Here is a 245,022-nt window from a genome sequence, read left to right as displayed (position 1 = left end):
CTGGCCACCTAAACCCCACTATATGAACCCCAACTAGGTGCGACTACCGTGCAGGTCCAACACCCCCCTCTGCCAGTAGTTCACCTACCTCCATATTCACCCTGCATGATGCCCCACTATAACCAATGACACAAAAACATACATGATAGGGACTTAAATTGTGGAAGGGTCCCTGCACAAGGCGCCCTAACATTAATACGCCGATATGAAAGAGGAACTAGTCCCCAACAGGACTAATCACGTATGGTGTGCCCTATAATACCACACCTAGCACTAGACGAGGAAGGGGTACCTCCATCTCCGCAAACACTCGCCCAGAGTGTAAAATAAAGGTTAAATTAAATTCATCAAATGAACAAACTCCTCCACTCCAGACTCCTCAGTAACTTCCCCCTCACTCTCCAGCCACGGTTCCACCTTGCTGCTCTCCTCTTCCTCCATCTCAGGTGGCAGCAGGCAACGGCCCCTCCAGCGAGGCCAATCCTCCCACTGCTGGAAAGAGGTCCACAGCGCGGGCGCTCCAAGAGATACCATGGAGGGTCAGAAACCACCAAGATCTCACTCCCTCTGCCAGTCACCTCTTGGGTGAGGTATCATCCCACTGGCCGCCCTCTCCGATATAATGTGGGTCGGAGCCACATTTATTTGCCATTTAAGCTTGTTGGTGGAAAGGCCCTCCCTGAAGGAAGCCCAGTAGCACCGCTGCCTTCAGGCCTTCCCCTGCCTGAAGGCATCATGTTGGCATCTCCAGCCTAGGCACTCTTGCTTCAGTCTCTAATTGGATGTTGGAACTGACCTGGTTTCAGTGCGCTCAGTCTTTCAGCTGCCTTTCTCCTGTTGAGAAAAGCAGAAGGGAGTGATGAAGCCACTCTGGACAAAGGCATCTACCAAGAAAGAAATACTCAAACCAGATCAAACTGACCATGATACTAGATTAGAAAACCACAAGATAGATTTTTGGCTCACCCTGTAGTGTTGCTATAGGACTATAAGGCCCAAATTTATGCCTACAATTTAGCCTTAGAAGGGGTTTTATTAGACAATTCTACATGCAACCAACCATCTTAACCAATAGCAGAGATTTGTGATAAAAAAAAAAAAAAAAAACTCTTGGAGAAGATGGGGATAATGGCAGTGCATTGAAGTTCACTACAAGTCAAATGGGGGAAGTTTTGAACATTTTACTGCATTTGAGACCGAATTGGGCACATTGATTAGTATTGTAGACAGTTATGACACCAATTTGGAAAAGGGGGAGGCAGAAGTTTATCACAAAAGTGTAAAGGCAAGGGGGTGAAAGTACATATTAAATTGGTTCTAGTTTATTTCAGCTGGTCAACACAAGTTACAGAATTGACAAGAAAACCACTAAGATTAAAAAATACACAGAAGTAAGTCAGATGTACTGTACACACGAGTCAAACACGTTTACAAATCAATTCAAAGTCATACATGTACAATGCTTAGAATTAAATATTACTGGTAGTAATAAGTACATCTGAAGATGCTTTTACATTTATTCAACACAGAACAAGGTGACTGGATGATTTGCTTACTTTTGTTTTTGTGGTTTAGTGCAATTCTGACAGGCTTCTAGAGAGGTGCGCTTCTTGCAAAACTGAGACACTCGAACAATTTGTAAACCGTTCGTTTTAGGTTTTTTTTGCATTTTAAATATATATTTTTTTTGAAGTTTTAAGCGTTTAAGTCACTAGTTTTGAAAACGGGTTTAAAAAAAAAAAAAAAAAAAAAGAGTAACTTAGGTTTAGTTTATTTGCCAATGCACATTTCTGTATACATTCCAAAAATACATTATAGAAAAATGAAAAACTTCAGTGTTACATTTGAGATAAATAAATATAATCCTATGAAACCTATACATGTAAAATTAAGTAATGCGTGCGATTTGTGCGAGAGCGTTATAGTCCTGATGCAGCAAGCGGTCACTCGGAGCTTAGTAATGAAGAAAACTTCAAGAAAACCAAATTACACTGAACTGTAGTCTCTGGTTTCCAAGCATGCAGTGGTTTATCCAACTTATTGAGCACCTTTTTGGGTCCCCACACAGCTCCTCCAAAAAAAAAAAAAAACAAAAAAAAAAAAAAAAAAAAAAAAAACACACCTGTCTGCAGATCTGGGAGAGAAAGAGCCTCTGCAAAGAGATTTAATCACGTTAGTCTAGCACAGTCTTTCAAATATTAATCTAAATTCATAAAATACATACATGCATATTTCCTCACTTTCTCTGCTCTCACTCTGTAGTGGAGAATGAATACACATAAGCAAGACAAGGGAACAGTGAGAAACTGTCACCCTCTGCCTGGCAGTCTTACTTCTATCGACACCAGACTCACACATTGGAAAGGATATGGCCACCACTGCACTGGGATATACTGGAACTGGAATTAGCAAACCATACACAACGGACTTCTATAATGGTCTTGTTGGCAAAAGATAATAGCTATACAGCTGCAATATGAAATGTTGGCACTATGTCCCTAGGGCTGGATCTGCAGTTATTTAGCAGGGTATCCCTAACGTACATAATGCGATTCATTAACCACATTTTTATTTTTTATACCATGGAAAGGATTTTTTTTTTTTTTTATGCAAACTGTTTTGGATGAAGACATCAGTAAAGTAACTAAAGACCACCAGGATCCCAGAAAATCTCAGGCTTCTAACCACAACTAATGTGACCGTTTATGTGCAAGTTTAATAACCTAGTTACTGTAAGGTAACCTTCACTCTCTGTCTGCTCGATGATTGACTTGAGCTTTTGGATTCATTTGTGACAATTTGATCAGCAAAAAGAAAAGGAATTTGCATTTAATGAGCAGTTAGTCTGAAAGTGTGAACAGTGGATACCACCCCTAAAAATTAGGTGAAATGTTGTGAAGCCCTTAGAATGCAATGTAACACTAGCCCACTGTGCATTGTGTTCCCCTACATCATTCCTCGTTTCCCTAGACTTTAGGCCTCGTCCACAAAGACCACCCATGTGACATGAATGCTACCCATCTGGAAATCTCTAAATCCTGCTCTTCTGCATCCCTGTCAATGCAATGTTCGTCACTTGCGCAGCTGTTCATACTGGGTACAATATATGCAAGTATATGAAGATAGTTCTCTTCAACTTAAAATACCCTTTTCCAATTATACCAACATATACCTTCATCTCCGCTAAATATGCATCTCTGGCTTTAGATCAAAGACCGATAACATTGCATAACCTCTGCCATCTCGAAATATGACCCACTGCAATCATCCAAACTTCCCCAAAGGCCACAAAACAGTTGAAATATTACAAGCAAATAAGATCAAGTCTCTCCCAGGGCTTTTCCAGGTGGTGTGAGCCAGAGGTATATGAAAGTACCTTAGTCAGGTGTAAGTACTCCACTTCCAGAAGATTACTATGGTTTTGGCAAGTCTAATTACACCACCCTGGCCCCACACTACAGCAATTGGGGCCACCCTCAGATGTTCAAGGCTTGGAGAATCGGGACATTCAGGCACATTACTTCCTTAAATTGGAGCTGCGGTCAGCAGTCAATGTCTTCAAGGATGTCGCCATCTAACATGAGTAGCACAAGGTTCAAAATAAGTAAATACGAGTGAATCGAATAAGACAAACGTACCTTAAGGCCAACTCCACATCCAGGCAGGGGTCAAAAGTGTTGGAGACAGTCTTACAGCGAAGATGCATCACTGGAAGAGAAAATGGAAAAAGTGGCCGTCCCCTTTGAAAACATCCTCACTCCTAGGAGTGCTAGGACACAGTAATTCATCACTTGTTTGAAGCAGCTTTATTTTACAAAAAAGGCTTTTGTTGGAAGTAGCAATTAAATTGCATGTTTCACAGCCAGAGAGTTAATCTGATTGCCTTGGACAGAGTCAAACTGAAAAAAATTAAATATAACCCCAGGACTTAACCTTTGAGTATCCTTCCTAAAATACAGGTTGAAAACGGTAACGGACAGGTCGATTAGCAGACTAGAAACAGCATAATTAGCTTATTCGTATTAAGTATGCATCCGCAAGCAAATGCATGCGATAATTTAAAACCACATGTGCTTAACCCAGCTTAGGAAACATACCTCTTGACCTCAAGTGAAGGCCGGAGAAGGACCATGATGAGGCACCATCCCTCTAGTCATGAGGGAGTTAAACACGTGTGAGAGAACAGCTCAGACACACGCAGAGAGAGATGAGCCTGCAACACACTCAGCCTTCAGCTCAAGAAGAACACCAATGAGTGGTGTGATGCCCGACTTGGCAACTTGAGTGATGCAACTCTGCATGGTGTTCATCGTACATAGCCCGGGCTCGTGACCTGGTAAAAGGACAAGGCACAGTTAGCGCTAACAGCCTTTCAAGAATGCAGAGCTGTATCACTCGTCTTCACAGTCCAAAAAAAGGTTTCAGTTATTCAGAAATCTTAATTTCAACCAAGTGGTTTTTGCATGATTTTAAGATTCTGACTTTAAACGGTGCAAAATGTTCTGCATAGCAAACCGCAGTGATCTCAGACAGTACAAATCAAAACTGTCACACTATTCTTAGGTCATAATGGTTTTAGATCACTTGGTCAATGGTTTCACTTAAATCACTAAATAGATAATCAGAAGTTTTTTGACCTTCAAAAACTTTAACTCCTACCAAGGCAAAACCATGGTATGCAAAAGTTACAGGGAACTTCATGTTCTTCATGGAAAAAGGATCTAGTAGGGAATATAAACCTTTCTTGGAAATATAAAAGTATCCAAGGCAATACCAGGTACTGCACAACTTTCAAAATTCAGACATTTAGAGGTACCCGATTAAAAAAAGCCTAATACATTTGTAGCCTCAACACACTAGGTTAATTGTAATCACAAAAAGTGTATAGTAGCAGACAGCCTTGGAAATGTGGAAAAACATCAATGATGCTGGCTCTGGTTTTATCTTACAGTACAATGCTGCAGGGACACCCACACACATCATGAGAGGCTGGAGAGACCTACTATGCCACTTGCTGGAGTAAGGTATTGCTGCAGACCCCGAGACATAGGAATGTGGGAAGAGTAACTCAATCATTTTGTATGCAGCCAAAAATACTTTGCAGAAAATGCTTGTCAATCACTTTTATTGCAACCAATCTGCAGAAGACATTTGTCAGTCTTTTTATGCAGCCATTCTCCCTCCTCCTTGAAGAGCTTACAATCTTCCTCATTTCAGATCAAATTACATGTTCACACTGTGGAGCTGAATGTCAGTTTCCCGTGATGTACTTGACAATTTGTTTTATGTAATGTAATATGATATACAATGATAAAGATGCACATTACATGACGCTCATTTATTTGTTATAAGTATTAGTTTGGAACGATAACTAACAAGTTAACTTTCTTGCCCCAGGATGCATATGACCACATGTTAACAAGTTTGTTTGCTAACTACGTTACTTTAGATTTTTTGAGTTTACCATGGAAATGCATGATTTCACTGCACCTCATTACATAGTATATAGGGCAATTTTCTATTCCAAATTAATCAGTCTGGTTAATATACCCAAACGCATTAAGTTCAGCCCATGTGCCAGATTCACTTTACACATACAGTATTATGTGACTAAGGTTTTAATCTTCAGTTAATAAAAGTGATGTTCTTTAATGTGAAATCCATTATCTTATTTCAGTTTTAACATTGGCAATCTGGGTTTATAGATTGCAAAAACGTATTTATTTACATTAGTTATTGTAACAACTGAGCAACACAATGCTAATTACTTTACGAGACAGTTACAGTAGGCTATTTTTAGTTTAATCTATAGAACTAGCTACCTGACACAGTTTGAATTTTATACTCATTACTGTGGGCTTAGTATAATAGTTGCAATTATTGTAAGTTAAGCTCTGTTTGTACAGGGTTTATTTCTCATGTCAAACGTGATGGCACAAGGGCTGACATGGTTGCATTATGCATTAACAAGTGTCTTGTTTGGAATAAGAGATTAGCCTACAGGCCCTACACTTGGAGCTTTATATAGTACTCTATATACAGATCATTTTATTTCCCTGTAAAGAGTTCAGTGAATAGGGTCAATATGCTTTTCAAAACAACTCAAATATAAATTAAGCATAATGTCACATCGTTTTGCTAGTCCCATCAAACTAGACTTGCCTAAAGCCAGCTACGACTGCTTTAAAAAGAAAAGTTTATAACAAAAGATTGTAAAAAAAAAAAAAAAAAAATACTAATCCAATTGTAAAAAATATATATATATTATTATTTTCTTAATTCATTTCCACAGGTTGGGCGTAGCGGACGGATCTAAGATAGCGGACAGAGTGAGCACGTCTGATGGTGGGATGTTGTTCCCTACGGGCGTCTCACTCAGTTCACAGTCAATGAGCCGCAGCAGCGTTTTGTCCCGGCAGGCGGCACCGAAAATGTCGGTCACTCCCCGTCTTTAAGGCCCTGGCCTCCGTGAGCCACTGGGATTTGACTGCTAAACTGCCACTCAATTTAAAGGAGAGGGTTGTACCAACATGGCTGTAACCGATTCCAGAGAAACAGACCAATAGAAATACAAGAAAATCACGCGTGTTCACTTTACCGCATATTTTCAAAAGGTAAACCAATGGGAAACAAGCCCAATTTTGATTAGATATATTCATGCGTTTGTCTATATTACATATTCATATGTGTTTTTAGGATCTGTTCCGAGGTATTTTTGTTATAAGCGTGAATACAAGAGCCGCGCCGTCCATTTTGAGTCTTTTTGCCGAGTTGTGCGTTTACAGAGAAGCAGCGCAGCCGCGGCGCGCAGACTCTCACTGCGGGTTTATATGCCATTTCTTTAGTTTGTTTTAATCACAGTTACAAACGTTTTACCATTAAAATTGAGATGGGTCAAATTAAGTTATTTTGCATAAATATAGACTTGGTAAATGCAAATCCGTGAAATGTATGCATCGGCCAATCGTACACATGCACTGCAAGACAGACGTCATGTCTTAACCCACTCCCACACAGTACTGCAAATCATTATTCACTCAGAAGTCCACCCATTGGTGGAAAAGCGCAGATCTGCGCAGATCTATGGACATCTGTGCCACACGGACGTGCTCAGCTGCGCAGACTTTGACGGACGTGACCCGCAGCCCCGCCCCCCGGTGCCGCCTCTTCCCACTGACCCCCTAGGTAAACATCTTTACAAAACACAATTATTAAATTAAATTATAAATTATAAAACCAGTTTGCGACACCTACGGACAGGAAATCACGTTTCCAGACGAAAAAGCCATCTTTGTAAGGAGCAGATGCAATTTAAGAAAGTGTAGCCTAATGTAGAAAGTTGAGTTAGGTAAACATCTTTATAAGATTTTTTTTTTTTTTAAATCTCTACATGTACCATACAAGACTAATCCAGCAGGCCCCAATAGGACTCATTACTAGCCTAGGCCAATTGTATAAGCCAGGGCTAATTAGGGTTCTGTAGTTTCTGTTGGGCCTTCTCAAAAGCGGATTAAGTTACCAAATCCAGATACAAATTCAACATGTTCTGGAGCCGTTCAGTTCCAGCAATAATAACTAATACGTTTGTTTTTTTGTTTTACCTTAGCACTAGGGCAACGTTAAAAACGACTCACAGACGCATCGCTCTCTTACTAACCGCTATCACACCCGTACGTACCGGCATCAATTCTAAAGTAAAACCCCTGCGCCCGCCTTTATATACCCCCAACTATGCGTGCCACCCGTGCAGGTCCCGCCCTCCTGCCCGCAGTTCACCAATCCGCACACGTTCACCCTGCGTGATTTTCCACAACAACCAATCACACAAATTCATAAGCGCATGCTTAGGACTTCATTTAAGCAGGGACCCTCCCACACTTTCATACGGTGTATTCATACGCCGATACGCGAGAGGAACTAGTCCCCAACAGGACCACCACACACAAACACATGTGGAAAAATAAAAATCCAAAGGCAGATTAAATCCATGAAAATATTAATAAATGTAAATGTGGAATGTGAAAATAAAGATAGATAAGATAAAGATGCAATATGGAAACAGTTTGAAGTGTTATGTTGTTTTGCAAAGTATCCCACCTGCAAGACAGACAAAGTTTTGTGCAGTTTGTTGTATTAAGCCTGGGTTGTCTTGACAAATGGGCACGTATTGCCTGATCAGCATGTTTTCTACACATCATTTTGGCTGGTACCCTGCCCATCTGCTTTTCTGTTTTAATATTTAAAACCTGTCACCCAAGTATAAGTAATGCATATAAGTTAACTTCATCAATGTAAAAATACATTATTTCCCGTTTTCCAATGTATAATTCAAAGTGACTGTAAGAAGACCCCATGTATTGTGTTACATTCAGAGAGAAAACAAGGAGAAAACAACCCTTAGAAATTGCTAATAGCCTACAAAGCATTCAGTAATTACAAGCCATATTTATTCTTATATCTGTAATCTTAACTCTCAGTATTTACTACTACTTAAATAGTTCTGAGAAAATTGCTATCTGACCTGTTCCCATCAAGTTACATTTGTGGGCTAAAGAAAATGTGAACACTATTCTGTTTTTCACTTCTGACCAATTAGCTACACATTAAAATTAAATACATTCACAGCATAATGAATTACCCAATTAGCTATACATTGTCATTAAAATTAACTTAATGGGTGATACAGAAAATAAAAAACCTGTCATGTTTTGAAAGTTATTTGAAAAACAACAAAAGTTAAATTGTTATATTACAACCTAGGTACTTCAGGACATTAAATACCTTTCAGTTTAAACATTTCAACAATAGTACATTTAAAGATTTTATAGCAATGTAAGTCAGTGAAAGTGTACTTCCTGTTTGGAGGAACATAACGAATGCAGATGCCTCCAAAGAAGTGTACTGCATGATACAATTAAGCAATTAACATCCTATCATGCTCTGTGGCATGTATAAAAATACTGAGCAGGCCCAGTTAACCTTGATTTTGGATCAAGATGGCAAGAGGAAAGGATCTAAGTGACTTTGGAAAGGGGTCATTATTGGGGCACTATAGGTACTGGTCTACAGAGATGTGGAAAAAAGTAATATGGTCAGATGAGTCATCCTTCACCATATTCTCGACATGTGTGCATGTGTGGCGACACCAAGAAAATGGTACAGGCCTGACTGCTTGACCCCTACAGTGAGGGGGTTCGGATGCTCTGTTATGCTGTGGGGGCATTTTCTTAGCATGGTTTGGGTCCACATGTCCCCTTAAAGGGAAGGGTCATTGAGTTATTCTGAGTGATCGCCTTTATCCTATGGTGAAACTGTTCTATCCTGATGGGTGTGGTCTCTTCCGGGATGACAATGCCCCCATCCACAGTGCTCAAGGGCTCACTGAATGGTTTGATGAGTATGAAAATGATGTGAATCATATTCTATGGCTTTCACAGTCACCAGATCTCAATCCAATTGAACACCTATGGGAGATTCTGGACCGACATGTTAGACAGCGCTCTCCACCACCATCATCATCAAAACCCCAAATGAGGGAAGAATGGTGTTCATCCCTCCAGTAGAGTCCAGAGACTCGTAGAATCTGTGCCAAGAGCATTGAAGCTGTTCTGGTGGCTCATGGTGGCCCAGCACCTTACTAAGACACTTTCTGTAGATTTTTCCTTTAATTTGTCACCCGTGTATATATATGTATGTAGCATACTCGAGTTGAGGTCATGCTGTTATGATAGATCTGCTTACTTTCCCAGACAGACTTTACTTTCAGAATACCATGCAGCATGCCCATAGACACAGTTCCCTATAACTGTTTCTTCAAGGTTCATTTGAGTTAGAAAAACATGTTGTACATCTACTGTACTGTGTTCAATAAAGCTGTTTCATAAAGAGTAAAAGCTATACAAAAATGTACCATCAAAATTAATACAGATTGTTTTGTTTCCACGGGTTAGAAATGTTGCCTGCAACCTCAAAAATATTGTTTGAAATTTTGTGTTCTAATGTAACATCTCCACCTAGTGGATACAAATAATTACACAGGTTTGTTTGACTGGTTGTGACAGTGACATGGATGCTTAGATTTGATAGGCACTGGAGAGAAACAGGCAGATGGAATAGGTATTTCTAGTTAAGCACAAGGAATATTTATTCACTAATTATGTAAACAAATAAAAACCCTTCTGGGAGCCCAGTGGTTCCCAACCCTGGTCCTGGAGGACCTCCTACCCTGCTGGTTTGTGTTCCAACTGAGCTATCAATAGCTTAATTAAACCCTTAATTTAACTATCAGTTTCTTAAATCAGAGCCTTTAAATTATTTTAAACAGATGGGGTTTTAAGTTAAGTATAGAATTATTTACATACCTTACTAAAGAACCAACTGTTTTATTACACAATTTAAAAAGTCAAATTAAATCAGATTGTTACTAAAATTAAGGTTCAATTCAGTAATTGAGAGCTCAGTTGAAATAAAAAACAGCAGGGTAGGGGGTCCTCCAGGACCAGGATTGAGAACCCCAGGCGGTAGCCCAAACAGTCTTTGAGTAATTTCTGCACTAATCTATCGAAATGCTTGGAATGATTTGTTCATTGAATCAGTTGCTCATTAGTAGTCATTAGTAATATTAGTATTAGAACTATTATGGTTTGTCCTATCAAAAGCGATATATTGAAAGAGCTCCCAAGCCATAATGGTGAAATATTCCCTGGTTTTATACAGTCTCTACATAAATCCCACTAGATGGCAGCAGAGACAACATAAATGAACTAAACAGCATCTCTAAAACATTACTTTTTACACCTATTGGCCATTTTGATCTTTCTCAGTGGTTTTGCAGCCCCGGTAGAGTATCTCTAGGTCTGCAAGTTTTTGCTCTAGTCTTAATTACTAACTTTGAAACTTAATAAAACTATAATTGCTTAATTGGGCCTTTTTATCTACTGTCAGCTGTTAAGCAATGGGATATAGCTCAGGTAATGAATGTAATTAAGTCATTGAGAGCTCCAGCAAGTTGAAAAAACACTGTTATATTTAAGATTACTTGATACAGATACAGACAACATTGCCTTTGATTTCTTTCACTTCTTGTACAGCTGTCAAAATGACTTAGATAAACACTTAAAATCATGAAAAGTTAAGCATTTTAAAACCTCTTCTTCCAAATCTGCACTCTCTCTCTCCCGAGTGGTGGAATAACATACTGAGGTCAGGTTACTTTCATTTGTTAGGATTCTATCATTTTAACTGCATCTTTGAAGTAAAATGTATATGGAGTATGGTGATGGCTAAGTGTGAATCAAACAGAAGCTAACACATAAGCAAGCAACATATAAGAGCTATTGTGATGGACTCGTGTGTGTGTGTGTGTATATATATATGGTTTGAGTAAAATATGCACCTTTAAAAATAATAATACATTTGGTAACAAAAAATTAGCTTCACTTTGTGACCAACATGATTCTGCCCGTTTTGAAAATCAGAAAACAGTCTATACAAAGCAGTCCATAAGTTCACTGGAATACACCAGTAAAACTAAGGAGAGCAATCCTCTTGTTATTTAATTGAAGACACCATTATCCAGTTAGAATTTCAAAAAGTTATGTAAAATGAATCCTTAAGGACCCAGTGTAATGCATATGCCATTACAATTAAAATGGTTGACAAGAATCTACTATCCAGCATCTGTCTGTGACATATATATCAGGGTTACTATGAGTTAATAGCATAATCATAAAGTAAAGTAGGTTACCTAAATTTGTTTGCATATCACATGACCTTCTTCAGAACTTTCACCGTCATTTGTAAATGAAAGCCCAAAGCCAAACCTGTTTTCTCTTGGATTGGTTAACAGTTATGGCAGCAGAGTTTTTGGACAAGGAAGCATTTTAATCCTGGACATTGTATTGCAGTCCACCACAATAATGTCTCAGCTGCAATTACCTCAGCCACAACAATTGAGTTTCACTTCGTATTAAATAAGTAGAGATTCACACTTAGTAAAACACCTGTACAGCTGATTTTGCTCTTTATTTGATGTCTTGCTGGCAGTTCAGCTTCTGCAGAATGCCAAAAATAAAGACATCTTTGAATGCATAAAGATTAGCACATGCTTTAAAGTGATTAGTGTAATCAAATCGTAAAAGTCAACAATTTCCTCCATGGATTGTGGCCTATAGTGGAATCCAAAAAAAATAGAAAAATTGAGGTGATGCTCATATAAAGGTCATTTATATTTAATCTAGATAAATTATTATTTTTGTTTTTATGCATACATAGTAAAGTAATCTTAAATCCTATCAGTGGCTGTGCATAATGAAAACAGCTTATCCTGTTTTGGCCTGGGGGCGAGTTTCCGTTTTGCCAATTTTGCTCTGTAGAAAAAGGGGCACCACTTAAACCACAGACCCAGAGAAAAAAACCCTGTACATGAGGTGCTGCAATTTCTACAGAAAAAAAAAGAAAGCAAAGCGAAATAATAAAACAAAATGAAGAGTTCCAATGGGAAGCGATTAAAATAAATAGAAGCTAGCAAAAGATAAGACACCTACCATTTCCTCCCCTATTTAACATTCATTGAATTGAATAATCCGTCCTTATTATCGTAAATAGTCTGCATATTTACCCTGAATATGTTAATTTAAGTTTGCTTCAAGCGCTTCCTGACTTAATAAAAAAATATATGTATCATTTTGTATTATATTGCATATTGTTGTTTTTTTGTGTGTTTTTTTTTTCGGACACTTGGCTAAGGGGCAATCCAGTTACATTTCAATCAAAAGCTTCCTTGAAAAGTCATTATCCTAAACTAGCTCCTGATAATTGCTAGCCGCTTTGCATAGAAACAACGTTTGGTGCTTTGGGCACAAATTACAGCGTACCTTATCAGTCGCTTTTATGAAAAAAGTTTATCATTAATCTTTTCCAAGAAATAACTATTTTTAATAAGTTAAATGTCTTTTCTAGTCTCCCTATGTCCTGTGTTCTTAATCGCATTGCGTTGCTTTTGGCTACAGTCATGCACTGACCAGCCAGCTTCTTTTAATGAATCTCTTATCTTCAGAAGGGGCCAGAGAAAAAAAAAGTTTTGAACTGACAATCCAAGCAAGCAACCGCATGAATAGGCAAGGTCCCATTTAATGTACAGTGAGGGAAAAAAGTATCTGATCCCCTGCTGATTTTGTACGTTTGCCCACTGACAAAGAAATGATCAGTCTATAATTTTAATGGTAGGTGTATTTTAACAGTGAGAGACAGAATAACAACAAAAAAATCCAGAAAAATGCATTTCATAAAAGTTATAAATTGATTTGCATGTTAATGAGGGAAATAAGTATTTGACCCCTTCGACTTAGTACTTGGTGGCAAAACCCTTGTTGGCAATCACAGAGGTCAGACGTTTCTTGTAGTTGGCCATCAGGTTTGCACACATCTCAGGAGGGATTTTGTTCCACTCCTCTTTGCAGATCCTCTCCAAGTCATTAAGGTTTCGAGGCTGACGTTTGGCAACTCGAACCTTCAGCTCCCTCCACAGATTTTCTATGGGATTAAGGTCTGGAGACTGGCTAGGCCACTCCAGGACCTTAATGTGCTTCTGCTTGAGCCGCTCCTTTGTTGCCTTGGCTGTGTGTTTTGGGTCATTGTCATGCTGGAATACCCATCCACGACCCATTTTCAATGCCCTGGCTGAGGGAAGAAGGTTCTCACCCAAGATTTGACGGTACATGGCCCCGTCCATCGTCCCTTTGATGCGGTGCAGTTGTCCTGTCCCCTTAACAGAAAAACACCACCAAAGCATAATGTTTCCACCTCCATGTTTGACGGTGGGGATGGTGTTCTTGGGATCATTCCTCCTCCTCCAAACACGGTGAGTTGAGATGATGCCAAAGAGCTTGATTTTGGTCTCATCTGACCACAACACTTTCACCCAGTTCTCCTCTGAATCATTCAGATGTTCATTGGCAAACTTCAGACGGGCCTGTACATGTGCTTTCTTGAGCAGGGAGACCTTGTGGGTGCTGCAGGATTTCAGTCCTTCATGGCGTAGTGTGTTACCAATTGTTTTCTTGGTGACTATGGTCCCAGCTGCCTTGAGATCATTAACAAGATCCTCCCGTGTAGTTCTGGGCTGATTCCTCACCGTTCTCATAATCATTGAAACTCCACGAGGCGAGATCTTGCATGGAGCCCCAGACCGAGGGAGACTGACAGTTATTTTGTGTTTCTTCCATTTGCGAATAATCGCACCAACTGTTGTCACCTTCTCACCAAGCTGCTTGGCGATGGTCTTGTAGCCCATTCCAGCCTTGTGTAGGTCTACAATCTTGTCCCTGACATCCTTGGACAGCTCTTTGGTCTTGGCCATGGTGGAGAGTTTGGAATCTGATTGATTGATTGCTTCTGTGGACAGGTGTCTTTTATACAGGTAACGAGCTGAGATTAGGAGCACTAGAGTGCTCCTAATCTCAGCTCGTTACCTGTATAAAAGACACCTGGGAGCCAGAAATCTTGCTGATTGATAGGGGATCAAATACTTATTTCCCTCATTAACATGCAAATCAATTTATAACTTTTTTGAAATGCGTTTTTCTGGATTTTTTTGTTGTTATTCTGTCTCTCACTGTTAAAATACACCTACCATTAAAATTATAGACTGATCATTTCTTTGTCAGTGGGCAAACGTACAAAATCAGCAGGGGATCAAATACTTTTTTCCCTCACTGTATGATTCCATTGACTGGTGTGTTACTGTTCATTAATTATTATTAGGCATGAACACAGCTCCACTAAATTAATTAAATTGTAGTCTTATACAATTAGAGTGCTGGAGTTAAACAGGTGCTGGAAGGGTTGCAGCAGCTGAGCTGTAGGAGAGATCTGTCAAAAGTTTTAGAACACCTCAATTTTTCCAGTTTTTATTGAAATGTACGCAGTTTACTGTCTCAGTGTACTCAGTGTAATTAAAGCATAGAACAAATAAACAATTGGAGATAAAAAAATACATCATGGAATCTTTTTGTTTAACAAAATGTAACCCCTTAAGTTGACAAACTCCTCTGGAACCCTTAAAAGGGCACCAAATCCATGTGTTTGGTATCCCGTAAAAGCTGAGACTCTCAGCTTTCTAAAGATGTGAAGCCATCTCTGATGTGAAAAATTTGGTTTTTATGCGCCCCCACATTCTGCAATGGAGGGGTGGGGGGATACTTGGTCTGAGTAGGAATATCTCAGAAAATATTGACAGTTATCACATATTCTGGAACCAGACAGTTTACTGATCAAAACAAGACCATCCACGTTTTGGTAGAAGCAACAGTGTAGGAATACAGTGTAACTTCTATGCACAGGAGCTGCGCGTAACACAATAATGCTTAAGAGGGTGTAGTAACACAGTCTATAACTCTGAAATGTACATTATTTTTCAGTTTTTGGTAACCTAAACTTTTTTTTTAACCTCTGGCAGTTTACCGCTTACCTTTGTACCAATGCAGGTTATTCACTGGACTTGAACTGCTTATATTTCAATAAAAACTGGAAAAATGGGGGTGTTCTAAAACTTTTGACCGGTAGTGTATATACACTCACCTAAAGGATTATTAGGAACACCTGCTCAATTTCTCATTAATGCAATTATCTAACCAACCAATCACATGGCAGTTGCTTCGATGCATTTAGGGGTGTGGTCCTGGTCAAGACAATCTCCTGAACTCCAAACTGAATGTCTGAATGGGAAAGAAAGGTGATTTAAGCAATTTTGAGCATGGCATGATTGTTGGTGCCAGACGGGCCGGTCTGAGTATTTCACAATCTGCTCAGTTACTGGGATTTTCACGCACAACCATTTCTAGGGTTTACAAAGAATGGTGTGAAAAGGGAAAAACATCCAGTATGCGGCAGTCCTGTGGGCGAAAATGCCTTGTTGATGCTAGAGGTCAGAGGAGAATGGGCCGACTGATTCAAGCTGATAGAAGAGCAACTTTGACTGAAATAACCACTCGTTACAACCGAGATATGCAGCAAAGCATTTGTGAAGCCACAACACGTACAACCTTGAGGCGGATGGGCTACAACAGCAGAAGACCCCACCGGGTACCACTCATCTCCACTACAAATAGGAAAAAGAGGCTACAATTTGCACAAGCTCACCAAAATTGGACAGTTGAAGACTGGAAAAATGTTGCCTGGTCTGATGAGTCTCGATTTCTGTTGAGACATTCAGATGGTAGAGTCAGAATTTGGCGTAAACAGAATGAGAACATGGATCCATCATGCCTTGTTACCACTGTGCAGGCTGGTGGTGGTGGTGTAATGGTGTGGGGGATGTTTTCTTGGCACACTTTAGGCCCCTTAGTGCCAATTGGGCATCGTTTAAATGCCACGGCCTACCTGAGCATTGTTTCTGACCATGTCCATCCCTTTATGACCACCATGTACCCATCCTCTGATGGCTACTTCCAGCAGGATAATGCACCATGTCACAAAGGTGGAATCATTTCAAATTGGTTTCTTGAACATGACAATGAGTTCACTGTACTAAACTGGCCCCCACAGTCACCAGATCTCAACCCAATAGAGCATCTTTGGGATGTGGTGGAACGGGAGCTTCGTGCCCTGGATGTGCATCCCACAAATCTCCATCAACTGCAAGATGCTATCCTATCAATATGGGCCAACATTTCTAAAGAATGCTTTCAGCACCTTGTTGAATCAATGCCACGTAGAATTAAGGCAGTTCTGAAGGCGAAAGGGGGTCAAACACAGTATTAGTATGGTGTTCCTAATAATCCTTTAGGTGAGTCTATAAGCATTTAACAGAAAATACTCACATGAAACTGGATGGATTGTATCCAAAGTTCTATAGTTCCAAGAAACTATCAATAATTTATTTCCCTATGACAGACTGGTGTCCCATCCAGGGTGTACCCTGCCTTGTGCCCTTGCTGTGTCTGCGACGATAGGCTCACTGTGGCCCTATAGTGGATGAAGAGATTATTGAAAATGGATGGATGTCAATTGTTTACTTAGTGGAGTAAACATCACAGTCAACAGATGAAGAAAATCTGGTAGGTATGTAAACAAGAGTGATCAAGGAAGAAAGGAAAACCACTGAAGCTTTAAAGCCAATGCATTGTGTACCAGTGCCTGTTGCTGATTTCAACTGCATTTCTCTTAATCAAATGAGTAAAAATTCAATATTTTTTTCCAGATATTGCTTTAATTTAGTTGCAGATCAAAAATCATATAAATAAATATATATATATAAAAAATTACATTATTTATATATGAAGCTGAAGAATATATGAATTCTGAGCTCCCAGAGGAAATTCTATATAAGAAGTAAATACAGGATCAAATTTTGGGCCAACAGTGACAAACTGAATTGGTAATGTGAAGATTCATGGTGATTTTGCTGGTGTAAAGACAAAGGAGGTGAAGGTGTGAAGTGCTCTGGTCCGACATTAAAATGAAAGAAAGAAAGAAAACCACAAAACAAATTCATTCAGATCTGTTACTTTCTCTGATTCTTTTTTTGGTATTTGGTTTTTAGGAAGAGTTCTGGATAACCCCATAACTAATTAAAATGTCTTCAATGACTTGCATCACCCCAAAATATAAATGCAGTGTATCTAGATTCCTATTGATATTGAGCAATTCTCCAATGTCTTTCTCCGCACAATGAGAATTACAACAAATTCACCATTATCAAATAGTTATCATATAAAAGATATTCATGTCTACATACTGTACAAAAATGTCTGCTCTCTCTCGCTCTCTCTCTCTCTCTCTCTCTCTCCTCCCCCCCCCTCTCCCAATCCTGCACCAACTGCATACTTACTTCAAAGACACAATATAGTTTAAATGACAGCAATAACCTCTACCTAATCCCTGGGAAACAATTCTATTTACTCAACAGTGTTGCTCTAATAGTCAGTCAATATGAAATAATTGTGGAATTAATGTAGCGAGTTGGTGAGACGTGGAGGTGAGGGAGGAAGGGCGCCTTGGAGACTCCAGTGTACCAGCGACACCTCCTTGGATACACTACCCAGATTACCATGCAAGAGTGCAAGAGTAAATTACTCGCTTGGCATGCAGGGGAGGCCATGCCCCCGGCAGGCTGTTTGTACAGGAATCAATCAAACTGGAGGTAGCAATCAACTGGGACAACTGCGAGCAGGAGGCAGCCAGAGATTAGCGCAAAGGCAGGTCTCCCTTGTTGACCAATACCCTGCCGAAATCCTGCCAATGAATGCACTGCACCGTGCGCCTTTGGCATTGACTCTGTGTTTGACATTCTGGGGTAGGGCAGTTGGAGAGGTTTATTAAAAATTAGAGTGATGTGCACTTTACTCACAAAATAATACATTGTGTGTATTATGAATAATTAAAGCCCAGCCCTTCGTAATAAGTGTTTTTTGTTTTTTGTGTGTGTGTGAATGACATACATCTAAATGAAGGGTTTATCTTCCCATTTGTTTACTGCAACAGTCTCATGAATCATTCTTGCAATTTTTCTTTTGTTTTCTTCTACTAGTGTTCTTTTGATAACTAATATCAAACACTGATATACTACTCGCTCCACTATATTATTAATAATCCACGTTGAATCCAACACAAAAAATAACAGTTTACAGTTACAGTTACAGTTACAGTTTTAACCACCAGTTGTATATATTCCTATAGTGATTAAACGGTATGAGGTGCAATGTTGAAATATATTCTATTTTACATGTATTAGGCATACTCTATAATGATTTAGATATTAATGGCTTCATTCAAACAGACATTACAAATATATATTCTATTACTGAAACACAACAATATGGGCATTATTTGGTATACTATTCATTTTTCAATTTGGTTGCAAATTATTTTTGATTTATATATTTTAATATCTTCCAATATTGCAAGAACTTGATTTGCAAATGTTCATTTGTTATTTGCTGACAATTACAGGTGATCACAGTATAATTATTTGTGATTATTGTTTTGTGTTTATCTCAGGAGAAAGATAACTGAAAAATGAAAAATGCCTTAGGTCCTAATTTGCCTTGCTGAAAAATAAATAATTAAAATAACTTTCATTGAGCAGAAATTAAAGACATTTTGGGAAGAAACAGGGTGCCTTTAATGGGAATACAATCAAGGAAACAAAATGTACCATTTAACCACGGTTTATTGAATGTTTTTTTTAATTGCCCAATGTAATCTAATTGAATGGAATCCCTGGGCGTTCGTTTCCAGCTCTTGCCAAATTAATTTAGCTACAATTCACTCACTTTTGTAACAATAAACCTTTTTTCCTTGCATAAAATGGAATTGTATATAGCAACTAATAATAAAAAAACTGGCAGTATACTTCCCTTTATTTATGTATTTATTATTAGAAGTAGTAGTAGTGTGGGAAGTAAATAGTGCAGTATAAAAAGTATATATTTTCTATATACAGGAACAGGGGATAAGCTAACTGCCAAATTAATGACCTCAACTTAACTAATGCTGTTGTTTGTAAAATTCACACAATTGCCAGCTGGATCACACATAAAGAGATGTTACAGTTGATGTCAATCTGGCTGTACATCTAATAACCCAAAATTACATATTCTGTCAAGTGTGTTGTAAAACATGTAAACAACAGCCCAGAGTAATGTTAATTAAACATTCGTTAAAAACAGTAAATTAAGCTATGAAGAGCGCTGGAGAATACAAACAAGATGTTGTGTTTTTTTACACGGTCCCCAGAAACAGCGAACATACTGAATTCATCATATCATGAAATTAAGTTTTTGCCCTGTACACAGCAGTGGCTTTTAAATAGGTTTATCTTGCTAAAGAACAGGTTTAAAACTTTGCCATGTAGCCAACAAAAGAATGGCATGTCAACTAACTGAATTAAATGAGCTGTAGCATCTATGGTCAGGATTAGGTTTAGAGTTTGGGTAAAAGAGTTAGCATTTCAATGTGAAATCAGCAGAAGTCTGTTTAGGATTTCTGGGGTTACTAAAATTAGACAAAAAAAAATTACCAGCTCTTCCCTGACATTTTTCTTCCTGTGTAAGGAATGAGGGAGAGTTCCTTTGCTCTCTGTGACATATTGTCACAATCTTGTTTATCTGGCGTGAGTGGTGTGAAATAATGTCAAATTAGAGCTAAAATCCAGGCACTTCAACTGAGATATTTTAAATGTTAATCAGTTATTCCCTGCATCAAGTAGCTACTAGTTATTTTAATTTTGTGCAGTAGAATTAATAATATTAAAAAACGAAATAAAACCAGATTTACATCCCGTTTTCAAAGCACGTCTTGAGTGCCAAAAGTAAGTGAAGGAATGGTTTGTTTTATTTCTTTCCAGCAAAGAAAATAATCATGCCCATATGCTATCCACTACCTTTCGAGATTATCATAGAATGAGGCAGCCATCTGCATTTTGGTTATATTATTAAAACGTTACCTGATTAGATCAAACAAGCCCCAGAGACAGAATTGCATTATGGAAAGAATTGAACAGAAACAGATCAGAAGTGGATAGAACTGTTAGTTTTCCATGAAGCTTATTCTTAAAGGGTTTTTGGGAATCAGACTTTTACTTTTATTCTCATCCCCAAGTTACTTCAGCTTAGCAATACTCATGTTTGCTTTTTACAAACAGATTTTCTTCACAGATTCAAATTTTCACCTTTTCCAAAAAAGCAAGAAGCACATAGCTTAGTATATAGGCACACAAACACATTGTGATATACTGGGAACAGGCTAGAGGACAGCTCTTACCCTCTAGAGCAGTAAATGTGAATTATGGAGAGATGCCTGTGATTTGAAAAATAATCAAGAAGACAAAGGTTTCTTGTTCCTTTTCACCACCTGGGTCGCTGATTTTGGAGATGTCAAGCAATTATAAAGGAATAAGAAAACAATAGCGGGGTTAAGTGGGCTGGGTGAGGACAGATATTGAGCTGATGGATGCTTTATGATATGTTTACTTGCTTTCAGTCCGGCAAAGTGAGAATCGATCGCCAGTGCCAACGAAGCCTGCCTGCAACCTTGCGAAAAGGTGCATCAAGTAATTTCTCTCTCAGAGACAGTTGGAAATTAAAAGTCAAGGTGAGGTGACAGTCTCTGAGGAACTGAACAAACAGTCCACGATCTAGTGGGGCTGTTGCTTTCAGTTTCATCACTCACATTTATTAATTTGTTTCTTCTTTCGTTTTTACTTAAAATGATCCCATTTTCGATTTAGTTACAGTTAACTTCAGAAATGCAATTTTACTTGAAGAACATTTTCAGTTCTGAAGGTTTTATGCAGTATGGCTGCATACAATCAAACAATCAGCAAAAGCCAACATGCGTGAATCACACAAATGCAAACATACATCTGCTTCTTTATATAATACACCTCAATGTATTGTTTTTTGGTGACAATTTTTTAATCTGCATTTTATTTTTAATGTGTTCAAATATTTCCTAGTTTGTACTGCTGTATGTTTTCTTGTCATTTTAAATTCAGATTGTAATGGGGAAAACATTGAATCTAGACACTGCTGTTCACTCTGTGTTTAATAGTAGATACAAGTAGAAACTTTTATATACCAATGTTTCCTGTTACTGCATTTGAGGAGGAAAATTGCTTTGCCCAGTATTTCTAAGGCAGGTTTAATATTCCGTTTTTTTTTTGTCCTTTTTATCCATTTTGGTTCAAACCGATTTTGTGGCTGGGTTCATCTTTGTGTCGGGGCAGCCCCCTTTGGAAACTTTACACCTGACATCCGTGTTTAAGAATGTAAGATCCATCATTTACAGAATTCTCACTCTACAGGAAATGTGGCATATACTGTGAATATACGAGGCATAATAAATATGAAAATATGAAACTACTACCTTCATGTAAGAGATTTATAAAAAAAAGGCATGGCAGGGAACCAGCAGTTTATACTGTGGTATACAATTAAGTAAGCAATTCTGCTGAATATTCATGTGTGGTGTTATGAATGTGTAACGCTGTGCTGTGGCAGCCAGCAGGGAGCTGATGGGAGGTCGTAGTTGCACCTCTGTAGGGGAGCATCCTGCACAAACATGCATGACGAGTTAATGGTAAACAGTGTTTCTAAGCCTGGCTGGTGTGTTTCAGGTGTCTCACAGTAAAGTGACATCCCACACTGATACTGGGGACGGGATCCTGCTGGAGAGAGTTGGTGGTGGGAGGTTGGGGGGCGCACACACACACACACACATCATCCCAGCACAACATCCTGTAGAAGAATTTTAATCACGATCAGCGGGACTAAACACACACTGGAATGTACCAGAAGGCTGATTGTAGCCTGTGGTCTTTTAAAAAAAAAAGTTTTTGTATCAATTTTTTGCTACAATTAGTCACTGCTCTATATCCAGTGTGACATTGTGCAGAAGTGACTGAGAAGTGTCTGACTCCCTGTAGGACACTCTCCATATGGCACAGGACTCTCCCGGTGAGATATCATGAGTAATATGCATTTCTAAGGCATGAAGCAGCACTTGCACTCATTGAACGTTAGGTAGTAATTGTTTTAAATGAAAACATCTCACTTAGACATAAAATAATGTCTTGGATGCAAATAATAGATGCAATCATCATCATCATCATATTTTGTTACACAAGGAAAACATATCACAAATTTTACCCAGAAGCCCACCTTTTTCTGATTAGGCCTCATCAAACTGGTCCCTCACCACCCACGTGGCTGTGCTCCCCTGCATTGCCACAGTGTCCACAGCAAGGTCACCAGGACCTGGACTCAGAGCCTGCGCTTTCGGCTGCGGCAGAATGGTCTGACCTCGGCCTTGCCCCACTTGTTAATCCACACGACCTTTGTCCCTTAAGTAGGGGGTTCAATTATGCTGACTCTCCTGACGGGGTCCTGGGGAGCAGGTCGTGCGCAGCAAGGGGAGATAGAAAGCAAATAGCTCTCGTAATCGCCGCGCTTGCTGCATGACCTTCCCTTGACACTGACTGAGAGGAGCCCGCCACGGCACAGAAAGCCTTTACATCCTCCTGTTAAGAACCTCGGAGATCCTGAAAGCACGTCTGAAAAAACAGCCTCCCTTTCTGTCTATAAATGAGATCAATTTGGGCCTTCAAATGGGCCCATCAATTCAGCGACAGAGTGGGTTTTTGTGTCACTAACGAGCAGGAGCCGCTGAATAGCTCCTGAAAAGGCTTATGTTCTTTAGGAGCCGCCGCTAGAAAAAGCCCCTATTGAGCCGCGCCATTTAAGATTCATCAGCTCATGTTCATGTGCATCTGCTTCTTCCGCATCTTTATCTCGGGGCTCACCCAGGCCATCGCTCGGGATTAGCTTTGTTTGGCCCTAGTGTTATGACATGCGGCAGCACAAAAGAAACTAGCGGGGGAGCTGCAGCGCGGGTTTGCGAGAGAAGAGACACAATGTGGCCCCTAATCCCCGCAGAAGAGACGGCACACCTCTAGAATGTCAGATTGGTGTGGTATTCTCTTTCCACGGTAAAAAGTGGAATTTAATGGCAGCTCTTTTGCAATATCAGTCTTATGGAAATGACAGTCACTGGCATTGCAAGGGTATGAAGCCCTAAAAAGAGAAGCGCAATATTCTTTCGTTTTGTGCATTGCATCGCTGGGAATTTCTCACCCAAAGGATTAGCGCTTGTCATCTTATTGTGGAAGTATCTGGAAGGTGTCGCACACAATCAAAGAAAGTCTCGATCATTTTTTTAAATAAAGGTTGCAAGGGAATACTTTTAATGTTAACATGGAGTGGTGAATGCTGAGACGATTTGTGTCACCGGTAACCGTGTGACAGGGGGGTGTAGAGAATATCCAATAGCATGCAGGACCATTACACTGCACATGTTATGACAGGTAATGCAAAATTAAATATAGCAGGACGTTATACACTGTTCATTGAGAAATACAGAGCAAATGCAGTTTACACACAGTGGGGCGGGGGGGTCTTAAATTCTATGCATATTTTACAGCTCATTTTAAATTGCAATTGAACAGTTGGCCTCCAGGTGTCCTTACCTTACTGCCCACACAGTTAATGATCTAAATACTGGTTCTTTGATCAACACATTCAATTCTGGCTCATTTAAAAATACCTCCCAGTAACAGGGAGCTGTTGTAGCCATTTCATACACTGAGACGTTTCAGGAGAAGATGAGAGAGACTTACATAAATTGGATGACCCCCCTATACCCAAAAGCATTTTTATGACCGACCACACACAGCAATATCCAAGTGTGAAGTATAACTTATTTTGCACAACCTGCAATTTACCTTTGGTCCTTTCACATATGGTAGATCCTCTTAACTCTGGCGGTCACTTTTTAAGCAAATAGCTAGAAAGCAGATAGAGAAAAGAGAACAGAGATTTTACATATCGCGTCCATCCTGGCAATCCAATAATCGATTTAATTTAACACAGAAAACCTGGGTGTGTATTGCAGAATCAAACAAATGCACCTCTGCCACTTTCGTTTGTTTATTTCTCTGGCACTTACACCTAACGGAAGGGATAATTCAGCACTACAGTTATAATCTGTGTGCAGCAGAGGGAGTTGTAGAGAGATCTCCCCATATCTCGGTGCCGAGCAGTACTCTCCCTTGCACAATGAAAACAGGAGGACGTCTTGTTAACAATGGACCGCAGCTTGCTTTCTCCATGCCTTCTGGCACCGCTCTGATGAGACAGGACTCCCGCCGTGACATTCATCCGGGCTGAAGGAATCCTGCCCTCCAAGTGAAGTATAGCTTTGCAAAGAGAGTTTCTTCAGGAAAAATAGAAGTTGTAGTTTCAGTAAATGCAGCAAATTAAATACATAATAATCAGACGTTAGAATGGTTAGAATCAAACTCATGGTATATGTCCCTTTATTGAGATACATACATGCATACATATGTTATATATATATGTGTGTATTTAGTGTAGCCTATACAGTATATATGCATTAGGATAATATGAAAATTCCCAATTTCAGTTTTTTCTATTTAAAAGTGTGTAATCCCTCCCTTGGCTTTAATGACAGCTTTAAATATGTTGTTGATGGTCAGGTGGTCTGTGCATTATTCTTGCCACATCCCAGTAGACTGCTGTGGTCCCTTCCTGATTCACCAGTTCATAGGTGTGCTGTGGAATTGAGGTTAGGACTCAAACAGGCAGTGTAGTGTTTTCAATGCTATTCTCTTTGAACCTGTCTACTGCATTCCCAAGTTTGTGATGTTGCTTTCATGGTGTTGCTGAGATGTTCATCGATGCTGTCTCTTAGTGGGTATAACCTTTATTTTTGTGAATTCTCACCAATGAAGGACACATTTTGAAAAACAGGAGCTACTAAACTGAATATAAACCAACACAGAAAACATATAGATAGATATTGCAGTTAGTACCAGAAACACTGTCAGATTGTCTATCACATTATGGGAAGAAACCTCTAGGAATGCCAACCCCCCCACCCCACCCCCATATCTGGCACATCTAATCTTTATCCTATAACCTGAACTAACAGGAACTATTCCCCTAAGCAGAAGTACTTTTGTATCATCTGCAGGGGGTCAATAAATACGCCTTAGGAACCTGGCTGTGTTAAAACCCAAATCATTCTAACTGACCTGCACTTCCAGAGGAATTAACCCCCACCCTAGCAACCCAAAACACACACTGAGACATATAGGGCTTAAAGGCCTCACATCTCCCCTTGCAGACATCAAAGGCCAGCAGGCTTGTTCCCCAAGGCTAGGCCAAGGACTTGTAGGCCTCAGTGGAAATTAGTAAATTAAAGAGGACCCCCTCCCCTTCACTAGTCCCCTTCTGCTCTCCCTGTTGTTCTATTGCAAATACTGTACTGAGGAACGGCCTTAAGACGTGGGATCAACAAACAGTGTTTTTTACTTTTTTAGACAGCAAAGCAAATTGGCATAAAAACAAGTCACAAACCAAGACGACTACTGAGTGTGTCCCTAGAGAATATTGGCAGGCTCTGAGGTGTGGAGGTCTTATTCAGGAAAGATGTGTAGTCTTCACAGAACATGATAATTGCTCATATGTCATGGCAGAGTTCACGGCTCTTTTTGTGTCAAGGGATCACGGGGGCTTGATTCACAGCTACACGGGAGGCCCTGGCCAAGAAAAAACAAACAAACCAAAATACACATCCACAATAATATCTACATACACAGATGCTGGTGTAACAGGGAGATTAATTCCTCTCCAAACTTCAGAGAGCATTCAAACTCCCCCGTGTCAGGGGACCGTCCTGTTGGTATGTATTCCTTTCAAATACTAATCACTTTGGACAGTTGACCATTGGCAGAGATGTACAAACTGTTCCCGTGCCCCTGCAATGAAACAAGGGCTCTGCACCCCTGGTCCTGGGATGCAATGGACCTACATGCTTCAGAGGCAACTTAAATAGCCAATGAGCAGAAACCTGAAAATCATGCTATTGTGTTTAAGTGCTTGAAATGAAGGATGGGACTGGAATGGAAACCAATTAAATGAGTGAGTGGAGAACAGGCAGCTCCATTTGTCTATTCTTCATGTTGTCACAAGTGAGCAAAAAAAAAAAAAAAAAGAACCGGCCATCAAAATAGAGGGATAAGCATTTCTCTATTATTTTAGACCACACGATGGCGATATAAGCATGTTTGTGACTTTCCAGCTGAAAATGCTGGTATGACTCTGAGAACTGAACATGTCTTCAGACATGTCCAGGAAAATCACATATATTGCTAAATGCAAGAGCAATGTCCCTTGACTAACCCAGCCCAGTGCTGATGATTTAAAGGAAAGACGAACTTTATATAGCCAGCATTTATGTCATTTTAAATCCATTCTACAAAACCAGACTTGAGTGTCTGTGCTTGCAAAAGCTAATTAGAGTTCCAATACAAGACTACTGTTCTCCATCCCCATGGAATTCTGTATCTCCTTAAATCAGACTTATTTGTCTGATATTTGTTATATATACTTTGGTATATTATGTAATAAGTTTGCTATTAGATAGATGTAGTTTGATTTAAGTTATAAATACTTTGGTATATGACATTATGTTGCTATATGACATTTAGTGTCCTATTGTGCACATATATATATATATATATATATATATATATATATATATATATATTTTTTTTTTTTTTTTTCTCCTTTATGATGTATTTAGTTTGCAATTTTGTAATGGCAATATTTCAGCATGAGCTACATGAATTCTGGTGTATCTCTATAATCTCTACTTAATAATAATAATAATAATAATTATTATTATTATTATTATTATTATTTTCATCCAGTTTGAATACAGTAATGCCTATATATATATATGGAAATAATTAAGAGATCAATATTAAGTGGTCTCTTATTTTTTTCCAGAGCTATATATATATATATATGAAGAAAATTATATTTTGTAGTCGCACTCTCACTTATTAGTTATTTAGACCAGACTTTTATATTATTACAATTTCATTTTATTGAATAACTCACACTCACAACGCGTTTCAACACTGCTGTGTCTACATCAGGTAGTCTTTATATATATACAAAATAAGAAGAACAGAACTTTTTTTTTTTTTTGGTTTTTGGTTTTACTACCAAAACGCAGACTGGCCAATCTCTCTTTATCTTTTTCCCAGTTTGACTTGCATCCCTAGAGATTGTATACAACGCATTCCCACAAATGGCTTCCGATTACAGTTTAGCAGATAATTAAAATCTAAATCAAGTTAAACCACACAAAGGAGCAAGCGTCCCTGTGCTCCGTAAACCAATACTGACATAAGCCCTGAAAGAAAAACACAGGCCGTTCTGCCAGCTGTCTTTAGCAAGTGGCCGTCATAGAGACTCATTTTGCCTTCCCATCCAAGAGCAGGCATGGTTAACCGAGCCCCAAGGCTTCAGAGGTATTCCACTAGGCGCTGAATTAATCTGGTCCAGTGTTTAAAAAGGATAACAGCCGTCAATAGGGAGACAATGGGAGAGTTCACTCCAATAAAGACGAGATTGGGCTGCTCCTAACTGGCTGCCACTCACTCCCTAGCTTTCAGAAAAAGAAAAGAGAGAGAGAGAGAGAGTACATTCTTCGATTTCATCTCCCCCTCACACTATAATCAAAATTTGGCTAAATTTCAGAATATGACAAAAACAAAATCAAAACTGGAAGTGGAGAAAATAATTTCCTCTCATCATTAAGCTTTCAGAAGCATGTTTAAGTTTCCTGCCATGCTTTCTTTTGGATTTGAAGATAATAAGGGAGACAATCTACTCTCTGTGACCTTAAATTGTATTGTCATTCAGGGCTTGAGCATGCTATGACCACTTTAAGAGGCCAGTCTTGTACTTTGCACCGGCCAGAATAACGATTGTCAATAAAATGTGGCCACAAAAAAGAACCTTCCAGGGGTGTTCCTGTATAACAGACTTTGTTCAAGGTTAGACGAGAGGCACAGGTACTGTGTATTTCCTTTGGTGACGGTAGATGTTATTGTATACCGCTTGACACGATGTCCTAACCTGGGTAGTTTTCATCCCTGCTATCCTACTACTCTTAGGTGCATAATTTGGCTATTACCAAATGATTCAGAGGACAGCGACCAACTGCAGCCGACTCTGGCCCAAACAAATCCTTGTTGTCTGGGGCAGCTGGCCTCAGCCCCAGCACCCTGACTCCAGTACCCTTTCTCAAGACAGAAACTCATTAACAGCTACTCCCAGAGGTGCTCCTCGATAAACACCTAAGCTCACTCAAGCTCCCTAAATATTATGCTTTACATTGGAACTCCACTAAAAGAGATTACTACGTTCCCAGAGGATCGACAGGTCTTGCTGCCGTCGTCTTTCTGACTGAAACGTACCATCAGTCAGTTGAGGACCAGGTCCGTCAGCCCCAGAAGGGGATGTTGGTTCATAGGGGATGAGGGCTGAACACAACCTTGTGAATCTGAGAGGGCCGCGGAGGAAAAACAGCTGGTATTGAACATTTTTCTTCTAAACTCTCCCCAAAACACTGTCATACATCACACTGTATTTCCTTTCATTTCAATCCATATACTCGTTAGATAATAACTCAAACTGGCTGGATCAGGCACAGAGTTTCCTACCAAAAGAGTTCAGAGCGAACACAGTATGCCATAACATGCTCAGCTTCTTATTTTTCTTGAATTTGCTTTTCCTCTAGGCATGGGTAGATCTGTTTATGAAAAAGCACTGCGGTCCTTTCTCCTGTAACTCGTTACACAGAAAGGCCTTTTAATCAAACTATGCAAATGTTGGCCTTATCTATAATTAATTTACTTTGAAAACCCGAGGATAGCCTGGCCCCCATTCCCAATGAACTGTGATCTCCACTTTCCAAGTTTGTCTGCAGCACTTGTAGCCGTTAGGACTGGCAAACTGGGTTCCTCCCTTTCTAGGCTGGTGGCTTATCTGAATGGTTTATCTTGCCTACAGAAGCAGAACAAATGTTCCATACAGCCGAAGATGAAGGAAAGTAAGCGGCGATATAAATAAAAAGGGAATGACCTTTTCTCTCTGGCCTGCAGAGCGCTTTCAGATAGAAGGGATAAGGCATGTCCCTCCGTGCATTTCTTCACAAGCCCTGCGAATCAAATGGCATTTTTTTACTTTTATCTCGGCAGCCATCAGGTCTTTATAGCATTATTACTTTTAAAGCCGATGATGAGATTCACGAGAGAAGAGAACGTCCACTTACAAGAGGTCTTTAATGAATTTTAATCATGCTCTAATGAGGAAACTTACCTCAGTTCTGTGGAGTTTCATTGTTTCATTGAAAACAGTGGGGACATTAATGGAGCTCAATTACAATGCCCAGGGACACAGTCTTTAGTCATGACTGAAACAGAGCGATAAGCTGGTTTGCCCAATAAATCGATGCATAAGAAGGCTTTTAAAATGTTAATGTTTACAATAACTGGCAAAGCAAGAAAAAAAGTCTGCAAAATACTTATCTTTCATATGTTTAATGTCTAAGGTTTAACGCAGGGATATGTTTACAGCATAATTGCTAACTTATTAAATGTGTCTGAACAGTTTAAATGTGCTTTACAAAGCTCACAAAGCAACAAAGGTTAAGGCACATATTGATTGATTTTGGGTTCTTGCCTGTTGCAAAAGAGAATTAAAAATATTTGTAGTCCTTTTTTCTACAGGTTTGAAGAGTTTACCTACCTACCTACCTACCTACCTAAGATAAAATATAAGAATACAAGACAGATGACACAATCTAAAGAAAACATAGGCTACAGTTTGCATTATTGCTGGTGCACTCACAAAGACAGCCTTGATCTCACTGTGGCTGTATTCATCTTCAGTCAAAACACCATTTATACTAGTGAATGCAGATAGGGCAGTTTATGGGATTGCTGGTTACTAAGACTGACAAAAACAAAGAGAGTGCTTTAAGCTGAGAAATTATTTAACTCAGAGACCTTATGTAGGGACTTCTAGAGAACAAGACCTAGAGATCTGAAGAACAGCAACCAGCAGAGGAGTATGAGGAGCTGAGTGCCCTTCTCGTAACCTTCCTCAGAGTATCGTGTTTCTAAGTGTTGGACTGTTTTCAAGGGTTCTGTCATGTCCTGGGAATCCGGATCAAGTTGCAGCGACCTCAGCACACACACACACACACACACACACACACACACACACACACACACACACGGGGGCAGGAACTCTGGGAGTAAGTCGCTGTGAGTGTGTGCGCACGCCTTACAGAAAGACGCCCATTTTGGGGGGTTTGAGTGGCATGGCGTCCCTTGCCACAGCTGTGCCAGGCAGGGCAAATTAAACCGGCGAACATTCTCCAGAGAGGACCCAATACATGACAGGAGCCAAGAATTTCATTAAAGCAGGGGAGATGCGAACCTCTATTATGTATCTAATTACCCAGTTTAGACTCCCTAAGTATGCCATTTGCACTTGTTGCTTACACTGGCCAGGTCTCATATCCAGGCTTTCTGTTTCTGTTGGAATACAGACGTGGCCGAGCTCATGTAAAGGGAAAGCCACTTCAAAAACAAGCTATTTTCGTCATCTAGTGCCCACATCATGCCTTTCAGAGTTCCATATGTAATTAATATAACAAGTTTCTGTTGCCATGGAGAGCTACAGTGTTTTTTTGGTTGTTTATTTATCCAAGTCCTTCATATTTAGGACTCAATGGTCAAAATCAACATGCGGTCCAGATAAATAGATTTAAAGATACCTATTAAAACAGCACAATTTTGGCTCCCTGGGAACAGTGTTGGTCAGCAGTCTGCTCTCCAAATAGAACACTATGTTTTGGGATGATTGTTTTTATACATGTCCCTTTTTATACACCCCCCACATTGGCAACGCTTCAGTGCAGAATTCTTGGCTCCATCGCAGCTCTATTGGAAAGTGTTTAATGCACTCTAGCTGTGATGGAAATTGGTATGTAAGGAGAAGTTGTTATTGTTGTTGCTGTTGCTGTGTATATAAAGAAAAATAAATGTTTCATAGTTAAAAAATTAAAAAAGGGAAGCAATGTTTAGAGTTAATCCTAAACTCCAAGAAAATACAGTCAATACATGGGAAAACTTTGTATGTTTTTTATTTTGTAATTGCTTTATTATTCGATTTTATTAATATCAATGTAACCTGTCAAAAGTGTTCGTGTGATCTGTTTCCAAAGGTACATATTATCCACGGGGAGATCTACGGGATGTGTTTCTGCTTTTTAACGGTAGGTGGAGCTAAAAGCTACAAAACTGTTCAATTTGTAAAATCTGTGTCTCGTAGCTTCTGTTATGAGACAACGATTTTTGCACTGAGTGTCTTTTAATAAATTGAAATGTTATTTTTCCCATTCAGGACAAGTTCTTTTAGAATATTTGTGTCACCTGCTCCACAGCCACCTATGTGATACTTTACACTTAAGCTTTTGCATATGACAGAAAAATAACATATTTCTGGCATAACAGTGAAAATGTATCTATTCTTCTTTATGCCAAATGTCAAGAATGTGACTTTAAACACTGAAATAAAAATTAAAAAAGCTTACACTTGTACATTTTAGGAACATATTATGCATGTTTTGTATACATTATAAAACTAAATATAAACTACAACATGACATTGTTGTTTTATATAAAATATTCTCACACCCCCTAAAATATAGCAGCATCTTACATTGTCCTGATTAAAATAAATATAATGAATATAAATAATTTGTCCTTAATTTCAGAATGTGCATTTAAAAAAGTATATGGCATATGGGACACCACAAATTGTCTGCAAAGAGTCCACAGAGGGTGCATGGGTGCAAGGGACAGGCCAAACAGGAGGACGCGACACTCAAAGACCCTGCCTTGAAATGTAAATCGCAGATACTTCCAATAGCTATGATAGATTGGCACATGAAAACACGCATCTATCAAGTTGCCCTGTTAAATCGACTGGATGATGGAGCATTGTGTGAGCATCTTGAACCACAGTTCCTGATGGTAGCGATTCAGAAGTCTCAGATCCAAGAAGGGGTGGGACCCATCTTGGGCACCAGGAAGTATCTGTAATAAAAGCCCTTTTGGAGGGATGAGGGGGATGCTTTGCGAAACAGCGCAGAGATTGTCGGGCAGAGCATTGGACTGGGTCCTCCACTGACATCCACACCACGCCACTGAAGCAGGGTGGATGGATCCAAAACTGAAGAGAATAGCCAATGGAAATGATTTTGAGCTGCCAGTTGTCACTGGTGCCATGTTTCTAATTGAACATTTTTTGCAGAGAGAAGGGCTGTGTCAGAGACGCAGGTGAGGACAGTGACCATGGGAGGGCTCCACTGGAATAGCCTGGTGGGTCAGAGGGAGACCGCATGGGAGATATACTGATCGATAGCCATGGCAGGGCTTTTGGTCCTGCACCAGCTGAAGACACTGAGCCAGAGTGAGATCCCTTGGGAGAGAAAAAATATTCCCGAACTTACTGAAATCCTGGACTAAATAACAGGAGTTTAAATACTATGGCAATGCTTTACATACCTTTTCTGTGTTGCTACAGCTGGTTTACTTATTTTCATTTTGTTATTAACCATTTAGTTTTCCAGATAAGTCATCTGAGAAAAAAAATGAATTCACAATGACAATCTGTCCAAGAGACTCTTACTGCAACATTTCAAAGCATATAAAACAAATCTCTTTGAAAACAAAATTAGCAAGAGCAAAAGTGATTTATTCCTACACCTGAAAACATCCTCAGATAAAAGGCTCTCTAATTTGAATTTCTTTTGTAACTAATTCCAGTAATTTGCTGCAGCAGACAAAAACAAATGATTACTAAGAAGGATAGGTACAAAAATGGGTTGCTCCAAAGATAAATTGGAGGGTTGATCATAAAGCAGTTGGTGCATATGTGTATCCCATGAAGCAACTGAGAAGATTATACTCAGATAGTGGTCATACAAGTTTCCCCATAGCCCATCAGGAAATTGGGAAAGAGACACATCTGTTGCGTTGTTATATCTTTTCTTTTTTTGACATATCATCTCAATGCAATGTGATGACTTGCACTAAGACAGGAAGGGGGTAACACAGCAGACACACATCCTCCACAGTGTGCACTGTATGAGTCCACAGTGCAAGCAGCAGTGAGATAGCTTCATAGAGAGGACTGATGCAGCTCCAAATGATAAACCAGTAAATCACATGGTCGTCTGACAGCTGACCCTTAGCAATCCATTGCAGTGGACTCAGCCCACAGTGTGCTGCCTCTTGGGGATTCATGGTCAAAGTTAGTTATGAAATAGCCAGGGATGTCTATAAGTCCTAACCTATTATTTGACGTTGTTTTATTTGATTGGACTTTAGGCTGACATCAACAATGTTACTTGTTTCCCACCTTGGTTTATCGATGGCAACTTCTATTTGAACTGCAGGCCAGAGAGCTGTATTTATTTATGTATTCATATTTACTCCCCTTTGTTCTTGGATCAGCACATGGTTCATTTGTGAACTAATGGCATGTAACAGCTACCTCTCTTAAAGTGGCCACACAATGGGATGCAGAACCTCTCACATGCTGAGCTGATTTTCTCATGTTCAGACATATGGGATATATATTAGTCTGTAATCCATGTATTTATTATAGGTTGAACATATCAGGTGGGGTTAATTTCTACAATATACAATATACAATATAATATCATTTCTACATTTAAAATGAATATATGGTTTATAGACTAAAGTATATTTAAATATATATCCCACATATATAGAGAGAGAGAATATACAGAAAAGGGACAATTGTGGCATATGAAAAAATATGGATAACACATGTTATCTTATATTTTACTTATTCCATATGGAAATAGCCTTCAGTAGCAAGTAAATCATTATTTTTAAAAGTATCAAGTTGTAAAAGTATGCATCGTAACCATCTTATCAATGTCAACTTGCTGAAATAGATCATTACATTTTCCCTGCCACAGCACCTGTACAATACAGTGCCTGCAAGGTGCTGAGAGAACATTGACCCTCAGAGCATCACCCAGCTCTAGTGCAACCCTTGCATTCATGTTTACAGAAGTATCTTATTCTGCTGGAAAGTGTCAAGTGCTGCTGTCATCTCTTTGAAATTCATCTGACAAAGTACTCTTCAAAAAATATATACAAAGATATCTAAGGCAAAGGAGAAAAAAATGTAGTCACTCCTTTGAGCTGTGAGGGATCAACATGTGAGGCCAGTGCAGGGGTCTGGCTCTTGTGGCATCTTACCTACTCTGGGCCCTTTGTTTGTCTTTTGCCAAATTGCGCAAATGCACATTTTCATCTTTCCGTCTATTTCAACTCATGATTTAAATATACACTTTGCAAAAACAGAGCATAGGTCCACATTAACATTCCACCAGGAGACAGGAATTTGATACATGCAATTAATAATTTCACCATAGTGACTAATTGCTGTTTTGGATATAAAATCATATACTAAAATCAAAATCTTACTGGCAGCTGGAGTTGTGTCATGTTGCACTACTGTAAAATCTGAAATGAATTGGCAGTGCTTCAATTTGCATCTTTTTAAATTATACACACATTTCTGGCCTGTTTTATCACTGTTTTAATTATTGCAGCCCATTTCACAAAAACATTTAGTGTTGGGACAAATAGAGCTGGTCAGGATTTGAACCTATAATCTTCCACATTAGAAATTAGTGTCATACCTACTGAACCTATATACCGCATTGTGGCACTGTGGCACCAGGGCAGGTATTAACATGTTTTTGGTGATTTCAACATTTCTGCATACCTTAAACTGCATTGATGATTTTAATATTTAAGTTTCATGTCCAAAGGGAAAATGCACCATGTTATGAAAGACAGCTTGACATATCATAACATTACTAATTTATACAATGTGTTTTACATCGTAGGTATTTGTTCTTTGTGATCACTTAAATTAATTAAATTTAGTAAAACTCTTGCTTATTTGATTGGAATGAAATGTGTCCATGTATTTAGAAAGTGGTGAACTAAGGATAACTTTTAAAACAAGTTTTACATGTATTGGACTACAGTAGGACACTGCTGCCTTAAATAATTCAGCTGTCATATATCTGAGGTGTGGTCACATCTAAGTTGAATGAAAACACTGTGATTTCAATGCCACAGTTGTTAAAAAATACATCGGCTTCTACATAACCTTGTAGACTAGTTTCAAATGTGCTGCAAATGTGATATATATGACTCTGCAGTGTTGGCTGTGTTGGCTTGCTCTGTCCTTCGCTGTAATTAATCCTTTCCTGGCTGCTAGTGTGCTTGTGATGATTACGCCACTCCCTGACTAATTTCCGTGGCAGCATTATCTGCAACCAAAGTACAGCAAGTCCAGCTCATCCCCCTAGATTAGAAACAGCATCTTCCATTGCACTGAACCTCGACATTCTCCCTGTCACATGCACAGTAAACAGGACATTGCAAAACCACAGCAGTCCTCATCCTCTTGGGATATATTTCTGCAATAAGAAATATTTCACACGTCTATTTCAATATGAACCTGTCCAACAACTGTTGAAACCTTCTGCAAATAACATATACTATATAATATAAGAGACTGAACTGCCCCAATCAGTGTTCTGCTACATTTAACATTTTCTCCTTTTCAATTATGTAACATTTTTGTTTGGATGTATTTATTTGCTTCTCTGTATCTTTTTGTTATTATTATGTATGTATATATGTATGTAATTAGCAGGTTCCCTTATCCAGGACAATTTACAGTTAACACAAGAAGCATTTTAAAGCATTAGAAAAGTGTAGTAATACAATCAACACAAATTAAAATTTAAAGCATTCCAGTTGTCACCATCAATACAACATACAATAAGGATAGATTCTAGTTCAATGAGGTAACAAGTTCAGATATAACACATGTTGAGTCTTAGCTATGGCTAAAGGGAGGAGGGGCAATATTGCGAAATTGCAGTAAAACAATAGAAACACTAATGATACATAAGTACTTGGCAGCATAAATAAGCACCTTTTTAGCCCTAATGACTGAGTTAGTGTATATTGAATAAAATGCTTTCTCTTAGTTGATAATGTCCAGGCACGTTGGAAGCTCACATTTTCTACATCTTTCTAATAATTTACACTTCTGAATCCTACTTGTTCTCTTCCTTTTTGCGGAGTCCAGGGTGTCTAGAAGGTGATTTGTTTGGCCCTATTATTTGTATATATTTATTTTACATTTCACACATCTACTAACTTTCTTCCCTTTCTGGAATCTCGAACCTTACAAGCTGCACAATTATGGTTGTTCTGGAATAGAAACAAATGGTCTTCTCAATGAATTATCTCCTGGATTAGTTAAATGTCTTTCTTTCCATTAACTCCCTCCTTAGTGGTCATCAGCACGGCTGTAACTCCTAACATGATGTATCCTGACATGTTGTATGTTCTCTGTCCTCTGGCTTTAAATCTATTGCACAGATTAGTGGTTTTCAACCCTGTTCCTGGATTACCCCTGTGTATGCAGGTTTTGTGTTCCAGCTTTCCAGTTACACACTTAATTACCTAATTGAATGCTTCATTTAATTAAATTGCTCAACTGGACATTTAGCAGTACTGTCAGTTGTTATACTATGTGTGATCATTCAGGTAAGGAATTATTTAAATAACAGATTTCAGCCTGTTACCAGACGAAAACCAGAAGACACAGGAGTACACTAGCAACAGGGCTGAAACCCACTGGCATACATAGCTGAAATATGTTGCTTGCATAAATATTCAACCCCTGTGCTGTGGAAGCTCCCAGTTTGCACAGACGAAAGAAATTGTCCTAACGTGGGCACAATTACCTTACCATCTGCCTCCTTCAATTTTTCTTACTAATATTTTGCAACATTAAACCACATGTCAATTTACAAGAATTGATTTTGAATGTCAGTGATTTAAAACAAAATATTGAACAGAACAAAATGTCAGTGTACCATTTGTAATTCAGTAATACGAGAGCATTGATCAGGGGTCTGAATACTTTTGCAAGGCACTGTATGTGATACCACAGGTTTTATACCCAGATCCAAAAGTGAACCTGTCCTGATTAAGCAAATAATTGCTCCTATTGAATCAATCAGAGCTAAGCTGAAATTACCAGAAGTACCTCAAAGGCTCTTAAAGACCAACGTTGTAGACCCATGTCCAAAGTTATCTTAAAATGTAGGACAGAGGTGTCCAACCAAGCTGTCAATTCCTTACGTGAACTTATTACTGACATGTGGCAATAATTCAAGATTGCTGTGACCTTTAGATACTGAGAGAAGATACCTATTGAAACTAAAGAGCTTGGGCTTCTCAAGACATGGGTTGGAGACCACTGCACCAGGTTCGGTTGTTTAAAACAAACATAGACCAGTCAATAAATTATTAATTGTAGGTTGGTTCAGAAACCATGATAGTATGCAGTGGAATTGGCAAACCCTGGAATGGAGGCAGATGGTCCCTTGCAAATAAATGATTGGTTCCCACAACCTGCTGGATTGCTCTTGATTGCATGATTGCACTTGCAACAGCCTAACATTCCTCTTTCTCCAGCACCCCCACAATGTGCCATACTGTGTAAAATGTTCTTCTACCCCAGCTATTGATTACATAATTTAATTAATAATTTCCTCAGTTGAACCAGTTAATTCTCTTCTTCCAGGAGCTCTGTTTAAGACCATCCTTTGTCCAAGCTCTCCAACATCTCATCCTCACTTGTACAGTGAGGGAAAAAAGTATTTGATCCCCTGCTGATTTTGTACGTTTGCCCACTGACAAAGAAATGATCAGTCTATAATTTTAATGGTAGGTGTATTTTAACAGTGAGCGACAGAATAACAATAAAACAATCCAGAAAAACAAATTTCAAAAAAGTTATAAATTGATTTGCATGTTAATGAGGGAAATAAGTATTTGATCCCTTATCAATCAGCAAGATTACTGGCTCCCAGGTGTCTTTTATACAGGTAACGAGCTGAGATTAGGAGCACTCTCTTAAAGGGAGTGCCCCTAATCTCAGCTCGTTACCTGTATAAAAGACACCTGTCCACAGAAGCAATCAATCAATCAGATTGCAAACTCTCCACCATGGCCAAGACCAAAGAGCTGCCCAAGGATGCCAGGGACAAGATTGTAGACCTACACAATGCTGGAATGGGTTACAAGACCATCACCAAGCAGCTTGGTGAGAAGGTGACAACAGTTGGTACGATTATTCGCAAATGGAAGAAACTGTGAGCCCCCCTCGGTCTGGGGCTCCATGCAAGATCTCGCCTCGTGGAGTTTCAATGATCATGAGAACGGTGAGGAATCAGCCCAGAACTACCAGCTGGGACCATAGTCACCAAGAAAACAATTGGTAACACACTACGCTGTGAAGGACTGAAATCCTGCAGCGCCCGCAAGGTCCCCCCGCTCAAGAAAGCACATGTACAGGCCCGTCTGAAGTTTGCCAATGAACATCTGAATGATTCAGAGGAGAACTGGGTGAAAGTGTTGTGGTCAGATGAGACCAAAATCGAGCTCTTTGGCATCAACTCAACTCGCCGTGTTTGGAGGAGGAGGAATGACCCCAAGAACACCATCCCCACCGTCAAACATGGAGGTGGAAACATTATGCTTTGGGGGTGTTTTTCTGCTAAGGGGACAGGACAACTGCACCGCATCAAAGGGACGATGGACGGGGCCATGTACCGTCAAATCTTGGGTGAGAACCTCCTTCCCTCAGCCAGGGCATTGAAAATGGGTCGTGGATGGGTATTCCAGCATGACAATGACCCAAAACACACAGCCAAGGCAACAAAGGAGTGGCTCAAGAAGAAGCACATTATGGTCCTGGAGTGGCCTAGCCAGTCTCCAGACCTTAATCCCATAGAAAATCTGTGGAGGGAGCTGAAGGTTCGAGTTGCCAAACGTCAGCCTCGAAACCTTAATGACTTGGAGAGGATCTGCAAAGAGGAGTGGGACAAAATCCCTCCTGAGATGTGTGCAAACCTGGTGGCCAACTACAAGAAACGTCTGACCTCTGTGATTGCCAACAAGGGTTTTGCCACCAAGTACTAAGTCGAAGGTGTCAAATACTTATTTCCCTCATTAACATGCAAATCAATTTATAACTTTTTTTGAAATGCGTTTTTCTGGATTGGTTTGTTGTTATTCGGTCTCTCACTGTTAAAATACACCTACCATTAAAATTATAGACTGATCATTTCTTTGTCAGTGGGCAAACGTACAAAATCAGCAGGGGATCAAATACTTTTTTCCCCCACTGTACATGACTATTGTCCAAATGTGTATTTTTCATTGACAGTGCATAAATAAAAATGGAACATTTATGATATTGTTTTTACAAAGAATCCCATAAATGCAGAAATATGAGATGTGATGCATGTCATTGCAATATCTTTCCCAAGAAGAGAGGGTAATCTCTTTTCTATATTTGCTTCAGTTGATTCTAAAGCCTGAACTGAAATGTCGTTTTCTTAGATATATGAATCACATTTCACTGTCAACAGTGAATATGAACACAGCAGGAAACATGAGTGTTCCCAGCAGCCCCCCGATCAGCAAAATTGACTGAACTCATTTGTCCTCCAAAATGCCATATGCAATTTAAAGGCATATCAAAACTATTTTAACACCCCATAGACATTTAACAAAGAGACAATGCATGTGTATAACAGTTGGTTTCGGCAATGATTTTACAAATGGTTGTGCTACAGGTTCTGAAACTGTTTTTGCCAAAATGTCAACATTTTTGTACATTTAATATGTTATCCAGTCAGGTTTTGGAATGTATTTTAAACTAACAAAAATAAGAGTCAAAGTTTATATCTGGTGAGAGTGTTCTCGTGTGTGTACTCAGTGATTTATATTCCTATTTTGGGGGGAGGCAGCAAGGGAATAGTTGTACTGTTTTTTTTACAGTGATACTGTGCTACAACTGTAAAAATATTCCCTTGCTGCCTTACAGTTAGTATATCATAATGAACAGAAGCAACACACGTCCCAATCAGCCACTAAACAAGACATCACAATCTAGGTTTCTCTAATATAATTCTGTTAGCACAATTAATTGCTTTCTGATCACCCATCCCCCACAGCACTCATGTGTGCTGTTTATAATCTACAAAAACAATATGTACCTATGTACAAGAGCCAATCAAAACTTTAATCCATCCACCAAACACAAATTTAAACCATACACAATGTAAACACTGTACTTTGCATAAGACATAAGAATCACCTGTCAAACAAAAAGCCACCATCAAGAATTGGAATTGGAATTTCTGATTGGTGGAATGATCAAAGTTTTTATTTTAATCATACCTAGGTCCATATAAGTGTAAAGCCATGCTCTTTACAGCCTGTTCTTGAGGGCTATCATCCAACAAGTTTTATAGGTCTATTTAAATCATCTCCTGTATTAGACAAAGAGGTTGAATTGGTTTCTTGACCATATCAATTAACTAATTAACAGTTCAAGTGAACTGCAATAAACAACATTCCCAGCGCCCAATGCCTGGATTTGAAGAACAATGTGGTGTAGAGGAGAAGACAGAGAAATGTGTCACCTTATATCACTCATAATATGTTCTGTATTGGGCTGCTTTAAACAAATACAGAGACACCCAGATTCATGTCTGTTTTGACATAAATAGTTGTTTTGGTCAGACAATAAAGTGATAATGAGGACTTACAGAATGGAGAATGAACATTGCTTAATCAATTGCTTCAGTGAATCATGTGTGGGGTTTTGGAAAACATTTGTCATTATTAAGGAGATAGGATAATGCGATCCAAGGTTTTCAGCTACTAATAAATTCTGAGGCCAAAGAACAGACTGTGCTAGTATGGCACAAGACCGATTGAAGAAAATGACAAAATGATTTACAACACATTGTATTATAACAAGGCCCCACACTTCGGTGCATCTGCAAGCCCGGCAGGTTGCCTAAAAAGCTGCCAAACAGCTGGGATCTAGTGTAACTTGTTCTGATGAAAAATGTAATCCATGTCTGTAAAGCAAGCAGCTCTAAAACAATGAACAGCAGTACTTCACAGAAATAATTATAAGTGGCCCCACTTTTCATCAGCTTCAGGCTACATTATTTAGTGCTTTGTGTTATAAGTACAACAAATCAGACTTAAAACAGTTTAATTTTCAACAAGGAAGACAAGATTATCTAGAGGACTCAAGAGGGTCAACCTCGACCTCAACTCTTATAGGAGGGTGTAACTGGAAAACTGGATTACGGATTTTAGAATGAATGGTGTTTGAGTGTTTGAAATTATTCATAAGGAGAAATTATCAAGAACTATTAAAAACAAGATGAGCATGACAGGCCAGTGGGCTTCTAAGCATTCACAAGCTTTCTTATAGTTTTACAATATTGGGAATATTCACAATAGCATTAAATGAATAATGGAAAACAGAAGGGAAATACTGCTGTTTTAATATCATACTCTGACTTTAAAAAGTCATGTTAGTGCCCAGTGCCTCACTGTATTGCAGAAGTATTTGGCTAAACCTCACCTTCAGAAAGACTGCAACTCCAAACTAAGAACTTGTCCCTGTTTATATGGAGTGAATCAGTGACAGTGTAACAACTATACTATACTATGAACATCAGCCTAACATAATTGTACACCTATCCAACAATGCAAGGTTCAAGTACTTCAAGAATGATGAGACATATTCGCACATAGATGCAAGTTGCATGTAGTTTGGATTAATAGATGATCAGCATCATACACCAGGAAATAACTGACAGGTGAAGAAATGGACAAGCATTGCAAAGCTTGACTAAAGTTCATGTCCAAGCCATTTTACAAAATGCATACAATGCAATACAGTTTGAAAGCATTCGCGTAGCAGAAATGGGTTCACGTAATACATGTGATTGTTATTTTATTGACTGTATTAAATTAAAAAAAGCTTGACCCATGCGGGAAGGACAATCAAGCCTACAAACCACGTGATGACGAGCCTCCATTATATCCAGAAGTCAATTATAATTACCAATCACGAGGGGCTCAATGCTTTTACTGTGGGACGTATATTCACACAATACACAAAAACAAACATAATATATTGTTTAAAATAAAGGTAAATAGCCGGTTTTAGGACCCTGCTGCAATGACGTAAATGACGTTAAGATGGCCAGGTGTGCGGATCATTGAGGAGGGAGCCTGACTGTGACTTTGGGTCCAGTCTGGTCTGGACCTGTATGGGATACTGCGTAAGAAAGGTGGGGCCTACTGTTCTAGTTGCCTTTGTCTTTTGTTATTTTATTTGCATTTTAGCACTTTTGCTTCAGTTTAAAAGCATATCCTTTGTGGGTTGCAGACTGATTTTGTGTTGCGCGAATACAAACTTTACACTACGCTTTTGCATTTCACCTGCACTAGCATGAATGCACGGCTGTCGCACCCTGGGCAGCTTGGTAGGATTTTATTCATACATGTGAAAATATACTTTGCACAATCATGATTGTTTCCTTCTCTATTTTGAAAAAGCAACGCCCAAGAACTCCAGATAGTGTTTAAATCAAACCTGCTGATTTCAAGTGTTCTTGGTGCTTTGATGCGATTATAATTTACAACAGTTTATATAAAAAAAAAGGCTGCAGTTTCAACACGTTATGTTAATTGCGCACTTTCTCGCTGCACCACTTCTAGCTTTGACAAACGTTGACACCATTACTTCTATATCGTTATTGTTAATATTATGAATGTTGTTTTTGCATTTTTCTTATTGAATTAATGATATGCCCGCATAGTCAATACGGTAATGCGTGTTAGGGTTTAAAGAGGATGCAATGTTATTGTTGCATTGGGTACTAAATATCAGATATTCATTGAAAACTGCAAAAGGCTCTTTGCTTGTTTTAAGAAGGTTTGACACTTGACAATTAATGGTGAATTGGCGCTACTCTAATTGCATTACAGCATCTGCATTGCTATGTCATCATATGGCAGCAGCGCCTCCCAATACTTAATCTGCGCACTTCTTTTCTGTCTTTCTGGGCGAGTCAAGATGACCGTCTACCATCCGTACAGTTACTGCGAGAGCCGATATTAAAACACACCCCAAGCTTTGAGAGAGGGGGAGGGAGACGCACACTACATGAAGTTTTGGAGCAATAAACAGACAGCGAGCTGAAGGTTTTACTTCCTAGTGCTGCAGCGTGGATAGATAGGTTGCGTTCGTCTTGCGCAGATTTCCGCACGTCTGCGCCGCTCCGCCAATGGGATCGCCGGGACCCTGCAGAACTGCGGACGTCTGCGCTGCAGGAGTGACGGCCATTCAGCGAGTTTCGGAGCGACCCCGCGGAGGGGAGTCTGGGCACCGCGTCGGCGGCGAGGAACAAGCCGCGGCAAGCAGGGACGGCAGGGCGAACTCGGGGCGGAGGGACGCAATAATGCGCAACTACCATCCCGTCGCAGGCTAGAGCCCCCAAAAGCTTGAGTGCTGCACAGGGAGGACGAGGCGGGTACCGTTTGTCTCCCCTCCGCACCTCACTCCGCGGTCGGCGGTTTCTCTCGGCGCTGGAAGTTGGGTCTGCGGAGATGTCCGCCTCGCACGCCGGCGACGAGCAGAGATGGGCGCCCACACACGTCCAGGTGACCGTGCTGCGGGCCAGGGGGCTGAGGGCGAAAGGCAAGCACGGCACCAGCGACGTGTACACCATCATCCAGGTGGGGAAGGAGAAATTCTCCACGTCCGTGGCGGAGAAGACCACCTCTCCGGAGTGGAAGGAGGAGTGCTCCTTCGAGCTGCTGCCCGGGGTGTTGGAGGCTGGGGGACGGAGCGCGTATCCCCCCGGGAGCAGCGACCTGGTGCTCACCGTGATGCACCGGGCTTTGATCGGGCTGGACGTGTTCCTGGGGCACGCCGATATCCCCTTGGATAAAGTTTTCCAGGAGAGGATACCCCTGAGAAACGAGTAGGTTTGTTTTTCTGTTCTCTTTAACTTGGCAGTTAACTTACACGAACTGTTAAATGGTGTGTTTTTAAATCGTGCACAGCTCACGATGTGTCTGGTGTGATAACGTTACCTCACAGGGTTGCAGCCACTGTTAATCCGCGACAGGACCGGTTATGTTAAAGACGGTCATATTTAAGGATATGCATGCTTTTTAGTACGGCGATGGCTCTTGTAACCCCAATATCTGTGCTGCTGACTGCACACAGGACGTGTAAATGCAGTGACGGGTTATTTTGGTGACCCTCTGTGCAGATGAAGTGAATGCACAGTGACAACATGCTTACTCGTATGTAGCTGCACTGGTTTCTCCCTCCTGAGACCGTTGCGGTCCTGTGTCACATGAGTGTAGGCATTTGTGTCATCACAAACCCAGATCACTGTAGATCAGTCTGGCTCAACCTTTTCACAGCTGCTGCGGTCACTTTATTGAATCCTATACATCTGGATCTACTGTGCTGTCAGATTTCAGATTCTGTTCATATTCTGTTGGTAAAGTAATGGCTTAAGTTTTTTGTTTTGTTTGATCTGTTTAAGGCCTAGTTGGGATGTGATCTAAAAACAAATCAGACTTGATTAAAATATTACAGATGTTGGACTTTATTATGGGTCATGCCTCCACACCTCAGCACAGGCACTACTGTGATCGAAAAGGCGTTGCTCAGGAAGGATGCTTTGACCTTTGAAATAGTGTGCCCTTTGTTGTCAAAGTAATCTGGGCTATGTCCTTGCAGTGGAATTCATAGGAGTGTTGAAACCAACTCAGAAATACCATTTAATACCATCCTAATAAGGTGTGATATGGCTGTAAAGGCAAATCAAATCGGTTATTGATCTGTTTGGCTTCTGCAGCACTTGCAGTTAAGTCTCTGCCTTACTGTAAGGAGATATTCAATGTAATTAGCTTGCCTGTCATCATGATTTCATGATGGTGATCCTGTAATGCAGTTTATAATTTTCAGGATATGCCAAGCTGAGCACTGGATAGGCCTGAGCTAGAAGCCTGCCCCACACTTCAACCAACTGGTATGACCCAGCAAAAAATTGCAATCATAAATGAGAGCGCCCACCCTTTGCAGTTGAAAGAACATTGATCAATGAGGCCGTTTGGTTGGTTTTCACATTCTTTTTAATAATCAATCCTACCATTGCATCCAGTATTTTATGATGGGAACTGAGGGAATGAGCTGCCAATGTAAACAAGCACCCTTTTTTCATTTTTATACATCTACTTTTCTTACTGATGAGTGTAAAGTTGTCCCTGACCCCTCATTGTTCTCCGTTCAAGGCCCAGGAGGTTCAGTATCTTTAAATGGTCTCAGTATCCATTCCTTTGAAACTGGGAGGTACTGTAGAAGCTCTTCTGTGAAGTGTCTCTAGGGCAGTATTGTTTGTTTCAAAGGTCGTTTTTGAGGTCTTGTTATACAATGCACTAATTTTAACGTTACATTCTTTTGATTTTTAATTATACACATTTCTCTACATTTAAGCATTTAATTAACCTTGGCAGTCAAGATGAAATCTGATGGTTTTTCTCCAAGATTTGTTTCCTCATGTTCAGCACCATCCATCTATTATTTAATATAGATTGGACAAACCCCTGGCAAAAGCAAAGCACCTTTTATAAAGGTGCTTTGCTTTTACCAGAGGTTTGCCCAATCTTGAGTTGTCAAAATCTTAATGTTTCCAATGCTGTTGCTTCACTCTTAACTAGCCTCCCAACTCTACTGACACTTACACAATTAATTATTAACTACCTTATTAATTATACCATTGGTATAGATCATTTTGTAAATGAGAAGCAGCAGTGGGCCTGGACGAGATCCCTGTTGCGATGCACTAATCTCATCCCAGCTCTAGTACCCTTTCTAAACTGGAACTAGTTTGTTAATCCAAATGCTTATTCTACTTTGCAATCTTGCATCTTCTAACTTGAGAATTTGTATTTTCTGTGGAATGTTCTCAAATGATTTCTGTGTAAATCATATTTCGTTGTAAGAAATCCTAATATTTTGATAAACGGAACATGATTTTAGAAAACTCAGACGTTCTGTCCCCTAAAATACTTTAATCAAATAGATAAATCCTTCAAGTTGTTAATGGTTCTGTAACTTTTTCACTGTTAGTGTTTTGATTTGTGTACCTGGCTCAGTTTTGTCCCCTTTAGGGATGCACATTACATTTTCAATTTTACAATTAGTTGGTACAGCCTGCCTTAATTAATTTGGGCTGGTATTTTGATTTCCATAGTGAATAGTTGGCAAATAGAAATACCGCCAGACTCTTGTGGTTGGCTTGTTTTAAGTGCTCCTATCCCTTATAATGGACTTTCTTAGTCAAGATTTTGCAATGCAAAAGGTTCCTTCTTGAAATTGAAGCAAAGCTTAAGTTTCTCATTTAGAAAATGCATTATTTTTACGTTGATGTTTTTTTTTGTCTGTTCCAAGATCCTGTGTTTTGGGGAACCAATATAAATCTAAATTTAGCCATTAACAATTAGCTTATGTGGAGGCACCTTCTGGATGTGAAAGCTATCGTGCAGACCTTGTAACTGTCAATACTTTTGCAACCTGGGTGAAAATATAAGGGTCTCGCATGAACTTCAGAGGCTGTGAAAGCAAGTAGCTCGGCACTTAAGTAAACCATATTTTATTCAAGAAGGGTAGCAGTAAAGCATTTAATGTATAACACGCCTAACTTAAGTGCATTATGACAAGCTACTAATACTGTAATGGCTCTTGCAGTATTGTGCAGCATTCTAGTCCCTGGCATCTGCTGCAATCTTAATGGTTCACCTTGAGCTAATAGTCTGACATCAGTTCAGCTCAGTTGCTTAAAATGGTTTCCAGTTTCCTCTGCACCACAAAGAGAACTTGGTATGTAAAAACTGATGCTCCTTCGACCTCAGGGCAGAAGTTTAAAAAAAATATTAAAAGATTCGCTCATATGATGCATCATAGGTTTATGCCTTCCTCTTTTCTCCTTATCTCTGCTGTTGTGGTCCCAGGGGGGAGCAGTTTATAAGTAACCTCACCCTGCAAGCTGCTGCAGATTCCACGGGCTGTATTGATTGGAAAACTTTGCTTATCTTCATTATTATCCAGTGAGCAAGACATCTCCTTTGTTTGTGTCGCTCCTTCTCTTAATGGAGCTACAGAACACTTTGAGAAGGCCTCTGAAGTTGGAAAGAATAGTTGTGTATTTGATCTAATCAGACAACCCCTGAAACTGTCAGGTATATTTTCATTGTGGTATATAGTTGCTCTAGGCTACTCCTTATACTCTGCTAATCTTCACAAATCTTTTGACTCATTTCGACTGGAATGTTGCAGTGGTGTGCAATGTTGAAAAGCTGCTGCAGGGCCCATGTCAGTGAGTATTCTAGAAATAATAGGTGACTTGGCCAACACCCAGAAGGCTGGGATGAATTGTCTTTTTCACCTTCAATTTTACAATAGTGCAGTCATTAATTGACCTGCTACTTTAATATTTATGATCATAATTTAATTTAACATTCACACATAGATGTTGTCTAACACATTTACTGTTCCTAGCACAGTGGCAGTTGGCTAATTTTGGTAATAGTTCAGCTTTTATTGGGTAGAACACCCACCTTTCCCTAACATACTGTCTAAATGTCATCATAAGGCAAAAGGATAATTCTTTGGAGTTTTTGATATGGTTTTCTAATAGGCCTGTGTGTAATGTATAGTTAGGCTTTTTGAAAAGCAGTATCAAGATTAACAGATTAAAAGATCTGAACTGAAACCGATGCACTCTAAAAGAAACAAACATTCTTTGTCTCAATGTTCATTTATATACTACTTGTGTGTCACCATGAGTTGTGAAGAAAAGGAATCCATTAGATATTGAGGACATTGGCATAAAGAATGATTGCTCTTTTTAGTGTGCATTTCTTTTTGGTCAATTTCTGTTGGTCTATGAATGTTGATGTACAGCCAGCATGTATTTGGATATTTCCATAATTTGAAGTGGATACAAAATTGAGTAAACTGAATGCAGTACTGGGCTTGGGGTAGCTATATTCATATTTAGGGCCCTATGAAATTAGTTTTATTTAGAATTTTCAGATTCTTTTTACAGATTTTGTGTTGTGTTAAAGGGTTGGGGGGTGTGGTGAGTGTGAGTGAAGGTTGCTTTGACATATCGGAAGCTGTCAAATTATCACTTATTGGTGGCTTTCACTTGAGTGAATACTGGCAGCTACAGTAGTAAATGTGAAGTGGCAACAGAGGCGGTGCTTTCTAACTTTTTTGGTGACTGAAAGGTGAAGAAAAGTGTTCCCACAATATGTTTATGTGTATATATATATGTGTATGTATATTAAAAATAAATTAAAGGAACAGCAGTCTGATTTTAACTGGTGTGCAGTTTAGTCCTACTGAAATGTTGGCATAGAGAGATGTTGTTAAAAGTGTATCTTGGTGTACTGTAATTAAGAGCTCATTAAAATGATCCATAAACAGCAACCCAAGCAACATAGTTTTCCTTCTCCTAGTAAGGCTTAACATTTTCGAGAGCAGAGACTGAAAAGTGTGCTATTTAGCAATGCGAGAAACAGCCTGTCAAATATCTCTGTAATTATGCAAATTGATAACATACTGTTAATCAACAGTTTACTGAAAAGATCCCAGAAAACACAGTGGTGAAGGTTGACAAAAAATAACCTCTTCAGTTGTTTTCATGCAGTTAAAGGGGTAACGTACAGACCGCTCATGTTTTTTAAATTTTATTGCCCAAGAATAGGCTGGGCCCCTTAAGGGAATCCAGTGGCAGGAATCTCTGGAATATTCTTGATAAAACCTGCCCATGATAATGATTCAGTGGTTACTTGTTTATACCACTGGCAATGCATGTATGTGATCATCTAAAGTTGCATGAATCTGATCTTCATTGAACTTGTTACCTAAAATTGCGTGGGATTTATAATCGGACTTGTTATTGCAAAGGTAATGCACAGTGCCTTTTTTGCTTTAAAGGAAGTCAAAATTATACTTTAACTCAGTCAAAACATGCATAAAGATAAGTGTCTAAACCCTCCTTTCAGTACCCTTTTCTTCCCACCCTCACGAAAATGTTTCTCTTCTATGATTTGTTTAGGTGTGTGATTCCTTCTATCCTATATCTCTTACTTAAATGAGCTAGCTTAAATTGGAGGCAAATTACAGGCAACACATCAGTTTTGTGTGGGGGGGTTGTTTTACAATTTACAAGCATTTCCTTTAAAACGGTGATTGACAGTCTGTTCAGTAAATTAAAGTAATATCCTTCCTTGACAAGACACTGTTGAAGGGTAAAGAGCACTTTCCATAATACTCCTAAGACCGGCAAATAAATAAGACAAAGTATTGGCGTCACATGGTTCTTTCTTAGTATTCAGACCAAACTAAGGACACAGAGAGGGGTGACATCAATAGGACCACAGCTGCAATTTACTTTCCCCTTAATTAATATTGATTAGACCAGTTTCAGATAATCGAGCATTCTCTGGATGCCATAAGCTCAAATCACATTCGACAGTAGATTCATCATTCTCCTTCCTGCAATAATCTTGTGTGTGCGTGTGTGTGTGTGTGTGTGTGTGCCCTTCTGCAGCCGTCCCATCATTTTCCCAAGGGTCTTTGGCATTTTTTCTGTCCTGATTCTCATAGTTGTTTTTAATGCTTCAAATACCTTGCCACACCTCTATCTATTAATTACAGTCAAACGTATGTTCTCAACCTTTGGCTCAAAAGATCACAAGAAAGTGAGTTTGAGCAGATTGCATAGTAATTGGTACAGCTATAAATGATTGGTGTGAACACAACTGGCTACATGAAGAGCTTTTGAAAATGCATTAGTCTGGTTTTTGTATATAATCTGGATTTTGAAATGATCATGGTTTCTGGTTTCAATACTTCTGCCTGTTTCATAAGAACAACAGAATACATCTATCCAGTGCAGGAAGATGTAGTAAATCACATGTGCTGTGGTATTACACATTTTATTTTCTTCACCCTGCTTTCTTACAAGGTCTGTTTTGCAATGAAGTTGCTGTGTTGCAAATATGTTTGTTCTTGTTGAAACTGACCAAATGCCAAGCAGTGCTTAAAGAACATTTGAGACCTACTTCCTAAACTCTTCTTCTATTTTGAGATCTCTTGTATTAAAAAGTATTTAACATTTAATCATGGAATAAATACGATAGATTGCTTAATCTTTACTAATGGTGGTGATCATTGGTAGGGTATTGGATGAAATTGAAAATTGCACAAACGCTTCAGAAAGACTGGCAAATATAAGGAAGTAGTATGAAGGTTGCAGTGATTCTAACTTATCTGTATCTATAACTCTCTAACAATATGAAAATAATTAGTGTTTTTTCCATGCAGCACAATTAAGAATTAAATGTTAGTTTGATAAATGCAGTCATTCGTGTAATGTGGTGTGTCATATAGCAAACTGCCAATCAGATCTTGTTTTTCTAATGTGCTTTAACACCGCAAGACTGTGATACTAAATGAGGTCAGTTTAATTCTTAATTCTTAATTCACAGCTCAGACAGCTTTAAATGCATAGTATGTGTTGTACTTTTGTTAATACTTTCACTATTGCGGATGCCTGCTTGTATTCTTCTCCAAGAGAAATACAAATTTAACTTTTTATTCTAATTTGAGAGTTTACCATCCTGAATACTCAGAATTCCTTTAAGTACGAGTCATACAGCTGTTGCTTCAATGCAAAATCTGGACCTGACCGCACTTAGGAACTTGCTGATTCTGCGATAAGGTAAAATGAATGTTCAATATGCGCCTTTCCAGTTGATGATTTCATTGTATTCATCATGATGCCATATTTCTAATATCCATTTTGCAGGTGTTCATTTTGTACTAGCAGAAAACTAAAAGTGAAGGCAGTACATTTATTAATTATGCACTATCCAGAAGAGAGGGAGGATGGATGGATGGATGGGGCCGGGGGGGGGGGGGTGCAGGACAGCTTTCTGTTTACTTGAATTTCTTGGGCTGTGCAGTTTATTTTTTACAGTTTTCGTGTCTAGTTTGAGAACACTAATGTACCTGGTGTATATTGGCTAAGTGTTTACATACTCCAACTCTAATCTGATCCTTAACCCTCAGAGCGGTGGCTGTGAAATCTAGGTGGGAAGTGAGGTTTTTTTTTTTTCCTAAAAGCTGCACTTGTTATAAGAATTAAATCAAATTGTTTAATCCCAGGCAGCAGGGCAAGCACATGATGCTCTCCTGTGTCCTGTTCAAGTGTGCTGTAATAGGAAGTTTCAGGAACAGTTTGAATGCTGCTGACAACGCTCAATGACACCGACTCCCCATCACTGCGTTCTAGAGATGCAACATGAAGCTTCTCTCAATGTGAAAATAATGAAGCGCATCCACTGTACGCTTCTGTGTAAATTTGCTTTTTCATTCTCATGTGGACAGTGTAATAGCACAAACAAGTGGTTATTTTAACTACAGTATATTATTTGAAGACAAACCCCCCCCATAAAATATACTTAAGTAAATAAAAATGAAAATAAAGCCTGCTTTTGTCCTATTTTCTTATTAGTTACAGGGAATTACTGAGTTTATGATCCAGGAGTAATCCTTGTTGTGTAAGCCCTGCACCGCAGGTTTTCATACATGTGGGTGTTCCAGAAGTACATCGGTGCCACTGACCAAGACTCGCGCACATCAAAGCAATACTGCATTCCAGTCCTGCACTGATACAAGGGTAATACATTTTATAGTTGCCATGCTGACATTGACCGCTTTCTTGGCACTAAATCACTTCGGCTGTATTGCTCGATTTAGCCTACTTTTTTTTTAGCCATATTTTTCCCAGTGAATACAGTAACTTGTAATTTCTTTGTGGGAAAACAAACTAGGTGCTTACAGACTGTTACTTGATTATTAATGCTATTAACCTTTACAGATGCTGCCAAAGAAAGTGTGGGCACTGCGATTGCAAATACCTTGAATTAGAGGAAACGGTTGTTGAAAATGGATGGGTACAATAGCTTTTTTTTTTTTAATGTTGCTGCTAGAACTATGAATGTTTCTTTTCACAAGTACATGCTGTAGCTATGTCCATGTAACCTAATTTAGAAATCACATTGCAAGATTCAAAATAAACCACATAATTACTTCAGTGGTACATGAATGATCCTTGTTAAACCACAGGCATAAGTAATGGGTTGCTTTGTGTTGGACTGAGACGCACTGGGAGGCGCAGAAGTGCTGTAGTGACTCATTGTATCTAGGTTAGTTATCTGCTCTTGAGTCTTCGGATTGTGTTCTCGTAGGTGATGAATGAAATGCTACATCCAACTCAATCTTTCCATTGACCTGCGTTCTACAAAGTAATCTAGCGTGGAATGACATCACATTTATTTTTTTCCTCTTTAGAGAACACTGCAGGCATTTTCTGAGAAATATGGTCTATTGCTGGTTGAACCAGTCGTGGTTCATCCTAACTGCCGAAAATGGTTTTGGTTATTGGGAAGGAAGGGCTGCCGTAAGGGTGGTCAATAAAGATACAACCTCCTTTTCAAGTAATGACTTTAAATAAACGTATCGTTAATTGGAAAACGTGATGCATGGTCTTCCCTGCTGGAATGCTATACAGCTTTGCAGTTAAGTGTCTGACTAAGGCGTGTGTTTTTGAGCTTTAATTTTATTGTGTTATTATCTGTGCGTCTCCTTCTCCCAGCAGAACTCTTTACTGGTATTTTGTCACAGTAATTAATTTGATATAGGTATTATTATTCTTTTTTTTTTCAGATCACTAGAGTACCTTCCCAACACACTCGCAGTCACAATGCATTGCGCTCGGCATCCATAGATTCCTGTTTTGGTCTTCTCTGCTCTTTTGTGATGTGCAATGCAGAGCAATATAGCACTTGCTTAGAAATCATATTTAATTTTCATTGTTGCTTTTGGCAGGCCAAAAATCTATGCCAGTAATGCAAGCTTGTGGGGGACCTATCTTGCTTCTATTCAAATGAATGGTGCCAGGGATTGAATATGACTGGGAACCAGCCTCTTGGCTGAAAATCGAATCCTTTACCTTGTGGTCTCTTCCTTCCAAGTCTTAAGATAATTCTCCAAAATAAGTAAAGTAAGAAAGTAAAAAATATCTGAGTGGTCTTGACAGGTAATTTCAAGGCATTATTGCTGGAAGTGCTGTATTAAAATGGCTCATGGATATATTGCAGTAAAACTGTCATTATGGGTTTTCATTCAGGTAGATTTTTATTAGATGCTTTCTTGTTGAAGGCAAGTTTAAGAAGTAATGTATAAATTGGGCACTGTTCAAAAGGCTTAATTTCACTCCTAATTTGCTGCTTTAATAAGAGTAAGCTAATTCTAAACTGTATAAAAATCCTTTCTGCACTAGTGCTGTCAATCGATGCACGCTCCATTAATTTTGATGGCAGCTGCTTATGGGCTGAGTCAGTTTCTGTGATGCCATGTGAAACTTCACTGACTCAAATGTTTTTTAAATCCATACTTATCAGTTTTTATGATTTACCAATGTTCATTTATAATAGTTTTAATGCTAGTGATGATTTAGTCCCCCCCCCATTTGTACTGCCATCAAGTACTTTCAAGAAAATAACTGTTTGAACACTATGTACTACAAATCCTTTCCTTTTTATTTTTATAATAAATGAATGATGGGCTCAGAAAAGGAGTGACTTTCATGTACCCTTGACTAGGAGCATTATCTTGCTGGGAGAGTTACTGTTGAAGACATTTGACTCGAGGTGCTGTGTTCAGAGTATCTCCAGTAAAACCCATCCTGAGACGCTTGGTTCTATAAATAGAGTGATTTAGTACAGGCTGGGTGGATTGATTTAGATCCCACTGAGACGCTGTTGATTACAGTAGCAGAGGTCAGTGTGTGTTCAGCATAGCTGCTTTCACTTAAGAATGACGAGGCTCTTTTTTTCTTCTGCAGTCCTCTGTTGTTTTCTGCAGATACTGCCCAGGGTTGGGCAGCTGTTGTGCGTGGTGCAGGTGCTTCTGTGGCCGGACTGCAGATGTGCTCGGCATCCAGGTGTTTGTGACCGTGGTTCTGAAGCACGTGATCTTTTCAAGGGCTTTGGAGGAAAGGGCGACTGCTCTAGATTTTTGTGCGTTTACATTTTTATGATGCATTAAGAGTCCTTTGTGCAAACATTGCAGTTCTGCTTTTATGATAAGACTACGGTTATAGTTTCTTTTCAGGCCATGCATGCTTTTAGGCTCATCTAATGCCTACTTTTGTGATGGCCTATGGGGAACTTGGTTGAAATTAAACGGTATCATACACTCCTGCGTGAATGTGTATCCTGTATAATGAGTCTAATGGTGATACAGATTTAGCCTATTAAAGCAGAGTTCTGGCTCCATGTATAATTCAAGTGAGCAATGTTTAATTCTCTTTAGGTAGCCTCTCTGCTGGATATTGCTCAATTTCTGTAGATGAAATGAATGCATGAAGGAAATGAAACAAATGCAGAGGTTTATTTTGATTCACTAAACCGATTTTGCTTTTCACCTTCAGAAAGTCTTCTATTTTACCCTACAAAATCAGGTAGAATGTTTAGAGCTGCAGAATGGTAATAAACTCCATAAAAGATTGGAAACTCAATAGTGCACAGTCTAAAGTATTCTGTTGACTTTGTGTGTGTGTGTGTAATGCTCAATGCCAGATTTCTCCATTAGTCAGCACACCAGAAAACCTGTTTTCTGACAATAGCATGCCAATACGATCGACCTAGCTCTGAATAATTTATCTTTTCCAATTAGCACACAATAAAGATGGCTTTAGTTGGGATGATTTAGTAACTGTGGATAATCTTGCAGAATGTGGCCTTGGGGCAAGTAATATTCTCATTAAACCTCACAGACTGCTTATGGGATGTGCAACAATTAAAATATTGGATTTGCCCATTAAGCGTTGATATGGGAAAGTTCAATTAGTACCAGCTTGCATTACGTTTTGTCATCATTGGCTTGCGCTTATTTAAAAAAATTAGCTTTGGATTAACTCTCAATACTCTTATTCAGGTAACCACGCAAAACTATTAGCTTCCCTCCATTCCTATGTTTCTGACCACTATTGTTCCACCTTAAAATGCTAGACTGTACAATAATTGTGTACCAACCTGCTGCTGAAGTCTGTAATAACCCCAAGGGGGTGGCGATTGCTTAGTTTCAGCATGTACTAAGGCTTAGTTGCTTACATTTCCTTTCCCTCTCCTTGATTGAGAAATGTTGCTCAGTTGTATTTGTGGTTTTTTTTGTCTGTTCTATTTTGAACCCAGAATTTCAGTCTTCATAGTCCTTCAGCACACAGAGCTCATACTAATTTTATATAATTTAAGTTTGGACTTGTGCATGCAATGACCCCTGTGGTTGCTAAAAGTTGATCCTGATCAAATGACTGTGTAAACACAACATCACTGATCCAGGTCAGAAATGGCAGTTTAAAAGTGCCTAGTTAGCATGCTTGGGAGCCATGAAGACAATTTTTCTATTATGATTTAAGGCTATATATAAAGATGCTTCTGGGAGATTTGGTAAAGGCAGTTTTGGAGCATGCATTGCAACTCAACTTCTATCTCTGTCAGGGAAACGGTGAGTTGTGACAATTTACGGGAAAAAAAACATTCTTATTTCTACGAATCTTTTTACACTGTTCCAGCAGGACACTTCTTGTGAGCTTAGCATGCTTAGTTTTGAAGTGTAGCCTAGTTTTGTTTTTTGTCTTGCAAACTTGCTGGTAATATTAATAAAGCTTACCGTTTTTGTTTGCACAGAACAATTCTTCCCATTCTTTACTTGCAACTCTGCTCGTTTTGGATGCTGCAGCTTTTTCACCGACTTCTGCAGTGTTTATTTTACATCCCATTTCTCTTTAAGCTAAATTTATTAATCTTTTGGACTACCATGTTAATTACTATTCGAAGCATTTTTACTTCTACTGAACCACAACAGAAGCATCTGATATGGCCAGACTCCATGCACAAAGCACGTTTTAGTGACGCTGCTTACTGTGACAGTTGTAGTTTGTCGTTGTTGATCCTGGTTTCCTTTTATTTTTAATTGTTTTTTTGTACTACTTTGTAATATTTTAATTGTTTTATGCTGCATTTTTCCCCTTCTAAAATACAAAATCATGAGTGAAATGGGCCACAATTTTATGATACACTGGCCTGATTACTCCATGTACAAACCACGTTATCGAGAAAAAGGTGTGCATTATTGGTATAATGGGTAGCAAAATATAAACTGCTATGGGAAAACAAGCTGTTTGGAACCGCATTATGCGATGACTACCTGTATCCTATAATCAGTGCAATTGAAATAAATGCTGTCCAGCACCTGAGGGTACCCCTACAATAAACATAATCATCATTATTCCTAGTCTATTATTGCTTATCATGTATTGTCCAAACTGAAATGAAAACATTCACTTCAATACCCAATCAACACCTAAGGAACTCGCTCTAATGCTATTGTGACATACATATTGCTTTTTATTTAATAGAAATAAAATCAGTTTAAGATGGTTTTTGGTTTTCCTTTTTTGAATGTGGGGACTATATACCTGCACAATCCATCTCCACTGTGCATTCATCTCCTCTGTTGTTGGAAAGGAAATGTAATAACTCAGTCTTAACTGTTCGTCCTCCAGCCATGGACACCGTAACACTTAATTGTCTATGGAAATTATAATTACTATCCTGGAGGTTGATTTGATAATGACTCAAGTTGCCGCAGGGAAGATCAATCTGGTGATTTTTGTAGTTTTTCCAACATCCAGGACGTTCAGATGCAACACATCCTGAAAAAACTGAAGGAGCTTAGCCTCCCTGCTGGGTTTCATGTTTATATACAGCAGTAATATGCCTTTTTGAATCATAACTGAAGTATTGGAAAAATGTACTGTGATGGCACATTTATTGACGGTATTTGAATGCATTTTATTGAGTGTGGAGGGGTATTACTTTTAATTTAGTTTACTTATGCATCTCCATTTTCCTTGTTATACATCTGTTTGGATTAGTGCTTACATTTCACCTGACTGCCCAGAGAGCATTTCCCCCCCCCTCCTTTCTGTTCTCAATATACATTTACCTTACAAGAAGAGCAAAAGCCAGCCAAGACAATCCAGATAACCAAGAGCAAGGAAAGAGGGCCCTGCCACATTGAAATAATCAACCTTGACTTCTGTAAAATGCCTGATGCACAATATAGAGTAGAGCTTGGCACAGAAGGTCAATATATTCTACTGGCATATGGAAACGGTGGACAGTTCCACTTCATAGAGGTGCTTATTGTAATATGACCATGGTCTTGTAAGTGCTGCCACCTCCAGTCTCATCTTTCTCCTCTGCGTATTTTTCAATAATACTGATGCTCAGTAAAGACATTTAGCTGAGCCTATTTTCTCTGTTGCCTTTTTGGCAGCTGGTGCTTCGCTGCAGGATTGGGTTTCTGGTTGAGGTTGTCAGATGTGCCCTGCTGTTGTATACACAGAATGATGGCGGAACAATATAGCATTAAGCACAAATAAGTCAGGATTTAAGTGGTTTTTATTGGTGTGTGAGCAAAGTGCACGGTGCTTTAGATTGGTTACTGAAGGGTGGTAGTGCTGATTACAGTAATTTCACACTTCATTTGAAAAATAACTTTTTTTTTTGTTGTTGTTGTCATTTTAAGAATAAATTCTCTGCTTTAAAATGCATGTTTTCCCTTGTGATGAATACCTGAATTTGTGGCTCGGTAATATGCTTCTGAATATATTTCTTATTTCTATTGTGCCCTCTTAGTAAGATTAGGGCCTGACGAGTGCTAGGGGAGGGTAGCCTATAATGGTAGGGCAAACGCTGGATATGAAGTTATCAAGTGATTATTCATATTTGTGTATTTGACATACATGGTAGTGTTCTCAATTACCCTAATTTGAACTAACTCCTTAAGAATAATTTAAAATACAAATTTAAATGCTTGGTTTTAACATGTATACAGAGTCCTGCCATGAAATCGGCAAGCCCCACCCAATATCGTGGAATGGTCATATTTTCCATTATATAAACCTTAGCCTTCTATGTAGGAAATCCCCATACGCCATAGTTTACCCATTATAAATGTGATGCACAACTTTGAGGCTAGAATATCATCTTGAACGTGCTGGGTTTGTCTTGTATTTTTATCGTAGTTGTAATTCTCCTGACTTGTGGAATACGTGTGCTGATGTGAGTGCCTGATATTGTCATCAGAAATTACTTAATGGGTCACGTGTCCATTTCTGATATAAACAAATCAGCTGCAATGACCCATTTGACACGTATTCTACAAAATAAGCCTGCCCAACAAAATGCATCACCTGCGTCGGGCAGTCAGGCGGTCCCTTATGTCAAACTATCCACTACTCTCCTTATGACTTAAAACCTCATCACTCATGGCTCTTCCCTGACTGCATTAACAGCCCTTCAGTAATCTCCTCCCTTCTGTACTCCTTCTGTCCTTCAACTAGAACATTATTAAATTCAAAAAAGGTGCCATCATTTAAGTTCCTGGATGAGGCTCATATTGCTATGTATAAGTATTTTGTTCAATAATCCCTTCATTTTTACCCTTTTATTGTAAACAACAATTGGACACTATATAATGTAATCTCAAAATGTAGCAGTTTGTATTTGGTACGTTTGTTGAATTGGTATGCTGTAGTCTGTATATACCACTTACAAGGAAAGCCACTCCCTTTTCCTTTCTTCTTTCTCTATGCATTTGCAAAGAGCATCTGAAAGTCAGTCAGCCCCACTTTCATTTAATTCCTTGTTTTTCCTGGTGTGAACTGGCAGCACATACTCTCTCTGGACACCCAGTGCAGACAGTGCAAGTCATTGTTCATCTCTCTGTGAGGACATGGCTTGTTCAGGAAACGGTTCTGCCCAACATGCTATGGTATTTTATTTTGTAATACCTTGCTCCAGTTGGAACTTGAGAAAGTACTTTATAAGGGTGGGGCTGCAATATAGTTGTTTGTTTTTCTGGCTGCTTATCTTCCAAGCATTTTTTAAATCTCTAGGTGCCGTGTTGAGACTCAGCATTCTCTTGAAATAAACTATGCAATGGTGTTCACTTGTGGAATCCTGGACTCTGGTTTCTACTGCCTAAGACATTTCACAGCTCCTATCTAAAAGATGGATACAGATGGCTGTGCTCATTGCCCCTGTGTGATCCCATCAGTGATGGTGGAAATAGCCCTTAACATTTCCGATTGCAGTGCTGCTCGGTGTGAACCCCTGAACAGGCAGACTGCTCTGGGGGGAAAAAAAACACAGGTTGATGTCCATTACAGATTAAACCTTTGCTTTAACTTGGTTCTATGTGCTACTCATGATGTCGGCAAGAACTGGATTTGATGTTAACTTAAAACAAAGTTTTGTTCAATCAAACGGTAGAACTAGTTACTACACAAATACAAAAAAAAAAAAGAATAGTTATGCCTTTTTACTGCTGAAGTTGCAGTATTTGATAATGGCCGCCCCCACACACAATGTATTAGTTACAAGATGTCAGAGTTGGCTGAAACATTATTAACCTTTTAATGGCAATGTTTTGATTTAAGGAATTTCTTCCTTAACAATTAACACATAATCATGCAGTATCATGATTACAATGCCTCGTATTATTTTTCCTTATTTGAAGAGTATGTCATTGCAGCACTTATTGTCAGTTTGATTTTGCAGTCAAAGACCTTGTGCACAAAAAAGTATCAACAATTCTGTAGACACCCAAATATATTTATTTATTCAGTTCCTCCGAGTTCTCCCAACTGTACAGTACATGCCAGGTTGCTTACAAAACGTTACCCAGCTGACCCTAGCTAGTACCCAGACTGTGTTATGAAAAGTTACATGCTATCCTTGCTCTTGAAGATGTGCTTCAGTGTTGCACTTGAATAACCTTGTACATTTTATTAAAATAAGTATAAACTAAACGAGGAATTCTGGGAAAGTATCATGTATTGGTTTAACCTTCTGGAAAGGTTGATGCATTCAGTCTCAGTATTAAGACTGCAGGCCTAAACAAAAGCTTCTGCTGTGTCCGATCTTCAATTGCTAATTGGATCTCTTGATTGGTTGTGTGATAATGGGTTCCAACTGGTTTTGGGTGGAATATCTGATTTGCTGTGTAAGAGATAAGAACATAGACTTGATTATAGCTCTGCAGCAGCTATGAATGCTGTGTTTATCTCTACTGAAATTACCACAGCTAGTAGGCCTACATACCTGTTACTGTGGGAAAGTCTTCAGTGCTGGACAGCTGTTTGGTCCAGGTTAAAGGGGAATTGTAATGCATTTTTGTGTGTGTGTGGTATATAGTAAATTGTTTTGTCTAAAAATAGTCTTTGAGGCTTTCTTGTTAGAGTGAGTAAGGGTTACTAACATTTCACAAAGTCTTATCTTGGCAGCAGTGGTAACTGTATGTTTGAAATACCCAAAGGCCTGCCAGCACAGCTGTTTTGAGTATATATGGACAAATTGAGTGCGTTTCTAACAAACAACAAACTGCTCGCATTTGTTTTGTTGTATTTGACTTTATTTCCCTGTTCTTGTCCACTGCTTTTGTCCAAATCTCTCTGCATTGACCCTGGTGCTTTTCATTTACCAGCTCGTTATGTAGAGCTCTGGATACAGCACTTAAAGAAATGGGACTTCTGCACCAAAGCATGTCATCACATGTAAACCACAATAGATGCATTTTGTTTATAGTGGATTTTGCTGGTTTATTTTTTAAGAACCCATTTGTGATAGAGATATGAGGGAAATTGTGAAGTCGCCTAAATGGAAGAATGATCCACTTAATGAACTTGTGGCTCTGACTTGTTGTGGATTGCCTTTCCTCATCTCAGATTGTGGGGTTGCTGTGCTGTGACGACCTGATGACAAATGTATGGGGGTTGTGGTTTTTGGTTTGGGGAGGAGGGTTTTGTGGTATGCTTTCTGGCCTCCCACTATTAAAAGTACTACCTGGTAGCTTATTTGAAGTGATTTTTGACAATGACGTGAAACTTCCTGTTCTGAAGCTCAATTATAAAAGTGTTTAGTCACTTTTTGTGGGTCTTTGTGAACAGTTTAGCCTGGAATCGCAACCATGACTAAGGAACTGAGGTTTTATGTCTTGAGTTGTATGCAAAAAAGTGTTTTTGTGAAAACTCCATTAACCATGTATTTTGATGCTTTTAAAACGTTTTTGCCATAGGGTTTACTACTTGACTGCTGATGTCACTATTAAATCAGCTGTGAATTCTGTGTTTATACTATGTAAATTAAACTATTTAATAGCATTTGTGCACATGCAAAATGTACAAATATAAAAAAATGCATGTACAGATGGTGCTTAAATTATTGATTTGCCTACTTGAGGACTTGCTCAATCAGCCATTGAAATACAGTACAAGTTTGATTTAATAGTCAGCCTCCCAGCTTAAGGAATTTGAAAAGCAGTTGTAACCCTTCAAAGTTTCAGCATTCACACAGCTGATTTTGTTTTAGGTTTTATTTTCATATTTTCACTTCCAAATCCTCCATAAGAGGACACATACAGTAAATCCCAGATATTTAGATTCTTAACTAAGTAAATGGCAAAGGTTAAAATCCTGTGGATAGGTCTCTCTTAAGAGTCACGATAGTGAAGGAAACGTGTGAAGCACAGATGCATAGCACAGTAAACCCATGCAAAAAATATCTGTGCCATCAAAACTCAATCTCTTCTACAGAATGCTATGAAACCAGTGTACCATGATAGTCCTGCTGAGTGAGGATTGTAAAGACCTGGAACCCAAGGCAATGAGAACTCATGGGCCTATAAACTGAATTATGTTGTGCTCTAATGGCTCCTTCGTGTAGTCTGTTTTGCAATGGTTGAGCAGTTTGGGGGAAATCACATCCTTGCATATATACTCAGGGAAAATATAAGCTAGATGGTTTCAGGAGCCACATGTCACCGGATGTATAAAATGGGAAGATAGTGGATCAATAATGATGAACTAGGAGGCATATGGCTTTAATACCTTACCAACACTTGGTATTAAAGAGGAGCCAGAGCATCTGGAGTTTCTTGGCATCGGAACAGATGTTGACTATTGTTTGAGTGAAGGCCGTCTGAACATTTCCGACTATACAAAGGGAAGTAGTGGCTTCTTTTCCATGGCCTTATTCTGCATCTTGAGTATTGTAAAATATTGCAGCTCTCCAATTGGCAGGACTGCTTTTCCCCGTGCATAGGAGATCTCAAAATTAGCATTTGTGAGGTAATTCACCATTTATTTTAGATTTATCTGCTTTTGTTTTGTTTATATATTGTACATTTCCATAAAATTAGGTTATGCCCTATGAGCAAGTATAATAAATATTCCATGCCAGAAGTGTTTTCTTTATCTGTTTTTGACCTATATTTATTTAATTTAAAACTTTTCAACCATACAGCAATTTAGTTTGTTTTTCATATTATTCAGCCAACTGCTTAAATAAGTTAATACCCAGTACACAAGAAAAAATATTTGCTAAGAATGCTTAACAGCATATTAAATGATTCATGACACTTGCCTTCAGCTGGTGGTACAAGCCGTTTGCAGTGATGAGCTGTTGTGAAAAATACAACATGCAGCACATTTTAATGTGTGTAAATGGGAATGTATTTTCAAACGCATTCAGCATTATCTTATGGTCTGTGTACAACCTTCTGGTGTTCTTTGTGGAACTGAAGAATAATGTATGACCAACATCTACATGCATTTAAAAAAAAAGTTCGGTTATACATCTGGAAATCTGAGAAAAACAATGACTGCTTTTTTTTTTGTTTTGTTTTAGTAGAAATTCAGTTTTAGTATAAAATTATTGGCCCTGATTTGAGACCTCTGGCTTCAATCAAAAAACGTTCAACTGGTTGGCTCACATGGCTCATGAGATTTATGGGTTGTCATTAAAAGATGCAAGTAAACCAAAATGTTGTTATCGGTTCCATCTGCCTTTTATAAGAAATTAAACTCAAGCCTGGGCTTCCTCCAAACCAGTGCAGTGTGTCCAGTTCACATGGTGCCAGCTGACATGTGTGCCCTGACTTCAATAAGTGTGGCATCTGCTCTGCCAAGTTGCTGTAAAGTATCTGTCCTTGGCATATTTCAGAATTCGTACAGGTTTCGATGAGTTTATACACTAAGCCTTGATGTACTGTTTTTATGGGTTAGTTACATAGGTGTGCACTGTAACATGAACTTTAACCATGCACTCTGCAGGAAACTGCCACGGTCAGGCTACCACAACCTGCACTGAAAGGATGCAGCATTTATTTTTGCTGTACAGATCAATATGCATCGAAAGTCATTAAGTGTATATAGGCCTTGTATTAAAATAGAACATCAAGGCAGTGATTTACTTCCCTTGTAAGCTTAAGCTTCACTGTGCTGTAATATATAGCCTGTTTTTATTGGCCCACTATATATCCTGCCCTAAGATTGATGCATTGACCGCTGTACTGCACACCCAATCTGTCAACTCTATAGTGAACAAAAATAAATTTAAGCTTGTTTCTCACTGCATTGATTTTAATGACCATTTATCTATTGCATACCATTTTCCTACAGTTCAATCTGGGATGTTTTACATTTTTGTGACGTTAAAATTATCAGTAATTGGAAAAGGCACTGGCCTCAGTCTGTGCTTTTGAGATGTGACCTGCTGTTTTAAAATTGAGATGTCATTGCATGCTGGAGAGGACAATTGTCTAAGATAATTAGAGAAATATATTGACTGTAAGAATGACAAGATAATAAGTAGGCTATAGCATTCTCTGCCTAACCATTCTTGAAGATGAGCACGTGTATATGTACAGCTCTGGAAAATATTGAGACAACTGCAGATTTCTTAAATCAGCATCTCTACATGTTTAGCAGCCATTCCATTAATGTAAGAAATGTCAGTAGTTTATAGAATTAAAAACAATGTTAACTTTACCCAAACACATACCTATGAATAGTAAAACCAGAGAAACTGATACATTTGCAGTGATCTCTTAAATTTTTTTCCAAAACTGTATATTTTATAACTGTATAAATCTTCAGTGTCTCTTCTGGTTTGTAGTCACCCTGAGGTGTAATGCGTTCCACAGCTGTAGTAAGCAGTAGGCCTAGACTATACTTTATTTTCATTTGGCAATAGAGTGGCTTGGTGGGAGAATTCCTTAATTCAAAAGGGGTTTTCTGTGTTAAAAAGTAAGTGAATGTCGAAAGCATATAATTTGAATTGAATAACAAACCAATCGCAAACTACATTTGCCTTTCCTGTTTTTTATTTGTCCTTTTGTACCAAATGAAAGTCTGTCATGGAGTTGGGGGGATTGGCTTTGGTCCAAAATAGAAATGGAGGGGGGGATATAAAAGCAACTTGAGACACAGAACTGGTGCAAGGAATTAATTTATTCTATTACCAGGTTAATAATCATAACTCCCCCCCCAAATGTGCTAATTGATAGAGCCAAGCAGCTGCTCTCCACTATGAAACGGCACTACCACTCTAATCACTAGCAGAAAGCCCCGTCTCTGTGATGGAGTGATCCTCTCGCCCAGCTTCATGTACTGGGGAGCTCTGTTTGTTTTAAGCAGACTGTGTTTACATTGTGAAAGTGCGGTGCTGGTGGCTGACCTTTCTGTGTTCATCTCTCTGCGCCCATCATTAGCATTCCAGGGATGGGTCGGGCTTCGATTCATGAACTCTCCTGAGAATTGTTCAAAAATGTCAGCCAGACACCCACGAACTGGGGAGAGGAAACCCCAGTACAGTGCAATCTGTCTAGAGCACTACTCATGAGTCTGGGCAGCAGCACCCTGAATTTTACTTGATGATTAATTTCTTATTTAACTGCGGATTCCAAGGAGGAACACTAATCTTTTTGAGTACTGACTTTTTCAAACTACTATGCTATAACAATAAATTGCAAATGTGCAACAGTTTTTGTGCTTTTAAACATTGGACATTGACCAGATGTCATTGAAATTGTAAATGACCAGATGTAAGCTGCTATAATAGGAAAATATTGCTTTACTTTGAAAGTAAAAATCTAACTTGATGACTCATCTTCAGAAATGGCTGTTGAAAAAATAATATTAAGCCTGAAAGAGCAGCTCCTCCTTATAATCCCCAGTGTCCTTTGTGGCGATTTTTTTTCTTTTTTGCAGTATCTGAATGTACTGCAGAGGATGGTTGTGTGGCCTTGTGCACTCAGTAGTGTGAAAATACTTGTCTGCTTGTTCAGACTAAATGTGATTTTGGTTCTGCTTCTTTAGCTGGAGTTTCAGGGGACCTCAGTGCCTGTCAAATACTTCATGCTATACACTCACCTAAAGGATTATTAGGAACACCTGTTCAATTTCTCATTAATGCAATTATCTAACCAACCAATCACATGGCAGTTGCTTCAATGCATTTAGGGTTGTGGTCCTGGTCAAGACAATCTCCTGAACTCCAAACTCAATGTCTGAATGGGAAAGAAAGGTGATTTAAGCAATTTTGAGCGTGGCATGGTTGTTGGTGCCAGACGGGCCGGTCTGAGTATTTCACAATCTGCTCAGTTACTGGGATTTTCACGCACAACCATTTCTAGGGTTTACAAAGAATGGTGTGAAAAGGGAAAAACATCCAGTACGCGGCAGTCCTGTGGGCGAAAATGCCTTGTTGATGCTAGAGGTCAGAGGAGAATGGGCCGACTGATTCAAGCTGATAGAAGAGCAACTTTGACTGAAATAACCACTCGTTACAACCGAGGTATGCAGCAAAGCATTTGTGAAGCCACAACACGTACAACCTTGAGGCGGATGGGCTACAACAGCAGAAGACCCCACCGGGTACCACTCATCTCCACTACAAATCGGAAAAAGAGGCTACAATTTGCACAAGCTCACCAAAATTGGACAGTTGAAGACTGGAAAAATGTTGCCTGGTCTGATGAGTCTCGATTTCTGTTGAGACCTTCAGATGGTAGAGTCAGAATTTGGCGTAAACAGAATGAGAACATGGATCCATCATGCCTTGTTACCACTGTGCAGGCTGGTGGTGGTGGTGTAATGGTGTGGGGGATGTTTTCTTGGCACACTTTAGGCCCCTTAGTGCCAATTGGGCATCGTTTAAATGCCACGGCCTACCTGAGCATTGTTTCTGACCATGTCCATCCCTTTATGACCACCATGTACCCATCCTCTGATGGCTACTTCCAGCAGGATAATGCACCATGTCACAAAGGTGGAATCATTTCAAATTGGTTTCTTGAACATGACAATGAGTTCACTGTACTAAACTGGCCCCCACAGTCACTAGATCTCAACCCAATAGAGCATCTTTGGGATGTGGTGGAACGGGAGCTTCGTGCCCTGGATGTGCATCCCACAAATCTCCATCAACTGCAAGATGCTATCCTATCAATATGGGCCAACATTTCTAAAGAATGCTTTCAGCACCTTGTTGAATCAATGCCACGTAGAATTAAGGCAGTTCTGAAGGCGAAAGGGGGTCAAACACAGTATTAGTATGGTGTTCCTAATAATCCTTTAGGTGAGTGTATACTGTCACTAGAATAATATTTTAACAATCCAATTGAACAAGTGCAGGTGTCCTGGAAAGACAAAATCACACTTTCGCTTAGTATTTCTCCTCTACTACTGGAAGAATGTGAATAAACATTTGTGTTAAATGAAGATTTAGCTGTCCTGTCAGAGTGCCATGTAGTGGATATTTTTTGCTAGGAACTAGCCCCAAACCTTATCAAAGTGACCATCCCGTGTTAACAAATGCAGCTCCACGCAGTTAACTGTAGGCTATATTCTGCCCCATCCGCATCTGTTTTGGTCCACTCACAATCGCCAAGAGTAGGTCTGTGCTGTGCGGTATTGGATAGATAACCCCACAAACCTTCAATTTGCCAATTCCCCTTTCAATGCTTTGACCAGCTCTTGACTGGTTTGCTGTGAGCAGGTTTCCTTTTAAGCAGTTTTTTAATAAACCGTGCTCATTCGAGATGTTTGTTTATTCCCTCCCCTCAGGAAACTTTGAATTGTGGCTTTCCCCATAATGCCATCTTTCTGTAAACAATCTCTACTCCAAAAAGTTTAATTGCTTGCTTTCCAGGAAAAGACTCTGTAAACATTTTATAATTGTGATGTTTGTGTAACTGAAATCCTCAGATAGTTGAATACTGCTTTGGAATGGATAAGCTTTTGACTTTTGAACAACTTAGTCTATTAGTCAGCCTTAGGTCTTGTTAAAATTTTCTCCATCTTTTGCTTGTAAAGACCTCCCCAGGTTTCTTCCAAAGATCTTCAGTCTACATTCTATTGCTTTGAAATACTTTGACAAAATTCTGATTAAAAGGCAAACATTAAACATTGAAGCGGTCTACAAAAATTATCACCGTACGGAAATTGCGGTTTCTGTTTCTGTTGGATTAGGACGGTTGAACTTAAATTAGATGTGCTGTACTCTGAAATACTCCATGCACTGCAGCCTGCGTCTCGGATAGTGCCCATCTTAATATCCTGCAGATGTCTTTAGTGGGCTGGGAGCAGTATCATATCTCAGAGTGCAGCAGGAGGAAGTGAAAGGGCGAGCTTCAATGGCAATGCTGTGTCACACTCTGCGGCTTGGCTGTCCTGTCAGAGCTCTGCAGGGCTGAAGGCCTTTTATTAATAGACTTTAGAGGATCTCCATTAATCGACCCAAAGAGGTTTGAGTGGAGGAAAGCCAGAAGGAAGATCCAGGGCCCACGCTCTCGGGCGATGACCTGTGCCCCCACTGCAGCACTGCCTGGCCCGGCCTTGCTCCTCAGGCTTAAATTACACCGGCTAATGACAGCTGATCATCATTGATAGACCAATTTAAGAACATAAGAAAGTTTACAAACGAGACGAGGCCATTTGACCCATCGTGCTCCTTTGGTGCCCATTAATAACTAAGTGATCCAAGGATACTATCCAGTCTATTTTTAAATGTTCCCACATTTTCAACTTCAACCACATCGCTGGGGAGTTTGTTCCAGATTGTGACAACTCTGTGTGAAAAATTGCCACATAAGCGCATCAGACCAAGCCTTATAATAACTGCGCTGTGTAAAATGGATGCCTCTCCCCTTTTATTCTTTTAAGCATGCAGAATTAAAGGTTAAATATAATGTTGCAGGTGAGGTATTTTAAGTTTCTGCTTCTTCCCTACTATCAAATTTAGTTTCCACATCTGTATGATTTCTATTCTAGGTATTTTACATGGAATTTTTACTTCACCAAAAGCATAAGGTAATGGTGAAAACCTGATGTAATGTAATTGACCAAACACCTATCTATATTTTATGTATTTTAGCTGTGACCTATATATGTGTATGTAAGCAACAGCAAACATAAATCTAGTTCAGTAATTGGGAAAAGTTCAAACCTTTTTCAGTGTTACAAATCCATAATGGGTGCCAGCTTTAAGAAAGGCTTCTGTGCCCAACCTAAAGTGAATTATAATTGTATGCTAATGTAAATCATGCTTAATCCACATGCATTGCAGAATGTTAATTTGTGCAGGTTTGTGTTTGTGCCATGTCACTGCTGCAGTGCTGAACTATAATGAATAAATGCGAGAGTCTGTGTGAACCTAATATAATTATGCATGCAGGCCCATGCAGTTCCAATACCATTTAACTAATTACCTTTCATTCTCTAGAGAAATTTTTACTAAAGGGTGGAGGATGTTGTCCCTACTGTCTGAAATGCTTTTGAAGATAACCTTCAGAATTTACTGCAAAATGGCTACTTGTGGTACTGTTTTTACTGTTGATCTTATGGACTCTTGTTTGTTTTAGCTGGATTTCCTTTGACATTAAAGTGTGGTAAATTTGAATGCATCTGGTGGCCATTGTGTTCTTATTGGCTGTCGGTTTGTGTACTTGGTTTTGAGATATATAGTCCCTTTGTATATTTAGAGTTTGGCAGAAATCTTTCTTGGTGAGAAATCTTACTGGCAGTCTCAATGCTGTGCGGACACTGCATGAAGCTGGGACTGTGCTGTGCTGTGCTCATGCATGCTCAGGGTTGACTGAAAGATTTAAATTGGATTTGAATATTTTTGTTTCAAAAACGCTTCTCAATTGAAATAAATCAGGCCCTATTTTAAAGCTGTGGGAGTAAGTGAGCCACTCTGTTTCAAGTTTCAAGTCAGTCTCAAACCTGTATCAGGAAAGCACAAAGGAATGCAATTTAAGACCATAGAATTAGAATTTTGTGAACGTTTGCAAACAACATTTAAAACCAGTTCAGGTAATTTGAAGTGGAAAATGACTACATTTATTAGTTATACTTTTTCATTGTTTTCAAACAATGTCAAACTGAAGACTATCCTGTTCGACTAGGTGCTATAAAAGGACCATTTCATTTGATTATTCTTTGCAGAAATTCACATTAAACTATTTTAAATACTATTTTACTATTAAAATAATATTTTACTTTTAATGTGTTGTTTATCTGTGCTTAACCAGTTTGTACAATTCTGGCTACATCAGATACCTTTCCTGCCCGACTCCCGATAACTTGTCATATATAGTCACTCTATTTATTTGGACTGTTGTAAAAGTATTCGTGGTTAGACACGCAGATGAGCTTCTCCACCAGTCAATGTCTTCCTCTTGTGTTTCGTTGTCCGATGTCATTTTTAACGCACATGAAACCAGATCGAGTCGCACTCGTTTCACAGTCAGTGTGCGAGGTGGGAAAGGGAGTATGAACACGTTTTTTTCTTTTCACGCAAGTTGTGATCGTATGCATCATCCAGTGTGCATGTAAATTTAAATATCGTGCTACTATGCATACTCGTATCGTCTCATTTCAGGAAAAAAAAAAAAATCTACCTCCACAGTCCAGTATTGGACTGCCGTGGAAGCTATTTGATGTAGAAAAGCCTGTAAACACTGTATTTAATGTTTACTTCATTTTTCATTATTTATCAACAGAGTTTAGCACCTTTCAAACTGAAGTGTAAAACAGCTTTGTGTTTTTAGATCAATGTAAAAACACCTGTTAATATATACCCTATATACAATAAAGCCCTTTATTTTGTGCACATATGTTTTCTATTGGTTTTATAACTGCCATCTCAATTTGTTTTAAAGAGCATTACGCAAGATGAGGAAAAAATCTAAACTTTAATAAAATACTTGCATTAAATGCTGGAATTATTTTGATCAGAATTAATTAATTAATCAAAGTAGTAATCAACAGATTAATCGATTTATCAAAATAGTAGTTTGTTGCAGCCCTAATTGAAAGTGTTTACCAAAAGCTGTTTTCATGATGTTGGTCAAAACATGTTTAGTATGTAACTCATTCCTTTCTAAACTGACAAGGTAAATCTGTTGATGACAGACGCTCATTTGTTTTCTTCTACTTTCATATATATTTTGCAATGTCTGCTTTTTTCAGTTCTCTGTAATCCGTTCATTACTTTTGATGTGTCAAGTGGCTCTTAATTACAGGCCTACTCATGCTCTCAAGGGTCTGCATTCAAACTGAATTAACACATGCTCTGAGTGGTAGTGTTTTGTTGGTTTATCTAATTATACATGTGCACTCTAGTTGTACAGTCTTTCTAGAGCTGATTGCCATTTTACTCCCCAAGTTCTGCATTTTAAACCTAGTGTATAGTATACCTTGCATACCATACTGCACCTTTTAAAGGAGGGTGCTTTGAAGAAAAGGGCATGTTGAGATATGTCACTGAGACAAAAATAAACTTAAATAGATGACGGAACACCTGAATAATAGTCATAACAGTTGTGCATTTTACTGGTATGTGTAACTTGGCATGCTGAACATAGGCCTAATAGTTTTGAACATGTCAGAAAGGACACCCGGACTAGCAGTTAACATTCTTGAGTTTTTCCCATAGCGTTTACTCAACCAACATTTAGGCTATCCTACACAAAAGCAAGACCATTCTTACAGGTACCTAAATTGAGCTTCTTTGTATTGTCCTGCTGCAGATGTTCTGTGATTTCCATTTGGATTTCACATGCCAATTAACCTTAACTTTCAAAAAAAAAAAAAATCATGCAGTAATTATAATCACTTATTTATCTAGCAAATCAAGGTTTAAGTGTCTTAAATCCAGAGTCCTTTCTGAAGATTCCAGTTAAACGGAGAAGAGATGTGGGCCTATTTGTTTTTGATCGCCACATCTTAGGAATCATTGATAATTAGTTTTTGAATTAACTAAATGAAAACCTTTTAAATTAAGGTTAAACACATAAATACACAAAGTTAGAAGCATTTACCCTTCTAAAATTTCAAAAGGTTTGCAGGCTTATGTGATGTGGTATGTTTTGATTACCTTTGTGCTGCACACAAGTTTGCACCAGCCATGCCAGAGCCCAGATACAGCATAGTTCTAAGCTTTTCACGTGCGACCACAGATGTCAATGGTGGAAGCTTCCATGATTTCTATTTTTCATTATTTAGGCTACATGACACTGATTCCAGATGTATTTTAACAGAAAATGTAAAAAGCGTCTTCTGGTGCCAGTCTTTTAAGAAAGACACTTCAAGAAACCTACGAGGAAGGAAGAAAGGCATTTTTCAGTGCATGGTGTCAAGGTGGTTTATACACCCCGGAGGTGCAAGTGGCTTGTGGCTCCGAGTTCCTGTATTTGATTGGCTTAGGGGCTGGGGGCAGTTGATTGTACAGGAGGTGAAAGTAGGACAGGACTCATCCTCTCGCACACAACTTTGCAAGTTGTCTTCCCATATTTAAGCCTCTCAAAAAAAAAAAAAAAGTTGCAGATTAGAGGCTACATGTTGTAATAGTTCTATCCCTCTATTTGATAACCCTTTCTAAAAGTGTGTTTCTCTGGTGCAGTTTACAAGTCAGACTGGTTGTGTTTTCAGGTTCTATCTGTATGGAACCAATTGCAGGAAATTACTTTACCATGTTTACAAATCCTTTTTAGTGAAATTTAGAGAATTCAGGGGAAGTCATGCTTTAAATGTTTTTTTATAAAATGCACAGAACACTACAGATTTATGTTATGGAAACTAACATGCTTTCACATTCGTGTGTCCAATGTGAGCTACTTGCAACCAAATGAGCAACATGGACTGACTTTTTGTGCACTTATTGTAATGATCCCTCATTATTTTGGCCAGAAATACTGTCTTGATTTATTTACCTTTTAATTTTGGTCCTCTGCTGAACTTTTAATTGCCGGTTACTGCACCAATATGGGCTACAAAGTTTTCTTGGTGTGATTTCACTATAAAGCCCATGTGAACTTCAGAAACAATGTGAGGATCTGTTTGTTTTCTGAAGCACTAACTGTAAGTATTAACGTTAAGAAAGGAAGCTTCTATTAACCATTTATTTTCTTTTACCCAGTGCCCTTTTCCTGTAACGGGTTATGCATTAATACAGCTTATTAATTTTGAAATAGTTAATTGTCAGCTATTTATTGCTCCACAAATTGTATAGGAAGTATTGGTGTGTCCAGTAAAAACATTTCTGCAGCTTTATTAAGATTAGACTAGACTATATGGGGTCAAATATTGCCACAGTTTTTTGATTCAGAGAAGAAAGGGTCTTTTTATAAATCGCTTCCTCCACAATCTTGTGATTTGAAGAAAAGTATTGCTCAGTGCTACATTATCATCGCCTCTGCTCCATTGATTTGTAGAGCAAGTCAGTTTTAATTATCATGCTTGCTTGGGAATTCAACACATTTAATAATATGCACATTTATTGCAAAGTGTAAAAACGGAACTGATGTTGAAAAGCATGTCTTGCTACAAGTCTGTCAAGCTGAAGAATGGAAGTACACTGTGAATGTAAGAAGGAGACTGGAGGAGACTTGTGAAACCTTCTAAAAACAAAACGCATCCCAATACGTTTGCCATTCTAGAAGAGGTTCAGCTAGCTAATGCTTCCCTCAATGCATTTTTTTTTTAATTGGATCACACTGGCACTGAAAGTAGATCCACAGATTTGACTTGGATATATAGTCTTGTCATTCTTCGGTCCTGATGAAAATGAGTTTATAGTCAACAAGCATGTTTGTTAAAAATGCCGTATAATTTTACTAGCCACACTAAAACTGAAAATAGTTCTGTACCTTTAAATAGCCCCATCTTGTGCTGTATACTTGGACCCAGCCTTACTCAAAACCAGTTTGTCCCAAAAAGCAATCAGATCTTACATAGCCTGTCACAGGTGAGTCTGACTTTGTTTCTCTCCTTCCCTGCGGTTGATTTTGACTCCCAGGCAGCTCTGATTAGTAGTTTAGCCTAAATGTTCCTGAATTCTGAAAATAATTCAGATTTTCATATTTTCTGATTGGCATTAGAGTGAAAACACAATCTGCTTGAGGCAGTGTTATAGCAGTAAGCTGTTTTTTTTTTGCCAGCTACACTTTATCCGAACATAATTGATTCATAGGTTGAACTTTTCATTATAATTTTTTCCTTTCGATTTACTGTTCTGGCTTGGATTTCTCTTTTTGGTCTTGGCACAATGTTCTGCTATACCTACAGCAACCACTGTAATTTCTAGCATGTTTTCAGATTTTATGTTTTTGCACTAGGAATAAACAAACCTGATCGATTTATGCTGGCAAAGAATGTAATCATTGTGAACTTTATTAATATATACATTTTTATTTAATGTAAATCTTACTGCTCTTTTAACTCCTTGTGGATTGCGACCTTGACACAGGGTTAACAGATGAGCTGAATCGGGTACATAGCTTCTATGAAGGCGGCGTCCTATTAAAACTGAAAGGAAGTAGATTGAGGACAGCTCTACACCTGTACAGCAAGTGTGTAAGCAAGACCTGCAGTACTACAAAATGGTTTTTGTTTTTTTTCTTTTCTTGAATATGCTACTTAATGATATACATTTCAGATATAAGAAATGGAATATAACCATACTTGGAAATACAATTACAGACTAACTAGAAGAATGCAGCATAACCTGTACATCCACTTGTTGCCATGACAAATGTCATTGTAAGTGCTTGTTTTAAAACCCTTCAAGTTCCTTATGCCTGTCATGAAAATACAAATTTGGCAGTAAGGCATATCCAGACTGGCTTCCATTAAGTGGGGTAGGTCATTAACCCAGTGCCTCATTATGCTGGTTTAATGGGTGTTGTGATTCAATCATGCAGTAGCTGGTTTTACAAACCACTGTTCAATCAGTACTAAAAACTGTAGGCTTGGGAAGTAGTACCATTTTAATACATGGACTGTCTTTGGTGACAAAAAAACCAACAAAAAAACAACCTTGAATTTGCTATTTGATTGAGATTAATTATGATAATGGCAAATGTCAACTGGTTTTAGTGAAAATGTAACTTCTGCAGAACTGAAACCTGTCAAAGACTCATCAGATGTCTTTATCTGGTCATTGTTTTTAATGTATTTCTTCTATTTCAGGAAACAGAACTGATTACATTTCAGCAATACATTGTTTGAATATTGGTGTTGGTGTATCCAGTTATTTTTTTGTCTGTGATAGTTGTCTCCATGCCTTCTCCTTGCACTAGAAGAGTCTTCCTCATATATGATTTATCACCATCTTATTATTTTGTCCTCTTCCACCTCTCTTTCTTTCCCTTCCCCCATTCCCAGGTGGTACAAGCTGCACTCCAAATCTGGGAAGAAGGAGAAGGAGCGTGGCGAGGTGCAGGTGACGGTGCAGTTCACTCGCAACAACCTGACGGCGAGCATGTATGACCTGTCCGTGAAGGACAAACCACGCTCTACATTCGGCAAGCTCAAAGACAAGATGAAAAGCAAGAAGCGCGGTGAGGAGTCAGCATCTGCAATCGTACCCAGTGGCTACGGGGCCCTCTCTGGGAGAGTCAGCCGGACAGCCAGCGAGGGGGGTGAGGTGGAGGAGGATGAAGAGGAGCTGGGGCCCAGGGAAGGGAAGAAGAGTAAGATGAAGAACTTCTTCCAGAAAGCCAAGCTCCACAAGTCCGCGGACACCCACTCCAACACCTCTCTGGCCTCGGAGAGCAGCGTGTCATCCTCCCCAGGGGGCAGCCTCAGCCCCACAGCGGGAATCAGTGTGGTGGTGTCTGATCTCTCCAACTCCCCCAGCAACAGCAGCAACCTCACTGTGGACAGCCCTGGTAAGATGTGGGGACCATGAGGAGGGATTGCTTTGGTCAGTCACCCCATACTGCTTAATGGGATACAGCCAGACCTGTAATCTTGGAAGGTTTTTTAGTGTTTGTTTGTTTCATCACAAAAATCCAACAAGCCAAGCTATAACAATTTGTTTTAATCAAAATCTATGCTATCAGTATCATCCTCCCTGACCACAGTTTAGTGCAGGAAATTTCAAAAGATTAATCTAAAACAACCAGTATCCAGATGGTTTGACTTCAATTAATTTACATGGGTGTATTTACTGTATAATCTATATTTCATTATGGTCATTCACAGCAGATTTTATTTCGGCACTGTATTTCTTAGGAATGCACTCTAAAATCCACTTTTTTTTTTCCCTCAAAACAGTTTATAATGAATTCATTAACTATTAATGATAGAAAGCGAGAGTACATGCATCACAAGAAGATAATGTCTGAAGAAACTAAATAACTTGGAAAGATAAGAGAAATACAATGAAGTCAAACTGAAAAATTAATTACACTTAAGTTGTGCAAAACTGTAGGGGAATGTAGTACTGTAGATGTAAGAAAGTTTAACCAAATTAAAGAAATGACTGAAAAATAATGAGAACATTTAAAAATGCTAAACTCCTGCAAATCGGAGAGAATCAAATAATCTCCTGGAAAAATGATGGCAAATTGAGATTCAGAAGTGGAAGAAATTTACAAAACCCTATGATGATGACCACTTTTAAAAAACACAAGTAGACTACCAGATGTGATCCCAGAAGTAGCTTATGCCATAAAGATGAAAAATGGAAAAACGCCTGTAGATTATGGAATCACGGTGGAGATTCTTATAGAATCGGAGTGTCTCTACCAAGACACTAATCATCAAGACCTGCAAAGGAGTACTTCAAGGAGATGCAGTCGCTCCAAAACTGTTCAGGGCAGGTGTTCAAGACTTTAGAGTGGGATGCAAATGGGATGCAATTAAACTGAGCTTATTTGAGCAGCTTACATTTTGCTGAGGACTCATTGTTTATACAAAAACAATTTCAAGAATTCTCAGATGTTCACAAGAAAACTGCACTTAAAATGAACCTGATGTAAAAAGTCAGTCATGGTTAACAGTTGTGTTAAATGTGAAGCAGATTTAAGTAGATTGAATACTTTAAGTCAAACATTACCTTGGATGACAAATCAGTACAGATGAACATATTAAAGAAGAAATCAAAAGTGTGAAAATAAGGTGGGATGCATTTGGAAGAAACCAAATCTACCCATGTGTCTGTAGAGACGCATTTGATTAATGCATACAACTAGTGCTCACTTATGGCTGTGAAAGCTGGTCACTAGATTCAAAATGTTACAGAAAATGAGCATAACGCAAAGGAGCAGGGAAAGATGTATCCAATTGTAATTGAAAAATTAATTGTTCTGAGAACAATCAAAAATTTGTGACATAATTTAAAGTGAATGTTATAATGGCAATGGGCTGAACACATTGCGAGAAGAGCAGATCAAAGATGGACAAAGGAAGCTATTGAATGGATACCAAGAGATGAGAAAATACCTAGAAGATGACCACGTGAAAGATGGGAAGATGAAATGATACACTTTGCAGGTGTGAAATGGAGAAGAGAAGCTGCAGATCGAAGCAAGTGGTAGCAACATCTTGGGGAGGCCTTCATTCAGCAGTGGATCGATATGATGGTCATCTATATCTATCTATATAATTATTAGAAGTGCCATTACCATTATTTTATTAATTCTGATAACCTTAGCGTGAAATTGAAAATGCATGATACCATGTAAAATTATATTCTTAAGAATAATGAGACATGGAGAGGTGGAAATCAATGCCTACATTAATCTTTCTTCTCATTGAATTTGTGTCCAATACATGTTATTGGATTGCAATAAACTTAGGTGAATTACAATTTTAGCTTCTTGACAATTAAAAGTTTAGGAGAAAATAACCATTCATGTTTAAAGTCAATATTTGATTTGTTTAAACTTCTTAACAATGTAGTCTTTTCACTGCTTTCCTCTGGATTCTTTTGACTGCGATGCTGTGTAGTTCTTAACTCCTGAGGATGCAGAACACTTTGGATACGGGTCGTCAATTTTTTTTTTTTTTTTTGCATGACACGTTATTCCTGTTCAGTGTCTTGGTGTTCTTAGAATATAGACAAAAATGTACAGTCAAGAATTAACTAGCAGAGGAGCAGGAGGGATATACTGAAAAGATCTTAAAGAAAATGATCTTGTGAATAGTTTAGAATTGTCATTATTCATGACAAGAAAAACATTAAGAACTTTATGAAATGAGCTTTTGTAGATTTAAAATCTTTTAGGAATCAGATCAACAGAAAAGTGTTTTCCTTTGTGTCAGGGGCCACATGGACAACTTTTGAGTATCTTTTGTTTCTCGTGTTTGCATATTTTATTTTTTTGATTTTAATTTTTCATTGGGCCTTTTACGCTTCTCTAATGATTACTCTTTATCCTGAACAAATAGGTCTGTCATTTTAACCTTATTGCATTAGTGTCTGTATTTCATTGTTTTCTAACCAAATCAATAGTTTCACGGTCTTAGGGGCCTTTCACACCTTTGACTTTGGTGGAGCTATGTGTGAAACCTCTGATAGTAAGAAATTGCACAAGGATGCGGATCAAACAAGTTGCACAGAGACCTCTAGAAAAGTGTGCACTTGGTTTGCACACTCGGTATGTTGTTGTTATTTATTTCTTAGCAGAAAATGCTGACATTGCTCGTCAGTTTTGTTTTGCTATGGGAAAGCGCGCACATTCTGGTTCACTTGGAAACTGACAACTCCACACATTGACCCAAACTGTGGAAGTGACAGGTCACTTTGTTAAAGCCCTACAAACTGACAGTGCAGTACTTCCAAAATGTCTTAGCTGAAATATTTAATCATCTCTCAGTATGTTCTGTTTCTTCTGTAGTTCTACAATAAATGCATCGCATAAAAAAGGTAGAGGAATCACCGTATGTAAAATATTCTAAAATTTGTTTAGGCAGAACTTCCATTCAAGTAAACTGCAAGAGAACTGTGTGAAACCAATAGAAAGCTGCAGCTGAACTACACAGTCGCCCTGGACAAGGATGTCTGCTAAGGAATAAATTAATGCACACCCAAACTTGAATCCACTTTAAAAGAAATTCAACTTTGGATAAATATTTTCCTGGTGTGAAATAAATCAAACCTAAACTAGGGAGAGAGGAGAAAGTTAGCAAGTGAACAATGATTAGTTATTTGCAAGTTAGCTAGGTGAATTAGCCCTAAGCAAAAGGTGTGCACTTCCTGAAGCCCAATGGCAGGGGGCAACAAGATTTGCATTCAGCGCAACAAATTTTAGTCTGATGAGTAAGGTTCCCAAATTGTGGGTCATGACCCTGTATCTCTTTTTTCTTTTTTTAATTAATATTATTATGTATCCATGTAGCAGAAAATCATTCTGGAATAATGTTACAATCCATTCATCTCCACCAATCATGTAAGTGTATGGTCTCCACCCCATCACGTCATTCATAAGTGCCTCGTGCCTTGTAGTATTCGTACATTGTCATCAAGTTATAGTTTGAATATAAAATCTGATGGAAAAGCAGTTAAAATGTTATCTGGATTTTGACAATCTGTGACATCCTGCGAGCCTATGTATCACATTAGATAGGTTGCAGTGTTATTTTAGGATTATTCTAAAGCTTGTGAAAGTTTGCTGTCTGGGGTCACATTCTAAAGTCTCCAAATTAGGTCATGCATTAGTACATAAATATGTAAGAAAAGAGGCAAGTATTGATCATTCTGTCAACATTTTTCATAGGACTGGTTGGTTTACAGCCAATCAGAATACACTCAATTTCCATGTTGATTTTAAAGTCATTATAAAGAAACTGCATATCGTTGTGTAGAAATTGAGCATGAAATATAATCATTAACAGTGTCTGAGTCTCTTAAACTTTGGGTTCAGAATTTTGAAAAAAAATCTAAAGAGCTGAGAGCAAATACCAGTGCAACGAGTATTCGTAGCAGCGAGCACTCTGCCACAAAACATTCTGGCAAGAATGATTGTACTATAAAAGTTTGTTTTTCTTTTTGAGACTGGATGAGTGCAGCAGTTTTGACTTTGTGCCGCAGACTTTATGTGCAACTACAGTTATTTTTTTTGAACAATTCTTACCTTATTTGATTGTGTGTACTTTGTGGAACAGCAATGGGGCAAGTAGATTTTTATGAAGGGCAAGTAGATTTTATGAGCTTTCGGTCACTTTGCATTGCAGAAATTGCATTCCCCTGGTCAGTGATTTGGACAAACTAGCCCCCGTAAGTAGTCATAAAGGTGTACTGTATGTGTGTTTTTTTTGCATTCAGATTTGCAGATGAGCAGTTGAACCTTCTTACTCTAAATTTTGTTGTCTAAATGGAGCTCTTGCATCCTTCTTTGTCTATGTCCTCAGTTCACACGATCCAACCCTCCCCTAGACTGCCGACCCACAAGCGAGCATTCAGTGACGAGGCAAGCCAGATCGCAGCCACCCAGCCCCAGCCCCGAGCGGTGGAGTCTCTGAAGGCCCGCAGCGGTGTGCTCTCCAAGTCCTCGCTCTGCATCAACGGCAGTCATGTTTACAATGAGCCGACTGCCCCGGCCCCTGTGGCCCCTCTGCCCACCACTCTGGGACTTCTGCAGAAGTCCTCTCCACTCTCCCGCTCTCTGCAGAACCTCACCAAGAAGAGTGAGGACCCCCACAAAGCCCTGACAGACGCCCGCCGCTGGTCCCTGGACAAGCCGGAGAAGGAGCCTGCAGACCAACTGAGCATCTCAGCCCAAGAGGGTCCTGGGAGAGGCACGATGGCGCACAACTCCGAAAGCAAACCGGTTCACGTTACTGTGCCAATGGTCTCCACAGCTGCGGAGTCGGGTACAGATGGGAAGAAGCATAGGCTGAACTTGTTCTCCCACGGCAAGGGTGACTCTTCTGGGAAAGGAGGTGAGGGTGGGAAGGGTGCCGAGCCAGGCAGTGGCCAGGCCCACCCGCCCTCTGAGGAGAAGCACAAGGCTTGGTTTGGCTCCAAGGATCCCCAAAACAAACCAAGGTGAGTTTTTGGGCTGGGTATGCCAGTACTGTGACTAGTGAGTAGTGTCTCTGGGTTTTGACGGTAAATACTGGGTTTTGGACTGTGTAGTCGGGGAAGGGCGAGACCCCAGGATTTATCAGCAATCAACGTTGTGTACACAAAGTGTAAAATCTGCAGCCCAGAGCTGAGTTTGCGAGGCCTATTGGGATGTTCTGATGGAGACTCCCTTGTGTGGAGGGAGAGACATAGAGGTGGAACAAAACTGATTTAAAACCATCCAAAATGAAAATAAAGGAAGGGTGATCTAACTCCATTTCTCATGGGCTGGTAAGGAAAAACTTGCATCACTCCCAAACCTTAGTTCCATGTAAATGCATTCATGCTTCCCCTTGTGTATGGGAAAACTCATTTTTAGTGGGTTTCTTTTATCAGTGGTATCATAGATGGGTATATCTGAAGCCAAATTTTGATGCATTCATAATAATAAATACAATTTTAATTCAAATCCTATCAAAATGTTTATCCTGCATTTGGGTAGAGCCCAGAACTCAATAGCGTCTTCCAGCATTCATATAGCTGTGGAGAAGGACAAGTAAGTGAGCTATAATTTTGCAGAATAAAATCATTGAAAGGATGCTGCATAATACAAGACCTACTAATGGTGCAGAAATTAGGATTAAAAAAAATAATAAAATACAGCCCGTAGAAGTAGTTGAAATGTCATGTTAATCAAACTCATGTAGAGTCTGCAGATAACTAGTGTTTGACTCTGGTCTTGGTTGAAATTCACAGTGCACTCAGTATTAAAAAGGTAACAGTCTCTTTAATTTATTTTCTTCTGACTGTATACTGTTAAGATACCACCTAGGAGGCAAAGTGTTGGTTTTAAGACAAAAGTAGGAGATGGGTTTGATAGACTGGTGATCTAGATGCTTAGCAATAGTGTTTGGCATTTAGATTTTTTTTTTTACTATTGGATTAATTTCAAAGTCAATCAAAGGCAGTTTACACAATGTGATAAGTGGTAAAGTACTAACCAGGAAACTGAAGTCACTGGTTGTGTTAAATTGTACATTTCAGAAGCAAGTTTTTCATTGACTTCTCTTGGTGCTTTTTCCCTGTAAAAATGAAAAATGAATTGGCATCCATGTACAGCAAGACCCTTGACTTCGCTACACAGTCTTCCCCCCCCTCTTTTTTTTTTTTTTAAATCATACCCTGTTTCCACTGCTGGCTGCAGCTGCCTACTGCTGCCAGGTTTTCTGGCTCACTTTTCTCTCTGCCACCAGAAGCATCCAACCCACCTGCAAAGGAAACGCGTCATTACTAGCAATCGAGGCATTTGCTTGAATTTATATACTGACTAGAAATAGAAATGCACATAATAGGACAGTGTGTTACTTTTAATTTTCTGACTGTCTTAAAAAGAAATGTGATCCCATACCACAATGCCTCTGGGACCTCCTCCACTAACAATGGGCTAGGTTGCACAAAGTTCAGAAATGGGGGATGTGACGGATGTAAAACATTTTCCACTAACAACCACTCCAGCGGTGGAAACGAGGACTTGGATAGTCCATGATTTTGTTCCAATTACTGTCATCAAATTAGTGCAGCTTCTCAGTACTACTACAATACTAATAGGTGAAATTGAGAGATGTTTTTTAGATTTGGCAAATGCATGCAATTTCCTTGTGTATATGGCCGTACTATTTTGCCATATGCAGATTACTCTGGAAAATTATTTCTGAACTAGTATCCTCCTTGAAATATGCATCTTCATTTACATTACATGCACTGGCCACATCAATTTCTTATCTGATCAAAAGGAAAGTTATATACTTTATATATAAAGTATATTCAAGTATGACTTCTAACTCAATGAAACATGGGATACATTTTCAATCTAGCTAATTCCATTATTGGTACTAAAATCATGGCCAATTCAAAACACAATCTGAGGAGTGCAAGCTCTTCATTTATATATTTATTTAAAGTGCCATGACACACACACACATCTTTTCCACTGTAGATATGCCCCTTGACTCCCTTTAGATTTACTTTAATGTGTTTTATACTAAATTCTTCATTGCAGAGCTGCTATCGTTACATCTAATGAAACCTGGACCAGTGCTTTTGTGAGATACGTGTGTAATTAGCAGAGCAATACATTGTGGTTTGATTATACTATGAATTGCTTTAGTGACTTGTTTATTTGCCAAGATTGTGAGAGAAGTATGTATAGCAGATCTTACTTTCTGTAAAATTAGACTCTTCAATCTTTTGACCTATATATAAGACCTATTATAAAATCTGCACAGGGGAAAAAAAAAACTTAAAATTAACCATGGGAGTAATAATCTATGCAAATGTCAAGGAATGAGAAACTGTTGACTACATAGATAATAAGTACATGACTCTAACCTTTTAAAATAGTTTGCATACATTTTTTGTTTTATACTTATTTCTTGCTTTCCTTTTTTAGGTATGTAGACAATGATGCAGACTCAATTGGTATACACTTTATATTGTTCATTTCAAACCACAATGGTGATTTGCATGCTGTGGGTTAGCTTCAGGGGTGTTGCATTTTGCTAAAGGAAATGCTGAGCAGCTGATGTATATAGGTCTATACATAACATGCATACACATCTGGTTAAGGGGTCACATGGGTGTTCAGTCAAATATAGAATCTATTTAAAATAAGCTCTCAAGCTCACAGCCTAGCTTTCTCAGGCAAATTGCTGACAGAGTGGGGGTTTGCTTCCTCCTCGATGTCATTTACATAATACTTGTGTATTGCCATTTTGTTAGCCATTATCTGTTTGCAGGTTCTGTTTTGCTAAAACATAACTGTACCCTATTAAATCAGTCTCCCTACTGCTTTTGGAGACCATTTGGAATTGATGTTGCACAAGGTGCACACACAGGAAACTCTTGGAATAAATGCATTGCTTTAAGTGCAGGCCATTAATAACCAATCCTGCCTGCTCTGTCAACCCTGAATTCCCTGTAGTGTTTATAATAAAAGCAGGCTTACTGAGTACAAAAGCTAATATACTTGATAAATGCCTCCAATCTGTGAAGGTTTTGAACATCTTAAAATGCAGAATCCACATTCTGTTGACACTACCCAAAGGAGAACACGGCAGAGATATCGGTGTGCCGGAGTTGGATCAGTTTTTCTTTATCCTGAGGCAATCGCACATAAGACGTGCAGCCACCTCATCTGCTTTAACACTTTCCAACTGGGACCATGAGCTTTTTACCAAAGTATAAAAGACAAGTTGATGCATTCTGCCTGAGAAAGCATAATGGTATTGGGTTTTTTCCTCTTGGTCTATATAGAGGAGGTGAAATTAAGGGCTTGTGGTATTAAATTTGCAGGTTACTTTGATTGCCCTGCTTTTTTGTTTTACAGCATCTCAATTGAGGTCATTTTAGAGGTACATTTGTGTAGTTGTGGACATCTGGTTTCTTTTCATTGGAACATAATGGTACTTTATATAGAGACCTGCCGTATTAAAATGTATTATGTATGAAATCCAACGCCAAGCATAGTATCTGCCTTCTTGGACTTGTACATTTAGTATTGATATTGGAAATACAGGCATTCATCTGCTCTGTGGAAAAAAAAAATTGAGGTGGTGGTGATCATTTTAATATGGCAGGGCTCCCGACTATCTGCATTTTCTACTAGTTAGATTTGTATTGGTTTGTTTTGGTATAATGTGGTATGTGTTGTCAATGATCTTATGTTGTTTTTCTGCATATGTTACAATGTGCTGTGCTAACCAGCAATTCAAGATTGCAGGCAAACACTGTTGAATTAGGGGGTGCACTGTGTAATACTGATATGTTGCCATCTCATATTTTTGGTCATTCAGGTTTTAGGCCTCATTAACCGTACATGTATCATTTTATTATGGATCTGCATACATCATAACATACAGAAATGTACAGCAGCATCTAATAAATAGTTAAATCAAATCAAAATGCCTTTAAAATGGAGAGAGATGCCCGGGGTGGTTACAAGCAAGGTTTGTTTCCGGGGATCTTCATTTACCACAGCATTCAGGGGATTATTCCTCATATATGGCCAGTTTGGTGAGTTCAGTGCTGATGATCAGTGTGTCCTGCAATTCAAATTGGCTCCTGCTGCTTGTTTTACTGTGGTCATTCATGGCATATAAAAAAAGTGAGACCAATCTCTACAATTCTAGCTTGTGTAATACAAGAACAGTCTGGAACAGTCAGGAGGATGGATTTCGAAGGCCCACATGCTAATTTCCCGGAAACAAACTCCTTTTTTGTTTTTAATTTTATTTATTTTCCTTCTCTGTGGAACCCTGGGGCCCTTACTCAGCAGGGAACCTCCATAGATTTAGTGTCCATGTTTCATCTAAAACAAACGCGTACATTTTATTACATAAAAGGAATCTTGGCAAATACTCCTCTAATGTTCCAGGGTTATTTATAGCTGAAGGGGTGGGGGAATAAAAGGTGAACAATTTCTTGACTTTGTTGCTCTTAGTTAGGACCCTGAGAAAATCAATGTACAGATCAATTTACAATCACGTCAGTTTCATGGGTAAGTATAATTTTTCACAGACTGCATGGAACTAATTCATTTTGTATACACACACTGTGACTTTGGCAGTAATCCCTCAAGCACTTGATTGTATGCTTTGAACATATAGTACGCATTGTCAGAAATAAATGCACTGATATCATGCAAGTCCACTTCAGACTTATTCAGACACTTCACAACAGCATGTACTACTGTATTGTAATTAACAGCCTTTAGGTATACTGTATCAGCGAGCACAGCTTTCAGTTCCGAGTCCGATCACGATTTAGTCCTTGCAAAACAAACGGATGTAATGCACTGATCTTGGCTATCCATAGATTTTTCAGTGACTATAGACACACAGCCAGACTGCTTCAACAATTCCTTAATCTCCTGTATGTGACACTCGGGAACCTTTAAATATTCACATCTCAACTGGGTTGATGATGGAATTGCACCACCAGTTTGGTACTGTATTCAGTCTGAAAAAATCACGAACCTTTCGGTTGTCTAGCTTTTCAAGGGGAATATTTGCACAAATTCCTCTATCAAATAAAAATTTTGGGAGTTTTGTAATTCTTGTTTTCGGTGTATTTTTGAAACTATTGTTTCATTGCCGTAGCTGCAGTTGCTGTATTGGCTGCAATTTTGACTTTCTATTTAGTTGAATCTGGAACAGGAGATTCAGGAGGAGGTACAGAAGACTCCTGGTGGATATTGCATTGCACGATCGATTGCAGATACGTTTTTTTGGTTTTTGGAGACATCCATTTCTTGACTGTTAGAGTACAGCATTCCCACTTAGTATTCAAAAGAACATGACAAGAATGATGGCTCTACTCTGCAGTGTCCTAAAGATGCCTGACCACAATAACTGCTCTGTGCTACTATAGTCAATGTTCATGTACTGTGACTGCAGAGCGTGTAGGTAAGGTGTGTTAGTATGAATTAACTTTTATGTATTTTTTTTTTAATGGAAATAGAAAAATATGAAGTACATTTTTGAAAATGATGAAAACAGAAAAAATCATGGTGTTAGGCAAACTTTGATTTCCATGCAGTCTGTGATTCTCTCAGGACCTTATTCAGTGTTCACATACCAGCCAAAAATAAAATGTTGGCTGTATTGACATTTTAACATTTTGGTGTTGATTATTTATCCTGAAATACTTATTTAGACTAGTTTTAGAGTAAAACATTTTTTGAAATAGTCGTACTGCTACCTCTTAGTTTTTGTCTGTAACATGGACACTCTAAATCTGGAAGATGCCCCCCGATCCCCCTTTTTTTCTCTTTCTCTGGTGGGCTTCCCTTGGCACAACACTAACCAAGAGGACTGTTTGTGCCTTCCCTCCACAGCCTGGAAGTGTCTCCTAAGGTAGAAACCAGCTCAGACGCACCCTTTCACCTCTCACCTCGCTCCCCTGACCACCTCTCCTCTCCTCCTCCTGCTTCTGTTTGTCCATCTTCACTTGGCAGTGTGCCTCATGCTAACCCATTCACCTCCTCACGGGCCACCCCACCCATGTCTCCCTCCAACCCCTTTTTCACCAGTATCCAGTGTAACCCCTTCTTTGAGGAACTCCTAGCTGACCAGGCACTAAAACCTGCCACACCTGCTCCCTGTCTCTCCAGTTCGACTGTCTGGGCTTCCCCACCTTCCTCTGGGCCTGGTGATTCCACTTCAACCCAAGATGGCATATGGCAGAGCTCTGACCTTCCCAACGAGAAATCTATTGGTTTAATTGGCAGGCAAAGCTCAGAACCTGCAGTGTCTTTTTCAAGTGGAGAGATCTCAAGAGTTGCCGCCACACCCTGCCTGTTCTCATCTTACTCCATGTCTGAAGCTCTGGGAGAATGGGATGAGTCTTTTGATGCCTTTGCTGCCAGTAGGCTTAAACCTGCACAAAAGGATAAACTCACGTCACTGCAAGAATCCTCATTCTTTCTCCCCTCTTCACCTGGGCTGAGTTCTTGTCCTCAGGAAAGATCAACAAGTGCAATTATTGGGAAAATTGAAAGTGAAATTCTTCCATGTTTTGTACAAGCTGGAAATGCCCCACCTGTGCCTCCACGGAAACCTCTGGGAGCTGGTGCTCAGGAGGTGAGGAGAGAGAGCTGGCTAGACCGAGCGCAGGAACTGACCGTTAGGAAAGAAGCAAGTCTGCTGTCTCAAACGGATGCTGCTTCAAAGCATTTTCACAGGGAAGAGCAGCGAAAGAAAGAAATATGTTTATCACTGAATTCTTTAAGGGGAGAAGTTGGCATTTCTTCTGCACCTGCTAAAGAATCCTATGTTGCATTACAGGATGAAGCTGGAAATAAAGATGCAACATCTGATTGTAACAATTCACCCACTGATCTGAATGTGACGCCACAATTTGTGAGCACATGTTCAGTAACATTCATGAATAAATCTGTCATGAAACCAAAAGCAGGCAATATTAACCATCAGTCCCCTGTCCTGAGCGTCACCAATTCCTTGGAGTATCCAGAAATAAATGAAGAAATGGTAAAGGAGTCCTCTACCTTGGACCCAGAAGGCAGCAAGGAGACCTTAGGAAGTGAAGTTACTAGCGGCACACAGACATTATCTAAAGAGGAAATTGGTTCTGAGGAGTCCGAGAGAAACGCAAATAGTTCACACGTCTTCACACAGGAAACCACTGGGAGTACAGGTAGAGTGACGGACAAAGAAAAAAGCAGCCCTGCTACATTTTGTAGACAAAACATAGACAATAAGGAAGCTCTACATCCTGCAACCGAGTTTACTAAACCTGAAAGTCACACGCAGGGGTCTGGTGTTTCATGCACTGAAACCTCAACTGTGCCAAGGTCCATTGTTGTAGGCCCAGTACAGTCACTCTCTGAAGTCTTAACCAAAATATCTGAAATCACTGCCACTAAGTCCCCTAACACAGCCCTTGGAGTGGCTAAGAATACACCAGTTAGTAGTGCTCCTGATTCAAATGTCTCCCCTGATCTTAATACACCAGCTACGAATCCACACAAGTGTCTTGGTTCTTTCACAGAGCTTTCTGCAGAAGCACTACAGCCAGCCAAGTCACTTGACTCCCCTTCTGTAGATTTTACAAGTGCCCTTGAATGCAACAATAATGCAATTGAAATGGTTACCAGTCTTTCAGATAGTGACCCTTTTATGGCAATTGACTCCTCACCTGAAGTCATAACAAATGAGTTTGACTCATACGAGCCCAAAACACTGGAATCATTCACTGAGGTCTTCACATGTGCTTCTGCTGCCAAATTAGTGGATTCTTCCAGTAAAGTTAGAATAGATGCATCATTTAGTGCTCCTACCAAGACTGATTCCTCTGCTGTAATTGTCATTGATACACCAGATTCTCTAGCACTCATGTCTGTCTCGGAAGGTAGCCTAGACATCCCTCGGGCCGAAGCTCTCAAGCCATTTTTTTTTTCCCAAACCCTGCCAACTGTAGATGCCAAGGCAGATCAAATGACTTCCCTAGAAACTGGTATACCTAGAATTATATCAGATGGCAGTATTACAAACCTTCCAGCCTCAACACTGGGAGGAAGAAATGAAGGATCAAAAACCAACTCGGAGAGCTGCTTGAATACCGAGAGTTCACCTGAACTTACAGATCGAGATTTAAATGTGGACATAAATTCCAAACTAGTAGAGGAGTTGAAAGCCAACCTCTTTGCTCCATCTGCCAGCATTTGCAACACGCCACAAGGGGATGAACAGAGTACCAATTCCAAGACCAACCTGTTCTCTTGTGCTACAAACATTAGTGCAGAAGGTACTTTTGTACTGCCCGTTCAGTCTACTACAGCGGCTGATACCACAAATGTACCTGTGCTTGATGTGGATTTAATGACTTTGGACCCTGCTAATGCTTTACAAGAGGATCATGAACAAAATCCCAGCAATTTAAATGTAATGCAGGAGAACTCAGTCGTACCTTACTATATGGAAAGCACAGCAGTTACCAATGATTTTAAAAACTCTAACATTCCAGAAGCCCCTTGTCCTGCTGTAGATAATGAGACCACAACAGGTCAGTCCTTGGGAATATTGGGTGATGCTTTCCCCACTAATACAGATTATTTGGCCCTCAATTTGAAAGGACAAAGTGTAGCAATACCTTTGGGACCTGAACCAAAACCTGAGAATCCTTTCATAGATATTTCTCTGACTCCTAACAGTTCCACCCTTCTATCAAATGCCCCAAATAAAGAAGTTACTCTCCTATCAGAAAACGAGCAGGTGAGGAAGCCACCGCCCAAACCTCCTAGGCTTCTCGCTGAGCATTTCACAGACAATGTACTGGATTCTTGCTTAAATAAAGTGACTGGTCTTATGACCGTAGAAGGCACCCTAAAGAAAAAGGACAATGGAGAACTTGAAATACCGGTGACCGGGAGTGTTGTCCACAGCTCCAATGAGGTGACCGTTTCAGACCATTACAGAACTTGCAAGTCCAAGTTTCTTCAGGAGGGATCAGGCCACGCAAATGTTGAAGAAAAGGTAAAGATGAGGGATGCTCATGCTCCTTCCTCACCTTTTGAAATCATTAGCAGTGACCAGAGCATGGAAGCATGGCAATTGCAGCCTGACTCTTCCCATACTGAGTTTAAAAGGCCCTTATCAGGTGATCTTGGGGACAGTTGGGATAAAAGCTGTCTGAAAAATCAAGGCAATTTCAGAGTCAAAGAAGAACTTAACACCTCTGACTTGATGTTTTGGTCTGCTGAAGAACTAAAAGACCTGCCTGCTCAGCTCCAGGAGTCCAGCAACCACAACAAAGAAGTCTACTTAAATGAGAGAACATATTCTATTCAGAACAGACCAGCTCAGCCTGACAACTTGACAGCCACTCTGCAGTCAAATAACCCTTCTCCAGGAACTGCTGCTAAAAATCAAACCCAAAATGAAGGAGACATGCTCCAAGTATCTGGGGAAAATAAGCTTACCGTTTCTAATCTGCCAATGTTTTCTGAGTTGCTAAAAAACAAAGATCAGGAACGGGCATCTCTCTCACACACACCCACTCCCAGTGATCTTTCCTACATGGTTTCCCAGGATCCCGTGATAGAGTTCAAGCCAGACGACTTTGGCAAGCCTCAGGAGGAAGATCTGCAAAAACCTCAAACAAAGGGTGTTCACATGGAAAATCCTTTAGCATTTGCCATATCACTTCCGGCATTCAGCAAGAACAATCCATTTTCCACAATCCCAGGTACTGATCAGCTCTCCTCTTCAGTGTCCCACCATCGGAAGGAATTGGCCTTTAAAGACCCTCAATCTTGCTGGAACAGCCTTCCAGAAGCCCAGATGTCAAAGTTCCTTGTGCATGACAGTACCCCTCTGGCTTCTTCTACCCCCTCCTTAGTGGCTGCAACTAACTCCGAGTTTACCCACTTCCCCTCCCCCATCCTGTCCTCTTCGACTGTGAGGCCAGCAGCAGGGACCACCCAGGCAGCCGCCCCCTCCTCCTTCCGCCCTCCGCCACCGATTGCTTCAGCGTTCACGGTTTTGCCCGAGGAGACACAGCCAGCTGACCACTTCCTGCAGAGTCACAAGAGCAGGTGAGAGTGAATAGACGCAAGTTGTAGAAGTGGCGGCTCATCCCCTCCCCACTCCCTCCCCCCCTTCCACTTAAGTCATCCCATCCTATTGCCTTAGATGCTAAAGGGCAACTGATACTTGATCAGAACTAGCATATCGATGTAGCTACAAAAGGTAGGTAAGGTTTAGTGGGATCTGTGGAAGAAAAGGTCGATCACCACACAAGGTAACTCACGAGGGAGAATTCACTGCTTTAAAGTCCTCCAGTTCCAATAGGCTATTTTTAAACTAGTCTTGATGAAAATAATTTCAATATACTGTAAATGAGAAGTGGCTCATCAGTGGGCCTACATTAGACACCGTTTATAGGATTGTATTGATGGTGGGTGGGGGGGGGTTATCTATCTGCAATTAGGATTGCTTAATTGCTATGTTGCATACATATTAATATCTGCTTTTGAAAAAATTAAAAAAAATTTAAGATGACAGTTTACATTTCAGATGAATAGGTCTTTGTTGATGCTTCAGTTTTTCTGAAAATACAATCATGGCTGCCTGGGCACAGCCTTCTACATTGAGATCTACTGACTGCAGAGTGATAATGCAGCAGGTGAGTTGCTTCTGGTGTGTAATGACCATACACCACAGAGGAGCTACATAATGTAAACTCAGGCTGTGTTAAACATTGGCCAGAGGTACAGGGACAAGGGTTAAAATATTTTTTCCAAAAAATGACCTGCGGTGAGAAGAGAATATTGACTTAAAAGGGTTAATTGCCAGTAAATTAAACCTAAAACCATAATTGAGCCCACCTTACTTTTCTGAAGGTATTCATTGAATACTCCAAAACCACTGCAAGTGTCCAACATTTTGAATTCTCATTGCACTTCTCCTTAATCAAGTGATGGTCCACATCTTTCCTTCACAATTACCAGTGCAAGCAGAGTAAACACTCATTTGTCAGTGAGACGAGTATGGTTAATCAATGCTCTATAAAGGGTTGTGAAGGTAGTGGGGACAAGGCAGAGACCAATTATAGTTTCCAACCAGTAAAGACGTCTAGATCTGTATACACATCCGGTCATCCGCAAACCCTAAAAAGTTTTGATCTAGGCAGTTCCTTATCATTTACTTAAAAATTGACATGGTTTTCCTAATCATAAGAGAGAACTGTATTGTGTCATTGATTTCAGCTTTAATTAAGGTGTTTAACCAATGCAAACACAATGTAAAGTTGTTCAGATTTTAAAATGGACGATTGAACTAATAGTTGTGTACCAAACCTACATGATTGTGGGTCTGTGAACACAAGTATTGAGAACCTCTACACTGCAGTATGTGCTGCTAGTACAGAAAGTGATTAATCTTTCACTTCACCTGTTTTCAGTGATATGCCTTCATACTTTTGTTCATTCTTGTATATGACCTTTCTCACAGTAGGGTCATCATAACAAGGTCATCATCAAGCTTTTTTTTTCTTCCCTTCTTTATAATGAAAACAAGGGTGAGAATTATATTTTCTGATGGAATGAATGAAACCACATATCCTAATCTGTAGATCTACCTCGATATGCAGTACTCTTTAGCTCCAGTAAAATTTAACATTCGTTACTTTTCTGTTATTGCTTGCCCATCTCTCTTAACGATATAAGTAAAGTGACAGTTTTGTATTTTTTTTTTTTATTTTTTTTTTTTAACCGGTTATGTCCGTAAAATGTGAAATTTTAGAAGGTAAAACATTTTGGTGTGTGGATATGGACCTTATTTTTATTATTTTCAACCGAGAAGAGATCGAGCTGATAGAATTTCAGAATTACCTCTGTGAGACAGGTGTTCAAGTCCAGCAAAAGAACCGACTTTTGGTTGCAGTTAACAAGAAAAATGCAGGTGTTTAGCGTCTGCAGTTCCTCTGCACATATCAAGCACATATCTTCAACTGTATACATTGTCTGGGAAAGGAGAGACTGCAGGACTGTGTCAGGATTGCTACTACATCAATTAAGCCATTTTCTAATTTAATCAGTTGTGGTGCATCTGATGTATGATCAATTTGGGTCGTCGATTAAAACCCGATAACATAATGTTTACATCAGGCCAATATTGCAAAGTATGCCATTTCACTTTTTACTGTAATGTCAATGAGTGGAATGCCCGTTGGACGCTGATAAGGCCAGATCCGTGCCCATGGAAAAAATATATTGCGGAACACTGGGCTATTCACTTAATAGTGCAAATTACTAAAATGTATAGTGTTACTCTTAATTAGTTCTGTTAACCTCTGAAGTAATTAGTTTTCCTACTATCATACTTTATAGATCATAATAAAGGGACAGTTGTGTTTCCATATAAAAAAAAATGAATAAATCCATATACTGTACAAAAAAACTGATGTTTGAATCATGTTTAGATTAAAGCTAAAACTCACACCAAAAGGAAACAATTTGTCAATTCTCTAGATGCTGAAAGAAGCATTTCCTCATTGTGAAGAACAACTTGAGAGGGTAGGTAAAATGTGATGTACTGTATGCTTCAGTGTATACACAAACCTTTCATTCATTTTAAATCTTAAATTTTCCTTACGTAAACTTATTTCTCCTTTAAATGATTAGCTTTCATCTATAGCTTAAATGTATGTGATATACTTTTATTTTTATATAATACACACACACACCAACACTAAAGAAAGGATCAGTACTCGAGCTGGATCTGTCTGAACAATACTGAATACAGCTTATTGTTAACAAATTAATGATTTAAGATAGTTACCCATAATTAGTGGAACATAATTTGACACAATGAGATGAACGTTAATGATTGGGCAATAAGCAATAAGTGGCTTAAAGAGGAGCTGTATCAGCCTCTTGGGGCTGAAAGACTGATTTGTGTTTTTTTTTTTTTTTTTTCATAAGTTGTGTAAAACGTGGGCTCCTACCCATAACCACTGACACTGCATGTATGTATTTGCATTGTTTTGTTGGCTTATTAGCAGTTTTACCCAGGGTGACCTATAGCCAGTTGGAATGTGAGTGTTCAGTTCAAGGAGCTTCCACAATACTTGGCGTGCACTGGTACATGTGAAGGAAATGTGCGGAAAATATAGAAGTCTTCTTTTCTGGCTAAGGAGAGAGAGCGCTAAATAGGGAAATTAGTAGTGTGCCATTATCTAGATGTTTTGGAGCACACGGTAATTACATGGGGCATTTGCAACTATATTTTATTTTCCATGTTGTGTTTTGTTTTACACTTATTATGAATCCTCAATAGTGTGACACTTCCAACAATGTGTCTGTCCCTTTTAAGTCTAACTTTTATATGATCTCAAGTGGGTATAGAGCATATGGAAAATCTTAAACTTGACAAATCTGACCTTAAATCACCTTTGATTATATTGTTGTACTAGATTTGTAACATCTTGGATTATGCTTCTTAAAAAAAAAATGTTGAAGTCCCTCTCCCATATAGACTGTAATGTATCTGATTAAGCTAGATCTGTCGCTCACAAGTGTGATTTGCAGGCATTGCCAGGTGTGGTTAATAAAATAGTTCAAGTTTTTACTTTGGTTTCTATTCGTAACTTAGTACACTGATGCCTTTGTTGTATGTTCTTTCTGTTAAGAGCAAAACACGCTGCTTGGGATTTCTTCAGATCCCTGCTGAGTCTTTGAAATAGGCTTTTAAACAACAACCTGTCCTAGCCCATTCTAATCCTGTTGCTGTCTGGCTTCCCGGCCCAGTTCAAGTTGGAAAATTGCAATTAAACTGGTTCAAAGGACCATAATTACAACAGAGAACAACATCCTTTGATGTTGAAGTCATATTGATTCATACAAATCAATCGCAAGACTTCCCCTCCACCCTCCCCAATAGAACTCAGTGCCATTAAAGCTCCTGTTTAGCTCGCTGAGCTAGGAACTGCCCTGATGTAAATTTTCCCATCTATGAATGGGCATGATTTGAAGGAGGTCTTCGGCATTAGTAACACAAAATTCAGTTTAATCACTGTGAAACTGAATCTTAAGTTACTCCTGTGTACAAAGATGTATTCATGATTCTGCCAAAATAATGATATCAATGATATGTTCTGAAAAATCTACATTGTGATTTAAAGCTCATATACTTCCACTGACCCCAAAGACCCAAAAATGATTTGCTTGCACTTTCCTCACAATTGAGGGATTTGCAAATATACCAAGCCGTTGCTGTATACTGAATTTGTTGGGAGTGTTTTTAAGCAATATGTTGCTTAATTGGCAGTAAATTAGGGTCTTCTTAAACATGGCACATAACCCTAAGAACACTAAATACAAGGCAAGAAAATAATATATATAATGCAAATCTGAATGGCTACGATCCTCGAAGCCAAAGGTCCTAAAAGGTGATCGCATATGCAGTTAATTCCTGGCCCCTCTCTCCTGCTGACTGTGGCTATGCTAACAAACAAAAAAAAGACTACTAGTTCTTCAGTCAGCAGGGTTTATAAATCATTCAAAACTTTCCCAGAACAGTCTTCTAAGGGGCACAGAGTTACAGCTATTCTTGAAGTCTCTTGCAGCCATTTGGAGAGTTGTTCAGATTTGCTTGAATAGTAATATGTGACTTACATCAAAAATTCCCTTGAGACCTGAAATACTGCCAAAAATGGTTTGGTCTGAATTTTAACTTGACATTGGAATTGATGCATGTATTTTTTATTAATTTTTTCCCAAGTAATTGTTTCTTTAAAATTTAAAAAGTTCCAAAGTGGATAAAACAATGACGTGTAAAAAAATCTGACCTCAAATTCAACTACAGTTGTATTATACAGAGACTTACTTTCAGAATTTATTTCTGCTGTCCCTATGTATCTTAAAGCTGTAAATATTGTTGTTGATCCAGATCAGTCTCAATTGTATAATGGAGTTCTGGTGATGAATAATGCATTTATTAAGTCCATTCCATTTTAAATGACACTCTTAAATGCAATCCGGTGATCTTGGACCATGCACCTGGCAGGGGAATTATCAAATTAGCGTAAATATTTAGTTTCCGTCCCACACCCATTTTCAAGCTCCTAATCGTAAATGTCTTCAAGTTTTCCATGTTCTGTTTGTAGCTGGATCTCCCCCTCCCCCCACCTCCTGTAACTGACAACTTCTCCCCCTCTCCTCTGCTGCAGAGCAGCCCTTGATTTCTCAGTGGGCCTATGGCTTTTTATGATTTCTCAGTGGATGCCTTACGTTTGGGGGCTGCTGGAGTCCCCTCGCAAACAAGTTGGGTTTCCCAGAAGACACAGCTGTGGTGCACTTGTTTTATGCCTTGGTGTCCAAAGATTGGTGAGGCCCAGTTCAATTAGCAAGCAAACACTTGCTGAGAGGATAATTATTTTTCTTCAAACGTGTTACCTGCTGGGCTATGGGGCCCAGGGCTCAGACAGGCCTGTCCTCAAAGGTGATCATGTCAACATTTTGCTGGCAATCATTAGGGAGCTGTAACCCAAGACAACATGGAGGGAGGTAGATCACCGCGATCATCTTTAGTCTTAGATAATACAGATGTGCTTTTCATTTCCCTGTTTGAGGGGGTGGGGAATTTGCAAAACAATCTCTTCTATTCCAACCATATCTGAGAGTGTTTAAAAGTCATATCTAATAATTTTACAATATTTTTTGTTTCCACTTAAATGCTATGGTTTAATTATGAAAGTATTCTAACATTGATATTTCACCTTCTTTTTTTACTGTGGTATTATCGGTTGTGTATTTTCACTGCAAGATCATTTTAACACAGTTGGGTGTTGATTAGTTTCTCGGACCATAATGGAAAAAGGTGGAGCACCTTCTTGAAAATCTGAAACCCCATTCACACTGAAACCATTGCCGGCAATTTTGCCGGCATTTTGTTGCTGGCAAGGTCTGTGTGAATGGGTCATTGCCAGCAATTTGCTGTCAACGTGTCTGTGTGAATGCAGCAGAAAAATGATTTCCAGCAAATTCAGCATCCAGTCCTTGTGTGTTGACACAGTGCATCAGCTAACTGACGCAACCAATCAGAATAGGGGCACAACACTACAAGAACACGACCTTTGAAAAACGGACCGGGTTGTTAGAAATGGCGGAGGTTGAAAATAATATAGTATAACATATGCATCAATTCTGCGTGTTATTGATGAACCAACAGGTTGGCATATGTAATGCTAACTATTGTCACACGTCAGAAGTTATGTACCAATAAATCATACAAAAGATATTATCTCTATACGTGTTACCCCCCTCACACTGGGTTCATTTCAAACGAAATCGGTTCGGTTCGTTTGCTTTGGAAAAAATGTATCAGTCAGTGCTGCTGTTCACACTGGCCTTGTGTACAAATGCGCTCAGCTCGTAACTCGGGTTCATTTTCGTGATTCACTTCCGTGTTTTCTCAGGACTCCGATCATATTGCAATAATCAAGTGAGCTCGGTTCCTTTTGTATTAATAAAACACTGGATATTTACATTTTACATGATTAATGCATTTAAGAAATGGCAGCATAATGCATACAATAATACAATAACAAATAACCATAACAGATACATATGACTATATTGTATTGTTTGCTGTATATTTCCTATACACGTGTGTAAATTGGATTTTGTAAATTGCATTGTGCTTTGAACTGTACTGTAGTTTTGCACATTGTATTGCTCTTATTTGTACGTCGCCCTGGATAATTATTGCCATCATTATTATTAATTGTAATAGTTACTACATGTAGTCTACTTCTACTTCTGATACAACGAAATAATACACAAGTGCGTTCACGTTGTGCAGGATGTGTGCAGATCTCACCAGCAAAGTGTTTTCATTTTCATAATCGTATGACAACAGTGTAAATAGTAATTTAAACACTGTATGCAGTTATACAGAGCACAACAATAGGCTACTATATTTGTGAATATTATAATCAGCGTTGCGCTGCCGAATGGTGATTGTCTTGCCTATTTAAAAATATACAATAACACAGTAGTGTGATGTCTCCTAAATATCCATCTTGGAGTATTTTACTGCTTCTGCCATTTCTTTTAAACGGGAAATGATCACACTTGTACAGACACGTCCATAGTGCCGGTCCAGGTCTGCTCTCCGGATCCACAGGCTTCTTTAGTGTCTCGACCCCAGGGCCATAGCGCTCTTGCCGGCAGTCTCCGTTTTCTGTGTGAATGCATCCTTGCTGGCAACTTTCCAGCATTCAAACCCAGTGTGAATGGGGGCAACAGGAAAAAAGCAGGCAAACGTTCCCGGCAATGTGCTGGCAATTTGGTGGCATTTGAGTGTGAATGGGGCTTGAGAAACTCTAGTAAAGAAAATTGTTGAATTATTCTACAGAATGTTCCCTCTTCATCCTCTTGTTAGGGATCTAGAAAGAGTGATTTAGTCAAGTGAACTCTGAAATTTCAGCCCATCCTGCAGCAGTGATTTATGATATTTCCTCTCAACTTATTAACTTGGCTACGTCAGCTGCTGAGAGGGCAAAATATCCCCCTACAAATTCTCTAGAGCTTGCTTCCCTGTCAGGCTTCAGCCCCCACATGTGATTGTACTTATGGTGGCATTTTTCAGTACAGCTATATTGCAAAAGATTGTCTGAAGTCACCGGTCACATCTCCATGATCTATTTTAAGGAACAGCCTATATTAGTTTTGTGATTTTCTGTCCTGTTCAAAGATTAACCCGTTTACTTAGATATGTGCATTTATTTATTTTTTAATCCAATTAGTTGAAAAACTAAGAGGACAGGGAGAGGGGTGAGGGGCAGGGGATTGGTCATGCCTGGAAATTAAATTAGCTCTGTGGACCATAATCAATCTATCCAGATGTTTTCTCCCCCTTTATCTCTCTCAGCCCCCATCCGGTGAAGCCGCTCAGCTCTGCTGCCTCCCAGGAGGAGAAGAAAATGGACCGGTCAGTCCTCTCCAGTGGGCTGGAGAAGCTCAAGTCCACTATCCACCCAGCGCGGAACACAAAGCATGGTGATCCGGAGGCTGAGAGGCTGAAGGTAGGCCATCAGCAGAGTCTTTTAGTAGCATTATTAAGTCGGTGACTTGGAGCCAGGGAATAAAATTAACACCCGCCTCCCGCCAAATGCGGGTAGATTTAGCCAGTGGCGGGTAAATCTGTAAATTTTACCATCCACTTTGGTGGCCAACAAGTGTACGGGAACTCGACTTTGAGTTGAATGGATTGGTTGGTATGTTTCAACATATGGATTCATTTGTTGACGTTGTAGTGTTGGTATGTTAGTTGATTTGGCAAACCGCAATATCATGTTTTTTGAAAATATATGGCATCTGGACAGTCTTCGGTCCAGGAGGACATATTTCATGGCGAGCAATGAAGCAGAAATAAGGTGGCTAAGGATGTGGAAAAATAATGACTTTTAATTACTTTTCATTGTCATAATTACTGACTTTTTAATTACCTGGATCAAAGTGTTTCAGAATTATAATATGACAGAACAGGAAAGAGGAGCAACAAACGCATGAATAAATGCCATGTTTTAACATGTTCACCACACATTTACGCACCCTCATGCATTTTTGGTGATGTTTGCCTTTGGCTGGTAAAAATACCTAGTGGCTGGTAAGTTGTTGTGTTTTTTTCCTTCTACCAGACACAGTGGTTAGTGGCTAAAAAAGTTAACTTTATCCCCTGCTTAGAGCCATAGCCCATCATTGGGAATGCTCCAACTTTCATGACACCTTTTTAGGTAGCTAATATTGCTATTCAAATTAATAAATGTGCTTTGAATTGTCTGCAATGAACAGAAATGAATGCTGGGGTGTTTCATGGAAGTTAAGATTTTTCTTTTCATTTTTGTTTTAAATGAAATGGCCACAAATAAGAAACTCCTATAATATTCAGATTTAAATGGAACTGTCTGGAAGATCAAGGAATTGACCAAGTCAGTGTAGAGACGGAGTATACTTTCAGTTAGTTGTTGGTGTGGTACGAATCATTAGAATAAGGAGTAAACAACCCTTGGGCAAGAGACTGCGGCAATTGGGCCACTGCAGCGAATGGAGACTCGCGCTCATTAATTAAAGACTGGTGACCTATTTATTTTGAATAGCCTCACAACAGCAGGGCAGTTGAATATGTAAACATTTTCAATTGCTGTTGTCTTGAGGCCCCTTCACGTGATGAAGTGCTACTTCTACCATGGAAAGAATGTGTTGAATATTTATTCGGATGCTGCTCCAGTTATCCAGGTGTTTTTTTTGTTTTTGTTTTTTTACAATGCTGGATATCGGCACTTCACAGACGGTTAGTGCTGACACCTTCACTGGAGCTAATTTGTACGTGTTGGTGAACAGCTCAGGAGGAAAAGACTCCAACCAAGCAGATGCTGCAGGAAAGGATTTTCAAGCATTGCTATCCAGATGCTTCTATAGATAAAACTGCATAGTTGGCAGTTTATGTATTTTATTGTTCATGCATGTATGTGTGTATGTCAATTTGAAATTGATTATCTATCCATATTCAGTACCTGCATTTTCCTGAAATAACTAAATGAACAAAACGGTTTGTCTAAAGACCTCTTTGACCAAAAGAGAGCAGCTTCAATCAGTTTTTTATTGGATAGAGCTCCCTTCACATCAAGTTGACAGATTTAAGACATAGGCCATTCCAATACAGTGATTCTGACTATAAAAGTCAAAATCAGGTACAACGGAGAGAGCGAAACAAAAACAAAAATAACTCCCCAGGAGAAAAATCAATCTCTTTAGGTCTACAATTTGCCTCCTCTTCAGGCAGTTAGTGGTGAAAAAGAAAAAAAAGGTATTGATTTGAAGTAAGATTATGTTTATTAAAGCAGATCTTTCAGGGACAGTTTGTCAGTCATCCAACAGAGAAGAGTCTGTAGACTCCGAATCTCGGACGATTGTTCCCTACATTATCAGGATGCGGTGTTTCCTGTCTGTTGGGGGATGTGATCTGAAAGGTCAGCAGGACTCCAGGGTCATGGTTGTGTTGTGGAGGGTGTTGTAACTCAGTACCAGCTGGAGACATTGATGTGAAAGCTGGAGCAGAGTAAATTAAATTAGTAAGGTAGGCATATTGTATTAGGCTATATTATAGATTGTACTTATATTTTGGCCTGCTTACATGACAACTTAAAGCATCGGCAGCAAGATGTGATTACGCAGGGCTAAGAAAGATGAAATAGGTGAATCTCCAGTTCAGCCATAACATTATGACCACATTATGACAGGTGAAGTGAATAACACTGATAATCTTGTTATCATGGCACCTGTCATGGCAGGTGGGTGGGATATATTAGACAGCAAGTGAACATTTTGTGCTCAAAGTTGATGTGAAAAATGGGCAGCGTAAGGATCTGAGCGACTTTGACAAGGGCCAAATTGTGATGGCTAGACGACTGGGTCAGAGCATCTCCAAAACTGCAGCTCTTGTGGGGTGTTCCCGGTCTGCAGTGGTCAGTACCTATCAAAAGTGGTCCAAGGAAGTAAAAGCGGTGAACCGGCGACAGGGTCATGGGCGGCCAAGGCTCATTGATGCACGTGGGGAGCGAAGGCTGGCCCGTGTGGTCCAATCCAACACACGAGTTACTGTAGCTCAAATTGCTGAAAAAGTTCATGCTGGTTCTGACAGAAAGGTGTCAGAACACACAGTGCATTGCAGTTTGTTGCGTATGGGACTGTGTAGCCGCAGACCAGTCAGGGTGCCCATGCTGACCCCTGTCCACTGCCGAAAGCACCTACAATGGGCACGTGATCCAATCCAATCGAGCATCTGTGGGATGTGCTGGACAAACAAGTCCAATCCATGGTGGCCCCACCTCGCAGCTTACAGGACTTGCTTTACATGTGATACCAGATTGTTCCACAGTTTAGGGGCCCTATAGCTAAATGCTGTCCTGTGTTTTTATTAGATTTTGTAGATCATAAGGTGACCATTTTCAGTTTTTTTTTTTTTTTTTGGTCCTACAGTTAAAAGCTAAGGTGCCAGCAGTGTTATTAAATGGCATTGTGGTCTGCAGCATCTAAAAACAAAGCATAGCTAAGATTGACAGTAGAGTATTGAATTTATTATTGGATATTAAAGCAAAAATGTGACACAATTTGACATGCTAAATTTACTTCCCAAGTTACATACATTTTTATTAAATATTGCTCAGGTAACCTTTTAAATTTAAAGCTGCAAAATAATTCCTTTAAAAGCTGGTAGTTTTCTTACATTTACCAAATACAAATACACATACTTGAGACTTGAATTTATTTATTTAAATGGATTATGCCCAGTCAGTTCTGAAATGTGTAAAATGATTGATTTATACTGCCTTGTCAAATGAATCTCTTGCATCCTGAATGTAACGCATGACAAACTCAAAAAGTTCTGGCTTCAGTTGTGTGTCTTTTCATTTATTTTTTATGTTTAATTACTGTAGTTTCATTTCATTTTCATGTCTGTGAACTCTCCCACAGTTAAGTAATTAGCAGGTCTGCTGGTTTGACCTTGTGCTTGACCGTTTTGCACTTGTGTGGAAATGTACATGATGTGCAATGAATATATTTTATTATTAGCTCTCTGCTTCAGAATACATTAACCTGATTGGTAGAAAGCAAAACATCTGCAGTTGGGGGTGGCTAATATGCCTAGCCATGATAAGAATTCAGTAACGTTGGTCTGCCAAAACAAATGAAGGCGATTTAAACACGATTAAACGTGTTTTCCTGGGTTGTTTGAAAATAACCTTCAACCATCAGTGTTTGCACATTCCAAAGATGTGATGCTTTGGCATGTGTGTGAAAATAGACTGAGTTTCCAGTTGCATTATGGTTTAGAAAATATATGAATTTCCTGTTTGTTTGTTTTTTTGTTTTTTTAATTTTTCCCCATGTACAACCTTTTCACAAAAGGTGTTGAAAGGGATTACATTTAACTTCAAAAAAATGGATACTATTTAAAACTATAGAGCCTTAATAATAATTCACATATGATCGTAGTAAAAATACCACAGACACCTGAACATTTTTTGTTGGTTAAAAATATATGCATCACTGGAAGAATGTTTCAAATATATATAGAATTACATTAGCTGCCTAATATACCTTTTAAAATGTCCTTGTGGTTTAGCTTATGTTGGTAAAACTAGGACAGGAGAACATGAGTGCTTTTTGGCGTTAAGATCCCACCTCTCCAGTGGCAAGACTCTTTACTGAATTCAGTCACTTATTAATTTTCAATCTGTTGACGTGACATTTTGTTTAATGAGTAACATTCATATTTGTAGCGATCTGTGGGATGTTTGTTTATATTCATCATTGTTTGCATTTTTGTGCCATTTTGGACTGTTTGTTTTCGTGTTTTCCATTTGTTGGAGGTGGGTGATTGTGAGGAACATTATTTCTTATCCTTGATGTTATTAATGATTATGATGCAATTTAATGTTATCACCAGAGTTCTTTTAACAGAGCTTTATATACATGGTATATCATAAGGTTTTAGATATTTCTGATTATGCATGACTGTAGGCTATATTTATTTGTGTTATTACTTTTAGTTTTTAGTTGTTGTTTTTTTTTAATAAGAGAAGGGGGATCCAGCAGTCAGTGTGAGATGGCATTCAAAATGAGCATATAGGGATTCTCTTGGTAACAAAAAATATCGATCTTTACAGTTCTCAATAGCCCCGGTTTAGTGCGCAGACATTTCAGCAGCCTAAAACACACACACACACACCCACACTGGCAATGGCAGCAGACCCTACTATAATGCACCCCACTGCGAACGCTGGCCATGGGCTGGGCACTCTGTATTTAAGCCCTAAGCTTACAAAGGTTATGAACCCTGGAATATTCTCTATCACAATAACACAAAATACAGTGTGCATAAGATGATCCCCTCATAGGACACACCCCTGGCACACTACCCCTGTCCTTCAAATTGCTCTTAATGTTTGTTCTCTCTCTTGCTGCACTAAGGCCATGTCCACCGATGGGGTCGCCAGCTATTACCACCTGACCCACGACGAGCTCATCACCCTGCTGCTGGAGCGGGAGAAGGAGCTGGAGAAGAAGGGGGCCGACCTGCATAAGATGGCCTTGCAGGTGCGTGATCTGGAGGATTACATCGACACCCTGCTGGTGCGTATCATGGAGCAGACGCCCACCCTGCTGCAGGTCAAACCCACGGGCAAGTAGAGGGGAGAGACCCTCCATCACACCACATCCCCTTGCCCTCCCGGCCTGCACTCCAGCTCACCCCCACCCAGGCAGGCCTCAAAACAGCAAGGCAGAAGCCTCAATCGCCTGCCGGAGCTTCTGCTTTACGTTTGCATGCTTTCTTCCTCCATCGCCGGTGGGTGAGCAGACTCTCTCAGATTGGATTTTCTTTCATTTTTTTCCTTTTGTAATGCCAAATCCAAGTTGGACTAGTATTAAGAATGGACTCTTCCAGGTAAAGAACTATTCCCCCACCTCCCCTGGCATAGCCACCATGATTCAGAGCTCTTCTGGAGAGTATTTTTTTGGGGGGAGGCTGTCTTCCAGCACAAGCATGTCTTCCTCATGAGGGGGTAGTGCAAAAGGGTTCATTACCTTTTGCTGGTATTTGGAATCTTTGAATGTCATGTATCTCTGATTAATGAGCTACAAACCAAATGAATTTGGAGCAAAACAAAAAAAAAATTGAATACATGAACTGTTATGAAGTTGCATCTTACCTGAGCTCATAATGCATTAATTCACGTTGCTGCACCTGACGTCAGGTAAGTCTGCCACTGTGCACCCATTCCTGACCACATTCCTTTTGCTTTTTGCCATATTTTAAGAGAACAAAGCAAACCTAGACAAAATAAAGCATTCTCTGCTAACTAATCTCTGAATGCCAGGCAGTTTACAACTATAACAATATGACACCGAATAGATGCAGCACCCTGTGGGACACTTAGCTGTTGCCTTCTTGCAGGTCATGTGACCGACATGATTGTTAACCACTTTGGGCAAATGCAGGTTCACTTCTGGTAGCTCTGAATTTCTACTAGGAACACATTTGATCTATATCCTACTGTTCTTTACACTATGTGAGATCCCCTTTGCTTCAGCTGAATTGCATATAGCTATACTGCTGTTAAGTGTTTGAAATGGAAGGGAAATATTTAACACCATATATGCCGTATGGAAATGCCAAATGCTGCCTTATTGTTTTTTGTTTTTCCCTCAGTTTCATCACCTATTGTTTTTTTTTTTTTTTTTAGATTTGAGCTTACTGTTCTGTTTTTTGGAGAGAAAAAAAGATTTAAAGCCATGGTGTGAATATATGTAAAGTATTTACAAAATACACGGGGGATATAGGCAAAATACCAAAAATAGCAGTTGTTCCATTTTGTTCCAGGCCTTTTCCAAACAGTGTGACCCTGTGTTAACAAAGCACCTTTTCCTTTTACTGTTACAAGTATTGCTCAACTGGTTCAGACCTGCGTTCCACTTAAGTCAAGGGACCAGTAAATTGCCAAGGAGCTGATCTGTATCTCTACCTCCCTTCTTAGGGTTTGGTGTAGAGGATAAACTCTGTTGGGTACAGTTTTAAAAGGGTTGCTTACAAATCCTCCACCCTCCTCCTCCTATGGAATTCTCTGTGGCATATTCCATACGTCCCTCACATGTCATAATCACCCCTGCACTTTACTACAGCACTGGTGAAACCAATAGCAATAGAATGGTGTAGATGGCCGTTCACATCTCTGTGGTTACCTGTGTGTTCATGGAGGCGGAGTCAGAGGGGGTTGCCATTTCCACACCTGCACACACCTGACTGCACTACGTCTCTTATTGCCACCTGTGAAGTGCCATCACATGCTGTGACTGGTTCCTGACACCTGTTAATGCAGCCACTGACCATTCGAGTCCCCTGAGGTCTTCTGACTGCATTTCATGGGTCTGTATTCACCTGCAGCAGCAGTGTGTAATAACTGTATCTATGATGCAGATCTAAAGCAGACCTTGTATATCTAACTGGGTCCGTTGAGCTTTTGAAGCCACTTCTAGATCACTGGATGGGCAGGTTCCAGCACAGGGCTTGCATGGTTGTAGATGGAAAGACGAGCTGCATTTTGTAATCTATTTTAGAGGTCTGCGTGGCTGTGAGAGAATTACACCAAGATTGAACTAATAACATTTTGATTTGGGTTGTTTTTTATTATTTTGTTTGTTTTAAACAAAAATACAGAGTGGGTGCCAATAAAAGCACATAGTGCAGCTTTGGAAAAGATGGAAAGGAAAAACAAAAAAGCTAAAGTTTACAGTTGTATTAAAGTTTCTGTTACACTGTTTTATATATTTAAAGAATGTTTTGCTTATTTGTTCATATAAAATTGCTATAACTTTTTGTTGTATTAATAAAATTATCTATGTTCAGCACTTTGCAAATAAAAGATCATAAAGCTTTTCCGCTGGGTTATGAGTGAAGTACTTCGGAATTGGTTTGAGGGGCGTGTCCTGGATAGCCTTATAATGCTCTTTGCAGATATAGGAGCAATTCCTCACAGTTTATAACATTCCCCAAAGTGCTCATATATCTTAGATTTAAGAGATTTAAGCTTTTGGTTTGGGTGACATGACTTTAATCTGTTTATTGTGGGGTTTGTATGTTATTTGTAGAGAAATAACAAAGCTATTACAAATAAAGTTGCCCATTACACTTTTTTTTTTTTGTATACATTTTGCTGTTGCTTTTAAAATTAGATTTTCTGAACTGATTTACACCCCAAAGACCACCTGTCAAATGCAGATAATGGTGTTGTATATCTTTCTGAGAAGCAGTATTGCCCACTGCCCTAACTCACCTGCATGTCACCCTTTAAGCTTTACATTAGTGGAAACAAGTATTCAAACTTGCACTTCTCTGCTCGCTCAAAGCTGAAATTCTATTAATAGATAAATAGTCTATTGCAATGAATCAGTGTCACTTTATTATCAGAAAACTGTGGCTTGAATTGCATAGAGACATTAAGCCGCTTCATAGCAGTAACTATAGTGTACTGTCATAGTTCATTCACAGACGCAATATCAAAGTATTATCAAACTAATGCAGTCTAATAAACAAAAAATGTAAGAAGTCATTGCTATAGATTTATTGTTATTAAAGATCAAACTTCGGTTTGGAAAAGAGCTTTCATCTCCAGTTGTGTTAAAGCATTTGCATTAAGAATACAAACTACTTCCACTTTGAAATTCATTAAACGCTCAATAGCACACACTGCTGTGATGTTCATCCACTTGATGATGATGAATGACTACACTTCTAACGAGCATCAATGTAGGGTAGGAAAAGTAGGCGAAGGACTGATTTTAGACCGAATTAAACTGAGGGGCAAGTCTCTAGGACGCTTTCCGTAAAGCATGAAAGTGTGCACAGGAAAGAAATGCTAGTGCAGTGCACGGGCATAATGATGGCAGTTCTGTAAATCGGTGATTGGATTTAATTTGTCTACAAGATTCAGTCTGCACCACAAATACACACTACTTGGCCCTTGGAGAGTATAATTGTCATGATTCCATTTGCCTTTTTTTTTTTTTTTTTTGTAATTCCCGTTTTTGTATGAGTTACAGCATGTCAATATGCACAGATGTTTATGGACTTGAGCACTGTGATATGTAAAATAAAGTTTTTGTTTTTTCCAATCCAGTTGTGCCAGTTCTTGTTTTATGCCGACCTCTGCAAAGTTTTGAACTTTTGAATATCTTTCATATGTCATGGGAACATATTAATCATTTTAGCATTTTCACCCAAAGGGGAATTTATTTTAGACGCCTAGAACAACAAGAATGGGAAGAATCTCTTGTTAATTGCTATGCAAGCAGGCACTAAAAATTACTGCATACAAGACTTTTACCTTTGCCTGCTGTTTTCATGGATGGCTGGTATGAAACCATGATCAAACCCAATACAGTAAGTAAAAAAAAAAAAATACATCTCACTTGTATAAGTGTGAAATTTCTCCGTTGGACAGCATGGCAGTTTTGTGCCTCTCCACTAGGGGGCTCTGCTATCTTCTAAAATGAGGAAATGCAGTTCTTTCAATAGAAGGCACAACACATGGCTGAGTGATTCAAACAATGTACTCTGCATGTGTGATGTGTTCCCTTCTAAACCTGTGAATGCAGAGTAGTTTCTTTACTGTTGCCTTCAAGCTCAATCTACAAAAATCATTTTGGAGAAAAAGAATCTGAATACAAGAACAGTTCTGTGAGAAGACAACCTCGTGCAGCCAATGGAGATTTAACAGATTCAGACTTTTTACCTACAGTCTCACTAGATGTTTCTGAGCCCATGATACCTGGATTGATCGACGAATACACGATTATATGTGACGACCTTAAAAGGGAAGATGCTAAAATGGCGATGAACCAAACAATTGCAAGAACAGACGGTTGATTGACTAAAGAACCTATTGAACAGAGACGATGTTATGTAGGCAGTGTGGTGTTTAAATTGTGTTCTCAAGGGCCCCAAAGCTGCATCAGGTCTAGTGAAGTGGTTAAATTGGCTCAGCTAAGTGGATAATTAGTTTGATTAACTAATTAGGAGCTCAGGTTAAAATAGAAGCAGAAGTGCCCTGACCCTCAAGGTGACATTGCTGTGCCCATGACTGCACGCAACACATCCATCAAAATCTTAACCTGGAATACAGTGTTCTGCTAAAGTTGCCTGGGATATCAACACACATTTGAGATTTAATTATTAAACTCACCTATATGGTAGGCATTTGACCTGCCAACTTGAACATGCAAGAGAGGAAGCTGGTTGGTTTGGACAGGTTTTAGTCGTTGCCCCACAAGTGCAGTCACAGATGGACGGGTCTGTCTGTTGCGTTAACAGATGACCAGACAATGTCACAAGAGTGTTTCTAATTAACTAAGAGTGAAGGATTATGGAGCAAGCATCAATGAACTTAAGCCAAAATCAGCAGGAACTCTGAAGCTGCAGGTAGAGTAGCAGAGATTAGGGGCCTGTTTGACAAGTCTAAATTAAACCAGGTGAAGGTTACAACAATGGAAGGTACTTAAATCTGTCTCGAAATCAGTGGGGTGCTGATTGAATCCTCAGTGTGGTGGTTGTGCACTTGTCCATTCCTTCCACAGGGAGAGGGATGCAGGACCGCACAGCCACATTAATCATTTATTAATGAACAAAATGTATTAAATTAAATGAACCTCACAATAACCTCTTCAAATGAAGAGCATGAATTTGTTTCACTCCATACAAACATATACAGAAAGTCACTGGGAGATAGATAGTGTCCCACTGTCATCTAAAACAAGCCACCCAAAAAACAACCTAAAGATGGCACCCATGGGAATATTGCATGCCAGCTCTACCAGCAGCTATTCCAATGCATGGTTCTCATGGTGTAAGGGAGAAATTCGCCCATCAAGAGATGTGTTGGAAGGCTTTTTCCACCTTGTAACTCAGTTATTAATGGACACCAAACGAGCACGATGGGTCGAATGGCCTCCTCTTGTTTGTAAACATTCTTATGTTCTTATGTAAGTGGGGAGGGATTATTCATTTAACTTGGTTTATCTATTCAAGAGTTCCAGAACAACACTCTGTGAGTTGGGTAACACCAGCCAATGTTCATTTCATACTGTATCATCCATGGCAAGACTCGAACCCGGTTTCCCCCACCATTGTGTCCTGCAGTTTCCATAAAAGGCCCAGGCCCCTTAGTGAGGCTTCAGGATTGCTACACTATCTTTAAAAACTGTGTTCAACATTATATATCATGTTACATAGTCCATGTTTCCTTCCAGAAAGGGAGAAGGATTCAAAGTAGAGGGGCAGTTATACCAAGAGTTGCACTACTTTTACAAGACCCTCATTCAAATATTAATACTCCAAAACAATGAAGGAATATAGTGCCTGAGAAAATGCTGTTATACACTGGTGAACCTGGGGTCAGAATCCTGTCTTTGATAGGTCAACTTAGATGACTTGCAAAGGCAGTTTAACATCTTTAAAATAAGAATGGTTTATCTTTAAACTGTCTATCCAACCAATGTTCAAATATATACCATGTTACCAGAATTACTAGTGCAGATACACTTATGTTCTACCAAAAAGGGGCTTTGAAAAACAAGGCAGTCACTATTCCAACAAATATATTCCTATTACTACAAAATAATATTTTGTAAATCAGGTTATTAGGTGATATTAAAATAAACGTAATATTGCTGTCCAAAAAAAGGAATTATATATATATATATATATATATATATATATATATATATATATGACAACTGCAGTCTTTTTGCTTGTCAGCAATAACCCACTTACCCAATATACACTAATATCAGTTTATAATCATTCATGTTATGCGGCTTAAGAGCTGACAAATGGTTGACTACAGTTCCCAGGAAAACTCTCCAGCCACCATGCGCGTTCAGCATTGTGGGAAATGTCGTTTGAGAAACATATACACAATTATACATCAAACGTAACAAACTACATCTCCCACAATTCCTCCCGGTTCCTGGTGCTCCCCGATTCTCCTGCCGAGTCCAAAGAGTACTCGATTGAAAACCTGTTTTATAATCCACTTTTATAAATAAATAATACTTCTCCCGTATCATGGCGGATAACGCGGTCTGTCCCCCATTTCTGCTGGGGAAACCCCGCTATGACCAGGTAAAACGTTTCTTCCGACATGCATTTCATAGTTTTAATTGCACAGAATGCATGCATTGCTTGTGTAAGATGTACTTATATAAAACAAATGTGTGAACTTATTTTTGTATTGATCATTTCCGAGCGCAGAAGTATCTCGGGAAAGTTGATAATGCGTGCAATTGCGTCCTAATTTCGCTTCGACTCTTGTTTCAAAACAATTTCAGAGTTCTGTCATTGGTTCCTGCACATGTCACAAAAACCCAAAGACGGCCTCTGGCAAGAAATCAAAGATCTTGATTGGCTCACGCAGCTCATGCCACGGCAGGGCTTTGTTCCTTGTGCTGCAATCTCGGCATACAGAGGTCGCCTTCTTGTAGCTCTGCGCAGATCTGCAGAATCCCAGCGATCCCATTGGTGGAGCCGCGCAGAACTGCGGAGATCTGCGCTACTCGAACGCGACCAGGTCTTTTGCAGAATCAGGGCAGTGTAGGCTGCGATTCACAATTACACTAATGACAGGGACGTTTTCCACAAAAAACAACATTTTCATGTATAATAGTTTATTGTGCACTGTCTAATTCACACAATTGTGTTTTGGGAGGGTCTGTGGTGGGTGCGGGTGGGATGCATACAATTAAATCATGTGCAGATCGAGCAATCGTATGAGCACGTTTCTCCCCAGGCTTCTTTCGGACAACAAATTGTATTAATGAAATGTGCTAAATTGAATAAAACCTCGTTTTTTCCAAAAAGGATGTATATGTAGGAAAGATGCATTGCATGTACATAAAGATGCATGCAATACGTGCTTCATAATATTACTACTAATAATAATAATAATATTAACAGGTCAAAATCTAATTTTAACTAGAATATATAGACTTTCTATTTTGTGTATTATATGTTCGTTGTATCTTATCAATTAAAAATAATTAACATATTTAAAATAGTGTTGTATGTTTGTTTTGTAGGTTTGCCAGGTTCTAGTGTACAGAATTGGATGCTGTCCCCTCAGATTAAGTTTTAGCAAATTGTATGATGAACACATGGCGTATAACATCAGAGCAACATCAATTAGAAGTTTTCCTCACTTGTTTCTGTTGTTTTTTTAATTTCATTTTCTTTTGCATACTTAAATCAATGTTGCTGCTTTAAACACTGACTTGCAAAACTGCAGAAACAAAAACAAAAAAATAGAAAAAATGATTGTTATAAAGTTAATGTTTTGTTGACAGATTAGAGGGAAAGTTGGATTTGTTTTTTTTACCTGTAATTAGAAACTAATAGACCATGTGCCCCCACATCCCAGCTGTTATCTAAATTGCTCCGTATGTTCGACTTGATGATAGAGCTTTTATAGGTGTTCAAATGCTCAAACACATCCATTTAATTGAAATTAAAACATAACTTTTTACTTTAATGATTTTAATTTGAGTTTTAGCACTGGTAAATGGTCCAGAAACATCTGGTAGATGATGTTAATAATGTGGGCACACCTGTCTTAGCACACACACCATCATTACTACGACTACAGCAGATGTTGTCCTTGTCTGAATAAGGTTTGGATTTAAAAAAATAATAATTTAAAACATCTGTCAGGTCAAGAGTGTCACGAGAAAAAATGTAATTAAATCATAAAATATAGAGTAGATATAGGAAAATAAATTAGTTAACCAAAATTAATAATATGCAATTAAAATAAGTGTAAGAATTTAAGTTATACAGAAGAATGATATCATCCTCTGTCCACTTTCTTGCTTTCTTTTCCTTTCCTTTCTTTTTCTTCTTGTTCTACTTTAAGTAGTGACTAGGGTCATAGTTTAACAGTTTATTCACATGTTAATGTTTAACTTGGTGCCATGGCTCATGTGTTTTACACACATGCACAGCACAGTCACTGTACACTATTCAAAAGCTGTTGAAAAACTTAATTTAGATGTATTCCTGTCCATCTGTCTGTCTGTCTATATGAATATCCACCTCAAATATGTACAATTTTAATTGTCTTAATTTTGAATTACATTTAAAAAAATTGTATTGTTTCTCTTTTCTAAAAAAATACTTTTTTATGTTTTATAAATTTGTTTTTTGATTGAGAAATACAGATACATAAAACAAACAATACCTTCAAATTTGTGGTGGTAAGTGCTTAAATCCAAGATGACAGACAGAAAATCCTACCATAAAACTGTATTTTGATTTGATGTCGTGTGTTTTTCAATGTTAAGTTGACATTAAATAAACTATTGCAATGTATTATATGTATGTATATGAATGACAATTTTGACTGACTTCTTTTGTGCCCTAAATAGACATTTATGTGGCAAGCATTTGCTATTTAAAACATAACATACTATTCCAGATAAATGAATACCCGATATTCAGTGCAAATCTTCATATATCTGCGATATCTGCGATATTCAGATACTGCAGTGAAAATCCACAGTGCCAGGAGTCCTAGAGTAAAGAAGCATCTGAACTTGACCTGCTCAACTTAGCCTCCGGGATCGAAGTTACATACATTTAGTAATTATTCACTTTGTCAAGCCTTTCACCAGGTCTAAAGAACTAATTATTTAACACAAAAGTGTCTCCACTCACAGCAAACCATGAGTATGGGACCTAAAATCGAATTGATCCACTTGCAAAATCAGATTGTTACTTAAAGGTCTGAGATTAAAGGAAATGATTGGGGCAGAGTTGAGGCCTTGGTAATTTATGTGATTGTCTTTTTGGAACCTCACAAGTTTCTTGACCTCCATGCGTGTTTCTCCTCTTTTCCATTTCCAGAGCTCGTTCTACGGCAGACTGAGACACTTCGTAGACATCATTGATCCACGGACTCTCTTCGTGTCAGAGGTACTGTGCAGTCAATTGTGGCATTTCCCCCAAACGAGCCCTATAACATTGCAGCGCAGAGGGTTCAATCAATTCTTGCTGTAACAAAGGTCAAATGGTTGGGAACCCATTTGAACCTCCAATAGTACTCATTAGTATATTTAACCTTAACTGCTTACTGTAGTCGAAAGATGTGTTTTATGGGTAATTCCTGTCAATTAGATTACATTTTCAGATTAGTTTAAAAATGCCCCTTTAAGCAGTTTAACGGTCATAGTCTAAGATTGTTGAAATCAAAAGACCCTACAGAAGGCGGGAAAGAGGACCAGAGTGTGAGGGCAAGACGGTCCCTAAAAACAGAGAACAGGCTCTAAAAACTGTATGAAATGGATAGGCCTACATTAAGAAGGTCAGTGTCAGCAGAATGTGACGTGACAATATGCAAGTTCCAAAGAGATACATTGCCAGTGCCTCAAAAGCCTTGAAAGCATGCAAAACCAAACTCTGCAGGCTGAAGACTGGGGTAATATTGAATCAGATCCTACAATGTGTCAATGTTGCTGAAATCTTGGCTGCAGAGTTTTGAATTAGCTGTAGACTGGCTGAGTAATCCAAGTAAAAGAGCACAGCACAAGCCAAAGTCCAAGGAAACAAACTGGAAGTGAGGAAAAAAACACTAAAAAGCAATCACTTTTATGCGCTTTAAATTTGAGGCTTCAAATTGGAACAGAATGTATCAAAGAAAGCCATGGGAAATGCAGGCTTCCTACCTTTTGAACTTTGATGGGCAGAAAGGTGTCACCAGCTCTTTATCGGGGGGTCAAACAGCAATTACAGCGTGTGCTTAAAATACTTGTTGTTATGTGCAGATGAAAAAAACAATAGCAACAACCTCACATCTGGGGTGACTGTGTTTAATGGAAAAGCGAATGTCTGATATGTAAACAGATGATCATGTGGGGAGCTCAGTGGAAGTGGAAGGAGTTTGCGGAAGTGCACCTGTATAGAAATATTCACGAGAGGAAGACACCCCGCCAGGCTGCAATCTCTTATCCATAGGGGTGCCCTAGCCTACAGCAGAGACAGTAATATGCAAACAACAGTGACGGGAGGAATTGACAATAGGCACAGTAAGGAGGTAGAAACATGTGGACTGGAGGAATGGAGCTCACCGCCTTCCCAGGGTCCGAATACCACGGTTGCAGTCGGGATTTTGCACACATCTAATTTGAAACCGTGTTCTGTGTTTAATCATTTACTTGAATGCATGTTGTTCATTAAACTCACCTTCTTCAGCAGTGGTCTTGAAAATCAATGGAGTGGCAGTCTAACATTCACACAACTAATTTTGTCAGCTAAACTAACACCGCAACTTAAACCATATCCTTAGACTGAGCCAGGGTTACAATTCTTGGCCGCCTCATTCACTGACAAAAACACGATTAGACCCCGCAATGAGATTAAAATACCGCAAGATTTTTCATTGACTTGGACGAGACGGTGACAGAAGTGAAGAGCATGCCGACTAAATTAACGCTGTCTTGTCCTCGTACAGCCACCTTCTGTTGCTGGTGTGACTTGCCACTCGCCGTGCTTTGTCCTCCAACAGTCAGGCTCTTTTCGGTCATTTTGAGGTGAAGAAAAGGAAGGCAGCTGTGTTCCCGGAGTCAAAGTCGCGGCTGTGATCCTGAAAAATGTGCTATCGCTCGCTATAATGAAGACTTTAGCATGATCCACAGTGACTGTAATTAATGGAGAGGCTCTTGAAACAAGGTGGCGATTTGTGATTAAGCTGTGATGGGGGTGGGAGCATGCAGCCCCCCTGCAGGCCTACTGACAGGTGTGGGGAGAAGAGAGATAGAGTTCGGACCTTCTGCTAATGAGCTTGTAACGGTGAAAACTACAGAGTGGGCTTCATGGCAAGTCAGGCCCTGTCTTACTGCTGTATGAAGCTCTTACAGGCCTTGGGAAAATCTTTTATTTTTCTCTCTCAATCTCATCACTTACTGCGCTAGCTCCATGCAATATAAAGGTGTTGTATAGCATAAGTGTTGAACTGTAAATCAGGAAGCTGTGCCCAAAAACAGTTGTGTCATATATACTTATTGTATTTCCTTATGATGTGTTTCACTTTGCCATCTGTCGTACCATTATTTTATGCCGATTGAATACATGACTTCTCACAGAGAACTAGCAATAAGATAACAAGATAACCAATGAGGCGATAGTCACTCCTAAGAGATCCCCTAGCAAAATCAGTCGTTCAGTCAACTTTCACATTTAACCGTCAACCACACCTACATTTAATCCCACGTATGTAAATTAGCACTTTAAATAAAAAGCTCCAGCCATGACCGAGAAAAAGTCATTATCACGTGATTATTTATCTCAGGGTCTCCCATCTATGCCCTCTGTTGGCTTGTGGTCAGTTCATATCAGTATTATCTTGTGAACACAGAGAACAGCCTTGTCAAACGAGGGAAAGAAGGCCAGAGTGTGAGGGCAAAATGGTAAAATGAACAGGCTTCAAAAGTAGCTGTATGAAATGGATACATTAAGAAGGTCAGTGTCAGCAGAATGCGTTGCTTGGCTGGGAACATGATTCGGTGCAAATTCAAGAAGTTAAGTTGCCAGTTCATCGAAAACCTTAAATGCATGCAGAAGCACTTCAAACTCTGCAGGCTGAAGTCTGGGGTTGTAATTGCATTGTTACCAAAGTCTTTGCTATAGTTTTTTGGGACAGTTGAAGCTGGGCTGAGGTACTCTTGGTAATCCAAGTCAAAGAGCATGGAAGAAGTGGAAGTTCAAGACAGCACAATTTTATAATTATATTTTCCTATGAAGGGTTTCTTTTTATATATTCACCTTTTACTGAATGTTAAAATAATATTACCTTTTATTTATTCATCTTGATATTCTGAAGAACGTAATGCATTCTGCAACTTTTCCTGGATAGAGGCTATCCACGTATTTATCTTGCCCTTCGGCCTTGTATGGTGTCCAGTTGCCTTTTTCCAGCTTCCTCAAAAGCATCTGTAATGCATCTATAGCCATGAGACAAAGACTTAATCCAATGGAAAACTGTTTATCCATCCCTGAATTAACCAGACACCTATAAAATACGAATATTATGTTTTTATTATCTTCTATCAACCACACAGGCCGGTTACACATGCTTTTGGTAGCAGGCCAGGTCTGCTTTTCAGGTGAGATTTATGTCATCTATTTTAACAACGGATATCTAAAAATACTCTAGTTTTTCTGTAGTTGTGTACATTTAAATCTGAAAACCAAATGACCTCAAAAATAACAGAACAAATCCGTTAAACTGATTAGGTGGAGAATACTTTGAGAGTATCGTGTCTCATTTTTTTTGTGTCAGGTCAAAGCACAAATGGCTCCCGCAGTCCGGCAGGAGCTGATGTCTCTTTCTCTGTCTGTGGTTAAAACAGGCGAGGGGAGCCTCCTGTGGTGTGTTAACAGCCTGTCTTTTAAGGTGTTGGATGAAGGAGTGAAACTGAGCCACTCTGTCCCCGAGGCTGTGCTCTCCTGCTGCAGGCTAATTAAAGCTGGGCTCTGGGCTGTGTGCTGCCTGGCGTGAGTTCTGTATTGTTTACTCTCCTCTGCGTATTTCTGAGCTGGAGAGGAGAGGGACACGCTTCGGACAGAACCTGGCTTTTTGAGGACTGTTGGGACAGGATAGGAAGCAGTGGGGGATGTACAGGCAGGTTTTGGAACCCAAACCCAGTAGTTACATGTTACATTTTGTATGATTTACATGAAATTACATTTTTACGCTGAAGTTGTACTATAATGGATAGATGTGGTTGGATATAATTATGACTAGCATGGCTGCAAGAGAAGATCTCAATGACTTTGGAAGATATATGATTGTTGGGGTGCATTTGGCAGCATCTTCAATGACCAAGACAGCTCAACTTGCTGATGTTTACCGCTGGTATGGAAAGGGGAAAGATATCATCGGCAAATACACCATACTGGCTGCACATGGTTGCCCAACATGCTAATGAGTGACTTTACATTGGCATTTTGTCCACCACCTGTATATTAATATACTAATAAGTCATCAATTGACATTCTGTTAAGTAATTTGTACACCTGCCATTCATCATTTCAGAATGTATAGACAACACCCTGCAACAGATCAAGTGTTCAGATGATTTGGTATTGAATCTAGGTTGTTGTTTGACTATCTGCTTGTCTAAGGGGGTGACAACCAAGCTATGGAGATGAAATAATTGGGACACTGCTTGTGGAGTGAGGACTTGACTTTGTGTATAACTGGGTAGGGGGGTTAAGAGCCCATATTTGCACTCTACCTTCAACAGTCTTTTAAAATCATCCATAATGAAAATCCCCCAATATTTCTGGCTTTAATTAGTTGTTTAACATAGACATTTCAATTAGAAGTAAGTTGCTTTTGTAATTTGAATTTCAGGGGCGTGTACTCACTGCATATGCCATCTGTAGTACCTTCTTGAAGCCTGATCTCATCAGATCTCAGAAACTAAGCATGGGCAAAGCAGGTTGCTGCTGGAGTAGTGAGATGGTAGCCTAATGCTGGTTATCATTTTGTTACAGGGTATAACCTGCAATACAATGTTGTGGTGTCTGGTGGAAAACAGGATTAAGCCATATGAGCCAGAGTCTTGTGTGAGACTTTAGCTAAGGCTTAAGGCATATATGCTGATATTGAACAATGAACAATTGAAAGTGCTTAGTAATGTATCCTTTTATGGCCTATCTATAGATATGAATTAATATTCTATTGAACTCTAATTACAAATAGTTGAATGTGAATTAATTATCAATTGAATATATATGTGAATATAACAATCTGAAGTCATCGCTATCTAAAACTCTTTATGTGTCAAAGATGTTAATGATGAGGTGGGCCCAGTTCTATATACCTGTGTTTGTAAGACAGTACAGTTTATTAGAATCTTAGCCACCTTCATAATAGTGTACAGTATTCATTTTTACAGTTTTACATTACAGTGTCCCTTTTTTACCCTGTGTTTGTGCAGAGCCGCCTGAAAGAGTGTTTGAAGCTGCTGGATGATTTCAAACATGGGACGCTTCCCCCTGGGGTCTCCGATGCACAGGTACGGGTGTAAAGTATTTATTTCATTTTAGACATTTCGTTACAGCAATTTAGTGTGATTACATTCCAGTCTGAGCCAGGTGTCTGAAAGGACAGAGGTCAGGGCAGTGAAAAGCGGAGGCTGGCAGAGGTTGTAGGAAGCGATGTGTTCACCAAACTAACAATAACACCAAGTAGGACACCACTGTGACCCCTTGGCAGCTTTCAGTTCTTTTATTTTTTCATGTCTCTCTCTTCTTTTTACTTTGTTGTTAAGCACTCATTCTACTAAACTTGAAAGCAGTAAATCCATCTAACTGTTGAAACTGCTTATTGCAGCCATTCTATCAATTTGTTGATGTTTACAGCTCAAACCCTTCATATATATGGGGTGGATTGTGAGTCTAGGATCTGGAGACAATCTCACTCATTAATTTCTATGGGTTTCCCATCTCAAAGGAAGTCTGCCAAACACTTTGTTAGTATTTTTAATGGTTTCATTCGATACTGTGGTTTGTGTCTCCTCAGCTCTGGGAAGCTCAGAAGATCAAGCAGGTAAGAGTTCAGCACAGCACCACGGTTTTCTAAGTTTCAGTTAGTTTATTGCTAGTTAACTTGCCATTCCCCAAGAAGATAAAATTGCTTTTTACAAATATAATAGCTTGAAACCATTTTATATGTTCTAAGTTTATAGAGTGTAAAGGAAATAATGTACTACTGACATTTCAGCTTCCTGTCTTCTTCGCAAACTACATTTTGTTTGGCCATTTTGTCTATTACGTACTTTGTTCTCTCTTATTTGCCAATCATTTGCCAGGAAACTGTGAGACTGTTATTATGTATTCCAGTACTGTCTACTACTTTAACACTTTGGAGAATTACTGTGTTATTGTCCATACTGTGCTCATGTGAAGAAACAGGCTCTTTTAACAGTATCTGACACAGCAGCTGTTAATGGTATCAAGTGCCCATTTGTACAGAACTAATAATATTGTTCAGCGTGTCATTAGTGCCAGGACTTAGCTTGCCTTTCGATTAATTCAGCCTATACAATACTCAAGATTGGTGTGAAGTTTCCTTTTGTCATGACTACCTGTCATAGGAACTACTTAAAACTGCCTTCCTCTGAGTTTGAGTTCATTAACTCTCTAATACAAGCTATAATTGCAGGCGATCATCCACCCCGATACAGGAGAGAAGATTTTCATGCCCTTTCGGATGTCAGGTACAGTGCTTGTTAGGCTAATTGTTAGACTGTAGTCAGCTTTAGTAAAGTGAACATCAGCCCACAGCTACAGTACTGACTAGAGATGTAAAGGTTATGCTGGCTGATCATTTTGAATGAGGGACTGTTTTATGGCCTAGATGTTGAAGGGTTGGATTCTTAATTAGTAAATCAGACTTTAAACATCAATAAAAGAATGAAGCAGACACCAGTAACAAAGTCAATGCAATGGGCTGGAAAATGGGCTGCATTATATCTGCTCCCAAATAAGGGGAAAGAGGGGTGTCTACAGAAGCACTTCGTGTTTTGTTAGTTCAGCTCCATGTGCTGGCGGTTTTGTTTTTGTGAGCCACTCTAAATAAAAGCGCTTTATTTCCTTGAATTCTGTTTCTGCCTCCTGGGTGCCAGCTCTCAACTTGTTCAAGGCCTGCTGGTGGAGAGGGAAGGTGTAATAGGTGATAAAAATATTCAGAAACCCTCCCGTCACGTTTCCCAGCCTTTTAAATAGAACTATGACAAAACTATGAATAATCTCACATTTTCCCTGGCCACCTTGCTGCCAAAACCTAATAACACACCCATTACCAGCCTTTTCTTTTCTTTTTTTTTCCTGCGATGTAGTTGTTTTGCAGATGACATCTGTTTGTTATCTTTGGATTTCACAGGTTATGTCCCTTTTGGAACACCAATAGTAAGTGTGATTTTGTTTTGTTTGTGTTTTAAATAGTAAAACCAAAATGAGAAAGGAGAGAGGTGCATTGTACTCATTAAACGAGGAAAGCTAGGTCTATTTAGGCCAGGGGTGACTTTTTCTGGTGGACGCATTTATTTCTGATCAATTCAGTGTGTGTTTTTTCATGAATTCACTAATGTAGAGGTCAATTTGGATCAAGCACCCAAATACCTTTTGGTTCTCAATGGCCAGATTTCCCATAATTGAACAAGTGACTTGCTGAATTATTCAACCACTAAAATGTATAAATAGAAACTGGAAATTTAGCTTGACCTATATTACGCTAATTGCACTTGGGCTTTCCAGGACCAGGCTTGGATGATTTAAACAATACGCAATGGGGCATCAAGCTCTGAGTTGTACTCCAGCTTACTTAATTAATTTAAAGCACCCTGTTTTGTTTTAAGTAAAGACTCTTCACTTCTTTAGATCGGTAGATCGGTTTAATGCTCTGTTTGTTTGCAGGTTGTGGGCCTCCTGCTGCCCAACCAGACCCTGGCATCCACTGTGTTTTGGCAGGTGAGTTGTCTGGCCTCATTTGCAGAGCTTGTGTGCATCTCCCCTTCAATATTAATCCATACTTAAAGTGCAAAGAAGACATGTCCAGAGCCCAGACAAAATAGAATGATCAGATGTAATATAGCTGTGAAAAGAACGCAAATCATGTAACGGATACAACCACATCAAGATACACAAGCTCAGAAAAAGTGCGGTAGGTGTTATGTTTCAAAGTGACACTAGTCCGATGTCTACTGTCAGTGCTCTTTTATTTTTCTCCCCAGCATGTGCCAATTACTATCACAGTTACATCTTAACTACCATTTAAGTGAATAGTAGAATCCAGGTTTGTGCTAAACGCTAATTTCTCTTTCTGTTTTTGGCAGTGGCTGAACCAGAGTCACAATGCGTGCGTCAACTATGCAAACAGGAATGCTTCCAAGGTACAGTACATTCTTAAATCCATGCAGATTGTACTGCCTCTAAAACCAGTTCTGCGTAAGGGATTTGAGCGCATTGGTGCATTGGGAAAGAAGTGGACTGGACAGAATTGTGTTTTTGCTGCTGCAGACTGAACAAGCTACAGCCTTTAAATTTGATATTCAGCATAGAAGTAAATACAGTTTTACAGTAATATCTCTGCATTTCCCATCCAGGATTAATTTCAGTGTGGCAAAAGTAATCTAAAAGGTTCCTTTTGGTTAACAGCCAATAAGTAAGCAAATATTTCTAAATAGTTTCTAGCAACCCGAGATTTATATCTAAAAAAACAAAATTGTTGTATTGTCTCGACTCTCAAAATGGTATGGGAGGTATTCAATTTAGCACAGACTTTAGAATACAGAAAAATATGTGAACTTTAGCCATGAGAATCCAAAGCGTTTCACTAGCCCCTGTACCTTGTTGCTGTACTCTTGTAAGAACTTAAGTACATAAGAAAGTTTACAAACGAGAGGAGGCCATTCGACCCATCGTGCTCGTTTGGGGTCCATTAATAACTGAGTGTCCAAGGATCCTATCCAGTCTACTTTTAAATGTTCCCAAACTTTCAGCCTCTACCACATCACTGGGTAGTTTGTTCCAGATTGTGACAACTCTCTGTGTAAAGAAGTGTCTCCTGTTTTCCGTTTTGAATGCCTTGAAGCCCAATTTCCATTTGTGTCCCCGGGTGCGTGTGTCCCTGCTGATCTGGAAAAGCTCCTCTGGTTTGATGTGGTCGATGCCTTTCATGATTTTGAAGACTTGAATCAAGTCCCCACGTAGTCTCCTCTGTTCCAGGGTGAGAAGGTTCAGGTCCCTCAGTCTCTCAGTAGGACATTCCCTTCAGACCTGGAATAAGTCTGGTTTCTCTCCTCTGAACTGCCTCTAGAGCAGCGATATCTTTCTTGAAGTGTGGAGCCCAGAACTGCACACAGTATCCAGATGAGCTCTAACTAGTGCATTGTACAGTCTGAACATCACTGCCCTTGTTCTCAATTCTACACTTTTGACAATATACCCTAACATTGTGTTTGACTTTTTTATTGCATATCCACATTGCTTGGATGGAGAAAGTGAGGAGTCCACATAGACTCCTAGGTCTTTCTCATGCGTTACTTCATCTAGATCTGTACCTCCTATAGTGTAATTATAGTGGACATTTTTATTACCCTGCATGTATTACCTTGCACTTGTCCACATTGAATTTCATTTGCCAGGTGTTGGCCCACAACTGAATATTATCTAAGTCCCTTTGACTAGCTTGTGCTGCCAAGATTGTGCCTGCTGAGCCACCTATTTTAGTATCATCTGCAAATTTGACAAGTTTGCTAACTATCCCAGAGTCCAGATCATTAATATAGATTAGAAAAAGCAAAGGCCCTAATACTGATCCCTGTGAAACTCCACTAACAACCTCACTCCAACTCCTCTAATCATCACCCTCTGTTTCCTATACATCAACCAGTTCATAATCCATTTACTTACATTACCCTGAATGCCTACAGCTTCCAATTTAAGGATCAGTCTTTGGTGTGGAACCTTATCAAAAGCTTTTTGGAAATCTAAATATATCATATCATATGCTTTCACATGATCTACAGCTGCAGTTGCATGTTCAAAAAATTCTAAAAAATTAGTAAGACATGATCTGCCTCGTCTAAACCCATGTTGACTATCGCCAAGAATATGGTTTTCTTTAAGATGCTCCTCTATTTTGTGTTTAATCATTTTTTCCAACATTTTACAAGTGATGCAGGTGAGACTTACTGGTCTGTAATTTCCTGGCTCAGTTTTGTCCCCTTTCATGTGAATTGGTTTGACATTTGCTGTCTTCCAGTCAGTTGGCACATCCCCTGTTCTAAGTGTCATTTGGAATAATTGAGTTAGCGGCCTATAAATAATTTCCCTCATTTCTTTAAGTTCTGTTGGAAATATCCCATCTGGCCCCGGTGATTTGTTTGTTTTTAATTCTGCTAGTCCCTTTAGTACCTCCTCCTCATTTATCCTGATCTCTCTTAGGGTTTGACTGGACTGATTGTCAACCTGTGGCATGTCATCTGTTTTTTCTTTTGTAAAAACCTCTGTGAAGACCTCTTTCCTCACGCAACCTCAAAATAACGATAGCTCTATGTAACCAATGCTGTCTTATATATTAGATCAACAGTCTATTATATCCACTCAAACTTGGCCAACCAGGTTATACACTGCATGCTTGTGCCCATTACAACACAAAATCAATTACATTAAATTTTACTTTGTAGAGCACCCTTCACAAAAAGCCACAGAGCACTTCACACAGTGAAAAGAAAACTGTTAGGCAGGGAGGAGAGAAAATCAAAAACTCCTCTGGGGTTCACAACTTAAGGCCTAGACTTAATGGTTTCCTCCCGACAAGGCAAAACAAAAAATATATATTTTAACATGGGGATCAGAGACAAGTACAACTGAAATTATTTTAAACTATGATGCTGAATTGCCAAAATCGATCATTTAAAAATCCCCTACAATCTGTGAAGGAAATAGTGTAGGATTGGTGCTCACAATAGGCCACACAGCCTTCTCTGTAACCTTGCCCAACCAGTCAATAGAGTAACCAAGCACTGTGGGCGCAGTGATTGATCTTGCTGAACACAACCCAGCCCTGCAGTTGCTGGGAAGTCCTATGACTAAATCAGCCAAGTGTCTAATCCATGAGATCCTGCACTGAAGATGAAAATATTTAACAATGATCCACAAGCAAGTACCTCCAATTCCCCTTTTTCAGGAAAATAATGCCAGTGTGCCTTTTCCAGCCCATGTCATTTAAAGACTTTGATACTGTTGGTCACTTCATTATTTGATTGATAATTTCATTATTTAAATTATAGTTAAGTGGTGTAAGAAACCCAAATTCCTATAAAACTTTAACTGTTGGCTTTGTATGGAGCACCGTTTGTGACAAGAGTGTTTGTCCGTCAATTTGGTAGTTCATTGGGACATTCATCCAGGAATCTGTCAAGTAATTTGTTAATTTGTCCAATTCGTGTGTCAAATATTCCATAATTACATTGATCAACTATGTAATTAATGTGGCTATTAATTCATATAAACAGACAAACTTCCAGACAACCAGACCAACTTCCAAACAGACAAACCAACGAATTTACAGACTAACAGACCAACTGTCAATCATGCACTGTGCCAAATCCACTTGAGTCTTTCTAGCCAATAGGAGCAGACACACCTATTTTAACCAATAAAACTCCAGGCTCACATAAAACGGTTTCAGCCAATAATGGTGCAGTTTATTAGAAAGGGCGTTTCTTGTGTCTCTGTGTAACCGTATGGAAATTAAAATCACAATTAACATAGGCTTGTTTATGAGTAAATGAATTGTTAGAATAGGCAAGGCTTAACCACAGCTTTGCCTAGAGTAAATATACAGTATGTTTAATCACTATATATTGTACATGCAGCGTAACACATTTTTTAAATACTGTTGCAATAAGTGACAAATGTGATATGTTTGTTTTATTTTTTTTCTTTAAAAAAAAGGCTTAGAAATATTAAAATACAGAAAAAGTTTTAAACTTGTGGGTGTTGTTCCATGTGTCTGTAATAAACACTTACCTAAAGTATTTAATATAGAGTGAATATCATTATTTTAACAGGTTACAGCGACCCGTGTCTTCTATGAATACATACATACATACATCACTTCATGGCCCCCCCAGCGCAAAGGTTAAACTTTGTATTTTAATACAGTATTATTATGGACAGTGCACAGTGTGGTGTTGACCCAAACATCTGTATATTTGAATGATAACGGTGAGTCAGCAACACTGAGAGCTGCTGGAAAAATGCTGCTCGTACTACAATTAGCATAATCTATGACAAGTTCTTGGTATTTTTGTATTAATTGTTAATTAGTTTGCTTAGGAGATGATGCTTTGGCATTTTAACAGACTTTCAGATTGTAAGATGTTTTATAATGTTTAATTGTATTTAAATGGATATACGTGTTCGATTGGCTAGGGCAAGGTGTTTAGTGTTAGTGTGTTGTTTATTTGGCTTTAGTATGTATTGTTTAGTTTATTTTCGTGTCCACATATTTAAAGAAATACAGTACATTATCCGACTTAAAGTATTTAGCTAATATTGCAATGATTTGCAATTGGTAAAGTTTAAAACCAAAATATTTCTGTTTAAACACATGTAGTGTGTAGAGTTAAATAAATAAATAAATACATATGTGTGCCGACAAGGTGTAAAGAGAAGCCCCCCCCAATGTCAAGCCCAACTCAGCCCCCCACTGAGAAGAGGCTGACACAGCCCCACAACCCCAACATCAAGGATCCAGTCTATTTTGAAATAAATATAATCCATTGATGCTTGTCCTTCAGTCTCACGGAGTAAAGATTGCAAGTGTGATTTTATAGCCTGATGGGTTTCTGATGAGTGATTTGGATTCATAGCGTGGATTTTCTAATGAGGGGGAAGACGCGGATGGAGGTGAGAAACAGAGAAACGCCCTTTCTAATAAACTGCACCATTATTGGCTGAAGCCATTTTATGTGAGCCTGGAGTTTTATTGGTTAAAATAGGCGTGTCTGCTCCTATTGGCTAGAAAGACTCAAGTGGATTTGGCACAGTGCATGATTGACAGTTGGTCTGTTAATCTGGAAGTTCGTTGGTTTGTCTGTAAATTTGTTTGGAAGTTGATCTGGTTGTCTGGAAGTTTGTCTGTTTATATTAATTAATAGCCACATTAAATACATAGATCAATGTAATTATGGAATAATTGACACACGAATTGGACAAATTAAAAAATTACTTGACAGATTCCTGGATGAATGTACTACTATATGGCCAAACTGCTGGCTGAATGGCCAAATTGACGAATTTCCGAATGAATTTCCCAATGAACTATCAAATTGATGGACAAACACTTTTGGCACAAACGGTGCTCCATAGCTTTGGCTGCATCTGATTTAATTGGAATTACTTTGACCCACTTAGAGAAGGTGTCTATCACTACAAGAATGTACCTGTATCCTCCTTTTGAGGAGGGCGGGGGGGCTTACATAATCAATTTGTAAGTCAAGTTAGGCATTGCATCTCAAATGTTGTTTTTCTTGTCTGGCCACCAAAAATTCTACCTAACCTATCCCACATATTTCTTATGCCCTCCTTCATTGTGGGTCATATACAAAAGATCAGACCAGAGAGGGTCAGGGGCAGCCCAACAACACATCCACAGCCCCTGTGGAAAAAGTCCAAATATCCTCAACTAATGCCAAATTAGTTTCTAATCCACAGTAGGTGTCAGTTCCTGCTCCTGTGGTTGAATGCTTTTCTTTACTTGGGCCAAAACAGGAACAATCCTGATCCTGATTTTTTTCTTCTTCTTGCCAGCTGTAAATCCAATGGGGATGGTACAGCTGCTGTTACACCATGCAGGCATGCTTTCCAGTTCACTATGGGGCTGCAGATTTCCCGAGGCAAATTGAAGCCATGTAAGCTTCCGTACAATCCTTGACTTTAAGTCATGTAAGTTATAAGATGAAACATACTCACCATCAACAAGTATCTTGGAAAACGAACAAGATGTGGCAAATGTTCTAAATTAGTATTTCACAGAGGTTTTTACAAAATAAAAAATGGATAACATGCCAAAAATGAGAAGGAGGCACTAAAGGGACTAGCAGAATTAAAAACAAACTAGTCACCTGGGCCAGATGGTATATTTCCAACAGGCACTAACTCAAATATTCCAAATAACACTTAGAACAGGGGATGTGCCAACTGACTGGAAGATGGCAAATGTCATACCAATCCACAAGAAAGGGGACAAAACTGAGACAGGAAATTAAAGACCAGTCAGTCTCACCTGCATCACTTGTAAAATGTTGGAAAAAAAGATTAGACAGAAAATAGAGAAGCATCTTAATGAAACCATATTCTTGGCGATAGTCAACATGGGTTTAGACGAGGCAAATCATGTCTTACAAATATTTTAGAATTTTTTGAACATGCAACTGCAGCTGTAGATCACGTGAAAGCATATGATATGATATACTTAGATTTCCAAAAAGCTTTTGATAAGGTTCCACACCAAAGACTGATCCTCAAATTGGAAGCTGTAGGCATTCAGGGTAATGTAAGTAGATGGATTATGAACTGGTTGATGTATAGGAAACTGAGGGTGTCGATTAGAGGAGTTGCTTCTAACTGGAGTGAGGTTGTTAGTTCCACAGGGATCAGTACTAGGGCCTTTGCTTTTTCTAATCTATATTAATGATCTGGACTCTGGGATAGTTAGCAAACTTGTCAAATTTGCAGATGATACTAAAATAGGTGGCTCGGAAGATACAATCTCAGCAGCTCAGGTTATTCAAAGGGACTTAGATAATATTCAGTTGTGGGCCGACACCTGGCAAATGAAATTCAATGTGGACAAGTGCAAGGTATTACATGCAGGGTAATAAAAATGTCCACTATAATTACACTATGGGAGGAACAGAACTAGATGAAGTATCGCATGAGAAAGATCTAGCAGTCTATATGTGGACTCCTCACTTTCTCCATCCAAACAGTGTGGGGAAGCAATAAAAAAGGCAAACAGAATGCTAGGGTATATTGTCAAAAGTGTAGAATTGAGAACAAGGGCAGTGATGGTAAGACTGTACAATGCACTAGTTAGAGCTCATCTGGATACTGTGTGCAGTTCTGGGCTCCACACTTCAAGAAAGATATCGCTGCTCTAGAGGCAGTTCAGAGGAGAGCAACCAGACTTATTCCAGGTCTGAAGGGAATGTCCTACTGAGAGACTGAGGGACCTGAACCTTTTCACCCTGGAACAGAGGAGACTACATGGGGACTTGATTCAAGTCTTCAAAATCATGAAGGGCATCGACCACATCAAACCAGAGGAGCTTTTCCAGATTAGCAGGGACACACGCACCCGGGGGCACAAATGGAAATTGGGCTTCAAGGCATTCAAGACGGAAAACAGGAGACACTTCTTTACACAGAGAGTCGTCACGATCTGAACAAACTCGCCAGCGATGTGGTAGAAGCTGAAAATTTGGGAACATTTAAAAATAGACTGAATAGGATCCTTGGATCACTCAGTTATTAATGGACACCAAACGAGCACGATGGGTCGAATGGCCTCCTCTCGGTTGTAAACTTTCTTATGTTCTTAACACAGCTGTCGGTTGTAGGGAAATCCCCTCCTGCCTGGCTCACAAGATGTAAGAAATACAATTTGTAAGGAATCCACAGGACCACGGTGAATCAATAAGATGTTTATTAAAAAATGGTAATAAAATAATATAGAGAAAAAGGTGACAGAGATACAGAGGATCCCTGGACTCAGCAAGGGCTCTGAGACCCGAGACAACTATGTGTAGTTATTTATAAGTTGAGTCCTTGAATACAAACAAAGAAAAAGTCTGTATAAAGAACAAGAACACGCCCCAAGAACAAGCAAGAACTAAAGACAGCTGCAGTCCAGGCCTGGCAGAGCATCACCAGGGAAGAAACCCAGCATCTGGTGATGTCTATGGGTTCCAGACTTCAGGCAGTCATTGAGGATTTGCAACCAAGTATTGAAACTCACAATTTAATTCATGATTATGTTAGTTTGTCCAAATACTTTTGAGCCCCTAAAATTGGGTGTAATTCCTACACCGTTCATCCAATTTGGATGTAACTACCCTCAAATGAAAGTCTACACTTAAAGCACATCTTGTTTCCTTTCAAATCCATTGTGATGACGTACAGAGCCAAAATGATGGCAATTGTGTCCATTTCCAAATATTTATGGACCTAACTGTATGGTCCCTATGGGAAGAATGGCAAGTCTAACAGATTATATTGGCTACTGAATAATCAACTGAGTAAATATGTCAAGCCCTTTCATACATTTACACCTCACCACTTTGGTGACCGTGTGGACAACTCTCAGTAACAACAGGAAGGTTTTTTATCAATGTAACTGTGTTTACCACATTCCCTGAAAGTGTCAAGGCAAGGGAAATCAAATGTTTTGAAAACTCTGTCTGCTACAGACTTCTAAAGAAAGGCAGACAGACGCAGGCCCTGCATAAACCAATATGAATTAATTTGGATAAGTCCAATATAGTTGCTGATCAATCCTAGAAATTCTCACAGTCTCTGTAAGAATCTGTACAGGGGGCACAACATAATTTCTGTTACTATTATAGCCTCCGAAAAGTGGACATAACGAACAGAATGGAAAACACTGAAATTATTTGTTGGCTTTTGTTTGTGATGTAAAGGACCATTGTAGTTGGTGTGAAAATACTTATTGAAGTCCCTGCAGAATGTGGACACAATTAATGTTGTTTGACCATTGTTTGGCCTTCTCCACCTCACTGAACTTCCCGTTGTTGTGTTTTCTGTTTGTTTATTTGTTTGTTTGTTTGTTTTTCAGCCTACGCCAGCATCCAAGTTCATTCAGGGATACACAGGAGCTGTGACCAGTGCAGTCTCCATAGCGGTGGGTCAGTCTTAATTTGGTTACTGTTTATGTATGGATTGTGTATGTAGATTTATTGCTATTGACTGGGGATTGATCCCAATTACTGTGACAGACAACATCACGGTGGCCCAATAAAGACAATTCAGTCCCTCAATGTGTGAAAATGTTTCTCTAACTGCAGGTGTGCCACCCTGTGTCTTAAGTCAGCAATCTTACAAGCATTTTATCTCTGGAGGCCCAGACTGATACCCAGATTTATATTAATAACCTAAATATGTAGGCAAACACACAACTTGGCAGAATGTGGTGGCTTTGAAAGCATTCTGAAACTAAGATTGGCTGAGGACTAAGCCCCGTTCTGCTGTAACTCCAGGGTAAGTTTGAATCCCATGAAGAGAGCAGCCAATAAGAAGGTTCGTTTAAAGTTTCCTAAAGTAAATTTGCCAGTTTTTCAAATATAATAACATGCGTGTGCTTTGCTATGGTTTTCTATTCCATAGCTCTTCACATTTAATCATGTTTTCACTTTGCTTTTGCATACTTTTTTGAGGATGTGCCAGGGTATACTACAGCAAAGATTTATAAGGACTACCTGAATTGTAATTTTTTGAGGGCAGGGAAGGGAATTAAGTCCTCGCTAATAGCGCTTTTCAATTACAGAGGCACTAATGCTGTTTTGCATGTTTTTTGCACCTCTTTGGATAACCTGGTTGTTTAGTAAAAAGGGTCTTCAGTGTAACATTTATATATGACATGAATTAGAATGACCTGGAAAGGAAATGGTAAAAGGACTCCAAAAAGTAAAAAAAAGAGTTTTCAGAAAAAGGAGCAAACACGATGAGAATGAGAGCAACAGATTATTCCAGTGTGTGTTTTTATCGCTTCCGAGCCCCAGGGTGCCTGTCGACTGAGACAACCTCAGGCAAAGGGGCTGCAGCTCTCGGGGAACTCGCCTCAAACCTCTCCACCCAATTGACTGATCACAGCGCTCAATTAGAGCCAATTAGCAGCCCTGGCAAAGGCCTGTTAGAGGCAGGTGGCCAGTCCCGAGTTCAGGGGGCTAATTAATGTGGAGCTCTGACTCCCCACCCAACCTGGAGAGAGATAATGAGGGGAGTGCTGGGAAGCTGGCGTGTACCGCACGGGGGATGTGGGCAAGTCATGTTTGGAGGAGCTCAAAAATGCGATCTCTTTAATTGGGACAAGATTACCCACTGACCAACTCCAGACCCCAGGTGTGTACGATACTATTTGAGTGATCTGTGAACTCTCTCTGTTTTCCAATGTTATTATGGATTAAAAGCTGCAGGAGAAATATATATATATATATATATATATATATATATATATATATATATATACAGTTGATAAGTCAGACCAGAAGTAATGATGTAAATTAAAACAAATTGAACTTTCTGGGAAACACTTGAAATTCTGACTTACTGTAACTGGAGCTAATCAGGTTTCAGTCTGTCTCAGGAAGGCCAATGCTTTCTTAAATTGGTGTGTGTATGTGTGTGTGTGTGTGTTTAGGTGGGCCTCAATTTGCTGATCCGGAGGGCCAACAAGTTCAGTCCATCAACCCGGGTTCTGATCCAGAGGTTCGTGCCCTTCCCAGCTGTGGGTATGTACACTGTTGTTTCAGCAAGCTGGGTTCACTAGTGACACATCTAGGTCAGAGAGAGGGTATGGTTAAAATATATATTACATTATTATTATTATTATTTATTTATTAGCAGACGCCCTTGTCCAGGGTGAATTACAAAATATAGGAGCAATAAATAATACAGTGCAGTTCAAGGCATAATACATTTTACAAATTCTAATGGATGCCCTGCTATTTTAAAGAGTGCTTTATTTATTTATTTGTATTGTGTGCACACTTTATTTTGCTGACACTGCTGCTATACTGAAAGGAAAGATGAAACAAAAAATGTGATTTTAATTGGTCTTCTTCACACCTAGGATGTTCCTTCCCAGGTTTGTAGCTGTAACAGTTTGCATGTGTTTCAAGAATGTGTGGAGTGCATTTCAAAATCAGTACAAAATGTTTATTAGATAAATTACATAATTAAGGAGCTGGTTCTAACAAACAAATACTGCAAAAGAATGGTTCTGGAATATACTCTGGTTGGGAACACCCTTTCTGAATGAAAGGGAGGTTTGAAAAATACTATTCCATTGGAAAATTCTTTAAGAGCCCTGAAATTATATTGATGAAGCAAGAGTTAAAATATGTAACATGGTGGTAGGAGGGGCACAAAATGGCTTACTGGGATGCACTACATTGCACTGAAGCACTGGGGGATGATTTGGTATTTGGGACCACCTGACCTGCAGGGCTCTCATGATTGTCCAGTACCTGCATAAAAGCAGGGTGTAGGCATGTCTATGTTGTGAGGGATAGGAGTTGTCTGGAAAGTAAGAGAGTTTTGGAAGAAAGAACAAGACATCCCCTGCTGGAGGGCCAGCGAGCAGATCCCAAAGACCACCGATAATTAACCTTTGCTTATGGACTTGGGGATTGGAATTGGATTTTGATTTGGACTGGTTGCCATGTACGTTTGTTTGTCTGTTTCTGTGTGTTTTGCACTGGCAGCAGCTTAGCTCATAGCTTAGTATAATGTCTTCTTTAAATAGACAGGCCTACACATTTTTAAAATGTATTCTTCTGTCCAATCTTTGGGGTCTGATTTAAAGTTCCATTGAAAATCCAAATTTTCACCTTTCCACTTTTCCAAGGCATTTGTCCATCCATAAAAAGGAACTGATTATGGTATTAATGCCGAGACACGTTATTCCTGATTCCTGTTACTTGTGTTTTCAATGTGACACAGAATAATCCACACAGCATAAAACTCAGGTTTAGGCCTAGCTGATTTCTATCACAAATATATAAAGTAGAACTCTTCTCGGTTAAAGGTAACACCGAGCCAAAGGGCATCAGCACTGTGAGTCTGCCTGCTTTCTGCCCTCCCCTTTTCTGTCCCTCTCGCGCCTCCTGTCCCCCAAAGACCTTTAATTGTTTCCCCATACTACAACCCAAGTCGGATTGCTGTAATTAAATTGTTTGCTCAATTCCTAATTAAATCAACATCTTCATGCTTTCCTGTGCATTTTTCCTGGTTAATTGGTGCACTGTTGGGTCAGGGAGGCTGCAAACCTACTAGATAATTACTCTTCTGTGGTTTCAGTACAATGGGTGACTGAACCTCATCTATTTATTTATTTTCATTTTTTAGTTTATTATCAGGTTAATTGAGAAGATTAAAACCTATAGCTGCTGCTTGAAGTTCTTGCAGTCGTCACAGAGTTGTAATTTTATAATAAGCTTAGTTTCTTCTTGTTAATACATGTAAACCTTGGACTAAATATGCCTGCCTTCAATATTATATGTATTAATTCTCTTTGAAAAGGTACTTAATGTTAATTTTCTGGTTTCTTAACAGATGATTTAGCTGACATCAGGGGATTTGCCTGACTGATGTTATAGTGAAGCCCTTGAATGTGTGTTTATATGCCATTTATATATTTTTTTTCTGAAGAATTACTCATGAATGTGGTTCTGTGTTCTTGATTGTGTGTGAAACAATTTTGTATATTCATCCAGCTCAGTGTTTAAAAAATAATTCATATTTATGTATTAATAACCTCTACAATTTGTTTTAATCTGTGTTGCTGTCTCAATTCATTCTGTTTTGCTGCATCATAATTACATTTTACATTATAGTGAATTAAGGAAGCTTTTTACAAATACAAACAAACTTTATCGAGATCAGCATTGATACACAGACATGAGGGTGATCGTGGAAATTCAAATTCAGTGATTTAAGACCAAAGGGTTGCAGAAGTCCGAATCAAGTTATAAAACCATGTTGTTCAAGCCGGTGTTCTTGGATTCTTTCAACACATGTTGAATGATATTCTGATATCAATTACTACTATGTAATTGAATTTACTTACATTTGTGAAAGGAGCCCCTCTCATATGTAAACTTTCTAATATTCCTATGTTCTAATGAGCCCTCAGAGGCCAAACAGCACTAATCTCACCTTCTCCTGTCTCTCAGCCAGTGCCAATATCTGCAATGTAATCCTTATGAGGCACACTGAACTGTCAGAGGGCATCGATGTGTTGGACTCCAATGGAAATATCGTGGGCTCTTCCAAAATCGCTGCAAAACATGTATGTAGTTTCAAGGCTCTGTCCAGAAAGCACAAAGATGAGCCATTCCTAAATCTCATCGGTCCTTTTCCGGGCTTGTTCTGGAATCTCTGGGGAATTTAGCAGTGGTTTCCCATTACTGACCTGTCAAAAGAAGACAATTTGCTGACACCCTCATAGGCAGGTTTTAAGTAAATTCAAATAAGCCGTGAAAGTTACTATGCATTAGTTGGTCCAAAGCCCAAATACAGTCTTTGGTAACATGTTTTAAGGGTGACATGTTGTTAAGATGCTATACCTAAATGCCATTGAAGCATATTGAAAGCAAAGCAGTACTGCCTAATGGTTTATTTTTTTACATTTTATATTAATCACAGTCTTTATTATTGGTAGACACCCTTATCCAGGGCAACTTACAGGTTACACAAGCAATACAGCTCTGCAGTAATACAATTCAGTACAAAATCCAATTAAGCTTTAATAAAAAGTAAAATTTAAGAAGTGCAGATGTACAGGTAATTAAAAATACAAAGTGAATATATCCAGTTTAAAGAGAGTATTGTATTGTTTTAATCTGTGATGCGCTCTGTGGCAACTTTTGTATCAAATAAAAATGGATTGATCGATTGATGGTGTTTGTTGTTTTGCAGGCACTGCTGGAGACAGCCCTGACCCGAGTGGTCCTGCCCATGCCAATCCTGGTCTTCCCTCCCATCATTATGGCCTTCCTGGAGAAGTATGTATTACATTTGATGCCTCATTTGGCTGTAAAAACATCTCACCATGTGTTAACTGATTCGAGAGCCTATTCTGATGATTTACAAATGATCACCTGTTTATAGGTCAACTTGATCTGAAGGATGTTTGTGATGTAAAAGAGCCAGAGTTCAGTCAGTGAGCTGGGCACATCTTCAGTGACATTTCTACCAGAAAATATTTTTAAATGAATCATTAATTAGAATGTTCCGGAGTGCATTATGGAAAACAAACACAATGTCATGTCTCTGTCTTCTCAGCAATTACCAAACCTTTTGGTTCCTGACATCCCCAATACTTATTAACAAAAACACTGTAGCTTAATAATTATTATGTAAATTACCTGATTGATGCAAAAAGCACAATAGACTACAAACCCAAACAGTGGGCCTGTTCTCGAGGAGGGCCATTAGTGTGGGCTGTGGACTTAAACAGGTACCTTTTTTATTGTTATTTTTTCCCCAATGAAACTGAAACCTACAGGTCAGCCATCATTGTGGCTGTGGTCTCAGATGAGTACCACTCCATAATCTCCCTGGTCCGTTCACTCTCAATAGTTCTCAATGGAGCGTGGCTGATGTATTTGGCCTTAGAGATGGATTACAGTGCTGAGAGGCATTCTGGGGTAATGACAGCTACTGTCTAGTGACGGAGGGGGGCAAGAGGCAGGGGTTAGTGTGTATTGCTCAAGTTCGAGGGAAGCTTGTAAAAACAACCAGGAGTCTTAGCAGCAGTAACCATATCAACAGCACAAACTTTCTATGGGCTGAGCAGGCAGTAGGGCTACCAGATATACTTGCTGATTGGGATTCTGTTTTTTGTTTTTTCGGGGGGGATTTTTGCCAGTGTTATGGATATAGAAGGTTACAGGTTGAACTGTACAGAAAAGAATGATTGGGGAAAAAGAATGGTTCAAAATGTTTCTCAAATACACAACAAGTTTAAATTATTTAAAAATAAAAATGTTGCTAAGCCCTTGGTTGGCATCAGCAAAACTTTTTTGAAAAATGTGTATATACAGTATCTATATCCATCTATATATTTACATATACAGCTCTGGAAAAAATGGAGACCACTTAATATTGATTTCTGAACTTGTAGTGGTCTCGTAATTTTTTTCCAGAGCTGTATATATATACTGATCAGCCATAACATTATGACCACTTGCCTAATATTGTGTAGGTCCCCCTTTTACCGCCAAAACAACCCTGACCCGTCGAGGCATGGACTCCACTAGACCTCTGAAGGTGTGCTGTGGTATCTGGCACCAAGACATTAGCAGCTGATCCTTTAAGTCCTGTAAGTTGCGAGGTGGGGCCTCCATGGATCGGACTTGTTTGTCCAGCACATCCCACAGATGCTCGATTGGATTGAGATCTGGGGAATTTGGAGGCCAAGTCAACACCTTGAACTCGTGATTCATCAGACCAGGCCACCTTCTTCCATTGCTCCGTGGTCCAGTTCTGATGCTCACGTGCCCATTGTAGGCGCTTTCGGCAGTGGAAAGGGGTCAGCATGGGCACCCTGACTGGTCTGCGGCTACGCAGCCCCATACGCAACAAACTGCGATGCACTGTGTGTTCTGACACCTTTCTATCAGAACCAGCATTCACTTTTTCAGCAATTTGAGCTACAGTAGCTCATCTGTTGGATTGGACCACACGGGCCAGCCTTCGCTCCCCACGTGCATCCATGAGCCTGGATTTTTTTGTTGTTATTCTGTCTCTCACTGTTAAAATACACCTACCATTAAAATGATAGACTGATCATTTCTTTGTCAGTGGGCAAACATACAAAATCAGCAGGGGATCAAATACTTTTTTCCCTCACTGTATACACCCATATAATGTGAAACTGGAAATTCTGATGTGAGCTTTCCGTTACCTATAACTATAACTACCCTTATAACGACAAACAATGGACAATGGAAATTAAGCGTCTTCCTCTCTCGGTCTGAAATTACAAAACCTCTTGGTTCCTCGCATCCCCCTGAACTCCCATCTCTAAAACCCTTTTCTGAATGTGAAGGGAGCTAAATTCAGTCTGTCAGTGTATATTTTCATCCTATTTCTCCTCAGATGTAGAAATCACATGCTAGCCTTCGGTATACTGATGCAAACGAGACACTCAGGGCAGCAGAGTGCATTACCTCTATCTTCTGAAATGTCTAAATGTCAGGCCCTAAAGTACAGGCACCACAACTGACTCTCTGCCTCGCTTTGCTGGGGTGCCACCTGCCGTGTTGCTGTGAAGCCAGTCAACTTCAGCCTGAGAGCACTGCAGGCACAATTTTTACGCTTGGTTCAGCAGCCAAAATTGACAGCTTGTTTTAGCTGTGACTTGTAGCAGTGATATCCGGACTCTTGGCTCTCCCGTTCTGTGACGCAGTGCGGCACTGTGGAAAATGGCGCCACTGGGGACCCTGCCTATTTCATTTCCTGCTGATTATTTCTGGACACTACAGTGTGAACACACAGCGCCCACAACCCCCCTACAGTGATTGTGAATGGTACAGAGATGGTGTATATACGCCCTATCAAAATGTCACTTTAGTGCTGCTTAGTCCTTAATAGAACACTTCAGTCCTCCTTTCACACCCACGTTCAGCCACAGATGTGACTCTGCAGACACCTGAGACCCAGGCACTGTTCCTCCCCGCCTCTTACTTTTACAACTTTGAGAAACCGATTATAGATCATCAATATGTTTGCTGTTGATCTAAGTATTTCAAAATACAACTACATTAACATGTCAAAAGAAAATTAAAGATAGGTTTTTCTTGCAAATGAATTCATTTTTGTGTGTATATATGTATTTTTTTTGTACACGTTTTTTCCCCCAATTAAGATATTGCACCCCTAAGTGTTAATTAGCTTCTTTATCAAGCCATAACTCCCCTTAATTAGGCTGCAGCATTAGTGGCAGGCGAGCAGGATTTGGTGAGTATCCCGCTGTGTGCTCACACCCACACACTGCGCTGGGGATTAGCTCAAATTGGGGCTGCTGCCTGGCCCGGGGAGTGCTGGGCGAGGGCAGGACAGCAATTAGAGGAAGATACAGGGAGATATAGAGAGGAATGTTGTGTATGTGTGTGTATATATATATATATATATGTATAGATATATAGATATACAGTGGATTGCATAAGTATTCACCCCCAAAGACATTTTCACATTTTATGTTACAATCTAGATTGAAAATTGATTTAATTGGGATTCTCTCCCTTTGATTAACACCACAAACACAACACCTTGAAGGTGCAAAATATATTTTTATTGTGAAACAAAAAGTCAATTAAACATTAAAAAATTCAATGTGTTAGTTGTATAAGTATTCACCACCCCCCCAAGTCAATATTTGGTAAAACCACCCTTTTATAGCAATTACAGCTGCAAGTCATTCTGTTCCTGTATTTCTGCCCATTCTTGGCAAAATTGCTCAAACTCTCTCAAGTTGGATGGGCACCATTGGTTAAAATCAACATTCAAGTCTTGCCACAGATTCTCAATTGGATTGAGGTCTGAACTTTGACTGGACCATTCTAGGACACTCAGCTTCTTGTTTTTAAATCACACCAGTGTAGCATTGGCTGTGTGTTTAGGGTTCATTGTCTTGCTGTAAGGTGAACCTCTGCCCCACTCCAAGATCTCTTGCAGACTGAAGCCAGTTTTCCTCTAGGATTTTCCTATATTTGGCTCCATCCATCTTACCCTCAATCCTGACAAGTTTCACAGTCCCGGCTGATGAAAAGCATCCCCATAACATGATGCTGCCACCACCGTGCTTTACCGTGGGGATGGTGTTCTCAGGGAGATGAGCAGTGTTGGCTGTGTGCCAACTAGCTTTTTTTATTTAGGCCAAAAAGTTTAATCTGCCTAGAGAACCTTTTGCCACATCTTTGCTGTGTCTTTCACGTGCCTTATGGCAAAATCCTAATGGGCTTTGATGTGATGCATTTTCAGCAATGGTTTTCTCCTTGCCACTCTTCCATATAGTCCAGCTTTGTGGAACACCCAGGTAATAGTTGACATATGGACAGTTTCTCCCATCCTGGCCATGTAACTCTGTAGCTCCTTCAGAATTACCATTGACCTTTTGATGGCTTCTCTGACCACCAACCTCCCTGCCTGCTCTAGGCAGAGTCATGGTTCTGCCATACTGTTTAAATGTGTTTATGATGGATTTAACTGTGCTCTGAGGGGGTTGTTCAAAGTTTGGGATATATTTGTTTTATTGTCCAACCCTGGTGCTTTTCCACAACTTTCTCTCTGACTTCTTTTGAAAGTTCTTTGGTCTTCATGGTGTGGTTGTTTGAATATGCTATCTGACATACTCTGGGGCCTTCCAGAAACAGGTGCATTTACTCTGAGATCACATGACACTTTAAATGTACACAGGAGGACTCTATTCCACTAATTACGTGACTTCTGAAGGCAATTGGCTGCATCACAGCTTATTAAATTGTCATAGCAAATGGGGGTCAATACTTATGCAATCGAGACTATACAATTTTTTATTTGTAGTTAATTCAAAAATATATTTTTTCCCCAACATCAACATTGTAATACTTTGTCTAGACCAGTGACCGGAAATCCCAATTAAATCAATTTTAGTTCCAGATTGTAACACTGTCCACAAATCCTTGTGGATGAATACTTATGCAATCCACTGTACATAAACCGATCAACCATAACATTATGACCACCTGCCTAATATTGTGTAGCTCCCCCTTTTACCGCCAAAACAGCCCTGACCCGTCGAGGCATGGACTCCACTAGACCTCTGAAGGTGTGCTGTGGTATCTGGCACCAAGACGTTAGCAGCAGATCCTTTAAGTCCTGTAAGTTGCGACGTGGGGCCTCCATGGATCGGACTTGTTTGTGCAGCACATCCCACAGATGCTCGATTGGATTGAGATCTGGGGAATTTTGAAGCTAAGTCAACACCTTGAACTCGTGATTCATCAGACCAGGCCACCTTCTTCCATTGCTCCGTGGTCCAGTTCTGATGCTCACGTGCCCATTGTAGGCGCTTTCGGCAGTGGACAGGGGTCAGCACGGGCACCCTGACTGGTCTGCGGCTACGCAGCCCCATACGCAACAAACTGCGATGCACTGTGTGTTCTGACACCTTTCTATCAGAACCAGCATTAACTTTTTCAGCAATTTGAGCTACAGTAGCTTGTCTGTTGGATCGGACCACACGGGCCAGCCTTCGCTCCCCACGTGCATCAATGAGCCGCCCATGACCCTGTTGCCGGTTCACCGCTTTTCCTTCCTTGGACCACTTTTGATAGGTACTGACCACTGCAGACTGGGAACACCCCACAAGAGCTGCAGTTTTGGAGATGCTCTGACCCAGTCGTCTAGCTATCATAATTTGGCCCTTGTCAAAGTCGCTCAGATCCTTACGCTTGCCCATTTTTCCTGCTTCTAACACATCAACTTTGAGCACAAAATGTTCACTTGCTGCCTAATATATCCCACCCACTGCCAGGTGCCATGATAACGAGATTATCAGTGTTATTCACTTCACCTGTCAGTGGTCATAATGTTATGGCTGATCGGTGTATATACACACACAGACACATATGTACATATATGCATAGACATATGAACAGAGAAAGCGGCTGAAATCTAAAAATGCAATATTTTGAAATAATGACTGAACATATCAAAGTGAGGAGAGCAACGTGAAAAGCAAGAAAGAAAAGCAGCATGGATTTCAATTTGAGTATTTACATGGCTGCAAAGACAAGCAACCAATAAATTCATACTCTTGGTTGTAATCTCCACTAATTGGTAATACCATTGTAAACCCAGCAGCTTGGGCAGGATACGACTATCACCAAGGACCAGGGCTCAGTCCCCTTCCTGTTCCTGTTCTCTGGTGTTCTTTACCGTCGTCCAGAGCCATAACCTAGCAGATTTTATACACCTCTTTAGATCATCACCTGCAAAGGACCTAGGGAAGGGGACAAATTGGTTCAGTTAAGTGAATAATTAGTTTGGTTAATTAATGAAGAGTTCACACATGTTGAATAAATGCCAGAAGCACTGTAACCCTCAAGGGCCAGATTTGAAGAACATTGTTATATACTCAACAAGCTGTCTGGCCAGTATGGTGATTTACAGACACTTCTCCAACGACGGTAAGCAGTGCTACATAAAATAATGACCTGACGATTCAGAGGGCGTTTCCTGGGGGTAATATAGAATGACACCGATTGAGACGATTGACACTAAGTTAAATATGGTTATGTGAGTAATTCCTTGTCTCTCTCATCAGGTGAATCACATTCCTTCATTTTCATCCCACGGTGCTCTTCCAGTTTATCTTCAATCCCAGTCTTTACTTACCTCAGTTGGTGTCTGTCGATAGCCCTCCCAGAAAAAATATTGTTTTGTGCCTTGGGAATGGTGGGCGAACTTCATGCAGCAGTGGGTTAACCGAGGCAGGAGATGATAGAGATGGTGATATATGTTTTTAACTACAACTTATGGGGATGAAACCAAAAGAGACTTCCAGAAGTGCAGGAGGAAAACCCATTGCTGTCTGTGTGTCTTTGTGTTCCAGACTGCCTCTGCTCCAGTCCTACAGGAGGCTAGTCCTCCCAGTCCACAGCCTGGTCTGTCTCGCTGCCTTTGGCCTTGCCCTGCCACTTGCCATCAGCCTCTTCCCACAGATGTCCCAGGTACTGCATTAATCTGTAGGACACAAACACAAATCTATCACATCTATCATTGCACTTTTGTCTGCTTCCCTTTCCCGTTTCTGTCTCCTGTCATGTGATGGCTCAGAGGCCTTTTAATTTGCCTGCCTGATTGTATCCGTGAGTTGTTTCTATCTACCCACATCTGATGAGGTCTCATTGAAGCCATGTGTTCTATTATTGGTGCAAAGTCAGCCATCTTGGCTCTATGCGGTGTTATATTGGACACCCTCTTCTTAACTGCTATCACACTGTATTTTGAGGAAAAGGAAGATAATAACGAGTGCCTCTCGTTTGGGCTTTCATATAGACGTGTTAATAACGTGTTAACAAGGGTTAAAAACAAAGTGAGGTCCGGTGCCCAGTTCTGAAATTGTGGTTATCAGTATCTTGGTGATTCTAACACCTGAACCACTTCTTGTTAGATCCTGTTGAATCGGTATCTACGGTGGGTTTTGTTAGTATCCCCCACACTGCTCTATTTTTAGTTTTTTATTTGGAGAAGCACTTCCTGCAATCTATTCTTAGTCTACTGGTAAGTAATATGAAGGTGGATCTGAGATTGATGTGCAGGTTTACATGATCAGTATTCAGATAATAACTCCTTGCTTCAGGTATGTGGTGCAAGTGTGTGAACATCACAGCAAGAAATTAGATTCTCATTGCCTTCATGGGCTTTTCAAGGTTTGGGGAGTTTTCCATTCTCGTTGCCTTATTTTGAGACCATGTTCATATGCTGACAGGTGTGGCTAAGACTATATTTAATGAGGAATATGACTTTCACCTCCACTTTACTTTACATACTTTACTCTCCCTAAGTGAACTCACAAATGTGGATGAGGTTCCTGTGATGAACTTGGAAGCCTGATCCTATCAGGATGGATATAAAACCTTGTTTAGTAGCTGGTGGAAGGGAAGGAATGTTTAATTGTAATCAATTGTAATAGGTGCTCTTTTCCAATTCTCATTTGTTTGCTACTCTGAGAAAAATTATATATATACAACCATATTTTTAAATGCTTTTCATAAATAAGAACGTTCCCAGCAAAAACATTTCAGAGCATAAATAACAATTTCTGATGACGGCTACTAAGTTACACACAGCTAATTATTATAAATGATAAACGGGTTAAAGCTGCTGTGAAACTGAAAGACAGTAATTATTGGGAACACATCTGTGTTAATCCACACTTCTTTTTTTAGGTAAGACTGAAGGTGTTGTTTAGAAACATGTATTTCCTGGATACCATGCCTTTAGAGCTATGCAATGATTTATGTGCACCAATGTTCTCTCTCTAGGATACAAGCTGATCTTCTTTTTAACAAGCAAGAGAGAAATGCATTTTACAAATAAAATACACACCAATTAAAGTTCAGTCGATTTGCCAGAGGTTCAGTTGAACCGCCCATGAGATTTGTTAGAGTAAGAAAGAAAATGAGTGACACAGTTAAATTTTCGAAATTCTCTTTCAAACCGTTTGAATAGCTGTGCTGATTTTGACGGCAACACTTCAGTCTGTCTGGAATCATTGTCTGGGAAAGTGGAAGGAAGCCAGTTGAGATATTTGTGTGACCTAGCAACCTGCATAGTTTAAAAGGGGTTTGGGAAACGGGCCCCAGGAAATTAATGCCCCTCCTGCTTCCGCCCTCTCTCACCACTCCAGCTCTCTACCTGTGCTACCTGGGACATCTGTGCTCCACTCTGGAACACACCGATTCCAGGTGCTTTTCACAGGTGACTCCCCCGAAGCACATCCTGATGACATGAAGAAATTTGGCAATGGCCCCTCTCTAGTTCTATCTTCGATCCCTCAGGCTTTTTGACTCTCCTCCCCCTTCCTCAGTGTCAATCTCTTTACAGCACCTCTGTCTTGCCTTTCTCCGGTCCGTCTCTGAAGTGTTCTCTGCATTACGGGTACAAAGGCACCTGTGTGACACGACAGTTGCATGTCAAGCAACCAAAAGGAAAAGAAAGTATGTAATGTTGTGAACAGGTTAGTAGCTGAAGCAAGGCTTGTCATGTTCTTCACAGCTTAGAATGTCATTTACCTGGGCATTTTTTAGTAGCGTATTGATCCACAAATCTTAGGCTACTACTTCAACAATGTGGCTGTGTACACTTTAACATTCATAGTGCACTGTGAACTTTCCTTTACAGAATGCTGCCCCATCGATCATACACAAGAGAAGTAATGTGAGGGTTGCAACTAATGAATAGGGTCAAAGAATTATCTGTGCATCTTGGTCCGGGTGTCCCCAAGTGTCTGAGTAACCACTAAACTCAACCCAACTCAGCTTTCTTAAACTGTTGAAATCCATTGATCTGTCGAACAAGCCCCACAACCCCTTCATATTCCTGGTTTCTGTATTTCAAGCTGGATGGCTTCAGATGCTCATACAATAGCCTTCATATCTCCATTAAATAAAAGCTTCTATTGATAGGATTTTTTTACATAAGGATTTTACGTAACAAAATATTAAATAACAAAATTTACAAAACTTAAGCTATTTGACCCCCCTTTTAACAAATAAATTGGAAAGATGACTCAGTGGGACATTTTTTAAAGAATCCCAGTAAACTGGATTCTAATTTAAGGCTTTCTAGTTTGTTGATTTTGTAGCTGTTTGATGTATTTTGGTCGTAGAGTCTCTCACATGAAGTTAAACATTGCATCACCTTTTTGACTTTGAACCTTGCATTGTAATCATTATTTCCCACCACCCCATAAACAGAATCCCAGAAAGTCAGTTGGAAGAGTTTTATATAACTAAACTAAGGCAGTGACCTAAACAACCTTCCGCTACAGAAGACTGGACAATGAAAATGACTCCCTCTGACCCACACTAAGATGTATCTACAACACAGCAACATTATCGTGGTCTTAAATTAAACTTAAATGAGATTAAAACCAAACCAATGCTGAGTACAATTACTAATGGACAAGCCTGCAATTCTTTTTTTTTAGTCTGGAAGATGTTTTCACATCATTTATATAAAGCATTTATATAAAGAAACATACTTTTTCCTTCTCAAGGTGTCTGTTTCTTCTCTGTGAAGAAGTGGTTACCCACACATAAATACTTTATTAAACCAAATATCTCTTCATAGCACAGTCAGATTTTCTTTTCTATCGAACTTCCCAGCCCCCTCAACTGACACGTTTCCATATGCAGAATTAAAAGAAGAAAATAAGTCTTGTGAAACAAACAGCAGCAACTGTAGGTAGCAAGGTGTACAGATGGTGTCTTGCTGGTGAAGCGTTATCTCAAGCAGCTGAAACAAAAGACAGCGGAGCAATTCACACCCCCAATCAGGATTAATTTACACTCCCCCATCACAACACTGCAGGTAATGAGACTGCACAAAGATACAATTAGGAACACTACTTGTTTTGTTTTTTCTCTCTCTGCAACTTGGAACAATGGGAAAATAACTTGGGATTGGTTCAGCTTCACTAGGCATGGTTTCTCACTGATTACTCAGTAAGTGTAGCATTCCTCTTCAGTAATTTACAATGGCTTTGGTGCTTGACAAGAGCCTTGTGAAGGTGTTCATTTTTGGTGCTCAGTGTTAAAGTAATTAAAGGCAAATGTCACATTGGTACATATACCATTATCTTTATGATGACAAATCCTCCACATTTTGATGTTTATTTATTCTGTGCCTGCCTGCCTTTTTGAGCTGTAGATTATATTGTTAATTAATCTCCATCTCTTAAATTATGAATAAATCATCCCTGCAATGAGGATAATCCATGCAATGTGTCTTTTAGAGTAGTCAGTCAGTGTGCTTTTGCCTAATGCTTTGAGTGAAAAGAAAGACTCATTGGTTGTGTTGATCTTAAAAATAGATGTATATTTTGTGTTGATGTAATGATTGACATATTAAAGGTGAGAAGTGTTGTAAGAAATGGTCATCCTCAAGTCTGCTATCATGTCTTTGTGTTTGACACTCTGTAAATCTCTGCTGGTCTGTTTGCCTATTTTTTCAATTACACTAGTACCATCCATTCAGAATTCAGCTGACCACCTTCTCATCAGAGCTGGGACTGGAATTTCTGCACTAGCTTCCAGTCTTATTTTAAATGTATTTTCATTTTTTTAATTGACATTCAAGGTTCTCCATGGCACAAAACTTTCTCATTTAGGTGAACTATTTAACAAAACCTCATTCTTCTAACCGTCTTCTTTGAGTTTGTATGAAATTGCAAGACAGTTGATCTAAATGACAACAATTGTGACTCCATGTAAACATGTTGATCCTTTTTATTACCTTTTTTAAAATTACAGTACTCTATGCCTCTAGTACTATGTAATGTGTCAATATAACCTTCCATTTTATGTTCATCCAATAGCTATCTGACCCCAGTCAACTTCTCTTGGGTGTGACCGCATTCCTTGGCTTGTTTCATTAATTTCAAAGTTCCAGATCAAATTGGTCTTCCCATACCATCACATTATGAAGGAAGTTGAATTCCTCAATTATTATGGGCTCTGCTGTCCTACTTGCATTTCTTAGAGGTATCTGACTACAATCCTATTGTCAGCACTTTTGAGATTTTGTGAATGAGTTTCCTTCCTTATTGGAGACACTATTTCCTGGGCCTAGTATTACTACCGTAAGATGATGGATACCTACATTTATTAATATTTAAATTATGTATGGAATTGCACAAAGGGTTATAAGAGAGAAAAAACGTACCTTTGGTTTGTCTGTTTGAGAGTGGCAAGGAGGACATTACAGAGGCAAATTTTTGGAGGGACTTTAATTACCATAATCCTCCTCAGAATGAGCCCAATATATTTTGTATGTTTAATTTGTATTTTGTCTAGGTTTATAGACCTCTTTTGTTATATTTTTTTATTTAAAGAAATACATTATGGTTTGACTTTTTGTAAGTTTTAAATGCATTTGTCCTCTGGTGGTTTAGTCTGAGGGACGGGACATTTCAACAAACAGTATATAATCAGGGAGGAAAGGTGATCAGTTGGTGTGTGATTTTGTTGGACATATGTGTGCCGAGTGCTAGTGCTTTGAGCTTTGAGCCTGTTTTAAGTTTTGTCCTCTTGGACCAATGGTCTAGAGGACGTTGTTGTGAGGCATTTTCTTGTTTGTTCCTGAGCTGAAAGATCACAGTTTGTACACTCAATCAGAGAGCGATGACATCACTACCTAGCTTATACACTGTGAACCCTGTTACACTTACAACAAAGCAATATGTATTCATATAAGGTAGATTTAATTGCAGATTGAATTAGTGGTAAATTGCTACAAAATTCTACTCTCCCTTTTAAAAGCTATGAAAACACACAGATTATCTAGAGACTGATTCTAATCGCAATCAGTAAATAAATGTGACTAAATATGTAACATAATGTTAGCCTCCGGTCGACTTCTGATGACTTTATGGTTTTCTATTTCTGAAGGCAATCTTAAAACAATTGTGTAGTTTCAGGAGTTTCTCCAGTTTTATCTTGGCTACCAGATGAAGGTATGTTTTCTTTAATGACGCCTTCATCTAGACTAACAAGTTAGTATTCTGAAAATGCATTGCGTTGGTGGATGCAGAAGAGGAAAATTGTAGCAAGTGCAGTCGTTTGCATTGTACAGTACAAGTTTATTTAGCTCCCTACAGTTTAAATACAGTAGTGACAGATGGTGGCGGGAATTGTGAAAATGTGATGCACAGGAGGGTGGGTATTTCAGATGGGCCGGACAAAAGACATCATTCCCACTGCATCAGAAACCCATCTCAAGCAACATACACTTATCTAAACTGTAGCTTCAATTTCAGAGCTGGTTCTCTCCTAGGTATATATATATATATATATATATATATATATATATATATATATATATATATATATACACTCACCTAAAGGATTATTAGGAACACCTGTTCAATTTCTCATGAATGCAATTATCTAACCAACCAATCACATGGCAGTTGCTTCAATGCATTTAGGGGTGTGGTCCTGGTCAAGACAATCTCCTGAACTCCAAACTGAATGTCTGAATGGGAAAGAAAGGTGATTTAAGCAATTTTGAGCGTGGCATGGTTGTTGGTGCCAGACGGGCCGGTCTGAGTATTTCACAATCTGCTCAGTTACTGGGATTTTCACGCACAACCATTTCTAGGGTTTACAAAGAATGGTGTGAAAAGGGAAAAACATCCAGTATGCGGCAGTCCTGTGGGCGAAAATGCCTTGTTGATGCTAGAGGTCAGAGGAGAATGGGCCGACTGATTCAAGCTGATAGAAGAGCAACTTTGACTGAAATAACCACTCGTTACAACCGAGGTATGCAGCAAAGCATTTGTGAAGCCACAACACGTACAACCTTGAGGCGGATGGGCTACAACAGCAGAAGACCCCACCGGGTACCACTCATCTCCACTACAAATAGGAAAAAGAGGCTACAATTTGCACAAGCTCACCAAAATTGGACAGTTGAAGACTGGAAAAATGTTGCCTGGTCTGATGAGTCTCGATTTCTGTTGAGACATTCAGATGGTAGAGTCAGAATTTGGCGTAAACAGAATGAGAACATGGATCCATCATGCCTTGTTACCACTGTGCAGGCTGGTGGTGGTGGTGTAATGGTGTGGGGGATGTTTTCTTGGCACACTTTAGGCCCCTTAGTGCCAATTGGGCATCGTTTAAATGCCATGGCCTACCTGAGCATTGTTTCTGACCATGTCCATCCCTTTATGACCACCATGTACCCATCCTCTGATGGCTACTTCCAGCAGGATAATGCACCATGTCACAAAGGTCGAATCATTTCAAATTGGTCTCTTGAACATGACAATGAGTTCACTGTACTAAACTGGCCCCCACAGTCACCAGATCTCAACCCAATAGAGCATCTTTGGGATGTGGTGGAACGGGAGCTTCGTGCCCTGGATGTGCATCCCACAAATCTCCATCAACTGCAAGATGCTATCCTATCAATATGGGCCAACATTTCTAAAGAATGCTTTCAGCACCTTGTTGAATCAATGCCACGTAGAATTAAGGCAGTTCTGAAGGCGAAAGGGGGTCAAACACAGTATTAGTATGGTGTTCCTAATAATCCTTTAGGTGAGTGTATATATATATATATAGTTAGGTCCATAAATATTTGGACATGGACACAATTCTCATGCGTTTGGCTCTGTACATCACCACAATGGATTTGAAAGGAAACAACCAATATGTCTTTAGTGTAGACTTGCATCTTTAATTTGAGGGTAGTTACATCCAAATTGGGTGAACGATGTAAGATTTACACCCATTTTTATAAGTGGTCCTCCCAATTTTAGGGGCTCAAAAGTAATTGGACAAACTAACATAATCATGAATTAACTACATTGTGAGTTTCAATACTTGGTGGAAAATCCATTGCAGTCAAAAGTTTGGGGTCACTTAGAAATGTCCTTGTTTTCCATGAAAACATATATTAAATGAATTTGAATAGGAAATATAGCAAAATTAATAGGAAATATAGTCATTGACAAGGTTAGAAATAATGATTTTTAATTGAAATAATAATTGTGTCCTTCAAACTTTGCTTTCGACAAAGAATCTTCCATTTGCAGCAATTACAGCCTTGCAGACCTTTGGTAATCTGAAGAGATTTCACCCCATGCTTCCTGAAGCACCTCCCACAAGTTGGATTGGCTTGATGGGCACTTCTTATGTACAATACGGTCAAGCTGCTCCCACAACAGCTCAATAGGGTTGTGATCCGGTGACTGTGCTGGCCACTCCATTATAGACAGAATACCAGCCGACTGCTTCTTCCCTAAATAGTTCTTGCATAGTTTGGAGCTGTGCTTTGGGTCATTGTCCTGTTGATTGAGATTGGCTCCAATCAAGCGCCGTCCACAGGGTATGGCATGGCGTTGCAAAATGGAGTGATAGCCTTCCTTCTTCAAGATCCCTTTTACCCTGTACAAATCTCTCACTTTACCACCACCAAAGAACCCCCAGACCATCACATTGCCTCCACCATGCTTGACAGATGGTGTCAAGCACTCCTCTAGCATCTTTTCATCTGATCTGCGTCTCACGAAAGTTGTTCTTTGTGATCTGAACACCTCAAACATAGATTTGTCTGTCCATAACACTTTTTTCCAATCTTCCTCTGTCCAGTGTCTGTGTTCTTTTGCCCATCTTAATCTTTTATTTTTATTGGCCAGTCTGAGATATGGCTTTTGCTTTGCAGCATCCTGGAGTTGCCTCTTCACTGTTGACGTTGAGACTGGTGTTTTGCGGGTACTATTTAATGAAGCTGCCAGTTGAGGACCTGTGTGGCATCTGTTTCTCAAACTAGACACTCTAATGTATTTGTCCTCTTGCTCAGTTGTGCACCGGGGCCTCCCATTTCTTTTTCTATTCTGGTTAGAGCCAGTTTGCGCTGTTCTGTGAAGTGAGTAGTACACAGCGTTGTACGAGATCTTCAGTTTCTTGGCAATTTCTTGCATGGAATAGCCTTTATTTCTCAGAACAAGAATAGACTGATGAGTTTCAGATGAAGGTTCTTTGTTTCTGGCCATTTTGAGCCTGTAATCGAACCCACAATTGCTGATGCTCCAGATACTCAACTAGTCTAAAGAAGGCCAGTTTTATTGCTTCTTTAATCAGCACAACCGTTTTCAGCCGTGTTAACATAATTGCAAAAGGGTTTTCTAATGATCAATTAGCCTTTTAAAATGATAAACAATGTGCCATTGGAACACAGGACTGATGGTTGCTGATAATGGGCCTCTGTACACCTATGTAGATATTCCATTACAAATCAGCCATTTCAAGCTACAATAGTCATTTAGAACAGTAACAATGTCTACACTGTATTTCTGATCAATTTGATGTTATTTTAATGGACAAAAAATTTGCTATTCTTTCGAAAACAAGGACATTTCTAATTGACTCCAAACTTTTGAAAGGCAGTGTATGTATATTTACAGTACTGTGCAAACGTTTTAGGCAGGTGCTAAAAAATTCTGTAAAGTAAGAATGCTTTCAAAAATAGACATGTTAATAGATTATATTTATCAATTAACTAAATGCAAAGTGAGTGAACAGAAGAAAAATCTAAATCAAATCCATATTTGGTTTGACTACCCTTTGCCTTCAAAACAGCATCAATTCTTCTAGGTACACTGGCACAAAGTCAGAGATTTTGTAGGCATATAGTCAGGTGTCTGATTAAACAATTATACCAAACAGGTGCTAATGATCATCAATTCAATATGTAGGTTGAAACACAATAATTAACTGAAACAGAAACCGCTGTGTAGGAGGAATAAAACTGGGTGAGGAACAGCCAAACTCAGCTAACAAGGTGAGGTTGCTGAAGACAGTTTACTGTCAAAAGTCATACACCATGGCAAGACTGAGCCCAGCAACAAGACACAAGGTAGTTCTACTGCATCAGCAAGGTCTCTCCCAGGCAGACATTTCAAGGCACACAGGGGTTTCCAGATGTGCTGTTCAACGTTGAGGATCGTAGACTCAGTGGTCGGCCAAGGAAACTTACTGTAGCAGATGAAAGACACATCATGCTTACTTCCCTTCACAACCGGAAGATGTCCAGCAGTGCCATCAGCTCAGAATTGGCAGAAAACAGTGGGACCCTGGTACACCCATCTACTGTCCAGAGAAGTCTGGTCAGAAGTGGCCTTCATGGAAGACTTGTGGCCAAAAAGCCATACCTCCAACGTGGCAACAAGACCAAGCGACTCAACTATGCACGAAAACACAGGAACTGAGTTGCAGAAAAATGGCAGCAGGTGCTCTGGACTGATGAGTGAAAATGTGAAGTATTTGGCCATAGCAGAAGGCAGTTTGTTGGCTGGAGAGCGGTACACGAATGAGTGTCTGCAGACAACAGTGAAGCATGGTGGAGGTTCCTTGCAAGTTTGGGGCTACATTTCTGCAAATGGAGTTGGGGATTTGGTCAGAATTAATGGTCTCCTCAATGCTGAGAAGTACAGGCAGATACTTATCCATCATGCAATTCCATCAGGGAGGCATCTGATTGGCCCCAAATGTATTCTGCAGCATGACAACGACCCCACACATACAGCGACAGTCATTAAGAACTATCTTCAGCGTAAAGAAGAACGAGTCCTGGAAGTGATGGTATGGTCCCCACAGAGCCCTGATCTCAACATCAAGTCTGTCTGGGATTACATGGATAGAGAAGCAACTGAGGCTGCCTAAATCCACAGAAGATGTTTGGGCCAACCTACCTGCCAATTAGCATACTACGGTGGCCCTGAAGTGCAAAACACAATTGTTTTTGTGTTTCTCTTTTTACATTTTTTTTGTTTGTTTTGTTTCTTCATCCCCCAGCTGCATTATTTCGAAGCCCACTGCTGTTAGGGTCAATCTCCACGCCCACACAGGACTGAAGCGCTGCCATTGGTCAGCTGTCTCTGTTCTCTGCTCTGTGCTCTCTGTGCACGAGAAAAGTGCTCGTGTTCAAGGTTAAGTGTTGATGCAGGTTATATTACAAAGGTTAGAAAGTGATGTTAGCATACTTTAAGCGTTTCTTAAAGCAATTGCCATGCACATGGTGTGTTGGCGAGTTAACTAAACACAGATGTTAACACAGAAATAAGAGGACTGATTTCACATTAATGAAGAACATCATGCTTTTATTAGCTGAACACTAAGACCTTACATTTCACACAATACTGTCTGTGCGTATGTGGGTCTCTTTGTGTGTGTGTGCACATACATTTAATACATATGAGGACAGTGTTCACTCTTAACACTACAGAGAACACACACATAATTAGAGTTAAGCTCTCTGTTTACGCAGTGTTTATTTCTGATATTAAAAGTGATTTGGTCCCAGAGCTGGTATTTTTGCATTCTATATTATAAAATATAGGTCTTGATCAAGATATGAAATTAGCCTACAGGACCTACATTTGTCGCTCTTATACAGTGCACCTCCACTTCTAATTATACTTACATGTAAAGAGTTTACAGTCAATATAGTCATTATATGTATTGTGTGTTTTTAATAAATGAAGCGAGAATGAAAATTCAAAATTATCGTAATTCCAGCAGCCGTCTGATTTCCGGGTCTGCATCAATACGTATACTTTAAATCAAGCGTTTCTCTCATGCAGAGAGCACAGAGCAGAGAACAGCGGACAGAGACGCTGACCAATAGCAGCACGTCTGTCTTGTGCGGGTGTGTAGATTACCCATAACAGCAGTGGGCTTTGAAATAACGAGGCTGGGGGACGAAGAGGCGGGATACATTTTCTATTAGTAGGACTCTAGATGATGCAATTGTTTTTGCATTTGTGTTTTTCTTTTTGCATTTGCGTTCTTCCTTTTGCATTTGTGTTTTTCTTTTAGCATTTGTTTTTCTTTTTGCGTGTGTTCTTCCTTTTGCATTTGCGTTTTGCTTTTTGCATTTGCGTTTTGCTTTTTGCATTTGTATTTTGTACTTCAGGGCCTCCACTCCAGTCCAGAGCCCTAACCACTGCAGTGTGGGATAATTACTAACATAAATACATTATTTTTTGTTGGCAAAATCTAACACAATCTATACTACCGGTCAAACGTTTTAGAACACACCCATTTTTCCAGTTTTTATTGAAATTTAAGCAGTTCAAGTCCGGTGAATAACCTGAAATGATACAAAGGTAAGTGGTAAACTGCTAGATGTAAAAAAAAAAAAAGTTTGGGTTACCACAAAATGAAAAATAATGTACATTTCAGAGTTATATACTGTGTTACTACACCCTCTTAAGCATTATTTGGCAGTGTTATGCGCAGAACCTGTGCATAGAAGTTACACTGTATTGCTACAATGCACACATCTTTTTTTAAAGCTTATTCTCTTGGCTACCAGCATGTTTCATTCTCAAACACATCCAATTTACAGTTTCCGTGTCGCCCGCCATCATTCAGTGCCCGGGGGGTAAACAAGCAGTCCGGGGGTGGGGATGGGGCTTGTTTTGTTTAGAACAACCTAACGATTAACCCTATATTATTTGATGTTCTATCAAACACAGAGAAGTTCAGATCCAATTATGTAAAATCGTTGTGTATTAGTACAATGTAAACAGTTTTCCATCTTGACATTTTGAGCTCTCTACGGGTGTGTGTTGCTTCTACCAAAACGTGGATGGTCTTGTTTTGATCAGTAAACTGTCTGGTTCCAGAATATCATCATTGTCAATATTTTGTATTCCTACTCAGACCAAGTACCCACCCACCAACATTTCACAATATTTCTGGATACTAAACACTTGGCAAACAACACAACAGTGAAGAGTACACATGGGATTAAAGAGAAGCACACAGATTTGGTGCCCTTTTAAGGTACCAGAGGAGTTTGTCAGCTTAAGGGGTTAATTTGTGTTAAACAAAACGATTCCATGCTTTCTTTATCTCAAATTGTTTATTTGTTTCCTTTACATCGAGTACATCGAGACATTAAACTGAAAATTGAGGTGTTCTAAAACTTTTGACTGGTAGTGTACAATTGTTGTGCTAGACACATTTCACCAGAATGTTCCTCATCATTATGACTTTTTTTTTTTTTTTTTTTATACGTAAGGTACATTAGTGGTAATAATGGTATATGAGTTAGTCAGACTTCCTGTGCTTTGTTTTCAGTCCGGGGCGTGCAGTGTGCGAATGTCAGAGCACTATTTCTTGAGAGTGTGGAGATGTTTTTGGAGAGAGTGGGACTGGTGAGAGCACACCGCAGTGATACCAGAGGATGGCTGTGGAATCCACCTCCTCCCCTGCACTCACACACCTGCAGCCATTAGCACTCAGTAGCCAGAGGTAGTTTACATTTTTGGTGTGACCGTGCCAGCTGAACTCCCACACTGTCAACACACTGCCAGAGACCTTGCTAATATCAGAAGCCCTCTGATCCTCTCATCTCCTGTCAGGGGAAACAACAATATCCAGAGGCTTGAAAGCCATAGGGCAACTACACAACACTAAAACCAGACAGCTTGGGATCATCTGTGACAAAGCCACTACTTACAAAGTTTACTACATTAATTGCCTAATATGACCATCCCTTAGGGCACCTTCACAGCTGTTTTACTTTAAAATGTTATTAGCCCACATTTTCTCTCTGAATAGGAAACACTTTTGAAGCAGAGTTAAGTTCATAATGTGAGTGGTTTCAAAAGCATTATTTCCTAAAGAAGCCAAAAGAATGAACACCTTTGGTAAGATGTGCTTGTAAGGAAATACTTCCTAATACCTCAAATGTAACTTTGAAGTGCTTCTGCAAATTCCACAGCCATAAGCTGTGTCAAATGTTACTAAAGCTTCCAAATTAACTGTATCAGGTAGCTGCTAACCAGTACAGATACACTTATGGTTTTTCACAACAATTAACAGGTTCTAACTCCAGGATGATATTGTGCCTTAATTTACAAGTTTAAACACAATCACACCTTTGATAAAGCTTGTGTTAGAACTGACTTGAAAATACATTTTTTTACACCGTAATTATTTATGAATTAAATATTATCAACCAAATATACTGTTGTTCAACCTGAAAATATGTATTTCTTTAAATCTTTTGAAATTAGGAATGTGAATGCTAAAGATACACACCTGGATGGTAGATCATGGCATTTCTAAGTTTAAAACCTGTTTGGCACATTTGTTTATTTTGAGTTAAATGGGGGAAGGCTGCTTGATTAAGTATAATATGGTAATTAGCTCAGGTGTTCCCAAACTTGGAGGGCCAATTACCAGGTAAGACTCAAGCAGAAGGGCCAAACTCATTTCTAGCTCAATAACACGGGGGAAAACAACAGGGCCTGTATATTTGGGAGTGTGTGGAGGCGCAAACAGCTATTTCTCTAACTTCTGTTAGCTTTCACCCTATTTTTCATGAAATTGTCTCTTATCTGTTCTCCACTTTATTTTTCTCGCCCCACTATGCATTTTAAAACCATACAGACAAGTGTCCCTCACACCCCCACAACATGTCACAACAGCCTCCTATCAGGGAGAGTCTATTCCCAGCTTTATGCAACACTATAATTTCAAATTATTTTTGTTACCATCTTTCAAAATCATAATTTAAGAAAGCAGTTTGTCTTCTTTGATGTCCTAATTAGTAATTAAAGGATTCATTTATAAAATGTTTTATTCATAGGTTATTTATGTCATAATCTTCTGTGGGCTAAATCAGGGTAAATTTGGCCCCCAGGCCATAGTTTGGGCATCCCTGACTTAGCTAATTCAATTCTGGCTCATCATGATTTTCAGGTTTGTGACTCTTTGTTATTTCCCCTGTCCTTTAGCTCATTTGCATGGTTTAATGGTGCCACATGTAAGATTATGATTATGTCTTAATGTATAGGCAATTTATACTCAGATGATGAAAGAAGACAAAAACTGTTTAACTGTCATGTATTTTAATTAATATGCATTTTAATATCACTATGTAAAATAATTAGAATACTTGCAATAGTTTATATTAATATACTTTTTTCCTGAAGAGCTTGAAGAGAGTAAGGCTTGCTCTGTTTTAAAAGATTCAAGCTTAACCAACGTGAAATACAAAAGGTTAAAAGAAAATAAAGAAAATGCCTAGCAGTAAAAGCAAGGAAGTCATAATGGTATGCAGATGTGCAGAGCAGCTCTATACAATTCATTTCTCACACATCTAGCACTTGATGCATATGAGCCAGAAAGACACTGAAAAGGTATTTAGCTCTTTTCTCAAGGCTTGAGATTAACAAGCAAATGCCACCTCCCTGCTTTTTTTTTTATTTCCCCCACAAATAGACTTTTTGCTTTTGAATTCAATTCTGAGATTCACCATTGGAATCACTGATAAGAACCATTGAACATTTTAGACTGTTTTAAAGATGTTTAGGATTTTAATTATGACTGCAAATAGCTCAGACAGCCATATGGTGAAGCAATTCTGACATATGTGCCACTCCAAATCACTCAACACACAATCTCCCAGCATGCACTGGTGGCAACAATGCTGTTTTCACTTTCAGTCCCCTCGCACTTTTAAGAGGGTTCCAGACAAAAATCCCCAAAGTATTACATGAACACTCCCCACCCCCTCCCTTCTAGTTCACACTCCACTGGTCTCTGATTAAGACTTCACTGTTAAATTCAAAGCCATCTGCTTGTGTTTAAAAATATTACAAGTTGTATTCCAAAAAATTACCAGTACACTTTTTTTTTTTCCCCATCGTTAGAAAATAAAATAAAAATTATTATTATTATTAATAACAACAACAACAATAATTAAAAAAATAGTAATAATAATAATGATAATAAGCATTTGCTAGTGTTATTCTGAAATCTTAAGAAATTATTCAAAACATTTGCTGTTGAGTTCAGTTTTTAATTAAAGAGTGTGGGCGCAATTCAGACTGCAGCCATTTTATTAAGCTGCTTGTCAGATGCTGCATTTAACACCATTCGATTTGCAAACTGCATATTCCAAAGACAATTCCAAAGAGGGTCTTTTATATAGCTCTGTCAATGAATCCTGTCCTTTATACACTGCCCTCCATGCCAACCATCTACCTAAACAAAAACAGTCCTTAGCCAAGTTTTTTAGGATGCCACGCTGAGGCAGGGTATTCTGTAGGGTTTGGAGCTTAAGCTTTGCTACAGTTTGCAATGCAGTGTTTCAAGCTATTTTCTGCTGTGGTAAACATGCCTTATAAATATTTATCATGGTATATAATGGTATTTCTACAGTTTAGTGAAGCACAGTTAAGGCATATTACAATTTACCAAGGTATGTGTGAAGGGTATTACTTATAATTATGTATGAATTCAAGCAAGACTATTTTGAATCGGTTGCATTTTCATAGGTTTGATTGATTTACACTTCAAGTGATGATTGAAAGAAAAATAGAGACGAACCATGTATGAAAAATACATCCACATAGAAGAATCGAGTACATCTCATTTACACATGAGAATGACATGAAACATGGCGCAATCATACCAGTTTTAACATGGGTATCCACCTTTCACATGCAAATGTCAATGGGTTAGTCTTTTATTGAGTCAGAGGATCAGATTTTATATTATCTTGAAATTACTTATTAAAGACCAAACAAATCATCATCCAAAATTAACATTAAGAAAAATGTTGCATCCAGGATTGTGCATGTTGATAATACACAGTATGACAATATTATCATTGTAAAAGTGAGAACAATTAGGTAGTTTTGAACTATTTTGCCTATAGTTCCTATGTAAAAGAAAAAAAGAGGGCTTGGGGAACATTAGATAAAATAGCGGGTGTGGCAGAAGATTATATACAAATTTATATAAACTGAGTCCAGTTACTGAGTGATTTGAACCAAATCAGAACAATGCTGATTATATAGAGTAGGTCCATGACGTGCTAACTGTTAATGTTCTGATTAACGATGTCTAAAACAGCACCTAGATCTAGTAGTACAAGGATAGCTATCGGACTCATAGTACAGCTATTAAGACTTAATCTACAAATGGCAAATTCTGTGCATTCAGATTGGATGAGCCAAGACAGGTAAGGACACAATTCAGGCCTTAATCTTGTGTTTTGTTTTCACTAATGGTTAAAGAATAGCCTGCGTAAGAGCAGAGAGTACCAAGCCATAGCTGCATACATTTGTAATATTACACAAAATAATGGAACAGTGACTAAAATACGTGAATGATGTAACAATGGTCCTGGCAGAAATCTCAAGTGATGAGTCACATTTTCACAATTACTTCAGCCAATCCAGATGGAGTGACTAGACAGCGCTAATTTACATTGCTAATGTCGGCAGTTTTACACAGAAATATTTGAATAAATCATTAATGTGTAAAAGCTTCTGTAGAATAGTAAAGTGGGGGGGCTGTAGCACAGTTCACAGCATAGCAAAGTGTGTTTTGTGACTGTGACCAGTAACGGATGCATCTGATAAAATTGGATCTAATCGTTACACAATACTGCCTGGAATGTCAGGAGGTTGAGAGGTCGTTGTAGAGGATATTTCACTGAACCTCAATGGCATTGACAGATTATTACTGAATATGCTGCTCTGATCTATAGATTAAAAAACCTTAGTACACATTCTTTGACAGTACAATGTATTATTGCTTTTAGTTCTGTAACCATGTTTATGTCCCTGTTGTGCTTCTAGGAGAATGTTCCTTTTGAGGTTGCCAATATATACCACACAAGTGAGCCTTTCGCAGCCTGTATATTGTGTATTGTCCTCATTAACAGTCCACTTGGTAATGAAAGAGTAACACACATGCAAAACATGCAGCCTGACAATGCTTGTCAAGATGAAAGTTAGGTGCACAGTGCCTTCCTAATAAGACCTTTGGTTTTCTAGGGCCAACAGCCTCATCCTCTACACAACAGACTTCCATAAATCTTAGATAATTGTCATTTTCCCCATGAACACTTATAAATGTGTCAAGCTGGGTGCGAAAATGTTGTTCCAGTATTCCGAACCTTTACTCCTATAAATTCCCCGAGAAGAGAAGGCCTCCGCTGACTGTCTCATCCCACCTCCTCCCGCTCTCTGGTCCCACTGAAGGAGTTCTTGGGCGGTGATCACGCACTGACTCAGAAAGAACCGTCAGCCGGTGCTGACAAAACAGCATCCCTTCCTGCTGCATTTGATACGTTTCCCTGGAGACTTCCCACACAGTCACTGGCCTGGCCTCGCATTGATTGGTTTCAGAAACGCAGAGGAAACTTCGAGGCACTGCGATGGCGTTTCAGTCTCTTGGTGACCTTGGCAGTCCTATATCCCAGTTGAGAGCTGCAGATACTACAGTTTTTCCTCTTTATTTTAGTTTATTTTTCAAGTTTTTTTCTTTCCCTTTTTTATTTGGTGGGGATTAGTCAAGAAAAGGGGAAGAAGTATGCAACTCCTTTTCCCTTGGTTTGTTTTTACATTTTCTGTATGCATTCTTGTTCTTTAGTGCTTTTGATATATCTTAAGTTGATTTTATTCTCTCTCTCATTCTTTGCCTCCTCATTGGCACATTCTTATAATACATGAACAAGTCTTTCAGACAGCCCAGCTTAGCTGTAAATTCCATCAATATCTTGCCACAGGAGCTAATGTCGTAATAGCTCTAAGGAAGAATTGGTAAATCCAGTGAATCTCCCCTTAAAGAGAATGAACAGGCTTTGCTGACAATCTTTTCCTTTCATTTTATTTCCTAGTTATTTAATATTCAAGTCTGTGTGTGTTTGTGTTTGTTTTGTTGGTCTGAGTTGGTGTTTCTTCATCATTTTCTTGAACTTGCTATTCTAATTTAGTCTTCCCAACAAATAAATACACCCTTCTAAAAAAGACCTAGGTTTGCAGCTTCACACTAGGCTTTGTTTCCCACATTGTGAATGTGGGGATGCAGAGCATTGTGTGGTAATGACTTGTTTCTTCCCACCACACTTACTGTTAATCAGCTTTGATCCAGGTAATGATGAATAACATATACATAAGAGAATGAGCAACTGGTGACGAATTCAGGAAAGGAAAAATACCAATCATATCAATCTCCCCACAGTCCCCTGAGTTCCTGACTGAAAACAAGAATGTATGATCAAAATAGCATTCCTGCATCAGAAAGACGCTTTGATTGTTTTTGATTAGCTGATCAATGGAAGAGGAACGCTCAGGAAAAGTGAACTCTGTGATTTCACATTCTGTCAGCAATTAATATGTTTTCATCCCTGGCTGTCAGTGTCTGACTCACTGTGCATCTGGTGTGAACAATTAATGATTTAATGTACTTTGGGCTTGCAGAGAAAAAAGACAAGCCAAATCTCAACACAGAGAATAATTTTTAGCCTGAGCCAACTATGAGCAGTATGGTATACATTTGGTGTCAATGTCATGGTGCCAACGGGATTGTTTCGCATCAGCAGCACTAACCCAATCGTCTCTTGTCATTGTATAGATCGAAGTGTCCAAACTCGAGCCGGAGATCTCCATGGCAACCGACAATAAGATGGTCACCTACAACAAGGGTCTGTAACTAAGGGTAATATGGAAGACAGGTGGGGAACTGAGGAACCGGGTCGATGCCTGACCCCTACTGTATAGCATGAAGGAAAAACACAGAACTGACCCCAATTCAACACAGTGGAACAACTAACATAGACCAGGATAGCACTGAATAGAAACACTCACTCAAATGTCCAATTGTAACAAGACTACAAAGACTCATTCCGTAACCACACACTAGGCAGGTTAAATTGTTTTGCCTTTGAGGATTTGTTCCAAAATCCCTTTCTTCCCAGATGGGCTTCCTCTGTCTTCTTGAAAGCTTGTTTGCCCTCCTGCACCCTCCAGCCCTCCCAACACACACACGCACACACGCACACACGCACATGTGTAAGCACTGAATGTACCACCAGCTGTTTTTACACATGTGCTCCAATGTCACAATGGTGCTCTTTGGTCTCTTGATTTGGTGCCATTCCTAATGTAGAGTCACAAAAAGTACCTGTACAAATATAAACATGATTAATGCTGTACACCTCTAGGACACTTGCATAAAACTCCTTACATTTTGAATAAGTTTTAAAAATAGCCCAAAAGTATTAAAAGTAGTGAAAGATGAATGTACTGGTCTGCCAGTTCGGAGGCCCCTCATTTTCATTCCATCTCTGCACTACAATTTCTTAACTCCAAATTTTAATTCCAAATTGAATCAATCAATAAAATCAGATCTGTCTTGGGTTTCACTCTATATACTATGCTACTTTGACTGCCAGTTTGACTTTTGGTTCATTGTGTTCCACAATGCTGGTAGTTTGGAAATTTTGGCTGCTTTGCAAAACCCTATGAGGCAAAAGGCACCCATAAACAGAGCAGTACAACTTGGCTAAAATGCATTGTGGAACCAAAACATCACAGTGCAAGCCCAAATCTGCCAATGCTGAATATATGTGAATGTTTTCAACCACGTATCAGATTGTGACCCCCCCCACATAATTCAATTATGCTTTGCTTATTACATTGTGCATTTGGAACTTTAATTTCCCTAAATTCATACAACATTGCATATATTGTGCAAACTTATTTCAGTTCTCCTTTCTCTGCACCCATTTTGATGATTAACAGGCATTAAGCATTGACTTGAAGCAGAGTGTCAAACAGGGCTTCCATTTAACTTCATTGATATTTTAAGCTGACACTTCTGTTCTCATGAAAATTATATAATAATAATGGTGATGCATGACAAGCAATTTTTGCAGTGTGAAGGAGAAAGCATTGATTCGGTGGATTGTGTGACCACTGTATTTCAGTGCCAACTGTTTTTATTAGTGTGGATTATCACATTTAGCTGTAATTTAATAGCAGATACTGGGTTTACATTGTGACAATTATTTTTTTCCAGTAAAAAGCTGAAGTATTTCTTACTCTTAACTTTAAGATGCCTTGTCTAATTCACTGAGCTGTGGTCTTTTCTGGCCTCTATAACATCATTGTTTCGGGGGACACAAGTTTTCGGAAAACTATGAAAGCAGTAGGCCATCTCATCTTGCAATTAGCCAGATTTAAAAGTATTCCCTCAGATGTTGAGAGAGATCTGACCTTCCATGTCGAAATGTTTCCAGCAAGTACTTTAAACAGCACTGGTTACAGATAGTTGGACAGTGTTTAGACTGGCAATACAGCAATTTCCTTATTAAAATAACCTCCTTAGGCCTAGAAATAATTCAATATACATTTGACAATAGTAGAGTAGTCATTTATGATTATACCTCAGAATAAAGTTATATTGTATGAAGAACAGACTTTTAATGTGTACACAAAGGCATGCACGTACATGTCTCTGCAAAATCAACAGTGTTGCACATGATTTTGTTGAAATGACAATATTCTTCAATGTGAATGTTATTAGCTAAAAAAGAGCAGTAATGTGACAGCAAGCTTCCACTCCTTGAAGCAGATCGTGAGCCACAAAAGGCAGGTGGTTTGAGTGACTCATAGTCTCATCCACAACGACTTTCTACATTTCAGAACTTCCCCATAAAATGTGAATTTTAGCTGATAAATACTTTATAGTGTAGTTTGTGATTTCAGACAACATTGGCAGGGTTATAGAATGACATGGACTGAGGTATTTGGCACTTGACAAAACAACTGCCAGATCAGTTGACACTGGGAAAAACTGAAGGAAACTTTCACCTGGCGAGAGAGGAGAGGAATCCGTCACATGGCCACGTTTTCAGAGCTTGTCTGGAACTCTCCCCAGTTGAATCATGTTCCCAGATATCTTCCCACATTAGTGATTAATCAAAACAAACTTACAGCTCCTCTCCAATTACATGCATCATTAATCATTAATCATTAATCAAGCATTCATCACCTCAGTCAGTGTTGTTCTATACCTGTCCCAAAAAAACACCATTTGTCAAGTTGTGTAATCATTGTTTTTGTAGAGCTGTGGCTTATGAGAGGCCTGCTCCAGCGATTGGGTTTTCAGACAGGCAGAAAGGAGGGTTTTCTGAGCAGTTTCCCCAGGTAGCACTGTATCATCCCTAAGGCAGAAATCAGGAGGGGCAGAGGGTGCGTGTTAACTCCGAAAAGCACCTGAACCTTTGTTCGGTTATTGTTGGGGATATTTAATTAGCAAGGCAGGGGTAATAGATTTCTTTGCGGGATGCATTATGGTTTTAATGAGAATGGGTCAAAGCTGAAATTGGACACTAGGGACAGGACAGACATGTAGTTCCACTCCCTTTTGCCCAGCTCCCCTGTGTGGAGACTGTTTCCTGCCTCACACAAAACCTGGAGGGAGAGCAAAGAGACGTGGCAGAAACACACAGTGCTCTCAGGGGCAATAGACAGGTAGAGCAATCCAGCTCAACCTGCTGTGTTTATTGTTGATACAGGATGACTGTCTTGTCATGCCCTTGAACTTGTATAATATATGTGTGTGCCACTGTTTTTTGTCAGATGATTGGTTAATTACGTTTTTAAAGGAACTGTTGGGAAATATCAGAGAAGCCAAGGTGAGCTTTTAAACAGTTAGAAACCAGGTTGTTTTTAAATTAAGTGTGATGTAGCTGCTCCAAACCATTTTGCTTGTCACAGTTGTCAATGAATGTCATTAGCACCCTGTTTAGAGACTGTCTTCGAAGGAGCATGAACTATTTAGTTTTAGTTGGAAGCACTTAATTCCAAGATGTCAGAAAAAAAGAAAATATATGTGCTGCAAAGTAGGTTTCAAAAGAATTAAATGATGGTATGAAAACACTGAAACATCCCAATACAGAAAGTTAAAAGGTAGATTGAATTAAAGTTCGCATTGGTTTAATAAGGAAAGGCTTTATTTGTTAAAATAACAAATGGTGTTATGATTTGTTTAATATGGCTGACAGACTTTGATAAGTGTACACATGTCTTTTGTGTCATGTCTTCTCACTGCCTTATCGTGGCAGCAGTCCAGATCTGAAGTGTTTGTGTGGTTGTTAGGCAACCCAGCACGGTCCACCGTCGAGCCTGACAGCACAACAAGAAGCTACAAGTTTGAATACACTAAAACGGCAGCAGGCTGGATGGTTTGTGTGAATCAATAACCCTTCTCCTGTACCAATAGAGAATGTAGCCACATATAAAGTAATACTTGAAGCCTTGACTTGTGCATAGAAAGTAGACTTTTGAGTTGGGACTGTTGCTGTGCGCGTCCCTTACTCATTCACTCAACGGCCACTTGTGTATTGCATACAAAGGAGTGGAGACTTGCTGTTTACTGCTTCTCTTCAGGGTAAAATTTACTAATGACAAAAACTGTTGATCTGTGAATGTAAAATAATGTGACAGCATTATCTTTTTTTTAATTATTATTATTATTCTTTACACCCATGTCTAAATGCATTTAATCAGTCTTAATCTTTCAGATGTCTTCTAAAGGTTTGCAAAATGTAACGACATTTCACTTACCTCTACAATTTAGCACTAGCACCTTTGTTATGACTTCTACTGATAATTAGGGGTTCTGATTGTAGGTTTTTACTACATTTAACATTTTGTTTTTTCTGAAATGAAACCCAATTTAGACCTGAATATTAGTTTCTTTGATCTTATATAATTAAAAATATCAGCAGATCTGACCCAATTTTCGTTTTGACAAATTCAGCCTGATTTAAACGAATGGTTGACCTCAATTTGGAAAAATGAATAAATTGACCAAAATTCAGAACCCTTACTTATAACGTGTGAAGGAATATTTGTTGTTGTTGTTTATTTGTTTTACAATGAAACACAAAACAATTAATGCTATCATGATTATGTACCAACGCAATGAGTGTCTGGGTCCTCTATGGCCAAGTGAACTCTGCAGTCTCTTAAATTATAATACTTGAGAGATATCTTTATACACAACAACATAAATAATACCGGGACTGCTCTTTAGTGTTTTGTAGCACATTTTATGATGAATAAACATGTATCAGGGAGCCTTTCCTGAAAATGTTTTTTTGTATGTTGCAATTAACACAACAGGCTTAAGCTCCTGAATTTCAAACACATGCTCTTTCCAGCAGGGATGTTGATGTGTACTGTATAAAACCACAGTAAGCCATACAAATACAATGATCCATAAGAAATAACTCTGTTGGGAGTATTTTGTTCTCTTTTTTTTAATTCTGAAAGGGTAAAAACACTTTTGCTGTTGCCTCTCTAGCTAAAGTTTTCACAAAAAGACTAACTTTATGTATTAACTCACATGTTTAACAATGAAATTAATAAATTTCTACACTCAAATACATCATCTGTGTGTTGTTTTTTGGTTAATTTAAAACTATTAATGGGATCTCATTAATGGGCACATTCATAGGAAATCGAGAATGAAATTAGTAACAGATCCAGATATAGTTTGGTATATTCCTGTTTTGTTCACTTCAATTCACTTTGTAGGAAATATTAAATATCAATATGTATGCATGGTGCACCTGTATGAACTACAGTGGTGAGTGTGGAAACAGTTGAGGACCTCAGTATTGTAAAATAGCTGCAAGAAAACTACATTCTTTAACAGAGACTGCACTGGGCATTACACCATTTACACACTAATGTATTGAACTGTATCTGTTCGTTGTTTCAGCCAAAGTTACTGGTCACCAGTTCAAATAAGTGGCGGGCATGTCTTCCACAGTCAGTGGGTAACACCCTCTTATGAATATTCTTAACATTCATCATCCTTATGTAATGGTATCTTACTGAATCCTTTCCACATTCTGTACAATGAATGTATACCTATTATTTGAATGCATTTATCTATTTATCACTTATTTTTTACAAATAATATATTTATTCTATACACCCCCCCCCCTTATTTTATTTATTTATTAATGCCAGAACAAAGCACTTATTACTTAAGAACAGTAATAGAAATATGGAAATGTGCATGAGGAGTCCTATACATATCCCTCCCATCAAATTGTGAAGAGATTTCGTGAGTAGAACAGTAATAGGCATTTTGATTTGACATAGGATCACCAAACTTCAAAAAGGCTCTGAGTTGCGTTTAAGCACTAGTGTGTTTACTCTGCATGAGACCTATGACTTTTAAAAGGAAAAACTGACCTCTTTGAGAAAACAGCCACTGCATTTGTATTGCATATATCTTTAGAATGATTTCAATGTGTTTGTACCTGGTGGGCACATTGGTACTTGAGTCTTCTCCCAAAAACGGAAGCAAATATCTGGCTAATTTTGTTCCTTCCCTCTTTGTTCCCCCTGTAATTGGAACCAACAACAAGGCAATTCTCTAATGTCAGATAGCGCCTCCACTTTCTCAGACAGGCTGCTGATTGCGGCTGTTTCAGCTGACAACTGGATTAACACCGGCAGTTGTGTGGTGAGGCAGGTACCCCCCCCGGGGGCCCCAGCACCGCTCCCTCACTCCCTCCTTCCCCCATCTCCCTCCCGCGAGTTCAGGTGAGATCTGATGTTCTGAAGGAGGGGTGGAACTGTAATTATTTGTTTATTTAGCGTTGTCAAGCCTTGTTAGATCTAGGTCTCGTTTGGTGACCCTACGGGTAGACACCTGTGTATCGGCACACTTCGCTACAGCCCAGCAGGGCTTCTCTTTCAGTCTCAGCACTGCAGGCCTCTCCCAGCCCAGGGGCCTTTCAGATACAGGCAGGCAGGCACTTTCACAGCTTATCCTCATGCAGTGTGTCTTTCATCATAGGGGACAGTTTAAAAAAAAAAAAACACTGATAATGAATGTAGGGAGGATAAGAAAGGGGGAAATGAGAGATGGTCTCTTGGCTCATCTAGCTCCTTTTGCTGCATCAAACCCTTGTTTACCTTTTTAGAGTCAATGGTAAAAAGCTGTCATGCATGACTAATAACTAAATTGCAAACTGCTTTCTTTTAATTTAGTAAAACTACAAATGTTTAGAGAGAAAAACAACTTTATTTTGTGACACAAGTCTTCCTAACAGGGCCGACCATGTGAGACAATATCAGTTTGTTGTGGGAAACATCAAGTAGCCTAAAGAAAAGCAATAGACAATGCGTTTAAAAAACAAGGATAGTACTTAATGGAGTCCCCTTCAGAACCATTCATAACTGTTGTCATTATAGTTATTGAATATTTTAGTCTTAACAAGGTACCAAATTACTTTATTACATTACATTATTTACAACATGCTTGGCAGAGTGACTGTTAATACATAACCCTTTCTTTCATCTATTAATTTGTCACTTTCAGTGCAATATTAAAAACATGCTTGAATAAGCTTGAATATGCACAATATTTTCTAGAATGATTTTCTTTATATAAGAAGTGAACCTTAAAAGCATAACAAGCATGAAATTTGTAACATCAAATCTAAAGAAGGGTGATTGGGAGAGAATTGAAACATTCGAAAGGTTTGAGGCAACCTTGAAATGGCCCTGAAGAGCAGTAGACAATTAATAAACAATTCAATAAATACTTTAAATTATTTATTTATTTATTTATTTATTATCACTTTTATTTGTATTCTTTGTGAATGCTGCAGGTTGGACCCTGTTTGTGTGAATGATGATTTTCCCTCTTCCTCTCTGTTTTATGTAGTTAACTAGTTAAAATGAACATTAAAGTTAGAAGACAAGTTATACATTTATGTTTAGATTTGTGTTGTTTTGTTTCTGTACGCCTAGGTACTGTTATGAAGTTATTAAAGCCAAGTGACTTATACAGATAATGCTGTGTGAATGTTTTTTTTGTTGTTGTTGTTGTTGTTTGTTTTATTTTGTTTGTTTGTCTGTTCAGTTTTAAGTTTTATTTTTAAAAAAGCACTTGTTCCAATCAAAACAAAATATTGCTAAAGCAGGGATAGACGTGGCAAGCAAATTGTTGGACTTGTAAGTGTGAACGGTGCTACCCTTGATCCGAAGGAGGGCTGCAAGTGAACTGGTTTGGAAAATAAACTCAAATATTACATTATACTCCGTTTTATTAATGCTTCCCAATTATTCCCCCAAATTACTGTAATGCACTGCAATTAGGCCTAGCTTTCTCTGGAGTCAACCTGAGCTGCTAATTGGGTGAGGATGATAAGGGGAACAGCAACCCCAAAACTCTCCGCAAGTGTTTTCTTACTGTAGGTTGTGTATGTCTGGGAATGTATGAATCATGGTTAGAGAGTGTTTTGGGTGTGAATGTATCTATTAAACACAATTCCAGATTATTACATAATTACTGTAATAGTGTAATGTGTGTAATATTATCATTAATATTGTCTTTTTGCTAAATTAACCTTAATTATCTCTTCAGCCCTTAGCAAGGATACCTATTGTCATTTTTGTGATAATAAGCAACGGATTGAACTTAATCTCTGTGCATGTGTTATAAAATTCAATTTCACACTATTTCTTTAGCTCAAATTCTTGCTGACTTGCACAGATTTATGTAAGGTGTATTTTTAAACCATTATTCTACATGGAAATGTATTATTATTATTATTATTATTATTATTATTATTATTATTATTAATATTATTATTATTATTATTATTGTTGTTGTTGTTGTTGTTGTTGTTATTGTTTTGTGCCTTTTCTGCACTGATCTCAGAATATAAAGTATAATTATCGCTATCAACCATGGGAACATTTTCATGAACAATTATGGGATTTAATTGCTACCAGTGGCATGGATTTAACGTATAGTCTGTCGTAAAAACCCAAACACTTTATTCCAGCATAGATGGCAAGGCGCTATACAAAGTGCACTAAAAGGAGGAGGTGGCCATTTAACAGATCTTAGAATCTCATCCACAAATGCCGAGTAGAATTTGACTGTAAGTGAATGAATCAGTATCCACAAAGTTGGCTTGGCAGATTGCTCTGCACACCCACAGCTAATTTTGCAAAGAACAGCCTCCTGCTCTCAAACTGAAATCCACTTCTGACATCAACACGTCTTGAACTTTCCTCCGATAAATAAAAACCCAGGGCAACTGTCGCCTGAGTCATCGCTCTAAACTTTGGCGTTCAGGAGAGTTAACAGTATCCTTCTCTGCCTCCCTCAAAGATGTCGTCAAGTAAGCAAGGGGGAAGAGAAAAAGCGGCTCTGAATGTAAGCAGATGGAATGAGAGAGAGAGAGAGGACAGAAGAGCAGGGGTTTAATGAAGTGTGTCGGCCCACGTCCAGCAGACCTGCACTCACCCAGAAGACAGTCTATTTGCATCCCTGATTTCTCCTCAGCAGAGTCAAGAACCTGTCCCACTCACTCCTGAGGTGGGCGAGGGGGGATCTGGAAGGTGCTGTAAACCGACTTCTGCTTTGGGATTCTCCAGAATCTTGCAGAGCAGGGGATGCAAACTGAATTGAACACTATGCTACAGCCCCTCCAAAGTCTATATTTAGCATGTTTACAACTAAATTAACTTGCTGTGGCTCACAAACAGAAATTAATATCTTCCCCACTGATGTGTGATGCTGCTCTTCCTACTAACAGTAGTGATTTTCTTTCCCTTTAGATGTATTTTCTTCTTCATGATGCCGTTTCTTGTGTTTATGAACTACAAGCTTCCCCTGACGTATGGTGTTTCTGTTGGGTTCTTAAATTTGACTGAACCAGGTGTATAAATAAAGCCTCCTATAAAGCGTGGTCCTATAGATTGAACTTTCTAACTTTTAAATCCTTTGAATCTCTGGGCACAGATATTGTATCAATCAATTTATCACAAGCCAACTGTGTTCTAAGATGACTTACACCTGTTTTAGAAATGCAATGAAAATAAGCGCAAAAATAATGGTACTTTTACCATGTTATTTTTAGATTAAAAATGCAGATAGGAATTAAATAAATGGTTGATTTAAAAATGTTCAAGATTTAGTTTTGTGAACATTCTGCAGTATGCTACTGTTATTCATAAATCAAATTTAAAATATATCTAATCTTTTTATCCTATATTTTCAATGTTGTCTTTTAAATGATAAATGGGGGGAGGGGGTTACTAGTTATTGATCATTAATAGTGGATCATTTAAAGGAATGCACCAAATTTAAGACAACACTTTATGTATTTTGTTTTATGTATATTTGGGCCTTTCAGTTTAAAGCTTAAGTAAAAGATTACCTGATTTGTTTTTTTAAACTTATACAAAAAAGGCATAGTTTTCCAGATAAGAAATTATCAGGTTAGACTGGAAAATCAGGCTATGATCCAGGTAATGTAGAATACACTAACTTGTGAGTAGTATAGACCTGCATGCTAAAGTGCACTTAAAATCTGAAAATATAAACACATACCCCGGCAGCTAATTGATAACACCTCAGTGCCTGGGTTTGTGCACCTGGGAAGTTTCGGTTGCGTGGCAACAGCTCTGGAGAAGAAAGGTGTTGTGGGAATGGTGCTCAGAAAAGTGTCAGATTGGCTTTGGGTGGTGGTGATCCTGTTTAAGACTCTGCCACTCTGTCTCCCCCTTTGTGAAAAGAGCAGCTCTCCAGTATGACAGGTATGCGAAGCAGTGCCGACCATTGTGGCCTGCTTTCACACCTGTGCTGGGGATAGAATATCTGTGAGACTCAAAACAAAACACTGCCGGTCTTGTGTTAGAGATCTGTCTTGCTCTCTGCATTCTCCCTCAGCGCTTGGTAGAGCATAGCTCTGCTTGTGCCGTGCAGCAGGGCAATATTGTAGCCTGTTGCTGGATCTCTCGCCTTCTTCCCTTACCAAACAACTTAGGCTCTTGAATACGGGCATATTACAAAGCCACTTAAGGTCAGTTGGTAAATGACTCCTCAGAACCTCGACTGAGAACTTGCTTCCGTTTCTTTTGTCATGTGTTTAGTCAAGCTAGTCAATGTTGATATTGTATTGAGCACTAAAGAAGCAAGTGCTGGTAGTCTTCAGCTTTGCATAGAATTTGGTGTAAGAGTATAGAAATCGTTTGCAATTCATAGCAGTTATTGGATTGTGTGAGTGCTTTTCACCCACTGGTTCTAAACTAAATATTAACAAAAAATAAGTTTATTGCACATCTTAGGCTGCACTACATTAATCTGAAGTTGCACAACCTTTCTTTCACATGTTATGATTTGAAGGTTAACAAAGCAAAACTTGAGTGTTTATTTTCGGGAAACAACTTTATTCGTGATTATTTTACAGTTTTGTTTGACCCTTTAAGTACATGTTTTATGCTGGGTCCTACCTTTATCAGTTGGAGTTATCAGTTGCTTATGTGATATTCAGGTGAAGCAGACATTTGGGGATTTCACTTGGTGTCTTTAATGCATTATGCAGAATAAAGATTTGAATAATGGTATAATGCCTCTCTGAACTTGAAATCTAAATCATGATAAGTTTGTGCTGGTAAAAATAATCTAAGCCATCAGAGTGTGCATTCCTTAAATTGTACATGAAGGGACACATGCCTCTGTATTCACATGATTGATAAATATTAAGCACTCTTATAAAGTGCGTAAGTGATATCATAATTAATTGAATCACGCTTTCTATCACTATGTTTGAATGCACATACATGCACACACTTGAGGTCAAATGTATTTTCAGTGTTATTTCAATACTGTTGTTAATTAGAAGACGTGCCCTTCTAATCACAGCACTACCAATTCAATCTAATTTTATTGATGTATTTTTCCCCCAATTACCACCTGAAAGAGGTCACAGTCTTTATAAACTGTGAAGAGCTGCAGGACTTTGAACCTTTTGGAGCTGATCAATGATGCATTAAGCTGAGTCATACTAGGCAACAAACCAGAGCTGCTGATATTTTATAGACCATCACAAAAATGAATCATATGGCAGACAAACCGTTAACTTATTTTTGTAAAAATACATTGACATTCTAGTAGCCTACATAGTGTGGCTCTAAATAAATTATCTGAAAGATGGCACTGTAAATTGTTAAAGGAACTGAACCATCTTTGCATTTACAGCCTCACTCTGGATCTTTATTTGAATATCTCCAAAATGAATATATATATATATATATACATTCATTTAATTCTCAGTACAAATATTACCCACAAAAAAGATAACCACCATTTGTCAGCCATTGCATTTTATAATAAAGTAATCTCGACCTCAGAGAGATTACAGTTGCGTTTCCTGAAACTATCTCTGTACATAGTTCTTAATAATATTTTAATTGGACAAACCCTAAACAAATCAATACCTGGTCTTTCTTGTACATGTTTTCTATCTTTCTGTCAAGTACAATCACAAGGATGCTAGCACTGGACACCACAGACCTGAAATGTGGTTTGTGCCACCAGACAATAGCAGGAAAGTATTTATTACATGAAAGAGGACCAAATACTGTATAAGTTCTAATGGGAAATTATTTCATTTAAACCTTTTTCTTTCTAGGATGCTATAAACAGAAGTTTTGCCAATTGTCATATTTTTGTGAAGTTTACACCTGCATGTTACACACACTCTCACACTTCCAAATACCAGAATTATAAAAAGTGACACCTACGGTAAAATCCTTAATGCACCAGTTTCTGCAGTACTGCGGTGGGGAGAGGCACTTTCGTTTGTCCCTGGACTGACAAGGAATGCCTTGAGTTGACACTGTGGTCAAATATCTGAAGGATTCTACATTCCCAAAACTGCAAAAGAGATCTCAACTTTAAATTATAATTATGTTCTGTAAGATCCTAGTAGCTTTCATAATTGTAGTAATAATATATAATTTAAACTGTATTTACGTATGCAATAAGAGTCACTTCATTTTGGGGTCTGGACAAAAGCATCCTATACTGTCACTATTCTGTGTCTGATACAGAAGTAAAACAGAAATAATAATCCTATCCTCTCTCATGGTAACCTCCCTTATGTTCATTATACTAATTTGTATCATTTATTTCATTCTCATAAGTAGCACCTTTTGGAAATGTCTGTCAAATGTATTGGGGCACTTGTGCTGCACTGTATCATTGCAGACATGTTTCCATGACCAACACCTCTACACTGAGACACTGAGATAAAATGGAAAATGCAGAGAAGTAGATATGACTATGTTGGATTTGTATGGTTGTGAAATGAATGGAAAGTTGAAGCTTCTCTCATGATGAAACTACATTAAAGCTGGCAGATTTCTGTATTTCACACTAGGTTGAATTCCCTCAGTCTGGCAACAATCATTGTGGTGTAACCAACAAGCAGCAGCTTGGCCATCAAAAACCTCCATAAGCACTTTGTTTTTACTGGCTAATTATTAACACTCATTGTGCTACTGTTTTTTTGTTTGTTTGTTTGTTTGTTTATTTTTTTAATATATATAGTAAAAAACAGCTATGATCTGACTTCTGACTCATTGTAAATTCAAGCACCCCCTCCCTCCCAGGGCTTTCCTACTGAATCTGAGATGAACTCTAGGACCACAGTAACCCTATACCTTCACCCATCCTTGAGACTTTTTAATTGATCAATTAAGGTCAATTTGAACAAACAGAACATGGGAGGTTTCTATATACAGGACTTTAAGGGCAAAAAATGAATACAAGGCTTCTGATGAATTCAGGATGATGTTTGATATCTCAGTCCAGCATGAGGGATCTAGATCAGATGGACTGCAAATGTACCAGCTGCTGCAAAAGTTACCTATGCACAGAAAAAAAAGAATCACAAACAATTTCCCACTGTAATTATTTACTGAAAGTAATTTGTCTCTAGGAATCTCACAATAAAAGCATCTGTAGTCCACATCTTCTTGCTCTGTACACGAGAGCTCTGCTGTGTTCGGTATCTCCTTGAGTTTTTTTTTTTTGTTGATGTTGTTGATCTGTATTGTTTTTTTAAGCAAAACTACTTGCTTTCGCAGCTCAGAAGATTCGCTCATTGCAGTTTGTTCTTCGATATATTTATTTATATTTAACAATGTTACATAATAAATAGTGTGTTGCCACTGGGAATTGTCTCAGAGCTCGCAGTGCTGGAGAAGGGGGAGGGTTTAGTCATCGGACGTGACGTCAATGTCCTCAGAGCTGGCCTGTTTGGTGGCGATTCTCCACCTGTTGATGTGATGGGAGCCCTTCTTCTTCTGCTGGCACTCTGGGCCCTCCTCTTCCAGCTTTTGCCGTTTGTACTTCGTCCGCCTGTTCTGAAACCACACTTTCACCTGAGGAGAGACAGGGACAGGGTTGGCCATCAGAGCTTACTCAAAGGGTGGTTATATTCCTCGTGCACTTCTGCACAGTTGTGTCTGGAGAGCACAATAGGTAAAAAGGATAACATTGCTATGTGTGGATACAAATCAATGACTATTAACTGAGCCAAATGTATTATTTGATTCTGATGTAAAGAATCAAACTCTACTGCCCAAGACAGGCCTTGTATTCTTCCATTCAGGTGGTTGTTTCTCAATTTGCAAGCGCGACTGGTGTGACTTTCATGGACTTGTAGTCCAGTGTAAAACCTATTCCTTGTATGGGAAAGAAAAGACTCTTTTGGGGAAGAGAGCGCCCTCTACAGCCCAGGGCCAACACCCCCGAGCCAGTGTGTAGAGCTCCATCTGCTGGTCACCTAAATACTCTCAAAGCATTGTTACTACTAGTTTAGAAAAGCTGCACCTAAAAGCTATTAACTATATACCACCATAAACTCACATTGGTACACAGATGTAGCTGAAGAATAACATTTATATGTTTACCTCCAAGTTGTAGGGTTAATAATAATAATAATAATAATAATAATAATAATAATAATAATAATAATACAAATATAATAATATCCTACTGGGGTTATGAAATTTGCACAAATCAGCAAAATCAGTATTAAATTAGGTATACAACTTTCATAATATACACATTTTTAAGATCTTGCAAAGACAAAATCCAATTAATAGAAACGTATGTATTATTATTATGAGCATGTTATTATATGAACAATAAAAGTAAAAATGTTCTCTGTGCTGTATCACTGTGGCAGAACGAATGTATGCCAACAGTGAGATCAAAGTTAATTTAATATTGATTGTGGTCATGAAGGACGCATTTGAATTAAACATGTTTCTATATTTTCTCATTTAAAATCCACATATTGTATACTGATTCGCGAAATAAGCTCGCATTTAGGACTCTTGCATTGATTTTTGTTGTAGTTTTTTTACTAGAAGTGACACAGTCAATGCACTGTAAACCCTACAATTGTATTAGAATACAAAATAGAATAGATTTTAAATAAGAACGGACTTTCACTGGAAAAACACATCGTTCATTTAAGGCAATGAGAAAGATTTATGCAGCAGCTAACGTCGACATATGGACTGCTTATACGCGAGTAGTCAATTGTGACTTTGAATTACCAGTTTTATTCCTGTGCTTATTCTGTCTGGGTGTATTGGGTGGTAGACTGTGCCTGTCCCCCTTAGGGCTGACAGTGGATTTGTTTCAGTACAGCAGCCCTGTGTTTCTGCCTGTTTTTAAGTGATATTTCCACCCTGTGTCACTTGGGCCACTAATGTATGTGGTTAGCATAACGAGTCTGTCCTATCATATTAACCTGAACAATTCTAGTAAATATTTCAGATTTTTAAAAATGCCTTCAAATTTAAAGTCAAAACAGTTTACAATGTTTTTCCCTCTAGCCATGTTTTTTTTTTTGACGCAATGATAACCCTACTTCTTTTGTTTTTAGTAAAATCTGTCACTCAATATAGTGCAAACCCACTGTGCTCACAGCGATTTAAAGTTGGTCTTAACTGTGTTTTTATCAATAAAGTAACGCTATAAAAATTAAATTGTTTTATTAAGATACTTTTGTATTAAGAGAAAAACAAATAGTGTATATAAAGTATTGTTATTTTATTATTTTTCCCACAAACAAAAATCTGCATTGGCTAGAGAACACACTTAAATCGACTTAAAACACAATATTATTATTATTATTATTATTATTATTATTATTATTATTATAAAAAATCGAGAACGAATGAGATCTTTCAGTGTTTAAGTTGGTGTTTTAAATGGACGCATGGCATTGTTTCAGTTTTATGACGATTGTATTTTATTTTTTTAATCAATGCATGTTTGATTTTGAGAAAGCTTGGTTTTCTTTGACACAATTTGAATCATTTTAAGGCACTGTTGAAATAATAGTCATCCTAATTTTCTGTTACACATTTTATCACGCGACTGTTAGACTTTAAATAGTTTAAAGGTATTATTATTATTATTATTATTATTATTATTATTATTATTATTATTATGAACATTGTCTGTTTCATTTATTAAATTGTTATTTTTTATTCAACATAACTATAGTTTGTTTTAGTTTTTAACACGAGAATGTACAATGTATCAGGTATACAGAAGGTATGTTGGTATACTGAGACAATGCTTTACGTGTGAGTTAACATAAAGTCTAAACACTATGAATATTTAACTAAATTACTGTGGACTACATTTACTATTTCGATATCCTCCTAGGTGTTACATATTAAAAGCTATTTCTCACGACAAACCATTGTACTTTCTTGAGAAATATATTGTTAAATGTGTAATTCAACCATTTTGAAGGTATAATGCTGATTCTAATCATGATGACTATTACTAGTAGTAGAGCTCTTCTGGGCTTTCTATACAGTCCCTGCAGGCCCTGGGCTCATCCACATGGTCAAGAGGCAGCACTGCGCAGCTGTGGGAAGACCACCCTCCTTCCACAGTGCTTTAAAGGGGGAAACAAACACTTCTCATATATGTGGGGCGTGTGATAATATGTGCTAGTCAACGTGGTGCCAGACCAGTCACACTGATGTGTTAATTAAGGGCTTAATAAAGTTAAAGAAGTTATGGCAAATGATATGAATGTCAGTGAGGGGAAATAGAAATTTGGAGAATAAACTACAATACAATGATTCGTTTTCTTTTATTGTTCTAGTATTTTTTATGCAGAGTAAGCTACAGCACAAATGATTGTTTTTTGTCACTCTGTAATGCTAGCACTGCTCCTCTGGGCCAAGTGGCTGTGTTACCTGAGTCTCAGAGAGGTTGAGGCTGTTGGCCAACTGTTTCCTCTCGGCCCCCACCACGTAATGGTTCTTCTCAAAGGCTCTCTCCAGCCGCAGGAGCTGGGACGGGGAGAAGGCCGTCCGGATCCGTTTGGGCTTCCTGGCGAAGGGGCCGTGGAGTAATAAACTGTCCTGGGAAACATCATTTCCTGGGAATACAACAGCGCTAGTCAGAGCCGGTCCCACGGCACCCCCACTGACTCTATTGGGGTTTAATCTAGTAGAAACGGGCGCAGCACCTTGCAGACAGCCTCCTTATTAACCCCGGATTATGACCTCCCTGGGGTTAAAGGATTCAATGGAAGTGACCCCTGCATGCTCTTGTGTGTTTAACCGCTTTGTCGCCTTTTTCTTTTCACTGCTGAAAAAGCCTTCACTTTGATACTTGTCCATGCGCTATGGGTACATACGATTTATCCCATACATATAAGCATTGGCATGACGTCAATATTATATATTAATAATAATTTCTGCTCCAACATAATTTATAGTAAACCAAAAAAAATCTATATTTGGTTCTTTTCGGTATTTTTCGATGACAAAAAGTGTTGTATATAAAGTAACACATTTTTGGAGTAATAATCTGAAACCTTTTCTTTACAACGCAATTGCATTCCTTCATAAATGCCATAAGATTAAGGGAATTCAATTGATAACATTGTGTTTCTAACAACTGATAATTTTCTTCAGTTTTCACTATAATATATATATATATATATATATATATATATATATATATATATATGACAGACTAATTATGTAATTGTAGCGGTGTTACATTATGTTCACTCCGGTTAAATTAGGTCTAAACAATTTTACAAAATGAACTTGGCCCTGTTCTGAGATTCTTACTTGCTTTTATAGACTTAAGTGTTTTTTCTTGAACCACTGTGTGCACTGCTTGTTCAACACATCATTTGGATGTGTTTTATACAGCTGAAATATACATTTCGCAACAAACTTCCCAAGGACCACAATGAACAATAACAACAAATAAACATATCCATCAAAATCGAAAAGCTATTCGACTGTTTCATCAAAGACACATCTTTGTTGACAAAACACATAATTTGTTGATTATTATACAACATGATGATTTTTTTTGTCTGAAGATTTAAGATTTAATATGATAACAGATTATAAAAGGGAGCTAATATATTAAGCGGAATATGATGATAGCTACACTGCAGTAAGAATAGCCATAAATTAGGCAGCGAATTTGATATTCAACGGCAAATCTTTATTTAGCTAGTTCTGCTTGGAAAATCCGTACGCATTAAAAAATAAGCTTATTAGCACAACGTGGGCGTATATTATAACCTCCAGTAGTAAAAAAAATGTTCTTTAAAACAATTATCGCATTCTTTGAGCAGTTACATTGTACATTGTTTTGTATCGGCTTTTCGGCATTATGCCCACAAAGAAACTACAGGAAGTAATCATAACTTATTTCTGGACAGAAAGCCCAAGGTGTGATGGCTAAGCATGCGTTTATGAGCGTTAACCAATTTTAATTTGCAACACCGTTTCAGTAACATATGGGCGATTACTTGTAGGTATATGAGAATGTAAATTATGAAGTGTAAGCATAAAGCATACAAAGCACCAGAAACCATGCAATCACTTTCATTAAAACCCATTATATAGCCAAAGTTATTTATGTATGTGTTTGTTTGTTTGTTTGTTTGTTTGTTTGTTTGGGGACAAACTCTGCCAAAAATGTATGCTTATTAAAACATACAATAAGACACATATACATTCTGAAGTTTTACATTGTTGTGTCATCGTGTTATGTAAAATATGCAAGTGTTTCTATTGCTTATGAAGTCTGTATTAAAATATAATTAAACGATTTACTTAAGAGAACAGTACAGTGTTTTTAAAATTACCATGCATGCTTTGTCGCGATTTTATGAGGACAGGCTCACCGACTACTGACAAAGACAGCATTTCCTTTACAAATTGACTGCACTGGTATAAAATAACAGGCAGTTACCCTGGCACTCGCTTCTCAGCGTGAGGAAATTATATAATTTCTGTGCTTGAGTTCAAATTGTACAGATTGATTAACTCTAAAAACAGATGTAATTTATCCCTGGAGGGAAATTTTCGCCTCTTTAATACGAAAAAGCATGAGCTGGCTGTGCTTACTTAGTTTTGCATCTTCTAAACGAAAAGGGTGTTGTGTTTTAATTAAAGTAAGCATGCCATTCAAATAGAAATAGAAATCATATTATTGTGTTTGGGATTCATCACAAACACGTTGCAATAAAAGCCTTGAGAGCAGCTTTATATTGAATGGCGTCTGCATTTATTTGGATTTTTTGTCAGAGTTGTATTATAATTCGTGTATATATTAAATTGTAGTTGCTCGCTGTGTAGGCTAATGGACCAGAACAGACAAGGTTAACAAAACTACATTGATATTGCTTCTTTTGTTCAATTCAATGTTGAATTACTTATCAGTTAGTCTTCAAATATATTTTCTTATACAAACCCAGGTCATGGTCACTAACTGGCCCCATAGTTGTGAAGGGAGAGTTAATAACTGGTGTTGCAAGTTTGTCACCTTTATGATCAGGCCAATCCATCTAATAATTTACCGGTTGGGGAAGTAACTGGACCAACATTCATTTTATTAACTGACCTGTATACTGACCTAGACCATGTACAAACTGTGACCCACCAGCTCTCAAATTTAAAATGCGCTCATTAATGACGTATTTAGAAGGAATAGACAAAAACAGACAGTTCTAGCATCAATAACATGTAACTATAACACGCATCCCCTCCATTAAATAAAACACATAAATGGTATTGCATATAAAGTCTGATTTAAGAAAACATATGGTAACCTTTTTAAGCATAAATATATTTGAATTATGACTATATATATATATATATATATAGAGAGAGAGAGAGAGAGAGAGAGAGAGAGAGAGAGAGAGACTTGTTATATCTATTTATCTGTCCATCCAAATGAAAATATTGTCCATGGACGAGTTGTTGTAATTGTATTATTATTATTATTATTATTATTATTATTATTAGTAGTAGTAGTAGTAGTAGTAGTAGTAGTAGTAGTAGTAGTACAGTAGGATGAAGAGGAGGAGGATAATATATAATAATAGTATACAATATTAGTTGATTAACGATTGAATTAAAGTTTATTATTTTCTGTTCGATCGATTGCACTTTCTGTAACTATCCATTCTCTTGGAAAGAAATTGTACAGTGAGCCTTCAAAATAAAACCAAAAATGAATACGTTTACTGAAGCAAATGCACAAAAAAGATGGTCTGCTAAGAAAAGTTAGAGCAGACGTCTACAAGGCACCCTGGGGAGTTCAGAAATTTGTATACGTGCAGATGTGCGTACAGTGAAACAAATTCGCACATGCAGAAGTGGCAGGAATGAAAAAGCATAAGGATTAGCAAAGTGTTCCCAATTCAAATGTAAAGGCAACGAAAACGTATGTAGGCCTACTGCATTTTAGCCATAACATATTATTCTATTGACTCCAATCCCAACCCCATCTTGTCTAATCTAGTGTTTAATTCCTTTTTCACCAGGAAATCAAAGCCAAACAAAGCTTGATGCTGTAATGTAGTGGGACGGGGAAGCTAACAGACATTATCTACAGTAAGCAGAGAGCGCAGTGGAAAGGCTATGCTGCAGCCCTGCCTGTCGACCCTTGTAGTGCGTTAATCTCAACATTGCTCCCGACACCTAACAATTCCAGCTATCTGAGAAGCACAAGCCCACTGCCGACGCAGGCATAGCCAGAAGCAAAGCGACGAAAGCGAGAAAAATTGCTGCTGAAGAGATAACTTAATCTTTTTCTTCCCTGCAAGAACAAAGACATCCTTTGATGTGTTTCCCCTTCTTTCTCTTCCATGTATTACCCCCTCCTCGTTCACTCGGTTGAATCTATTGAGAGAGAAAAAGCCTAATGTGGATTTGCATGATGAACTCCACAATGAGAGAGAGAGAGAGAGAGAGAGAGAGAGAGAGAGAGAGAGAGAGTGCATAGGGTCTCGCATGCTGATGCACTTTAACTTAATTAGTGTATTAAGAATAATTACATGTATATTTATAGTTTAATAATCATTTAAGGCTGTTAATTGTCGAAAATAATTGTGCATCTTTAATTTTGTATTTGTAACTTTGCAAAACATTTGATTACAATGCAAATATCTGAAATCTGCAGCATATCCATCAAGGACTGGTGCAATAATAAATAAAGGAATATTGTATAGCCTTATTTAAGATATTAAATATCCACCAAGCGACCTCTGATTGTATACGATAAACATTAAACCGACAAACATTAAACCGATTTACTCTTATTAAATTATTCTGTGTTTGAGGCATCTACAGTCACAATAAAGGTTAAATTTATATTGATAAAGAGTATATACCAAATACAAAACAAATTTAAAAACAAATACAAAACCATGCTTTCTTAAGATAAAGCATGCTTAATTGATTAAGATTATACGTTTAGGAAATTGTATTTTCACTTGTTATAAGACGTGAGATAAAACGTAAGTAGGCCAAGTATTTTTACATTATTTTCATTTTAATAAATCTCGAATCATTTCTTTGTGCATATTTATATTTATTTAAATCTGTACATCCAGGTGACCGCACCAAATCTAGCAATTTGCTATTATGGCTGTTTTAATGTAAAACAAAAACATAGAAAAGAAAAGAAAAGAAAATAATTATTCTAACATTTAATATCTGATGATGATGATGATGATGATGATAATATGAATACTACCAATAACATGATTATTAATATTTTAATATTTGTTTTGTTTTTAACTGCAGTGCTAACAGTGAAACTACTTTTAAATGTAAGTAAATCACAAATGCCTAGCACTAATAGTAGTTGTAAAATACAATTAATTGGACGCAGAGTTCCAATAAAACAGGCTATTTAATCTAGTTTTCAGAGTTTAGGGATACGCATGTGAAGTGATAAATGCTTACACTGGGAGACGTGTTTTAGCTGTCAATGCAGTTGAATTACTCGAATAAAAGATTGTCTCAATGCATTTTAGTATGACTGTCACAATGTCACAATTTTCCAATATTATAATCCACCACTTAAGGCCACGTTGAGTTTCAATGTAGCTTTAAGCGAAGGTTTTGTAAGTTACTCTAGTGTGTTATGGAGCAAAAAGACGACCTTCGATGCCACGATGGGATACTCGGAGTAATGAAACCGCTTATGGACTTTCACACATATTTACACAGAGATTTTTTGCAGTCAGTTGCAAAACGTGTGGGATCTTTTAACTCTAACTATGTTTGAAACGCATGGAAATAATTGCAGAATAGCGCGTTTACCTTGAAATCTGTGTCCAAAAAATCGGTTCCGTAAAACCCAGGGATAAAAATTAATCGGGTCCCGGTGCTGCGATCCAAAGAACGAGTGCGGATGCTGTAGATGCGACGTGCCGAGCTGATGGGGATGGACAGTCAACGATGGGTGGTTAACCGCTTCTGGGAAGACCAGCTCCGGGCTGGAGTACAGAGACCTGCCCGCTGGGCCCTGGAACCCCGTCATAAAGGCTTCCGTGGGGCTGGAGTAACTGAGAGCCGTGGGTCTGATAGGCTCCTCTGCTGTCAGAGGACTTTCTTTGGCCACCAAAGACTCGATGGTGAAACAGCGCTTGGCTGCCGGCGCAAACATGGTGAGAGTCTATAGTGAAGTCCGAAAACAGTCGGGTTCCTCAGGCCAACTTTTGCAATCTCCAAAAAAAAAAAGAAGAAGAAGAAAGAAAAAGCAAAAAAAAAAAAAAAAAATGCAGCCAGTATAGCCTAAGCGTCAATGCGCAAACGGAGGTATCCCACATATGAACAGAAGTGGTCAATATCCATAAGTGCTGGTGTGAGGAGAGACGGCTGAGCACTGAGAGAGGGGGATGCTGTGAAAGACAGGGCTACCTGGCGGGGGCTTCTGATTGGACCAGCACACCTGCCCGAAAGGTTGGAAGGGCCACCTGGAGACATGGATCTGCCCAAAATCCGGAGTGGAGTTGCGCACCGACCGCGAAAGCACAGCGCCGCGGAACAGGAATCACAGCCCTGATCACAGCAGACACAACACTGACGTGCAGAAGCGAGCCGTGCTGCTGCTGCCTCCAAAACCAGTGTTGCCAGTAGATATCCCAACAATGGTAATTATGGAACAAATAAGGAATACAGTCAGTATAGAGAAAAGTAAGCACATTTAACGGGATGTTGCTGAAATTGTTCAAACTCGATATGTTGATAATGTCCGCTATTATATATGTAGTGTAATTTTAATTTCCTAAACAAAAAAGACTAATTAGACATTAATTTGACATGGTTTTGTGTACATATGCCTAGTTTATAATGTAAACATTTATGGTTTCCATGAGATAAATAATGTCAACATCAATAGCAACAATAACGACTACTAAGAAGATGAAACATGTTTTATCGGAATATGCATTTATAAAGATATCTTAAAATATAAATATCATTAGCCCAATAATATAGTCATTATAATCGTATATATTATATAATTATAAACATAAACAAATATGTGCAATGTTCTCTTTGAAAAGTCAAGATACAAAATGAAATAATATAATATCGCGTATTTTTCCACTTACTCTTGGTTTAATGTGGCTTTTTTATGTGGTGTTTTCACATTAATTACATTAGTTGAATTAGGTTAACTTTTAATTAATGATCACAATCAGAGAAAATTACATACATTGATGCTTTACACCCATGTGGTCTATATATAGGCTAGATCTGTTAACTACTGGGTTGACACATGTCTTCACTGAATCTTGCCATTTTACACCATTCACGTAATTGAGACATGTCATCATGTCAAAGTCATTACGGATCATTAGTCTCCCGTTTTAAAAATAGGGCCTATCATTTCAGATTGTAGACTAGTATTGCAGAAACGGGATTAGCCTAATGTTCGTGCTTGTGATATATTACAGAGTGACTTGTAGTCTTCATCACTTTATTCCACAAGTGTATTACAGCCGTAGGTAGCCTGAACACAAGCAGATCCGTCTCCAAACAGTCACTTCTAAAATGTCACCTGCAAACATATTTTAAAGGTATTCTCTTAGGGTCAATGTTTAACCTTAACAAATGGCTGTGCATGAAATGATTTGCAAACAGATAATCAAGGGAACAAATAGGCAACGTTATTATTATTTTATAATTATTATTATTATTTACTTTAGGTGATTTGTTTTTTAGATAGACGTTTTATATACTTAAATCACTTAACCATACATTTCAACACGCAACACGCTTCTTAGGTGAATCTAAAATAGTTTTGGGAGAGCGTTATTAATGTAACCTGTGTGAATGTATTTACTTTTGAATGAATCCTAATGCGTTATTAATTAAGAAACGGAAGATTATTTCAATGTATTATCAATGTCATCAACACAACACAATATAGAAATAAGGAAGTGCCTTCCACATGTCCCATCTATTGTTCTAAATTATGTTTAATACAGCTCTCAAGTACTTCCTTTAGTTTCTCAACAGCAATTGACACCAATTTTTATGATCCTGCAATATGAATAAATAAGTGTTGTTAAAAATACCATTGGGTTTACTCCTTGTTAAAATAGCCACTGTAGCCTATCAAAATAATACAATTGAAAATTAAAATAATAAAATAATACTAATCATAATTTGGTCTGTTAATGTCGGTCTATAGGCTACAGTTAAATCGTCCTGTATTGGTAAAGGACTGGTTCACTCCCAGCAGCTAAATTGTTTTATTATTGGGACCGATAGCATGTAAAGCGTGTTTAATACAGCACTCAATGGACATTAAATTGGACAGTATTACTTGGGGATTACTCAAGAGGCGTCTTTTCAGACTCTATGTGTAATTCAGTCATTCATTCTCTTGTAAGATTGCACTTATACAATGTTTTATCACACTACTTGCCTATCGTTACTAGTACTCGTATTGTTATTTTGATCTCCCCTATGCTCCCTTCCCCTTGGCCCTTGACTGTGACCTAACATCTTGTCTGCACTCGGATTTTACAACCCAGGATGTAAAACCCCATATATTGTATACACTTGTGTAAATTGGTATTTACAAAACGTATTATGGTTTGAATTGCACTGTAATTTGTAAATTGGAATCTGTAATGTTTTATGCCTTGAACTGCACTGTATTTGTACACTTTGTATTTCGCTTATATTCTGTAAGTTGCCCTGGATAAAGGTGTCTGCTAAGAAATAAACAAACAAACAAACAAACAAACAAACAACAACAACAACAACAATAATAATAATAATAATAATAATAATAATAATAACAATTTACTATAGTACCCTAACTGTACCCCCCAATTATTATGTATTACATACTATATAAACTATATAATTATTATGTATTTATTTATTTTACTGAGGTTTTGGTGCTCGGTAGCTGGGGCCGTTGTTTTCCAACAGTTTACTCATTATTACCCCCTCGGTTCTCTATGTAGCCCCTTTCCTGAAACAACTCTGCTCCATCTGCCAGGATTTCCGTCTCCCTGTCCATAGCCAGACTCCACCGTCACTTCAGCTGGGGTTTAAAACTCATTTCCACTTCGCCGGGCTTCACTTGCACTGTGGTGCTATATCACTGGTCACTAATCTCATAAGAAATATGTCTGTGTATGTATGTATGTATGTATGAATGTATCTAACTTTCTATTATTATTATTATTATTATTATTATTATTATTATTATTATTATTATTATTATTATTATTATTATTTTAATATTACCTATATTACTACTACATTGTTTTCAAATATTAGCCATACATTATATACACTTATATATAACACTTTATCCGTAAACATAGTTTCCAAATAAAGTCGTCCTTGATTATTAAGTCCTTTGTAGCCGGTTATTGTGTTATGACGTTATGGTAATGATGATGATGATGATGATGATGATGATAGTTTAAATTGTAACAAAACTACTAATTAAACTTAAAACGTGTATCTAGGCCTACTAAACTAATATAGCCTACTGTTTATGTTATACTCGCTCCATTATCCTACTTCCAGAAAGTATACATTGAAGTTCAGCTCTGCTCAGAAATGTAATATATATATATCGAATTGATACAAATATAAAATATAAATATAGCAGATGACTAAAATACCCAAATAACATTTAGTTTTCAGAATCTCTTCAGTCTAATGTATTAACTTGCAAGGCGTTGACGTGTGATATACACATGAGTGGTACAGTTGCCTTTTGTCAAATGCATTATATATATATATATATATATATATATATATATATATTATACACTTTACTCCAAGGGTTAACAAGGAACTTCGCTTCGCTGGATCACTTTCAATTGGATCAGTTTCAGTTGCAGCCCAGATCAGTTAAGCAGTTTCCACCAGTGGGTCTAATGAGCCTCTGCGATAACATCTCTACCTCTTACTGAGTGTTGATTCAGCTGTTAAAGGTCACTTTCTCACTAGACTTTTCTGCACTTTCATTATTATTATTATTATTATTATTATTATTATTATTATTATTATTATTATCCTATTGTTTTAAGACAGTAACCGATGTCCTTTGTTATATATGGTTGCACTTATACATTCAAAACTCTTGCAAAGGAACACATTAAAGACCATATTCTATTTACAGATTCATATAAAAGAAAGGCAACTTTTGCTTTACGTGCTCATGTGTTGATCAAACCCCGCGCTCATATTTCGAAAGTGTATAGATATATTTCTATAATAATAACTAAAATACATTTCACAAGAAAAAAAAACATTAATGGATCATTCTTCACGTGTTTCTGTAGCATGGTTATTAAACGTTATGGTTTTAAAGTTAATATGTAACACATTCGGTTATCCCGAAGAGCGCATTAGGAAATTATTACAGCGGGATAATTAAATAATTAATAATTAATAATTGAACAAGCGGAACATGCAGTCGATTGGGTGTTTAGAAGTCAATGGATGTAGAAAGTGCGCAGTCAGGTTTACATGGGCGTAATTATTTCCTTCCTTAGCACTACACGCCTCACTCACGAAATGCTGAAAAATATGAGAAGTTGCTGTACAATCCTGCATAAAAACATACATTATAACATGTGGCACGATTGCAGAGCTTTGTAACACACAAACACACGTCTTCGAACAAATAAGTTCAACTTCTTGAAGTATGACATATCAAAGTGAATCAATCATCTAATAGCTAATACTGGTTTCATGTGTCCCTTTGATCTGAAGTAATCTCCGGACATTGACTATTACAGTGCATCATTTTGTTATTATTTTGTCAATTTCTTATGGATAATTAACTTCTCCCGATGCTCGATTTAAGTTATTTTTGTTAAGCAAGACATATTCTCACAAAGTGCAATATCCATTCACCATCACGTTTTTGTGACAATTTCTGAGATATTTAACAAACACTTAATTGTGTTTAGTTTGCAGCACAGAGCAACAGATGGAAAACAAAAATGCCAATATGAGTGTCTTGTAATTCTTTAGGATGAAGTGTCATTCAAAATTACAAACAAATTGCATCCATTCAAAGTTTTGCCAGAAAAGTGGTACTTTCGATGAGAGACTATAATTATATTTCTGAATTCATGAGGAAAATATCTTCACCTTACAATTTAAAAAAATGTATTCGGTAGACCGAATCCCAATACAGAAAGAAACATTTTCCACAATTTCCACCTAGTGCTTAATTATTCTACTTATTCTTGTCATAGCCTGTGCTGTACTGTAAATAAAAATACAACGATTGAATGAATTTAGCTAAACAGCGTTTAGCACATTCAACTGTAAATTACTATGTAATAATTAAAGTAGATCTTTGTCTGTTTTGTGCTATTTTCCTGATAATGCACCTTTACTTATTGTATAGATATTGGTAGAAGCAGTACGGGATAATAATAATATTTTAATAATAATAATAATAATAATAATAATAATAATAATAATAATAATAATAGAACAACGAAAAAAGTAAATACGTTCAATTATATACGACAAATCAACCGTTATCTTCAATTCTTTACTTTTAATTTCGTTAAAACTCGGATATAAAGTAAAATGTACATGTATTTAAAATTATTGTCTTTCTGAATAAAGTAAAATGTAAATACCAAACGTTGCCAATAACTGCTGCAGAAAAATCTATTAGCCTAGTCGTTTAGAGCTGCTGTGAATTTAGCACTGGACAGCACATGCGTAAACCTCATTCATTCATTCATTCATTCATTCAAATCCATGTTATCTGTAGGTGTGTTTGTGTCCAGGTGGGCGGTGGTGGGGAGATTAATATATAAAAAATAAAATACAAAACTAGTCCTTTCCCATTAACATGCTGCCACGAAATGCACAGATCATCAACGTGATCTTTAGTTACTTAGCAATACAAGATTGACCCTTACATTAATTTGTATCTAAGTTAAATACAGTTCAACAGGCCTAAAGTCATATAATAAAATTATGTTACCCCCTCCAAAAATGAAGTCAAAGTCAAATAAAACAAAACCAACATACACTGTATTATTTTCTTACCCTTCCAGGATCTTCGTCGCTTTCTGAGTTATTGGAATATCTCAACCCTTAGCAGTAAGTCAGTCACACTGCCGTTTAATACCAGATAGTTGCCCAAATAAACATTTTTTTTTGCTTAAGAACAACAGCGACCAATCTGATTTTAAATATGTTTGCATTATTCAAATGAAAACACACAATTTTATCAAAACACACCGAATGACACGTAATTCCCATTACCCAATTCCACCGTGACATTTGCAAATGCGATAACAGCACATTATTTAAGGAGTGTGAATGAGGTATCAAAAATGTCTCATTTCTGTCTGCGGTCGTGCAAACACTAATTATGATCACGTAAATAACACTGACTACATTTTGCATATTATTATTTTTTCTAATGTGTATTTCTGACTCTTTAAATTGTAAGGATTATGACAGGTTAGACCTAAGGTGGGGTATTCTGTAGATATAATATGTGTTGTTATTAATGCGTTTGTAGGTTATATAAGATTGTATGTATTAAATGCTTTCCCTTTTGTGTGTGAGAGATAGAGTCTGGGGGGCAGTTTTGACTTGTGGTAGTGAATGGGCTTTGCTTTGTTCACAAATGTACTGTTTTACCTCTACCTTTTTGTGGTAGACTAGACCTGAGCTTCTGAACCTCATGTAAGGCACAGTGTTGAGTATGGATCCAGGTTAACTTTCTGTGCTACTACTATGCAACTCCATTCATGCATTCTTCTAACGTTTGTGCATGCTTACTTCCCACTGGTCCTTCTTACATGACATATAAACAAACATTACTGGTTATTCAATAGTGTTATGTCGCACAGTACTACTGGAAAAGACAAGGAACTGACCTCTGGTTATGAACTTTGCAATAGAATGTTTCAGGTATACCCCAATGCTAATGTAATCAATAATTTGATTCAATTAATCCATTTTCCTCATTGTTTAAGTAACTCAGTTTGCTATAGACCTAGGCACACATAATTAGCATTCCTCACAAGAACACATTCGATTGAATCAATCAGTCTGTCAATACAACTGTGTCTATTCTTTTCTTGGGGAGCACCTGCTCCTAGTGCATTTCAAGGTCATAAAAATTCCCAATGCTATACTACAAAAACAGAGAAATGACAATCTGTAACATGACACAATGCAAAGCAACACACTTGTGACTTCAGCAAATCAATCGATGTAATGTGCCATCCATGCATGACACCCTAAACAAGGCAACCATCAACCCAATGCACCAATCATCACACAGCAGTCAACACAACACAACACACTACCAACACAGCCCACAATCACTGCAGGGCAACCATGACAGAAACACATCAACACAAGGTGACAACTGTGTAATGGTAAACAAATTGGCAATCTTTGTAACTGATAAATGAACACAGCGTCAAATATAAGTCCACAGTAATGCAGCACCTACATCAAATCCACATTACAAAGGAGGAGCGAGACCCTCGGACTAAACAGGTTGAAAGTCATATACACATTACTGCTTAATTCTGCATATTCAGCAAGCCTTTTGTTTCAAATTCTTGATTTCGTGGACTGTAGTATTTTGATGTTATGGCAGGGAATCCTACGCAAGCAATGACATCATAAGCTAAAATCAACAATAATCAAACATAAATGTATCAGAAAGATTACCAGTTGTCACACTAATAGCATGTTGAGGGCGAAGGAACAGACTTTTGTAAACTGCAATAAGGTGTACCATGAAAGTTAAAGGAAAGGTGTGTTTTTCATTGAGTTGCTACACAACTGAAGTCAAAACAGTCTGTGACTGAAGGAAGCCCCAATGGTTAATGATTCCATCTCAGATTAATAAATAACAAGAAAAAGAAAGGAAAGATAGGCTCAGTCACCACATCTTGTTTATTTGTGCTTTTAATCTGCTCCCAAATGTGGGGGAGAGACAGTCAGAGGGAAGGAGAAAAAACGAAGAGCTGCTATTTCCCAACAGCAATCTTTTATTTTGCATACTCTGAAACGCCAAGAAGAACTGGGAAAAAATAAATAACCGGGTCTTGTTCACCTGCCCATCCCTCTGTTTCTCACTCTCTCCAGCTCTGAACGTGTAATTAATTGCTCAAGGCATAAGTAATGAATGTTAATGGGCCATCTGTACAAAGACTAATTAAAATCTACCATGCTGGGGTTTTAAAAAAAACAACAAAAAAAAACATACCTAAGCAACTGGCAGGGCTGAGAACTGGAGAGGGAGAGACACCAAGAGGAGAGGAGTGGAGGGTGGTTTGCAAAAAGCATTTTTGCATATGAACACCATCCAGGTCAGCTGGCTTTGGCTCCAGAGCAACAGCCATGCATAAAATTGTGTTGTGACTTTTTAAATATTCGACAGGAAGTTACTAATCGCTAGTGTATTCTGAGCTGCCTCTTGACACGGCAGTGTGGAATATATTTCTTGTAGCATTTTGGGAAACCATAAATTAATTTGCCATTGGTAACTGTACATGTGTTGAACATCAAAGTCGATGTTGCGCCTCGATGTCACATTAGTGTTTTAATCTAACAGGGACATTGACATTGACCTTTCTGTAATTGTCAAAATGGGTTGTATATGTGGTCCAAATGACGGGGTTACAGAACAATTGTATACCAAGACACAGAGCTAGAGCTGTTGATCAGCTTCCTCAAAAGAACATACAGCTCAGTTTATTTCTGCTGGAATTGTGTGGTAAACATTCCTGCCTTCCTTCTGCATTGAGATGTATGCCTAATTTAGACCCATCTGCCAATTCCTAATTTCTGACCTATTCATTGATAATTGCTGTGTGGTTTCCAGAGATGTCTTACTTCTACCTCATGGGAATTAAGTGCTGGAATTGTAATCTGTATGTGGCTGGTGGGTCAAGGAAACTATTATTCCTTATAATCATTTTCTCAGACCCTTGTCTTGGAGAGCCTGAATTGCAGAGGTTGCTTACTTTCTTAAAATCACACATATATATATATATATACATACCGATCAGCCATAACATTATGACCACCTGCCTAATATTGTGTAGGTCCCCCTTTTGCCACCACAACAACCCTGACCCGTTGAGGCATGGACTCCACTAGACCTCTGAAGGTGTGCTGTGGTATCTGGCACCCAGATGTTAGCAGCAGATCCTTTAAGTCCTGTAAGTTGCGAGGTGGGGCCTCCATGGATCGGACTTGTTTGTCCAGCACATCCCACAGATGCTCGATTGGATTGAGATCTGGGGAATTTGGAGGCCAAGTCAACACCTTGAACTCGTGATTCATCAGACCAGGCCACCTTCCTCCATTGCTCCGTTGTCCAGTTCTGATGCTCACGTTCCCATTGTAGGTGCTTTTGACAGTGGACAGGGGTCAGCATGGGCACCCTGACTGGTCTGCGGCTACGCAGCCCCATACGCAACAAACTGCGATGCACTGTGTGTTCTGACACCTTTCTATCAGAACCAGCATTAACTTTTTCAGCAATTTGAGCTACAGTAGCTCGTCTGTTGGATCGGACCACACGGGCCAGCCTTCGCTCCCCACGTGCATCAATGAGCCTTGGCCGCCCATGACCCTGTCGCCGGTTCACCGCTTTTCCTTCCTTGGACCACTTTTGATAGGTACTGACCACTGCAGACCGGGAACACCCCACAAGAGCTGCAGTTTTGGAGATGCTCTGACCCAGTCATCTAGCCATCACAATGTGGCCCTTGTCAAAGTCGCTCAGATCCTTACGCTGCCCATTTTTCCTGCTTCTAACACATCAAGTTTGAGCACAAAATGTTCACTTGCTGCCTAATATATTCCAACCATTGACAGGTGCCATGATAACGAGATTATCAGTGTTATTCACTTCACCTGTCAGTGGTCATAATGTTATGGCTGATCGGTGTATATATATATATATATATATATATATATATATATATACACTCACCTAAAGGATTATTAGGAACACCTGTTCAATTTCTCATTAATGCAATTATCTAATCAACCAATCACATGGCAGTTGCTTCAATGCATTTAGGGGTGTGGTCCTGGTCAAGACAATCTCCTGAACTCCAAACTCAATGTCTGAATGGGAAAGAAAGGTGATTTAAGCAATTTTGAGCGTGGCATGGTTGTTGGTGCCAGGCGGGCCGGTCTGAGTATTTCACAATCTGCTCAGTTACTGGGATTTTCACGCACAACCATTTCTAGGGTTTACAAAGAATGGTGTGAAAAGGGAAAAACATCCAGTATGCGGCAGTCCTGTGGGCGAAAATGCCTTGTTGATGCTAGAGGTCAGAGGAGAATGGGCCGACTGATTCAAGCTGATAGAAGAGCAACTTTGACTGAAATAACCACTCGTTACAACCGAGGTATGCAGCAAAGCATTTGTGAAGCCACAACACGTACAACCTTGAGGTGGATGGGCTACAACAGCAGAAGACCCCACCGGGTACCACTCATCTCCACTACAAATAGGAAAAAGAGGCTACAATTTGCACAAGCTCACCAAAATTGGACAGTTGAAGACTGGAAAAATGTTGCCTGGTCTGATGAGTCTCGATTTCTGTTGAGACATTCAGATGGTAGAGTCAGAATTTGGCATAAACAGAATGAGAACATGGATCCATCATGCCTTGTTACCACTGTGCAGGCTGCTGGTGGTGGTGTAATGGTGTGGGGGATGTTTTCTTTGCACACTTTAGGCCCCTTAGTGCCAATTGGGCATCGTTTAAATGCCACGGCCTACATGAGCATTGTTCCTGACCATGTCCATCCCTTTATGACCACCATGTACCCATCCTCTGATGGCTACTTCCAGCAGGATAATGCACCATGTCACAAAGGTCGAATCATTTCAAATTGGTTTCTTGAACATGATAATGAGTTCACTGTACTAAACTGGCCCCCACAGTCACCAGATCTCAACCCAATAGAGCATCTTTGGGATGTGGTGGAACGGGAGCTTCGTGCCCTGGATGTGCATCCCACAAATCTCCATCAACTGCAAGATGCTATCCTATCAATATGGGCCAACATTTCTAAAGAATGCTTTCAGCACCTTGTTGAATCAATGCCACGTAGAATTAAGGCAGTTCTGAAGGCGAAAGGGGGTCAAACACAGTATTAGTATGGTGTTCCTAATAATCCTTTAGGTGAGTGTATATATATATATATATATTTAATGATCTGGTTAATATTGACATTTTAAATCAATGATTGGTCTAAATAAGTAATTATAGGCTCTTCTGGATTGAAAACTAGAAGGCCCTGTAGCGCATGTTGTAAGGTAATGAGAAACATTTATCAAGTTTTTTATTCAACCAGGGCTTAGTAATGTATTTTAAAATATACACCTTCTACATAAGATTTAAACCTCTGAAATACATGGGGCCTGCTTAGAACTGAGGTTGAGACACTGGTCTAGCTCATGCAGACTGCAACAGAAATGTTGTTCCATTAACTCCTAGTACTAGTGTTTGAACAATATCCAATTAGTAACTTCCACAATCACCACTGCTACTATTACTTCTACTACTACTCATAATAATAATAATAATAATAATAATAATAATAATAATAATAATAATAATAATAATAATAATAATTTAATAGAAGCTTAATTATAAACCCTTTGGGGGCATATTGATATTTACAGTGTCTAAGTATATTGTCACTCATTTATGTTATTGTACCTAAAAGTCTTTCATGTGCAGTGAACAAGCCGTTTGTCTAGGGGCAGGGTCATTTGAATTGAGCACATTTTTGAGTAAGATAATCAAATAAATGAACAGTGAATTGTGTCCAAATATATTTGAACACACCGGCTTATTGATCTGTGAATGAATAACACCTAAATCTGACCAGGGACACATGAGCACAATGTGTATAGAGTACAGTACTCATTGTTGTTGCAAAAAGACTGGTCATTTTATTTATTTAATTATTTGTTTGTTTATTTTTGTATTTGTTTATTTATTTGCTGATGCACTTGTCCAGGGCGACCTACAGTTTACACAAGAAACAGTATAAAGCATTACAAACGTGTATTAATACAATCAGTACAATATACATTAAGCCTACATCCTAGTACAATGAAGTAACAAGTGCAGCCAGGAGATTAGGCTGCTGTATTACAGGTAAAGCAGAGAGGAGGTCAAATGAGTCTTGTGGCGCAGGAGGACTGGAGAGGTCTGCAGGGAGTGTAAGGAGAGATGAGGTTCTGCAATGTAGACAATGGTAGGTAAGATTTAAAGTCTTGAACTTGAGATCGGGAGCCAGTGATTGGAGCAGAGTAGTGGAGTGCCGTGTACAAAGAGAGAACAGAGAAGAACAGAGGAGCAGAAGAATTCTGGATGAGCTGGAGCAGCGGGTATCAGTTGCAGGAAGACCAGCCAGGAGGGACCTTTCCAATGAAGCCACAGGTTGTCTGATTACCCATTAGCACACATGACCTCTTGCAGGACTCAGGGAAGCACCCATGAGTAAGGAAGCTGTACCGTACTATTGCTGGCCAGAAAAGTGGCCTGAATGTGTTTTATTGTTATGAAAAAGAATGGATTTGGCAAAAAACAGCTGTACTCCTTCAGCTGCTGTATGGGTGTCTGACCTTCTCTCCCGACCCCATCCTGATCAGTTTAACTTCACTAATGAGATTCTCAGTGCTCTAGGGACCCTTCAAACACCATGATCACTGATTAAAAGGACTGAAACTCATCTTTGGGACCATTAACCATTAAACTTGATGTGAGCCTGTCAATGAATTACTGTGTATCACTTATTTGTTAACCGACTGTTAACAATTTGCAGGAGTAACAAGTGTGTTGTACCTTGAGATATCAAAGCATGCCCAGAGAGACTCCCCTGTAATGTAGTGAAGTGTCTAGTATCTAAGACTTCATATTCAAGCTGATAATAATATGTGGACCAACAACAAGCACCAAGCAAATCAGACACAGTCAGTAACATCTGGTAGCTTATCGTGACGCTTCTTGTAGGGTGTGACACAGACCACCCCAAAGTATCCTATTTATCCCACAGGTGTGGAAATACTAAGACCACAGTCAAACACAAGAACATTTCTGAAAGGGTCCAAAGCTCTGAAACCTTTTGCAGCAAATACATTACATCTTATTATTTATAAGGCATGGATATTTTAGCACAATACATGAGTGAGGATACTGTTTTTTTTTCTTTAGGAGATTGTTCAGTCCTTTATTTAGTAAAGAAGATACTATTCTGGATTATTTCTCCCTTTTTTTACAAATGCAAATTAAGATTTCTAGTTGACCAAAGAAAGTTTGTCAAGAACTGGGCGAGCTTTGTGTTGAGAAAGCGACAGTTAAGCATGTTGGGTGAACATTTGTGGTGTTGGACTGGAAATCTACATCCTACAGAGGAGGAGACTCTATCAGGACAGAAGTTCAAATCCACTGTTACATTCAATAGAAGTTAAAGACACTGTTGTTGAGCTATGAACACTGAGGACATTGTAATGAAGCATCCAAAGATTTTAATTGAATTATTTAAATACATATTCAATCCAAACACCCCTCCCCTAACAGAGACAGCACCACCTTGTGAAACAGGAGAGCGGGCCTGAAGGCAAATTACGGACATAACCGTTATATTCTGTTTTCAAGAGCAAGGATAAAACTTCCCTCAGGAATCTGTGTGTATATGTGGTTGTCCACGCCAATCAGAATGAATGTACACTTTGTTCTGAGTGAGTAGAGGATTGTCTGAAAGAACCTCACTGAACCATCTTTGACCTCTTTAATCTAAAGAGATTTATATAAAAAAAACAACAACAAAGAAACATATTTTTGGAAAAGAAAAACACCTGCCTCCTGTCCTCTACAGTGTTGTTCGTTTCTGTATATAAGAAAACAAAATTATTATTTTTTTTAGTTAAAATTAAAACAGTATGTTTAAATGTTAAAAGAATGTGAAAAAGAATGCATTCATATTATCTACTAAAATCACTGCTTCCAGTTCATACAGTGAAATATGTTTCCCTGAGCCTGTGATCAGTATATGAATCCCTGGCGAAGGCGCTGTGCGTACCGTCATTCACTTCCACACCTTTGCTGCCCCCTTCTGGACATAAAAGGAATATAAATCTTCATTAGAATTTTATGTATTATTATTATTATTATTATTATTATTATTATTATTATTATTATTATTATTTAATAGATTATTGATTTATATCAATAGCTGTTTGTCAGCAGTCCTTGTATCCATTATTAATACATTTGTATGAACCTCATTCAAATTTTCTTTTCTTTTGTTCCAAGCTTTACAAATCGTGTTTGAATGTTTTTCTCACACATTTAGAACATTATTTTTGTATTTTTTTTTAAATGTTTTGAATTGTATCCAGTTTGGGTACATGGTGGTCATAAAGGGATGGAAATGGTCAGAAACAATGCTCAGGTAGGCCGTGGCATTTAAACGATGCCCAATTGGCACTAAGGGGCCTAAAGTGTGCCAAGAAAACATCCCCCACACCATTACACCACCACCACCAGCCTGCACAGTGGTAACAAGGCATGATGGATCCATGTTCTCATTCTGTTTACGCCAAATTCTGACTCTACCATCTGAATGTCTCAACAGAAATCGAGACTCATCAGACCAGGCAACATTTTTCCAGTCTTCAACTGTCCAATTTTGGTGAGCTTGTGCAAATTGTAGCCTCTTTTTCCTATTTGTAGTGGAGATGAGTGGTACCCGGTGGGGTCTTCTGCTGTTGTAGCCCATCCGCCTCAAGGTTGTACGTGTTGTGGCTTCACAAATGCTTTGCTGCATACCTCGGTTGTAACGAGTGGTTATTTCAGTCAAAGTTGCTCTTCTATCAGCTTGAATCAGTCGGCCCATTCTCCTCTGACCTCTAGCATCAACAAGGCATTTTAGCCCACAGGACTGCCGCATACTGGATGTTTTTCCCTTTTCACACCATTCTTTGTAAACCCTAGAAATGGTTGTGCGTGAAAATCCCAGTAACTGAGCAGATTGTGAAATACTCAGACCGGCCCGTCTGGCACCAACAACCATGCCACGCTCAAAATTGCTTAAATCACCTTTCTTTCCCATTCAGACATTGAGTTTGGAGTTCAGGAGATTGTCTTGACCAGGACCACACCCCTAAATGCATTGAAGCAACTGCCATGTGATTGGTTGGTTAGATAATTGCATTAATGAGAAATTGAACAGGTGTTCCTAATAATCCTTTAGGTGAGTCTATATTTGTTCAGACTGTACTTTTAATGTAAGAGCTTATTCTCCTGTGCTGTTCAGCACTCATGTAATTTTGCACTTTATCTAACTATGCTATAGTGTACTCCTGCTTACTTATACAGTGTTCCCTTTCACTCATAGCTAGGACTCCACTGCATCATGTTTGCACTTACTACCTCTTGAACTGTGATGTATGCTTTGTATTTTATATGGATTGTACTTCTGCACTTTTAAATTTCTTAAATTGTGCTTTGTATTGATTTGTATTATTGCACTTTTGTAATGCTTGTGTAATCTCTGCCCTGGATAAGGGCGACTGGCAATCAATCAATCAATCAATCAATCAATCAATCAATACATAAAACGCTGTGCACATGTGCATTCTCCTACTGGTTGTTAATGATCAATCTGACACTATATTTTAAAGCTATTGTAGAATTATTAGTTGGAACACACATTTCAAATGTAAAGTGAGCATTTTGGTCGGTAATTGAAAAATGTACAACTTAAACTGGTTTATTTGATCTTTTTTTTTTCATTAATGCTTTTCAGTTGGAAAACTGGGATATGTGGTATAATGGCGCCCCCTTGTGGAAATGTAATTTCATTCAAGAAAGGGTCGGTCCTCCGTCGCCATACAAAAAGCATATTAAAAGCAACTATAAACTGCAAACGTGTGTACCTAAATGAACGACGATAAAGGAGAAGAAGAACGAAATACATATTTTTGAATGGTCCGTCACGTTTACCTTTGATAGTATTACTTTTCGTGCAGGCCAATCACAATGACAAGAATCCAGTTAGACTCTACAGGCATGTAACCATATCCTTACATCACAGTAGAAATTCATAGCAGGAGATGAACAGCAGAGGGAGCTGTTTTATTTTGTTTAGAATACAAAAAGTGATTGAACAAACTTTAACTTTCTAACTATGAATTTTATGATTCATTTTCAGTAGTGCCAGAATGTGACTTTCTACATTCAGTTTTCCTTGTTTTGTACAGTTGATATGAACAAACCCATCCATACTCACTGTGCTTTGCAAATTTTGGTTTATAATTGATAACACTGAATGTTCTTTTATATTATTATTTACTGACAGCTGTAATAACAGCAGCAACAACAAAAACAATCATAAATTGAAGAACAAAATAGTACAAGAATAATAATCATAATCCTCACCATCATCGTCAGCACAGCAGCAATGGCACTCAAATGTCCAGGCAATATTTATACAGGAATTAGAAATACAAATATTGCACAGAGGATTTCAAGATGCCATCATACAATGAAACACAGTCAGCCCTTCAGTCATGACATAGCAACTTGACAGTAAATGTATAAACATCTCTGCATCAATGATCCATTTTCAATTGCTGCGTCCTCCAGTACAGGGTCAGGTGAGATGGACACAGACACAGGGCGCAAAGCAGTGTAAACCTTGGATGGCACCCCAGTCCATTGCAAGGCAGAACATAACACTCACACACACACACACACGACAATTTATATTCGGCAATCAACCTAAGCAGCATGTCTCTGGGACGCATTCAACAAAAACCCACAATGAAGCCGGGGGGAACACGCAAACTCCACGCAGCCAGAATCGAATGTGGTTCTACAAATCCCAGGTGAGCAAATGTAGAACAAGATTAAGAATCCCTCTTAAAATGCAGAAAGTTTCACAAAAACATATCTTTAAATATACATATATATTATTGCTGATCTGATACAAAATATAAATTGTGGACAATTATTTCATTACTTTGTATACACTTGTATAAATTAAATTACATAAACAAGTAAGAACAATAGTATTTGTACTGGTTAAGCGTCTACAAATGTTGAATATTAATACAATATAATTTTATATTGCTTAATCAGAAAACAATGTATTTCTTGGGGGGAAATGGAAAGCTTTACAACCATAGTACCCTCTGTCACATTGCAAAGTCACACATACAGGAATAGTATTATATATACATCATATTCCCTACCAACCCAAACCTTTACTTTCTTAATTTTCCAGTATGTCTTGTAACACCCTTTTCACCCTGTTGTTGTTCTTTTATTTCCACAACAACATAATGGATAAGATTGAAAGTGCACTGTGATTTTCACCATTGTGGTCAGATCTCTCTCTCTCTCTCTCTCTCTCTCTCAAGCTGGGTTGATCCACTCAGAGCTGAATTCTATTAACACATACAGAAGAGGACATTGACCATATCTCAGTATTAAAATGCTAAAAAGGAGACTCACATGACACCTCTTAAAGCCTGCCTTACCCTATATGACTTGTTGAAATAACTGTCTGACTGGAACGACCTTCAGGTGAAAATGGAAGAACTCCATATCTGAACGGCAGCTCTATTCCTCTGGCAAATGTTTTGATCTATTTGATGGACCCCAGAAGGTGACACATTATAATGGAGTTTAAATCGTGTGAATACATTTGCTGAATTGTGGGAAAGGATAGTCTGATACAGTTTGAGATCTGAAAGATTGCTGACAGAGCCACCACATACTGTCAGCTAGAATGTATGCGTCTAGGTCATTTTTTCTTTTTGAACTGTCAAGACTAAAACAGCTGATGGACCCAGACTTGTGTTAATGAAACCATGTGTGTTTGATAGTATACAGGAGTAGTAATGGTATCCAGTCAGCAGTAACAATGGAGCCACCTCTTATAGTACATTGTCTGTTTCACCATGGTGTCTTGGCATCTGTGACAGAATAGGAATATGTAGGATGTTGGTTTGTACCTAGGGGTACAAGAGAGACGGCTTTGTGTTGGTGTCTGTGCACAGTGACTATTTAACTAACTGGGCTGGTGTGCAGCTCAGGGGCCGGAGATCCACAAACTCTAGCAATAGAAAGTGACATTTCTTGCCACAAGCAGCAATCTGGTCTTTGAGTTCCTGCCACAGTGATAGCTTTACCAGTTCAGACACCAAACCTCCGGCAACTCTGCATTAATGTTCGGTTCGTTTGTCACACCACTTCAATGAGGTCTTCCTCCCCTTCTTTTGCTTGTCCTTCATCTTCCTCATCTGTTAATCCATCGTGTTCCACCGACGAGCCCAGGGGAGTGGCACCTAGCTGAGGTGTTTTGGTTTTCTTCTGGTCATGGCTCTGCTTCCTCCATTTGATCCTTCTGTTTTGAAACCAGACTTTCACCTGAAATGAACAGTTTAAATAGTATATGACAACAAGCCTTAGGTGCTGAATGTTTTGTAGAACTCAGATGTTCATAAAATAGCAATGCTTACCTTTACCTTTATGTTGCCTTTCAAGTAAAAATTGTCTACAAGGTTGTATGTTGCATTGCGCATTTTATCTTCTTTTAGACATCTTAATTAAAGTGAGTAGAGTCTCTGCTGCAGAATATTGAACCCTAACGATCCATATAAAAGCTAACAAAGCTTGCCCTCATGCAGAGTTATATAACATATAAAAAACACTTTTACCTGCTTATAATTACCTTTACACTGACCTGCTAACGTCTTGTTTTATAACATGGAATTTGTCATGGCTTGCCTTAGCTGCCTGGTCTTATACTGGTGACAGATCTCCTCCAAGGCCATTAAAAAACTAGTGAGCACTACTAGCAGGACCCACCACAGTTTGGCGTGCATACATGCTGCCCTTTGTTTGACTAGCTAAAGACTTCCGACGCCTTCTATGGAACTGGCAAACAAACGAACTAGGCCTGCCCTGCTGCCAAGCTCACAGCTCAGTGGCACACCGCAGGATATCGCAGGACTGTGACTGCTGGTGCGATTCTGTCAGCGGCCGAGCAATCCCGGTCAAGCAGGGTTTTTACGTCACCTAACTGAGGGTGACCGACAAAGAGAGGATGAGGTCTAAGCAGAGCCCTCGGCTACATGCCAAGATTTTGATTTGACTATAAATTGGGGCGTATTTGGTTATTAGAGTGTGTTTGGAATAGAAAACTGTGAGTGAGCGCTTGGTGTTCCTCACCTGTGTCTCGGACAGGTTGAGCATCAGGGCCAGGTGCACGCGCTCAGTGCCCACCATGTACTGCTGTTTGATGAACTCCCGCTCCAATCTGTCCAGCTGCTCAGGGGTGAACACGGTCCTCACACGCTTCATCCGCCTGGCGCTCGGCCGCCACTGTGGAGAGACACCTGGCCGACACAGACACAGCACTGTCAGTGCACCGCAGAATCAAACCCGAGTCCCTCACTCCCAAAATGAATTCATTATGAAATCAAAAATACAACACAAATGCAAATACTGGATGATGCATTGAACACTGCTGCAGGCGAGAGAAATTGAAACATCCCAGCTGATTGAACTGAACTTCGGCTTAGACAGGATATGTGTCAAGACATGATGATAATTGAAAATACATTTTTTTTCTCTAATGTAAAATACAATAACTAAATTTAAACCGAACCTAACTAAAGTGTAACCTTCTTATCTGATTAGATTTTGCAGAAGAATTCATTCTAAGATAAGTTGAAATCTTAAGCACGGTCATGTGTTTCATAGACAGACAGATAGATGGAAAAATTGCAAAATACATGAATAACCTATACAAATTAAATTATGCAGTAAGTTTAATTTATAAACAAATAATGTAATGTTAGGCAACTAAGGCTCCTCAAATAGCCCCATCATTGACTGAAGTACATTGGCCTATATATAAACAAGTAACATGTAACTTCACCCCATCAGGATATCTTTGTAGCTCAATCCTTAATGTTTAAATTGATATTTAGCCCATCAAATTAGTAGTAGATGGCAAACACAGCACTTAAAATAAAAACAGTTAATTAAGTGGTAAAAACCTGTACTCTTAGAAACATCACTAGGGAATGCATATGACTTCTGTTTTCACTTAAAGTGTAGCAAGCAACATATGTAAATGAAGTGTATGAAAATGTAACAAGATCATATAACTTGATAAAGCAAACATAAAGTCAATAATTAGGTCAGACAGGAATTATTTCAGAAGCAAGAAACCGTGGGTTTATAAATGCTATCAGTGTGATCTCACATCTGGTTCAGATGTGGTTTAAGTATCAGATCACATAGCTCTGTTCTTGTTCAATCATGATCATATTTTTTTCCACTCGATAGTTCAATTTCTAATTTTAAACAACCCAATAGTTTTAGTCATTTTGTTCGGTTTGATACTAACATTTAATTGAAATATTTAATATATTGATAAAATACAAACTTAATTACTTCAAAATAATTACAATAAATAAATGCCTATTAATTCTGCATTCATAAAATCAAACTACATAATTGTATATATATATATATATATATATATATATATATATATATATATATATATATATATATTATACACTCCCTACCTCTCTGAATATGCCCATGGTGGCACTGTTCATACACGCATGTTCTCTGGGCTCCGAGGCTCGGGGGGCAGCACTCCTGACCGGCCGTGTCACACCCACTGCACAGCACCCCGGCCGGGAAGGGAAGGTAACCCACGGAGAGGGGGTGCGACACCGCGGTGCCCCAGCTCTGCCACCCCGGCATGCCGAGAGAGAGGTGCTCCCCTGCGGCGCCCCTCCGCCGGCCGCCAGGGTCAGCTCTGCTCAAGAGAGAGTCAATGCTGAACAACACTTTCTGGGTCGCTGGGGCGTCGGGCATCTTCAGGACGTGGCTGGCAGGTCTCTTTAAAAAGCAGTCACTTGGCACCGGGTCGTGCAGCATTTTGTTTCAGACCAGCTGAGATCTCCTTAGATGTGTGGATATATATATATATATATATATATGTCAATGTAATCGATGCAAAGTAACACATGCATATGATTTAAGTTGTTCTTTTGTTCTGGCCCACGTTTGGCGAAAGTAGATTGTAGTTAAGTCGAGCTGCAGTTGCTTTACTGGGAGAAGTGATGGTTTCAGTGGGGAGCTGTGGGGTTTTATGAGCGCTGGGCTGCCGGCACAGCAGACCCACATTGACATGCACAGCACCAGGGGACCGGAGTGGAAAAGGGAAATGACTCCCACGAACACCCCCACCGTCTGAGTGACGACAAACAACAGGATGGGTTTTCGCTGTGCGGTTAAACGAGAAAGTAGAACTTTTTTCCACATTCAAGTTCAGTTTTCTGACAATTTCTAGTAGATATTTTATTATGATGATCATTATTAGTACTACTACTAGTAGCCTAGAAGTAGTAGAAGTATAGGCTAATAGTAGTCTATTATTTTCTTAGCCAGTTTTGCGGCTATAACTAGCTAATATAAAATGATAGTATACGTTTAATTAATCAACACAAATCAGATCTTTATCAAACTATAAGTAAAAGCAAATAACAACAACTATATGATGAATAGCTCTTTCAAAAAATTATTTTCTACAATAGTAACGACTTATTTATTTTAATTAGTTGTTTCACAGTAAATTATTATTATTATTATTATTATTATTATTATTATTATTATTATTATTATTATTATTCATTCAGTTTGATTACCTAATCAAGGTTATCCTTCATCCGCTTTTCACTGTGTGAATGAATGCTTGTATAAATCCAAATGGCCTTTTCTGTATTTTTAAATAAATGCATCATTTTTGATGATGATGATGATAATAATATATATATCAATAGGGCAGTGGAGGTCAATGCCAAGGGCCATAATACAATTGTTTTATTTATTTTGTGATTTGTATTCAGTTAGATGTTTTAATCCTATTTCTCCGCTCGTAAGAAAGCAGTATTCGTGTTTCTCGTCAGTAAGGACAAGTGACAGCACTTGGCCTATATTAATCAATGAACTAATGGACCATTTTGTTTCTCGTTATCTCTGTGTGTTCAGCTAATCTATCCCACTTAAAAACCTGGAAAATTTCACCCCATCATAACGAGATGGGAAAAGTAGCACTTTCCTGATTTTGTGCCACCCTCATGAGAAACCGAAAAGTGGTCGTCACCTGCAGACCCCACGTTTCCACACCATCTCCTTCCTCTGTCATCCTCATTGCTCCTCATCCGTCAGTGACCTGCTGAACACACCACCTGTTTGAACTGGAGAAGCCCAGGATTTGAATCAAAAAGCCTAATAATAATAATAATAATAATAATAATAATAATAATAATAATAATAATAATAATAATAACCATCATCAACTGTACACAGTAAATAATAATTTAGGCTGTAGTGTATTAACGCTAAGCAAGTTTTAAAGTGGACCATAGTGTTTTGCATCTTAACACATTGTTTTCATAATGTTCAATTGCATAGTTCTTGATCATGGTTTGACGAATGATCAATGGTAAACACTAAAAGGTGATTAAACAGTGTTCCTGAAGTGTGAAAAAGCAGGTTTTTAGTATTTAGTAGCCACTCAGTTATTCCCACATAAGCATTTTATATATATATACTATACATATTTATACTAAGTTTAACATGCATGTACATAAAAACAAAATGTAAAGCACTGTTTCAGAACTATTTAAATAAATCGTTAAATATATATTTATTTACCGATAAATACATTTAAAACCGTCTTTTGCGCGGTGTATACGGGAGAGGATTGAACGACCCTTTTGAATTCTTCAAGTTGGAGGAACAAACCTATTTCCTGAAAACAGGCCTCCTTAAAAGTGGTCTGTGGAGATCTTCATTACCATTAAAGGGCCGTTATAAATGGGAGATGACATTGCGGTTCATTTTATCCACCTTGTCCCGCGTTAGATGTCATTGTACCCTCCATCTTAAACTTTTTTGCAAAGAGACAAAAGCCCAAGGCCACTTCAAACGATTCTAATAGATGTTAATGACTATTAGATAAAGTGCAAGCCCTTGGTCCACAAATAAAATGCAAAAGGGGGAATTTACAATAGCCTACCCTAAACCTTCCAAGACTCAAATGAACTACATTAGTGATGTTCTTTTTCCCCCCCTTTTTTTTGTAAAAGACTGATGCACAGCGGTGACCACATGCAGGTTTTTAACGCGTTTGCTCCATGAGAATTTTCACACCTAGCTTTTCTAAGGACACAATAGGTCCGAATTTCCATTTGATTCGTGCACGGATTCATGTTGCTCCAGATGCTAAAAAGATGCGGCGGAAATCTCTTTTCTCACTCTGTCACAAAGATAGAGGCCAGCTTTAATTGTGGAAGAGGCTCGACTGCTTTGGGTCAATACTTTGGAACTGATGAATACATGGGGAGGATTTCACGTGTCCCTATAAAATACACGATATGTTGTCTAGTCCTCTAAGTACAGAGAATAAATAAATAAAACAATATTTTGAATACAGTTACAAGGTGAATGGATAGGTCAAATGTATATGCCTAGATCCACACATACGTCTTCAACATTTCGATTTACAACTCATAACTTATAAATAATGATCATGTTCATGAGGGGGAAAATGTATCACGGAGGTTTACAAGTATCAGTCCTTCAAGTAGAGCAGGACTACTACTACACTACTACTTACTACTGCTACTACTACTACTACTACTAGCCTACTATTAATAATAGATCAAATAGAATGATGAACCCATAAAAAGTCAATTTAAAATCTAAAACAAGTACTTTGTTCTCATACAGTCAGGTACATGTTATAGGTTGGTGTGAGTAGATTTACAAATTATGTTCTTCTGTCTAACCCCTGCACGACAATTACTTAGTCATTAATCTGCCTAATAATAAGCAATTCTTTTAGCATCATTAAACGGAGTGGTAGCAACACTTACAATATGCCCCTGCAGTAGCACCGAAGGAGCAAAGCACCGCAGATGATGAGGTGTCAATATGATGGCCAAGCGTTAACCAAGCGTCATTACCGCTAAATCAGAGCCACGAAACACAGTGATTTCAGGGCTGAGAGCTTGTATTGGTTGTATGTAGTCTGTTTCACAGCCTGGTGTGCAAAGTCACAGTTCTGTATTGAGAAGCAGGCCATCCTCACAGACCTATCTCAGCTGGAGACCTACTGCCCATATTACTGCTTCAACTGTAGCCTACCCTGCATGGATTACAGATTATTAACAATAATAAAGCAGAAGTATTCATTTAAATGCAAAGTTGCCTAACCCAAATTGTATACTTGAGATGGTTTTCAGAACTGGCCTATTTTCTTTTTGATCCAGGTGGGTATTTGAAATGAATGCCCACCCACAGCATACTACTTAATTCAATATTTACTTTTGATTGATATGCACACATTTTGTAATGGATTTAGCTACTTGTCTCTTCTTCTTCTTCTTCTTCTTCTTCTTCTTCTTCTTCTTCTTCTTCTTCTTCTTCTTCTTAACGACGACATATTAGATGCATTAGTTGGTATTAGCTTTCTGAATTTTTAAAGCTAGAGTTTCGTATGTAAAATAATGATATTCAGAGAGGGAAACTGGCGGCAACTGGGTACATTTTGTGCATCTAAACATTGCCGCAATAGCAAATACTTTTTAGAAAAATTTTACGCGATGTTAATAAATAAGTTCAGATCATGAAATCTAACAAATTATTAAGACAGTAATAGAGCGTGACTAGCTTATTACCGCAGGCATGTGTTTAATTACCCCTTTCTTTCTGCTAAAGTGTTGTCTGTGCTAATTGGGATGATGGCATTGGGCACACAGGACCCTGCTCTACGTTCCCAGGCCGCCCGCCCCGAGGGCACACATATCCCCCCACAATGGGATTACAGCTGGCAGGAGAAAAGCCGCCCTGATCACATCAGAAACGGTTCCGGGGTTTATCCGTCTTGTCACACAGGCACATACATGGCATCGGTATGGCCTTAATTACCTTTCTGACTGATAGAAATAAGAAGACCTCGTGCTTCTGCTTACTCATTAAAACCGCATGCCGCTTCAAGTTGCTTTGTTAGAGTTTTTCTTTCTTTCTTTTCTTATGTGCTACCACACTTTTTCTTTACAAACTGATTTGCGCCTAAGGTTTTGGCAGCCTGTCTTGAATTCAATGCTCACCTCACCTCAATGTCCTTGTCCAGTGAAGAAGGTGATCACAAGCCTGTGTGTGTGTGGATATGAAAGGCATAACAATCTGTGATAAAATAACATCACTTCAAACGTGTATGTGGAAAAAAAATAGGCCTGCAGATTGTCATTAGAGAATAAACTTTGTCAGGATTAAGTTGTACTCTAAAGACATCCTATTCTATTCTCCACAGACCATAACATACAGGATCCATTGAGCATTCATTTATAAAATGCTTACACTGGTGCTAAATCAACAGCTGTATTTACTCATACTAATTTTAGTTTGCAAAAGCAATATATTATATTGTTTATCAATGGGTGTTTGTTTTTCATCTTTTAAGAAAGGAATGGTAGACTTACACCATGACATGCAAATGGAGTCACCGCAGCATAATAACAGAAGATTATAAGAACATCTCCCTTTTAATATATATATCAACCTCAGATGTTCCTCCATGTCATTTCTTGAAGGAAGCTAGAGAATCAGCTTTGTCTGCATTGCTGGACAGTTTCTGTTAACTGTCTGTGTAGAAGAAGTAGCACCTGTTGTCAACCACAAACACTCATAATTAAACATGCTGGCTGTGATCTCTGGTCTTTGGTAGTTATTTGGGTTATCCATCACATTCAGGATTTTACATTTCAAAATGAATTCCCCTCACGGTGGCTTCTGTTCAAGACTAAAGAGATTGAGTTCCATTTACCAGTCCACATATGACGGTCTTTCTTAGACCAAGTATAATTAATCTAGCTGATTTTCACTGAACTCTCCAGGTTAGCAAAGTCCTTATTGCAGCTTGGTGACCAACAGTGTCTTACTTCAAGTCTCACCTGTTCAGACAGTATTTGTAATATTTCTATCCCACTCATTGACAATACTGCACTATTACTTTATTGTGCTAATATGCTCCCCTCTATCACTCCCTAATGTAATTAAGGTACTTATTCATCCTCTTTTACCAAATTACAGTAACTGTTTCTGTTCTATTGGTCATTTTGCCTGCTCTGAGCCCACTGCATGGAATACAGTTCTCACTATTGCTCTTTGCGTTATACTTAGTTTACTTTAAATAGGACTTATGCTGTATATTGTATTTTATAGCACTGTAATATGTCATGTTTTGGGAAAAAGTAATGATTGTGAGTACTATAAGTCAGGTAACAATATTATTATTATTATAAATGAGGTCCTGATACTGCATTGTATAATTTAATATAACTTATTATATGCTGAATTAAATGTTGCATTTTGTACTACATTAAAGCATTCTGTGAGCTGTTTTAATAATTTATGACATCTTACTGCAGACATACATACATATATACATTCAAAATATTTGCACAGTCTATAATAATAATTAAGTTACTTTACTTGTGATATCTGTCTGATTATCTAGCTGTAGCATGCTTGTTTGTCAGTTTCTTTCTTTCCTTCCTGTCTCTTGGTGTCAGGATGATGAAGCTATTACAAGTCTCAAAACCTAAGATTTTGTTGTGACTTGTCACCAGTGGGGCCCCAGGTCTGAAATAACAATTAGTTCTTCTATTGATGTCATTATCTCTTGATCCGATCCATCTTGCCTTATCTGCCCTGTGGAACGCATTCCTTGTGAAAAGGACATTAAGTTTTAATATAACTCTCTGTGTGCCATGTGGGGAGATCAGAGATGACAGCTTGCTTGCGGTCTGCTGCTTGATGTCTCTATCATGGTAGTGGAGATGTGCTGCTGACCATTTAACCAGATTACACGCCAGGCTAGGGCTGCTGGGATGAGCTGCGCTGACCTCAGGGACCTTTGGCTACAGATATCCCTGCTAATCTGGGTGTTAGAACCAACTTTGCCGTCAGCAGTCTGGCCCTTAGGCAACGGGACAGTCCAACTTGTTTGACCAGCCATAATCTCCTTGGGATCAAATGCAACACAACCAGAGCAAACATTATTAGATCACCTCTAGCTTTGCTTTCACTCCCACATCCACAGGTGGAGATCAGAACAATGTGTATGGTCGGGATCTCTCTCTCTCTCTCTCTCTCTCTCTCTCTCTCTCAATATATATCTCTACTCAATTTTCATACTGTCTAATTACATGGTCTCCCTAATTTATTAGCTCATAACCCAAAATATGTAAGGTACACACCTGCATATAGAAATGCAAATGCATACCTACCACTTTTGTTTTGTCAATATACTGTTAAGTAAAATGTGTTATTCCAGTTTATTTTAACTGGAGCTCGGCTTAAGCATGATTGTGCTTAAGCCCCTGAGACAGACAGAGAAAAGATAACTATATTAGTCACCAGATAATTGCTACATATATTGTACAAATGATGTGATCTAAATACTTAACTGTTTATACTGTATATAAATAAGAAACAGCAGGGTCCTTAGGACTGATCCAGGTGGCATTCATGAGAACATGTAAACCTATTTGTTTCTTAGTGGATGTACAGTCACATAATTTCATCCAACAGTGTCTTTTTATCTTCAGTTTGCAGGCTTTGTTCCACACTCCAACAACTCTTTGTGTAAACAAGTGCTTCTCATTTTCAGTTGACACCATTAACAAAAGTGCCCATCTCAGTTAAAGATTACACATATATATATATATAATACTTTATATTTATATTTAAATTCCACAAATTTGAGTTCCTGTGGCACCATGATCTTTATACCTAAAATATACATTATAGATATATTATAGATAATATAGATGTGTTTATTTTAAAACAAAATCAATCTTCACTGACATTTTCATAAGCAAATACCTAGACCACATAATAATAATAATAATAATAATAATAATAATAATAATAATAATAATAATAATAATAATAATAATAATAATAAAAAAAACTAATTAAACACCTTTACCTTGTCTTTTTTATATTTACAAGTATGTTGTTAGAAAGAGTTTGTTAACTGTGTCAATGGCATAGTCTATTAATTAGCACTTACCTCAATTCCAAATCATTATTTATTGTGGCGGAAGAGAAATGTTGTCCAGGAAACTTTGCACAGCTTCTACGAATGATCAGAAGAGTGGAGGGCAGCAGTGTGGAATAGTGGTTCAGATTCTGGACTCATGAGCAGAGAGTTGAGGCTCCAATCCCAGGTGTGGGATACTGCTGTTGTACCCTTGAACAAGGGTTTACTTAAAATACTGCAGGAAAAACTCTGAATGTACACATATTTTATGTTAATATAATAATGTGATATATACTGGAAAAGTGCTTGTGTTAACACATGTCATAATAATAAGAAAATGTAATGACTGAAGTGTTTGAGATCAGCACATAACTATATAAACGAGTTCCATTATATAAATCCTTTGATGGAGATTTTCACAACATAGTATTTGACGATTGTGAACAATTTTGTGTTCATGAGTATTCAGTCACCCCCAAAAGGTAATCTTTTTAGTGCTGACAATAATACAGCATGATTCGTAACTAAAACAGCTTACTTATTCACTTATTATTCACAATATACTGTTACTGTAATTAGTAATAATGCTAAGTCATCTCTTGTTTCTCTTGTATTATGCTTTCACTATAAGGGGTGCGTCTTTCTTGTACATTCGTCTTTGTTGGGATCATTAACTGAGGAAAACAAATGAAAACCTAACGTTTGTTGTAAGTAGTAATATTTTTTTTGTCAAATGATAAGTAGCCATGAATGGGGTTACACCTACATTATTTGACAGCTCTGAAGTAGCATATTGTCTAGATATAACGCACATGAATCAAGACAAGGATGAAGATTTTATAGCATCTCCATAATATAAAATAATAATAAATATTATGTATACAATATCTATAAATTATAATTTGCGGTAATTCTTTTACCCAAACTGATAACATATGGTACCATAACGTCTGCTTCTTCAACTTATCCTATTCCTCCTCCTCCTCCTCCTCATTATTATTATTATTATTATTATTATTATTATTATTATTATTATTATTATTATTATTATTATTATTATTATTATAGTAATAGGTGGAAAAAGGTCAGGAAAAGGCAAAGCCGTCTGCTCAATCTGAACGGCGCCTGTTGGCGTTTTTTGACCTTTGATTGAATTGGATATAAATAAGCCTGTTATCTGAGGTAATCCAACTTTTACACGTTTATTGCAACCATAAAGACTGGATATTTGAAGGTTAAAATCGCGGTTTAGCCTCTTTCAGATCCAATTGCTACATTAATCCCTGTGGATTACTAATGTATACACCAGACTTTTAATTCTCACCAACATGTAACTAAAACAGTCGGTGTCAGTGAACTGGAATGAGTTGAGGCTTTTTTCAGATAAACTGGACTGGGATACACTTTGGGTGTAATTATACATGTTTTATAAGGTATTTTTAACTGTAGGTATGTTAATTTTGGGCCGAATTAAATCAAAACTTTGACCCACCCGCAAATAGCAAACTACAAACCTGTACATCATAGCGGTTACATTTCTGATTAGGAGAAAGTGGCATCTTACTGAAAATGAAGCCGCAACTGAGTACAGTTCTGTAGTTTTCTGTTAGCAGGTGGGTCAAAGTTTTGATTTAATCCCAGCCTTTGTTCATTGTTAAACCACAGTCATTAAAAGTAGCCTAATATTACTGATACAATTGCAGTGGTTTCGAATAGAAAAATTACTTTGTGTCGACATTTGACTTGGGGAAACAAAAACGCGTCTCCCTAATCATTTTGGTAGCTTGAAATAAAGTTAAGGATCCATGTCTATAAAATTTGCTTCAAAGTATATTTGAAAAACAAATAATCCCTTCCGTCTGCAGAGATAGGTTGATTGTTTAACCCTCTAAATAGTGAGTAGTGAAAAAGGACATTAGGAAGACACGTCAATGTTAATAGTATAACACTATTAGTGTAATTCATTCATAATTTGTTTTCAGTATCAGTACTATTTTTTTATAATCACATTTTAGACACAACCAACCAATTATATATATATTTGTTTGTTTTTTGTTTAACTAAATATATTGTGTATATTAAAAAAGCATGACTTGCTATACAAACTTTATTTGTGGTTTCAGGGTAAAAGAAAAAAAAAAAAACTAGGGAGACAACAATAGGGGGACACCGGAAATCATTAGGATATATTAATGTTCTCTACAGATTATGACCATACCCTTTCAAAATACACTTCAGTTTATTTAAGGCGTGTGTGTAAATTGTGTCATTCTCTATACACTACTACCAGTTGCTGATATTTCTGTGATGACCGAACCTTTAAACGGAAATCCTCACCCCCTCTTATATTATAACTTGCTACTCAGGCGTGCAAAATAGAGTCTAAACCTGACAGCTTTTTCATAAAACGCTTACGGGAAGTTGAACGGGGTATATATACTGCTCATATTTGCTAATGTCCACAATTATTGCATTTAAATGCAAAACGTTAATGCAGAAATGGAATACTCCGCATAACGCAAGCTGCAAAGTCAATTACACGGACTGAAGTCTCCAAGGTCCACTTTATGCAAGCAGGGGACGTTTTGTTCTGCCATTAAAAACTTAATACCCCCCAGTATTAGTTAATGGTGACAAATATTGCTTACTTTAATTATATATATATATATATATATATATATATATATATATATATATATATATATATATATATATATATATAGATTCTGGATAACTGTGCTGTAAAATAATAAACAAACAAAAACAACAATCGAAACCAATGACGATAATAAAATATTTTTATTTTGAATAATATCCATTCAGTTATACAAATACATTATCTTATTGCGACACAAATTAAATAAATGTGCTCACTGAAATTGTAGCACTGCAAGAGGTAATAATAAAAAAACAGATGTCTTCATATATATATATATATATATATAATTTATACAAATATATAAGTCTACTATACAATAATTGTTTATATATACAGTTTTTTTTTTCTTTTTTTCCAAGTGTTAATTTTGCTTGGCCTTTTAGGCGTTGTGGTCAAAGTCAAGAATTTAACTATGATCCAGGGAGACTTCGAGCTCTTCTGCAGACTCCTCAGAGAAGTCCTCCTCCTCCTCCTCCTCCTCCTCCTCCTCATCCCCGCCGCCCTGAGAGCCGGGGCTGTTCTGGGGGGCGGCGAGACCCAGTTTGGCCAGTTTGGCCTGCTGCTGCTCAAGGCTCTGCTTCCTCCATTTGATTCTGCGGTTCTGAAACCAAACCTTCACCTGAAAATGGGGAAGACCAATAATCATGGTTAGGAGACTGCGGAAGAAAACATGTTTATGACAGCACGATCATATTTAGTGTTAACCACAGGGAGATCCTGTAATCAATCAATGGAATGTAAGGCATTGATTTAGTTATTTCAATTAAGCAATTAGTGATGGCCTTCCACAAACTATTATCTAATTTCAAAGCTACAAAAAAAGAGTAGGCTATCTATTCCTTTTATTCAATTTACCTGAGCTTCTGTGAGCTGCAAGGCCGACGCCAGGACAAATCTCTCCGAGCCGACCATGTACTGCTGGCGGGCAAACTCCTTCTCCAGCCGGGAGAGCTGCTCGTTGGTGAAGATGGTGCGCATCCGTTTGGACTTCCCACCCTTGTGTTTAAAAGCGTGTAGGCTGCTCTTTGAGAGAGGGATTTCTGGCAGGGGGTGGAAGAAATAAATTGGTCAATACAAAAGCGACTACTTCAAAGCTCAATTGCCGTAGCACAGACATGGACGAAAGTACATTATGAGGAAAGAGGAAAAAGTTACCTTGAGAATAAAATGATCCGCGGCAGGTGGTCTGGTAAGAGAAGGGCGGGTAGAAATACAGCGGGTATCCGGGGTGTGAATGCATCATGCTCGGCGTGTAGAGGTGATGGGCTACCGGTGTCTGCAGCGCCAGGGGAGAGGTGATGGGCTGGTACTTTCCCCCGCAGTGAGGAGGGCTTGCTCGCTCACTCCCTGGAGAAATGTGGTCGGGCTTGCTTAGAAGAGCCTCGATGGTGAAGGATTTTCCGATGGCAGGTTTGGAGACAGAGCTGTTGCGGTTTGCGTAGTCTGGGTAGAGCGGCGCATTAGGGCGCATCGGGTACCCATACTTTCCAAGAGGCAGGGTCGGAATCTGCATCATTCTAATTAAAAGTGGTTCTGCTAAAGCCCGTGAAGAAACTCTGTTTAGATCCACGTTTAGTTGTTGCTTGGACTGCACCAGGAAGCGTATTGATTCAGCACTCAAGTTCCCCGTTTTATAGCCAACTCCCAACTCAAAGTGTCAAAAGACACCCGCTGCGCTTTTGTCTTCTTAAGTAGCAGATGAGAAAAAGCGACTGGCCAACAAGGGATCCAATTAATTGATTGACTACTGACATGCTGCGACTGTCAATATCCTAATGGCCCCGTCCATGACAAGACATTGGAGGAAACTTAAACAGAAATTGGGTTCTTGAAGTGAAGGGGGTGCGGTTAGTACAAATTCTTGAAAGGGTACCAACTCCAAAAGCAATCATTGGCGCATAGGAAGCCTTGATGTGACCTAATCATCTTATTTCGTGTCTTAAATCTCAAAGCAAGCCGACAGATGTTGTACAAGCAGCGGAACAAATAGCTTCACCATTGGAGGGCGAAACGAAAATAAAGAAATCACATATTCTAGGCTAAGCCCCGACACAAAATGATCCTCGTGTTTAAAACGTCTGCCTGTCATTTCTCTCAGTGTGACTCTATCTATACGTTTTAAAATCAACTTAGTCTATGCATGTATGTATGTATGTATGTATGTATGTATGTATGTATGTATGTATGTATGTATGTATGTATGTATGTATGTATTAATAATTTATTATAATGTTTACTGCACAGTGTCTCCACTCAAGTGTGGGTGCTAACAATTTTAATGTTCAAATGTTTTAGATGGTCTCTAATCTCATTAGAGCAACTCAGTAAAAGTGAAAGGGCAACTCAATACAAATAGCACAATACTAGACATATAGTAATTGGAACTCTCATATAGTACTTGTCAATATGTATTTAAATGCACATATCTAATTTTTGCTCAGTGACAATGTTTATTACTTCTTAATTCGCCTCTGCTAACGAGCTGGGAAATGTCTCACCTCTTGGTCGAATGGTGTTGTTGGATGAAACCAAAATGAAAAGGTTGCACCTAAAATATGTATTTCTTTTAATTTATTAGAGAGATATGAATGCCTTTTTAAATATTATTTTTATGCTGTTGGAATAGTGTTTAAACGTTGCATGTGTAAATATATAAAATATTTTTTTCCAGGTTTTATTTTAATGTATCAATTTCTCAAGGGTGTCTTTAGGTTGGACACTAGCTGCCAGAGGTCCAAGAACTCTGATCAATACACGGAATAGTCAACAAGCCTGTCGTTTGCTCCTCCTCTCGCTGATGGCTTTGAAAGTGGCACCTCGTCAAACGTGTCTCTTTTTGCAGCTGCAGTGTTGCCTGAAAATTGGAAAGCGGCAAAAACACACCTAGGCGTCAGATCTAGCAAGCTGAACGCGATGACAAAGTGGTACTGCTGGTTTTACTAACTACTACGACTAATCCCAATCACAGGTCTAATCCATCTGATCTGATAAGGAAAGCGCTAGTGTCCTATATAAAAAGCGCTAGTGTCCTATATATATATATATATATATATATATATATATATACATACACACACACACATATTGCATATTTGACAGAGCTGTAGAGTTTACCCAAACCTCATATGTATTACTTTTGTATTTGTTTATTTATATTATAAAGCAACCGTTTTGCCAAAACTGATTTAATATAAATTTGACCCATAAATTGCAATTCACGTTTATATTGGTCTCATTGTCCTTGGTGATTAAGTTGTGTCAGAAGTTATTAATATGCAAAAACATCTAAGGCACTGACTTTTATTTTCTGCATTTTCACCCACACCTCCATCAGTAAGAAAAACCTTTCAAAAATGTGGAAAGTCATAAGTGGAATCTTGTGATATGTAGGCTAATATGATTGATATAGTTGATGATGCTCAAATTAAAATAAGATGCAGCAGCAGTAGAAGACGAATGAGATGATGATGTTAATAATGTTTGGCAGAATTGCTATTATTATTAGCTTATATTTTTACAGCATGTAACCCATGGTGGAAATGTGCACAATCTGGACACTGGAGATGAACACTTTGAAATTAGTTATGTAAAGTAGATTTTCCATGATTAGCTCTTAATGAGGGACTTGAAACGGGACAAGATGAAAAGGTGTGCGGTGTCTTGAAAGGCGTCGCTCTGCTTGCTCAAAGACAAAGCGTCCTTTCTTTAGACGAGAGATTATAGCCAGCTTCGCAAACGTTGTCCATCTAATTTCCATCATTGGGAAGCAGTGGTAAACCACATCCCAGGACCTTAAGTAACTGTTAAAGCATGTTCAAACAGTTGCGGGGACAGCGATTCTCTTTGACTTTTGAACTTTCCAATTATTCGCCTTACCTGACACCACAACGCTTAAAAGGCAAAGCAAACACAGCAGGTCTCGGACATCCTGAAACAAAGCCTGCGCTTCTGGGAGCCTCATCGCAGGACCCCCCTGCTCCTAAACTTGGCCAGCAGCGGATTTCTCACAACTGGGAAGAGAAAGAGAGCGCACAGTTTGAGCCCCTGTATACACCGTGCATATTACTGCGCCACCCAGCCCCCAACCGCGCTAATGCCTGGACATCTGCGGGCTTCTGTGCTCCCGGTTCAGGGTCGGGCAATACGAGGAAACCTCCCATAGCAGAGAAGGCGGACCCCAATTTACTGACCAAACAAGAACATTAAACAATAAATACAAATCAGGTGCCAGCCGAGCACAGGGGATAACAGTTTACAAAATCCTCTGAAATAACACACAATATTACTGCCTGCATAGGGCTGAATAGACACAGGGCTTGCACACATTTTTCCACCAGCTTCAGAAAGTTTATTATTATTATTATTATTATTATTATTATTATTAATAATAATAATAATAATAATAATAATAATAATAATAATAATAATAATAATAATAATCATATTATTATTATTATTATTATTATTATTATTATTATTAATACTATATTCAATATAGTATCCTCTCGTGTAGGTGAAGAAACATGTTTTACAGGTGGAAAAGTAATAGGTATATACTGCCTGCATTTCAGATTAAACAATTTCGGTACTTAACAATTTTGTCGTAATATATACAACATGCACTATTCGTCTTCAAAATCAGGTTTATGGTGGGGGCACGTTATCACTATTACCTACACTCTTAATAGATTTTATCACGTAATTGAAGACAATATGATTACTTTCAATTACACCCTCAGCTCTAATGAGTTTGCATAAAATATCCCGCAACCCTGTGCCAGGGGCATAGGTGTGGAGTGTAATGTCCTGTCACTGTGGGGGGGTGCAGATGAGGTTATAATGAAGGATGGAACATTAAAGACAATGGACGCCAATGGCCTTCATAGTCTTTTCTCTTACCTTAACAATGAGATCTGTCTGAGATGGAGGGGGATGTGAATTCACTGTCTGGTCCCAATACACAAGACGACAGGAACTATGGGTAAGGGTATTTGTTTTATTTGAAAGTATAGATCTGCTAAGTGGCAAAAATATACTTTGCACATAAAAATGATTCAGATAAGTATAATCAAACTATTACTAATATCATTGACTGAAGCATGTAGGTTGAAAAATAGTAATACAGGTGTGGGGGGGATCCATTTAAAAATCCTCCATACATCACAGTTTAATTCATCAAGATAAAAAAGGCAGCCTGGTTGATTGTATGATAACCATGGCAACACACACGAAAGAGACTAGGTGCGAGTATGAGTCTACATTCAAAGCATGCCAGACTATTGTACTGATATAACAGGTTCATTTTAGATCAGTCATTATGCAGCTGGGTCCCAATTCCAGCATTTTACCAGACTAAAAGAAGAAATTAAAATTGCAAAGGCACTGACTTTTATTTTGTTATTTTACCCGACTTCTTTCATTGGTGCATTCCCTTCAACAATGGCTTAATGGGAAAAAAAACTGATTTGGTCAAAGTCAAAGTGAGGCCTAGGTGTGTATTGGAGCCAGACAGTGAATACACACCTTCCAGAGTCCTAGAGAGCCCTTTTCATAGTCAAGCACACATCGCCAAAGGTATTGAGTCCTACTGTTCCCCATTGGCCCAAGCCCTTCTCAAGGGCCATACCCAATCCCAATTCTAATCAATGATTGTCCATTAAAACAGCACCTTCTACCACTGGTAGTACATTCTCTGATATTAGGTGCAAAGTCATTAGCCTTAGGAATCCCATTATGGTCAATTCAGGGGTAAAAATCAAACTAGTCAGTGTCAATGAGATAGAAATTTCACTAACTCTGGTCTTCAGGGACTGCAAGCTCTTTTGGCTTTCATTGAAGTTGAGCTCTAAATTGCCTAATTGAACTATTTTGGATTTAACTGCAGCAATCTTATCAAGTTCAGAGCTTGTATAACAGATGAGAACTAGAGTGGTTTGCCACGTTTAAGCCTTAAGAACCCAGTGTAACATGTTTCATAAACATTTAATAAGCTTCTCTCTTTTCCCAATTTACCTGCCCTCTGTCGGTCAGGATCTAAAGGAATAATGATCGATTGCATACCATCAACAAGGATTTGTGATAAAAGTATTTAATTTATCAGTTACTGCATTTGTAGGACTGATTATATACAATTCTACATTATGAATGAATGTTAAACTTAAGCTTCAGCAGAATTGAGGATTTTATCATATACAGTGCTGTGCAAAAGTTTTAGGCAGGCGTGAAAAAATGCTGTAAAGTAATAATACTTTCAAAAAGACATGTTAATAGATTATATTTATACATCTATAAGATGCAGCTTTCATCTGCTGCAGTAAGTTTTCTTGGCTGGCCACTGCATCTATGGTCCTCAACGTTGCCCATTTCATAACTACCTTGTGTCTTGTTGCTGTGCTCAGCCTTGCCATGGTGTATGACTTTTGACAGTAAACTGTCTTCAGCAACCTCACCTTGTTAGCTGAGTTTGGCTGTTCCTCACCCAGTTTTATTCCTCCTTCACAGCGGTTTCTGTTTCAGTTAATGATTGTGTTTCAACCTACATATTGAATTGATGATCATTAGCACCTGTTTGGTATAATTGTTTAATCATACACCTGACTATATGCCTACAAAATCCCTGACTTTGTGCAAGCGTACCTAGAAGAATTGATGCTGTTTTGAGGGCAAAGGGTAGTCAAACCAAATATTGATTTTCTGTTCACTCACTTTGCATTTAGTTAATTCATAAATATAATCTATTAACATGTCTATTTTTGAATGTATTCTTACTTTACCTGTCTAAAACTTTTGCACAGTAACTGTATCTGTTAGTGACTGATGAATCAATAACCTAAGGTCTGGTCATTTATAGATTTATAGATTATTCATTCATGTTGTGTTGATTAATATGCATGTTTCACAGATTTTATTGACTAACAGGCAATCAACAAGATATATAGTGGATAAACAAGGTACAGAGCAGCATAGCGGCACAATGCTTACTGCCTCACAGCAGCTCACATGGCCCTGTCCTGTTAAACATGTTGAGCTCAAAATGTCTGATTTCCTTAGTTTACTGTTTCTGGATCTTTAGCTTTGGTATAAATATGTGAAGATGACAGGGGACACACCAATCCACAGAAGGAGAATGAAGAGCACTTTGTTTATACATGTAATTACAGGAGATGAGTTGTGGGAGGTTCTGCCACTGAAAGTAAATGTAAATATCAGAACTTTAAAAGTTTATATAGCATACCTACCATTATATGAACAAATAGTATTGCAACTAAATCCAAAACTGGACGTAACATCATTTTATTCAGGTAAAATCTTGGCAACACTGTTTAAAACTCTAAAAACAGAAACTGTGACCTTGGGCAGCTGTTGTTATGTACTCAGTTGCTTAAATGGGAAATCCTGACATCATTTTTGATCCCGAACTGCATTTTGATGCTCATATTCAATTTGATTGCAATACCATTTTTTCCTTTCTCATAAATATTTCTTACATCTGACCATTACTGCAGCATAATTGCTCATCCATGCTTTTATTTCACCATGGCTGGATTATTGTAATGCTCTTCTTGCCAAGCTTTGCAAAACCTCCAGTTTGACCAAACTTCTGCAGTTAAGTTTGTGACATCACATAACCCCCATTTATTTAGGCCTTCATTGGCTCCCAGTTGCTCAGAGAATAAGCTACAAGATACTTTTGCTTACTTTCAAAGTAGTAGTGTATGGTCTAACACTTTCTTATTTGGCAGAACTAATACAGTGCTATGTCCCTCATTGAGCACTGAACTCTTGATGCAAACTTTCAGGACGGTTCTGTGTCCCACTCCTGGACTTCAGAGCTCTCTTTCTCAGGACCTCAGGAGCATTAAATCTTCACCATTGTTTAAAACAAGACTCAAGTTTGACCAGGCCTACACTTACAACCCCCCCTCCCCCTTGCTCTGTAATGCGCTTTGAGACATTGTATTAGGTATAAGAGGTGCTACATAAGTATGATTTGATTTATTGATGGATTGGTTGCTTATCATGTATTTTGCAACATATTGCACTTCATATTGTGATTAATCAAAATTCATATGCACTGTAAAATCTAATCAACTGTACTTGCACATGACACTGGTGCATATCTTAAAATGAAAGATGAATATGGTTTGTGATGAGTATTTTCTTAGTAGGCTAATACCTGGCTATCCTGGGTAAAGTAAACTGGAATTCAACGCTCAGCGTTTAAATTAGATAACCACAGTGTTCCTCTCTCCTTGCTGTGACGAAGGTGAAAGGAGTTAAAGGATAGTTTGTCACCATTTTTGACACTCTTAACAGGTTTATTTTGTATTTATAACACCCAAATGAGGGCTATTGCTCGACAATCATTAACACACCTACCTCTAATGACTGTGGACAAAACATCATGCAATGTTTCTGGAGTTATGTGCCTGTGGCAAAGGTGGGGAGGCTGACGACCTGTCATTCGGATCACATGGCAATGACTGAGAATGGAAAACAATGATCGTCAAATTGAGTAAAATGGGCCTTTTCAGTGAACTTATCTATGAAAAGGACTGACTGTGGACACTGGGAGTTGTGTATCTACTGTCTGGCACCAATATACAAGGGTGCTGCAGTGTGTTTTCACTGTCGTTAAGGGAACATGCCTGTCTCTTAACTAAAAACATGTCTTAAAGCCAACCTAATAAGACCAATGTCTCACCTACTACATCACAGCGCCTACTAGCCCACAATGACAAATGTATTAACATAGAGTGTAAAACTTTAATTTGGATAAAGAATGTCTCAGTTACTGTTGAAATCAGTGTATCCTCCATCAGCTTTGGTAAACATGTGTTTTAGATTAGTGGTTTGTAGGAAAACATTTGTTAAACATCCACAACAGAAACCATTCAGAACATCAAAGCACTCATATCTAATAAAATTAAAGTGATGTAGGCTAAAACTCACAGGTCTATATGCAGTTTAGTCTGTTGGTTATCTGTGCTTCTTTAGAAGTGGAGGTACAAAGGTTCTGTGTTTAGGTACGTTATAAGGCTTTTCATATAAGTGAAAATTACTGATTTCAAAACTAAACAAGAATGTGAGGTTACACAATTTGCTCATTAAGTACAATTGGGATAAAAACTATTCAATTAGAACTATTGAAGGCCCTAGAAGAGTCTAAAACTAGTACTACCTAGAACTATACCAGTACTGCACATCTACAATGTGGTCATGCAAGCTCAGCACCTGGTATATCCGAACAGTCAAGGCCTTTGTTTTAACCTGGATTGTTGCATTTTCAAATCTGAAATGGTTTCCATTATAGACAATACAATACAGAACTCATTCTTGGAGATGTGTGTCTGTGGGATTCTAATGCAGACAGTTGCATTTATTTAATTTTACTAAAGCTTCAGAGCTCCTTTTTTAGCCTTTCAAGCACTGCAGTTGAGAAATACTAGTATACGTTTTATATAAGTGTGTGAGCACACGTTGGCTTCTGTGTTTTTTCACATGTCTACATATATTTATATCTATATTTCCCTATATTAATGATCTGGACTCTGGGATAGTTAGCAAACTTGTCAAATTTGCAGATGATACTAAAATAGGTGGCTCAGACGATACAATCTCAGCAGCACAGGCTATTCAAAGGCAAACCTGGCAAATGAAATTCAATGTGGAGTGCAAGGTATTTCATGCAGGTAATAAAAATGTCCACTATAATTACACTATGGGAGGAATAGAACTAGATGAAGTAACACATGAGAAAGACCTAGGAGTCTATGTGGACTCCTCACTTTCTCCATCCAAGCAATGTGGGGAAGCAATTAAAAAGGCAAACACAATGCTAGGGTATATTGTCAAAAGTGTAGAATTTAAAACAGGGCAGTAATGTTAAGACTGTACAATGCGCTAGTTAGAGCTCATCTAGATACTGTGGACAGTTCTGGGCTCCACACTTCAAGAAAGATATCGCTGCTCTACAGGCAGTTCAGAGGAGAGCAACCAGACTTATTCCAGGTCTGAAGGGAAAGTCCTACTGAGAAACTGAGTGAACTGAACCTTTTCACCCTGGAACAGAGGAGACTACGTGGGGACTTGATCCAAGTCTTCAAAATCATGAAAGGCATCGACCACATCAAACCAGAGGAGCTTTTCCAGATCAGCAGGGACACACGCACCCGGGGACACAAATGGAAATTGGGCTTCAAGGCATTCAAGATGGAAAACAGGAGACATTTCTTTACACAGAGAGTCGTCACAATCTGAACAAACTCCCCAGTGATGTGGTTGAAGCTAAACATTTCAGAACATTCAAAAACAGACTGGATAGGATCCTTGGATCACTTAGTTATTAATGGACACCAAATGAGCACAATGGGTCGAATGGCCTCCTCCCATTTGTAAACTTTCTTATGTTTCTTATGTCATATATCATACAACCACGATCCTGCTGCTGTGTTGACCCTGTGGAGTCCAGTGACTCTCCTGAGCTGGGTGTGGAGAGAATGGAACAGGCTGTGAATTGCTACTGTTTGAGATCTTTTTGTAAAACAATGACGCTTCAGGAGGGTCATATGGTGTCAATGAGGACAGGTCATTAACAAGTTAATGAGGGCTTACTGTCCCTAAGACTCTCCCTTTAAAATGGGGGTTCCCATGCCGGGGTCTGAGGGTGTTTGTGTATTGCCCGTCTGGATCAGACAACTTGAAATTAAAATATAATACAATTACAATCACAAAATTAGAGGACCACAAAATCGCTTCATGGATTTTGAAAAAGAAGTACTCAGGCCAGGTAATTTACTATTGCTTCATTAATCATTTCCTGTATCTCTGACAGCCTGAATGTACTGTAAGTATCTTTAGTAGAAGAGTCTTTAGATGGGACAGAGACTTGTTTACTTAAGGAGACAAGTTACCACTTCCTCTCTGTCAGTAACAATGAGAATATTTTATCTTGTTTCTCCTGTATGCGTAAGGGTAGTGCACCAGCCTCTCAAAACTCAAAGAGGTTTGCAGTTTTCAGACTTACACCTAGCCTAGGTTTAATTTTCCATTATAAATCATTGCCTCTAACAACATTGTATGGTGCAGATTAGGACGCTGTGTGCACATACATCAAAACATCCAATCCATTGCCTAGACCTTCATTTGCATTATTTCCATTAACGTTCTGCTGTGAGAATATGCAGCATTTGCTTTCAGCTGCAAAAACAGAATGTCACTTTCTTAGTCTTTCGCTAGTTATGATGTCGGCAGCTGTGCGGCGCATTGAGTCAGCATGCCTGTGGCTTTGTTTCACTGACTCGTGCCGTGACCACCTGTGTGTCAGCAGCTATGTTATGAGAGGGAGGGAAGTATCTGTAATGGGAAGGTATTGTGCTTCTAAACTGAGAGAAAACGGACAGGCAATTAAAGGCACATCTGATGAAACCACCCAGGGTGGCAAACTGAAATATTCCTCTGTGGCTTTATGTGTGGGTGCGTACAAAATCAGCAACATACAACAACAGTTCAGTGAAAGGAACCACAATCTCTCTCTGTTGTCTGATGCAGTTTTCTTTTCAATTAAAAACATCCAATAACTTGTTTGCTTGACATTTTGTCTCATGCCTACGTGGACAATACACTCATTAATTGTTTAAATGGCATATTTCTAAACTGTACAAGTTAGGCATGTTTTTAAATAGAAACTATGTACATACACCTGCAGCAATCTCATAGCAATTACAATTGCATAAATCCATCTCAAAGCTATACATAACTTCTTTATATGGGACATTGAGATGATATTATAATAAAGCAACTTTGACACAAAATAAGGGGTGGCAAGTGTAACAAATGAGTTGACAGCTGGACACGACACAAAGCCAAAATCTACCCTGATATGAGGTACATTGTATTCAGCGCTAATACAACAGCACTATGATCTGGGACAGGCCAAGTATGGCTGGGAAAATTAGAATAGATAAGGCTGGTCTTAATTTAGCCCATAGTCCAGAGAATATCTGTTACATATATATCAAAAGTAAAAAGTAAACATGACAACATTTCATAATTCACTGCAATGCATGTATGTGAGTATATATGTATTTATTAATGCATAAGGCATCAAAGGGTACACCTTCATTTTATTCACTGGTTTGTGTAGATTCATTGTTTACACATGACGTTGTAAATGTACAAAATTGTATACTACCGTTTGTAAAACCATGTAGTCACCTTAGATAGAGGCTTCTACTACATTAATACTAATACCAAACCACAAAGTCTTCATGAATCGGTGTTCAAATCTTGACTGTAATTGGTTTTCAGGGCTACGTATATATAAAAAGGTTGTGTGCATCTACAGTATGTGCAAATTAATGCACTAACAAAACAAAAATAATAATAATCAAACAAACGTGTTTTGCTTTGGGTCCAGTACAATTTCTTGACTGGTTTCCTCATTGTCATGTAAAACAAATCTTATTAAAATGCCGGTTGAACAACAATTTTAATACGTATCACAGTCTCGATAGACCAACAAACAGCCCTTCAATGTGAACACGATCAATGGGCGCTACTCAAACAGCACTGTCCGGATGTCCTCTGGGTTAGGAGCTCACCACATCCACTGGGAAAAGGTGGAAGACACTTGATCAAAGGGCACAGTCTTCATGACAACATCCTAAACAAAGCAAAGACTTCAGAGTGCGGCTCACACAGTGGAAGACACTTCCAAAGGGGCCTGGCTTTAGCATCTGTACTCAACTTAAACATCTCATTAAGGAGGCTGTTACTCCTTTCTTTCTGAAGAGGTGCATAGACGAACAATGAGCTAAATTAGGAGTCGAGAAGGACTCATGTTGTTAGCTTTAGGTTTATGACCAAGACCACACAGATTGGGTAGCTCCTCTCACTCTCTTGAAGCTACAGAGCCATCTAGTGGACACACACCACATTTTTTCCCCTCGAACCTTGAACGCTCTCAGGGAGCTCAGCGGACTTTAATTTTCTAATCAAGATGATCCCTTTATAACTACCCATTCTTTAACATGGTATAATTTGCATTTGCAACCCTAATATTGTTACGGTCTGCCCTTATTGTTATGTTAATTGTTAAACAGCTTTAACTGATGGAAATGTATAATGGATTCTCATGTACAGAGTAATCTGATAATTGGATATGAGTGTGGTGATTTTCTTAATTTCTAAATAGATTTTAGTTGATTTAAGGTTGATTACTAATTTATTTAGATTTGACACTGCTGTGTATCAAAGGTATTGGAAACTGAGGGTCTGAGTTTTTTTTCTTTCCCGCCTCCCACAGGGATGTTCAGTTTCTAGGGAACAGGGTTATAGGCCTAAATGTGGAAAGCAAACCCTTATGTAATTTATCAATATTAAATATTTTTATAACTTGGATGCACTCTAATGATGGGCATTGATTTATAGTGGACAGAAGCAGACCCCTGAGTAGGCTATGGAGAAAATGGATGTGAAACATGGTCACTTAATGCAAAAATTATACAGAAACTGTGGACGACACAAAAGACCATGGCTTGGACTAACAAGAAGAGATAGAAAAATAAATGAATAGATCCGAGAACAATCCAAAATATGTGACATCATTGAACAAGCGAAAATGTTAAAATGGCAACGGGCTGGACACATTACAAGAATAGCAAGTGAAAGATGGACCAAGGAGGCTATTGAATGCATACCAAGCAATGAAAAAAGACCTATAAAAGACGACCACATAGGAGATGGGAAGATTAAAACATAAACTTTGCAGGCGTGACATGGAAAAAAGAACCTGTAGATCAAAGCAAGTGGAAACATCCAGCAGTGGATTGATTAGGCTGATGGTGATGGTTATACAAAATCACATACAACTTTCTTTCTTTTGAACATTGGGGGGGACAATTCTTGAAACCAGTTAATTGTCCTCGTGGGGGAAGATACATCTGGAATAGTATTATTAGTATTATATAATTGTGTAATAAAGGAATTAAAAATTATATAATAGAATTAATAGATCGTTTTAAAAAGTGTTCAATCATATGCAGATGTAGTTAAGCAAACATAAAATCATTTTTCATTTTCAATGTCCTGAAACCCCAAAAGTGAGATGTCAAAAGTGATAAATGGATGTGTTTCAAAACAGTGAACTTGTAAATGATAAATGAAACACCAAATCAGGTGTATGTAAGGAACTGGTGGCTGCCAATATAAATGAAGAGGATGCATTGCAATTGAACAACTGAAATATCTAAAATGCATGATTGTTTGGGGTTTACGTGGATAGAGGTAAAGTAATGTATTTGTATCCCACATTATCAATATAACAATAAATACTCAAATTAAATAGATGTTCAGTAGTTTGCATCATTCAAATCTATGTGATTGTTTGTAAAGTGGCTGGTAACTCATGTAAAAGCATAATGCAATTGAAATTGAACATTAAACAAATGCATAAAAGACTAGGAGATGCTAGACAGAGTTTAATGTCATTAGCATGAGGCATGCTATTTACTCAATGAACAGACTAACCTGAAGGGTTGAAAGAATTATTGGATCCTATGTGAAGGATTCCACTAGTGGGTGCTTTGTGCAGTGTTACGCATGAGGCCAGGGCCTCAAAGCAGACACATTAAAACACCGAATGTCAGTGCATCCTAAATGTGATTCTGTGTGTTGTCAGTGTACTTGGCAGTACTGATCCTCCATCCCAGTCTGCAGCATGGGGTGGACATCAGTCAAGCCTGACCTGATGGTAACTATTTGTGGATAGTGTATCTATTTGCTTTTGTTAGTGAATGTGCAATGGCTGGTGTAATCTCCCAAGCCTCTTTTATCAATCATTAAGCCTTGTAGCAAATCTACCTTCAGGCAAATAGTATTAGTACTGTTAACTGTAGGTGGGTCCCATTACAAACAAGACAAACAACATATAATACAAAACACAAAAGAGACAAGTGGGGTCCATAAATGGCTTATTCCCATTATTCAATTTCAATAGTTAGATGCGGTAGTCTTCTGCTCCCTCGTTGTGGGCCCAGAACCTGTAACAAGAGAAACACTCATACTCACGTTAGTACATTCACTTTGGATTTACAAAGTATTTTAGGCATTATGATGTTGCCACCCTCCTGTTGGGGCTGGATTTTTTTCTGTGTTACTGTGGTATGGTTTGTCCTGAGTTCAGTGTCTTCACCTCAGGCCACCCTCCTGTCCGTCAACGCAGACACTGGTATCAGTGGCAAGGAGAACGGTATGAGGGCCAGACCAGGTCGAATAAGAAGAATGTAATCTACGTACTATACACTCACCTAAAGGATTATTAGGAACACCATACTAATACTGTGTTTGACCCCCTTTCGCCTTCAGAACTGCCTTAATTCTACGTGGTATTGATTCAACAAGGTGCTGAAAGCATTCTTTAGAAATGTTGGCCCATATTGATAGGATAGCATCTTGCAGTTGATGGAGATTTGTGGGATGCACATCCAGGGCACGAAGCTCCCATTCCACCACATCCCAAAGATGCTCTATTGGGTTGAGATCTGGTGACTGTGGGGGCCAGTTTAGTACAGTGAACTCATTGTCATGTTCAAGAAACCAATTTGAAATGATTGGACCTTTGTGACATGGTGCATTATCCTGCTGGAAGTAGCCATCAGAGGATGGGTACATGGTGGTCATAAAGGGATGGACATGGTCAGAAACAATGCTCAGGTAGGCCGTGGCATTTAAACGATGCCCAATTGGCACTAAGGGGTCTAAAGTGTGCCAAGAAAACATCCCCCACACCATTACACCACCACCACCAGCCTGCACAGTGGTAACAAGGCATGATGGATCCATGTTCTCATTCTGTTTACACCAAATTCTGACTCTACCATCTGAATGTCTCAACAGAAATCGAGACTCATCAGACCAGGCAACATTTTTCCAGTCTTCAACTGTCCAATTTTGGTGAGCTTGTGCAAATTGTAGCCTCTTTTTCCTATTTGTAGTGGAGATGAGTGGTACCCGGTGGGGTCTTCTGCTGTTGTAGCCCATCCGCCTCAAGGTTGTACGTGTTGTGGCTTCACAAATGCTTTGCTGCATACCTCGGTTGTAACGAGTGGTTATTTCAGTCAAAGTTGCTCTTCTATCAGCTTGAATCAGTCGGCCCATTCTCCTCTGACCTCTAGCATCAACAAGGCATTTTCGCCCACAGGACTCCCGCATACTGGATGTTTTTCCCTTTTCACACCATTCTTTGTAAACCCTAGAAATGGTTGTGCGTGAAAATCCCAGTAACTGAGCAGATTGTGAAATACTCAGACCGGCCCGTCTGGTACCAACAACCATGCCACGCTCAAAATTGCTTAAATCACCTTTCTTTCCCATTCAGACATTCAGTTTGGAGTTCAGGAGATTGTCTAGACCAGGACCACACCCCTAAATGCATTGAAGCAACTGCCATGTGATTCGTTGGTTAGATAATTGCATGAATGAGAAATTGAACAGGTGTTCCTAATAATCCTTTAGGTGAGTATATATATATATATATATATATATATTGTTTATTTGTTCATGCTCAAATGTATAGAATTAATAAAATACACACACACACAATGGTGACTTTATTGTGACAATGACAAACAAGCATTTTACAACATGGAACATAGTCAGATGAAGAAAAAGACTAAAAAAAATGTTGTGCAGATACTTATAATCATTCATTTCTCACAACATTGGACAGAAGGAAACACTGACCTGTACAGAGTAATGTCATTACATTACATTTCCAACATAGTCCATATATATTCTATTAAGTATTTCACTGTTTGCTTGAATTAATGTTCTTCTATCAAAGTTATACCCAATTTCTGCAACAAAGTACAGGAAGTGTTTATTATAAATAAACACTTTCAAACATGCATATTACAACATGGGACATAGTCAGAAGTAGAAACAAACTCCAATATTATGTACAGATAGTTGTAATCAATAATTTCTGGTTCACAACACCAACATTGGACAGAGAAAAACATTGACCTGGACCATGAGTCATGTAATTCCTTAACATTTCAGACATATTTCGTATAGTCTATTAAGTCTTTCACGGTTTGCTTCTTCGGATGAGACACAGCTGTCTGTTTGAACCAGATACCTATTATTTCTATTTATATTTCAAGTATTTTTACAAAAAACTGAACAAACCTTGGTTGAATCCAGCACTAGTCAAAGCGTTATCTTATCATCATTTGCATGTCTGTCCCACGCAGGTCCAGACAATTATAGATACAATTTTGCTGGAGCTGAAAAGGGAGCCTTACATCAGAGAGAAACTCGAACAGCTGTTCAACGAGTAGGATGAGGGGAACAGAAAAACCGCCGGCCAGCTGAAGGAATATTTATTCCATAAAGAAAGCAAAGCAGTATACAAGGAGAAGGAATTTGATGTGTACAAAACTGACTCAAAGGCTGAAAGCAACTGAAAGCACCTGAGGATGGGGAATGTTCTGAATTGTTTCTGTAACCGGATTTGTCGCCAACAAACCAAGACAAATCTGAGGGCCCTATTGTACAAAGTGTTGGACAAGAAAGTGTCAGATGATCGCCTTTTCTCTACCGATTTGATGATGCACAACTTTTAAACCTACAGCATTTAATGGATGATGTAAAAAAGACATCATGAGGGGTATGAAAACTGGGTGGCTATGATCGCTGTTGCAAAGAACGATGTTAGACCATTTCATCAACATTACATCTTTTACATCAAGCCATGTTTAATGAACGGTTGTTTATTCTTAAAATAGCGCATATTATTTTTTTATACATGTATGTAATCCATGTGTGTGCTTATAAAATAAAAGCCAGTGTAGTAGTGGATATAGAGTAAGTAACCAATCAGTTGATTTCTTTTTGTTTGAATAGTGGAAAAAATTGCTGTATGTGTTCTACTTTTCTCAATTGCTTAAAAATGGGGTTGTACTCTGAAAATTAATAAAAGACCCTTTTTATAAATACTTTGGTCATTGTTTTTGTGTGCTCTTACAGAATGTCTCAGTAGGCTCCTAGGATGAAGGATTTGTACTACAACCCTGCCAAAGTAGGGAGTTGGGGGGTTGGAAGAGATTTCGGAGAGGGCTGTCAGAGCAGGGTATTAACGCAGATAAGATTAGTGTGGCCGAGTGGTTGTCTGCGCAAGATGCTTACACCCTACATAAACCGGCTAGAATTAACTTTAAAAGAAATCATGTGTATGTTTCAGACATAGATTCACAATGGCAGGTGGATCTAGTGGATATGTCAAATTTATCAAAACATAATAACGGTCACACATTCATGTTAACGTGTATAGATGTATTATCAAAATATGCGTGGGTGCGAGTGTTGAGGAATAAATCCGGCGGTGTTGTTACGCAGGCCTTTAAAGATATACTCTTGCAGGGGCGCTGTCCTAAAAAACTGCAGTCTGATAAAGGTAAAGAGTTTCTCAACAGAGAATTCCAGCATCTTTTGAAAAGACACAAAATACATCAGGAAACGAGCTTAAGGCCTCGATTGTGGAGAGGTTTAACAGAACTATGAAGACAAAAATGTGGAGATACTTTACAGCTAACAATACTCGAACGAATCTCGATAGAGTTCAAGAGTTTGTGAACGCTTACAACCACCGTTATCATAGAAGTATTAAAACGAGACCTGTAGAGGTAGATAAGAGTAAGATGTCTTTAAAAATGTCTGTGGACCATTTAATGCCTCAAAGAAACAAATTTACAAGTTCAAAGTAGGCGATGTTGTTAGAGTTTCAAACCTATGAACACCTTTTGTAAAAGGTTATGAGCAAACTTTTTCGGATTAATATTTCACCGTTACAGAATGCGTGCCTAGAATCCCGCTGGTGTACAGGTTAAAATAATATGACGGGCAGTCCAGGGACAGTCACAGGTTTCCCTTCCTACTGAGGGGCAGGTGGTCTGGTGCTGCGTTTTCAGCTCCCATCCATCCCAGTATGTATGGCGAGGTATTCAAATAATCAAGGGATAGGAATATCCTTTTCTTTATAACCGTTATATATGGCAATGAAAAACAAATTCTTGTAAAAATTATAGTATCATACTGCATTCAGCCATATGCACACATTAAAAAGAAGTAGACAAAGATACATAGCACTATTATTTAACCCATGCTCAATGTGATAATGTCTATCCCTATAAGCACAGCTTATTATTCACAAAATAATTGAAATACACAATTGTTTTAATTTAGTTTTATTTTTTTAAAGAAAACATTCGTTTTACCTTTTTTTTTTTTTTTGGAAGTCACATTATGTGATGTACTTGTTCCCATTTTTTTGCTTGTCCAATCTTCTTTTCAATTAATCATGAGGTTCCCCCTCTTGTCCCTCACAGTTCCTCTCAGGTGTACTGGCAAGCACCTGCTGAACAGGTAAAAATCTAGATCACCTTATTAGTCATGTGTCTGTCACTGGGCTCCTGATCTTCACTCACTGTATGATCACCAGTAATCAACAAAACAAGTATTAATAGTGTAAGATTGTTGCTGTAATTGTTTAAAAGTACATATATTTAACTAACATGTTAAAAGAAAGCTAAGGCTTAAACTGGTTTTCAGTTCTCCATTTGCTATATAATATCACTCCTCAGCTTAGACGTCTCCTTTTGATAAATGGCAGTCAGTCATTTCATTAACTTTAGTTTTGTTGTTAAGATCTTTGTTAAATCCTGTACAAACCTTGTTTTGTTTGGATTACAGGAGTGACATGCATGTCTGTGTGCATCGCCATTTTGGCTGAATTAAAGGAGTGCAGGCCACTAATGGCATGGTATTTAAAGGGGCGGTCAAGGGCAAGTTTGTAACTATGGGGGGTGTATATTGATGAACAGTGGAATCTGTACGGTGGCCCTGAAGTGCAACTGTTGAAAAAATAAAGCAGCTGCTGAAAAAATAAAGAAGCTGCTGCAGGATTTTCAGAAGCGATTACGGAAAGGGAGGCGCATTGTGAAATATATTTGACTGACGCCATTGGACAGCAAGCAAGTCGCGTCAGCCGAGCGGCTTCTCAGAAGAGACGACAGAGTCTGAGAAACTGCTATTTTTATACTATTAATATCGCTGTGATATTGTCCTGCTCTCTGTCCACTGTGCTGACATATTAATATCGCTGTGATATTGTCCTGCTCTCTGTCCACTGTGCTGACATATTAATATCGCTGTGATATTGTCCTGCTCTCTGTCCACTGTGCTGACATATTGAGAGTTATAGGGCTGTCCTGACATGTGTTAGAATTAATGAAAGCTTAGGTAGGAGACAGAATGGGGTTAAAAGTAGCTAGATTTACTAAATGAACAACTGTACTTCATTATTACAAGGCAGTGTGATAGTGCTTTATTTGTATTATTATTCTTAACCGCTAACAGAAAACATCCGATAACAATTCCATCAGAAGGAGCCGTTTACGGATTTAATAGACAAGACCAGGAGCTAATTTAACAAATATGAATCTCAAAAAAACGAATAAACAATAATAAACAACACATTCATATAAGAAAGTATTTTATTTTAGGCCTTGGGTTCGGGTCTCGGCTCTGTGTCTGTCTGCGCGGTTTCCCGGGTCTCCCGCTTCTTCCCACCGTCCGCCAGGTTGATCGGCGGAGCTGAACTGCCGGCAATGGGCTGCGCCCGTCCTGGGGTGTTCCTGTGTTCCTGTGTTCCTGTGTTCCTGTGTTCCTGTGTTCCTGTGTTCCTGTATGCCTGTATTCCTGTGTTCCTGTGTTCCTGTGTTTCTGTATTCCTGTATTCCTGTATTCCTGTGTTCCTGTGTTTCTGTGTTCCTGTGTTCCTGTGTTCCTGTATGCCTGTATTCCTGTGTTCCTGTGTTTCTGTATTCCTGTGTTTCTGTGTTCCTGTGTTCCTGTGTTCCTGTGTTCCTGTATGCCTGTATGCCTGTGTTCCTGTGTTCCTGTGTTCCTGTGTTCCTGTGTTCCTGTGTTCCTGTGTTCCTGTGTTCCTGTATTCCTGTGTTTCTGTGTTCCTGTGTTCCTGTGTTCCTGTGTTCCTGTATTCCTGTATTCCTGTGTTCCTGTGTTTCTGTGTTCCTGTGTTCCTGTGTTCCTGTGTTCCTGTGTTCCTGTATTCCTGTGTTCCTGTGTTCCTGTGTTCCTGTGTTCCTGTATGCCTGTATGCCTGTGTTTCTGTGTTCCTGTGTTCCTGTGTTCCTGTATGCCTGTATGCCTGTGTTCCTGTGTTCCTGTGTTTCTGTATTCCTGTATTCCTGTGTTCCTGTGTTCCTGTGTTCCTGTGTTCCTGTGTGCCTGTATGCCTGTGTTCCTGTGTTTCTGTGTTCCTGTGTTCCTGTGTTCCTGTATGCCTGTATGCCTGTGTTCCTGTGTTCCTGTGTTCCTGTATTCCTGTATTCCTGTGTTCCTGTGTTTCTGTGTTCCTGTGTTCCTGTGTTCCTGTGTTCCTGTATTCCTGTGTTCCTGTGTTCCTGTGTTCCTGTGTTCCTGTGTTCCTGTATGCCTGTATGCCTGTATGCCTGTATGCCTGTGTTTCTGTGTTCCTGTGTTCCTGTATGCCTGTGTTCCTGTGTTCCTGTGTTCCTGTGTTCCTGTGTTTCTGTATGCCTGTGTTCCTGTGTTCCTGTGTTCCTGTGTTTCTGTATTCCTGTGTTCCTGTGTTCCTGTGTTCCTGTGTTCCTGTGTTCCTGTGTTCCTGTGTGCCTGTATGCCTGTGTTCCTGTGTTCCTGTGTTCCTGTGTTCCTGTGTGCCTGTGTTCCTGTGTTTCTGTGTTCCTGTGTTCCTGTGTTCCTGTGTTTCTGTGTTCCTGTGTTCCTGTGTTCCTGTGTTCCTGTGTTCCTGTGTTCCTGTGTTTCTGTGTTCCTGTGTTCCTGTGTTCCTGTGTTCCTGTATGCCTGTATGCCTGTATTCCTGTGTTTCTGTGTTCCTGTGTTTCTGTATTCCTGTGTTCCTGTGTTTCTGTATTCCTGTGTTCCTGTGTTCCTGTGTTTCTGTATTCCTGTGTTCCTGTGTGCCTGTGTGCCTGTGTTCCTGTGTTCCTGTATTCCTGTGTGCCTGTGTGCCTGTGTTCCTGTGTTCCTGTATTCCTGTGTTCCTGTGTTTCTGTATTCCTGTATGCCTGTGTTCCTGTGTTTCTGTATTCCTGTATGCCTGTGTTCCTGTGTTTCTGTATTCCTGTATGCCTGTGTTCCTGTGTTCCTGTATTCCTGTGTTCCTGTGTTCCTGTGTTCCTGTGTTCCTGTATGCCTGTGTTTCTGTATGCCTGTGTTCCTGTGTTTCTGTATTCCTGTGTTCCTGTGTTCCTGCAGATCCGCCATGGGCTTCCCGCCACCTGACCAGGATGAGCGGCTTCCAAAATGGATGGATTTTACTTGTATTAAGGACTTTTGCATTGTCTCTCTCTAACTCTCTAACTTATCTTAATTCTACATGCGTTTTATACTGAATGAACTTTTCTGCTTTAAAACCATGTCTAGTGCTCTGTACAAAACCTGTTGGGAACCTTAACCTTTGTTGTATTGTCTACTTCAAATAAACCATTTACAAATGTGCCTGCACAATATATATTATAAAGCAAACAATATATATATATATATATATATATATAAATATATACACACACATTAACCCATTTACACAGAAAAGTATATTTAATTGATATAAACAGCAACATCTTTTTATTATTATTATTATTATTATTATTATTATTATTATTATTATTATTATTATTATTAATGAGTGTTATTCTATCTTTTGGAATTGCTCTCAAATTAGCCTGCCCCACTTATGCGTGACCAGACATTGTAATTTACATTGGATCAGGACTACTTTACTTTTTAAACGTAAAATCTTTCAAATACAGTGAACAGAAAATAAAGCTTCTACAGTAAATCAGTAAGTGTAACAGAAAAACACCACCGAGCACATACTGACTCTAGACATGAAGATTCTTCGGCGGTTCTGTCGACCCTCTGGGTTCTTCGTGGGTTAAAGGGTTCGTTTAAGAAGCGTGAGATCCGTGGAAACACAAGGGAGCATTTCAGAGCCTTTTCATCATGATCGCGATTGATTTAACACACATTCAACTGCTTTAAGGATCCTGGTTTGCAGGGAACCTTGGTAAAGGCCTCTAATGAGAACCAGGATCCTCCACAGTATCAACCCTGGGATCCAAAAAGGTTTTATTACAACCTTCACTTCTTAGAGTTTACATATAGGCTGAGTACTGTAATTGTATATGGAAATATACATGTTTAGTTAAATTAGTGATACCATAAGCTTTCATTCATTCTAATACATGTCAGGACAGTCCAATGGCGTCAGTCAAATATATTTCACAATGCGCCTCCCTTTCCGTAATCGCTTCTGAAAATCCTGCAGCAGCTGCTTTAATTTTTCGGCAGTTGCACTTCAGGGCCACCGTAAATCTGGGTTATTGGGGGTGAAATTGAAATACTTTTTATTGTTTGGGGAATTTTATGGGAAACACAAAGTTAAGTTGTGGGTTTAGGTTCACTTTATTTTATTGTTAATTTTATTTTGTTGGTTTGAACTGTGGGAGGAGTCAGCCTGCCAGCACCAATATAAGGGTGCTGGATGGTTCAGTAGAGAGACTTCCCCTTCTACATATACTACCCTGGTTTCTGTTAAGACTGAAGTATGTATCTGTTTAGTTGATGGTATTATCAGTTACCCAGAGAGTCCTGAGTTTATTTATTTATTTTGTTAGTTTTTTTTTGTTTTTAATAGTTTGTTTGGACTTATTTTTGCTGACTGTGATTTTTGGTTCCCTGCTTGAACACCACCCTACTTTGGAAGTAACTTATGTTTTTTTGCGCTACTCCTTTGTGTTCCAACAACTTTGTCTCTCCCCCATTGAGCAGCTGGGAGGGCTCCTATACATTGATAATTTACATAAATGAGGAATGTCAATTGTAGTTAAAGAAATTAGATGATATAAAAACTAAAACTATAAACCCATTTTTGTCAGCTAATTGAATAATATTATTACCCATTGAATTAATTTGACATAAGGTATATCTGCTGCATGATCTCAGATTCACTACACCCTAATGAAGGCTTATTGGGCAACACATTGGTGGGTTTCTTGCCTAATTGAAATTAATTGATTTCATATTGTTGTGATTTAAGAGTGTGCTGCTTTTTAATTATTGTTTGAGACTTCATTCTGTTATCTTTCACCTCTACCGTGTTTGACTGTAAACCCTGTTAAAATGTTCCTAATAATAACATCCTACCACTACAAGCAAACAAGAACAACGCTAATGTCCCGTGAATGTCCTGATTATAATGTCCTGCCATAACCAAAAGGAAACCAAAAGGGGACATTTCCTAAAGTCCTGTGAATGTCCTGGTTGTAACGTCCTGCCATAACCAGTAGGAAACCATAAGGCAGGGCCGTAATTATAATATATATTGGGGGGGACACTCAAAAGGTCCCCCCCAATATACTGATATAAAAAATATAAATAAAATAAAAATGTGCTATGCTACGGCAGGCAAACACGCACAGCCGTCCGAAATAATCATTAGCAAATATAATCATAATCATAAACCAAACTTAACAAATTGCAATTATTACTGCCGGTTCTAGTATGACGGCGTACTGCAGTTCTGCGTGTGGTTTGTCCAAGTGGTGTTGCCGTAGCCCAGCAGGGGTCGCTGCTCCAGTGCTGTAGAGGTGCTTCAATATCAAACACTGTACTGTCTCTCTGTTGCATTACTTTCAAATGTATTAAACAGTGGAAAACTTGCATGTAACTGTCGATTGTGATAGTTTAAACGTCAGTGTCAATACGTCATTTTGCTAAAAACTGTCGGTAATTGCATGGAGTGGAAACAAATGTTTTTGGTGAAAACGGGCCGATTTGCGAGTGCTAATCAATCAACCACCACTAACGTTAGCGATCATAGCTCAGTTACCTGGAAAGTTAATTATCCACACATTCACCAGCGACCCACAGTGGTGCTCACGGGCGGGTTCAACTAAATCAATGTCTTTATTACTTATATTTGTCAGAAAGCCCACGTGGAGTAAAGTGTCATTATGTTGCGCTGCGTGTGTAATTGATGTAGACAGCAGCAGCTTCATTGATTGCATATTAAATAGTAAACTGTATAGCTGTACTTCTTATGATAAATAGCATTATCTGTGTTTGTTTGATTAAAGTGCAAGCAGTTGTATTACAGTCAGCTTTCATTCACAGTGAGTGTCATCGTGACCAAGAGGAAGGTGGCAGTGGCATTCATGAGTTTTTGGGCAGCCTCACAACAGAAGAAAAGTAATATTATAATATAATATCATAATTAATGTTGCTCCTGGACCATCATTACACTATTAGACATTATTGTAAAAAATAAATAAAAAGTTCAACCCATCTGTTAGTGAATTTTTAAATATTTTTAAACATTTATAATTTCTAATGGGGGGGGACCCCCATACCCCCCTCAGATTTGGTCCCCCCCAATGTTGACTCCATGACTATGGGCCTTGGTATATATGTGTGTGAGCATGCATGCATTTACATGTGCAGTTCGGTATGCCTTAGGAGTTCACCCATGTTTTGTTTTCCTGGCTGTCTGTGTGTTTGACTGCTGTCACTGTCTATCAGGTTGTTTCTGTCCCTGACAGCATCTTCCCTATTTTTTCACAGAGTGAAAACAGTGAAGGAAGAGGATGTGAGACAGAGAGTGAGTACATGGACCTTTATATGTAGGGCTATGAATTGCTGTATATAATGTCAGGTACTGCGTATCCCACAGTGCAGTCTGCTAAAGTCATCTCTGCAGAGGTTTAATGTGGTGTAGCTGAGGCCGCCCCCTAGTGGAATCAGCCCACCAGCAACCCCAGGATGGGATCTGGGCCCTGCTGTAGATGGAGCAGGTTGGCCGATTGATGACAGTGTTGCCATGGCTCTGTATTGATAATGTCCAAGACCTTTGTTCTTTTATTGATGAATGATTGCTTTTAAAAATGATTTTTTAAATTGGTTTGAACTAATTATTGGTTTTAAAATGCACTTGTTTTTGTTTTGGTATTGGAGGTTTGGTTTTGTTATTTTGTCAAATGCAGTGAGCGTTTTGACTTTATTTATTAAATGCATTATTTCATGGTTTGTTTGTTTTATGATTTATCTTTGATTGTTTTTGTTAAAATTTGTTGGTCTGAAGATGGCGCTGAGCTCCGGGAGTGAAGACCTGAGCACCGCCATCACCAGTGTCATTGTGGAGCAGCTGAACATGGAGATGCCGGACAGGAGATCGGCTCTGCCACCAAGCCTCCCCTCCTCCATGCCTTCTGAGTCCCAGGAGCTGAGCGACACAGAGGAGGAGGTGGAGGAGGAAGAAGAGCAGATGCCACCCAGCATGGCTGTGACGCCCACTGCGGTAAGTACAGTGAGAGCAGGCCGGCCCTGAAGCTACATGAACAAGTAGATCTTTGGGCCAAAGGATGGATTATTATCCTTTTACTCACGAGAATGAATGAGTGTGCTGCACTGAAAGCATGGGTTGGTTTATTTATGACCTCATCAGTAGAGCTCTGGCTGTCTGAGGCGTTTGTACTGAGACTGCCCTGTCTGTACACAGGACCTGCCAACCCGGCCGGGAGCAGTGGGCCAGGCCAGAGGGGACGAGCCCGAGGATTTGCCAGCAGGTACGTAGCGATGAGATGATTTTCTCAGTGGGAAGCCTGTGGTTTCTGTCCAGTGGGTTATATTGTTTTCATCAGGGCCACTTGAAAATGTGTTTCACAGGTATAGAAATAATTGTTCCTGTAGTTTCCTGCAACACTTGAGCTTTGAACCAAATCCAAAAGCCAGGGTAACAGGACGGCCTGGGGGAGGGGGGCGATGAAGGGGAACAGAAAGCGTGACGCGTGTTTTGCTCTGTTTCAGGGGCTGTAGAGGCGCCGGGCAACACCAAGATCGCATCCGCCGCTTCCTCCGCCGGGTCTCGACCTCTTTTGCCAACGTGAGGGTGGCACCCATGTGATCCTCCAGGCGGCTGAGGATGTGAGGATCGCTGCCGTTTACTCCGTGATCCAGTGTTGATCACAAAACTTTTAAAGAAGGACGACTCAGGGATCAGGTTGCTCCTATGGCAGTTTGTTTCAAAAACAATGGATTTCAATAGTAATGGAGTCGTAGCCAGTAGTTCAGTTCAATAAGTTTACTTGATAAAAATATCACAAAAATACATGCACAGCAAGGCATCTCGAAAAACAAGGGGAAACAATCACGTACCTCCAAACGTGTAGTGGTAATATTGGCCAAAGTCCCAAATCCACACACACACACACACACACACACACACACACACACAGTGAGGATATTTTAAACGTAATCAAAATAATAATAATCAGCTTTGATATAACACATGGAGTCCACACTTCCCTCCCTTGCTTTCATACACCTCACCCCCTTAACCTCTGACCGTAAAGATGCATGTACATACATATTACAAAACAAAGATAAAAAACAAAAATACATTATCAACATTACACCTACAAATGAAGCAGGTCATTAAAATAGTGAGGCATTAATTTCCCAGACTCCCTTTGCACTCCTCTGTCGTCCGTAACTGTGGTCCCTCTGTCATCTTATTGGCCTGTTCAATAACATGAAAATAAAGACCTGCTTTGCCAGCCCGTTGTCTTGTTATTTTGTTATACTGTCTAAGAATATTGTTATATCACAATTTATTAAATTTTATAGTCCAATATATATGATTATTTTCTATTTATTTTTAAATAAATTTGAACACTTTGAACTTTTTTTAGTACTCACATTATTGCACAAGAATGAATGATGCAGAGGACGTCATCACAACTCGTCACACCTGAGGACTGGTGTTTCTAAGCCCTTATCTAGTGCGGTTTAATTTAATGTGGACTGTGCTTTACTGTTTTACGTAGTTTAAACAGACCACTTTCAAAGTTTACCTTGATCATTGCCTAGACCAAATCAAGACTATAACCTACCCATGAGTGGCAAATTACAAACTTGTACCTTGTTGCATTCTCATTTAAAAGTAGTAGAAAGTGACTTGTAAAAATTAAATTGAACTGCAAGTGAATAGAAGTAATTAGCAAATTTTTGAGTTGATTAGATCTTTGAATGGATGCTTGCTGTATACAGTGTCTAATATTGACCTGTAATTAAAAATGGAAATGACATTACATGTAAAAAGTTAGTCCTCATCTGGAATAGTGTGTGCAGTTCTGGGCTCCACACTTCAAGATGGATGTCGCTGCTCTAGAGGCAGTTCAGAGGAGAGCAACCAGACTTATTCCAGGGCTGAAGGGAATGTCCTACTGAGAGACTGAGGAACTGAACCTTTTCACCCTGGAACAGAGGAGACTACGTGGGGACTTGATCCAAGTCTTCAAAATCATGAAAGGCATTGACCACATCAAACCAGAGGAGCTTTTCCAGATCAGCAGGGACACACGCACCCGGGGACACAAATGGAAATTGGGCTTCAAGGCATTCAACACAGAAAACAGGAGACACTTCTTCACACAGAGAGGCGTCACAATCTGAACAAACTCCCCAGCGATGTGGTAAATGCTGAAAGTTTTGGAACATTTAACAATAGACTGGATGGGATCCTTGAATCACTCAATTACTTATGCTGTTAAAGAAGCGGTAGAGCAAAGTCACAATAAATCCATGGCTTGAGATTGATCAGTACCCGATTCCCAGAACGCAGGATTTATTCACTAAATTGTATGGCGGTACTAAATTTACCAAGCTTGATTTATCGGAAGTGTACCAGCAGGTGTAGTTATCGAGAGCTCTAAACCTTATCTTACCATCAACATGCACAAGGGTTGTTTAGGTACAATAGGTAACCGTATGGAGTTGCCAGTGCACCTGCCGTTTTTCAGAGAATTATGGGCCAGGTGTTACAAGGTCTGGATCGGGTAATTTGCTATCTGGATGATATCCTAGTAATGGGTGGTACTACCGAAGAGCACATAGAAAATCTTAAAGCAGTACTAACCAGGTTACAGAAATACAAGCTAAAGGTCAGAAAAGGCAAATGTGCATTTTTCAGGGTAGTGTGTCTTACTTGGGACATGTCAGCAAAGTATCAAAGAGCATTTGAGGAGGCAAAGAGATGGCTAGTTTCCTCTAAGGTGCTAGTGCGTTACAACCCAAACTTACCTCTGATATTGGCATGTGACACTTCTCCTGTAGGAGTGGGAGCTGTAATTTCACATAGAATGGAGGACGGCAGTGAAAAGCCTATTGCGTTTGCCTCTAGAATGTCTAGAAGACAGAGAGAAACTATGCCCAAATACAAAAAGAGGCATTGGGGTTAGTTTTTGGGGTCATGAAATTCCAGGAATACTTGTATGGGAGGAAGTTTTATTTTGCGTACTGACCATAAACCTTTTTTAAACATTTTGGGTCCAAAGACTGGTGTTCCACCCCTTGTATACTGAGAAATGTGAGTACCAAAGGTTTCTGATGATTTTGGTGAGCCTGGACAGCCAGACTGACATAGTTTGTTTTTATAACTGGAGGGATGCAGATGTCATGCATATAGGTCTTAGTAGTTTCCAATCTTAAAAAAAATAACATAAACTGCCCACAAATTAGAAATCATAATTGGGCATTTGCGCCCTCCCCCACCATTATGATCCAGCTGTTTTCTGAACCTTTTATTTCTCAGATGGAGAGAGCTTTCACACTGTTCTGTTTTTCTCTTCTGTAGCAGTATAGCAGCAAGAAGGAGAGGAGGATGTGAAAAAAAGTTTGATGGGAAAACACAATGGAAGACATAAGCGAGGAAGAGGGCAAGGCTGTCCAGGTAGACCTGTTGGGGAAGTGTGATTGTCTCTTGTCAGTGCCGATAGCTGTGGCCCTTTTCGTCATTTGCACCTGCTGCCCGGCCGCAGCTCCTGCACAGAGAGCAATCGCAAATTAGCACTCTCCTCACAGGTGTGCCTCACCCTGTTTAACCCTCTCTCTCTCCCTCTATCTCTCTCTGAGCAGTAGCCCGAACCCCGACAGCCATCTTTAGATGACCCATTTTTGTTTAATTTGCCTTTCTTGTTTTAATTGATTTTACTTTATCTTGTAGCACTTCACTGGGTTTGAAGGTTTCCCTGTGAGAGGGATGCATTTTGTTCTATAAATCATTCTTAACAGTTAAGAAGTTCCCACAAAGTACATTTTCCTTTCCTCCTTATCAATAAACACTATTACATTCTGTAATATCAAGTTTGCTGTACCTTATGATTTTGTACCTTTATATTTAGGCATTTCTATTTGCAGCACTTAAAGCTTCTAAATAAAGTCCAAAACAGCTGTGCTTCCTCTGAAGATTTCTGTTAACTTGGAGGAGATGAACCAATGTGTCTTGCAGTGAAACTGGGGACTCTGGAACATAAACTTGGCTCTCTGATTCAGTCCTCAAAATACATCTAGTCAAACAGGGAGGCAGTCAATTTACAATCTAAATGTAATATGGCTTCCTCTGTCAACCAAAAAAAGTTGGCAATACAAACTTTCTTTTATTAAATTTGGCCTGAGTAAACAATTATTTTATTTATTTTCATTATAAAATACTTAGCATACTTTCTATTTACTTATTAAATAGAAACAATAAACAATATGTACCTGACATTAAATTGAACTGATTCAATGCACTTTGTTTTCATTACTGTTTTGTATTTGTTTACCCAACAAAATAAAATTAAACTTATGAGGGAAAGGCACTTGGCCCATGATGAGGATGCTCCAACATGTATCGAACCACTTCTGTCTTTGAGGTCTTTGTCACTTCAGATTCATGATGGTAACCCAAACTGATGTACAGCTCCAACAAAACTTTCATAAACTGTTGCTGGCTTTTAGATACACTATATTTCTAATGTAGCCATCAATTCCACAATGAAATACTATGCTCCATCTATAGCCTCTTCGCTGGAAAACGTCCAAGTCAACAGTCCTCATTGTTCCTCCTATTCCTCATTGCTGTACCATTTAAAAAACAAAACAAAAAAAACATAAATTAATAAAACACAATAGTGTTGGTTGACGCCTCATCCCACAATATGTAAAAACCATGCTAATGTATTTTACAGTTATGAAATATTTCCATATTTGGACTGTATGTTTTTGACAATATTGTTTGTGTATTGGGTATTTCTTACACATACACAAACCAAATGGAAAAGAATACCTGACAGATGAATAAAATCAGTATACATTTCCTCCAAGTTTCCAAGACAAAGTAGCTGGGCTAAACCATTTAATATGTCAGCTATATGGTCCAAGACTTCTTGTGAGACACTAGCAGTCACTGCAGACCTGTGGCGTGTATAAACGTTACATAATGCTAGACTCATAATGCATGAAGAACAGATGAAAGATTGACAAAGGAAGCAAACAAATGGATCCCAAGAGATAAAAAATAATACTTTGAATTGCACTATTATGTAAATTGGAATTTGTAATATTTTATGCCTTGAACTGCACTGTATTTTTGCACTTTGTATTGTGCTTTTATTCTATAAGTCACCCTGGATAAGGGTGTCTGCTA

At 38.8% G+C, this 245,022-nt stretch overlaps 5 protein-coding genes across 8 annotated transcripts; 2 read left to right on the top strand and 3 right to left on the bottom strand.

Moving 5' to 3' along the window:
- The first annotated feature begins 43,594 nt into the window (after nucleotides 1–43,594).
- On the top strand, nucleotides 43,595–107,597 carry rab11fip5a (RAB11 family interacting protein 5a (class I)). 4 transcript variants are annotated; one of them, XM_066718358.1, is made up of 6 exons: nucleotides 43,595–44,460; nucleotides 75,214–75,719; nucleotides 80,188–80,824; nucleotides 86,736–90,953; nucleotides 98,794–98,947; nucleotides 103,899–107,597. In XM_066718358.1, the coding sequence occupies exons 1-6, from the start codon at nucleotides 44,084–44,086 to the stop codon at nucleotides 104,115–104,117; spliced, it is 6,111 nt and encodes a 2,036-aa protein (XP_066574455.1). In that variant the 5' UTR covers nucleotides 43,595–44,083; the 3' UTR covers nucleotides 104,118–107,597. The 4 variants fall into 4 exon arrangements, with proteins under 4 accessions (XP_066574455.1, XP_066574456.1, XP_066574459.1 ...); XM_066718359.1 differs by having other exon boundaries at nucleotides 43,597–44,460; nucleotides 87,012–90,953; XM_066718361.1 differs by lacking the exon at nucleotides 43,595–44,460 and adding an exon at nucleotides 74,294–74,403.
- Nucleotides 107,598–110,461: 2,864 nt separating this feature from the next.
- Nucleotides 110,462–165,339, top strand: sfxn5a (sideroflexin 5a). The gene is made up of 14 exons (XM_066718357.1): nucleotides 110,462–110,604; nucleotides 113,377–113,445; nucleotides 118,473–118,550; nucleotides 119,057–119,083; nucleotides 119,699–119,753; nucleotides 120,419–120,444; nucleotides 120,952–121,005; nucleotides 121,371–121,427; nucleotides 129,905–129,970; nucleotides 131,486–131,576; nucleotides 134,022–134,137; nucleotides 134,767–134,852; nucleotides 141,449–141,566; nucleotides 160,518–165,339. The coding sequence occupies exons 1-14, from the start codon at nucleotides 110,548–110,550 to the stop codon at nucleotides 160,593–160,595; spliced, it is 978 nt and encodes a 325-aa protein (XP_066574454.1). The 5' UTR covers nucleotides 110,462–110,547; the 3' UTR covers nucleotides 160,596–165,339.
- Nucleotides 165,340–173,677: 8,338 nt separating this feature from the next.
- Nucleotides 173,678–182,965, bottom strand: emx1 (empty spiracles homeobox 1). The gene is made up of 3 exons (XM_066718356.1): nucleotides 182,411–182,965; nucleotides 177,017–177,201; nucleotides 173,678–174,163 (listed from the first exon to the last, which is right to left on the bottom strand). Exons 1-3 carry the CDS (start codon nucleotides 182,754–182,756, stop codon nucleotides 173,996–173,998), a joined length of 699 nt encoding a protein of 232 aa, XP_066574453.1. The 5' UTR covers nucleotides 182,757–182,965; the 3' UTR covers nucleotides 173,678–173,995.
- Nucleotides 182,966–200,868: 17,903 nt separating this feature from the next.
- LOC136765073 (homeobox protein notochord-like) lies at nucleotides 200,869–203,589 on the bottom strand. Its single transcript, XM_066719543.1, has 4 exons — nucleotides 203,229–203,589; nucleotides 201,859–202,025; nucleotides 201,623–201,709; nucleotides 200,869–201,054 (listed from the first exon to the last, which is right to left on the bottom strand). The coding sequence occupies exons 1-4, from the start codon at nucleotides 203,587–203,589 to the stop codon at nucleotides 200,869–200,871; spliced, it is 801 nt and encodes a 266-aa protein (XP_066575640.1).
- Nucleotides 203,590–213,774: 10,185 nt separating this feature from the next.
- On the bottom strand, nucleotides 213,775–215,064 carry LOC136763992 (homeobox protein not2). The gene is made up of 3 exons (XM_066717821.1): nucleotides 214,584–215,064; nucleotides 214,284–214,468; nucleotides 213,775–214,047 (listed from the first exon to the last, which is right to left on the bottom strand). Exons 1-3 carry the CDS (start codon nucleotides 214,942–214,944, stop codon nucleotides 213,835–213,837), a joined length of 759 nt encoding a protein of 252 aa, XP_066573918.1. The 5' UTR covers nucleotides 214,945–215,064; the 3' UTR covers nucleotides 213,775–213,834.
- Nucleotides 215,065–245,022: the final 29,958 nt, after the last annotated feature.

The sequence above is a fragment of the Amia ocellicauda genome, chromosome 12, assembly GCF_036373705.1.
Source record: "Amia ocellicauda isolate fAmiCal2 chromosome 12, fAmiCal2.hap1, whole genome shotgun sequence".
Taxonomy (NCBI): domain Eukaryota; kingdom Metazoa; phylum Chordata; class Actinopteri; order Amiiformes; family Amiidae; genus Amia; species Amia ocellicauda.
Note: the sequence above shows the minus strand (reverse complement) of the source record. Positions and strands in the feature narration are given on the sequence as shown.

Excerpts from the sequence above, each read along its gene's own strand:
- LOC136765073 (XM_066719543.1), bottom strand. The coding sequence starts at position 203,589 with ATGCTGCACGACCCGGTGCCAAGTGACTGCTTTTTAAAGAGACCTGCC. Across the intron at positions 202,026-203,228 it reads CCATGGGCATATTCAGAGAG|GTGTCTCTCCACAGTGGCGG; the intron begins GTAGGGAGTGTA and ends TGTGTCGGCCAG. Across the intron at positions 201,055-201,622 it reads CAGTCCTGCGATATCCTGCG|GTGAAAGTCTGGTTTCAAAA; the intron begins GTGTGCCACTGA and ends TGTTCATTTCAG.
- rab11fip5a (XM_066718358.1), top strand. The coding sequence starts at position 44,084 with ATGTCCGCCTCGCACGCCGGCGACGAGCAGAGATGGGCGCCCACACAC. Across the intron at positions 44,461-75,213 it reads AGGATACCCCTGAGAAACGA|GTGGTACAAGCTGCACTCCA; the intron begins GTAGGTTTGTTT and ends CCCCATTCCCAG. Across the intron at positions 80,825-86,735 it reads GATCCCCAAAACAAACCAAG|CCTGGAAGTGTCTCCTAAGG; the intron begins GTGAGTTTTTGG and ends TTCCCTCCACAG.
- sfxn5a (XM_066718357.1), top strand. The coding sequence starts at position 110,548 with ATGGCGGATAACGCGGTCTGTCCCCCATTTCTGCTGGGGAAACCCCGC. Across the intron at positions 119,754-120,418 it reads CATGCCCTTTCGGATGTCAG|GTTATGTCCCTTTTGGAACA; the intron begins GTACAGTGCTTG and ends TGGATTTCACAG. Across the intron at positions 134,138-134,766 it reads CCAAAATCGCTGCAAAACAT|GCACTGCTGGAGACAGCCCT; the intron begins GTATGTAGTTTC and ends GTTGTTTTGCAG.
- emx1 (XM_066718356.1), bottom strand. The coding sequence starts at position 182,756 with ATGTTTGCGCCGGCAGCCAAGCGCTGTTTCACCATCGAGTCTTTGGTG. Across the intron at positions 177,202-182,410 it reads TTTTGGACACAGATTTCAAG|GAAATGATGTTTCCCAGGAC; the intron begins GTAAACGCGCTA and ends TTGTATTCCCAG. Across the intron at positions 174,164-177,016 it reads TCAACCTCTCTGAGACTCAG|GTGAAAGTGTGGTTTCAGAA; the intron begins GTAACACAGCCA and ends GTCTCTCCTCAG.
- LOC136763992 (XM_066717821.1), bottom strand. The coding sequence starts at position 214,944 with ATGATGCAGATTCCGACCCTGCCTCTTGGAAAGTATGGGTACCCGATG. Across the intron at positions 214,469-214,583 it reads CGGATCATTTTATTCTCAAG|AAATCCCTCTCTCAAAGAGC; the intron begins GTAACTTTTTCC and ends ACCCCCTGCCAG. Across the intron at positions 214,048-214,283 it reads TGCAGCTCACAGAAGCTCAG|GTGAAGGTTTGGTTTCAGAA; the intron begins GTAAATTGAATA and ends CCCCATTTTCAG.